The sequence below is a fragment of the Leuciscus leuciscus genome (assembly GCF_965113295.1).
Source record: "Leuciscus leuciscus genome assembly, chromosome: 25".
Classification (NCBI taxonomy): Eukaryota; Metazoa; Chordata; class Actinopteri; order Cypriniformes; family Leuciscidae; genus Leuciscus; species Leuciscus leuciscus.
This window is the reverse complement of record NC_138724.1, coordinates 22,272,344-22,560,701: the sequence shown is the minus strand read 5'-3', so window position 1 is coordinate 22,560,701 and position 288,358 is coordinate 22,272,344. Positions and strand designations below refer to the sequence as shown.

The 288,358-nt window shown below is 37.4% G+C and overlaps 1 protein-coding gene and 1 long non-coding RNA gene across 2 annotated transcripts; one reads left to right on the top strand and one right to left on the bottom strand.

Moving 5' to 3' along the window:
- Positions 1 to 50,382: 50,382 nt before the first annotated feature.
- ntrk3a (neurotrophic tyrosine kinase, receptor, type 3a) lies at positions 50,383 to 260,939 on the bottom strand. Its single transcript, XM_082160244.1, has 17 exons — positions 260,385 to 260,939; positions 220,905 to 220,979; positions 218,040 to 218,111; positions 187,417 to 187,485; positions 158,968 to 159,122; positions 158,061 to 158,203; positions 157,525 to 157,666; positions 154,358 to 154,654; positions 153,227 to 153,241; positions 151,245 to 151,306; positions 149,313 to 149,415; positions 98,363 to 98,551; positions 76,421 to 76,551; positions 69,423 to 69,595; positions 65,996 to 66,239; positions 56,250 to 56,408; positions 50,383 to 53,460 (listed from the first exon to the last, which is right to left on the bottom strand). The coding sequence occupies exons 1-17, from the start codon at positions 260,627 to 260,629 to the stop codon at positions 53,275 to 53,277; spliced, it is 2,460 nt and encodes an 819-aa protein (XP_082016370.1). The 5' UTR covers positions 260,630 to 260,939; the 3' UTR covers positions 50,383 to 53,274.
- Positions 260,940 to 285,274: 24,335 nt separating this feature from the next.
- On the top strand, positions 285,275 to 286,541 carry LOC309490931. Its single transcript, XR_014202884.1, has 3 exons — positions 285,275 to 285,463; positions 285,557 to 285,839; positions 285,958 to 286,541. It is a non-coding gene; the product is annotated as an uncharacterized lncRNA (long non-coding RNA).
- Positions 286,542 to 288,358: the final 1,817 nt, after the last annotated feature.

Sequence of the window (288,358 nt, the reverse complement as noted above, 5' to 3'; positions counted from 1 at the left end):
TGTGTGTGTGTGTGTGTGTACAGGACACACTGGCAGACACAGGCAGGTAGAGGGCAGAGGGAAGCTGGGCACACGTCCTGCTGTTACACTCCATTCAAGTGTAGGCGCTCAATGGCTGATGGGGCGTATATTGGTGATACAAAAAATATTTATTCTTTTTTTTTTTGTATCTTCCTTTTATGACAGTTTCTTTCTACAGTTAAAAAAAAGAAAATGTTATTTTTTGTTATTTATTTTCCATAAAATTTACTTTAACACTACCAGACCTACCATTTGGGGCGAGACTTCATTGGACTATGCTTTACTTATTATTCCTAAATTTATTTAATGATTTAATAAGGCAATTTGATCATAAATGTCATTTTAGTTAGTTTTCATCCAGGTTCATGTATATTATTAAAACTAAGACTTTAAAGCAATTTTAAATGGGAAGTGCTCACATTTATTTATTATTTATTTATTTGTGTATTTATTTATTTTAATGTGCACTTTTATTATTATTATTATTATTATTATTTCAGATACAACATACAAAATATTTAAATAATAAAAAAAGCATTAGATTTATTAAGATAAGTGAATAAACATTCATTCTATAAATATTGATAATTTAAGAGCTTCAAAATAGCCTGAAATTTTTATAAAAACTAAGACTTTAAATTATTTTTCAATGGGAAATTCATAATAAGTGCTCCACCTACTGTACATGCTTTATATAAAAATATTTATTGTTACAATTTATTATTATTATTTCAGATACAACATGCAAATAATGTCATCTCCCCAGAAAAAAAAGCGAAAAAGACAAAGAAAAAAGAAAATTGCTTTATATCAAGATAAGTAATTCTATAAACTACAATAATTATTGTTCATTTAACAGCTTCAAATTAACCTGAAATTATTATAAAAACCAAGATTTTAAAACAATATTAAATGGGAAATTCATAAGTATGAACATACATACACATTTTGTTTAACCATATTTATTGTTACTTACAATGCATTATTATCATTATTATTATGTTCAATTTATTATTACCGATACATTTCAGATGCAACAAAAAACGAAATGAGAAAGGGCAAAAATTAGGAGGATTTTTTGTTGTTGTTGATAAATCAAGATAATCAAGACATTAATCACATGGAAAATATCACTCATTTATCAGGTTCAAAATGATCTGAAATCAGGAGGTCAGAGTTTCCCTCCAGCTTGATTAATACTTTGATTAACTCATTTTCCATCCTATTCCCTAAAAGCACTGAATATCCATAGCATCGCTGTTTCTGCCAAAAACTCTTTGACTGAGCTGTGTACCACTTCCTGCCAAGTCAGTGTCTTTATTTTTCTTTCTCTCCCTCTCTCTTTTCTCCCATTAGGAAAGTAAATGCTTGGTAAACATGGCCAGCTGTGGACCCTCTCATCCCATCTGCTCCGCTGGGACGGCCAGGCCTTCGGTACTTAACTGTAATGCATTCATTGTAACTTAAAGCACCAGTATTAGGAGGATGATTAAGACCTACCAAAGACTTACCAAATGTCTGTTGGAATCAGGTACGTGGATGTGGCATGAACAGCCGACCGCAGTCGAGAGCTGGTGATCTGAATGGCATCCCACCACTGATCTCCAGAAACAAGTGTGTCCCATGTTGATAAGGTTCCTGTGTATATCAGGTGAATCTAAAGAGGATAGTGAAATATGTGACTTTACTATTTAACGGATCTTCTATCGCCCTATAATCCATCGCGCTCTTTAAGATCACTAAATTCAAGGCTTTTGGTCATACCTAGGATATTCAGAACCACCAAAGGAGGGAGAGCGTTTTCACATTTGGCTCCAAAACTCTGGAATAGTCTTCCTGATACTGTTCGTTGCTCAGACTCGCTCTCCCAGTTTAAAACTAGATTAAAGTCGCATCTCTTCAGCCAGGCATTCATATAATCCCACAGTTCAAACTACAATCCGGCCTCTAGCTCATAAATGCCAGAGGAGAACTGGCCCCCGACTGAGCCTGGGTTCTCCCAAGGTTTTTTTTCTCCATTAGGTCACCTGATGGAGTTTTAGGACACCATTAGGTCACTTGATGGAGTTTTTCGGTTCCTTGCCACTGTTGCCTTTGGCTTGCTCAGTTGGGGATATTTTGGGGATATTTAATTTAATTTTATCAATCAATAAATTCCTCTTGAAACAAACTTTGTTGTATTATTTAAATTTAATACTGTGAAGCTGCTTTGATACAATCTGTATTGTGAAAAGCGCTATACAAATAAACTTGACTTGACTTGACTTGACTTTACGCCTCAGAGGCCGCAGACTAGCAGACAACTTCTTAGTTTAGAGCTAAAGTTTACTTTATGACGATAGTAAACAGCATATGTTACATCGAGATGCAAAAAGTTTTTAAACTTTTTTTTTTTTAAGTAAAAAAAAAAAACTTTATTCCGAAGAACCACATTGAAAGTCAATGATAATATTACTTCAGATCTGCCCAACAACTTTTACAGACAGCAAACCTTGATCTCCATCTGCTTTCTGGTCATATTTAAGCATCAACAGCTTTAAGTATAAAAAAAAAAAAAAAGAACTAGAAAGAATATTCCCTGAAGTGAGCAAATGAAATTGGCAGCTTCAACTGTGGAGTTTTTAAATATTTATGCAATGTAAAAAAAAAAAAAAAAAAATTTACAAAAAGAAGCAATGTACCATGTTCAATTCAGAGATATATAATAAGATTTTGTCTCTAATTCACAGAACTTAAATGGGTCATTCCACAGTGTCCGTACAAACTCATTTTTTATTTTATTTTTCTTCTTTTCACTGATTCTTATTCTGTACAGGTTTGATTCTGGCTCTGACATTTCATAACACCAAACTCTATGCAAGAAGTGTGTAAGTCAGTGCCATATATACACGTGTGTATACATACACATCCTTAATACAAAATAAAGTTACTCAAGAAGGCAAATTGCATAAGGTAAGACTTGTTTTCAGAGAATATATCTTGAATTTAGTTCATTTTCCTTACCCTGTTCATCATCATCATCATTATCATCAAACTTTATTACAAAAGACAGTCTAAAAACTAATACAAAGACATAAAATAAACAATATACAAAAACTAGAACAATTAATGCAAATCAGTGTGATTCAAATATATTATTATTGTTATTATTATTATAAGCATAAGAACATTTTGTGAATATGATGCTTAGCTGCACAGACCTTTAGTTATTATGTTTTTTTAACAGAATGGGAGGCGTTAAAATAAATCAGCTGATATCCACCAAGACCTGAGGATGTTCTAGGTCAGTGGCTTCAGTAATTAAAACAGCGCACAATTACTCATTAACTGTGTCCTTTTCTGTCATTCCATTTAAACTGATATGCATAAATTCTAATCATTCCCCATCATCCACAGAAATGCGCATAAACATAGTGAATGAAAAATGCATTTCAGCAATTAAGCCAAATTTTCAAATTTACATTAGTCGTTTACTGAAAAGACAGTAAAACAAGAAAAGAGTTTAAGAACATAAAGCTTTAAGCACTAAAACAACAGAAATAGCCTATATAGAGAAAAAGTCTTCCTATCTATGCGATGAAAACTAAAGTCATGTAGTTGACCCACCCCCCCCCACACCAGTAAAGATAGCTATCAGTATTCAAGGTTTTTATGGTTTTACAGTCTCATCAGAAGATGACTTCAATCTGCCATGGACAAACTCCTTAGGATTTAGAAGCTTCGCTGTTATTGACTGAATCTATTCAGCATCTGGTGATGAAAAGCTCAGATAAGCTCAGCTGCCTTTGAAATGAACACAGCCAAGACAGAAAAAAAGTCTTATGTTAAAATTGTGCACTTTATTTACTTTTAGAAAACCTGAGAATGTGATGCAGTTGTATTCATATAAAAAATGATAATTCATTTATAACTTGTATTGTCACTGTAATAAACATTAATCTATTTATTTTCAAGTTGTGTTGGTGATATTTTAAATATTCTGTGTTTTCTGACTTTAGTCTGCTTCAGTACATCTTCTTCCTCTTATGTAGTCAATGTTGGTGTATTCCCTTAACATATTTTCCTGTGCATCGTTCATTTTGGTCAGGTTTCACAAGTGACAGACGGAGATTACAAAGGAAGAGAGTATTAACTCTGCCAAGAATGGAGGGAACAAAGGAAAGTCCGTGAGAGGAAAGACTCCCGATCCTCTTTAATTAGAGTGGCAGAGTCTCAGGTGAATTTTTTTCCACCCAATCATAAAAAATAAAAAAATTGACTGGAAAGATTATCATAGCATGTTTAATCTTCTGTTCATAACAGAGTGAAGCCATGAGTTGTTCCTGCAGGAGAATTTATCTTTTTTCTTTGAATTTTTACCAGCAATTTTTGTCAATAGGATACATTTTAGATCTTGAAACTAATAGATTTTTTTTTTTTATCAAATGATCAGTGAAAGGAAAAAAAATATATATGAGTGGATTGCCAATTTTGAATTTTAATGAATATTAAATGCATTCTAAAATCTTAAAAAGGGTTCATTTTATCTAACATCGTACTTAAGTTTGATACATTGAAATGATTGATTTAATTACATTTGATCTCCTAAGCCGAGCAGTTTATGAACAGCAAAATAGTAAATGAACTCTTTTGGTTTTCTAAAATAAATGTCAATATTAATTGACATTTTAAACTACCTTAATTACAATATTGCCAGTGAATTAACTCTTAAGTTCCCTTAGCTAGCCACAGATCATACGTATGTATGGTAATATAGCTTTCATTATTTTTTGAGAAACTTTATTTCGATAACAGATGAAATATGAACACCTTGTTTACTTTTATCATTGTTTCTAACTTTAGGGGGAGAACAAAACAAAAAAAAAACTTTGAAAACTTTTTACATTGAACAGCTGCTACAAATAATGCAGTACAACACTGCCAACAGCATTTTTCACATTATGAGCCTACAATTACGTCCTGTTTTCAACAGCAGTTATTTGGCAGATCAGATCTAATCATGTAGGAAGTGTATGGCAAGCCGTTTTAACATTTAATCATTTAAACCGACTAGTCTCTATTTTCATGCTACTAGTACTTATTTTTTAGATACTAGTATATATTCCATTAAGTACTAGTACTTATTAATTAGCTACTAGTGCTTATTCTTTAGGTACTAGTGCCTATTCTTTAGATACTAGTGCTTATTCTTTAGGTACTAGTACTTATTCAATAGATACTAGTACTTATTCATTAGATACTAGTACTTATTCATTAGATACTAGTACCTATTAAATAGATACTAGTACTTATTATTAGATACTAGTACTTATTCATTAGATACTAGTACTTATTCTTTAGATACTAGTGCATTAGGTACTAGTACTATGGCAAGCCGTTTTAACATTTAATCATTTAAACCGACTAGTCTCTATTTTCATGCTACTAGTACTTATTTTTTAGATACTAGTATCTATTCCATTAAGTACTAGTACTTATTCATTAGCTACTAGTGTTTATTCTTTAGGTACTAGTGCCTATTCTTTAGATACTAGTGCTTATTCTTTAGGTACTAGTACTTATTCAATAGATACTAGTACTTATTCATTAGATACTAGTACTTATTCATTAGATACTAGTACCTATTAAATAGATACTAGTACTTATTCATTAGATACTAGTACTTATTCATTAGATACTAGTTCTTATTCATTAGATACTAGTACTTATTCATTAGTTACTAGTACTTATTATTAGATACTAGTACTTATTCATTAGATACTAGTACCTATTAAATAGATACTAGTACTTATTCATTAGATACTAGTACTTATTCCAATAGTGACTAGTAACTATTCTTTTGTTACTAGTAACAAATAAATTTTTTTGCCATTGACTTCTATGGGGATCTGTCATTCAGATATCAACTATTGAGTTCTGACTAGTATGTATTCCAATTGTGACTAGTACATATATATTAGATACTAGTAGTTATTTATTAGGTACTAGTACTTATTTTTTAGATACTAGTAACTATTACTAGATACTAGTATGTATTCAATAAACACTAGTACTAAGTCATTAGATACTAGTACCTATTAAATAGATACTAGTACCTATTAAATAGATACTAGTACTTATTCATTAGATACTAGTACTTATTCAAAAGATACTAGTACTTATTCATTAGATACTAGTACTTATTCATTAGATACTAGTACCTATTAATTAGATACTAGTACTTATAAATTAGCTACTAGTACTTATTCAATAGATACTAGTACCTATTTATTAGATACTAGTATTTATTCAGAATGTTACTAGTAAGATTTTTTATTTTACTAGTCACAACTGCTTTTTTACTCGTCTTATGTTATGACTAGTCAGAACGGCCACTGGATAGTTCAATTAAAAATCTTACTAGTAAAATAAAAAATCTTACTAGTAACATTTGGAATAAATACTAGTATCTAATAAATAGTTACTAGTATCTATTGAATAAGTACTAGTAGCTAATTTATAAGTACTAGTATCTAATTAATAGGTACTAGTATCTAATGAATAAGTACTAGTATCTAATGAATAAGTACTAGTATCTATTGAATAAGTACTAGTATCTAATGAATAAGAACAAGTATCTATTTAATAGGTACTAGTATCTATTTAATAGGTACTAGTATCTAATGACTTAGTACTAGTGTTTATTGAATACATACTAGTATCTAGTAATAGTTACTAGTATCTAAAAAATAAGTACTAGTACCTAATAAATAACTACTAGTACTTATTTTTTAGATACTAGTAACTATTACTAGATACTAGTATGTATTCAATAAACACTAGTACTAAGTCATTAGATACTAGTACCTATTAAATAGATACTAGTACTTATTCATTAGATACTAGTACTTATTCATTAGATACTAGTACCTATTAATTAGATACTAGTACTTATAAATTAGCTACTAGTACTTATTCAATAGATACTAGTACCTATTTATTAGATACTAGTGTTTATTCCGAATGTTACTAGTAAGATTTTTTATTTTACTAGTCACAACTGCTTTTTTACTCGTCTTATGTTATGACTAGTCAGAACGGCCACTGGATAGTTCAATTAAAAATCTTACTAGTAAAATAAAAAATCTTACTAGTAACATTTGGAATAAATACTAGTATCTAATAAATAGTTACTAGTATATATTGAATAAGTACTAGTAGCTAATTAATAGGTACTAGTATCTAATTAATAGGTACTAGTATCTAATGAATAAGTACTAGTATCTAATGAATAAGTACTAGTATCTATTGAATAAGTACTAGTATCTATTTAAGAGGTACTAGTATCTAATGACTTAGTACTAGTATTTATTGAATACATACTAGTATCTAGTAATAGTTACTAGTATCTAAAAAATAAGTACTAGTACCTAATAAATAACTACTAGTATCTAATATATATTTACTAGTCACAATTGGAATAGATACTAGTCAGATCTGAATGACAGATCCCCATAGAAGTCAATGGCAAATTTTTTTATTTGTTACTAGTAACAAAAGAATAGTTACTAGTCACTATTGGAATAAGTACTAGTATCTAATGGATAAGTACTAGTATCTATTTAATAGGTACTAGTATCTAATGAATAAGTACTAGTATCTAATAATAAGTAGTAACTAATGAATAAGTACTAGTATCTAATAAATAAGAACTAGTATATAATGAATAAGTACTAGTATCTAATAAGTACTAGTATCTATTGAATAAGTACTAGTACCTAAAGAATAAGCACTAGTAGCTAATGAATAAGTACTAGTAGCATGAAAATAGAGACTAGTCGGTTTAAATGATTAAATGTTAAAACGGCTTGCCATAGGAAGTGAACTGTTCTTCTTCCTGCACAGCAAGTACTATTAAAACAGGTTTTTGGGGCTTTGTGTTATAGGTATAACTGGAACTGACTCGCATTCAAACAAAGTGAGGCCGCTGTCAGCCCAGCTTACACACAGACGGGCGTTCAGCACCACGGACAGCAACCAACCGCACAAGCACATTGTGCGCGATGAGCAGGAATTGAGCATGTCTGGAAGAACCCATGAGAACCCGCTTCAGCTGTCCAGAGCTCATCAGAGAAGACTGAACCGCATCAAGGTGGCATCGTGCAATGCTTAAAGGGTAACTTCAGCTCCTGTCATCTGCAGATGCTTGTCTTCAGCTGCATGGCTGGAATGTGTTTCCCTTCACATCATCTCTTCTTCAGCACTTGGTTTTCTCTTACGTTTTATAAAGAAGCAGTGTAGTCTTAATGTGAATGGGAACAGATGGACCCTCAATTTTTTCCAAAATGTTGTTCTCTGAACAACCATGCCCCACATAACAATGTCCCACAACATCCTGAAATGCGAGGTCCAGAAGAGCAAGAAAAGTCCAGCTGCTCATCTTGACAGTAAATGGAGATGTGATTTGTCTATTAAAATAAGTAATTAAAGCTATCAGAAATATAAGAGCGTGTCTTTGACCCCAGAAAGGACCCAAAAAAAAATTTCTGCCACATCTCAAATGATAAATCGTGTTTCACAGCATTTTGTGGTGTAAATTACAACTTTTTAGAGCTTTATTTCATAGCATTTTATACATTCTAAGAACAATTAAAGATTCATTATTTAACTTAGAAATTACAGTTTAATGGAAATGATGCACAAAACAATTATTTTGTGATATTTACCTTGATTTTTCTTTTTCTCTCATATTTGATCTCAAACATGCTCATCACTGACATCCTTTGGTAATCAAGAAAGAACACACTATTTGAAAAGATTTTTCCATTTTGGTCAAATATGTTGGTTGTGATGAAAAAGAGAGGTTGTGACAGAGACTGAATCGTTTTTGGAAAAAGTGTCAATCAATATTGAAATGTTTATTTGACTCTCTCTGATGGGTTTGTCTGTCTGTCTCCATCCGACTGTGTGTCGTCCCCTACTGGGACATCAATGCCCCTGTAGTTGTAGAAACACGTACATCTGTACTGGTTGTGACTCCTCTCAAGCTTTGTTCTTTTCTTCAGTAAATAAAAGTGTCTGCTCTACTGCTTCCAGCTCTTCTTCTCCATGACCCAGAAATCACTATTAGTCCTGCCATTTTAGTTTAGTCCCAGTGGTGGAGAGGATCAGGAGATGGGCTTCAGGATATTTGAGTATGTCCTTTCTCAGATGTCCCGCTGATAAAAATGCATTTATGCTCTCACAGGACCACGTTTGATGTTAAATGATAGGGGAGGCCCCTATCCTTTACATGTGTTTTCATATTAAAAAGAACATGTCATTTAAGTCATGGAGTATCTTCCATCAAACCTGCTCGTGGCAGAGATTGTTAGATGCGAAGTAGAGAGCGATGGAGTCAGTTGTGGAAGACTGCTCTTCATCACTGTCACTTGTTTAGTGTGTTATTTTCCTCTTTTTCAACATGTGGAGAGAATGAAAGACTGTCAGTTTGATAGATGCCGGTATGACAGATGAGGTGGATGATGGGTACCCGCCACATGCCCAGTATAGCTGTTATGCTCAGCTCAACTAAGCTGAACCTCATCTGCTTCCTAATTTGGCTTTCAGGTGTTTGTCTTTTTTTTCTCATAAGATCTGCAGCAGATTTAGATTGATGGAGGTGCGTGATTATCGAGTTGGCACCTTCACTATGTTTGTTCATGCATTTTGTCTTCAGTTTTGTTTACTATGCTTAATATTTATTGACAAATTTTATTACAAGCAATTTACAAATTTCTTGAAGTTTCTCAAGAGCGACTGAACAAAAATTAGATGTTCTTGGAAACTTTCTACCATGCCTTATATACTCATTTACACTACTTACCTTCCAATTGATCATTTATTTATTTATTTGTTTGTTTGTTCGTTTGTTTGCCTTGTCCCAGAACCAGATTTAAAAATATGAAAATCCATCTAAAAAATATTAATACATTTTATTTGAATAAAAGTTAATATATTTGAACAAAAATGCATTATTATAAAAACTATAATAATCACCATCATAAACAATTAAATATTTATTGTGTAAAATAATTTTTATTGTGTAAAAATGATTTAAATCAGATTTAACAAGAAATGTTTCCTCATTTGTGGCATCGTTTCCATCACGAGTTTTGCCTCTAAGTTAGAGTAGCATCTAATTTGCATGATTCTGTAAAAACAGTAGCATGCAAATAATAATAATAATAATAATAATAATAACAAACAAACATACAAATAAATTAATAAATAAAATTTGAAAATAGATTAAAAAGTTTTTAGACAAACTTCGATGCTGGCTTGAGAAAACCTAGCCAGAAAGTTTGAAATAGTTTTGTTTAATTTAGTAGTTAGACACTGTAAACCCAAACTAACTTAATAACTTAAATTTGAGAATACAATAAAAAAATGTGTCATGATACTTAAAACAATAACATTTTCTGGACGAGCAGTTTATTTTTATTTTTGTGTGGATAATTTCTTTTGAGTAAACCACTACTTTACTGAATATGTTTAAGTATACTAACTGAGCGGCGAAAATGACGTCATCTACGTCACGTAGTAATAGACCCCGCAGCTGCCATTTAACCTATACAAAAATAGGTCAAATTTTTCCTGTATCACCTATGAAAAGTTTTTAAAAAATCAATGTTTTTGAGAGAAGTCTCAACAAGGCTGCATTTATTTAATAAAAAATACAGTAACAAATATTTTCTATTTTAATTCATTTTATAATGTAATTTATTCATGTGATCAAAGCTGATTTTCAGAATCATTACTCCAGTCTTCAGTGTCACATGATCCTTCAGAAATCATTTTAAAAGTAAGGGGAGTCCGCAGACCTGGAGCCGGTAGATATACGGCCCAGGCAGTTTTGCGCCCCTGTTGTTCCTGATGCGTCCAGTAGGGGGAGGCTGTGCAGCGACACGAAATGAGGTATGTTAAATAATCTGCTAAAGTTAATTTTGTTTAGCAATTATGCAATATTTATTATTTATAAACAATTAGCTAGATAAAGCTAGGGTAGGTAGATATTCATTTCTATAGATCAATATCTAATAATTTTATTATAAAATTATCTATAATTTATTTTGATAGACAAAAAGTTCTGTACGGTCAGGTTGATGTTCTGTCTGGCTCAAACCCAGTGTAGGTTTACTGTAGCTGCCCCATGTCTTCTCTACTCACTTTCAAAATTCTTTTTCTTTTGTTGCCTGTCTTTAGCTTGTGTGAGACATGGCCTGTTCTGGTAAGACCCTGTTTACTCCTTGCATTAAAACATACTCCTGGTTTCTGGGGCAACATTACAGTAGATATTGGAAATACGTGAACTTGTTTTTTGTTTTGTTTTATTCACACAAAAGACACATTTATAATAATGTATGTAAATCTCTCTCTCTAAGTAAAGAGTTGAACTGCACACTCACTCAAATATTTTGATTATTTCCAACGTCATACATGATAAAACCCACATTAAAAACTTTTCCCATAGGCTATGGTTTGAATGTAGATTCTGGTTTGAGTTGTTTCTTATAAATGAGATGATCTAATGATCTAATTTATATTTTAATATACATTTTTCTTAAAATAGCTTACTGATCTGGACTAAAATGTAGGTATGTGCACTTAGTGTGGGTTTTATCATTCTGTCTTTACCAAGTTCTCTTTAACCTGCATCTCATAAAGGTGTGTGTTTGCTTTAGCTACTTAAGGAAATGAAAATCTCTCTCTCTAAACTTGTATAAACTATAAACACCCATCTCTTTTTTTTTTTACTGCATTCCAAACCAATAGCTTGTCTAGTAAATAAACGACTTACAGAGACATACATGGACATGTTTTTAATGTAATTTTCAATTTTCTCTGCACAGTCCATCATCAGAGGCCAAAAGAAATCAAAGTGGCTTGACACTTTTTCCAAAAGTGTTCCACCAACAAGTGCTGTTGTACTTTGAAGATCAGGAGCAAAATGATGCAATCCATATTCACCTGACATTAATTCTGGGCAGCACACACACCCACACACACACACACACACACACACACAGTGACAAGATCAAATTCACCATGGATGTTCTTTTTAAATTTTAGTTTAATTTGATTTCTTTTTATCAGTGAGAACTTTGAGAGGAGGATAGAAAAACAGTTAAAGAAGAGTGGCAAGCCATAGGGGAGTCATCTACGGGAGTCGTCATAATTCATAAATGGTGTTAATAAAAATAGAAAAAATTCAAAATTGTGAACAACAATATTGTCTCTTTCGTCTAAATGGCCCTTGGAATTTTAGAAAAGGGATAAATTATGTTTGTCTTCATAAAATGCTATGTAGGACACTGTTTTGTATGATGACCAATAGAGAATAGTACAGCATATATTTAATCGAGGATCCATACCGTTACACGGTACTGTATGTCTAATGGGCTAAATATGTTCATATCTAAAATGTAACTATATAAATGTAACTAATCTATGTAACTAGATTTCTGTAAGCCAACATAAACGTTTGCAGGCCAGCATAAACTTGATGTATTTTCTTTTTTTATATATTGTATGCAATTATATATATATATATATATATATATATATATATATATATATATATATATATATATATATATATATATATATATATATTGAGTTGTTTACTTAAATATTTTGAGCTAATTAGAGTAGAAAAATTTAGTATTCTGAACTTAATTCAGTTTTACAGTGTAAAACAGATTGGTTCTGCAGAACCACAGTGTCATATGTAACAGCAGTTTCAGACCGGACATTGGTTCTGTAAAACTATAATGTGCCAGCAGATTCAGACCGAATGTTCGTTCGTTCAGTAAAATTTTCTGTCTAAGAATGACATCATTTTACTCTTATTAGACTTGAGAATAAGGGCGTTTTTCCACTGGGTTCGTTTGCTGCGGTCCGAACCCGAGTGCGCTAGTTCCCGGCGCCCCCCGCAGCGTTGGTCTGGTTTCACACTCAATTAGTTGTATCGAACCCAGGTGCGTTTGCAGTGATCTTACGTCATCGCAAACACACACGGAAAACGCATGGAGAATACAACTCGACTGAGCATAGCTGTAATTTGTCTGTTTTTTTGGTGCTATTATGCACAACATAGTGAGAGACATCACCTCTTCAGTGTCCCACAACGTTCCCCTGCCACTCATGGTTGTCGTGTGTGAGGAAACAATGATATCGACAGTGATACGCATGCGCGGGATACTATACTTCCTGAACAAGCGCGCACCCGAGTCCGTGTTGCTTGCACATTAACGCGAACCGCGCCACGGTTCGGGAGCAACCGAGCTCAGACCACCTCCTCCAGGTAGTCTCGGGTTCGGTACTCTAGTGCGCACCCGGGTCCGATGACAGCGTTCACATTAGCGATTTTTCATGCGAACCGTGCCCCGGTCCGCACTAAACTGCCAGTGTGAAAGCGCCCTAATTGTGATTCATAAAGGTTCCTAGTGTTAAGACAAGGGGTCCGTTTTTCGTACGTTGCTTAAAGCTTGACACTTGACATGAACATAACTTGACTAATCACACCTGCCTCATTTAGGGTGCTTTCACACCTGTCTCATTTAGTTCGGTTGAATCGCACTAGAGTTCGTTTTCCCTGTTGGTGCGGTTCGTTTGGCCAGGTGTGAATGCGGCAATCGCACTCGGGTGCGCACCAAAAGCGGACCAAACAAGCATACTGAGACCTCCTGGAAGAGGTGGTCTCGGTACGCTTTGAAACGAACTCTGGAGCGGTTCGTTTGTGGTGAGAACGTGATCCGACCTCGAACAGAACCAACTGCCAAAGAACTGTGCATTTTTGGACTAAGCCAGTTGCCGTAGTCAGCTGCGTTGTGCATTATAGGATGAGGGGAAATGTTTGTTGACAGTTGGACAAACTTGGAATTGTGAGGAGATGTGGAGCCTGATTGAAATTATTATTAACATTATTTTCGAGCTGCATCCTCGGTTCATTCTCAAATATTATTGTTTGTCTAAAGTGGTGTAGACAAACTATATGAAAAAATATGACCAAGGATACAATCAGCACACGCAGTCGTCTCTCCGTAGTAAACAGCGGCGTGTTGTCTGCCGGATTTTCCACCTCTTTGTTTACTTCCGGGAGTTCTGTTGAAATTTTCCCGCACGTTAATTCTGACCAAACGAAGTGCAGTTATGGAAATGCGTTCCGAGTGATGTGGATGTTGTCACGTGACTGCATTTTGGTTCGTTTTATCAACTCATAAACTGATTCGGACCAGAGCGATCAGTGTGGTGTGAAAAGGAACCAAAACGCCTTAAAAATGCTACAAAGTATCATTTTTCGCCCTTGGTCTGGACCAAATGAACCGAACTACAGATGTGAAAGCACAAAAGCCATGTACTAAAATTGAACATGAACAGAACTCACCAGCAACAGAATACAGATAAAAAAGCAAGACAAGAGACAAAGTTCACACGAGGGCTATACACAAAGACCAGTGACTAACAAGAAACACATGTGAATAATCATGACAATAAACTAATCACAAAACAGAACACAGAAACACAGAAAATAAAAGACACGAAGACCTGAATATAAAACCAAACCAATAAACAGTCGTGAGACCTAAAATGCTAGCTATATTTGATATAAAATTAGCCTTAGCAAGACAAATATGTCGGGTAATTTTTGGAATTCCAAAAAAAACATTACAAATGTAATTTCCGAACCAGAATGCTATTACCACAACACATGATTTGAGATGTGACTAACTGCTGGACATTTGGTGGTGGACCAATTAAACTAAAGTAACAGTGTGAAAAGAGTTTAGTTTATTATCTTAATGTCTATATATATATAAAAAAAACTATGAGAGAGAGAGAGAGAGAGAGAGAGAGAGAGAGAGAGCAATGTATCAGTGCAATCTTGACTACATCAGCCCGTGCTGTCAGCTTTAGCGGCCATGTTTATAAGATGTATTATGAGAGTTTATACTACTGCTTTATCTCCTTTGAGCAAGGGCCATAATAATCCAATTCTGTGTTATGATCATAGTCAGAAAATAACTGCGTCCCCTTCTTCTTGTTTTGATTCAGATTGGATAAAACTGGCACACAGTTTCCAGTGTTGCCGTGTGTGTAATTACATGGTAGATGGTGCTAATTAAACAACAGCAAGACCGCTGAACACACTGCTTTAGATAGCATGACACACTGCTGGAAGGCTTAAAATAAAACAAAGGAAACAAACAGAGTGCTGATGTTGTAATCTGCAGCGGACAAAAGCTCATTTATGTTTCTTGGTGGTATGCAAATGTATATAATTTTAAGCTAAGCAGATGCAAAATTACTTTGTGGGATATTACTTATTAACATGCATGCTTTTTCAGTGTAGCTTTCTGTTGATTACATTGATATGCCACTAGGTGGCGACAAGTTAATCACTGAATCATCGACTCAACCAATTCATTCAAAATACTGATTAAGTCAGGACCTAAATCACTAAATCATTCACTTAACCAATTTGAAGGAAAAAAAAGTATTTCATTCAGTCTTGTGACTGTCTTTATGAGTGGGCCATTGTTCAAAAACACTGTTCCATTCAAGTTTGAAATGCTACTGTGTTAAAAATAATATGAATAATATGTAATATGCATGTTTTTTATACTATTCTACGCATTGTTTTGGTCCCCATTAACTTTCATGGTGAAACCATTGTTCGGAATACTTTCTTTCGTGTTCTTCAGGAGAAAGAGTGTCATTCAAATTTGGAACGAAATGAGAGTAAAATATGACCTTTTTTTTTTTTACTTTCCATTTATTTTGCTGGGCAAAATAAAAGCATATTAAAATGATCATATTCACAAAGTTGCATAATTTTATTTTGCCAGCAAAATCATTGCAAATATTTGATGCATCACCCAGCCCTTGCGTTCTGTGTACAACTATAATATCAGTTCCAAGCAGATTGTAAAATTGTGTGTGTGTGTCTCCTTTTGCTTCCCCTTTGTAATCTTTAAAGCCACTTAGTGTCTTGTCATTTAATCTCCCCGGGCTGTTGGACCTTATCTGTCCATTATGTCTCCACTCAGACTCCAATTGTCCCTTGCGGTGTGGCCTCTAGTTGTGTCCATCTAACTATCCCAAAATCCAGTGTGCAAGCTTCCCTGCCTCTAAATGCTGCTGTGATTGTACTATAGATATATTGCATTATATGACCAAAATGATACACTTGCTATGTGACAACACACACACACACGCACACACGCACACACACGCACACACACACACACACACAAAAATCATGGACATACAAAAATAGTCACATGTATTGTTTAGAAATGAATGGGAGATGAATTTCATCTAGTAAAAGAGTAAATTACTTTTAGAATAAAACGTTCTGGAAAATATATATTTCATATAAAATGTAAAAATATTGTACTTTTTTCATAATAATAAACTTCAATTTGCTGTAAAAAAAATCCCGTTGTTTTTACAGAAAAAAACTGGCAGCTGTGGTTACCAGAACAATACTGTAAAAAACACATCAAACCGTAAACATACTTACGGAGTTACATGTAAATTTAACATTTTAAACATGTATATTTAACATTGGATTTCAGTAATATGATATAATGTTAATTTACCGACCTATTGAAGTATTAATATTTGTTTTGTACCATAGTATTACACTGACAAACCAACGATCTCAGCAGTAATGAGAGTCACATGATTAATCAAAGCTCATCACAAGTAGTTCTTCCACAAGACTGTTAATATTAATATATATATAAGGTGCACACTGTCATTCACACAGACATTAAACACCATCATGGTAACACACATGAAATTTTAAAAATACAATAAACATTAATTTAACAACATTAAATGTAATCTAAAACCCTAATGTACAGTACATACTGATTATAAAAAAACTAAGAAAACTATGACGAAACATAGTTATTTCAACAAAAATACATCAAATGTGAAGTGTCACGCAGGGAATTGTGGGAATGTCAATTTACGTTTTTTCACTGTAAATTATACAGTGACTTGTTCATTTTTACTTCCAAAATCTGTAAATTTAACGGTATTTTACAGTAAAATGACATTAAATGTACCATTAGATCTATCACAGTTATTTACCGTATATAGTACGGAAACTTTCTGTTAACCAATTAACAGTTTTTCACTGTAGCATTTTTACAGTCTTTTACTGTTAAAATCACGATAATTTTTTACAGTGTACCTTTTATTCACTTTTTTTTCCACTTCAGCAATAATCTGCCAAATCTCTTCTTTAAAAAGAGATCATATTTAAGTCTATGATCCAAAGCATTATCAAACTAAAATATAGTACATTCGTTTAATTGAAATAATAATAATTTTGAAAAACTGTCATTTTTGACTGTGAGGAGCACAAGAGGGTTAAAGGGATGGTGAAAAATGAAAAAGTTTGCTATCATTTACTCACCCTCATCAGAACCCGTACAAGTTTCTTTCTTCTTTGAAAGACAAATAGAGATGTTAGGCAGAATGTTTAGCTGCTCTATTCCACACAATGGAAGTGAATGCTGACCAAGATTTCTAATGAATATAGTGAATATTACACACACAAAGCTTTAGAAAACTTGGAATGTAGTATACAAATGGTATGAATGGTCTTCTGAATGGGTTTCTTGCTATTATTCTTTTGTTGCTGCTTTTAATATGCAAAAAAAAAGAAAAAAAAAAGAACATGATGGTCACATCTACTTTTCATTGTATGGAAGAAAGCCGCTCAGACATTCTGCAATGCAAAAACCACTGTATTATAACAGACGTCAAATATGAAATTCAGTGGAAAGACAAGAAGTATATCCTAACCAGCTTTATTTAGATTTACTCTTTTTTTTTTTTAAATGCCGTAGCCGTCATCTTATTCATTTAATCTTTCCCTTTTGTGAGATCTAATTTGACAAGAGTTTACCTTTTGATGTGCTTTTTACAAACAAATTTGATCATATGACTATAGGCCTATATTCTTCTGTAGTCATAATAGTTGAATGAATATATAGCCTATATTTCAAGTTTAAGTTGTTTATTTGACTTTAAATGTTAAAATCATACTTCATAGTTAATGTGATGAACTGCTCCTGTCCATACACTGCTTGTGTGTGTATTAATCTGTTTCAGTCCTTTTACTTTTACCATTCACCCACAGAGGCAGAGTAATGACGGTGAATACAAAAACACATGAACAGAGATACTTTTGATGGCATTTGATCCATATCAGGTCCCAAAAAAATATTATAAACCGATCTCAAATTTGCACAAACCCTACCTTAAAGTTCGCGGACATTTATATTTAATGAACAATCTATCTCCATTCATTTATTCTTTGTTAAATATGGCAGATGATGGGTAACATACATAGACAGTATGGTAACATACAGCAGTTCAATAAAAATACTATTATGCTGAGTGACTTGTATTTTAGACATAATATCACTGTTAGTTTTTACATTTTTACTCCGCCAGCAAAGTCAAAGCAGTCATTTAAATAAAGACCATCATCATTTGCATCGTTTCTGAATCAATCAGCACTTTTGAACGAATCCTTTGAATGAATGATTCGATTACTCAGTTGTAATCAGTCACTTGTCGCCACCTACTGGTGTAACCTGGAAAAACAGTCACTGAAATATCTCCCAATACTAGTAAACTTGCGCTAAACATATTCCTGTAATATTGGAGGCTGCAATTTCAGGACCGCAGGTTTTTTTTTGTGACAGCGCCCCCTAGCCAATACTCCAACAGAGTAGACCTGTATTAATATTTAAATAGGGTTACCAACGGAAGTGTTTAGGTTTAGCGGTTGGTTAGGGCAATATATACATTTATTTTAAATAATTAAACAACTAAATCATTTCTGAAAATTAATAATACAAATACAGAATTGAATAGTAAGTGCTCTAAAATAGAATAAACTGCAAGTACAAAAAATCGTCAGATCGTATAAATGCGGTCCTAGTGGTCCTAAAACTGTAGCCTCCGGTATTGCAGGAATACCCATACAGACATGATAGATCCATCAATCAAGCTTCATCAGAAGAAGACAAATTCATGTTAAAGGGGTGGTTGATTATGATTTCACTTTTCTAACTTTAGTTAGTGTGTAATGTTGCTGTTTGAGCATAAACAACATCTGCAAAGTTACAATGCTCAAAGTTCAAAGCAAAGGGAGATCTTTTATTTTAAAGAAATCACTTTTTAAGGACCACAACAAACGGCTGGTAGGGACTACACGACATTCCTCCCGGGTAAGTGACATCACTAACCCTAGAATTTACATAAACCCCGCCCCCTGAACACGATTTATAGATTATCATGACAGAATATGCTAATGAATGACTAGAAGATAACTAAACATCAGCTACATAAATTCATCAACTAACCATTCAGAAATGTCCTGTTGCTTCTACATGTTGTCACTTCTTCTTGAGTCTCTCCATCTTTCTTACTCCGGTTTGAACAAAAAAGGCAAAAAAAAATTTGAAATGTTCAGTGCATGTCTGAGGTAAAAGGGCACAAGCTCTTGAAGCTCCGCCCTCTGTGCCGGGAGCAGCCGCTCATTAGCATTTAAAGGAACACACATGAAACTGTGTGTTTTTGCTCACCCTCAAAAAGTGACAATTTTTACACGCTATATAAAAATATCTGTGGGGTATTTTGAGCTAAAACTTCACATACACACTCTGGGGACATCAGAGATTTATTTTACATCTTGTGAAAAGGGCATTATACCACCCCTTTAAAAAAGATGACCAAACATGACCAAACAGAAGCTGTTTAGTTGTCTTTAGCTTACTTTTACACACCACTAGAGGCTTCAAATCTCTTTCCAGGATTCACAAGGTTAAACACTAGCATATTTATCCGTGTCTTTTGAGCATGTTTCACACTCCATAGATCGGATGCCGAATGTATAGAGCAAACTGATTGACATTTTCCTCGCCGAAGGGATTATACAAGTTTTTTAAAAGGTGACTCGGTGAGGGGCGGAAGCTAGAGCGAAAACAAACAGATTACAACAAAGAGCAGCCTTCTACCACAACTATAAAACACCACAGCAGGTATATGAGGTAAAAGCCCATCTCATTAAAAGCTGCCAGATCGCCTGCAATCCCAGAATTGTCCATTAAAATGATTAAAGGGAACCTGGAGACTGCGGGCGGTGGGGGTCTGCCAGGGAGCAAAGAGCATTTCTCGGATGTGTGGCGAGCACTGAAGACATCACTGTTATGGATCAGGTATTGCATGTACGTGTGAGCAGTATTGGAGGTAAAAGTGTTAAAAGGAATGCAGTTACAGTTGTGCACGTTACAATTTGATTTTTTTTATTCAAGTAATGCGTAGATATGTGTTGTTAGATTCACACTATGTCATTCTAATTTCTTTATAAATCATTAACAGATAACTTTAATATTTATTGTAGGGGGAGATATGGGAGTGTTGTAACACGGGGTCAGTTATAACACTGTCAGATTGAGTCAATACACTCACTATGTGACTGTGATTTTCAGGGAAGAAAGTAACATCTTTTGTTATTTTTTGGATACAATTTTTAGATGCAATTATTTGATATACATAACTTAAAGTAGACAATTCTCTTATGGGCAGTCATGGCCTAGTGGTTAGGGAGTTGAACTGGTAACCCGAAGGTTGCTGGTTCGATTCCAGAACCAGTGGGAAATTACTGAGGTGCCCTTGAGCAAGGCACCTAACCCCTAATCGCTCCCAGGCGCCACACAAAGGCTGCCCACTGCTCTGGGTGTGTGTATCCACGTTTGCAGTGTGTGTGTGTGTGTGTTAACTACTCACTACTCTGCTCCTAATGTGTGTGCATTAACTTGGATGGGTTAAATGCAGAGGTCAAATTCCAAGTATGGGTTACCATACTTGGCCGTCACGTGTCACTTTCACTCTAGTTTAATTTGATGCTTTGCGTTCATGCTAACTTCAAACCCACATGGTAAAACGGTTTGCAAAGTTATGGTTGTTTGAGGTGGAGATTGTTGTAACAGTTCATTAAAAATGTTACAACCAACCCCTTTATGATAATTCTAATGGGTCCAGTTTTTTTTGTGACAGCGCCCCCTAGCCAATACTCCAACAGAGTAGAACTGTATTAATATTTAAATAGGGTTACCAACGGAAGTGTTTAGGTTTAGCGGTTGGTTAGGGCAATATTTGATGTTTATTTTGATGCTTTGCGTTCATGCTAACTTCAAACCCACATGGTAAAACGGTTTGCAAAGTTATGGTTGTTTGAAGTGGAGATTGTTGTAACAGTTCATTAAAAATGTTACAACCAACCCCTTTATGATAATTCTAATGGGTCCAGTTATAAATCCAGTTACCAATCAAATCCATTGAGGGATTTATTCTGTAAATGTGTTTCCATCGTTAATGTACATGTCTTGTTAGATAAAAATAATATCTGCCTTAATTGAGTACATATGTTTTTTTGTTTTGTTTTTTTTACACATTTTTAGAATTTATGCGCATCTTGGTGTTTTCATTCAGTGTTTTTTTTTTTATGTGATATCAAAAAATTCACATACTGTAACAATAGGTTTTACAATACAATTTACAAAATACAATTTTTGTCACTTTAAATGGTTCACTTTATTCAAAACGGATTATTCTTTGTTCTTCAATGAAGTTCTTGCATAAATTAGACAGTGTGGATATTATTTCAGCAAATGGCCTCTCATCTATCCCCAGCTATAATGTTGTTAGGTTTTTAACAACGGAACTTGTTGTATTTGTCATTAACTCACATAATCTGTGATTGTGTAGTACATGTCCAGTCCAAGCGAGTTTTATAGACAAATGTAGTAGACAAATGTGGCTACCATGTATCAAAGTTTGAGAGATCTAGCACAAACAACCTTTGAGTCACTGATGCTCAAACAAAAAGTGTTACTTCCATCCCCGGTCTCCCCCTATTTATTTATTGCCAAGTATAATTGATATAATCTCCATCGGGAGTGATTTGAGTGCTTGAAAAGAAAGCTCCACTAGAGTAATCCGCACTCACGGTTAGTGGAGTAGTAGCCTATATTTTGAAAGGTTTACGTGAGCGCGAGATGGAACAGAAGTATTCCTGGGCTTTAAATATATACTAATTTATGCAAAAATTGGCTTTGTAAAAAATGGTTGCAAGTCAACAGGAGAGAAGTCTCAGTCAGTGGATGGCAATGAAAAGTCAGAGTAACACATGAGTTCTGTAAAAAGAAACAAGTGTTAACGTTAAATGTTAATGTTAACTAAAATGTTAATGTAACATAATGAGTAACACAATACTGTAGCGTTACTTTAAAAGTAACATTCCCCAACACTGCTTGTGAGATTATAACAAAATTGAATAGCTTTCAGTAAGTCATGTTGTTTTTTAGGATTGCGTAATTCAACGACCCAGGAGACAAACATGCATGTCCTCCGATGAACAGAAAGTCAACAATGTGGTTCTTTTTTCTGTTGTCTACAGACACAATCTGCAAACATAACAAGATCAGAAGCCTTTGCTGGTTCCCTGATCTACCGCAGGTGACCCTGAAATGGAAAACGCTGAAGTGTTACAGAGCTGGTTACCCACATTTGACTCGTTCACCTTGAACAAGGCTTACAATGTTCCTATGGTGAAAACAGACGAGTCTGCTATTGCCTGTGACCTTGGTAATGAAAGCCAGTGTCTCTCCACTGCCCTGTTAAATAGGAATGATGCACATACAGAAGATTAGAGTGAAATTACCCTGGAGGAGCATTTACAGATAATTATATCTTATTAATTATTAAGGCAAGCATCACTGTTATTGCCTGTGCTTACCTGAGTCATACTGTACACTTGGGATGCAAATATCATAGAGACTTTGGGGGTGGGCTCTTAAGACCAATAAGAAACCAACAAAATGCCCCAGCAACCACATAGAACACCATTCCGATTAAAACGTGTAGAATGTATAATGGTGTCAATCTGCAGGCAAGTATTTCTTTTCATAATCTAGTAGGAGGGAGTTACAACTCATTTAATTAACGTTCCAGTGCATATGCGCCCAGGACCCAGTCGGTGCCAACAAACAAATTAATTACGTTGAAATGATCATCTGGGCTGGGCCACCATAAGTGTTAGATGCAGTATGAAATTACATTCTCAGTACCCCACAAATCCACCAATCAAGACACTCGTGTACAATCCTCTAGCATATTAATACAGGCCGAACAATGACAACAAAGTACAAATGATATCAGTTTGACTGAAGAGTCGAAGGGGTTCAAATGTTTGCATACTGATTAAAGCTGCAGTACTTTTTTTTTTTGTCTTGAACTTTTTTTGAATGAAATAATAATCAATATAACACTATTTTTTAATGAGTGGCTTGCTGTCATGATGCTAATGTTAACAGGTGACTTGAGGTATAGCTCTCATTCACGTCCAAAGTTAATACTTTAAAAGGTTTAGGTGTTTGTTTGAATGTTAATAGTGATGCTAGTCTTATGAAGCACTAAAGATTGAAGACTCTTATATTTGTGTTTAGAAAAAAAAAAGTACAGAAATCGAATGATGTTCGCTAAATTCAGAAAGCGGTTCTCATATGCTTCTGCCAAATCGCAGAGCGGCAACACCACTCCTGAATTTACAGCACAAAACTGACCACCCTGATACAGAACGAATGACTACTGAGCTGGTTATATTTAGTGTTTGAGAAACAAACAGCGCTCCCAGTGTATCCAACTTCCAAACAAATGACTCTTTTGAATTGGTTCTTTTTAGTGAATCAAAAACATCCAGCGCAAACAATGGCTGCATCCGAAATCGCATTCTTCCTTACTATATAGTAGGTGAAAAACAGTATGTGACAAAAGAAGTTTGTCCGAATTCACAGTACTCATATAGGCAAAAAGTACCCAGATGACCTACGTCTACTGGTGAGATTCTGGAGTGTGTATAAGATGGATACTTTACATGAGGCCACTGGAGATTTATGAATGGAGGTGAAGCGACACTGACATTACGTCACAAGATAATGACAACATGGCGAATGTAGTACGTCCAGATTACATTCATACTACGCACATACAATATAGAACATACTTTTTAGTACTTATTCAAACCTACTCTAGAGAGTATGCAATTTCGGAAGCAGACAATGTAGTTTGATTCCCAAACGAATGACTCTTTTGAGTCAGTTCTTTTTAGTGAATCAAACGTGCAGATGGACTAGTTGTTCATTTGACAAAATGTAGTTGAAGCGTTTTGGCAGTAGAATTTTATAAATTTGAATGAATGAAAAAATACATTTTTATTATTGAAATGATCTTATTTCACAGTGGAATTGCATTTATTTTTTCCAAATATTAATAAAGTAATAAAACACACACGCTAATGGAACCGTTAAGGTGAACTGAAACCTGAACTGGAATCATTAAATTCTTTACGATTCTCATCCCTAATAAGTGATTCAGTTCTAGTCTCTATATGACATCACAACAGATTTCATCACATCTCCAACCTGTGCTCTGGCAGTGATCTCTTTATTCATAGATGATTGAACTGCTGAGAACAGCAGACTGCAGTTCCTTCTGACAGCAACACTGTGACAGTGATAAAATCCTTTTCAAATAATTTAATAGCCTAGAGCATTCTCCTGTTTCTCAGCAAATATGATTTGGATAAAGACACAGTTAAAATAAAGAATATGATGTATTATATAGATAACTCACTCAGATCTCAGGGTTCATATCTTGATATATACCACTCTTGTAGTTTCCAGCACAGATTTTCCGGGAGAGATTTATCAGAGGTGGCAAGGAGGGTATTCATATTTCTTGGCTTCAAACACTATTTGCTGATGTTGAGTCTCTTTGAACTGATAAATTATCCCCTGAACCCATATGGCGACAAGATTGATGGAAAGCGAATGTCATTCACTTTTTCTTTCTCAATTACGGATCTTTAAAGAGGTTAGATTGAGGATCTCAGCTTTATGGCCTACATTTGTTTAACATTTTTAGTTTATATGTCATTCAGTAGTCAAGTTAACTAGAAATTCATTGTAAAACCAGTGAGCATCTAGCCTGGGAAAACCCAGACAACTTCCGGCAAATTCAGATTTGCTCGAGAAGTAGTCTGGCAAAGAGCTCATTCAAGCCCATTTCCATGGCCTAGAAATCGCGGCACCAATCAGAAACGTTGAGGCGGGCTTTACACAATGACGATCGCTCTGATTGGTTTTAGGTCTATCCAATTGCGCCCAAAAGGCATTTGAGCGACGTCCGTTCAACTTTTAAATGCATTATTATATTCAAATTGCAAACACATGAGGACAGTCTCCATGAAAGACCCACTGGCAGATGAACGTGCTACTACATTTCTCTCCGAAACAGTAGGAAATAGAGGATTTTAACTGTGACACGATGATTGACAGGGCAGTTTACGTGACAGGACGCGCTCGACAGATCCGTCCGATAAAGATGACGAAGTAGTAACTTATGTCCCAAAGCTTGCCTACTTTTTTGCTACACATTCAAAAGTAAATACCTTTTCTTCACAAAAAGAGTACATACTTTTATGGCGTAGTGTAACTTAGGCGAATTGGGACGCAGCATATGGCTTAACACGATGACGATCGCCATCGCTCTGATTGGTTTTAGGTCTATCCAACTGCGCCCAGAGGCATTTGAGCAACGTCCGTTGGTGACGCCCCTTTGGAAATGAGTTATTAATGAAGCTTTGCCAGACCACAACTCAGTTACTACTAAGAATGGTCTGGTTTTAACCAGGCTAGTGAGCATCAGGCCTTCTCTATAGTCACTTACCAGAAATGCCATCAGAAATAAAGGATGAGAGCAAGTTTATGCCAGTGAATTAACAGCTACAATGAAGCTGCACGATAAACAAACAAATGAGGTACGTTACACAGCAGTGTTGTTCATAAATACGGGCTACGTTTTAATGCACAGCCTCGTAATCCTGTCACAGTTAATTAAGTCATCAGTGTCCCAGTGTTTAGTGGATCAAGGCCCTTCTGTATATAGCCTTTCTAATAGTTATGTTCAGTTTAGTTTCTTTGTCACTTGCCGCGTCCAATTTGCCTACTTATACTATGCCCTGAAAATATGTTCTGTTTTTGTGAAGAAAAAGTTCATACTTTTGAGTGTGTATCAGAAGAGTAGGCAAGCTTTGGGACATAATACTTCCTCATAAGTGCGTCTTTAACGGAAAGCTCGGTCGCTTAGTTATGTGCATCCTGTCACTGTTTAAACTGCCCTGTCAATCATCTTGTCACAGTTAAAATCCTCCACATTTAATTTAATTCAATTTCCTACCGTTTCAGAGAGGAATGTAGTAGCAAGTTGAACTGCCTGTCGTGAGTCTTTCATGCAGAGAACTCCCCTCATGTGTTTGCAATTTGCATAATGATGCATTTAAAAGTTAATGACCAAACATATCTTTACAAAAGTTCACAATGCTGTTGCAGATTACGTTTAATGTCGATAGGTTAGATACTGATTTTCAATCACTCAAATCCCTTTTATCTAAACCCTTTCAACTTAACCGTTGGACTCGCACATCTACCATGTTTGTAGTTTTTAACACTTTTTATTTGTGTTTGTAGTTCCAATTGAATCCTCATCCAACGCACAATGGGTTGAGGGCAATACTAGCCATTAGAGTGTGCATGAGTCTGCACTTCGTATTCTAACCGGAAAAAATAGACAATCCGGGTATCTTTGGAATATTAATTTCAAAATGCTATGCTTTGGGACACACTCATTCTAATTTCAAATACTATTTAGCACGGATGGTATGTGAATCGGGACGCAGCAATTGTCTTCTGTTCCTGTTCAGGGGTGCGTTTCCCGAAAGCATCGTTAGCCAACTATGGTCGCAAGTTCCCTCGTTGCCAATAGAGTTCAATGGACATTGCGATGAACTTGCGACCATAGTTGGCCAGCGATGCTTTCGGGAAACGCACCCCAGCCTGTCTTAGTTCTCTAGTCAGTGTTCCTTTGTTCTCATTTTCCCGCCACTAGTTAGTCTCCTTGGTTACTCATTAATTAGATCACACCTGATAGTATTCAGTTTGTTATCTTGTATAAGCCCTCCAGTTCAGGCTACGTTTACACATGGCCGGTTATTTTCATAAATGGACATTTCAGCCTCTTTGTTTTAAAAAATAACATCTGTGCACACCTGTCAGTTTTCAGAAAAGTGTTTGTTTACACAAACCCGTGTATATATGCCGTCAAGAGCATGCCAAACCTGTAGGTGGCAGTGTAACGAGAAGCTCAAGCCCACGTTAGCAGAAGTTAGAGAAGTTGTTGGAAAATTGCTGACCTCCGAGCACTCATTCGTCTCTGCTCCTCGACGTAATAGAGCAGCTGTATTTGCAGATGTAAACAGATGAAAATGGTTTGCACCAACATAAATGCGACTGCTACTCTGAATGCATCCATGATCACCATAGCCAAATGAAAATGTGAACATAGTTCTGTCACATACTGTGACGTCGGCTGCCTAAAACTTTTTCTCAGTTTACATGCAAATGTGCAAACAAAGTTTTCCAAAATCTCCACTCTGGCCGGAGTTTTTAGAAAGAATCGTTTTCAGAGGCGAATTCTCCGTTTGCGTGTAAACGAAGGGCACAAATGAAGGGAAATGTAACTGGGCCTCATTCTGTTCCTTTGTCCGGTATTGTTTGGGCATGGCACACTGTTTCGTTGAGTTTGTACTTTTGTGAAATTTGTGAGTTTGCTCATTTGAATAATAGATTAGCATTTCGTCCTTTCATCCAAATCTTCTTCATCATCCGACTAGAACGTGAAAGCCTTAGGAAGCTGATTCATTTTAGGGAATGTAAATTAACCATATGAAAAATTCTTCAGTTTCATTTGACTCTCTGCACAAACAAACATCATTTGTGAATTAAAATGTGTAGTTAAATGCTGCTCTTTGTCATTGTTTTGTACTCAGTTATGTAAATTAGTTATATTGTTAAAGTAGTTGAATTACAGTCAAGCTACCCTTCAAAAAGTGGCTAGCACTACAAACTACTAATAAAAAGTAGCATTGAAGCAATGGGAACATTTCTTCATAAATGATTCATTTTTATAATCAGGGCAATATTTATTTGGCACAAAAACGAGGAGGATCTAATTTTGGGTGACAGAAAATAAATTCACAATAAGTACAAACACAGATACACAAGATAAATACACAAGAAAACTTGAAGATACATAATTTAGTAACACAGTGACGAAAAGCAACATTTAGGACACACAGAAATGAATCGTTTATTTGACCTGTGAATCCTTTTTTAAATGAACTGATTCAATTAATTGTATTGGATTCTTTTCACTGTACAACTTGGATACAACAAAGTCAAGTCAAGTCAAGTTTATTTGTATAGCGCTTTTCACAATACAGATTGTATCAAAGCAGCTTCACAGTATTAAATTAAAATAATACAACAAAGTTTGTTTCAAGCGGAATTTATTGATTGATAAAATTGAATTAAATATCCCCAAAATATCCCCAACTGAGCAAGCCAAAGGCAACAGTGGCAAGGAACCGAAAAACTCCATCAAGTGACCTAATGGTGTCCTAAAACTCCATCAGGTGACCTAATGGTGTCCTAAAACTCCATCAGGTGACCTAATGGAGAAAAAAAAAACTTGGGAGAACCCAGGCTCAGTCGGGGGCCAGTTCTCCTCTGGCATTTATGAGCTACAGGCTGGATTGTAGTTTGAACTGTAAGATTATATGAATGCCTGGCTGAAGAGATGCGACTTTAATCTAGTTTTAAACTGGGAGAGCGAGTCTGAGCAACGGACAGTATCAGGAAGGCTATTCCAGAGTTTTGGAGCCAAATGTGAAAATGCTCTCCCTCCTTTGGTGGTTCTGGATATCCTAGGTATGACCAAAAGCCTTGAATTTAGTGATCTTAAAGAGCGCGATGGATTATAGGGCGATAGAAGATCCGTTAAATAGACTGGAGCTAAGCCGTTTAGGGCTTTATAAGTCAGTAGCAATACCTTGTAATTAATACGGAACTTTATAGGTAACCAATGCAGTGATGATAAAATCGGTGTTATATGATCATATTTTCTTGATCTCGTAAGAACTCTAGCGGCGGCATTTTGGACTAACTGTAGCTTGTTTATTGAGGATGCAGGACAACCAGCTAGTAAAGCATTACAGTAATCCAGTCTCGAGGTCATGAATGCATGAACTAACTTTTCTGCATCAGAAACTGATAGCATATTACGTAGCTTAGCAATGTTTCTAAGGTGGAAAAAGGCTGTTTTTGTAACATATGAAATATGATTTTCAAAAGACAGGTTGCAATCGAGTATAACACCCAGGTCTTTTACTGTAAAGGATAAAGTAACAGGACATCCTATGATGTTAAAGTTATATTGTGCAAGGTTTTGTGGGCGGTTTTTTGAACTGATAAGTATTACCTGATGTTACAAAATGTTAGAAAAAATGACTTATCCAAAAAAACTACTGGAAAGTACTGTAGGTTATTAGCATTGCTACTTTTAGTTAGTTAGCCTACTCCCCAAAACTGAGCACCAGCAGTGCAAGCAACATGCAGATAAACTAATATTCATGATTTTCTACCTGCATGACCGTAACAGTCATTACCAGAACTAAACAGCAAGAAAACTCCGAGTTCTGATTTCAAAAGAGCCCAAGAGAGTGATGAATGGAAACAGGACAAAAATACAATATCTGTTCCCACAGTCACTCGCTGCCCTGGGTTCTACTAATCCAAGCAGAAATGGGCACAAATGCTCTTAAATTGACATTCCACGTGTGCCAGTAAGCCCTCCAGAAAAGCACAGGATTTCTTAGGCCTCTTCAAAACTCTCAGTGCTGCCTATGGATATCCTGCAGTGGCAGGCGTTGAAAAGCAAGATGATAGACGCTGCACCTGCGGGTTTCTTCCCACGTGGGTCGGGTACCTCGGGGAGATAATTTTTTTGGACTGTCACTCTTATTACCTGTCAGCTTAATTTTTTCATCCAATTTCACTGGCCCAATTTTCCACCTCCACAGAAGTAAACATCAGTAGACATACAGAGAGAAAAGCTGGAAGGTCCAGTAATTGATAAAGAAATTTTTTTCGGCTTTTCAGTCAGACATTTTTAAAACTGGCCTCTCAAAGGGTTATGAGTAATGATGAGCTGAACTTGCCATTTGGCGTACAGAATGGGAGAAATAAATAGGGGATCGTATTACATCTGGGAATTACAATGCCCTACTGGGTCCTGTCAGGTCCTGTCGTCCCAGCAATATCAGGCCACTCTGACACCCTAGGGAGGGCCATTGAAAAAATATAGAAATAAGAGAACATCTGATATATATAAGATTAAGGGCTCAAAGTAATCCTTTCTCTCTCTTTCTTTCTCCCCAGCATGAGAAGTCTCAGTTTTGAGGTATCGGATTTTTATCTGAGGTCTTCTCATATGCAGTCGCCGATGACATCATGACACCGGCCCTTAGACAAGATGGGGATCTTATTTGTCCTCATAAAACTTTCAGGGCCTTATCTGGGCTTCCAACTAGAAAATTATGACCAAGATGTGATGGTCACGAATGGAAAATTTAGTGTGTCTGTAAAAAAAAAAAAAAAAAAAAAGGTTATGAGATGAATTACCTGTCCAGCAGTCATGCATTCGGAGTGCTCCTAGATAAAAATGGTTGGAAAAGAAAGGCGAAGACAACCCTGAGAGCGATGTAGAGTACCTATTTTCATGCATAATTGATGCCTTATCAGTGTCTCCATCCCCAATGTACCAGCCTTTCTGATAAGTCTGGCAGCTTAGATGTGCCCATAGCCACACACCAGCTGCTCGGTCAGCCCTGAGATGGATCAAATGTTCGACATTGCACTCCGATTACCACACTGGTACTGTCAGTGTGTGTGTATGTGTGTGACACACTGTTGAAGCCAATGCTTAACTTGGTTCAGCTGTGAATTGCATTTGTCTGGACAACTTCAGACGCAATGAAGCAGAATTAGATGAGGTCTCCTGACTTGATCCACTTTGATAAGCAAACCCTGCTTTTGCTTCTTCCACGCACATGAAAGACACAAAGTCATTTCACAGTTGTTTCACGAAACATCGACTGTAGAAAAATGAAGCAGTAATGAGGAATGTTCAGATGTAAAGTTGATATGCCTGTGCCTTTGTCTGCTTTGAATTAGGAGAAGGAAATAACAGCATGCCAGATATCTACATTTTTCAGGTATCTAGTTAACTGCAACGTGTGATCATTTCAAGCCTCTCTGTTGGCAGTGCCCGACTTACCATCTGAGATAATAGCAACTTTAATTGCCCTCACTGTGTCGGTTAAAATCGTCTGAATGTCAGAATGTTAAATCAAGCAATGGAGCATTTTAACAACATTTTATTGATAATTATTAGTGTAGTAATTGTTATTATTAGTAGGCATTTATTATATTATATTATATTATATTATATTATATTATATTATATTATATTATATTATATTATATTATATTATATTATATTATATTATATTATATTATTAAAGCAAAACCTTTTATATGTAACTCATCTCAAACCATTTGTGGACATGGACTTTAATAGAAATGTATTGATAATTATTAGGGATAATTAGTTATTATTAGTAGGCAATTCATATTATTACTTTCTACTTAAATATTTAAATGTATTATTATTATTATTATCCTAAACCATTTGTAGACATGAATTCATTCCTAAAATCATGCAACTTTTTGCGGAAAGGTTTTACTTTTCTAAATGATCAGAGAATTTTCACCTGACAAGTAATAATAATAATAAAAACCATTCATGACAGATGTTCCTTTTAAACTGACAGCGCAGCCTAATGGGATCCATTGGGTGTTTCTCCTTAAAGTATTATAATAGTTTTCACAAACTTTACACAACAACCCTTGACTTTTACACGTTTTTTTTTTTTTTTTTTATGGATTAAACACCATTACCTTGAACTTGCAACTATGTAATCAAAGGCAAATATGTCAAAATCTGTTAACTCAGACGTAAAACATGGGCAAAATGTTGGCCACAAGGGAAGATGGAAATTTGAGGTTGGTAAAAAGGTCAGTCAGAGTGACAGATACACTCTCGTCCACAGCCTATGCACTCCAGCGGGTGGGGAAAAAAGAAATAAAACACTAGAATATGGGGAAATTAAACTTAAAGCCAAAAAAAAAAAAAAAATCTCATAAAACTTTACACTGCAATCACTGAATTTCTTGAATATATATATATATATATATATACTGTATATATACAGTGGGGAGAACAAGTATTTGATACACTGCCGATTTTGCAGGTTTTCCTACTTACAAAGCATGTAGAGGTCTGTAATTTTTATCATTGGTACTCTTCAACTGTGAGTGACAGAATCTAAAACAAAAATCCAGAAAATCACATTGTATGATTTTTAAATAATTAATTTGCATTTTATTGCATGACATAAGTATTTGATCACCTTTTGATCACCTACCAACCAGTAAGAATTCCGGCTCTCACAGACCTGTTAGTTTTTCTTTAAGAAGCCCTCCTGTTCTCCACTCATTACCTGTATTAACTGCACCTGTTTGAACTTGTTACCTGTATAAAAGACCTGTCCACACACTCAATCAAACAAACAGACTCCAACCTCTCCACAATGGCCAAGACCAGAGAGCTGTGTAAGGACATCAGGGCTAAAATTGTAGACCTGCACAAGGCTGGGATGGGCTACAGGACAATAGGCAAGCAGCTTGGTGAGAAGGCAACAACTGTTTGCGCAATTATTAGAAAATGGAAGAAGTTCAAGATGACGGTCAATCTCCCTCGGTCTGGGGCACCATGCAAGATCTCACCTCGTGGGGCATCAATGATCATGAGGAAGGTGAGGGATCAGCCCAGAACTACACGGCAGGACCTGGTCAATGACCTGAAGAGAGCTGGGACCACAGTCTCAAAGAAAACCATTAGTAACACACTATGCCGTCATGGATTAAAATCGTGCAGCGCACGCAAGGTCCCCCTGCTCAAGCCAGCGCATGTCCAGGCCTGTCTGAAGTTGGCCAATGACCATCTGGATGATCCAGAGGAGGAATGCGAGAAGGTCATGTGGTCTGATGAGACAAAAATAGAGCTTTTTGGTCTAAACTCCACTCGCCGTGTTTGGAGGAAGAAGAAGGATGAGTACAACTCCAAGAACACCATCCCAACCGTGAAGCATGGAGGTGGAAACATCATTCTTTGGGGATGCTTTTCTGCGAAGGGGACAGGACGACTGCACCGTATTGAGGGGAGGATGGATGGGGCCATGTATCGCGAGATCTTGGCCAACAACCTCCTTCCCTCAGTAAAGGTCCTTGCACACTGAATCCAAAATTTTCGCATGCGTTTTTTCGTATCCGTCATTCTGTGGCTCTAAACTGTCAAAACACCATTCAAACGCTTGTTACGGATGCGAAAAACGCAGAAAATCGAACCCGAATTTTTTTTTGACGGACGAAAGTTTTGGAGGCAGTTTGCAAGAGTGATTGACATAACGTGAGGTCGTATTGAGGTAAATTTCGGACGCGAATTTCGGACTCAGTGTGCAAGGGCCTTTAGAGCACTGAATATGGGTCGTGGCTGGGTCTTCCAGCATGACAACGACCCGAAACACACAGCCAGGGCAACTAAGGAGTGGCTCCGTAAGAAGCATCTCAAGGTCCTGGAGTGGCCTAGCCAGTCTCCAGACCTGAACCCAATAGAAAATCTTTGGAGGGAGCTGAAAGTCTGTATTGCCCCCCAAATCATACAATGTGATTTTCTGGATTTTTGTTTTAGATTCCGTCACTCACAGTTGAAGAGTACCTATGATAAAAACTACAGACTTCTACATGCTTTGTAAGTGGGAAAACCTGCAAAATCGGCAGTGTATCAAATACTTGTTCTCCTCACTGTGTATATATATATGAAAGATGAATGTGGTCTTTGCACAGAATTTCATGCAAGTTCCTCTCAAGAACTGCTTTGAGTGTTGTAGACTCAGGAGATGCCCCCTCTTTGATTTCTATAGACACACTGTGAGCGTTGAAGAGGTTCGTTGCTTTGTTCTTGCCTATGAATGCAGCGTGGGTGTCCTTTCTGCATGCATTAATGATATTCATGTAACCTCAAAGTCATCCTTTACCTTGAGTATATTGTGTATGTGTTAATCATATGTAGGCTACCTTTTAAGAAAGCCTCATTCTTCCATGTAGGCCATATCATCTTATGTAGAATTACTGTATCTAAAAGCAAGTGATAATGTTTAAAAGCCCATTAACAGTAAACTGTTATCGTATTATTCTAAGGTGCTGCAAAAACCTAGGCCGTAATAATGATAGTAATTAACCCTAACCCTAACCCTTTTTCTGAATACCTAGTATAAAGATAAAAACTGGAAGTAACACTTTTGTGTTATCTACCGGTGTTTTAATTGCATAAGTATATCTTCCTTTTGCTCATATATTAAGTGGTACAGTCACTCTAATCATAGTATAATGCAGAGGACTTGCCACACAGTGTCCTCATCACTACATCCTTTATTGTACACATTTTTATTGATTTCTGTCATTTAGAGCATTTAGCACGTATAAAAAGAAAAGGTGCACTTTTGAAGATCATTAATGTGCAAGTGTTGTTGATCTGTGGATGGTAACTCATCTCATTGACAAGTAGAACTGCAGGTAGGACAATCTCAAGTGCTACGAAGATCTTGTGAGGTAAAGGAAGACACACTTACTGTAGAGATGGTAAGAAATAAAGAAAGAAAGTCTAAAAAGGAAGAGAAGAAGAAAAAACCCAGGAAGGAAGGAGGAAACAGGAAGAAAGGAAGGAAGGAAGGAAGGAAGGAAGGAAGGAAGGAAGGACACAAAGGAAGGAAGGAACAAATGAATGAACAAAAGGACCAACGACTGAAGTAAAGAATGAAAAAGGAGGAAGGGAAGGAAGATTACCACAAAGGAAGGAAGGAAGGAAGGAAGGAAGGAAGGAAGGAAGGAAGGAAGGAAGGAAGGAAGGAAGGAAGGAAGGAAGGAAGGAAGGAAGGAAGGAAGGAAGGAAGGAAGGAAGGAAGGAAGGAAGGAAGGAAGGAAGGAAGGAAGGAAGGAAGGAAGGAAGGAAGGAAGGAAGGAAGGAAGGAAGGAAGGAAGGAAGGAAGGAAGGAAGTGGTGAAAACACATGAAGGAAGAACGAAAAAATAGGAAAGGAAGGAAGGAACAAAGGAAGGAAGGAAGGAAGGAAGGAAGGAAGGAAGGAAGTGGTGAAAACACTGGAAGGAAGAATGAAAAAGGAAGGAAGGAAGGAAGAACACGAAGGAAGTGCAGAAAAACAGGAAGGAAGAATGAAATAGGAGTAAAGGAAGAAAAATTACAAAGGAAGGAAGGAAGGAAGGAAGGAAGTGCAGAAAAACTGGAAGGAATGAAGGAAGGAAGGAATAGAAAGAATTTTAGGAGTACACAAAAAGGAAGGGAAGATTGAGAAAAATAGAAGAACAAGGAGGCAGGAAAAGAAGAAAGATCACAACGGAAACAAGGAAGAAAAAAGAAAATAAGAAGGAGAGAACATAGGAAGGAAGGATGGATGAATTAATGAAGGAGGGAAGGAAGGAAGAACACAAAGGAAAGAAAAAAGCACGATGAAGGAATAAAAAAACGTGAAGGGTCACTTTGAGAAATTTGTCTGTTATTGTATGAATGGAAGAATGGACAAATGATCTGATCTGAATATGAAGTAAGCGAATTAACATAAGATCAATCACTTTTTTTTAAACTTTTTTTTCATTGTTTAAAGTCACTTATCATACATTCATGTGTGAGTGTGGTGAGGTGAGTTAAGGATTTGTTTCCCCACCCCACCCCACCCCACCCCCACACACAAAAGACCTCCTGAGTTGCTATTCACAGTTTTGCACTACTAACTGTCCTACAAATATTTTTCCACAACACATGCAAGTTACTATTTTTAATATTAATAATACACATATTGCATTTCCCACAAATATAGCAAGTAAGAGTTCGGGGCAGCATAAAGTTAAATTAACATTAGGAAAGTGCATGGGAACGGGAGTCTTGGGAGAACAGCGCGGAAGTCTTGCTGAGAGTCTTAATTAAAGATTGGTGTACTCAGGTGTGAGGCATCAACAGCTCAAGGAGAGTAAACAGCAAGCTAATACAGGCAAGGATTAAGAAGATCAGTTTCTTTATGGGAAAATGTCAGATATTTGCTATATGGACCATCCACGGTTGCAAATCGCTCTCACTTTGTAGTTTTGTTTCCGCTTGAAGGCGTATTGCATTGTTGGAGGGGAGCCAAACATACAAGGAATGAGCCCTCCACACCTGTTCGCTCCTGCTAAAACATACAAACAGATTTAGAGCAATATGTATCCACGTTGTACCTAGTGCAAATGTCTCTAGCGGAAGATCAATAAAGATTAACAATGTAGAGAGGTTGAAACAGCAAGTGTCCTCTTGGGAATAAAACGCAGCCGTGTTCTCTTTGCCAAAGGACATGAGTTTAACAAGCTGGCGCCGTCATGCCATTGGGTTGTCGATACTCAGGGTATTGAGGCCAGCCGGGATGACCTCCTATGAGTTCTCCTTACATCATCTCAACTCTCTCGCCTGGTTCACTGTCCATTCCAGCAATGAAACCGGACACAGCAACAACGACTCGAAAAATAACTACAGAGGAACCTCTCCAACCATATCAACTAAAAGGGCTGGAGGAGAACAGAGGGCTCTGCTGTCTGATGAGGTTATATCAGACTGAAGCCGACACGCACTTGTGACATATCAAGAGACATCCAGATCAAAAGCAGAGATCTGCTCTGAAGCCACCAGTCTTCAATCACGAGGGTTGTTTCAGGCAAGCTGCTGGTTTGGCAAAGCGACTGAAGCATATAGATGTTGGGGGACTTCAAGAATAGTCATTTTCCATTCTTTTTGTCACTGTATAGTATACTGTCTTGCAGTCTTGCAGACGTGCTGTGTGTGGACAAGTGAGCAAGCTTAACCAGCCTTGCAGATGAGAAATGAAAAGTAAACATATTTCGGGAGGAGGTGTTTATCATTGTAAGCACATTTTAATCACATTTCAAATCTGCTATCGACCATGTTTTCCTGCTACATTATGAGGCTGAGCTTTGAGTTTACTCTCTCTATCTATATTTCATCAGATCCCTCTCCTGCCCTCCTGGGCTATAAAGTGGAGTTTATATATTACCCATGATGCACCTCACTAGAACCCTGTTATTAGATTTACGCCATTTGAAGTGGCCTCCGGGAATGTAAATTAATAGAGTGAAGGGTGGTTTGCGTCTTATATCATACTTTTTCTTCAAGACCTCCTTGACATTCAAATATTGCACTTGCATTCCTAAGATGCCACCCTGTTCCTCCATGAAATACATTATAGCTAAACACATAATCCATAATCATCTAAAAACATTCACTTCAATTCTAGCAACTAAGGAAGCTTAAAAAATTGCTTTTTTGAATACCAAGTCAACGTGTAAGATCACATTCTTATCCCAGAGTCAGCAATAAGTAATTTGTGAGTAAATTTCCCTCCAAAAGTGTAAATATTGTGACACTTCTGTGTGTTTGAGTATCCGGACCTGCAACAAGCAACACTGGCTCATCCAATAGCATGAGTTGGGGGTGTGGCTATCTGTTTGTCTCAACCAGTAGTAATCAAGGTGAGTAAAGCCATGTAATTTTAAGCCATGCGTTTATCCATGCAATGAAAGTTAATAGGGTCCAACGCTGTTTTGAACCCCACTGACCATGATTGTATGGGCAAAAACAGTTGAAACATTCTTCAAAATATCTAGTTTTGTGTGATACAGGGGAAAAAGTGTCGTACAGGTTTTTAACAACATGAGGGTGAGTAATGTTGACAGAAATTTATTTTTTGTCCGAACTATCCTATTGATAGATCTTTATTTTTTTTATTTACTGGAAATCAAATAGAAAATACAAATACACAAAGTCATTCCTTTGCAGGGTAGGATCTCTGTAAATGTACATGTAGGCCTAAACAAACACACTACCTCAGTGTAACATTATGCAAGTAGTGAAGTGTCCCACCTCAGGTGGTAGAAATCCATAGTTTAGGTTTGACTGCACCATCGCTAACAGTAAAAAGTGCTTTGTTTTCCCGTTGATACCGTGTGCCATGAACCCTTGGGGGACGTGCTGAAAAGGGACTGCTTTATAGTGGATGAGAAACGGCAGCCTCCCGAAGCGTATGCCGGGGGGCCATAACCAGATGCATTATGGTGCTGCTGTATTATTTTCCTGATATAAAAGCGTGAAGGACCCATATTGATCATGGCACTCAGACGAGCCTGCTGTCTCCCCCTGGGGAACTCCAGCGTCTCTCTTTTCCGTCGCTTCTGATAAGGGGAAGATGCTCTCACTTGTGAAACACAAGAAAGCCTAGAAACACAACAGCACTGAGTAAGTGGCCCCATTTAGGTGTTGGACGCAATCCTGGCATGAAGGAACAATAAACGGAGAAGACGATGAGCCGTCTGGAGATGAAACCAGAGCCTGCATTATTGGTGAGACCACTGTTTGATCAATTCACTGCGGTAATGCCATTGCATCCCTCATTAGTGAAACTAAGTGACCACTTGATTGAGTCAAAGACAATTATGAGGTTTTGTGTAACATCTTTAATTAATTTTCACTTGTTTGAATGGGAAAACAATCAATGCAGCAGTAGGTCATGGCACTTGTAATTTTGAAATGTACACCAAACAAGACATAGTTCTGCACAGAGAATCCAGTTATTGAGCTAATCCATTGAACTTATCAGTCTATCCAGTCTTATTCGTAACTCAGGAATTTGTCCGCCATGTAAACGCAAGTGTTTTTGATAGGCTTGTAATTTTAGTCGTCAACTTACCCATGTTTAATTCTCAGCCAATTGAGAAAGCCTATAGATTTGATGGGGTTTAGCATGCTGTTTATAACACAAAAGCATAATGGGAGATTTAGCAGCACAAGGGCCTAAATCAATTCAAAATCGCAATGCAACTTAAGCACCACAGTATAGCCTCCATTCAATTAAAATCCATTCTCCATGCTAGATTAATGCTAAGAAAGGGCAATGAGCTAAAATCACACAGAAAAGAAAATGTGTCAATACTATTATCCTCACATAGACATGAAACTTTGGTTTTCATTATAGTTTGACTGAATGAGGGCTGCCGTTCTAACCCGTAACACTTTTTATGTACCCAAAGGAGATTGCAGACTACATGCCCAGAGGAATATCCAACAATCCTGACACATTTCTAGCAGCCTGGTCTTATAGTGTTGGCAGATGTGTGAACGTCATGATGTGCCTGATCTCCGCCAGCACCTGGTAATCCCATGGATAAATGCGGTGCATTAAAAGGTACATTAAAGCAGCGGAGAAAATAGCTCACTTTCTGAAATGTTAATGGGACCTCAGGTTATGCGTTTTTAATAAATCATAAAGCAGCCGTGGTTTCGGAAAGAAAGCGAGCGCTAGGAATTGCCCTGGCCACCTTAATTTATAATTTAATTCTTGAAAAATAGCCTCTTTACTTACCGAAACCTGTCAGTGTAGTGTTAATTGAATGCTTTGATGCTGGCATTTCATAAATGAGGAGGAATGGAATGGAGGGAAAAACATTTACAGACTTTTATTTTATCCAGGCCATGAGAAATATGTGTCATGAACAGCCTTTTTCTTATCAGGGAAACCTCCAAATTCAAGTCTTTCAGAACTTGTATTAAAGGAATAGTTCATGAATAGTCATTATTTACTCACCATCATGTTGTTCTTAACCCGTATGACACTTTTTCTTCTGTGGAACACTGTAGAACTCTTTCCCATGCAATTACAATGAATTAGGACTAATAGTTTATGATTAACTAGTTCATGAAAGAAGTAGCAATGTCAGATTCATGAACGAATCATTCTTTTGAGTCAAATATTTCCAATGTATCGGTTGATCCAAACTGTACGGTTCGTTCACAAATGGGACTGATCTGGTTCCTAATGAAGGGCAAGACTAGCAGTGAATAAAAACGTAATAATTTGTGTATGATTTGTTTTAAAAAATTGGACTGATCCGGTTCCATTGGAGATCAAGATTAGCTGTGAATAAAGACTTGAATTGGATCCATTCACATAAAGATGTCGTATCACTTCAGAAAACCACTTATAATGCTTTTGCATTGCTTTTGAAGTTTGAAAGTTCCTAATTCATATCCTTTTGTGTTTCGTGGAAGAACCATAGTCATGCAGGTTAGCAATGACAAAAGGATGGGTTAATAAGACTGGGCTGTTGGGTGAACTGTACCTTTAAGAAACTAAATTTTGTCTGTTGATTTTTGAATACTAAGTAAACATGTCTGGATTTCAACAAGGGGCAATGCAAATTACCCTCCTAAAGATTGCCACAGATATTATAAACAAAAACTATAATGTGCTGTGGTAATAGATATAATAATGCAGTAATCATTGGGGGAATAATGCGTTAAATTAAACCATCATTGATGCTTTACACATGCCTCCCCTGTCGCTCGCACACAACACCTCAGTTTCTATTGTGCAGTGTGTACCCGGGAGAAAGCCGACTTTCACCCTCCTTGCCAACCTTCAAAGGCTTGTCAACTCAACCTGTCTGCATAATTCATTACCAGTTTGACTTGCATGGTGTTTGTAATGTCTGATCTGTAAATTGCACTGACGCAGGTCTGGTCTGATTCACAGTTGCCATTGCACTGGGAGTTCCATGGTGAGATGAATTACCCGAAGTCTTGTTGGGAATCAGAAGTGGCTGTGAATGAAGAGTGAATTGAAAAACAGCAAAGGAATGAACAACAAACCAAAGATAAATGCCATGCAAAATTAACTTTTCTGATTAACAACACTTTATAAAGGCCTTTATTATGTTAAAGCTGTTTATTTATCACTGGTGCCACCAAACAGAATTGCAATGCATTAACTAGAGCAGCCTGACTTTGTGTATTCATGCTACAAGTGAAGCTTAGCAAATATGTTACATAAATGTTCTGTTCTCCACCACAGACTGCATTCAAGAGGTGAAAGTGAGGAACGGGGTCATTACGGATTTAGACTGGCAGGTCGGCTTTATCTCATCTTCAGTCGCCTGGTGTGCAGCAAGAGAGAAGTGTCATGTTCATTCCTCAAGACGATCTCACACTGTCTTAATTAAAGACGAAGGGCTCCACGGCCTGCATGTAAATTAGAGATCTATTAAACTGCTGTCTCTCGCTTTATGTTGGGTCAGAACGATGGCAGGAGATACTCAAAAAAAGATTTACAGCTATCAATCACGCCATAACGCTTTGGATCAGAGGACTGCAGGCAGAGGTGGAGATGAGAAGGGCGACCTCATTAACGATGAACTAATCAAGATTTGACAGGTACCATATTTTGGATGATTCATTAAAAAAAATGTTTTACATTTTTTTTAGCATATTGTTCCTTTCGCAACATACAGGAGTTCAGCTATAGTGAATCTACCACTGCACTCTGGCTGCAATGACCCCTGGGAAGAGAATATGGTGATGCAGTGCTGGATCACGGTAGATAATTTACTGTCCTGGTTTTATTATTTTCTGTTTGGATCCACAGTAAATACATTTCAACTTCTACGTACAATTAGCAACACTCAATCATATTAATAGTTGCATATTTGAGCTACAATTATCACTCTAGTCTTCCTATCTTGTTCGGGAAGCAGACACTCTCTGTCAGTTTTAAATCTAGACTAAAAACACATCTCTTTAACCTGGCATACACATAACACATCAATTTCTATTATTCAAATCAGTTAAATGATTGTTAGGCTGCATCAATTTGGTCAACCGGAACCGGGAACACTTCCTATTAACATCTGATGTACTTGTTACATCATAAGAAGAATGGCATCTATGCTAATATTAGTCTGTCTTGCTCATCCTTATCCTGAGGTTAGACAGATCTGGTCTATATCCAGATCAGATGGTGGACCTGCACCTAGACACGATCAAAACGCAGCGCTGAATGCCAGCAGAGATCCTGTCAATTACACAATCCCCTGTGAAGGCCTCGTCGACATGACAGCCATTAGCACAGATCCTCAGCAAAGACCACAAGACCCAGACAGGTCCTCAGCACAGACCCTATGACCAGTTTCGGCTCCATACCGGCATGATGAATCAATCTTCAAGCAAAAGGAACTGGATGAATATTTGAATGCTACCAATCCCGAACTGAATGCAGCCTGAATCATAATCACTTTGTTCTTTTGTTGCCCAGAGGAGAACTGGTCCCCTGACTGAGCCTGGTTTCTCCCAAGGTTTTTTCTCCAATCTGTCACCTGATGGAGTTTGGGTTGCTTGCCACTGTCGCCTCTGGCTTGCTTAGCTGGGGACACTTAATTTTCAACAATATTATTGATGGATGTGGTATAACAAACGTATAACTACAATCAAAGTGAAGCCACAATGTGGTCATGCTTTACTTCAAATCTGAGGATGATATCTCTAAAACTATGCATTTTATGAAACATTTTGTAAGACCATGTCATGTGAGTTTTTAGAGAACGCTGATAAGTTGCTTAAAAAAATGTGTTTATTGCCCTGTAAACACCCATTTGCAATCTGTTGTCTAATGTATGGCAGGGAGAACTGCTCCATTCATGCTTCAGTTGTTCTCACTCTACGAACATTTCACACCTCTGCAAGTATGAGACTTAATCTTCATTATTCTTTTATCATTATTCTTTTGTTTGTATTCAGCCATTATTAGGATCAATAAATAAATACTGATACAAAAAGACATAAGAAATTTAATAAACCTAAAATTCTCGGGACAGCAGCATGTGTCCAAATTTTAATCTTAACCGTTCTATTTCATCAGATACGATCTGTAAACAGGGCTTTAAGTGTAAAATACCGAACTTGTCCTTTAAAGAGCCATTAACAAAGCATTATTCACACAATGTTCCTGCTCTTAAAAACAAAAAAACGAAAGTTTTGTCAGTGCAAAATGCTTGTGGTTACCAAGGTGTTGCTAAGGTGTTCTGATTGGCTCTTACCTCGATGCTGTTGCTAGGCTGTTCTGTGTCTTTGCCAGGGCATTGGTTTTCTAAGTGGATTTTAATGCATTGCTCTGTGGTCACTTGGGCGGTTGCCAGGGCATTGCTAAGATGTTATAGTGTGTTTTAGCACATTACTAAGTGTTTTTAGCACATTGCTTGGGTGTTTTGAAGAAATAAGGGAATATTCCAGTACAAGTCTATGAATTTTTCCTCTAGTATGCAGTGCCCCAATGCAGCCCATATAAATAATTATGAAAAATAGGCCCCAGGGTTACCAGGGCATCAAATAAGGTCTAATTTGCTATTGTCTCTGAACCATGCTACTGTAGAGGGTTTAGAGAGGACGGTGCTTTACACTGCGTTCTCTGGAAAGGTCACGACTAAAGAGGTTATCGCCACACTGCAGGTAGGAGCGCTTAATGCCTCCTCCTTCCCTCCCTGGAGACAGGCTGTCGTGGATGCAGAGTGATTTGGGTGCATATAATATATGGCTGTGATGGCAGCAGTGGCTATATCATGTTCTCCGGCCCACTGTGTGTGAATGAGGAGACCGTTATTTCTCTCAAGGTCAGATGGCAAAGCAGCTAAAGGGGTTTGAGGATCCAGAAAAGGTGCCCTGTTTGCTCAGATGACTTTAGGCTGTAATTCAGGTATTGTACAGCTTCAAGAGTGATGTTAAAATAAAAAATATTGCCAAGAATCGGTGACAACAGTGAATAGGGTCACAGGTCTGTTCTGATGGTGTCAGCTTTTTTTTAAATAAGAGTTTTTGCTGTATTTTTGATCAAATAAATGCAGCCTTGGTGATTTTAAGAGATTTCTCTCTAAAACATTCTCTTAATGAAATAAATTCATTATGAAACCTAATATTTAAATCCAGAAAAAAAAAAATCACACAAAGGGAAGTATATTTTTTCTTTTTATTTATAGAATAAGTCTACATAAATCATCATAGGATACATAGTTAGTTACAGCTGTTTTTAGTTTATAGATGGATCAGTAAACGGAACACAGGTGGATTAACGATGAGTTACAAATAGAGGAACCGTGAGATTTTTTTTCACACCTCGTTCCTTCGTCATTCTAACGAGGGTTCGGACAAGATGATAGAAATACTCAGGAGAAATCGTAAAGTCAGCACTTCAGCTAGGACTTCTCAGATGGAAAATACATTACTGTGAATGCCAGAGGGTGTCACAAAGTTATTATACTGAAACCATACACAGCTCAGTGGCAATGAAAACACAAAATATCTGCACTCATCACACATAAATATTCAGACATTTGTACTCGACATTGCCCGACTGCTGTTCTTGCATTTGCCCAGATGAAAAAGACCACATATATAAACAGATGTGTAGCTTAAATGTCTCCCATAGTTGAATATTGCAATGGAATTTTCCGACACACAATTCACAGGAAGAGAAATATATTAGGTTGAAAGATGAATACTACAATGATAGTGACACACACACAGATATTGCTAATGAGTAATATGAGTTTCACTGAACATGGTTTTATGAATCGCTTAGCTTTGTTTACTGTATATACTGCCCATGTGACATCAATACCAAAGGCGTCAATGAACAAGCTGTTGAACAAAGCATCCATTTAAAAAGACATGAAAAACTATGAAAATTTGTTGACATGGATTTGAGGCTAATGCAATACAGCCTCCCTGTAATATATTTCTCTTCCACCAATATCTATCAGTGATTGTTACTGGAAACACATGATTAGGATTATATCCGCTATCCCTGCATTCCAGATCCCTGTCCGGCCTTTCCTCTAGAGCCCAGGCACCATGACAATAAGATCAGCTCAGACATCTACTTTTCAAGTGCACGTCCACTACCTGGAGGGCCAGGATGTTTGAGAGATGAAAAGATGGTCAAAACAATACATGGTGAGCCATATTGTTTGGACGAGAATCCTGTTGCCTGCAGAGTTTAATATAACTGAGGTTGGCTTTTAAAACTAGGTTGGAAATGTCAGTTCCTGCTGTGGCTTTTTAGGCATCGATTGGATTTAGCACTACAAGAGTAGGGGGACAACATTTCCTTTGCTTCCACTGCATTATCTTTTTTTTTTATCTGTTTATCTGTATCTGTATTATATCCATTCCAGACCCACACAATTTTCCCAATCATTTTTCCCTGTTTCACAAACAATAAAGCTAACTGGTCCGATAGAACATAATTTAGGCATGTGCATATACTTCTAACGTTATTCCTATAACATACTTCCTCATATGGCTTTAAATACCAAATAGAAATACTATCTATCTATGGCTCTCATTACAAGATTTACATTATTTAGCAAAAAGAATGTTTGATCTGAATGGTTCACAAAAAAACAAAACAAACCTGTTTTACAAAGAAAGAATCTTCCGAATCTTAATCTTAATTGTCATTCTTTAATCACCAGTCTTTATCTGAGAAACAGATTTGAAGACTTTACAAAAAAAAAAAAAAATTACGAATTTGCCAAGAATTCAAATGCAGTCTTATATCCAATGACTAATGCTTATAAATGAGGCAATGTTGTTATGCCTTACATCAAAGATGACACTGCTGTATCACTATCTCTTCATATTATGATGGATTCTAAAAAGATTTAGTAAAAAGGCTGGAAATTATTAATAATATAAGATTTTAGACAACATTGCCAGACCTTTCGAGAGAAAGAAAGTGTAACTAAGAAAGCTGTGTCACATTTCCACTAAAAGCTACTTAAGTTCCCATCAAAAACATCTTCTAGCAAGTCTGATCGAAACACACAAAGCTTGAAACTTGATGCTAACATCTTAGCTTAGCTAGCTACAGTTAAAAAAGTCAAATCCCAGTGAGCCTTAAGCTAAACTTGTTTGGTCCTCAGCAGCGACTATAACCAGAATATAGCATCCGAAATACGTACTACGATGTTCGCTTAATATTTGAAGTTTATATTATCCCACTTTTATGAACAGAGCTATCCTTATACCAACTCTTCAACATACTGTATAAAAACGCTTGACTGATAAAATTGTCAGTCTCTAAAAGCATTTGATCTCTAAAAACATCCCTGTGTAGAATAGCATGGTAGATGATTGTTACGCCGCCACAGAATATAAAGCATATGTGTCCTACATTGCTACTACTTCGACCTAAGGCCAATTAATAATTAATTCTGACCTTCTTCTCTTGCTGTCGTTCAGCTATCAAACACTCTCTGATAGCACTGGCCTAAAATGTTAGTCTCTAGGGTCTGCTTGTAGTAATAAATAACTGTTTGCATAATCGCATTAGCATTACGTGCATCAATAAAAGAATACGAGGAGACACTGACACAGATTTCACCACATTCCTGTTTAGGTTGTGTCCTGATCTCATGAAAATACGCTAAATGTGTCATGAACTATAAAGTCAGCTCTATCATGATAGGTTTCATTGAAACTGATAGGCCATGATTTAAACGTATGGTGTTGTGGGTGGCAGTGCTAGTGCAGACGAGCTGTGATCTGAAATGTCACCCAAGTTCTGAGGCAAACGTAGGCAGCATGGAGTGAGTCACAAACTCGCCACCTCACTTCTGCTCTATTCATCCTTCTCACTATTTTTAGTCAGGTTATTGTATGGGTGGATCCCTGCTAGCACCCTCTTAACTCTACTGTTAGCCATGCCGTTAAGGAAGACATTTAAAGCAATCTCTCAGCAGTTACTCCTCGAGTCAGAGAGCCCTGATTTGTTCATTGTTGGGTTATGGGCTCCATTAGTTAAAGGCAGTGTTTTGAACGGTGCTTTTACAATTACAACCATGCAGTAAAAAATAGCTTGCAACAACCTAAAGGTGGTATTCTGGTCTTAGTAAATCTCCCAGTTCAACTGGACCAGCTGATCGAAGAGCAGTCGGGTTTAAGCTGTTGTTTTTAGCAGGACAATCTGCTAAACAACATCTTGGCAAGGCTGGGACTAGCTAAGACCAATTTCTTTCAGCAGCAAAACCCTTATACACAAGCATACTGCATCAACGACGTTTGGAAAGGCTACAGCTAGAAAGAAAAAGTGACTTATTGGCTCCTTATTGAGTTGACAACTGGCAGTTTATTTTACAAACTTGGCCAACAAAAGGGTAACGACTAATCGTCATGCTGTTTAGATATTGAGCTTTGACCAACAAGGTTACAGTCATTATCTGGCACAAATGAAAAGAAACAATTACAAGCAAAATAACTTTTCACTCAGAGTTGGAACTGCCTTGTAGTAATCACCTCTGTAAAACATCTTTCTCCCACAGTTTGACCAGAGTGTGGAACGAGGTTGAATAATGCATTTAAGAGACTGAGCAAAGAGCTCAAAGGAGCTCAGTCCTTTTTTGTTCTGATTGACAAGTATTCTTCTGTGGAACAAAGGGCTGTAGTCTCTATTAGGAAATAAAACAGTTCTGTACAAAAAGACACAGAGAGAGAGAGAGAGAGAGAGAGAGAGAGAGAGAGAGAGAGAGAGAGAGAGAGAGAGAGAGAGAGAGAGAGAGAGAGAGAGAGAGAGAGAGAGAGAGAGAGAGACTGTAAGAGAGACTTACACCTAGATGTCCACCTAGACCCTTTGGCATATCTATACTTGCTGGTGGACTAGTAAACTCACTAGTCTAAGGGGGGCAAGGCTGAGACAGATCAACATTTGTTCAACATTTCCATTCCAAAAAAGATAACATCCCCTCCCACACAGACACACATACGGACCTCCCTCGGATCAGTGTGTATGTGCTGGCTCATGCTTCCCACTTTCCTTTTCACACAGGGAAAGAGGGGGCCAAGGTACCTTTGGAATAGAAGATCCGAGATGCTTCTTGCATCCTAATGAGAGCCGTCAGCACGCTCACAGCAGCAAGGTTAATCTAGATGTCAAAGTCTGCTGACAGTGCAGGAGATTGCTCTGGGGTGACATCCCCATCTGAAGTCTTAATGCCGCAGTCAATTTTAACCTCCCTTTTAAAGAAAACCGGAGTTGCATTTGGCCAGGCTTTTCCCGAGTTAAATGCACAACTGTCCTTGGAAGCGGGTACAGCTTTTCCCACAGCTCAGGAGATCTGCCGGCCTAAACTATAGATCACTTTAGGTTCTAAGTAACAAGATTCACATGCTTGTCCATGTGCCAGGAGTGTACAGCAACTGCAGCATGAGCTGAGTCAGGCTCTCAAAATGCAGCTGGCCCTTTCTCAGGGATATCGCTACTTCAGATGTATAAAAACACTTCCATTGTTATATTCGTATCATCAGCAGAGTGTGACATGAATCGACCACAAGTTTGGAACGTCTTCTTTCCACAGTACATTAAGAGTACTTAAGCCGCAATGCACTGGAGGTAGATAAGGACTTGTTCTGGTAGTCTCATTTGTAATTTAGGAGTGGGGTTTCAAATCAGATAAGGATCTTTAATTAAATGTTTTGAAGGCAATGAAAATGAGTTTTATCCAGCAGGCAAAAAACGAATAGCATGTTTTATGTGAGTCACAGTAACAGCAGAAGATCTGCAGCGACAACAATTTGGGATAACAGATTCAATCAGTAAGATATTCAGCGTGACTGCATCTCTGGAAGATTAATGCTCCAGGTGGCCACATCAAGTGTCGGGGGGCTAAATGAGTTCTAAAACTGGTCGGCTAATTTGATCGGGTTGTTACTGGTTTTGAAAGAAGCAAAGCTTGGATTAGTATTGCCTCCAAGTGCTCAAAACAGAATATATTAAAGGCATTAATTCGGGTAAAAAGTTAACACATGACGTCTTAAAATGTTTTGCAGGCAAATCTAGACGTTGGATTTGAGCAACATTGCCGGTGATTGGCCAATTACAGTTTTTCTTCTTCACTTTGTCCTAGTAAAGCAGTCTTGCATGCGCTAAATGCTTTGGTAAATCAGGCCCACAGAAGGTAGGATAAATGGATGAGGAGAGAGCTGATCTGAGATCAGCAGCGAAGCGTGACAGTGCCAAGGTTTCTGCAGCCCTTCTGCAGGGTTATGAAGTGCTGAAAGAGAGCTCATTCCAGACGTAATGTTCCAGCTTCCTGCCTCGCTTCTTCTCCTCATGATTAAGGTCTTAAACCTCTCATCAATCGCCCTGCGCCTGCTCGCTGCCATGGCGGCGGTAAGCGAGAGAGGGAGATTCTGCTTGCCTCACAGCTCTGAATGCTTAACTCAACTCCGTCAGCCTGCCAACAGACAGCGCTGTGGCACTTCTCTCCACTCTGTTAGCGTGTGACCTTCACTGATTCATCTCTTTTACCCCCCTCTTTCTCACACACACCTCTCTTCTCTGCCTCAGGGGGATTACCGGAAGACTGGCCATCATATTTAAGGGATATCTAAAAGCCCGGGCCAAAAACTCATTTCATTGGTAATTTCCACCCATTTCTGCAAGGTGAAGTCATTAGAGTCGCGGCAACCCCTGGAGCTGCCATATCATCACCCTGCTGTCACACTCTCTCTCTTCTGATCCCCCTCTCCAAACCAGCTGTGGCTTACACACTTGCGTCCTTTCATTTACAGAAACTACTAATTCAGTTCGCGCTAGTTCTCCGACGGCTTCAGGTGATAAAGATACAGCCTCCCCACTCCCCGCAGCTGACGCCGCCCGACCCCTTCTCGCCACGTTTGTATAATCCACATTTCACAGGTCGTTGAGCCACGATCGGTCTCACCAAGTAAACCACAGAGAAATGTTTGACTCTTTCAACCCTGTTAGTCACAGTTATGTACTCAATGACTCAAATAATCTTCAGAAACCACCGCCGCAACAGTGAGCCACAACCTTTAGTCCTCTTCAGGAAACAGGTAGGAACTAAGTGCAGTTTATTTGTTAGAGATATAGTATGATTTGGTTTCACAAGTGGAAAATGCTGGCCAGTCATAAAACAAATGCCCAGACAATGTTCTAATGCATCATGATTAAATGATACAGTTAATATCAATTGTTAGCATTTAAAGGAATAGTTCACTTAAAAAATATGTTGTTTCAAACCGGTATGAATTTATTTCTTCTGTGGAACACAAATAAAGATATTTAGAAGAATATCGGTAACCATACAGTTGATGGACCCCATTGACTTCCATAGTAGGAAAAAAAAATACTATGGAAGTCAATGGGGTACATCAACTGTTTGGTTATCAACATTATTCAAAATATCTTCCTTTGTGTTCAGCAGAAGAAAGAAATTCATACAGGTTTGAAACAACTTGAGGGCGAGTAAATGATGACAGAATTTTCATTTTTAAGTCAAGTATTCCTTTAATAATATTGCTAAAAACTTGCCACAGTGGAGAGGAAGCATGCTAGTGCTGATACCATTTTCTTTTTTGAATAAACCAGCAATTTATTAAAGAGAAATGTGAGGTGGGCAACAGTGTTTTTTTCCCCATAAAATTACCCAAACCGAAAATGGGGTTGACCAAGGAAGAAATAATAGCCTGTTCATGTTAACATATCATTTTCATATTTTGAACTCAGCCCCACGTGCATTCTCTCAGTCTTGTCTCTTTACGGGAAAGCTGGGAATTGCTTTCATTGCCAACAGTGACATTTTGTCTGTTTCCTTCCAATTAGAACCTAATTCAGCATGAATGCTCACTGCGTACTACAACTGACATGTAAAATCTGGTGTGCCACATCAATGAGAGATTTGCAGAAATTACAATGAGTAAAGAGGACAGTGTTTAAAATGCATTACCACACTGAGGGCTCATCCATGATGCAGGTGCTAGAGGAAAGCAGGCCTGATTACTTAATAAAACTCAAGTCTTTTCGAGCAAGCAGTTGGGTACCCATACCAGGGTAAATTTCCACTGTTACTTTTCTGCACAAAAGCTTGGTGTGCAAAATTGCAAAGTCAGTGTACATCTGCAGCAGGGCCCCGTAGCTGACGAGAATATCAAAATGAGGAGCATCTTATCACACATAAGCACATCGCTGACGGTGTTATTGAAAGACTTTTGCAATTTCCCCCTTGTCATAGATGTGGAGAGAATTATCTGCCCTCTGTGGGAAGCAGAAAGAAACAACACAACAAGATCAACAAATGTTCAAGTCACTTCCTCTGCGCCAGGAACTTTTCCTGATGTGAAGGGTGAGATTATGGTTAAGCTAAATGTGTTCTGTCGAACTGTGATGGGCAGGTTGCCTCGAACAACAATTTAAGTTACTGTTCCTGATAAAGACCTGTGAACAGCAGGAAAGTTTTTGACATTTTTCACTTTTGGTAATGGTTTAGTTGGGATAAAGTTGCGAGAATCAAAGTGAGCACTCGCACATAGAGCACATCAAATGTTCCGCTGTTGAAATATGTAAGGGTTAAGATAAATTCAGGAGTTCTAAATCGTCACTTGTGTGCTCAAGAATCGTTTGCACAGACAGGCACACAGCTGCAGCCGAACTAAAGATTACTTGGCTGATTTATTCCACGTGTAATGATTATAGATTTATCATTAGACAAACACTGAGCCACAGATCACCTACAATGAAAAGCATGAGCCAACAAAACTGAGAGAATATATTACAATAAAATCCAAATGTCACTTCAGAATAAATTAAGAATGTTTCAAAGAATCCCTTTAGTATTAGGAAAGCTCCATCTCGATTATGCAATTATCGCATTATTGTGTTTACAAGAAAAGAAGAATATTACTTGACTGAATCTACAATGCTGTTATGCATTCTTTCCCATTATATTTTGATGACTCCATTAGCAGCAACAATATTTACTAGAGGAAACTGGTTACAGAACTAGGAATGGACAGTGTTTTTTATGGAATTTAGCGCAGACATCATCAAAAACGTTGCTCATGCTAGTTCTTCCAGTTAGCGTAACCATCTCTCTTTTATTAATTAAACTATGGGAAAGGACGATATATTATGTTTGCAAAGAAGCATAATCACAGTTCATAAAAGCAATGAGGGCTAATGAATGGAATATGAGTATTTTCTGGGCATGATCTCACTTGGGAAACAATTCTACTGTTCCTGTTACATTCATTTCAGAAATGGTCTCTGGAATACAAGGAGCGAGGCAACATCTCATGATTTTCCTTTGTGGTGTGTTTCAGCTTGAAAACCCTAACCTTTCTTGAGCTCTAGGTCACATCCAAAACAAATAATAAAAAAAAAAAACTAAAAAAAACAAGTTCATTTAGAAATATCAACATACATTCTATGGACATGTGGTAAAATAAAAAAAAAACATTAAAATATTATCAAAATATTTATAGAATTCACTCACCGTAACAGCACGCCAAGGAACTAAAATCATCTAATCAGGAAATGAAATAAGTTAACATACTGTTGCTTGTGACAGAAATTTACATTATATACATTCTTTTTTTTAAATAAACTCCTTTGTATTGATTGGTGGTTCCTTCAAGTTATTCCATTCACTAAAAAGCTCCTCAGAATATTTAAAAGCCCTGTTGGATACTTCCTGTAGAGTCAAAGAGAAGATCCGGCCAATCAGAGCGCAGTAAGGCTTTTTTCGGAAAAAAAGTCCTTGCCAATTATCTGACACGGCAACCGTAAGCAGTCATATCCGAAAGGCGACCCTCAGCAAGAAACATGGCATACATCCACACTCGGAAGTGAAAGAAAAATAAATAAAAAATATATATATATTTATAAAATGAAAAACAAGTAACCACGGGGAGAATTGTCAGGCAGTCAGGAAACAACAACAACAAAACAAAACCAAAAATTTTTTTTTTTCATTTTCCATATTTTAAGGGGAAATGAATGGTTTCCATTGTTCCTTTTTTAGAGTTTAAAAGTAGGCTGTTCTTACCAAAAAGAAAAAAAAGAAAAAAAAAGAAATAGAGAAAGGAGACTCTTCTTCTTGCAGTAGAACTGTACATCTTTATATGCAGGTAAACAAAATGTAAAAGTGCTTTTTAAAGACTGTTATCCAGTGTATCGAAAGGAGTAGCAGGCACTTAAGTCCATCCCATGTTGTAGTTGTCTGACAGTGGCGCAGTAAGGTACATGTTGTTTTGGGTAAATCCCAGGTTTTTCCGTTCCTCCGTTGGATAGACGCAGACAGACATCCAAACATATTCCCAACAAACATTAGCCCAGGATATCCAGGTAGACAGGTGTGGCTTTACCCAAGGCATAAAGAATTTTCTGGATGTCTTTGATGTTCAACCTCTGCTGCGGTTCCCTCTGCCAGCATCCCAGCATTACGTCGTACACTTCCTTGGGACAAAGCCGTGGCCGCTCCAGCACACGTCCTTGTGTGATGCATTCGATTACCTGTAAAGACAGGGAGAAAGGAGTCGGGAATTACTTGTTGATAAATATTCTATTGCGGGGGGTCTTCAAACCTTCCCAGGCCAAGGGCTCCTGTTACATATTGTATAAAATTGAGCATTGCATTTTAAGCCTGGCTTTTAAGTATTTACATACTTTATGATACCAACAATATTACAAAATCAAAAAAAGACTTATTAATGTAGGAGGGACAATAAAACATTTAGCTAAACTTTTTTTGAGTAATGTTAGTATTTCAATCAATTATTCTAAGTTAACTTACTCTATCTACTGATTTCAAAATATTCAAAAACAATACCATTCATGATGCTGAAAATCCAGTTTTGCTATCACAGGAATAAATATCTTTCAAAAAACGTTAAACACTTTTGAATGCAAGTTGTTTCAGACCAACAGCATGGGTACTGCATTATTATTTATTTTTTGTACTGGGATATTATACATATTATTTTTTTTGTAATTCAAGTCACACAGACTTAAAGTCATGTGATGTGCTATCAAAATTCAGAGCTTTATTTCTAAATTATTATACTCTGAGGATTTTTGGAAGTATCTCTGAATTATAACACAAGTGTATTTCTGCAGCAGTCAGATGCGGCGAGAGGACTTGCTGAAAGTCCTGACAACACAAGAACCGTCTAATGTTTTTTTTTTGTACAACAGACTTAATCTATCATTTAACAGTTCTCTGTTTCTGTAGAGAAACCATCTATGGCCTTTGTGTTATGATACGCAAAATAGGACCATCTCATGAAACTGAAGACATTTGCCTCTGTGGATGGCTTCGTATCGACTTTTAGAAAAGACAGATGATTGTTCGTGGTCCCTTGTGTCCACCGCGCTGACTCCAGCTTGTGGATGTCTGTGTTCTATCGACTGATAGTTTGATTTAGTTTCATCCACCGGCAGAAATGACAGCATAAGTTCTGATGCAATACAGTAGCCACCAGTCCTCTGGCACCAGAATATGGAGCAGTGCATGTGATTAGCATTCAAGCCCCTTCAGTGCATAATACAAACACACATCTTTCTTGCATAAATCGCACAGCACCTATAGATTATGGTTCGCTGAGTTGATATTGATGATCTCAGTGTGAAGCAGTGCTCAAAACAGCTGCGAATAGAAGCTTCAAGAGAATCGCTCTCGCTTTTTCACTTTTCACAGCTTGGGAATCTGAAGAGGGGAATGAAGTATTTTCAGCACATCCAGCTCTGTTTGGTCAGCAGAGAAAACACTTTCTCACAAAGACTCTGCTTTAGTCTGTATTTGTCCAAGTCATGGCTGATTATATATATATATATATATATATATATATATATATATATATATATATATATATATATATATATATATATATATATATATATATATATATATATATATATATATATATATATATGTGACCCTGGATCACAAAACCAGTCATAAGTCGCACGGGTATATTTGTGGCAATAGCCAACAATACATTGTATGGGTCAAAATGATCGATTTCTCTTTTATGCCAAAAATCATTAGGATATTAAGTAAAGATCATGTTCCATGAAGATCGTTTGTAAATTTCCTACCGTAAATGTATAAAACATTTATTTTTGTGAGTGAATGCAGCACAACATAAATTGACAACTTTAAAGGCGATTTTCTCAATGTTTCGATTTTTTTGCAGTCTCAGATTCCAGATTTTCAAATATTTTGCATCTCGGCCAAATATTGTCCTATCCTAACAAACCATACATCAATGGAAAGCTTATTTATTCAGCTTTCAGATGGTGTATAAATGTTTATAGAAAAAAAAAAAAAAATTACCCATGTGACTGGTTTTGTGATCCAGGGTCACATATATATATATATTAGCTTAATTTTTAATATGCAAAACAATTTTCTTTTGATTTATGGGGGAGAAATATGGCCTAGATGCATTATTAGGTTTCATGAGATTCATCCTTAAACTTATAACAATCTACATTCACTCATAATCTATCTTCTTTTTTATTGCACAGAGAATCCCAGTAAACATATGTGGATATTTGTTTGCAACATTTTGGTTATGAATGCATAAATTAATGCATAAAGCCCAGTTTAGTATCAGTACTGAAAACAACATTATAAGGCTCTTGACTAACCATTACAACATTTAGTTCAATAGTGGTAATTATGAGATTTATGTGAGAAGGTAAATAATAATCTTTGCTATTCAGACACAATGGAATAGTTTGGGAGCAGCATCTCTATGTGTGTGTGGCTGTTTGGAGTTCATCCAAACCTTAGTTGTGAAATGTTACATGGAGAACAACAATAGCCGAAAATGAAGTGGCAATGTTCCTCATTAACTCGACACACAAGGGAATATGTTTGAGACAAAAAATCCAACAACATGACATTTCAACATGTGTTCATTTCATAGGAAGAAGTCATGTTCGAGATGAGCCTGAGTTACAGTCTATACCTGTCAAAAGCCTCATGAAAACCGCCAGTGATTATGCTGTTTAATTTCGCTCCTTAGTCATCCTGTCTCAAGACTGAATGTGTCTCATAATGTTACATTATTTTCACACTCCAGTACCATTTTTTTTCATCCAGTACAGACTTTAGGCTTTTTATTATCATTTCATCTGGGCAATGAGTCTTTACACCTTGCTTTCACCTACGGCAGTCATACAGTTTACTAATAACGCGTGACCAAAGCTAGCCAGAGGGCTAGCAAACAGCTAAAAAAGAAGACTTCTTTCTGTCTGAGAGATTTTTCTTATGGAATCCGATAAAATGAACATACCTCATTATTTGCCAGCTGAAACCATGGCTGCTTGCCGTAGGTGAAGATTTCCCAGAGGATGACGGCGAAGCTCCAAACATCACTCTCCGTCGTGAACTTCCTGTACATGATGCTTTCTGGTGGCATCCAGCGAATGGGTAGCATGGTGTGTCCACCCACCTGTTGGAGCACCATATCCTGATTATCAAAGACAGTCAGAGACTAGTGAACTTCACAAACTCGCATTCCTAAAGATTAACAACACTTCATGTTAAAATTATTAAAACTTATTAAAAGTCTTGTAGGTGCATTTTGAGATTTTTGCTTTTTTTACGTCCACATTTCATGACTTCCAGAATTTTTCATAGTATTTTGTAATTTCTCAAGTACGTCACCAAGGACGATAACTATAACGTTTCAATAATGACATTTCAATAACATTTCAAATCTATGAGAATGGAGACGTCTACACCACAACTATAGAGACATAATTTCATAATTTATTATGCCCTGATTCACACAAAGGACAATAACTATAATGATAACGATACTTACAAAGTTTTAATAATCACACAATTCTTTGAAAATAGTAAGATTTTTTTTTCCTGCTGATGAACAATAAACTGACAGCCAATGAGAATCCATTCCGACTTTAAAGAGCCAGATCATTAAAAGCAGCAGAATAAACAGAACGTTATAGTGCACTGGTGTGGAGGCTAATATAGTTATCATTATAGTCATTGCTATTCTTTATTCTTCATTTCTGCGGGTAAACTGACCTTCCTGGTTTTGTGAAAAATAACAGTATGGTGTACAATTATGGCTGGGCGATATGACCAAAATCTTATATCTAATATCACAATATGAGTTGTATAATAATATAGTTATTTTTGCATTAAATAAGGTTTTTATGACAAAGTTTTTGATACCATTGAAATTTCATAATTCTCATGACCAATTTTAATATGACAAAAAACTAATACTAGCAACAACAAAAAAACAATAAAAACAAAACAAAAACAAAACAAGAACACCAAAAAAGCTTAGTGAAGACAAGTAAACAGTTATTGATAAAATAAGAACAAAGTAATTACAAGCATTAGGACAAGACTACATTAGAAAAAAGCCCTACCTGAAAAACTTCAAGCACTAAATTGAAAAGTAATTCAATAGACAAAACACTGCATAGTCTTCTCTGTTTAAATTAAATCCAAATTTATTCTCAATAAAGTTACAAAAGGGATTCAGTCAGTAGCAGTGAGTGATTTTCTCTGTCTTTTGTTGTTTGATTAACATTCAGAAAGCAGGTTTATTAGGCTACTGTCACTTTAAGATAGCCTGGTTAAAACCAGACCATTCTCAGTAGTAACTGAGTTATGGTCTGGCAAAGCTCCATTAATAACTCATTTCCAAAGGGGCGTCACCAACGGACGTCGCTCAAATGCCTCTGGACACAATTGGATAGACCTAAAACCAATCAGAGCGATCGCGATCGTCATCGTGTAAAGCCATATGCTGCGTCCCAATTCGCCTAAGTTACACTACGCCATAAAAGTATGTACTCTTTTTGTGAAGAAAAGGTATTTACTTTTGAATGTGTAGCAAAAAAGTAGGCAAGCTTTTGGGACATACTACTTCGTCATCTTTATCGGACGGATCTGTCGCGTGCGTCCTGTCACGTAAACTGCCCTGTCAATCATCTTGTCACAGTTAAAATCCTCTATTAAATCTAATTTCATTTCCTACCGTTTCGGAGAGAAATGTAGCAGCACATTCATCTACCAGTGGGTCTTTCATGGAGACTGTCCTCATGTGTTTGCAATTTTAACATAATAATGCATTTAAAAGTTGCTGCGCTTCACCAACGGACGTCGCTCAAATGCCTCTGGGCGCAATTGGATAGACCTAAAACCAATCAGAGCGATCGTCCGTGTAAAGCCCGCCTCAACGTTTCTGATTGGTGCCGCGATTTCGACGGATTAGAAATGGGCTTGAATGAGCTCTTTGCCAGACTACTTGCAGAGCAAATCTAAATTTGCCGGAAGTTGTCTGGGTTTTCCCAGGCTAACTTTAAGACTGAATAGACTGATCGAATATTGAAACGCATGCGATTTCTAAACAGTTTACATTCGACATAATGACCTGTGTTTATGAGAATATTCAATGGCCATTTTGACACATAAGTGTGTGTTTCTGACCGTTCAAATCCAATAAGGCGGCAAAAAGAACTCAGTCTAGTATTCGCGCTGTACGAGTATCGGCTTCATGCACGGCACGTGCATATACTGAAATTAGTTCTCTTTCGCCGCTTATTGTGCTTCAATGGTTTAAATTCACTTGTTTTTAAATAGCAATGGTTAAAACGTATATGCAAATGATAAGCTTTTGTGACTGCGCAGCACGGGTGCGTAACCGCGATAGAGACGATACATTTTGGTTGATACATTTCTACCAGTTAATTCGTGTCTATCGGTATATCTCCCACCCCTACTTACAATATCTGAAGAGCTTTGACATGGAAAACTGAGAAACCAGAAAAGATGGAGGAAGGGAAAACAAATGTATCCATTAAGGGTTTTTGACAGCTCCAAATCATCAAAGGCCATAAATAAAGTCTCCCTCCAGGCCTTCCCAATGTTAAGCGAGATATTAATCGATTAAAACAACAAGACATTAATCATCTCTGCCCTGGGCCGGCACCGGACTGGATTGGTTTAGAATCTATTTCCTCTTCGTGTCTGTTGCTTGTGTTAATTACAGCCATGCCAGGACAACTGAGAGTGACGTTTCAATGGCAGTTGCGTGGTTATTGCGGCTTTCAACTCGTAAGTGGCGACTGCGTATTAATTACAAGGCTCATTAGTGGTTTGCTCACATGGGGGTCAGGCTATTGACTGTGTGCAGGAATACAAAGCAGTCTGCGGCGTACTGTACAGCCACAGACTGCCTAATTTCTTCTTTGTAGGATGCTTATTGTGCTTTTATTTTTATCATAAATGCATTTAGGTACAAAATAGTCGTGTGTTAAAAATAATCAGGAGAAAACAGCTATAAATGAGATTATGGTCAAATGCTCTTTGGCTCTGTTGCTTTGTCAAGAGTGTATCCTTGGCAACAGGACGTGTCTCTAAGCTCTGAGCACAACAACGACAATTTAGGAATTAGGAAAACGTCACAGTTTTAGATGCCTTGACGATGAATAAATTGCTGTTTATCAATAAACAACAAAAAATCATAGGTTGCACATCCGCGTAGCTCACAACTCATTTCAATTTCAAAGCGGTAAATGACTTAGAATAATGAGTGCAAAAATATGAACGTCTCTGTGATTAGGAAACTATAGAGGCATTGAGATGTACTATAATTTAAGTCTGGGAGTTTTTTTTCCTGGTGTAATATCTTTAATGTAGGGAACGATAAGGCAGTAGAAGGCTGTGTATGTTAATCAGCTACGCTTCTGTGGTTCTCATTCGCAGCCAGTTCCTCACAGAGGAGGAAGCTGTCCCACAGGCTCCAGTGATGTGTGGCAAATATCCCTCCTCTCGCTGGCTCGCTCTTTCCCTCCCGCCTCTGCCCTTTAGGAGGTGTAAGCAATATGCCAGTCCTGCTGCGGTCAAACAACACTCCTCTTGTTCCGTGAGATGGAGTTCAGGGTACTACTGGGCCGCTGCTAACGCTCCCCATGCGTGGGCAGGAACTGCTCCCTATGGCCATACTGAGCTGCTCGCCTGGCTAACTCAGCCCACTTTAGCGTTAGCACACAACATCCTTGCCAGGAAAAGTCAGCCAGGGATGAAGGTAATGAAGGTATGATCACCATAATGGACATAGATAGAGGGGAGAGAGACAGAACAATGTTTGGAGAGCTTGAAACAGTCAAATACGGCGCTAACTGTGTTAGCTGCAATGCTAGTGACTTTCTGCTGTCATGCCAGGTCCTTTCCCCCTCAGCCTGATTAGAAATTATATAAAAAATAGCTTGTGAAAACATGTTAATGTCATTTAAATGACACGTCACAAGCAAAAAATGGTCGAATGAAAGATTTATTTTCTTTGTGTTTTCAATAAGCCTTTGATTAAAAAGCTAAGAACTTAGTATAGTATAGCGCTAACTGCTTAAGACTGGTTAACTATCTTTTGATCAGCTAGATAAACAAGATACTGCAATAACAGGCTACATTTTGGATCAGGCATTGAGAGGAATAGTATCTTGTATGAAAGTTAAATACAGAATACCATACTAGCATACTATTCTTACTCTCTCTGCCATTTTGGAGAAATAGTAGGAGTAGAATTTTTTTGAATTTAGCTGCCAAAATAGCATACTATTTTTAGCATAGCCTACATTTATATTATTATAGAGTACATTAGTGTCTAGATATAGAATAGATATAGAAAGAAATAATATATTTTATATTTCGCAATTCTGACTTTATAACCTGCAATTCTGGGGGGGTTTTCTCACAATTGCGAATTTATATCCCGCAATTCTGACTTTATAACACAATTCTGACTTTATATCACAATTCTGACTTTATATCACATAATTCTGACTTTATAACTCGCAATTCTGGCTTTTTTTATTGCAATTGCGAGTTTATATGTCACAGTTCTGACTTTATAACATGCAATTGCAAGTTTATATCACGCAATTTACTTTATAATTTGTAACTGCAAGTTTATATCTCACAATTCTGACTACAATTCGCAATTGCTAAAAAACTGCAAGTAGAAAGACAATTCTAAGATGAAAAGTCGCAAATACCATTTTTATTTTTTATTCTGTGGTTGAAACAAGCTTCCATTGTACAGAGCTTACTTTTTCTTTAAAGGAGTCATGAACTGGATTGTTTTATTATTTTATAATGTTGCCTGGGGTGCCCTTATAATGTTAGTATGATTTTTACATCAAAAATTGTCATAATTTATAAATAAAAGCCATTTTTCCAAGCCTGATTTCAGCCTCAGATTTGAACGCTCTGTTTTAAGGGGCGTGTCTGCTGTGAGACTGCAGTGCAAACGCCCACTGCTGTGATTGGCTGACATTGCTTGCATATGAAATAGCTAGTAGTATTACATGAAGTTCATGAACTCTCTCGAAAACTTTTACTACGTTTTTACTACTACAGCTATCGAGATTAACAAATCGTGAAAAGTATCGTTTAAAGCATTATATTTAAATCTATTCCATCACATGAAAGGTTGCAGCATGATGAGCACTGACTGAGCAGATGACAGACAGACTGTTGATCGCGTGAATAAAGATCTTATCATTGCAACGCAATTTTTGTAAAATGTTTAGCACAGACACCTAAGCCAGTGGGAAGGGTTGTAGGAACCGCGTCATTAAAAATGAATTTAACCCACTGGTCCCTGATAGCTTGGTCCGTTCTTGGGAGAGAAAAAAATTTCCATGTTGATTCTGGCAGTCAACAACAGAGCAACTCACGTGTGCACCACGTTTCTGCATCTTTCACGGTCGAGTGCGTACTTCGAATCTGATCGCGCTCGACTGAATATGAGGGGGAGAGGGGCAGGGCGGGCTTCCTGCAGCATAGGTCTGCGGTGTCCATATATGGTATATCCTGCGCCGACTTGACGTCAAGTCGGCGCAGAAATGAACATCACGTATTTGAGTGCGCGTGCACGTGGGCTGGTTGACGAACCCAGGGGTAAACAAACGCTTCACTTTTAAATATCGGCTTCCCGGCCAGTGTATAATCGTTAGGCAATCTTAACATACATTTTGTCTCGTGGAAAAGTGAAAATTACAGGTCATGACTCCTTTAAAAAAAGTAAGTGAAAAAGTATGCTAAATTACATGAACTCATTACATTGCACGTGAAAGGCTGTTATTGCAGGTAACTTTTATTTCCCATTTTTATTCAACATTTACAAGTCAGATCAAATGAGTTAAAAAAGATTACGGCTATAAGTAACAGTTCAATCGTCACACTGGAAATGTAAGGTCAAGTCAAGTACACTGCACTGTGAGATACAGTGTACTCTGTTGTATACTGCAATGTATCTATAGAGAAAAGTGCACTAAGTAGACTACAGCATATGTAGTATGTTAGGATGCTAATCCAAACACATACATATTTAGTGTTTTTGTTTAGTGAAACTATTTGTGCTCGAGTGTTTGGGAAATTGAATCGATAGTATTGATTGAACTTGCATTCATCTGAATAGCTTTCCCCAGATTGCTCCCCCCATCTTATCTGAGGTGGAACGACGAGACTGCAGATGCATGTAAATCAGTCTGCGGGGCTTCGTTGAGATCGGAATGAGAACTGGCAGGGTGGTGACAAAAATGCCAACGCAATCTGAAAGGGCACCGATGAAAGGCAACACAATTAGCGACTGGAGGGTGGAAGAATCATAGACGAGGAGGATGGGAATCACATAGCGGTAATTAGTGCATATTAAAATCAATAGCATGTTTGTTTCAATGAACAGCTGACGAGAGATGATGTCATTAAATGAGTTAAAGAGCGTTGAGGAAATAGACATATGCGGTTGGAATTTCCAGCAGTTTTCGGTCTCACTTAACTAGTTTCAGAAGAGATGTACAATTTACCAAACAAATGTGCATTAACAGATGGAAAAAGTAACACATCTGGGACTATTAACTTGGTTACCCATCAGTTAATGGAGTATTCAACCGCAACAAGTCCTTCATCCACATCATAGAAGTGTCTAGCACCAGACACGGGTGGGTTTGAAGCAAGGTAACTCAGCTTTGCTTTGCCAGGTCTTGCTGGCAGGAAGTTGAGGTGTTTGGTTCCTACATCAAATTTATACTGACAAAGAAAACCTGAGCAACTCGAAATCGACCCCAGCTTCTCTTCCTTCTGCAAGTGAGATTATACGGCGCAATCATTACATGGATGAGGAAGCCAAGCTGTTGATGAATACTGACTCTAGGCTAACTGACTGCGTTCAATCCCAGGAGACCACCTTGTAGAGCTTCTTTCTGGAGAATGAACACGTCAGAATGTCACCGGTGTCAGAGAAGACAGGCTGTTGGATGCCATTTTGGTTTATATATGCTCTGAGATGAGAGGCGTATGTGCCTATTGCGGTTAGGAGCAACTAAGAGAGACCTTTTCAGATCAGGTTTAGGTTTATACTATAACAATTTGTGGAAATCAAGGATACTCAACTCTGAATATTGATAAAGGCTTTGTTTCTGAAACCTAATGATATGCTTCCCACATAGATAACTAACTTGAAATGCTCTACAATGGCGCATAAACAGAATTCTGCATGGCAGATTTGACTCAAAGGAATCCAATAGAGCTTAACGATAATCCTTAAAATACAAAATAAACAAACAGTGGATGAAATAGCCCATGTTATTTGTTCATCAATAGTATTCTGTATTGAATTAAATGTTTAAATAGATCTCATGCTGCTTATCTTTAGGCATAAGCAGACGCATGGACATTTAGGTTTGCTTTTGCAAAACAGTGATGTTTGGGTCACTTCCTGTTTGTTAGGAACAGTAAATTGATCGCTGTCTCTTTTGTGCTGCAGAGTGCAATCAGCCATTTCACAGTGCCATTAAAATAAAGTAAGCCACAGAATATATTAAGTGAGATGAGATGCAATGGTCTATTTGACATTTACTGTTAATGTAACATATTTCCTCCATTGCAATTAGGACTGATTCTCTGGGAACAGCAACAACCCGTGTCTGAAGGATCTGCATTAAGAAATATGCTACATTTGAGGCAAAAGTAGCTTCTGTTTTTTGATCATCAGGTAAATTTTTTTCTTTCAGTGTATTAAAAAAAAAAAGTCTTGCTTCCGGTCACTTTTACATTGTCCACCTTGAGGTAAGCAAGGTTAGGCATTGTTTTAAGCATGAAATAGGTCATTTAAATATTATATTATTCTAAAATAAATAATATATATATAGCATATATATATATTCATAAACATCACAAAATAAATGTAAAAGAAATCAAATAAATAAATAAATAATAATATAATAGGTTTATATTAATAATACTATATTATTATTATTTTTTTATTATTTTTTTATTTTATTAAATTAATACTTTTTCTATGTATGCAGTGATGTTAGCCAATCATAACAGTGGATGTTCAGGGACAAGCCTTAAAGGAGCCGTCCCTTAAAATGGATAATTTCCGACAGAAGTTCAGAATGAGGACTAAAAGTAATAATTTTGAATAACGCATTTGCCTTTTTGTGCGAAACACTTTGTTAACATTATTAAGTGAACCTCAAAGAACATTAAAATAAATAAATTCCATGTCACTTACTCTAAAACATTAACACACAAAAGCATTAACAAAGAAAACACCTAAATAAACCAAACTTGATATTTGATGTGGCTTGTTTGAAATACATAGCATGGCATTTGTCTCCTCAGTTCAAAAGTCCACCACAAGCCACTGACAGAATTAGTACGAACGCTGATTGAGCTGTTTGCTTGTTAAGTTTGGCTCCTGAATAATTTCTTGACTTCTGACAGTGAGTAAAATTCTCATTTCACTTCAGTGCCCTAAAAATGGGAGTCACATTCAAAGCAGCGAGATGAACAATCATGTTCAAATCAACTTAATCTAGTCGAGCGATAGAGGAGCTCTGTAAATTCTGCGTCACCTCATTCATCCTCTTGTTGAGCGCTAAGTGAAGACATACATTTTAATTCATTTAGGGCCCTCATCTTGCAAATTGAGCCCTCAGTCATCTAGACCAAATCTACAGAGAGGCCCATGTCTGTCAGGCAAAGACATGATTTTGATTGAGGATCTTCTGTAGAAGCACAAATGGGTCTGGAGCATGTAATTGAGCCAACCAGCTGGAATGAGTCAGAATTGTCTGAATTCATACTTGAAATTTTAAGAAATAGTTCATCCACAAATTCAAATTTCTATAATCAATTACTCACCCTTGTGTGGTTCCAATATCTAGCCAAGTGTCCAAGCTGCTATTTTCCCTACACTATTTCCCCTTCTCTGCATGGTCCCCATTCACTTTCATAACAGCAGCTTGCACATGTTTCTAAATCTCTCCTTTTGCGTTTCATGCAAGAATAAATAAAAGTCATATGAGTTTAAAATGACAGGTGAGTAAATGATCACAGAATTCACATTTTTGGTGAAGTACTGTATCACTTTAAAAATATACTACTTTAATTTAAATCTAATATGGTTGTGAATCCACAAATTATGAATGTAAATCTACAGAATTATCCTTGCAAAACATGAATATGATATTTGTGCTTTTTACATCTCAAATGTATTTTTAAAACATATCATCAAGGCTTGTATTCAGAGCTCTGTGTATGATTTAGATGTTTAATGGGCTTTGTTTGTATTTATGTTAATATCTTTAATACCAAATAACAAATAAGGTGATTTTTTTAACCTTGTCCTTAATTAACACTCAGTATGACTAATCTAATGACTGTAAATAAACAATTTGATTAAGGTCTTTTAAAATAAATGCAACAGGGTATATAAATATTACAACTTTTCAGAAGTCATTCAAAATGAGTAATTATGTATTCAATTATGGATCCATCATACGCCACAAATGACAAAGGGTTAATTTGTGTTTTGTAGATATTTGATGACTAATCATAATCAATGAACTACATACAGGTTCAGAGTCTTCAGACTGTCTCAGAGCTGAATGATTCAAGATCTTATGAATGTTTTTTCCACCGACTTGCAATTTTTGACAAACATTTATTTTGCTCAAGCATTTATGAATACAAAACTGCTCTTACCCGATAGTAGTCAGTGCTGTAGATGTCTCTTGACATTCCGAAGTCTCCAATTTTCACGAGCAGCCCGTTGCCCACCAGGCAGTTGCGCGTCGCCAGGTCACGGTGCACAAAGTGCTGAGACGCCAGGTAGACCATCCCTGATGCGATCTGAGTGGCTATGTGCAGCATCTGAGACAAACCCAGTTCCCCATTGGTCTGAAGTGGCTGTCCGTCAACCAGGATCATTGCATCTGGACCGTGAGCTCTGTAAGTATAAAATAGACAGAATGACCCAACTGATTTCAGTTCTGTCACTTTGGTCCCAACAAGTATTTGGATGCTTAAAGGAATACACACTTAAAGAACACACTTAAAGGAATAGTTCACCCAAAAATGAAAATTCTGTCATCATTTACCAACTCTCAATTTGTTCCAAACCTGTATGAATTGATTTCATACAAGATACGAAGATATTTTGAAGAATGTAACCAAACAGTTGATGGGGCCCCATAGACTTCTATAGAATTTTGGAAGTCAATGGGGCCCATCAACTGTCTGGTAACCGACATTCTTCAAAATATCTTCGTTTGTGTTCAGGAGAAGAAAAGAAATTCATACACGTCTGGAACAACTTAAGTGTGTGTAAATGATGACAGAATTTTTATTTTTGGATGAACTATCCCTTTTAAAAAGTAAATGAATTCTGCAGTGCATTAGATAGGAATTCAAGTTATATTCATGAATGCAGAAGAAAACAAATCAATGTAAAATTAAAATAAACTAATGCGGCTATTCATGTCAATGCAAATTATCAATAGAGTACTTTCCTCTTCAAAGGAAACGAATACTGTGTGATGCAATTTGCATCCCTGTCAGTTTTCTCTGCCTTTTCATGAATCTATCGCCTTATAGTGTCATTACGTATGAAGCAGTTTTGACGAAACCTGTTATCCCCTATAATCCTGCTAGCTGGAAAAAGAAAGCAATTTCTGCTCTTTCGACAGAGCCCTGTCAGAAACCATGTACACCTATGTATCCACCTTGTTCAATACCGTTTTGGAAGGTTGTAACCTATCAGTCACAGTCAGATGGGCCCTGCTGACATCACAAAGCTGAATTTTACATCACAACGATAAGAAAACGGCACGCAACTGGTTTACCCAACATTCTAATGCAGGGGTTCCCAACCATTTTGTCATCTGAACCTAAACTCTCATTTAAGCTAAAATATTACCTATATTACTAATTTATTACAAATTGTAAAAAATGAATCACTACTTGATAATTTTTTTTTTTAAATCTAGAGTGATTACAGGCAATACATAGCTAGATAGGTCATTAGATTTATATAATTATTGAAAAAATAATTGTATTAAAAATTGACACTTTGTTGCATTTTTGCACGCACATATTTACAACAGTCAAATAATGACATTTTCTGAGAGAGTTTCCTGTGGTTAGACAAACATCTAAAACGATTTATTTATTTTGCGAATTATTTTATATTTGTGTATGTATGCAATTTTATGACCATATTAATTAAGAAACTACAGTATATGGAATAATACAAATTTGTCTCACTGCAAGACCATTAAAAAAGGAAAAAGTCATTATAACATTAACAAACCTAAACGAAAGGGATCAGCTGATCAGTTATAGGAGCTGAAAATTCATGTTAAGCATCAAGACTTTAGATATATAAAAATGGTGCACTCATATTACTATGAATGGGAGAAATTTTAAAGCACAATAAGGCAGAATAGTCCCATCTTAAAAAAAAAAGAAAAAAAAAAGAGCCAATCTCCAATTGGTAAAGTCATTGTGTCACTGCAGTGCAACTATAGAAACAGCCAGCATTCTGAGACACGCTCATGACTGCACATGCGCATTGGCTGGTCTAGCCTGAAAAAAAATGCAGTGAATTTTGAATAAAAACAAAATTTATTCAAAGGGATTGGAGCTGTACTTGCATGACTGAAATAGCTGCCCAAGAGGTGTTTCAAAGATGGCTGTTGAGTGAAATGTCTTGCCTTAAAGGGGCTATTTGTAAGAATTTCCATGAATTAATCGCTTTTTGTATTGCCAATGTATGAACAGATAGTAGCGAAAAGACTTACCCCATACTTCCTAGGTTATCTATGAAAGCCTGTAGACTCATTTTTATGTGAAGGACTTGGATCGATTTCGCCGGGAAAATACAAAGGATGTGACGGTTACGCTCGCTCCCGAAAGCCTCTCTTCCGAATGTCACATGGAATGAATGCTTATACAATGTTTATGATAAAGCCGAAAGGGCTATTTTGTACTGTAATGTCAATGTGTCATGCACATAAAAGGGATTCATTCATAGTCTCACATAGCCAGATCTATATAGTCTATAGCAGTGGCGTTTTAAAATGAGGCAGATATAAATGTAAATTTAAATATGTAAATTTAAGTCCGTTAAATAAACATTACATTAAAAAAAGAGACCAAATACAGTTCTATTTTGTATTTTTGGCAATAGCTATGCACATTTCTATTTATTAAAATCAAGAATAAATTTCATCAAGATAGTGTTTCTATGCATATTTACATTTATTAATAACTAAAGGCATTTTAAACAATGTATATTTCTTGTGAACTAATGTTCAGCTTTTTTTTAATAGTCAACTTATTTTCATCAGTCATCAACCTTGTACACACCACACAGTCATCATGTTTTCAGGCCCTGTTAAGTTTTATTTACTTACTTTTTAATTAGTCTTCCCCCTAGACAGCAACATAATGTTGGGTCCGGATCCGGGCCACATCTGGTACATGTGGATTCCACGCGTACCAGATGTGGGCCGGATAAGGGCCAACACTATGTTGCTCTCTGGGTCATTATCTTCATTCAGGCTAATGAGAATGTGCACAAAAACAAGTGGCGGAATTTATCCCACGAACCAATCATATTCAATCATAACTGATCATATCCAATCAAAGCACGATGGAGGCAATGCCTCTTCTCACGTGACATTCCCCCATTCATTCTCAATTACCCCCCACTAAACCTCATCTGTCGACACGATGCTAGTGAATCGCAGATCTGATGGAAAAATATCCGCTATTATCAAATGCTTTCTTAACTGTTGCTTTCACACCGCAGTTATTTTTTTTATATTTGTTTAAAAAAAATGTTAATTTTTTTTTTTTTTTTGCCATTTCTGTCATAACCCTGGCCCACTGCAACTCCTGAGGATGATTTGTATCATAAGACTCTGAAGTTCCCAGAGCGTCACATTGGAATTCAGTGTGTGTATAATTATGTTCAAAAATGGTCTGTGACCTCAATCAATAATAACTGATTCCCTTTGTATTTGAGATCATTTTACAAGCAAAGCATAACGATTATTCTTTACATAACGATTAACGATTACACATCATGACATAATGTGTGTGTAGTGTGTTGATTCCATCCACACACCTGAGGAACTTGTTGAGGTCTCCGTGTTTCATGTACTCGAAGACCATGATAAGCGGGTCACCGTCCACGCAGACGCCGTAGAACTTCACGATGTGGTCGTGCTGAAGGTTGGTCAGCAGCTCGGCCTCCCGCTGGAAGTCTTTCCTCGCCGCAAGGGTGGGGTCCTTCAGGGTCTGAAGGAAGAAACAGAAGACAGACCGTTTATTGTCTAATGATCACAAAATTAGCTAGTCAGCCAGGCACTTGAGCATTGTGGGCAAAAAAAGGGAAAAGTTCAATTAAAATTCATATTTCAAAGACAAAACATTAATATTAGAGGATATCCAGGAAAATGTGCCTTGGTTTTTTTTTTTTATCAAAAATGATTGTGGATTGCATAAGTCAAACTCATCTGCATAGTTTTGGACTTGGAGGAACCTAATGAGAAATGAGTTTGAGATCGCTGGAGACTTTAGTATCTTGACTAATCAGAGACATTTTGGGGATTTATTCTGACTATATCAGACTTTTTTTTTTTTTTTTACAAATAAACATATTACATTTTTTTTTGTAATGCATGTTTAAAATGTTTAATTACAAAAAAAATTATAATTAATTTTAAAAAACAAATCATTAATATCAGAGGAGTAGATTTAGAAATTATGCTTTCCCCCTGTTGTTGTTTAATTCACGGGACCAGACACCAGATATTTTGCCAAGAGATCTCTTATTTATTTTAATCATTATATGAAGACATAGGAGAGAGTGACAATGGACCAAACAAGGTCTTTATTCCAGCATCTCTGTTATCTCTGTCCTCTGGACAAAGAGGTTCGGTCTTAATGCCACTGACCAAAAAAACTACATTACCAGTGGAACATATACAGTACCAGACGAACATATGGTTTCTATTAACATGGAATGTATATCTAATCGCTATGCTTCGGTGGAATCTACATACACTGCACACACATTTCATATCTCTAACTCTTCAGCACAAACTCTCTCACCCCCCGTTCATGCAGTCTAGCTTGTCCCAAAGTCTCTCTCACACATATTTATTCAAGAACACTATGATTCACAAAATACGAATACACAAGATACAAATAAAAAGTAATTATACAGATACATAATACAACTGATTATGAATATTAATAAAAAGTAATAATAATACTGAAAACAATATTAAATGATGAAATTTTAGTCTTCGAGAGGATATATTGTGGATATACAGGAATGAAATGTGACTTTGCTTTTAGTTTTTTGATACGGTACAAGTAAATTAATTAAGGGAGCTTAAATGAGTCAGTCAGTAATAAATAATTCAAGTGAACAATTAATCAGGTTAACGGGACTAACCTCTCCAACTAATCTGTATATAAACAGATCCGTCTCTGATGGCTAATGAATCCTGAACAATTTAAAACCAATGGAGCATGCTGAGCTATTTTTGACAGTATATGTAAATGCATAATCAAAATGTAGATGAGTTGACACAAATATTATTTTGAAGACGCCGAAAGTGCTTTAAATCATTCAGGTAACATCAGACTTTTTCACAACAGTTAAATGCATGGACTAAACCTAGGGATGCCAAGGAAGATGCTCAAATTGACCAGCATGACGTCTCTGATTTGCTCGTGCCCTTCTTTGTCTTTTCTGGAAGATTAAATAGTCGCCTGTACACATCCGTCTTTTTGTCATTTTATATCCCATCATTCACAGAAAAATAACCCCCCTTAGTGGCCTTGGCCGTGATATGTCAATTGGTTTCCCAGACACTCTAGCAGCCAGATGCAGCATCACGTTGTGTTTGTGAGGAATCGCTCCTTCAATTATGTTATAATTGCGTTTCGCCCTCAGAACTCGCAGTTTAATTTTAATTAGAGCTACCGTGGGTTAATCCATATCAGGAATTGCAGAGAGGTTCATGCGTTCGAGATGGATGAGGGAACCAATTCGCAGATGGCGAGGTATCTATCCCTATCCATAATGCTTTATTACTCCTGTGTTGCAAAATTGGCCACCTGCACAGGGCTGGGAAGAGCAGAGGGGATGAATCCAGCACCACCTGGGAGGCTGTCACTTGTAATAAGGGTCTGGAGGTCTTGGGCATCAGGTGGGGATGAGGGAGAGCAAAGGTATGAGAGAGACGCTGGTAGCTCTTTGGCCAAAATACAAGGAAAAACTTGACCTCTCTGAATTTGAGTTGGACGGCTTTCAAACAACAGCTGCTGTGATGGAGCTCCATGAACCAGACGAAGCCAAGCAGCTTCCCAGAGGAACGTTTTATTGCTCAGAGGTTGTTCTTTCAAAGCTGAAGAGACTCATTTAGATTTCAAAGTATCAACTTAGCCTCAGACTAGACGTTTCTCCTACAATTCCTAGAAGAAAACTACACAATTGTTGAAATACAGTGGGGGTATAGAGCTACAATGAATGTGGGTTGTATAGCTCAAACTAGTGTCTCATTAGATTCTTCTAAGAACAGCATGGTTTGGTCTTGGAGGAACCTAATGAGAAAAGAGTTTATTGAGATCTCTGCCTTTTGATTGAATATTTTAATATCTTGACTAATCAGAGAATTTTTTTTTTTTTTTTGTGGTTAATTCTGAAATCAGACAATTACCGCAAAATCTACTGCTGCTTTTCTTGATGGCCATCTCAGTGTACTTTGTGTGTCAAAGTTCATTGGCTGCTCTCATGTGAATAGTCCAAAGGCATTTTAACTTTGACAAATGGATAGAGAAATTGGCAAATGGATTAAGAAATGGATAAACATGAATTAAATACAGGTTTTAATTTCTATTTATGCATCAATTTGGAAAGGGAGTTATTAATTTATGTCATAGCTACATTTAACTGTTTTAAACCTGATTTAAATAAACAAATGTATTTCTTAATTTTAAGTAGCCCTCTATTCTTTTTCTTAGGAAAAAAACTGAAGTCTCCTCTATTTGCTCTCCATGTAATTTAATTTATGTTTAAAAGAAAAAAAAAAAAAACTAGATATCAGAGAGATCATTTTTGATTTTTTGTTCCAGTGGGTCAGTGGTAAAACAGGGCATGTGGCTGCTTGTGTTGTTCCTCACATGAGAATCTTCTTCAGACACCATCACAAGATTCTAAAAGACACCGTCAGCTCCATCACTCTTGCTCACAGCATCTCCAGAATGATGTGCTTTGCTGGATGATAAACCATCACTAGCAGACAGTGTTATTGCCCAGATTTATTCCTCCAACCATTTCAGACTAAAGTGCAACATCATGAAAGCCAACAAGATCTCACTGATAATGAAAAAGAAGAAAACGTGGGAGATATATATATATAAAGTTAAATTAAAACCAAGTTAAATATATATATATATATATATATATATATATATATATATATATATATATATATATATATATATATATATATATATATATATATATATATATATATATATATATATATATATATATATATATATATTAGAGGTGGGCATAGATTAATTTTTTTAATCTAGATTAATTTTGAAATTAATCTAGATTAATCTAGATTAAAATGGCTCATTTGAATTCTGCCGAAGGCATTCAGAATATGTGTGCTACCCAAATAATGACTATAAAAGTAAGTCTTTGAGAACGGGTTTCTCAAGCCAGGTGGCGCATTAGACCAGGGGCTCATCTCCTGTTTCCAAAATGCATCACAAACTGCTTGAGAAAGCTGTTCTACTCATAGACTGCAAAAGGTTACTACTGTACTGTTACCGTCCATAGGCAACATTAGGTAGGCCTATGTTATTATCAACTACTATAGGCTATCAATTAGGGATGGGCGATATGGCCTAAAATCTATATTGTGATATACATTGCAGCCTCTTGCGATAACGATATACAGTATATTATAATAAAACCATTTCAGAACAGATTACACAGACCCATGCTAAACAACTGCTAAATGTATTTTTTTTTAAAGGGTGTATGTAGTTTTGAGAACATATATTGTGCAAAACTGTAAGTATACAACATAATTTTGCAGATAAATAAAATTTAAGTACACTAGCTGCAGAGACTTAAGTAGGTCTAATGTTTATTATGGCTTGGAGCTTATGAAACCCCAAATTTAAAATTAGAATATTGTCTAACTGATGTCTTTTCAGTTAAAAAGAAACACAACAACGATTCTTAAAATCGAGATGATGTGCTACACCACTAAGCAAGGCTGGATTAGTACCCCCAGGGGCCCCTGGGCACTGAAGCTCATGGGCCCCCTCCCCTACCTGACAACCACACCCTCCAAAGGAACACACACCAGGTGTGGGATTTAACATGCCAATCACTATTGATCAAAAGCTGAATGACTAGTTCACAAGACAATGATACGAAATACATTTTTCTGAAAAGTATGGCTGCACGATTTGGGGAAAATGTCATATTGTGATTATTGAGGTCAATATTGCGATAGCGATATAGTAAACAAATGGTTTCATGAGTTAACTTGCTTATTTCTCAAGTAAAATGCACACACAGATTAGTGATAATGCTGAAATTTGTAGCCCATTTCTCAACTCAAACTAGAAACAACAACTAAATGCACTGTGTTTTCAAATTAAAATAAATTCAATATTGTTATTTGTCTCAATAATACAAGAGTTAAAAATAAATGTCATATTTACCTGTGCCTGTCAAACAGGTAGACCTAGGACATATACCGAAATTGTCAAACTGCACTGCATAAATTATAAATTAAATATAGACTAATCCTTATTATAGCAAAAAAAACAAAAAAACTTTAGTCAACAGCAGTGAGTCATTTTCTCTGTTCTTTTTGTTCTTTGATTAACTTTACTGACAGAAAGCTTTACTGGCTGCTGTCTCTTTAAGACCAGCTGACGGAGACGCGGCTCTCGCACGCGCCTCATTCTTTCACAACTCTTGACGTTCATCATAAGACAGCTCTTATGTTATGAAGATACTCGACAAAACGGACATTTTGGCATAATTGTGTGTGTTATTGTAAGTTCAAGCACGAAAGATAACTGTATTCTGGCGTGCTGTCTGTGCGCACGATACTGGCGCGCGCGCGTCTTTCTGTGTCTGTGTGTGTGTGTGTGTGTCACAGTCAGACTTTTGTCTTGTCGCACATGAATTGTTTAAAAGCATTTGCATGAATAAGAGATCATATAATGTAATATACACTTTTTTTTAATTCTGATTGGATAATTATCAAGATCGAGGCAAAGCCTTGTGTATACTATTTTTATGTAGCAGCGAACGTGGCAAAAAAAACAAACAAACAAAAAAAAAACTCCGATCACGGAGGGCCCCTCTCTGCGCAAGGGCCCCTGGGCACGTGCCCAGATTGCCCATATGGTAGATCCGGCCCTGCACTAAGATATATTGGAATGGGAATAATACGCGCGCGCTGGGATTCAGTGATATCATGTTTCGTTTTGAATTTGAGGTGGTCGAACGGATTAGTCGTGTGTTAACTTACCGAACTGTTACCCCACACACTCTGTATATAGTTTGCTGCTGCTCGTCTGACGGCTTAAACCCGAACCAAGTCCAAATAATGGATGTTGCACCGATCTTTTTCACCAGCTTTCACTTTCAGCCGTGTTTACTTAAGATGACGACGAATATGCGTTGCAGCCTGGTTTACCTCGCGGCCGCGGGTAGATTGCGTCATCATAGCTTGTGTAGTATAGAGCCATCTCCCAACCCAACTTGGAGAATAGATTAACGGCGATATTTTTTTTATTGCGCGATAAGAGTCTCGCGTTAACGCAGCACGTTAACGCCGAAAACGGCCCACCACTAATATATATATATATAGGTAGGTCGTGGGTGGATGGGTTAGGTGGTTTCCGAAGTTACGTGGGTGGGTGGGTAGGTAGGTAGGTGGGTCGGTGTGGTGATGGATTAGGTGGTTTAGGTAGTTAGGTGGGTGGGTGGTTAGGTTGTTAAGTCGGTGGATGGATGGGTTAGGTGGTTTAGGTAGTAGGGTGGGTGGATGAATGGCTAGGTAGGTCGGTGTGGTGATGGATTAGGTGGTTTAGGTAGTTAGGTGGGTGGGAGGTTAGGTGGTTAAGTCGGTGGATGGATGGGTTAGGTGGTTTAGGTAGTAGGGTGGGTGGATGAATGGCTAGGTAGGTCGGTGTGGTGATGGATTAGGTGGTTTAGGTAGTTAGGTGGGTGGGAGGTTAGGTGGTTAAGTCGGTGGATGGATGGGTTAGGTGGTTTCCGGGGTTAGGTGGTTTCCGAAGTTAGGTGGGTGGGTGGGTAGGTGGTTTAGGTAGTTAGATGGGTGGTTGGTTAGGTTAGTCTGTTTCGATTTGGGTGGGTGGTTAGGTAGGTTTATAATAGTATTTCTTAAATTATTAATATTATTTATAACATAATAAAGCTGATAATTCTTCAATTTTTTTCCTCATGTAAAAAACTCAAAATAAAAGTATATGTTTGACTTCATACTTCAACATGTCAGCATCTGTGAAACCTTGAAACTTTGACATTTCGAAACCGACAGACAAACTAGCGGACTTATAGATCAGCACTGATCTGAAGACCTCCTTCAATAGACCGCCTCAACTCACTGGACGGTGAGTTCCTTGACCTTGGTGAATAGTCCCATGTGGTAAACCATGTTAAGGCATTATCCAGGAACTGTCTGCCCACAGCGATGACTCATTCCACTCTGTCTATGCCATGAAGACTAAACCACAGCACTGCAATATCTTAATACCCCCCAAACCTTGTATCAATGCCAAATATTAAACGCTATTGTAGCTGATCTCTCCTCGGAGCACAGCAGAGCTCTTTCCATCATTGATCTTAGTTAACAAATCCTCCACCACCAAGACGTCTAGCGATCGTTCTCTGAAAGAAACCCCGCTCTAGCGGGCACAGGAGGATCAACTTTATATGTCATTCGAGGGGGGCTGGGAAAAGGGGCTTGACCTTTCGAATGAGTCCTGTGTAACTGGAGAGCGCTACGGCCCTGCTGGAATGGAGGGATCATCTCTTACCTTGACAGCCACCAGCATCTTGTCCTTAGTGGGGCTTAGGTTGTAGCACTCTGCCAGGAACACCTTCCCAAAGGCCCCTTCGCCCAGTTCCCTCTTGAGCACGATGTCTCTGCGCTTAATGTGCTGTACATCTGGAGGGGGAAAGAGAGAGAGAAAGAGAGAGAGATTGAAAGGATTGTGTGACAGTCTTCCTGCGGGTGGAGCTGCAAAACAGAGATTGAGAAATGTTTGAATTTCCTAAGTCGGATTGCTGTCACTCAGGCTGATCAGGTAACTTGAAGGAACGTGGCACCAAAAACCAAGTCTTTTATGACATATGGAGTGAAAGAAAAATGAATTAAAATAAACCAGAAGAAATGAAGAACAATTCACACAGAAATGTGTAAAAATGGTACCACACATACATAAAAAAATAAAAATAAAAATAAAATATATATATATATATATATATAATTTTTTATATATATTTTAATATATATACACACACACACGCACACACAAATTATAATCATTAAAAATGTATGTAATATCATTGTTATAATAATAGTTATAACAACAACAACAACAACAATAATAATAATAATATTAAATATAAATTAAATTAATTAATAATAATGTAATATTTATTTATTTAAAAATTAAAATGAAAAACCACCAATTACACCAATTCCTAAATATGTCACATAGAAGGCAAATGTATTGTACATACTATTTAATTTTGCGTTTACATTATAAAGGGTAATGCGAGGTAATGTAACCTTGCAAAACATGATGCACTGAGGCAACCTTTTGATGTAATTTTGGTTTTCAGCATTCATGTACTTATCACTTTTAACCTAGAAAGTTTCTGTGATCTCTGAAACCATTCCATTTAACCCGACTGCTAAAACGTGTGCCTGTGGTGTATGTTTACGCAAAATACACACACATTTGCATTGTTTTACACCAGAATCTTTGTGCGAGCTCCCATTGGGAGCCTCAGTTTGAAATGATCTAAACACAAGAGATCAGGTGGATTTGCCACTGAAACAGAGACGAATGAAGTCACGCTTGGTCCACTGGGCAGGGTAATGGAGCAGATACCAGTATGCTGCCGGTTCATGTCCCCGCAGAGCCTTAGTGCGGCTCTGCCCTTGAGAGAGGAATGTAACCTCAAACACCCTAATAAATATCAGCACAACATTAAAGACGGCAGGTGATAATCTGCAGATCATCTCCTGTCTGATTTTGATGTACAGATAATCACTGGATGTTATAAAGAAATTGATCTATAGAACAACATATAATGGGTCACCATGAGAAATAAAAGCAACCAAGAAAAACTTTCCAGAAAGTGGTTGTTTTTAGAACATTGTCAGTGTTGCTGAGGAAATGCCTCTACTTCAGGAAGACAAACTTGTCCACAGCAAAAGTAACCACTTTAGATATGTAAAATAAATAAATAAATGTATAAAAAGACTTGCAAGCTTCCATTCTGAAACAATTAGAGCCTTGGCAAACTGACAATAACACAAAAGTAACTACTACTTTTACTTACAATAGGCTTCAATCATGAAACACAAGCAGAACCAAGTATATATAAAAAAAACATTCTTATGTAAATGGTCTGAATTAAATGTGACAGTAAGAATATCTTTACAAACAATTTACACAGAAATTTGTTAGAATGAGAAATTTGTATGAATATTTTTCCAAATCAAATCAAATCAAATCAAATCAGTAAATCAATAATATTTATCATTATAGTTTATTTGTATTGGAACAATCTTAGAAAAATGAATTGTACATAGACATTATAGCACAAGCAAGTTTGTGAGCAAACACACACACACATACATTGTGTTTTCATGTTTTATGTGGACTTTCCATAGAGACAATGATTTTTGCACTGTACAAACTGTATATTATATCCTCATACTCTACCCCCATCACAGAAAACATTCTGCATTTTTATATTTTCAAAAAACATAATTTACACCAAAACCTTTGCGAACATCTTGCAGAACGCAAAATAATTAAAATATCCCATACATCCCATATTGTTTCCACCACAATGTCCCTTTAGTGGCTCCTTAGTAACACAATAATGCATTGCTCATACTTTTTCTGAGTAACCTTTCCTAAAGTTGATGACCCATTTACAATACGAATAGAAACGTCAAAACGAGCAGATTTAAACGTGGCTACCGAAGCGGAAGTCGCCATGATGTAAGGCAGCCTGAGCGGGTCTTTAATCTCTGTACCTTCCACCTGTTTCCATTCCCAGCTCCCAGTCTGCTGCGAGGCAGCGAGCTCCATATGGCCGACCGAGACGGCATCTGGTATTTACTCCAAACAGGAGTTTCGGATAAGCCACCGTCCAACATCAACACTTACTGGCCAAAGTTACGAGTCATTCTATTTTTTTTATTTTTTTTACCAGCAGAAAGGCTAATTTTGTGATGAAAAAACAAATATTGATGAATGGACGGCACTCAAGGATAGCCTTTTAAAACAAAAGCAGGCAAACGCCGCATTCTTCGTCTAAGCAGAGCACCTAATCAGCAGAAACAAATTAGGGACAATTTCATTAGGGCTGCCGAGCCAATTGCACTTTGTGGCAGGCATCCAACGACGATGGTAAATATTTCAGCACACTCGATTGTACGAGTCTCCGTCGCAGAAGGTTTTTTCCACAATGGCATCGGTGGAGATTAAGACAAAGGACGGCGAATACATGCATTACTTCCAAACTAATTAAAAAGCAATTATTTAATCAGGACAGAAAAAGGTTGAGACAAAGATGGAGGGAGAGAAAGGGCTTTGTTTTTTCCATTTCCTGTCCTCCATTTTCTTGTGAGCGATAGGTTTACAATTAGCAGGTGACGGACGCACTGGAAACGTTTGCAGCTTGCAGCGCAATTAAGAAAGTTACAAATTGCGCGGGCTAATTGTCTTATTACACCAACTGTTGTGTTGCGTTCACCTCACAGGCTGCATTGTGAGAGGGCAGTCAGGAGAAGAGGTTACCCGCGCTAGACGTCGTCTGTCTAAACACAGAGAGCAGCTGGGAATACAGGACATCGACTTCATCCTAATTAGGCTGTTTTTCCCCCCACCGCTTTCCTGCAGATGTTTACTTGGTGTCGCTGAAAGTGACACAACAGACCAAAGCAAAGCTGATTTGGGTTCAAATGCATGTAAAATGCATGCAAATCGCTGCTAGAAAACAAAAACAAAAACAGGATTATACTGGACTTTCCCCTAAAGCAACGCTAAATGAATCGGAGAGAGCACCTGTTCGTTTCCAGTCAGCCACAAAGTCATTTCCTCCTGCGTGATGACTTGATGCACTTACAACCGTTTTGTAAATGGCTCCTTTTTAAGATACTACACTCTCTGAAGTCTGAGGATAAAATTAAATAAACAAACAGGCCAAAATTGAGTACAGGGAAATGGGAAATCTGGAGCATTGTTGCTGAGAACCTGAGATGCTTTAAGAATAATTTTTTTTAATCGCTTCAGAACTCCCTGAATCAAATTCAAAATGAATCTTGAGGCACCTGAACAATCCATCCCTTATTCCTGCTGGACATTTTGGGTTTAAACTAACATGTTGGGCCTATTTACACCTGGTAACTTCATTTCTGTCATGACAACTCACGGGAGATTGGTCTTGTAATAGAGATTGGCATGGTAATGGATATGGCAATGCTAATGTATTTGGTATTTGCGTAATAGATCTGCTACGCTGCTGCAGAACAAGCAGAGAGACTTACTACTGCCAATCCGTTCACAGACATTGATGTGAGCATGTAAGACACACTGCTGCTGCTGCACATGTACAGGGCTGCCAACTCTCACGCATTGAGACTCACGCAATTGACACTTTTCACACGCTCTCACGCCACACATCCATTTTCTCACGCACAGAAAAATTGCGGAGCAAAGAGGTACTTTTAATATTAAACCAATTATCAGCTCTTAGATTCCGTCAATTTTATTACGAAATTCAGACAAAAATACGTTTGGCGCTTGTAAATGTGACGTGACAGATCGCTGAGCGCCTCAGTTCAAGTGCACGTGAACCGATCATCTGTTACTTTTTTATTTAAAGATGCAGTACAACTTACCGAAAGTATACATAATATCAACTAATTAGTGTTTTTCAACCACGGAAAGAGGTCAATATAACAGCAGGAGAACAATTATGTCACATAACGTTACATTTACCTCAGGAAAGCCATTTAATGACCATAGCATGCGTTAATTGAATAGAAAAAATAGCTAGAGAGGAGATTTTGCTGAGCACTATATCACATATTTATTATATTTTTACTTATGTCATTAAATAATTGTTATTATAACAAAAACTGCATTATATTTAATTTCATTTACTATTTTTAACCTTTAATAATACCAGCAGATTGGGCCCTCTATGTTTACAGCATTAGGTGAGATTATTTAAAAAAATAAAATTTAAAATAAACATGTATCCAAAGTAGTCAATATTGAATCAAAATCGGAATCAAATCACAAGAATGGAATTGAAATCTTGAAATTTTTGTCAAGCAATAATAAAAACTGTATCCTACCAGTCATTGTACAATGTAAACACTGTAACATGTTGTCACTAAACTTCATAAAATTCTATTTAGTTACCAAATGTTTTGACAATCACAATTACACTTATTGTGATGCAATATTTGTTTTTACATATCCATATCCATTAATTTGGAATGCGTCTCAAACCACCTTCTGAATTGGTTTGATTCAGATTTAAATCCATCTCAAAAGTCTTTCGGAGGGTATTTACACTTGATGATCAGACAGCTTAAAAAAAAAAAAGAAAATTAAACCTATTTTTAAAATCCTAATTTTAAAATAACCAATATTTATTTATGCAATAATCTGACCCGTAAATTGTGGTAACATTTGGATAAATTACAACCCAGATATTATTATTTGTTCTGAGACTTACCAGAGTCTATTACTTTTGAATAAAAAAATAATTGACTAATTGATTTATAACAAAATAAAAAAATAAACATAAAAGCCAAAAAGTAATGCATCAAGAGACATTGTTCGCCCAATATTTTAACCTAATTAAAAATAACTTGTGCCTTGAGAGCAACACGCCCACATTAAATAGATCCCCGTGTGACAAGGCCACACTGTGTTTGCAAAGATGTCCAAGTGTTATATTTTCACAGTCTCTGTTAAATGAGCACATGTGCTATACAAGCGCCCTCAAGATACTATTAATAAAGCATGGGGGTGTGCAGCCATTTGCAGGCAAGGTTAATGCGAGCCTGTCTTCTGCGGTGTCCCTGGTTGCGTGTTTACATCCTTTGCTTACTATCGAGACCGGCTGTCAGAAGAAGGTCCGCTAGGATTGTCGGAGGGGGCCGTGGGACGTGTTCATGTCTGTAAATGCACACACACACCCTCTCCCTGTCCATCAGAAGACAGACTGCAGTGCATAGACACGTCCACTTGACAACCATGTGTCCTACATCCTCACTCTCCTTCAAGAACACATAACAAAGCATCTGTAGTTCACAAATCAGGCCTGTTGTGAAAACAAAATGCAGACTAAATGCAGGTAGGTTTATGTAATTGCCACAAATAAAGTATATGAAGAGCTATAGTATATGAAGAGCCTCTAAATAAACAATTTAATGAAGATTTTTATACATAGGATAAGAAGGTGTGCATCTATCGGTCGATATATACACTACATTTACATTTACATTTACATTTAGCTGACGCTTTTTATCCAAAGCGACTTACAATTGCTATATATGTCAGAGGTCGCACGGCTCTGGAGCAACTAGGGGTTAAGTGTCTTGCTCAGGGACACATTGGTGTCTCACAGTGGATTCGAACCCGGGTCTCTCACACCAAAGGCATGTGTCTTATCCATTGCGCCACCACCACCCCGACACTACCGTTCAAAAGTTTGGGGTCAGTAAGATTTTTTAATGTTTTTAAAAGAAGTATCTTCTGCTCACCAAGGCTGCATTTATTTATATATATATATATATATATATATATATATATATATATATATATATATATATATATATATATATATATATATATATATATATATATATATATAAAAAATATATATATAAAAAATATATATTATGACAATTTAAAATGACTGAGTTCTATTTTAATATATTTTAAACTGTAATTTATTCCTGTGATCAAAGCTGAATTTTCAGCATCATTACTCCAGTCTTCAGTGTCACATGATCCTTCAGAAATCATTCTAATATGATGATTTGATGCTCAAGAAACATTCATTATTATTATCAATGTTGAAAACAGTTGTGTACAATATTTTTTTCAAAATTCTTTGATGAATAGAAAGTTCAAAAGAACAGCATTTATTTAAAATACAATATTTTCTAACATTATAAATGTCTTTACTGTAAAAATAAAATAAAAATTCTTACTGACCCCTAACTTTTGAACGGTAGTGTTTAATGTTACAAAAGCTTTAGATTTCAGATAAATGCTGTTCTTTTGAACTTTCTATTCATCATAGCATCATGAAATAAAAATGTAAATAACTGTTTTCAACATTGATAATAATCATAAATGTTTCTTGAGCATCAAATCATCATATTAGAATGATTTCTGAAGGATCATGTGACACTGAAGACTGGAGTAATGAAGCTTTGATCACAGGAATAAATTACACTTTACTGTATATTCACATAGAAAACAGCTGTTTTAAATTGGAATAATATTTAACAATATTACTGTTTTTGTTTGTATTTTTCTCAAATAAATGCAGCCTTGGTGAGCAGAAGAAACTTCTTTTAAAAACATAAAAAATCTTACTGACCCCAAACTTTTGAACGGTAGTGTATATACACGGTGTATAAGGGATACAGTTTGTCTCATTTTTGACCCCTAGCACATTTGTAATCTAAAATGTAATCTATATGTAATCTAAAAGCAGACATATGTAGGAAAATAAATATGGCTCGTAGCTCATGACTGTTAAAGTCCAGGTGGAACGCATGCTATGTCTGGCTATTCGCTGGCACAATACCACAGATATTGGGTATGCATTATTGTGATAAATATCTTTCCCCAGGTCTTTCCTACAGGGGCATTTCAAATACAACATGGTACAATAGATCTAAACACACCATTTTAAAGGCCTACATGTCAACTGAATAAAAAAACATACCCCGCAAGATGAATTACCTGCTTCCTCTGTTCTCATGAGGAGAAGACAATTGTAATGCACAATGATTATATTGTCTCATACAATAGAAAAGGCATCATTGTTTCATATATGCTAGAGGTAATGCTGGTATCGTCACATTTGAAACATTTCAGTACCGACTTAATACAGAAGTCAGTACTTTTGACAGCACTAGTTGCCGGTATTGGCAGCAATAGTCTTGTCGCAAATATTGCATTGCGCTCTGTTGGTATCGAGCCTGTTGAAATGTAGCCACACTTTTGATCTTTTCCACATCCTTTACATCTATGGGGGATGGTACGCTTACACACCACAGACTCACTTGTGAGCCACATCTCTGGGCAAAACCGCCATAAACTAGTATTTTTCCTTGATGCCTCGCCACAGCCAATCATGCTGCATGCTTATTGGCTCACTGACGTTGACGAGATTAATCCCTTAGGTATCGAAATTTGGTAATTCGGTCAGTGACTAATGATTGAAGTAAAAAAACAGGATACTAAAATATAAAATAAATGGATACTAAAATATAAATGTAAAAGCAGGATACTAAAATATAACATAAATGGATACTAAAATATAAATGTAAAAGCAGGAAGGGGTGGTTGTAAAAAATAAAAGACTAAGCAATTCGAGACTGCGTCAGATTCCCAAACGACAAAAACAGGGTAAGCAAACATGACAATCACATGAATAAGAGATGAAGCTTAACCGCGGGCACTGGCGTGTGAAAAAGCTTGTTGATGATGTGTATGGAGAGAATGTGCTCAAGAACAAGATTTGAGCTTTGCGGTGGTGCCGTACATATAGGAGAGGTGAAACGTGAACAATGACAGTCAATTTGCCACTATGAGTTAGTCATTCATGCACTATAAGACAGGGAATAACAGACCAGGCTGGGATGTTTATACATGAGTGTCTATAGTCTATTATATGAAGCAAAAAAACTGCCAATGCATTCTGCGGCAACAATACTTATCAGTCTATTGTGACACTGAAATCGATGTATATCGAAAAAGATTTTATGAAAATGCCTACAAGATAAGAGTTGTAATCATCTGCCAGGGCTGTGATGCTTTTCGAACAAAATAAGAGGAAATCAGGATGTTTAAAAGAGGAAATAAATTAAATGGTGCAATGCTAGCATCAAACAGTTGTTTTTAGATCTTTAGTTTATAAGTGTATATTGTTCGACAATTTTAGAAAATCATACAACAAAAAATTCCGGTTGTTGGGCGGAAGACTTGCATCTCAAAAAAGCTTTATATGTTCAGGCACTTGCATGTGTAATTTTCTTATTAACATTTTACCGAAATGCTCAGAGTTATGAGGTTTTTGACCAGCAAATTTCGGAGAATTTCGGACATACAGTACATGTGTCCGATAATAGAATGGCCACATCTGGCAGGCAGTAAGTGCAACGCATTATGCACTCCTCAAATACAAAACATTAGCCTTTATATATACTGTATATAACGCTGTACTAGTTCAAACAAATAGTTCTTTATTTACTCTTGCATTGCAAATGAGCAGAGAAGGTACAAAATGTGTGCGATACTAGTTATAAGGTTTTACTGACAGTTTGAGGATCCAATGGAGTTACCAATCTCTTTTTAAAATTTTCATTGGTTAAATATTTGCAAACCCCACAGACAGACGTAAAGGGTGACCAATAGTTATTATTTATGAGAAAAAAATAAAATATGGAGATATGAGGTTTCTATGGAAGCTTGTTTCCGCCACTGAATAATAAATAAATAATAATAATTGCGACTTTTTATCTCACAATTGCGAGTTTACATCTCGCAATTCTGACTTTATTTCTCAGAATTGCGAGATATAAAGTCAGAATTGCGTGAAATAAAGTCGCAATTGCGTGTTATAAAGTCAGAATTGCGAGATATAAACTCGCAATTGTGAGATAAAAAGTCAGAATTCTGACTTTTTTTCTCGCAATTGCGACTTTATATCACGCAATTCTGACTTTATAACACGCAATTGCGACTTTATATCTCGCAATTCTGACATATTTTCTCAGAATTGTGAGATATAAACTCACAATTGTGAGATATAAAGTCCAATTCTAAGGAGAAAAAAAAGACGGATTTTTTTTTTTTTTTTTACCTCAGAATAGTTTATATCTCACAAGTCTGACTTTATAACACGCAATTGCGACTTTAAATCTCCCAATTGCATATTATAAAGTCAGAATTGCGTGATATAAAGTCGCAATTGCGAGAAAAAAAGTCAGAATTCTGACTTTATAAGACGCAATTGCGACTTTATTTCACGCAATTCTGACTTTATATCTCGCAATTCTGAGAAATAAAGTCAGAATTGCGAGATGTAAACTCGCAATTGTGAGATAAAAAGTCGCAATTATCTTTTAAAATGTTTTATTCTGTGGCGGAAACAAGCTTCCATAGGTTTCTGCCTAATGCAATACAACACAAGTAAATTAGACAAAATTTAGTTTAAAAAATCCTGCGAGTAGGATAGATTTCTAATACTGCCTCTAAGGAGTTTACAAACATCCCAACTTAACTCTTATGTTCTGAAGCTTTCCCTGGAAGAATCACATTCATTAGATACGTCATCCCTTGTTGTGTATGCGTGAACGAGCACACGCATACACACACACACACGGGTCATTTAGACCCAGTGCTCTCATTTATCTTGTACCTGAGAGTACATTTGTGTACCGGGGTCTGTGATAGGCTTTTTCAGACGAGCTCTTGAGAGAGGAAAAAGCTTGAGCCGTGTCTCCGAAAATAATGAATGCATTACTATTGAAAACACACCGGGCCAGAAGTCAACAAACATAATTCAACCAGATTTATATACAAACCAATTTGTGTACCAAACCAGGATAATCCACGAAGCACGCATACCGTTCGATGTTTCGCCCCAGGTAATTGTGATTTAGTACATCGTCTCTCGGGCGACAGACGACGGCGGTCGATGCATAGAAGTTACAGCATCAAAACAGTGATGTCAGTCACATCCCTACCTTAATAGCTAAGCCTTTATTTATAGCTTTATTGGGTTAATTAATTAGGTTGCAGTGGCAGCAGGCTAATGATTTTATCATGCTGTATATTGTGGGAGAACGGACGGGGAAAGGGAAGGATGATGAGGAGACGTGATGAAGGTTATACATGGTTGGCAAATGACCGTTACGCCACTATGTTGCAATTAGAGTGTTTTAATGAGTTGGAGGGGGTTGCATTAGCATTTATAGTGTGGTACAAGTTATCAACAGGGCAAACGACACAAGAGAGAGCATGACATGGCTAAAGTTGTTTATATTAGCTTCTTTTTTTTCTTTTTTTTTGGGAGCAATTGTAGGATTTCAGTCTTTGGAAGGCTCAGCCCCTTGTAGTGCGCCATATTTTCCTTAAATGCATAGTTTACCAAAAAATTAAAAGTCTGTCATCATATACCAACTCATTTAAAATATGTATGACTGACTCTCTTCTGTGCAAACACAAAAGATGATATTTTGAGGAATGCCCATACAATGAAAGTCAATGGGATCCAAAACAACACTGGATCCCATTAAATGTAATTGTATGAATGGACAAAAAAAAAAGAAAGACTTTTTTCAAAATAATCATCTTTGCGTTCCACAGAAATAAGAACATCATACATGTTTGGAATGAAAAAAGCACGAGAAAATGCCCATACAATGAAAGTCAATGGGCTCCAAAAACTGGATCCCATTGACTTTCATTGTATGAACCAAAACAAAAAAAAACATAATAGACTCATAATAGCATCTTTTGTGTTCCACAGAAGAAAAGGTTACAGGTTTGGAAAGACATAAGCAAGAGAAAATGATAATAGATTCTCTTATTTTTGGATTAAATATCCATTGTTCCTCTTCAAGACATGTACAGTAAACGCTTTTTTAATTTTTATTTATTAAATAAATATATTACATTTGTTTTACTTGTATAGAATTCACTTTCAAGAAAAAAAAACCCATTTAAAATAATGCTCTTACATAAGCGTTTCTCAAATGAGCATCTCGATTTCAAGCAAACAAAAGGCTCTTTCTAAATATGCGATCATGTTAAAAAAATTTGTGCTGTTTATTTGAATAAAGGGTTGACACATCTTACCCCACTACCCACTATGCAATCAAAAATCAAATATTTATATTTATTTAAAAACAAACAAAGCAACTTTGCAATTGATGTCGCTGGATGTTGTAACTTTGGCATCACTTTGACTTTACATACGGAGATATAAGGCTGCTATAAACCTTTCCATTTTAGTAGATGATTTTTTTATAATAATTAAGGGAAATCACATAAATCACAAATTTTGAGAGGTCTTAAGATGAAAGACACTGGGGCTGAAGTCCCCCTTAAGAAGGTCTCAAATTGCCTTTGAAGTAACATTAACGAACTAAACTAAATTCAACATTCATCATGTTTGACAAACACAACTGCAGCCAACTGGATCCAGAACTGAGAACGTCATTACTGATGCAACTTAACACATCTGAAAGCCTCAAACTCTCCCAGTCTGCGTAAACATTTCATGCTATGACGACTGGGGCCCGAATGGAAGAGATTAAGACATAGATGGATGAGAGGAAGGGGGCATGACATCTGGAGATGGGGTAGAGCGCTCGGATTCAAGTCAATCTTTTGATATTGATTGCATCTGGGGCAAATTCATTTCCAGCACATGATCTGAGAGCAAAGAGCGGCGATTGCTTGCCGGTGGGATATGGGAGGGTGCGAGGAGGTACCGTCCTATCAATTACCCTGAAGTGTGTGGCTTTTAAACAGAGATCCCGATGCTGCCTTAGATGGCCCTAATCATTGTATCCTTTCCTTTGATGATTTGGCATTTGGCTCTGGATGGAATGTTGTTATGGGTTCCTGGCTCCAAGAAAAGAGTGTGAGGGAAAGGATGAAGGGAGGCACACAAGGGAGGGAGGGATGGAGGAAGAAGATGAAAAGTGAGAGAGAGAGAGCAGACGGGGAGGACCGTGATGACCTCATCCAGAGGACCGAGCGACTTGAGTCTCATTCAGATATGGCTATAAAGATCTCATCTGTCATAGTTTGTCTTATCATTAAGCGATTTAAAACTCGATATCTCCTGCCAGCCCTCAGGACCAAGAGCTTTCTGACAGGTGGTATACAGACGGCAAAGCTTAAACAGCATTTTGCCCGACAGCAAGAGTTTAATAAACACATTGTGAACTCTGTGGAGAACAAATAGGTGTATTTTGGTTATCACAGATTAGCTGTGTTTGAGCAACGCTAGAGATGCGGTGCAAATTGGTTTCTGAGGGCTTCCCTTTTTCAGGTGATGCATAGGTCTTAAAATAACAGATCAAAAAAAGTCTGCAACTCGCACACCACAAGCGCAGAAAACTAACATCTCAAGTCAAACTGTGTTAGGAAGAGTGAAAAAAATCTAGGGCTGGCAATCAGACAAAAATGATAAGTAATTACATAATATCATAAATAATTGCATATATCAATACTAGCTGAAAAAAATTTCTTTGAAAGTCAATAGTTTATTTTTATCTCCATCGAGTTCTGAATTTTTTATTTAAATTCCTCTCACAGTAAGAACATCACTTTATGAAATATATGTAAATATTAAGTCAGGGGGCATAACAAAGAAATATAAAAATTGTAATAAAAAAAATAATTGAAGATAAGGAATAGCCATTAAATGTATATATATGTATATAGATAGATAGATAGATAGATAGATAGATAGATAGATAGATAGATAGATAGATAGATAGATAGATAGATAGATAGATAGATAGATAGATAGATAGATAGATAGATAGATAGATAGATAGATAGATAGATAGATAGTATAAAAAATACTATTTTATTTTTAAGAGATTATTAAATTAACTTGTCAATTCAGTGCTATTTAAATATTTTCATGCACATACATAAAATATGTAGAATAAATTAAAGCTATATTAAAACTGTAAACAATGAAAAATAAAGATATAAACCTAATAAAAATTATGTTTACACTTAAACTATATGAAGACTTCAGATACAAAAGCCTCTAAGTGCGTCTGACATTTTTCTTTTAAATTAGCATTTTTATGGTTTTAATTTTACTCTATCAGTGACATTTTGGAAAATAAGGTATTTCAAAAACTGACTAATAAACTTTTCTTTGCCATTAAAGTGGGAGCCTGATAAAAAGCTAATTTAAAAGAAAAATGTCAGACAGACAGACAGATTAAAATGCACAATGTTATAGATTTGTGCATCTTAACACTCTAATGCATTGTCCACTTGCATTAGAGTCTTAAAGGGTTAGTTCACCCAAAAATGAAAATTCTGTCAGTAATTACTCACCCTCATGTTGTTCCAACCCCGTAAGACTTTTGTTCATCTTCAGAACACAAATTAAGATATTTTTGATGAAATCTGAGAGCTGTCTCACTTCTCCATAGGCTTCTATGGGATCGAAACTTGCGACTTTATTCAACTATTCATATTCTTCTGTGTTGGCCTCTGACGTGAGTTCACATAGTGTAACAGTGCAGCACTTCTGGGTAGTACGTCACCTCAGTATTGGCCGACGCTGGTCGTGTGTGATGCGTGTGACCTACAACCCAGAAGTGCTGCGCTGTTACACTACGTGAACTCACGTCAGAGGCCAACACAGAAGAATATGAATAGTTGAATAAAGTTGTTATTTATTTATTTTTTTGCACACATTCTCGTCGCTTGATAAACTTATGGTTGAGCCACTGTAGTCACTTGGACTATTTTAAACATTGTCTTTTCTAACTTTCTGGGCCGGCAAGTTTCGATCCCAAAGAAGCCTATTGAGCAGTGATCCAGCTCTCAGATTTAATCCAAAATATCTTAATTTGTGTTCCGAAGATGAACGAAAGTCTTACGGGTTTGGAACAGCATGAGGGTGAGTGATTACTGACAGAATTTTTGGGTGAACTAACCCTTTAAATACATCCATCAGCGCATAGAAAGCAAATATCGGATTCCATCTGGATGACTCAGGCCTGCCATAACTACAGTACTGTCATTTAAAACAGCCGAGGGAAGCAGTTAAAAAGATAAAAACTTGAGGCCTCTCCAAACATCATGCAAAATGATTACCCTTGACTCAAGCAAAAGAGCCTAGCGCACTGGAAATCTGTTCCTTGAATGCTCGCATTCCATCATTCCTGCTGCACAGTGCTCTCCCATTACCAAACAGGCTCTCCGTTAATGTCCTGCAAGAAATCTAAAGCTATCATCTAATACAAACTGACAGATGATAAAAATACAGATTCATTAAAACGCCAGCTCCGGAGCGCCAGGAGGCAGAGCCAGGGCTGAAGGAATAATAGGACCTCGGGCAGATATGTATCTGTCATTAGGCCAGCAGAACAGTCCAGAGTCTCACCCCCTTCAACGCTCCCTAATAAGGATTAATTTCCTGCGGTGGTTACACCTGCAGCTAATGGGACAAGGCCGACCACAAGGTGCGCACCATCAGCACGCTTATTGTCAGCCAAAGCTCCCCATGGTTCACCGGAGAAGGTCATCAGTCTTTTAGACGGGTTTGATTCTTTCAATAGGGGAACGTCAGAGAGGAAAATATTAATAAAGTGCTGTGATTTAAAAATCATTTGATATGCATGGGGTTTTTAGAGAGCCCAGTTAACTCGTGTCAAATATCAATGTGCTAAAAGGAAAGGTTGTGATATGGCAGTAAGCATAAATGTGATTTACTTAAGCAGAACATTTACCAAGATCAACACCAAGTTCAATCAACCAATCAGATTTTAGGACTAAGTTTAGGGTTTATACTGTAGATACTGTTCAAAAGTTTGGGGTCTGTAAGATTTCTTCTCTTATGCTCACCAAGGCTGGCTTTATTTGACAAAAATATAGTAAAAACAGCGATATTGAAATATTACTAACATTTAAATAAACTGTATTTTATTTGTAATAAAACTGTCCCCCCCCCACATCAAAAACAAGTACCACCCATACCCCCCACCCCCATACCCACCCACCCCAAAATACTGTATTCCTGTGAAGGGAAAGCTGAAATTTTAGCAGCTTTCAGTGTCACATGATCCTTCAGAAATCATTCTAATATGTTGATTTTGTGATAAAAAAAAATAACATTTGCAATGTTCAAAACAGTTGCACTCATTAATATTATTATGGAAACGTGATGTTTTTTTCCAGGATTCTTTGATGAATAGAAAGTTCAAGAAATAGCATTCATCTTTTGTAATATTATAATGTCTATGACCTAACTTAATGCATCCATGCTGAACAGAAGTATTTTTTTTAAGTACTGACACCAAGCTTTTGGAATGGTAGTGTATACTGAGATATTGAGTTATTATTTGTTGGCTTTCATTGTATGGATAAAACAGTTGAAACTCTCTTCAAAATATCATCTTCTTAAACAGGCATCCACCGTAAAGACATCATAAAAGTGAAATCTATTTACAGCTATCTCCTGATTCACCATGCTCAAGGAATAAAAACATATTCATCTCTATAAACAGCATTTGTTGCATCCTCAGAGCTGTTATTGAATCTATTGCTATGGTGCATCATGCTATTTCTACTGTAACAACACAGGATTGCTTCCAAGAAAGACACTATTCTTTGTCCACCATGATTTATAATTCTATAAAGGTAAACCTCTGCCTCTGGATGTGAACAATCCCAAGGTTTATCATTCTTTTTTGTGTCTGGAGCACAAAGGCAGAGAAAATAAGGACATATTTTTCAGTGCATTGTGTTTGTATTGAAGTTGCTTGAAGTAAATAAGTTTCTAAAAGGCCCTCAAGAGTGCCGTTATACTCAGGCAATTTGGCAATTTCAGACTGAAATGGTTTCTTTCTAAACTTTCTGAAGTTCTTTCATGGAAACAAGTGGAAGAAATAGTTTCTGGTATACCTCACTTATGTCACTTCGGTAGAAACATCACAGTGGTACTGGTTTAACACAGTTTTGCACTTGCTGACTGAGGTCAACACTTAACTGGATGTTTCTTGACATTTTTTTGACTAAATGGTTGGAGATAAATGTTCCATGCTGATATATGCTTGAGGGCTTTCTTCTGGGCTGACAGGGCTGAAATATGCACCCCAGTAAAATGAGATGGAACGCAATTGGGGTATGAATTCCTTGACAGTTTTTCCGCTGTTTTATAGGTAATTCTGGCTGTTCTTACATGCAGATCCAAGTGATTGCATGGGAAAATTACAAAATGGCTCCTGTTGAGCAACTGAGCTCTACTTTTTGGTTTTTAGATTTACTTAAAAACAAGATCACTTGATTTGAAAGCAAAACCAGTTGGGAAACCAATGGTGGGGATTTACTGCAAAAAAAACAAAACAAAAACACAGCTGAGATGAAATAAGCAAAGTCAGTCTACACAAAATTAGTCCACACAGAACTTCGCTTTGAACCTCTGCACCAAACTGACAGCAGCAAAGGGTCTGTAACTCTTTATAGCACTCTTCTTCTCTTATCTTGCCAGGAAACAGAAGAGAAAGATCATCATCTTTAATGCTGTTTGAAAGAAAGGTGCTCTGTCAAAACAGATAAGGCTGTTCTTTTCTCTTTTCTTGGTTTCAGACAGTAAAAGCAATCCTTTATCAAAAAAAGATTGAAAATAAAGAATGAAAAACATATATTCTTTAGCCCTTGAATGTTCCATCCCATGTAACAAAATATTAAATTTGAATGTATTTGAAATGTTACCATGTACAAAAATGATGGATGGCTGGCTGGATGGATGGATGTTTCATTGCTCCACATGTATCTCAATGCTTTCAGTAGAGATCTGTGTGCCTTGTGACAAAAAACTGCTGCCAGCTAATGTATAGACTATATTCTTCAGTACTTGAAGTTCGTATTTTCAAATGTGCTGTGGAATTCTGTGGGGTCCTTTAATGGGTAATTGGGGTGGAATGAGTTTGCTGCTAAAATGCCAGAAGGTTCTGGGTTGAAGTCTAGAGAGAGATGATTACAGGGAAGAGGCTTGGGTAATTGACGGCCATTGAACAAAGGGATCACTGCTTCCACAGAGTTTGGCCAACATTTCCACAGGCCTTGCATTTAGCCAGCCTGTAATAATGAAGCTGTGTGTCTTTGTCCGTACTGTAGCCAATATATCTATCTCAATACTTTTATAGCCCTGTTGACCTGACAAGTAGTCAAATGGTTTAACCTAGAGCAGAATTTAGTCTGGGAGTGCAAGGTACTTTGTATGAAAACATTTGTGGATCTTCCTCTCAATTACTTCAGTTAAAGTTAAATATAAACGTAATAATACTAATATACCAACTTTCCGATGACACTTTTGTCAATCAAGACTAAGTGGCTGTCTACACGACACCATTTTCAATTAAAAACTTAAACTTTTTATGCGCTTAGGCTGTTCATTTACACAACAACGGCGTTTTACGGGGGCTGAAAACGCACTTTTGAAAACTTTTTGAAAACAATAGCGTTATCGTCTCCATGTAAACTACATAAACACGAATTTGTGAAAACGGTGGCGTCATGCGCATGCATATGACGTGTTCAGTCTATAGGCGTGTAGTGTTTCTTTACAAAGTGAGATCGCCAACTACTGGTCTGGAAGATGAATACAGCATTTTTAGTCGCTTAATTGTTACATTTTAAAGGTGTAGCTTAATGTTTGACAAAAGACTTTCATTAATAATGACTCATGCATTAAGTCAGTTTTTCTATTCTCAGTTCCGGCTCATTTCAACCCCTTGCGTGTGAAAATGAAGAGGTACTGGACATAAATAATAATAATAAAGAAAAAGAATAGTATGCTATTAATCTATTACATTGCACATTCTCAAAACCCTTGCTGTAAACACCCACAAACACAAGCCTGGCAGATTATAAATCATGCATTTTGCCATTAAAGATTCATGCAGTTCATAAAGCATAACTCTGGGTGTTTATATATACATGTGTTTTTCCACACTTAATATGATTTTTCTGGCTTACTGAGTTAGCCTGTGCATCGAATGGAGTATCTTTCAAGAGGGGTTTAGAGAAACATGGCCACTCATTATTTTGAGAACCATCTGCTAGTCGAGGTACAGACTGCAGAAGGATCTATTTCCTCTTCTACTCGATGATCTCCTGTAGCTGCGTTTGAACTTGAAATCTTTTGGTTATCAGCCCGGCTTCCTAACCAAAACGCCACCATAACAAAACATTCAGAAGAGGGAATGAATCTAATTAAATTAAACATTTCATGGTCTACCAACTAAGCTACACTGGCTCCAAAGTCACCATCCACAGCCAGTCATGCCTCATTCCCTTCACGTCCTCCACTCTCCAAGTACAAAATGACAAATCAAGCAGCTTTACAACCCATCCATGTGCTTCTCAATAGCCACCAGGCACTGTTTGATTGTGTATCAGCTTCATGGAGCAGCGGATATTGGCTTTGTTTGCCTACGGCTTTGTCGTTTTTCATCTGGGTCCCTTTTTTTCTTCCATTTGGTATCTGAGTTCACTGAAATGTGTACAATTAGGATCCCCGGAAAGACTAATAAACAAATTTGACAAATTGCCAGTGCTCAAAGTAGAATGAATATACAAAATGAAAGAAATAAATCCATCCATTTTCCAATCCGCTTGTCCCATGTTAAAAACAAAAAATCAATATAGAAAAGTAAAAAAAAAACTTTTTCTATATATGTGTGTGTGTGTGTGTGTGTGTGTGTGTGTGTGTGTGTGTGTGTGTGTGTGTGTATATATATATATATATATATATATACACACATATATATATATATATATATATATATATATATATATATATATATATATATATATATATATATACATACACACACACATATATAGACATATAAAATTGCGGAAAGTATCCGCAATAAGGTTTTCCTAGATAAAAAAAAACAAAAAGTCTAGATAATGAAAGATTCTGGATTCGGACACAGCATTGACACCTTATGCAATCAGCTGTGTTGTTATTGCTTTGGCTTAGATGAATTAAATTAATCTTCTTGGTCGCCTCCAGGTGCTTCAAAAGCGATATCCTGCATGAGTTGCATTTCTCTGCCCACAAACAAATCTAATTTATTTGATTATTAGGCAACAAAGCAGCACAATATGACTGATGATATTCCATTGCTTTTCGGGGTTCAAAACAGGCTGGAGAATCAGAATTGCATCTTTAGAGGCCTGTAAAATTAAGCTGATTTAACAAAGCTTGCTTAGTTCGGGATTGTCTCCACATTGGAGACAGAACGGGCAAATCAGAGGCACACAGTGCCCGGAAACACAAGGTAGCGCCATTCCCCCCCCCCCCCCCCCCCCCCCCCCATGCACCCCACTGAGAATCCAATTTTGGCTTGATTTGGAAGTCATGGAACTGCTCATAGGAAGTACAGAGAGAATAGAAAGGAGAGAAAGGATGCATTGAGGGAATACAGTCTGCCAGATCCGGAATAATGTAAAATCCTAAAGACAGATAATTCACAGATTAGTCCGGATCAAGGCCGTGTGGAAGAGAAAACCCATCAGCGCCCCAAAAGGACTAGTGTGAATCCTTTTCTCAGGTGGAAATCAGAAGGTTTGCCAATTGTGCAAAATATTAAAATTACCATATGAATATGGAGTCTTTTTCATTCTGGTTAAAGCAGATTAAAATCTATTCGGGAAACTAATCATCATAGTTCACAGCAAAAATGCTATATTAAATTAAAATAGAAATATTTTACATTTGTATAATCTTATAGATAACTATCATTTATAAGATTTAGAAAATCTAAAATATATATATGAAGAGTTCAGATGCAAAAGCCTCTAAGTGCCATCTGAAATTTTCTTATAGAATGATCATTTTTATCAAGCTCATATATTTAAATTCAGTAATTTCACTTAAATGGCAAAGAAAATTACCTATTAATTGTCATTTAAGTGAAATTATTGAACTTAAATATACGAGCTTGATAAAAATGATCATTCTATAAGAAAATTTCAGATGGCACTTAGAGGCTTTTGCATCTGACCTCTTCATATATTGATACAGTAACTTTATTTTTCAAATGTGCATTACATAGTTCAAAATACTGAACAAAACATTCACTTCAAACCCCTTTGAGAGCGCACACAAATTCTTCTTAAATGTGAAGTTATCGACTCAATTTCACACCCTCATGGATCATACTTCACATTTTCTTTCTCAAGCATATGCTTTTGTCTAGAATTCAATCTGTAAGGCACATGAGGGAATTTGCAGCCAACCTAAATTTAAACCAGAGTTCAATTTACTCTGGATATATGACAGTGATGTATCAAAATATGATGAGTATTGCTAAGATTTACACACTCCCTGAGCACACAAAAAATTTAGGCAAGGACAGAAACACCACAAATCACAGTCAATGTCGGTGTCACTCACTGTAATAAGTACGCTTTCATAAGCTTTAAAAATGGCAGCAGTCTTCAGACTTTAATTGAATCAGTTCTGTTTGGAATGTTACTCAAGGGGGCAATGAAGAGCTCGGGAATGTCTGCCACCTTCTGTGTGGAACAAAGTCGGATTACGAAAAATGTCTGTTGGTAGGCAGCAGGAATGGGAATTGTGAGTATGCAGTGAAAAAATGTGCATTCAAATTTTAAAGCAGAAATGGCAACATTACAGTGATCCATGATTGAAATGATTCATGATTCAATTCATGATTCATCAATTTACTGATTCACCAATTAATTGATTCACTGATTATTTCAGCAGAAAGGCCCGTTCACACCAAGAACATTAACTATAACGATAAAGATAATTATATTGTTTTAAAAGTCATCACCACAACTACAATAATAACACAATATAACACTGGAATCACTTTCAAACAAAAAATTTCCCAGCTGATGAAGGATAAAAACATTGACAAGCAATCAGAATCCATCCGACTTTTAAGAGACCAGGCATTTAAATCAGCAGATGACAAAACTTCAGCGTGTGCTTATGATAAACAGAAAGCTATCGCACGTTTGTGTGGGCGCTAATATTGTTATCATGGTAACACTTTACAATAAGGTTCATTAGTTAACATTAGTTAACTACCTTAGTTAGCATGAACTAATAATGAACAATACTTCTTCAGCATTTATTAATCTTAGTCAATATTAATTTCAACATTTACTAATACGTTATAAAAATCAAAGGTTGTATTTGTTATCATTAGTTAATGCACTGTGAACTAACATGAAAAGCTAAACAATGAAAAGCTGTGTTTTTATTAACTAACGTTAACAAAGATAAATAAATACTGTAACAAATGTATTGCTTATTGTTAGTACATTTTATTTAATACATTAACTAATTAACCTTATTGTAAAGTGTTACCGTTATCATTATAGTTGTTAACGGTATGAACAGACCTCAACAGAACACAGTAACAATTCTTGTTTAAATGCATGTCAAACATGACTAAATGAATGACTTGCGGTTCAGTAAGTGAATCTGAATAATTCACTAACCAGTAATTCAGTTTGATCCGAACTGCCTCACAAGACTCATTTGTTTGGGAATCAAACTACACTGCTTTGTTTCATGCAAGAATGCATACTTCAAGAAACAGAACTGCATTTTTACATTTTTAGCATTAAATACATCCATGTTTTTGAGTACACCCATTTGGTACTCACAAGTACTCACAAAAAATACATTGGTGTCTATTTGGTACTCACAAGTGGTGGGCTTGTTGCAGTTGTGCCCGTGCCGGAAATACTGTGGGTTCTCGATCACTGGGATACGGGTCATACCGATCACCACAGCGTCAGGCCCAGCGTCCAGGGTACACGGAGTTATGATGCCGTGATTGACGTGGTGGAGGGGGCTGGCGGAGTCTTCTTCACCGCTGATCACAGCCACGGGTCCTGCAGAGAGAAAAAGAGAGCCATCACACAAAATGACATTGGTTGCTTAATGGAAAATGAATGCAGCGTAATACATCTGAGAGGGAAAAGCGGGCAGGCTCATTTGTCAGAATAAACGTTATCTCTTAGAGCTGCGACTGGCCTCTGAGCTCTTCTCTGTCATTTGGTCACACATTAACCGCCTCGGCCTGATTCAACCCCAGAAGCCTCAGCTGCCGTGGCCCCGGGCCACGATAAATACTGACTCCCCAAGTTTCCCAAAGTCCCATCATCGGCTCATTTAGTGGCGTCAACAAAAATACGCCCACATTCAGTTTTGGGCCTCCAAGCAGGCAATAGATAAATGTCAGGCCAAGAAAATAAAGAAGGCCTGACTGGTGCCATGAGAGAGTTTCAGGACAGCTGACTAAACCAGCACTTTCCCAATAGGGTCATTGCTACATTTATGTTATACATTTTTGCATCATTTCTTCCTTAATTGTTCCTGATAAATAAAATAAAATAAACATTAAATAAACATTAATTATTTAATGTTTAAATACAAACAATGTTGTATATCTTTAAATTTGTATTAAAGTTGTTGTATAAATATTTAATATAGCAGACTGTTGAGCTCTGAATAAAGCCCCTTTCACACAGAGATTCCGGAAAATACACGGATAATGTGTCCGGAATCTGTGAGTGCGTTCACTTCACACACATCCCGTAAAGATCCCGTAAAGACACGCGACTTTAGGATGTCAGATGTCAGTTCTGCTGATAGCTCCTCTTCGTCATTTCTACACGAAAACGAGTCCATACTCCCCAGTAGCGCCATTGGTCCTGGCTTTTGTTAACACAGGGCGCGTTTCGGGACTGATCCCGGCAATGTTACTAGGTCCCCATCCCGGCATTGATCCCGGCATCAATCCCAGGACGTGTTTGCGTTCACACAGAAGGCATTCTTTTCACAGAAGCAATTTTACTGTGTGAAAGGGGCTTAAGTGAGCTAACATTTGAATGCTTTGAATGTTCGACAACATGATTTATTGTGAGAACATACAGAAACACTCAGGGTGTCATTCAAGGCTTTTTCTAAGAGAGTTTCAGGGTCGAAATGAAGATTCACAGGGCTATTTAGTTCATAAGGTCAGACATCTTGACACAAGGCCAATGAGTGAACTGGATACAGTTATTATTATTAATTGATATTTGAGTAGGTCATACGTCATAGTACTCAAAGAAAGCTTAATGTTACAAATAAGCATAGCTGCTTCAGTGTTAGAGACACAACGACTCATAAGAAAATTATGAAAAAACATGTAGAATATGCATTGGAATTGTTTTTCCCCTCAGGGATTTTCCTCTCCTTTGGAAGGTATCATGCCAGGAAGACAGTCGGTAAAGTAAGCCATACTAAAGGAAAAACAAGTAAACAAATATATAAATGAGCTGAATATTTTGAAATATCTATCAAACGCTTCACTAATTTGAATGACTACTTTATTAAGAAGCATACCAGTCGTCATTAAGGTTTCATTTGGAATTTAGTTGAACTGCAAAATGAAAAAGACTTTTATCTGATCTTATTCTGCTCTTTGTGAACTTCAATCAGAAATCCAAATGTAATGAGCAGCCGCAAATCACATTTCTGGCTATAAATTGAGATTATTTTGAGACAATAACAGTGGTCTTCTGTGACATATTTAAGTGGAAATCTTGGGGAAAAGTCTTAATTAGTTTTAGCCTTTAAGACAGGAGACAACGTTCAATGTCAAATGACCCCTGCAGCTAATTGGGTCATTAAAATACTTTTCTTTTCTCTAATTGGAAAGTCTAAAAGCCCCGAAAGAACCATTAAAATAATTTTAGTAAATAACAAAAGTCTTAGCCAGGTGAAAAAATAACTAACACGATTACTCCTGTTCTTTCAAACCATCACCCTGATAATAGTCATATGGTCATTACTATTATTATTATTATTATTAATATCATTATTATTCAATGGTTCAAGTCATCCATTCATTTTATCCTAAAATTAATAGATGTTTTTCATTAGCTCAGTTTTTGCGTATCCGTGCATTAGTAATATTACATATTAAGCCTAAAACTAAAAGTACTCCTTAAAATTCCTCCTTGGTATCTTCAGGTTATACTTAGAGATGTGCAAGGTCAAACGCAGCTGTTAATGCGCTTCAAAATAAATACATAAAGCATATCAAATGGCACTTTCAAAATCCTATTATACAGCTGGCACGGTGAATTGAAGATTGCATTCACTCGATGTCGCCTTTTGGCATTTTGAGTTAGAAACTCCATCAATAAAGTGCTGGAAACAATTTAGGTGGCCGAACAGAAAATGGGTAGCTTCCTCCTGCTGTCATCATCTCTATTGACCTAGACAACTGTGTTTTATCCATAAGTTTCCATTTATTTTAAAGGACATCATTCTCTGTCTGACAAAAACATTTATTATTATTATCACTATATTCCAAAGGATACGTTTTCAGAAATCATAAAAATAACAAAAATACATGTATAAAATAAGCGCATGTATTATCAAGCTGCTTTAAGTGTACTTTGAGCTCTCTGCTGGGACTGAGCACTACATAAAATGCTTAAAAAAAAACACATTTCAGTGATGAATTATGTTTTTATTCCTTCTTCCCGTACAATGAAAGCCTCAAGGCCAATATTATTTAGTGCCTACAAGGAGACATTATTTGATCTTTTCTTCTATTTATGCATCGGAAGAACAAAGTCAGTTTAATAAGATTGTGAGATGGGCGGAAGAGAACCAGCAAAACCTCCATAAAGACAGTTTCTATGGGGTGGGAGGAGCTAGAATGTAACTGGAAGTGCCTGAAATTAGATTGTTAACGGCAGCTGTAAGGATAATATTCAAGAAATAATGTTACATTTTGGTGTGTTCCTCAAACCTATAAAATGCAGAAGAGAGACCCAATTTCCATTTATATTCATTATATGGAAAAGAGCAGCCTGGACATTCTCCTAAACATTTATTTTTGTGCTTCACTAAAAAAAAAAAAATTTCTCTCACAGACATGAGAAAATAACGACAGACTTTTAATTTATGGCTGAAAACACTTTAAATCATTGTGAATATCTGCAGCCATGTGTAAAAAAAAAAGCTTGGTTTCCCTTGTTTTTTAAACAGATGATGTGCTTCCCCTTTCTGGGCTGATTATCATACAGAATTCCATTTACAAGAAGTTTTCACACAGTTGTTAATTAGTGCTGAAAATAACTGCGGTAATCCTGCATGAGGACATGCATTACACATGCAAACTCGCACACAAATTATCCCCTTGCTGTATGTATCACAGCAACTTCACACAATTTGTGCCATATGAGTGACAGCACTGCATGATAGACGTGTGTATTGTAACCCAGAATTACAGTGAACTCACTTTTTGTCATCGCAATGATTTTTCCAAAGTATGATAATAGTGGAGCTGTCTAACACATCTAAATGAGGCAGGAGGGACTCATCCAAACAGAGCGTTTTCTGGAACGTATGGAACCATCCTAACCACAAATAACTGGTTTGAAACCACAATGAAATTATAAATAAGTATAATAATAATAATAGTACTAATAATAATAATAATGTATCTAATAGCAATGTTAATAATAATACAAATAGGCCTAATATTATGTTAATAATAATACAATAGTCCTATTTTTATATATGACAATAATTTAATAAAATCTTATTATTATTATATATTTTTTATTATTATTGAATATATGCACTGAAATTGTATATATGACAATAATTTAATAAAATCTTATTATTAAATTATTAATAATAATTAAATTACTATTTTAATTAACTATATTATATTTTATTAAATATTATACAATTATTTGTATTTTATTTAATACATGTATTAATATTATATTAATACTAGTTTTAATAATTGTAATACAGTAATAATAATAATAAATTACAAATGTATTGTAATTTTATATAATAATAATAATTATTAAGTAATATTATTTTATATAATACATACACTTTAACATATATTATTCCAAATTATTATCATTATCATTTCTATTATATATGTATATAATACGTTATTATTATTATTATTATTATTACTATTATTATTTATCTAGCTTAATTTCCTAATTTTCGAACTATGACAAAGTGTACAATTTTACTTTATATTTGTAATTTATATATATATATATATATATATATATATATATATATATATATATATATATATATATATATATATATATATATATATAAACAATCAACAACCCAAATGAACAAAAAGCGACATTCTGAGCAGAATTACATTTTGCGATTGGATTTTGGAACAGGGCAAAAACAATATAAATCAGGTTTATCTTCTCACTCAGTTTCTGATATGATCACATATATTTTGGAGTGTTTACACATGCAAAACGCACAGTTAGCTAAACATTGGTTATCGTGACAAATCCAGACGGAAACACGGTTTATCATGACTGAGAATCACACTGCACGCAGTTAGAGACGGGCATAATCAAAACTGATCTCAATCTCTCTGCTCTTTTTTTGAACTTACACTTTTAAACACGCACACACCTGCTGGGACCGATTCTGTGCAAAAGGTGACAGGGACGATTGATCCTGTTTATAAAGGCATCTGAACCCTAGCTGTCTGAAAGCCATTTGCCTGGAGTTGATGTGGCTTCCTTTGATGTTGAAAGTCCACTAAGCACTGTATCTCAGGTAGCTATAAAAGATAAAACAGGCACTATCCATGCCCAATTCTCTCTTATGGCAATTGTGCGCTGATTGCAATGCAAAGCAACCATGCAAGACCAGCACGAATAAATTACTCACATTACTTCCTCTGATCTCACCAATGTGAATTGAAGTGTCTCCTTGACATCAAACCACCTCGTTCGAGAGGGAGAGACAGAGAGAGAGAGAGGTACAGACATGGGAAAAGGGGATGATTCATACTTTCCTTAGCATATGAGCCTGATTGGAAGTTGTAGAGCTGGAAAATCAGCCATATAAAAACACTCAAGCCACTTCCTATGGCCGTAATTGCACTGTCCCTTTTGCTCATTCCTGTGCAAACCACGGTAATGGCCTGAAGACGGTTGCTTTTCTTGTTCTCCTGATCTGTGAATTGCCCAAATATATCTGTGGTGCCCCTTGGTGTCAGCGGCAATGACAAAACTCTTTTGTTGGGTAAACAGAGAATATGAACACAGTGAATCGGCTCCCCGGTGTTCTGACTGCCTGCAAGGCAGACAACAATGCAGTCTTCATCTCGCCACTTTTCTCTTCCAAAACACTCTTCAATTGCTTCTCGGTAAGCATGTCTGGACTCAACAGTTCTTTACACAAAACATCCTCAAACATAAAGAAATGCTGGGTGTGAATTTGGGTTTTATTTTATTGTAGGAATTATTTTTATTGGACTTGACATGAATAAGGAACAAATAAGGAAGTCTTTCAACAAATGACCAATTAATGGAGAGGCTTAACATTCAGAAAATGTAAATATTGTAAATATTGCACGAGATATTTTCTTCTATGAGGTTAGATAGATAGATAGATAGATAGATAGATAGATAGATAGATAGATAGATAGATAGATAGATAGATAGATAGATAGCATTTTATTATATAATTTGGTTGTTATGCTATGAATTGTGGCAAAATATTACATATTAAATTAATGTTATTGTTATTTTTTTAATTATTATTATTGTTATTGCAGGCTTTTAATTACAATTAACTGACTATGAATTGTCTAATACAGTTGAGAAGGTCTGTTGAGTATAGAAAACAATTTTACAGACATTTGATGCGTTTAAAAGTACCGACCATTCACGCAAGGTTGTTATAGGTTATCTAACATATCTAATATCTCAAAAAAAACAAAAAAACATGGGACTTAAGCCTCTTATGCTTTTTTATTTTAATGTAACTCAAGTGCACCGTACAGAAAGTGCCTAATAGACCTCATTTGCTGCTTATTTCCTCTTCAGTGAGGACGGCCCACTATACACTGACAAGCGCAGAGGAAAAATGGAACGATTATGAGGAGAAATTTTTCATAGAGTGCCTCCTTAAGTAATAAGCAGCTCGTTCGCTCGATATGAGAGATGGAAATGTGGAAACACTTTGAAAACAGCAGCTTACTAGTTATCACAATTTCATCTCTGTGAAACAGATTAATAGTACAGCAGCTCCTGGAGCCTCAGGTGTACTAAAGACTCGCCGCCCTTTCTAATATGCATTTCAAATACACTTTCCTTGAACATTAGCTACATTTATTAGTGCTCATACTCCGGTTTAGATATTTTAGGGAGTGCAACGAACACTAATAATACCTCACATTGAGCCATTTGTTGAGGAATCTAGTGCTATTTCTTTTCAGACTTACAATTTTACCCCAACCAGACTCGAATTTGCAAGCTTAACTCAAATGCTACATGCTAACCGCTAAGCCTCAGTTCTGATGCTTTTATGCACCTATTTTAATAATTTTTTTCCCCTCACAGCTTGTCACAGTATACAGTATTCTTCCAGCACAAATCAACAACGGCATGATTAGCTCCCCATGTCATAAAACAAAGTTAGCACCTTCGCTAGTCAACAAAACAGAGTCCCGGTATAGGAAGCATTAATATCCCCTGCCAGCACCTCTGCAGTCGGGCCAAACAATGAAAAACCGGCTGGAACATAAAGGCAGTCAGTCATCTTTATGTTCCTTAACAAAGTAGGCCATAGTCACAACATTCGATGTGCATTTTGTTTATAGCTGTATAAACGCCCGTGGAGCTGGAGGGGAAGGACAGGACAGCCGCTTCGCCCTGAAGGGACAGATGAAGAAGCAAATAGTGACCAAATCTCCGCAAACATAAATCTGTCAGACACACACACACACACACATTAGCAGGATAAAGGACACTAGCCCAAGACTGAAACCTCTTAATAATAAGAACCAATTTTTAGCTGTTCAGATACAAAGGAGAAAAACGATTCTTTGCAACTATGATGGCAGGCGCTATTTATTATTTTGATTTTAGCAAAAATAAGATTGTGAAGAATAGAAGTGCAGATCAATGCACTTTCTTAAAGTGATAGTTCACCCAAAATTGTAGCCCATACAAGACGTGCACAATCGCTAGATTCTACATGTATTTTAATATACCAAAAAATTTTTTTTTTAAAAATTATATATATATATATAAAGTCATATATTTAAATGACGATGAAAAATAGATGCAATTTAAAATAAAGTTCTATATTTAAATTCATAGATTAATATTATTATTTATGGATGGATGGATTGATGGATGGAAGTAGGACAGACAGGCAGATAGAGAAAGATAGAACAATAGATAGAGAGAATGATAGATAGATAGATAGGTAGAACGATCAATTGAACGATAGATAGAACGATGGATGGATGGATGGATATTAAATGTTTGTCTATGCTTCACAGCTATTTTGTTGTTGTTCACGTCAAACAAATATTCTCTTTGCTTTTATGTTAACTCTCAAGGACACTGACATGTTTAGCTTTGTTCGTTCAAGGTCTGCTGTTTAAGATGCAATGTGAAGAACAGAGAGTAGACGGCATGGACTCAAAAACCCGCTTCCAGAGAACGGTTCATGTTAATACACCAGTGGCACATTTATGCTTAATGCTCACATGTACATCCACTACAAACCATGCAATATTTCCAACATTCGAATCACAACAACATGCAGAGGCTTACATACAGTACCGGCACTGCTGAAATGTTTCACGCTCAGCAAATTCCCCTGGTTAGGACACACAGTACTGCAAACTGCAACGCTCTGTTCGAGACTCAAAGGTTCCTCATAGCTTGACTTTCTCGGACGTAATTATCTCTGAACATAATCAATTAGACAATCAAATCAAAGCAGTCAGTATTATGTCATGTATTATTAATTTGAAGTAAATCTGGCAAAATCTAATTTTAAATTAATAAAATTGTGCTAATGAAAATCCAACCACAGAAAAAAAAGAGAGAAAACAATCGCTGTCCCAAGTGACTAGCTGCTAGCATGAGCGCACATCTCTCCATCATATGAGTCACAGCATTGCTTTAAAATTCTGCCCACGGGTATCGCGGTTTCATTCTCGTTCATTATGTCAACTGGCAGTGTGTAATGGCACCCCTAGGGGACTGGAGGTCCTCGTCGCATGTAACCTTGCAGTGACCCTGTGACGTCTTGAGCATATCGCAATTGGCAACTGACCAGCTTGTGTCCTAAATGGAAAAATGAAATATGGCCATACGTTTGGGCTGCCAATATTCCTACAACTCCTGGAGCGATTTTGTAAAGTGACGCAAGATCTGTGACAGTAAGTCAGAGTGCGGTGTCGCTCAGGTGCACCTGAAGCCTCTATGCGGTATTTTACCCTCAGAGACCCCCTCTGGTGAATCTTAGATAGAGGAATAGAGAAACCGGAGGAAGGGAGGGAGAAAGAGAGCAAAGAACACATATCAACTGGAATGGTGACAGCCACACACATTCATCGCACAAGGAAAACATTTGGCTGATTGTGCGCACCGCAGTGAGGCTTCACATGGCTGGCAGGTGTTTGATTCCTGTGGAATGCTAATGACCCTGATCTCCCAGAAGAAGAGAGAGAGAGAGAGAGAGAGAGAGAGAGAGAGAGAGAGAGAGAGAGAGAGAGAGAGAGAGAGAGAGAGAGATTGTTGAAATGGAAATCTGACTTGAGAGACGAGCAATAATGTAACTGACTACAAAACCTGCCCACAAAAAGTGCACTGCAATCTTTTGCCGTGTTTAGGTCATGTCAGAATGATCTTATTTATGAGCTGAACGCACATGAGCTCCACCAAGTCGGCATGAAATGGAAATTCACCCAATCTATTTTTTAAATGCATGTCATTGATCTTATTGTGAATGATTCATCTATGCATACATTTCATTTGATTATTTTTTTATCTTGTAATTTTTAATCAAAATGTCATGACTCAATCTTACTCAATCTTTGAAAGCGTTGCGAAATGTATAAGAAGCAACATAATATCATTTTGCAGCCTGGGTTGTATGTTATATCGCAACTTTTAAGTTAATACCACTGCGAAACCTGTTCAATTAAAGATTTGTGGTGTAAACAAGTTTCTAGCTTGACAGACATAACTCATATAGCTGGTTTATGAAAGACTTGACCAAACTACCTTTTCCTATAATGTGCATTTTGCATTAGGCTGCATTAGCATTAAATGCTAAACAGCTTCCTGTTTTTGTCAGGAAGAACGAACAAAAATAGAAGAACAAAAAATTTGAAATTGTCCAGAGAACCTATTTTATTCAGACTAACATCACAAAATTTGATATCACAAGTGTCTTTAGAGTTACATGATTCATAGCAATCACACTATATTTCGAAATAGTTAGCATTAACAATTAGCCATTCTCAGTTTGAGACCAGCGGGTTTTAAGGGCCGAAGCAGAGCTAATTTCTCCGGTCGGCCTGCTTTTTGTTCAGACTCTGGTGGAAAGGTGTCTCTATATGGGGTGCGTTGTCAAAATGGAATCCTGCCGGTAAACTGCCTATTATATTTTAGTGAGAGAGAAAAGCTGAGACGAGTGCTGTAGACGGGTGTAGAGATAGGCAAACAGGAAGAGAGGCCACGGGGGAGTTGAGGGGACAGAGAGATGGACAGAGGGAAGATAAACTATCAGAAAGAGGAGAGCTGAGCGCCAGGAGGGACCACACGGGGCCAGAACCCTCATTTGTTAGCCACCCAGGCAGACGAGACTCCTGTGTGCTTTTATTGAACAGTGTCTTCCTGATAGATCTCTACTGCCCATGTAGAGTGGATGGGGGACAATGACCTTAACATCATCCTGTTCTGACTATGAGTCGTACAATCCACTTCCTGTTTTAGTGCCGCCCACCCCGTCACATGTCCCTTTATTCTATCTCTCCTACTGTTCGGAACGGACTACTGCTTACTCCACACTGTATATTGACAATTTTGCATATATATATATATATATATATATATATATATAACAAAATATAATAATCATACTATATGCATAAACCACAGTTAAAACCACAGTTTTTTTATTTATTTTTTACTTAGTTATGCAAACTATGATTGAGAATAGAATGTCTGCATGAATTACAGCGATGGAAATTTAGTGGGAAAAGGTGATTAATTATGAAAGCAAAAAATGGCCCTAAAAACATGCTTAATTTTCTTTATATAATTATTTTTAAAAATCTTCTTTTTCTCTCTCTGATTTTTGAGATTCTCTCATGAGATTCAAGTTCACGAAGTATAGTCCACTAATTATCAAAAAAAAAAAAAAAAAAAAGCCCCCTGTAAAAATAAGTTGCTGCCTTAAATTTTTAAGTTCAATCAACTTGTACAGTATGTTAAAGTAATTTCAACTTAAATTACATTAAACTGACTTTAAAAAATGAGTAGAATCTTGGATAACGTTATTTAACAATTTTGCATATTTAATTCAACTTAAAAAACAACAACATCTGATCATATAATAAGTAAATAATAACAAAAATCCTGATTGGCATTACATTTAAATCAGTCTTACTGGAAATGGAAGATTGAGTCAAGCATGTTGCATTATGGGATATACAGTACCTCAATATATCCTGTTGTTCACTGCAATTTTGCAAGATTTTTTCAGGTATTCAGAATATACATGCATGCATAATATACACAGTGGACATGTTCTATACAGCAGAATAAAAAGAGTATTGTGGTAGTCAGCTATTTTGAACCAAGAAAAAGAAACATCTTCCTCTCACCTGTCTGTAAGACTCCCTCCCTTCCTTCCTCCCTCACTCACTACCGATCATGCCCATTTCTCCAGTGTCATTTCTTTTCAAAAGCTCCTCTCCCTTTGCTTTAGATGGCAGGTGCATGACCAAATGAATACAGATTCTGTGGATGTCTCAGCATGACGGCGCCTAATCAGACGGCTCACAGGCAGTGTGAACACACTTAAACACACCTTCTCTTGTCCTCTATCAGCTCCATCCTCTGCCACAAGCTTCATGTGAAACGTGTGCATCTCCCCATCAACGAGGAAGACGGAGAAAACAAGGCAGAGAAAAGCCAGGCATATTCAACAGGAGGTGATCCATGATAAATATGAGTGTCGTGTCGCTCCGTTCTAGCTGGTTCATGGATCTGCACAGGCCTGGATTCTCAATTGTGTGTCTCTCGGGAATAATGCTGAATGTGACTGTGTCTAGCGATAAGAGAATGTGCAATGTCTTTTTGCTTGGAAACACTGATACTAGAATGTTCTTCAGCTGTGAAAATGCTTATCTGAAAGGCCTTAACAAACTTCCCTGACAAGCTAAACAAAAACAAGTCTAGTGAAAATTGCTGCTGATATTATTATGGAACCTTTGACTTATACTTTTAATTTCACTGCTGGGCTAAACACCGTCCCAAAGGGCAGAAAGTCTGCCTTCATTATTCCCCGCCAATTGTTGTTTTATCACCTAAAGGATTATATACACCAGCTTATTGTGGTTTAAACAAAAAATATAAATGTTTTTCAGCAGCCAGGAGAGTCATAAGAGATATTTTAGGACTTTACACTTAAAATAGTTGAATGTTTCTTTCTTTGTGTATATTGCTGATCACACCATGGCAATTCAGATAATTAAAGAAATCAGCAGTTTTCAGAGTACAGACTGTCCCGTCAGACTCTTTAGTCTGAGGCAAATAATATGGACGTTACCTTTTCTCGGCAAATAAATAAATAGAATAAAGGCAAGTATAATTTCTTATACTGTAGCTTGTCAGCATTTTAATATTTTAATTTATTTCGTGTGACAATTTAATTTGATCAAATATTCAGTTTAGTCTCACGATTAATATGATCAGCCATGAGTCTGTCATTGACCTAATAATAATAAATGTTATTTGAAAATATTATTAATATAAAAAATATATAAATATGTTCTACTGTAGACAATAATGTTTTATTATTATTATTGAAAATTATAATTATAAATAATTAAATAAATAATTAATAAATAAAACTGTTTTGTAGAAAATAATTCACAATATAATAATAATGATAATACATATTTGAAAAATATTAATAATAAATAAAAAGAAGGATAATAAATAATACATGTAAGGAAAAAATTCTACTGTAGAAAGAATTCACAATATAATGTTATTACTATTATTAAATATTGTTTTAAAAATATTATTAGTAGGCCTAATAAAAAATTCACAAACATAATAATAATATAGTCAATTTAGTTCACACTATATAATATATTATTAAAGTCACACTATAATAATAATGATGATAATAAATATTTAAAAAATATATATTATTAAATCATAAAAAGTTATATATTTAGTGTGTTGCACTCTAATAATGAAGTATTCTTCTTTATCCAAGGCTATAGTATTCATCTCAATGATTACAATCCTAAAGCGATGGGCATTGACTAAACACAATGAAACGGTTCATAGCCAATATGCGGTCAATGTCTGCATAGTTAATTCATAGCCTGCTTGCACAATGAGCCACAAAAACTAGCCAATTTCAAGATAAGGTGGCACCATGAACCTGTTCCCTTCGGATTGCTTTTTCTTCCCACAATGCTTTGAGTGTCGATTAAAGCAACAGGGACAGATAAATGTGATTCATTATGCATCGTTAGATAAAGCCTGCTAATCCCAAGAAAAGCTGTGATAACATGTCCTTCCTCTTGTCAGCAGTAAAAAGGAAACAAAATTCAACCTTCATAAGGTGTTAGCGCTTATTTGTGTGTGTATACGAGCTGGTGCTTTTCAAAAGTGGGAAAGCACAGATAGCCGCTTTATTTTGGTGTCTGAGATGTTGCTTCTAAACCTATTCTAAGCAGTTAAATTAAGGAAAATAACTTGAAGAAGCATTGAAATGCTCCAAGAATATGTGACATATCTACAGATTATTAATAAAGTGTGTTTCCGAGCACTCATAAAGCAATCTGAGGTATGCCATGATGGCCAGACAGAAGAATCAAAAGCCGACACTAAACTGTTCAGACGGGTCAAGGTTTTTCATTTCAAAGCCATCAGGGTATTGAGATTGACATGACCTTTGTGGCGGCCCTCCTTTCTCCTCTCTCCTCGTGTAATTGGTTTACATGCGAGTGTGGCGGTGAGTGATGTCAGCACTATGACAGAGCGAGGCGTTGAGGAGACATCAAACACACAAACAAACCACTCTACCTTCACATGTACTTCTCTTTCCTGTCTTTCTCTCAGCGGGCCTTGATGTTATCCGTTTTGCTGTCTGGAACACTTTGGGATATTTACGTCATGTTTTTAAAAAAAAATTATAAAATGAATTCCTAATCATAATAGTTATAACAATAGTGCATTTCATTATTAAATAAAAGCATATTATTTTTATTATTATTTTATTACAATTTAAAATAAATTGTTATATGGTAATTGATAAACAACTGTAATCAATAATACTGCTACGAATAATAAAATGAAACAATAATAATAATACTAATTATTATTATTATTATTATTGCTGTTGTTGTGTTAAACCATTTATTAAGAATAATATTAAAATACAATATAACAATACAAATAATAATAATTATTATTATTATTGTTTTATTTGTGATACTAGTATTATTCATTTATATAAATATTATTCTTAATACATGGTTATAAATGGTAAATGAAAAGAACTGTAATATTATTATTACTATTACAATTACTATTATTATCATTAGTAGTAATTACAATTGTTTAACATTTATGATTTAGAATATTTATAATAATATTTATAATGATTATAATAATAACCATATGCTTATTTAATAATGAAATGTATGTATTATTATTCATAATAATTGTATTATTTATATTCACTATTACAGGAGTAGTAGTAATTACAATTGTTCATCATTTACCACTTATTATTTAGAATATTTAGAATAATATAATATTTATGATTATTACTAATTAAGTATTGTTCTTGTTACTATTATTATTATACTGTATATACGTGCTATTCTTAATAAAGGGTTATAAATGGTAAATTATATAAACAAAGGGTTATAAATGGTAAATTATATAAACAATGGGAAAAAAGATTATTACTATAATTATTATTAGTAGTGAGGATTATTATAATAATAACCATAATTTCATTATTATTTTATTTTATAATTATTATTATAGTAGTAACAATAGCTTTTTTACCATTTATAACCCTTTTATTACTATTATTATCATTTTTAAAGCCAGTTTGTACATATGTATAATAAAGAATTTTTAATCACATGTTAATGCCAGACGTAAAGAAAGGCTATGTTTAATATTTTGTTATAATGAAAAAGACATTCAAACATTTAAAAAATAAGGCTTAAGTGTCCAACAACTTTTTGGAGTCTCTGTAGAAAATCTGCAGGGATTAAACTTGAAGCGGGGTAAAAAATGAAGCGTTCTTATAATAGTGACATTTTCTTGACAAACCAGTGGCCGTGTGACAAGCCGTCTGCCGCCAGTCAGAGCCAGACAGGACGTCCTGCTTTCCAGGACTTTACAGCCAAACGCAGACGGGATGGGGACGGACATTGCGGCAAACACACAGACAGGTTCCTTCTCCTTCTCCGTCTCCGTCATTAGCCTGCGAGGTATTCCGGCGAGACGGGAGGAAATGAAGGCTGGATGTTTGCGCTTCCACCTGAGGATGTTGCTGGAAAATAAACCTAGCAGTGATATGAGATGAGTCGCAGTCCAGCTCAAATGAGAGTCCCAGTCACTGAGACGAAGTGTTATCCTTATTGAAATGCAACGAAAAATACTTGAAATTCATTTAACTTTCGCAATGTGACGTATTTCGTTTTACACAGTTCTGTACGACAGAGTACGATGCCACTGTCCTGAACACGCTGCCAAACACCAGATCCTATCGCAATGCAATTATCCCAAAATCAAGATGTTATGGGCAGGCAGATGGACAAATCTATATTCATAGCATTATGCAGTCCATCCCTGCAGTGCTTAAATGAATGGTAATGGATACCTCTGGCAGAAATGCATCAAAGTAGGGGACTGGTGAGGCACAGAGGTGCCGGCACTGGAGCCAAGTGACTGCATTAGATGTGGTACTCTTGTGTACATATAGCCATCTGACTCGTGGGCTCATTGAGAGGCGGTGTGTGTTGTGTCCTTTCTCTCGACTGTGACAGGTTCACCGCTCTCATTTTGTCATATTTGTTGGGGCTGGTCTGGTGGCGGTCGTGTTTCATCAGTAATTGTGCAATGCTTCGGTCTAAGGTTTCACTTGGTTGCAGAACAATGTGTTTGACAATGACAAGGGACGTGTTCAGATGAAAGTTGATTGACCACCCAAATACTATAGATAAATATAAATGCATTACACAGCAGACGGCAAATCATTTTGTTTTAAAATAACAAGGCATGAAGCACAAACCAACCTATTTCACAACATCAACAACTATGATAATAATAATAATAAACAACATTATTATGATTATGATTATTTAAAAAATATTTTATTCATGTTTTGGTTCTGTTGTAATAATAATAGATGATGATAATGATAACAATAATAAATCATTATTATTTCCATTATTATTATTATTGTTATAATGACAAAATAACAAAAAGAATAAATAAAAAATAATAATAATTCATTATTTATTATTTATTTATTGTTAATTATTATTATTATTATTATAAAACTGGTTTTTCAAGGAATTTTCAGTAATAAGAATGCTTATTTTTCAAGTTTAATCCCTGCAGATTTTGTAAAGAGACTCCAAAAAGTTGTAGGACACATTTTAAAATGTATTTTTCATTATAACACAATATTAAACATAGCCTTTCTTTATATCTGGCATTAACATGTGATTATAAATGTCATACTACACATATGTACATGACTTGAATAATTTTAATAATAATATTAATAATACATAATCATTTATTTTATTTTAATAAAAATATTAAACACACACATACATATATATACAAATAATATTTTGCTTATTTTGCAATAATAATTTGGTTCTGCTGTAATGATGATGATTCTGATAAATCATTATTACTATTATTATAAAATGTATTATTTTGGTTATTTTATAATAATAATAAACAATTATTATGGTTATTTTAATTTATTAAATCATTAATTTGATGATATTGATGAATTTAAATGATAATGAAGATGATGATGATAAATCATTATTTATTATTAATATTATTATTGACATAAGAACCAAAATAATAAATGTAATAATAATAATAAAACAATAATAAAAAACTCATTATATATTATTATTTATTATTATTATCATTATTATCATTAGTAGCAGTAGTACTATGACAACCGAACCAAAATAACAATACTTGAATTAAAACTTAAAACTTACAAGTAAACATGGAGAATTTGACTACAGACCCTGGGAGCTGTGTACAAACTCTTTTGAATAATCTAGATTCTGTCTCGAAAGGGCATTATTGATAAATGCGGGGCATTTCTATTTCATAGGAGAGTATCCAAAACTCTGACCTTCTTTTGAAGTGATTGCAGCAACATTTCCTCTGCAACCCCTTAACCTATAATCATGGGCTTTTTGCTGCAAGGGACCATTTCAAAGCCTCTGCCAGAATTGGAAAAAAAATTATATATGTCCTCTCCAAATGCCTTGTTATTCTGGGGTGATCCCTGTAGTCGAAACAGGCCATGCGGGAAGCCGGGAAGCCCGGGGGTTTCAATCGCCCCCGCAGCCCAGTCGGCCCCGGAATATCGCACAGATAAAACGATTCTCCTTTTCCTGTTTCGAACAAAAGAAAAACAGATGAAGCAACAAATCTCCTATAATCCAGAGAAAATGGGCTTTCTCTGATTTGATCCTCTGTACTGTCTTTACAGCAAGGAGAGAGAGAGAGGAAATGCAAACATCTCAATGCTTTTTCAGCATCCAGTGGGAGTCAACAGCCACTTAATTTATGCCCTGACCATCGACCCAGGACTCCCTGTCTGTTAGGAGGGCTGATCTTTTGGTTGTTTGTCCAGATCCCACAGGAACTTGGTAGTGCTGATAGTTCCCTGATATAAGTGGTTCCAGTCAACATGGAGCGGGGTCATTATATATCCTGTCCACCCACTGAGACCCGTCTGTCTTAAGTCACAGGAGGGGAAGGTTACGCTTTGAAAAATAGAACCTCCAGGAATCACAATGACTTTTTCCTCTCTCTCCATCTCCTGTTGCTTCACTATCTTACTTCCTTCTCCTGACTTTTGCTGTCATCAGTATTACCGTTATGACATTGTAAAGCTAACTTTGAAAGATATAGTGTTCTAGCTGTCATAATCGCAAACACATAGCCAATGCTTCTCTTGCCCTTGGCTGGCACTTCCATAGCACTGTATGATGTCATTGTGACAATAATTCACAGCGAATGGTAAAGTTCCATCTTAAAATTGTTACAAAGATCCAATGTTAAAAATAATGCATATAAAAAGTTGCTATTCTTTCACCATGGACCATAAAATGTATTAAAGGGATGGTTCGGAGTAAAATCAACCTAGGGTCCTTTGCACCATGACCTCGAGCCAAACACCCCCCCAGAAGCTTTTTTCCCTTGGTTGAACATTATTAAAGTTAGAGCTTATTTAGAGAAATCAGCCGAATGGCTTAGTGCAGGCGCTAATGGATCCAAGGATGTATCTCGTAAATTACCCCACTAATAATGCCCAGAATGGTACCAAACTTCTACAGTAGTACAAATAGGTTCTGTACTCATAAAACGAGGCATTGGAAAGTTTGTAAGTACATCAGGAGTTTTTTTTAATAACACTTGCCTGATGGCTTATGCTACCGCTAACCCGGACATGGACGTCACTTCAGTGATTTGGGCAAAGCACGTAAAAGTCCTGGCAGAGAGCGATGCATAAGATGTAGTGTAACGACGCCCAGTTCCAGGAATGCACTAATATTTTGTTGGTAGTACCAGTTTGCAACAATTATTAGTTAACACTAAGTTGTCAACACTTCAAAAAAATTTTTTTTTAAAAATTGGATATACCAAAAAACTTTTCCAGCAACACCGGGTGATCGCGCTTTCTGCCAGGACTTTTACGGCCTTTTCCCAAATAAGTGACCTCGACGTCCGGGTTAGCGGTAGCATAAGCCGTCAGGCAAGTGTTATGAGTACAGAACCTATTTGTACTTCTGTAGAAGTTTGGTACCATTCTGGGCATTATTAGTGGGGTAATTTACGGGATACATCCTTGGATCCATTAGCGCCTGCATTAAGCCATTCGGCTGATATTTGGCTCGAGGTCATGGTGCAAAGGACCCCATCCCTTTAATACATAAATAAAATCCATCCATCAACCAATCAACCAATCCAAACCAACAATAGATGCATCGATTAATATGTAATATTCCCACACTCCTAGTGGACATTCTGTCAACGTTATGGAAATTATGAGGAAAGAAATTTGTTTTTCTTTGGAAAAATATGCACTGATGAATCACAATAAGCCCAGGAACTTGAACTGAACAGGATTCAATGGCCTCAAATGGCGCGTTAAAATTCAAACGAAAAGACCAAAGACCTTTTTTTCTTATTTTGTAGCAAATGTTTCCTCAGAAATCAATGGCCTTTTAAAGAGGCTTTTATTTTTACCTCAGTTCTGTTTAACCAGAATCCTTTCAGCAGATGTTTTATGCTTCACATCTGGCGAGTGGCATGCAAACAGTGCAGTGAAAAGCAAAGAGGCAATTACGAGGGCGACTAGATAAATATCCTGCAGAGAGGGCTCTTTTTGAGCGGGTCTGTGTGCGCAGGTGTGAGAGTACGGCTCTTGCAGATGGGCTAAAGGCTAATGATGAGAACAAGTAGGACTTCCACTGTCAGAGAGAGAGAGAGAGAGAGAGAGACTAGTTCAATTCAGTGGTCCATGGGCAGACAGCAAACAGCAAAAACTACAACCTGTAATGTTCTTCACACAAGACTAGGTATTGGTAGCTATCAATTAAATTGTTTCCTGAGAGGATAACCCCCCCCCCCCCCCCCAAATACCATAAATGTATCACAATTGTCATATGAAGGCTCTCTGCTATTGTATTACCACCTATATGAGATGAGACATTGTTTTATCAATAGTGTTTTTGCAGCGAAACTTTTTGACATTTTTGTTGTGCTGTTTTGTGGAATTGACAGATTACAATTATAATCCAACAGCTGAGATCAAAGGCAGGCAAAACTCCTGACTTTTATTTTCTAACGAGTGTGCAAGGCTGATAAATTCCCCTCTGTGTGGGCCGCTATCTCTAGGCCTTGGGGCACTATAGAGATTGACAGAAGCAATGCTCTGCACCAGACCTGGTGCTTCTGCTTTCATAATGCTGATTTCCCCAACATTTAACAGACAAAACAATGGAATTTGCAGCTTTAAGCTGAAGGAAAGTCCTCCAGGGGTGTTTGCAACTGTTGCTGGTGTCACATTCTTTTTCTTGAAGTCGAGTTGGACTGCAGATAAGAGTTGAACAATTTTTTTTAGTTTTGTGGTTCATAGAATACACTGGAAACTGATTAATTACAGCATGTTTAAATATATAGCCTGATATGTTACAGTATTTCCAGTTCTGTCATGACAACTCACGGGAGATTGGTATGGTAATAGAGATTGGCATGGTAATGGATATGGCAATGCTAATGTATTTGGTATTTGCGTAATAGATTTGCTACGTTGCTGCAGAACAAGTACAGAGACTTACTACTGCCAATCCGTTCACAGACATTGATGTGAGCATGTAAGACACACTGCTGCTGCTGCACATATAACATAAATGATTTAACCCTCGTAGCAGATCTATACAGGTGGAGCTGGGGAAGGTGGAGGGTTTCTGAAGCGTGCTTATAATTGTCAAACACATTGTTCTGCAACCAAGTGAAACCTTAGACCGAAGCATTGCACAATTACTGATGAAACACGACCGCCACCAGACCAGCCCTAACAAATATGACAAAATGAGAGCGGTGAATTCATTTTCAAATCATTTGGAAATAGTGTACAGTGGATTCAATTCAAATTCTAATATACAGTACAGTCTTGCACTATTTTCTGCATGATTACACTATTGACTGGCTGACTGTATTTATCCTGCTTATTACATTTATTATTCATCCACACATTAAATAAACACTTAAATGGACAGGAAATACTGATTTATATAATATTAAGTTGTTTTATCATGTGAGAAGAAAGAGCGTGAACGATACACCTAACAACTGTTACATCAGCAGGCATTTCAGAAGTGGAGAAAGTTGATGAATTTTGCCAAATAAGAACAGAGACAACTGCTACATTAGAATCACTGTCTCATTTTAAACAATGAAAGTTCACAATCTGAAAACTTCTTGCTTCCTGTTGCATATTGCATGAACTTCTTAGACTTGTCTAGTAAGTAATCAAAAAATGTTCTTACATAAAAGAAAACATAACGTTTAAGACACGGTCTTAACTTAGCGGCAATGTTTATGCAACTGGCTACTGTAGCTCAACTGGTAGCATGGCACTAGTAATGCTAAGACCACATGCTTGACTGATAAAAATTTATATCTTGAATGCATGCCAAATACATATTTACATGAGGGGCAAAAAAACAAAACAGCATGGGATACCCTGCTTGAAATATTCCCAATAATGAATTTGATCCCTGCTGCAGATAAGACCAAGATTAGAGAACATTCTCTCTGCATCCTTTTTACTCTCTCTCTCCCTTTATTTACGTCTTTGTTCAGCTGGAAGTGATAAAATCCGCCCGCCCGCACAGTCGTGCACCACCAGTCCCCACCAACTGTAACTCCAGCCATTCAAAATCAAGCATACACGCGCCCCCTCCTGCCCACACACACACGTCTTGACAGATTTACAGCCATTTAGAATATACAAAATGCAGTGAGATGTATGCGAGGGCTGAGATGCCATCAAAATATGACAGAATTAGATTGCGTTAATGCTAAGAATTTAGATTAATAATGCATCATGAGTGCAAAAGCATCTTGTACCACAAAACAGTACTACAAATATTATAAAACAAATCTTTCTACGGCCACAGTACGGTATATACCGTCATACCGCCCCAGCCAGACATGAGAAGTATTTGTAAGCTGCTTCAGATCAGAGATCCTTTCAAAGATTTTCTCTGCCCTTTTCAAAGTCCTAATGAAAGTCTGTGTTCTAACGCTGGATCTCCCAAGCCTCATTACTCCAACCACACATCGCCTGCCGCACTACCAACCTCTCCGAGACAGAGAAATAAAGGAAGTAAAAGAGGAAGGATACAGATGTTGACAGTGATAGAGAGAGTGAGATAAATTGAGGTGTGAACCTCTCGAAGCCTGTCAAGAACATCTTCGGGATGCAATTCACCTCAAAAATCAAAAGAAAGAAAGACGTTTTGCTTAAAAGTAAAGTGTGTAATTTCTGTGCCACAAGCGTCACTAGTCAGACATGCAATAACGACTGAATAACGACATTCAGACAGTCTTCAGTGGAGCTGCTGATTGCTGAACTTAACTTATATCATGACAACTCTCGGAGACTGGCATGGTAATAGATATGGCAATGTTAAAGGAACACTCCACCGTTTTTTGAAATAGGGCTTATTCACTTTCTTTCCTACATTTAGATAGGTGGGCAAATGCATTTTTGTCTCAGTGCATGCATTGTTTTAGTTTGACAGGGTCGGCGCTAGCTTAGCTTAGCACAATGAATGGAATCCTTTGTTGCCAGCTAGCATGTCCTGAGTAAAAGTGATATAAAAAAATAAATAAAAACCCACCTAATTACTTCTTGTGGCCTGCGTATTCCCAACAAGTACAAATAGTGATGCAGATTAACACTAGGCGATTTCCTAGGCAGATATTGACTTATATATTAAGGACTATATTAGGGGGAAGCACAGGCGAAGCACTGCTACTTGGGCGTGATATCTCTGCGCCCAAGTAGCAGTGCTTCACCTGTGCTTCCGACTAATATAGTCCCAAATCAATATCTGCATAGGAAATCGTCTAGTGTTAATCTGCATCGCTATTTGTACTTGTTGTGAATATGCAGGCCACAAGAAGTAATTAGGTGGGTTTTTTAAATTTTTTATATCACTTTTACTCAGGACATGCTAGCTGGCAACAAAGGATTCCATTCATTATGCTAAGCTAAGCTAGCGCCGACCCTGTCAAACTAAAACAATGCATGCACTGAGACAAAAATGCATTTGCCCACCTATCTAAATGTAGGAAAGAAGGTGAATAAGCCCTATTTCAAAAAACGGTGGAGTGTTCCTTTAATGTATTTGGTCTTTGCTGAATAGATCTGCTACGCTGCTGCAGAGCAAGAACCGAGACTTGCATCTGCCAATACATTCACAGATATTGATGTGAGCATGTAATACACACTGCTGCTGCTGCACATATAACATTCATGAAATAACCCTGTAGCAGATCTATACAGGTGGAGCTGGGGAAGCTGGAGGGTTTCTGAAGCGTACTTATAAAAAGCGCTATTAAAATAAAGGTGACTTGCAAAAATATTGTTCTCCTATATTGATATCTCCTATATTGACCTCCTGTGGCGGTCAAAAATGACAGATTTTTTTTTAATGAAATGAATGTACTGTACTTTAGTTTGATAATGTTGTTTTGTGTGTGTTCAAAAACCTTTACTAAGTTTCATACCATTCTGATGAAGTAAAAAGTTCTAAAGATGTCCAAGAAAGTAAAAAAAGAACTGAAGAGAAGTTATGTTTATTGTGTTTTACAAGCACTCCCCCTATTGGCCTTTGATTGTATTTATAGACAGTCTCGCCCCTAAACTCGCTCCATTGTTTGAGGCAGTAGCTGTGTCTAGAAACAACAAAAAAGTCATATAAAAAACAACAACACAAAACTCAAATGATTGCTCACATATCTGTGTCAGAACAGGAAAGACAAATAAAAAAAATAAAAAATAAATAAAAAATTATGAATTTTTTTTTGGGGAAAAAACAAACAAAACAGTATTAAAATAATGAGAATCTAAACTATCAATGAATCATTGAGAATAAAAAGTCCCAAACAATTCTGGATACAATACAGTACTGAGAAATGTAAGGGAAATTAATTATTAATTATATATATATAAAAAAACTTACTTCGTCTAATTTTGAGGTGAAAATGACCTCAGGAAAGGAAGAAAAAGAAATAAATCTGCCTTACTCTCTCAAAGTCTCGAGTCTCTGTGCTAATTACCACCTCCCTATTTCTCCTCCTCCTCCCTATGCTCGAAACGTTCCTTTTCCGCCTGACTGTCTGCGACGTGTTTATCCAGACGGCACCGCTGTGTGTAAAAACAACACATGTAGGTGCCACCGCAGGGTTCTCGTCCTGCTTTAACCTAGTGACTAGCATCATGCTAGTTTCTTCCTCTCCCTTTCAAAGCCTTTTTTGTCATTGTACAGTTACAACAAGCATTAAAGGTGCAATATGTGAGATTGACAGCTAGCGGTTAAAATGGGTACTGCAGTCCAAATTCAAAATATTGGAGAGAGTTGTTTCCCCCACCCCCTCGTCCTCAGACCCGACGCTCACGCAGAGACTTACAGTTTTGATTCGATTTATGATGAGTTGATATCGCATTCTAATATGCTCCCGATCATAGAGATTTTTAGATAGTTGTGGAGGCTTTTTAGATAGGGTCGAATCTGCGATCTCTGACCCAGTTTTTTCTCTGGATTCCATGGCTGCAATTTGCTGTGTTTGCAACCAACTGGCAACCTGTGGTGGCGAAATACTACTGGGTAAATTGGCAACGTGCGGCATCGCACAGACCAGAAAAAAAACAGACATTCCGACACGGAACATACATTTCAAAGTAAAATATCTGGCTGTAGAAGTGTTTTTCAGAGAAACGAGTATGTGAACTCAGCACGTTTCCTAAATATCTGCAAACATATTATGGTATATAGGGGTGGTGGTGGCGCAATGGATAAGACACATGCCTTTGGTGTGAGAGACCCGGGTTCGAATCCACTGTGAGACACCAATGTGTCCCTGAGCAAGGCACTTAACCCCTAGTTGCTCCAGAGGCGTGCAACCTCTGACATATATAGCAATTGTAAGTCGCTTTGGATTAAAGCGTCAGCTAAATGAATAAATGTAAATGTAAATGGTATTTTTATGGTTTAGTACAGTCAAAAACTCACATACAGAACCTTTAAATTTTAATTTATAACAGAGTCTGTAACATCTATACGTTCTGTATAGTACAGCTCGACTCCAATTGGTCTCAGACTCTGATTAAGCGCTAACAGAAAAACAAAACAACTCTTTAAACACTACAACCCCACATCTTCAGCTTTCATTTCACACTTCAGTTTGATGCCGTTTTGTGATGTTCCACAGATAGAGTCTTAATTTGCTTCACGGCTGTCCTCTAGAGTCAGTGTCACACGTTTGGCTTCATCTCTTCCTCAACGTTCCCTCTTTCTCCAACCAAGAAGGGCTCTTTTGGAAATGAGGTCCTTCAAACAGCCACGAGAGAGCGTTTCCCTCCCTTCACAATGGGAAGCAGGATGTACTTCCTGCACTTGTCTTGGCTCATTTGCATCCCGGGCTAATTGGCAACATTTGCTCATCAAGGTTCCTTGAGTTTGTAAATGACTTGTACAATTGAAGCCAATTATCAAGCTCAATGATTTAAAATCGACATGATCTGTCCCTGGCAGAGCAGGAAAACAGCAAAAAAAAAAAAAAAAAAATACTGCCAACACCAAGATCAATAGAAGGAGAAAGGTTTTTTTAAGTTTGAAGAGAAAGGAAGGGGGAAAAATCTGTTGGACAGTGTACAAAAATATCAAGAATAAAACTAGCATGATGCAAAGGTGTTAGGGAAGGTTGCTCTTCTAAGTTATACTGGAATGTTGCTTATATGGTTGCCAAAGTGTTCTGGGAGGTTGCTAGGTGGTTTCTTACTGGTCCAAGTCAAAACAGCCCAACTCAAAGTGTTTTGAAATTAATTATCCCCTACAATGTAAATATAATGGATTTTTCACTCGTTTTGCCATGAGAAAGAGCCCGAAGACGTACAAACGGTTACATTCAGAAGTATAATACTGTACTATAAAGTTGAGACATCTTTTTAAAGTGTGTGCTCTCATGTAACAATCAATTTGTATAATTATTTTAGTCTTGAATCTCTAAAATGTTTCCTGTCTGATGTTAAGAACATTCAGCATATGTTTACACAACGTTTAAAGTTTAGAATGTGCTCATGTTTTTAGACGTTTGTGCGCAAGTACGAAATAGACCACAAAGTTTTCCAAATGATGACCTTTCACGTCTTGCAATGTACACTTGAACTAAAAATAATCCTAATCTTAATGAGCATTGTGTCTACTTTTCTAGGTAAAATATCTAAAAGTCCTTCAAGATTAAGATACATTTACATGACACAAAAGTGCATAAGATATTAAGACTTGTCCTCATAGACTGTATTGAGAATATAAGTTAATTTTATCTTATGCATTGTTGCTTCTCAAGAAAATTTATCTTTTTAAAAGTATTTTTTTTATACATAAAGGGCCCTATCTTGCACCCAGCGCAATTGACTTTGTACACCGACGCATGTATCATTCCTATTTTGCACCCGCGCAAAGCGGACTTTTCCCTCCACAGAAGCACGTCGGTTAACTAAGAAATACACTTGCGCTCCCGGGGGCGGTGCAGCGCAAAGAGGAGGCGTGTTCCGGCGCAAACGTTCCTTCATGCTATTTTGCAGGTTTAGAAAACAATTGTGCCACTAACCAGGAAAAAATTGTTTAAAGTCAGTGGCGCGTTGCGCATGTTATTCATATGCTATTTTAAGGGCGCATGCTTGGCCATAATCAATGTAGCGTGTGCACAACGTGCACTTTGATTCTCTCACACAGAAGCAGCAGTTTTCATTTTTGCAAATCATACATTATTACGATAGATAGATAGATAGATAGATAGATAGATAGATAGATAGATAGATAGGTAGATAGGTAGATAGATAGACAATTTATTATAAAAGCATACATCTAACTTACACATTTACCCAAATTATCATACGCCTGTTTAACCGAAGTTAATTTGGGTGGGTTTCTCCATCCCGAATGTCCCTGATGAGAACGTCGGTCTCCTCGGCTGTGAACCGCTCCTGGCGCGCGCCTGGCAAATCCGCCGTTATAATAGGAATCCGCTTTAGAACAAGCGCGCCTGCTCTTAAAGGGAATGTGAGATGACGCTCTGATTGGTTTATTTCACGTTACGCCCAAACCACACCTATGAATAATGAAGCTACTTCAGACCAACCCCTTTTAGATTTGCGTCGGGCGCAAGAGGCATTTATCCCGCCGGGAAAATAGCAACAGCGCCGAGACCCGCCCACAAAGTTACTTGCGCTTTGCGCTTGACACTTGCGTTTCAGATCGTTAAAATAGGGCCCAAAGGGTGCATTTGGCCCTGCACACAGCATTGGTTTGGATGTTCTGTAAATTGTCACATAAAAAAAATGACATAAACGCAATTTTATGTTCTTGTTATTTTGTATCTTTAGATTCGGTCTTAAAACCGACAGTGTGAATGCTACGCAAACCAGGGGCCGGTTGCATAAACCGCTAAGACTAGTCTTACAAGTTAGTCAATTTTTTTTTCTTTAAGACTGTTCGGAACTTTTTTAAGTCAGTTACATGAAAACGTACATTAGCCTAATTTGATATCGAAAAGTAAGACTGACTGTCTCTTGATTAACTTCTAGTGGGTCATACTAGATCTTAAGACTTAACATAATAGTTATGTTTATGCAACTGGCTCCAGGACTAAATGCATCATTTTCGATGGTCTGGACCAAAAGAACCAACAGAAAAACAGGTGTGAACATCCAAAACGTTGCCTAAACATTTGCTGAATGTTGTTCCAACATCCAACTGAAAACTACTTAGAGATGTACAAATGACAACAATTACAAATGCATTATAACTATTTGACTGGAAAGTAACTGAGACACTGTTTGATCCACTTACCCCACTTTTGCTTATCAGTCTATTCCATAAAAAAAAAATAAAAAAAAACCCTACAACCAAGACATTGGGTACCTGGTAAATGAGAGTGAAACTACCGTATGTGAATGGCACACGTTGCCTGATCACGGTTCATTTACATTTTTCTGGTTGTTTCTGAGTATCGATGGGAAAAGATGACACTGATGAACAGTGATGCGTCCTGTATGGATCCACGTGGACCCACACACCCACGAAAAAGCAAGTCTCCCGGATCCAGAATCCTTATTTGAAATGGTCTCATTCTGTATAAGACATGATTGACAGGCAATTATCTTTCCTAAAGCTGATTCATTTTTTTTCTTAGCTATCCTAAGGAACCTTTCCTTTTTTCATAATCTTAAGGTGTCTTCCGAATAACAAAGTTTCATCAGACAGCCAGCTTCACAAAGCTTCGGGTATCACATGTACGCGAGAGTGGGACTTTAAAAAACACTATGACGGTGAAAGTAGACCACAAAGTGACAGCTATCTCAGAGGGAACTGAGGGAACGCTGTGCACACACACATTTCTCATTCTAATTGCCGCCCATTTATTTATAGGATGTGATTGCCTGAAAGAATGATGGGCTTGTTTTGCCCGTCTGCTAGTCCTGATACCACAGGAGAGTTAAGACGGGAATTAGGCAAGACGTATTCCCCCGGTAAGTAGGTAAATAGCCCAGAGAGATGGAGGAGAGGCATCATTTTGCCTGAATTTTATTAGACAAAGAGTATGAACAAGGCTAGTTGAAAGCTATTGATTTAGCTCACAAAACTAACGAAGTAAATGCTGTGTGAGTGTGTGTGTGTGTGTGTGTGTGTGTGTGTGTGTGTGTGTGTGTGTGTGTGTGTGTGGTAATGTCACTGATCCAGAGTTGTTTTCTGATTTCATTGCTGCAGTCCAGCTGCCCTGAGGTCCCTAACTCATTCACTGGAGACAGGTGGACAGATACTGCTTGTCACAGCCAAAGATGATTGGTGACCTTCCAACTTTGACCGTTGCGAAATCAATACGAGAATTTCTCACACACATAATTTCACCTGCCACTCCTGCAAACTGATGCACGTCAAATTGATGACACCTAGAGAGGGATGCCTCCAGCTGGGACGAGAGGAAGCTCTTGGAATTGCCGTGCGGACAAATTAAATGGATAGTTTATTCAGAAATGATCACAATAGAAGCTTTGTTTCAACTGTTTTTGTCCATGTAATGGAATAATTTTTGGCATTGATAGATTGACAAATGTAGAAAGACAAAACACACTATTCAAAAAAACAAAAGCCTGATCACTTACGTCATAGCACACCATCCCCTGATTTCACAGACAAGTCTTATACTAGTCCCAGACTAAAATGCATGTTTGAGCTGTTTTAAATGAAAGCAACTTGCACTGACATATATTAAAATATGTCAGTTCCATTGTTTTGTCTCAAGATGCACACCAGTAATGTTTTTTTTTTTCCTAAGACAAATTTATGAAAGCTATTTAAATGTCCTAATTTAATTAAAGGACAAGTTCGGTATTTGACACTTAAAGCCCTGTTTACAGATCGTATCTGATGAAATAGAACGGTTAAGATAAAAATTTGGACACATGCTGCTGTCCCGAGAATTTTAGGTTTATTTCGCTTCCCCCCACCACCCCCACAATGGTTGTCTATATGCACTGGAAGATTCCGACCTAAAAACACATTAAACTTTCGTTTACAAAGACGTGAAACTCACCGAGTGGTCAGGGGTGTTCACTGATATGTTCCATCAAAAATCGCTAAAAAAGATGCATTCCAACAGGTTTTATCGTAGTTTTTGTCCAGCTCCATTGACTTAATAGGACGTGCTGTGAGACCGCAGCACCTTTACGATATTACTCCGCCGCTTCTTCTTCTGCTTCTTCTGTGTATTCAATGAAATGCCCGTGGTTTGCTTGCAATTGGCAAAGGTGCATTATCGCCACCAACTGGGCTGGAGTGTCTATTATTCAAGCTCTCAACGGAAGAATCACGGGTGTGACGCGTTTGCCAAAATAGGTCCACAAAAGCGAAATAAACCTAAAATTCTCGGGACAGCAGCATGTGTCCAAATTTTAATCTTAACCGTTCTATTTCATCAGATACGATCTGTAAACAGGGCTTTAAGTGTCAAATACCGAACTTGTCCTTTAAGGCCTAATCTTGGCTTAATCTAAGCCCTGTTTGTGAAACCAGGCTATACCGTGTAAAGTAAGAGAAATAGCAAGACTTAGCAAGCCCTGCTAAATATCCAGCATCTCTTGATGCCAACAGCCATTAAAATGCAATGTTACAGTTCTGATGCTGCATTGTCAAAACTCCATTATCAGACTAAATATTCTGCATGTTTTGACACAGGCTAAATGGAGAGCATGCAAACAATGGCAAGCACCAATAAATGCGACAAACAATGCCAAAACAAAAGCACTTAATTACCGAGATTTCAATTTAAAAGGCTCTTTAGTTAAGGTATTATCCACTTTGTCCCCACAGCCTTCTAGATTAAATGAATGCACGACGTGGCGAGAGGAAACTGCTCCAATGTGGTCTGCTAGCGGGCCGTGAAGAAGCACTTAGGGGCTTCTCAAATTCCACATCTAAAATGCAAACCATTTAAATCAACTGCAACAAGGTTAATCTGCAACTGCTCCAGTTACAGCATATGGGATTGCTTTGGATTTTGGCAGCTGTACTAGAGGTGTGTTTAACATTATATAGAAATCGCATATTGGAACCACACAAGGCTAGTTAGGCTAACGTTCCCCAAGGAATGAAGCATATGTGACCCCTCATGGAAGCAATAGAACGTGCCGTACAAAAGATGCCGTGTGAATCCGGCTAAATGGAACGTCTGCAAATCGTGTACGTTCTTTGCATGCCTATGCACAGCCGCACAGGTGTCTAATTGCTGACAAGAGGCTAGGTCCTTCAAATGTGTGCCAGCTAGCCCATTGGAGAGAGGGAAAGCACAGGTGTTTTTCCACAAGCACAGCTCATGCTTGGACCAGAAACTGTTCCCCCAACTGCATCTGCAAAGACCAGCCTGAGTCCACGCCATTATTGCAACTCGGTTCCAGAAGCAGCTAGCATGGTGTGGATAGCTCTCAATGGTTTCATGCTATGGTATCACTTGTAATTTTCCCCTGAGCATCAAGTGTAACTGTGAGGAACCACTTTAGCTCCTCTTGTACCTTGATAGCTACAAAATACTGTAGTAAACAAACATTCTTGTTACAATTCCTTGGCACAATTTACGTTTGTATGGGCCTCTTGAATATTAAATGGGTCATGGCATGAGAAATTGTATGACTTATAAGAGGTCTTTGTACCATTAAAATATCCTGCAAGTGTCATAGCTTAAAACGTCCTCCTCATTATAAACAAAGCATTTATTTAAGCCATTGTTACTCCAAAAACAATGGCTGTGATGTTACACAGGCAAATACATTTGCATATGACTGCCTCCAGAGCAATACATTAATAGATATCTACGAATAGATATACATCATCCCACCAGGCCCCAGCTACTGGCATTCAGTTGCTTAGCGGCTGACATTCACGTACACTGGATGTGAGCGTTGCATCGAAAAGCAAATAGAACCCATTATAATCACTGAGGCTCTCAACACTGGATACAGTATACAGATGCACGTTCAATTTCTGACATGCTCCACGAACTTGAGTCTGTCGACAACAGGACAAATGGAAGAGAGAAAGAACATTCGCTTTGAAACGTCCAGTTTAAACAGCTCTTTTGCGTCTCTGTACAGACTTCAGAAGGATCCCAGTGTCGGAAACAAGTAGATGGTTTATTTTAACGGCATCCTGGATCACGTTGGATAATGTTTATGAGAGAATTTTGTTTTGTAAACGAGGCAGTGTATCAGAGTTCGCAAAGAAACTTTTGTTTCAAAGATGAAGCAGCCAACTGTATTGGATCTGACAGCAACTCCATAAGTAAATTATTTGGTAAATGACGGTTTTATATGGAGAATGTTTTCACCTACTCACGTGCAATAGCAAGTGTGCCTTTTCTGCAGAAAATAGGTTGATGTGACACAACAAGGGTCAATGCCAAAACAAGAACATGTTGACTTTCAAAGGATATACTTTATTTAGATTGCAGCTTTTTGCTCTATCTTACTTTAAGAAGAAGATCTAAAACCTTAGTTTAAGACCCAATTAGTAAACATCATGCACACACGGCTGGAGTCACCACTTTTACCCCAGAGATAGCTTAGTGTCCCCATAAAGAATGGGAAGGAATCTTTACTCATTGACAACCTGCAGTGTCAAGCTTTAATAGGAAATCCAATAACGGGAAAAGTCCATAATTCCTTGCCAGGTTTAAAAATACAGAAAAAAAAAGTTAACGGCCCCCTGGCTGGCTGGGGGCCATTAAAGACAGAGCTGTGAACTGAAGGCAGAGCACAGGAAGTGGCTCTCAGTGGATTCATTTATCCTTATCCATCAACCCGAAATTGCCACTTTTTCTATCCCTCTATTTTTTCCTGCCCTCCATCCCTTTCTTCACCAGCTCCTTTACTCTGCCTCTCTTGAACTTCACAAATGAATAATTAAGGAAAACGGCTTGTGATTACACAACAATTATTCCCAGCTAGTTAAAAATTGAAAGATCTCCTCATGAAACATTAAGAAGCCGGAGTTCTCATTTGCGAGGAGCCCCAGGGAAAGAACCATCCAGAGGCCCCATTCAATGAGGACACCGGCCCAGTGCGCAGGCCAGTCACTGGAGAACTGAACTCCAACCTGAGGGCATCTACACACACTGATGAAAACACTGCAGCGAAAATATACTGATGATGGCAGAAAACTCTGCACACTTCTCTGCTGTTGCTACTTCAAAAGGATGGAGTTGGTAAGATGTTTTTGAAAGAAGTCCCTTATGCTCACCACAGCTGCAATTATTTGATCAGAAATACAGTAAAAACAGTAATAATGTAAAATAATACAACTGTTTTCTATTTAAATATATTTTAAAATGTAATTTATTCCTGTAATGGCAAATCTGAAGTGAAACAAGATATAGAAACTGTGTTTTTCAACAAATTGGTTGAGTAAGTGATTTAAAAAAATAATTTACGAAACAGACAGTTTCTGTTCCTGAATTGGCATTTCTGAATTAATTAGTTGAGTCAACAGTTCATTGAATAAAACTTCTTGTATATTGTATATGTATATTGTATGTATGTATGTAAAAAAAAAAAAAAAAAAAAAAAAACTGCAGTGGTCCAAATCCCATATGGCACATATAGTTGTATATTAAATATTAATTGATTTAATACTTTATGGAATACTTTGATTTCAGCAAGAAAACATTACTCAATGCTGGAAATGTTAAGCGGGTTAGACAGTAATGGACATCCCTCATGTTACTCTCTTGGTTTAGTTGTCAATGTTTTTGCCTGAGGTAAGAGTGAACATAAGATATACTTGTGTTATCAGCTGAATATCATTAAATACTGCAGAAATCAACTCTCAAGTTTAAAAAAAAACGTTCAACCTTGCTGCACATCCAAACACTTTCATTACCGTACATGATGAAACAGCATTAGCTCTAACTGAGGGGAGCTGTCTGAAAGTTTCCCCCCAAAAAAGCAAATGCACAGACCAATCCAACATGAGGAAGTTCCTTTGAATATAGCGTAATTAGTTTCATCAGACATTTCTCCTAAATTTCCCATGTGCCCCCCCACCACTGGTCTGCTGCGAAGCGGCACCATGTACAAGAAACCGAGCGGCCTGCAGAGAACTAGCATAAACACACCATCAAAGCAGCCATTGAACTTCCTTATGAGGGAAGTCCCACCCCCTTTTTCTTCTTTAAACAACAGTCAGACATTAGCCAAGCTTGAGATATTCACCAATTAGCCTGCTGTCTTGACAGCTGAGGACTGTGGATTATTTTGGGTTGCTACAGGCCTGCCTGTTTGAAGCTTCCTAAAGCAGGGCTGAACAAAGCTCACCATCAGATCTCTCTACATAAGAAGAAACGTCTCTGGCCAAGGATCTACCATTTTAACTGTCACTGTCACAGGATTTTGAAACCATCTGAGGCTTTTACCTCGTCTATGTGGGACCAGACATCAACAGAGCCACTTTTATATAGTCGCATGTCACTGCGGTGCCAAGGAAACTTCATGACTCATATGTCATAGTTGCAGCTCTATTTGTGGATTAAAAATATGAAGTAACTTACATTTTAAACACAATATTGTACATTACTTTGCTTGAAACTATTTTTGAAAATAAATAGACAAAGCCACAGCAGAATTAATCCATAGTAGTGGTGTTACCGAATGAATCAGTGACTTGGAACAAATCGGACGAATGAATGATTCAGTGACTCAATCAAAGACAGCCACTTGTTGATTCAGTGTTTTTGAATGAATCAGCTGAGTGAATGCTTCAAATGACTCGCTAAAAAAAGATTAATTGACACTTGTAATAATGTAATCTGTAGAAAGGGTCGCTGAAAAATCCCTACCACCAATGAACAGATTGACAGTCTGTCTGAAATGTGCACAAAAAACAACAACAATAACTATATGCCAAAAATAATGATATACATACACAATACATAGTTTAAGCTGTAGCAAAAACAGCAAGGAAAAACTGTTTACTCATCTGCATGCTGAGAAAAGAAAAACATGCTTGATGCAGGCAAAAAAACAACAACCACAAATTATGACAAACAGCATATCAAATGCAGCAGCCACACTGCTTACACCATAAGTAAACTCAAGTGCCTCATTATCCACTACATTTTAGCATTGCAAAAATGTGCTGAATTTCCAAGGCCATTCATCTGTCCCAACTACCTGTTCCTGACTCAGCTTCAACTTTACATATAGCACCAGGGAACACTGATCGCCTAAGTACAAGTGGGTATACAGCCGTTTAGCACTACAAGACAGTACTTAAACATTCACTTTTCTGTGAGGGAACTTATAATTATGTATATCTTTAAGCATCCAATTAAAATGCTAATGAGCATTTGCTAAAGACTGCTTTCCTTAGGGGAGCGAGTAGAACAGCCTGTTTTATGCCCATATATTTGGGTGAAACTCTTAACGCATGGCCATTCGAAGCCTAGCGACACCGCAAATCTTAAGCCCGCCTTGGGCCTTGACTTTTTAAAACATAATTCTTTGAGCCAAACTAAATTAGTTTGAAATGAAAATCAATGTCATGCTTTGAGTTCAACTAAATAATTAACAGTGTTGGAGAAGCTACTTTGAAAGTGTAGCATGCTAAGCTAAAAGCTAATCATCACTTAGTCAAGCTACTGTTTTGTAGCAGCTACTTATGCAGAACTTAGCCTATTTTTAAAAAGAACTATAACAATATATACAATTATATAATTTATCATTTAATCATTTGTACTTGCACAAAAACATTAAGCGCAGAGGAACTTTAAGGTGATAGTATCAAACTTGAACAGGTAAATGTATACTAAATACAACAAAAACATCTCATTTACATAATCAAGTCACAATATAGTACCCTGGAAATCCAGAGTTCTCGCGAGAGCACAAGTTGAATTTGCTCAGCGAGTTACTCTGGTGTTGAGTAATGAAGCTCATTAAATATGCTCCTCTATCCGAGCTGCACCAATCACATTGGGTTATCTGATAGAGGCGGGCCAGAGGCGAGCTAAACAGATGACGACAGCGATGTGACGTCGAAGTCATTAGTAAACATTGCAAGATGGCTCTGGATGAATACCAGTTGTTTGAAACGGCTTTGGCCGCTACAATGAACGAGTTAGACTTGGCTTTTTATTTAAAACAGCAACAGAAGACGCCGCTTGAATCGTTCCTTTGCAAGAAGGGCGTTTTTGCTGTTTTGCCGACCGGATACGGTAAGAGTCTAATCTACCAGTTAGCTCCACTGGTAGCTAAGCGTATGGGGCTTGTTGTGATTGGTCGTAGTGTTATCCAATTGCGTGCAGTGAGATTTTCAAATGCATGCTTGGTGCCGCCCTTCGAGCTGGGCGATTTTCATTAGTCGACGCCAGACCATTCATCTTTTAGATTTAGGTCTGGATTTCCAGGCTAACAATATAGTACAGGGACTTAAATCAATCAATCAAATACTGCAAATAGAATGAAAGAGAGAGGACTGCTTAGGATGAATTGATTCATTTAAACAAATCAACCTTTCCTGTGCTGCAAATGAGAAAAAGGACCTTTAGGATGAACCGATTCCCTAGAATGAATCAAACATTCCAACACTATTTGGTGAGAGAGGGGACCATTTAGAGCAAACTGATTCACCAGAATGAATCAAACAGTTTAGGTAAGAGGGAGCAACATCTACAACAAAACAATTCACTAGTATGAATCACACATTCCAACACATGAAAGAGTACCATTTAGAACAAACCAATTCACTACAATGAATCAATCTTTCATGTGCCACAAATGAGAAAGTAGACCTTTAGGATAAACCGATTCACTAGAATGAATCAAAAGCCGCTTTTCCTCTGTTGAGCCAAACCGTTCTCGTTACTTAACCATTCCATTCTTTGCCGATCTGGCCCTGTCGGTACGGATATGGTTTCAAAATTTCCAACAGTATTTTCTAACACAGTTTAGGACAGATCAATTTACTACTAACAAACTACATCGCTAATTGGTAGAATAGCAAATAGTCTTGGAAATGTACTTTGCAACTGCTGATGCAATTCCCTCGTCTGTGAATTTTTAATGGGGTCGAAAAAACCCGCCACAGTTGGCATCCATCAATGTTCCAAATCTGTTTTGTTGTTGTATGGATGTACTAAGATGTAACAAGCATTCAAGCCCTGCGAAAGTCAACACATTCCCAGGACGACCCTGGCAGAAGCTCAGATGGAGTAGCTTGCCCGAGGAGTCCCATAAGCCTCCTCGGTCGGCCTTCTTTTCATTAGGGTCCTGTCTTTGATACTGCAGCGATTATGAAGGCTCTGCCCCTTCATCGCTCTGTTCTATTTCTAGGACAGTGACAGTGGAGGGGAGCCAGATTCTCCAGGGTTCTTCTCATCTATCTTTAACTGCCATACAGTAAATAAATAAAAGGGTCTGAGGGGCTCCTGTTTTGTTTCAGAGCAAAGAAACAATGGCAGATGGGAACGAGGCCTGTGGGCGATGGAAAACAGTGCCATTTTCTCCTTCTTAAGCCCTGCACATGGAGATAGAAAAGAAGTTGATCTGAATGCAGAATTTTTCATGTTTCGTACAAATGTACATCTGGCTTTGAGGAGCTTTTCACAGTGATGTATAAAACAGGACATGTCTAGTTTAATACATAGATTCTTGGCAGCACGCTATCAATGTTGGCTAGCTGACCGGTACGTCTGGGTAGATAAATCCCTCCTGTTTGCATTCTATTGAATAAAACATGGATTATGCATTTGTTTAGCCACTATGACGTTCATTGATTTTAAAATATGATATAAAGGCATTTCAATCTTTAATAGGCTGTTAAATATACAGTACATGGTCATTAAACTGCATTAAGGTGGCTGCCAAAACAATATGAATGCCTTATATTAAATTGTTTTGCTTATTTATAAGTATATTATACACACACACACACACACACACACACACACACACACACACGTCTATATACATTCACATATGTTTATTTCATATACAGAACAGGCCAAAAATTAAGATTTTTTTTTTTTTTAAATACAGAAAACAACAATATTGTGAAATATTATTAATTAAAGTAACTGTTTCCTATATTTATATATTTTAAAACGTAATTTATTCCTGTGATGACAAAGCTGAATTTTCAGCATCATTACTTCACTGTCACATGATCCTTCAGAAATACTTATAATATGCTGATTTGGTGCTCAGTTATTATTGGTACTCAATTATTAATAATGGTTCTTATTATTGTCAAATGTTGAAAATGTTTTTGTTACTCAATATTTTTGTAGAAACTGAGATAATTTTTTTTTTTCAGGATTCTTTGAATAGAATAGAAATAAACAATACACAAATTAGTGGCAATTAATATTATAATTTTCAATGATCAAATTGAAAATATTGATAAATTAAAACCAAAAGTATTAAATAAACTTTTCAAATAACATACATTCTAAAAAAAAAATGCAGGGTTGTTTTAACCCACGTTTTGAGTCAAATATGGACGATCCATTGTGTTAAAAAATCTAATCAAAAAAATTAACCCAACGGCTGGGTTTGTTCATATTTGACCCAAATTTGGGTTGAAACAACCCAGCATTTATTTGTGTGTATGTAAACTCGTGAAATCCTTGTGGTTCTTTATACTTTCATCAGAATAGAGGACTACATGAGCACTCTGAGCAGTGCTGCTCCTCCCTCCTCTGGTTCCATGGCTGAGAGCCAGTCAGGAGTGATATACTTTGTTTCACTGGTGTGTGCTAATCGCCCTTCGGCGCTGCACAGGTAATGGTGCACAAAGGAAAGGAAAAACCCTTGTGACAGACGTTTGGGAAGGTGGATGTGGGGAAAGGGGATGAGAGTGCACCCAGCACCAGGAAGCTGAAGGGAAAGTGTCAGGGTGACAGAGCCCGGGATAGACTGAAGGCGACCGGAGCGGACAGGGTGGAGGTGCTCGGGGCTGAAAGCGGTTGGTTAGTCACAGAGGAGACGGGAGAGAGTCGTGGTGTGAGTGTCAGAGTTTAATACGATGCCTGTCAGGCCCCGCCCCAGCAGTTCACTTGCTGACACGTGGATGCCGGTTCTCGGAGCGCAGGTGCCTGCTCTCATGCGGCGGGGGTCATGGGAGGTAGAGGTAGACACCGCGGAAAAATGGACAGTGACAAATGACAGTGCAGTTCAGGCCATCACTGGCAACTCCAATCAACTGTGGAGAGAGTGAGATCCCGACTCTGTAAGCCGGCTAAGCGGCAGGTAGAGATGGCAGTGGATTGAATGTTTTGTGTTATTGATCTTGATTTTTAAGTAGTCCGGCACAATTAGTCCCATGATGCTCTCATCAAAGCCAGCATGTAAAGTAAAAACAAGCCACCACTGATTAAAAATGGAGCAAGTATTGGTACCCAGGTGCAGGCCATAGCATTGCTTTTTGCACCCGAATAGTCCAATGGAGTCAACTAAACCTGTGACAAACCTATGCAAATGTAAATACTAGTAGTTTTAATTTCTAATTATATAGAGTAAAAACTTCAGAATGTCTTTGGTGACCATGTTGTAGAGAAATACTGCAAAGTGTAAGAGATCATCTGTTTCTGTTTTGGGTGGGTTTTGCACATGTTTAGTTCAGTTTCCAGTTTGTTTCCATTGTTTTTCATTGATTGTGTGTAGTTGTCCAATTTCATTGATTAGTTTGCCTGGTTATTTAAGCCCTGTGTTTCTTTCTGTTTATTGTCTGTCCTGGTCAGATATTGTTTGGTTGTTCTGTTCGAGTTGTTCTAGTATTCTGAGTATTTTGTTATTTTTAATTTAGATCCTACCTTTTTTTATCACTGCTGCGACCACAAGCTGACACAAAGTGTGTGTGTGTGTGTGTGTAAATATATAGTACATTCTTGTTTAACCTTTATTCTAAAGAAAAGCCAAGCACATCACACTCAGTGCTCTGGAAAAATTGAAAACATTGCCTTTGCTTTATAATTTCATAATGCTAATATTGTTATGTTGTCCTGTTTCAAAGTTAAGCATCACCTAAAGCTTCCTGGGCAAAGAATGAGATTGTATTTAGATACAAGGCCACTGCTAAGAGGTAAAAAAAATAAAAAAATAAATAAAATTGTATTCCATTCGCCCTTTTGGCAGGGAATCTATCGTTGAAGGACGACAAGCAGCGGATGCTTAATAGAATCATTTGTTCTCTTGTCCTGTTCTTTTTGTTTTAAAAGCCTCTTTTTCCTCTCTTCTTCTTCCGATGTTATATCACCAGATGAATCTCTGCATTCCCTAAAGGGAAGGTGCTGAACTCTGAAATAGCACAGCCAGTTTCTTTACATCAGATAAAAATGGACACAAGTAAAATATGAATGTGGTTCCAAGCCCACCAAGAATCACAAACAAATGGATGAGACCTGTAGTCTTTGTAGTCTCCACTGTGCAACCATAAATCAAGTAGTTTTCATGTGCTTGTGCAAAATGCAAGTAGGTTTATAGTGGAAAAAAAGGAAGGAAAACAAAGAAAGGAGGGAAGGGGAAAAAACGCAAAAGCTGATAGAGAGTAAGTTACTAGGAGGGTGGAAGGAAAAAATAAAGTAGTAAGGAAGGAGGATGGGAGAAAAATGGAAATATGGAAGAGAGAAGGAAGGAAAAAAGAAAAGGTAGGAAGAGAGGAAGGAAGGAAGGAAGGAAGGAAGGAAGGAAGGAAGGAAGGAAGGAACTATAAAGGAAGTAGGAAGCACATTAACAAAAATATCGGGAAGGAAAAAAGAAGGAAAGAAATGAACAAAGGAAGGAAGGATGAAAGAAAGAAAAAGGAATGAAAGAAGTAGACAAAAAATGAATACAGAAAAGTTCCAAGTAGGAAGGAAGGAAAAAAGAAAGAAAGTAGTAAAGTAGGAGGAAGGAAGGAAGGAAGGAAGGAAGGAAGGAAGGAAGGAAGGAAGGAAGGAAGGAAGGAAGGAAGGTAGGAAGGAAGGAAGGAAGGTAGGAAGGAAGGAAGGAAGGAAGGAAGGAAGGAAGGAAGGAAGGAAGGAAGGAAGGAAGGAAGGAAGGAAGGAAGGAAGGAAGGAAGGAAGGAAGGAAGGAAGGAAGGAAGATATATCAAAAATGGAAGGGGAAGGAGGGGAAAGATAGAAAAAATGGAAGAGGAAGGAAGGGGGAAAATAAAGTAGAAAGGAAGACACACAGAAAGTAGGGAGACAGAAGCTCAAGAGAGAACCTAGAGAAAGACATTTGTTTGACGGTGCAACAATAAAATGGGTCATTTCCAGCTACAAAGACTGAAACATAAAAAAAATAAAAATAAAAAAAAAGGCTTTATATGGGAGATTTCACAGTAAAGCAAACTCAGCAGACTACACCTGCTGAGGTCAGAATCAAATCACTTCTGTGAAGCAGCGAGGCCAGAACTGAGGAAAGCTGAAGAGTGTGTGCGTGTGTGTGTGTGTGTGTGTGTGTGTGTGTGTGTGTGTGTGTGTGTGTGTGTGTGTGTCGGGTGGCTGTATCCACTGCAGGTTGGCCATCTATAATCGATCACCGATTACCACCATTGTCAATGAGAACAAATGAGGTCGCACATGGGTCCTCTTTCCTCATCTCCTCTTCATTATGCTGTTCAAAAAGATCGGTAATTATAACCCGAAACCTCAACACAGAAATAAATCAAGCATGCTGCGCGTTAGATGTAAAAATCCAGAATGAACAATATCCAACTGGTGTCACACTAGCCTTGCTGGAGTTTAATCAGGGTCCTGCTAGCACACAATCTCTCATTAGATGCACTGGAGCATTATAGATGAGGGAAAGGACCTAACCTAGGGAGGATTTCTATGGGTTAATCTCTGCAACAACTAACAACTAAAGCTTGAGATGAAGGCACTTGGCTTGCTTTGTATCTTAGTGATGCTAGCATAAATGCTAACATGTTTTAAAAGGGACCAAACAACTGAAGAAACCACTTTGAACTATTTCTCGCAAATGTAACAGAACCCATGACCAAGTAGGATAATCATCCCATCATAAGAGGATACATTTATATAAAAAGAAGTTCTATCTATCTATCTATCTATCTATCTATCTATCTATCTATCTATCTATCTATCTATCTATCTATCTATCTATCTATCTATCTATCTATCTATCTATCTATCTATCTATCTATCTATCTACAGTATCTATCACTGTAGCTCTCATTACCATTATTGCTTTTAAGCAATTAAGCATCTCAAGGATGAACTTCCAAATCATTCATTACAAAAGATAATAATCTATGGCTCATGAATTCATGACTTAGACTCATAAAAAGAGGTCTTTTGGGGTTAAGTAAATCATTCTTTACTGTGAAGTGGAACGGCATCTGTTTTAAACGCACTTTTAATTGACTGGCATACCATGGAAGTATTCGAGGAAAAAACATCACCAAAGATTTTTAAAAAAGTGACAAAAACAATCAGATACAAGTAAATCAGAGGAAGTGTGATGTGTTATTGATGTTTTCAGATCACTTATTCTTTAATGAGCAATATGCTCATAGTCGATTAAATAGACTGCCACGAGTAACCTGAAGTCGAGCTCCATTTCCGCAGAAATGAAGTCTGGGAGTAGAGAACTACTACGGCTGTCTATTTTATTGAACCAGAAGGATGAATGCAGGCACTGGAGCTACAGATCTCTCATACACACACACACACATATTTTACACACATATTCTCTCTCAGATGTAAGGACTTTAAAGAGAGAGAAAAAAAGATTTTTCCATTTGTGTGAGAGCCCTGCTGTCAGATTTAAGATGGTAATAATGGGATCTCACTGCGAGCCCTCAGAGAAAGTTTAACTCAGATGTAAGATGCAGGCTGGAATAAGAATCAGGAGACGGGGTGCTTTAAACACCCTGCGGTCCTGCTATAGAGAGCCGGTGGAGCCAGGTAACACTTGCAGATGAACAAAGACTGGACCAAGATCTCTTCAGATATCTCTCTCTTCTGGTCTCCAACAGGAGGCATTTGAGGAGACATAGAAAGTGATGTTCCTCCAAAAACGTCTAAAACGGAGACAAAAAGCGCTATCTGCCTGAACAGCTTGATCTACAAGTACTTCAGAGAAATACTAATGTTTTTTTAAAGGACTTTTGTGCGTCCCCTGGACCAAATTTCTTTCTCTCACCACAGGAGTAGATTAAGATTATTTACGCCTCAGTTCATATGAACAACTCTCATTCATCGCACTGGATGAGAACCAAAAGAATAATGTAAAGTCTCAATACCAGAGCAAAAACAGCTTTTTCTACAGCTCTCAGCCAAGACAGAAAGGACTACTGTTTGATTTTGAATAAAGGAATAATAAAATCGCTGAATAGGGTGACAGAAGGCCACATTTTATCCCCAGGCGCTTGCGGCTCTGAGGTCAGACTTGAGGGCCAAAGTAGAAACAAGGCCAAGAAATGAAGTCTGATACTATAGCAGCATTTAGCAGAATGCGGGAACTGTGGTAAAACTGCCTTCAAGAAACTAACAATTTCAAAAAGTGAAACGCATTTATTCAACAACAACAACAAAAATCAATAAATATAAATATTATCTAAAAAAAATTCTTACAGATAAAAAAATATATCTCTGCTAATGCTGTAAACTATATATAGGGAGCCCTTATTTACACATTACTATAATATTAAAGGTTACAATTAACAACAGAGCCTAATTGATTAAAATCAGTTGTTATTTATTTTTTAGATAATAATAAATCAACACTCACATAAAAATGTTATGCAAACATGTTAATTGCATTTAAGGCAGTTATTGCATTAACTTCTCAATCTAATCATAACATTTTATGTTTCCACTCCAATTTGTTGTTAAAATATATTAATTTACACAGTGGCCATCATAACTTATGACAGATTTATTTAAACATACATTAAACATTAATCAAGACAGGTTAAGTAAAATATATTGAATATATTGGCTAAAATAGTACATATATTTAGCGAAAGAGTACATTTCTCTAGCGAACTAATAAGCTGTGGACACTGAATTACTTGCCTGACATTGTTCACAACCCGTTTTATTGACGTCTTTACGCGGTTAAAAATTGTTAAGCGATTGCACGAGATACGTTCAAGTAAGTTTACTGTGTCTTTCAACATACCATCAGATGTTCATTCATGCTTATTCTGTTACTAGCATTAAAGAGGAAGAGATGATCGCGTTCACTCCACGCTGCCGCCTCAACTGAGGCGATCTGGGAGGATCTGTCACGCCACATCGCAGTGCGTCAAAACGGCATTTATTGTTTGAATTTTGTGATAAAAATGGTACGAATTTAAGAGATGAGACTTTGCTTCTTATCAAAAGTAAGAGAAAACAGATCTTATTGCGATTATTGGTGGTTAATAGTGGTTAATGGGCTGCAATGGGCTATTCATCAGTACACATGGGTACCGAACCGAAAGACACTTACCAAAAATTCTCGGTTCGAATACGTGTAGGCCTACCATCACACCCCTAATATATATATATATATATATATATATATATATATATATATATAAAACATGTTTTCATACGATAAAAAAAATACATTGAACATTGAATTTTACATATAAAATTGCATAATGTCTATCAGCACAGTAGCAGTCACTGTCATGGTTGTTACACAACAATTAAGCAACTAAAGGATATTAAAAAGTGATAAATGCATATTATGCAGCTAATATTCACAAGTTTCCAATAATAAGCCATAGCTCATGAATTTACCCTTTAAATTCTTGTAAAAGAGGCCTTTTACTAGAGTATATGGATGTTCTTTCTTTCATACTTTCTTTCTAGAGTCTGAATAATGGGGTACAAGCAAACCAAAGCACAACAATCATCTTCCTGTAATTTGCTGGAGACCCAAACAGCCGGAACAAGTCGTATCGAGCCGGAACAGGCTGCCGGACTTCTTCCAGCGCCATCCAGAGCTCTCCTCCCTCCTCCATTCTCTTGCTTAATTCCACATCCGTTTAAGTTATCGGCTTAATCTCCAATTAATTAGCTTAGTTAAAAAAGGATTGAGAGTTCTCGCTTTCTGTCAACAAGAGTGGGGGGTAACAGACGGAAGAGGGTTCGAGGGTATAAAGGGATTGGTGGAGAGAAGAGACAAGGGTAGCGGTTGTAAAACACTGTAGAAAGAGAGGAGGGGGAAAAAAAGAATGTCCCCGTGGGAACCAAAGTGCAACGGAGAAAGTCAATGAACGTGGCATTGTGCCAAGGCAAGAGTCAGCCAACACGGCACACATTCATTTAGAGCTCTGTCTGTGCCGTAGCAGGGACTTATGGGTACTCTGACACCGTTACCACCAGACAGAGCCAATGATTAGATTCCAGTTGATGTTGAATGAAAAATATAACATGGCAAGAGGCTCCAGGGACTGAAAGCATCACATTAATTATCCCTTTGATACATGAGCGTTTTGTTGGTTGTATTGTAATTGGTGTTGCATGGTTCCACACGAGCCTACATGTCACATGCAAAGTTCATTGCGAAGCCGTTATATGACGTCTGGATGACTCATATTTACAATGACTGAAGTGTCAAGGGGGAAAATGTGAAATTTCTGGTTTTTATGTCAGAGCTGGGATACAAAACAGGGTTGTTTCCCCACTACTCTGGCTAAAAAAGCAGCCAAAATGCATCATGGGTTGCCAAACCGATCACACTTTGGAGGATTCTGAGAAGAGAGAGGAAAACAACAACACTGCCAAACCCATTGGAGAATCAGGAAAGCATGACTGAGCCTAGCATCCCGCCATCCCAGCACGTAACCAAGGCGATGGCTAACTACGGCGTCCTCTAACTGCTCGCCAGCAACGCATAGGCTTTGGAACTCGGACAAACCCAAGGGTCCATCCAGCACAGTGACATATGAATCCTATTTAGGGACTAAAAGCGTGGCTGAAACTCCATCAGGCTCATTAGGGCCCGAGCACCGATGGTGTGAGGACCCTCTTGGAATTGCTCTGTTTATTAGGGCCCGAGCACCGATGGTGTGAGGACCCTCTTGGAATTGCTCTGTTTATTATTATTATTCTTCTCCGCATTTAATTGCATTTTTGAGGGCCTAAACATGCTCGAAAACTCACAAAACTTTGCACACGCGTCAGAACTGGCGAAAATTTACATCTGATATAGGTTTCAGAATTGGACGGGGCAAAATGGCTCGATAGCGCCACCTATAAAAGTTCAACGGAGTGCGCCTCCCGCAACGTTCCACGTACGTGCACGAAATTCGGTACATACATGTAATCACCTAATACCTACAAAAAAGTCTCTTGGAGCATAGCCCTAAACACAACAGGAAGTCAGCCATTTTGAACTTCCTCTCAGATTTTTGTGCAGTTTTTGCCATTTTCATGCCTCGTACTTTAACGAACTCCTCCTACAGTTTTAATCTGATCATCTTCAAATTTGGTGAGTGTAATCTTAAGGCCTTTGCGACGTTAAATTGCGAAGATCTTGAGTTTTCGTCGAAGGGCGGGTCCTCGGCGGCCTGACAAATTTCGATGTTTCGCCATGAAACAGGAAGTTGCTGTAACTCAGGCATGGAATGTCCAATCTGCCCCGAACTTCACACGTTTGATAAGCGTTCTGTCCTGAACACATGACCATGCTCATATTCAGTTATAGTCATAGCGCCACCTGCTGGCAACAGGAAGTGACATGTTTAACACTGTTATGGACTCCTAATAACATATAAAAAAGTGCCAGCAAGTGCTAAACATGCTAACAACATACTAGAAGCATGCTAAAACATGCTAGCAAACTCTTAGCTAAGTGCTAAAGCATGCTATTTTTGCAATTAAATAGGAATTTGCTGTAACTCAGGCATGGAATGTCCAATCTGCCCCAAACTTCACACTTTTGATAATCGTTCTGTCCTGAACACATCTACATGAGAATATTCAGTTATAGTAATAGCGCCACCTACTGGTAACAGGAAGTGTCATGTTTAACACGTTGATGCCATTCTAGCAACATGTTAAAAATGCCATTGACTTCTAAACATGCTAGAAACATGTTAAAACATGCTAGCAATACTTAGCTAAGTGCTAAAGCATGCTAATTCAATGAAACAGGATGTTGTTGTTACTCAAGAAGGCAATGTCCAATCTGCGCCAAACTTCACACTTTTGATAAGCGTTCTGTCCTGGACACATGACCATGCTCATATTCAGTTACAGTCATAGCGCCACCTGCTGGCAACAGGAAGTGACATGTTAAACACTGTTGTGGACTCCTAATAACATATAAAAAAGTTCCAGCATGTGCTAAACATGCTAACAACATACTAGAAACATGTTAAAACATGCTAGCAAACACTTAGCTTAGTGCTTAAGCATGCTAATACTGCAATTAAATAGGAATTTGCTGAAACACAGGCACGGAATGTCCAGTCTGCCCCAAACGTCACACGTTTGATAAGAGTCATGGCCTGAACACATCTACATGAGAATATTCAGTTATAGTAATAGCGCCACCTACTGGTAACAGGAAGTGTCATGTTTAACACGTTGATGCCGTTCTAGCAACATGTTAAAAATGCCATTGACTTCTAAACATGCTAGAAACATGTTAAAACATGCTAGCAAAACTTAGCTAAGTGCTAAAGCATGTTAATTCAATGAAACAGGATGTTGTTGTTACTCAAGAAGGCAATGTCCAATCTGCGCCAAACTTCACTCTTTTGATAAGCGTTCTGTCCTGAACACATGACCATGCTCATATTCAGTTACAGTCATAGCGCCACCTGCTGGCAACAGGAAGTGACATGTTAAACACTGTTGTGGACTCCTAATAACATATAAAAAAGTTCCAGCATGTGCTAAACATGCTAACAACATACTAGAAACATGTTAAAAAATGCTAGCAAACACTTAGCTTAGTGCTAAAGCATGCTAATACTGCAATTAAATAGGAATTTGCTGTAACACAGGCACGGAATGTCCAGTCTGCCCCAAACTTCACACGTTTGATAAGAGTCATGGCCTGAACACATCTACATGAGAATATTCAGTTATAGTAATAGTGCCACCTACTGGTAACAGGAAGTGTCATGTTTAACACGTTGATGCCGTTCTAGCAACATGTTAAAAATACCATTGACTTCTAAACATGCTAGAAACATGTTAAAACATGCTAGCAATACTAAGCTAAGTGCTAAAGCATGCTAATATAATGAAACAGGATGTTGTTGTTACTCAAGAAGGCAATGTCCAATCTGCGCCAAACTTCACACTTTTGATAAGCGTTCTGTCTTGAACACATGACAATGCTCATATTCAGTTACAGTCAATGCGCCACCTGCTGGCAACAGGAAGTGACATGTTAAACACTGTTGTGGACTCCTAATAACATATAAAAAAAAATGCCAGTAGGTGCTTAACATCCTACCAACATACTAGAAACATGCTAAAACATACTAGTAAACACTATAAGTACTAAACCATACTATTACTACAATTAAATATGAATTTGCTGTAACTCAAACATACAATATCCAATCTGCCCCAAACTTCACATACTTGATAAAAGTCCTGCACTGAACACATCTACAAAGCAATATTCAGATATATAACCCCACCTACTGCCAACAGAAACTGAACTGGTTAACACAGTAATGCAGTACTAACCACATACCTATTGTGTACTAAGCATGCTAAAAACATACTAAACATGCTAGCAACTACTATATACTGTATACCTCCTTAAATGCACATTGCCCAACCATGCTCTGTCTTCCTAAAGCCAACGAGTGACGATGGCACGGGTGCGAGGGCCCTTTCATCGCTGCTTGCAGCTTTAATTATTATTATTCTTCTCCGCATTTAATTGCATTTTTGAGGGCCTAAACATGCTCGAAAACTCACAAAACTTTGCACACGCGTCAGAACTGGCGAAAATTTACATCTGATATAGGTTTCAGAATTGGACGGGGCAAAATGGCTCGATAGCGCCACCTATAAAAGTTCAACGGAGTGCGCCTCCCGCAACGTTCCACGTACGTGCACGAAATTCGGTACATACATGTAATCACCTAATACCTACAAAAAAGTCTCTTGGAGCATAGCCCTAAACACAACAGGAAGTCAGCCATTTTGAACTTCCTCTCAGATTTTTGTGCAGTTTTTGCCATTTTCATGCCTCGTACTTTAACGAACTCCTCCTACAGTTTTAATCTGATCATCTTCAAATTTGGTGAGTGTAATCTTAAGGCCTTTGCGACGTTAAATTGCGAAGATCTTGAGTTTTCGTCGAAGGGCGGGTCCTCGGCGGCCTGACAAATTTCGATGTTTCGCCATGAAACAGGAAGTTGCTGTAACTCAGGCATGGAATGTCCAATCTGCCCCGAACTTCACACGTTTGATAAGCGTTCTGTCCTGAACACATGACCATGCTCATATTCAGTTATAGTCATAGCGCCACCTGCTGGCAACAGGAAGTGACATGTTTAACACTGTTATGGACTCCTAATAACATATAAAAAAGTGCCAGCAAGTGCTAAACATGCTAACAACATACTAGAAGCATGCTAAAACATGCTAGCAAACTCTTAGCTAAGTGCTAAAGCATGCTATTTTTGCAATTAAATAGGAATTTGCTGTAACTCAGGCATGGAATGTCCAATCTGCCCCAAACTTCACACTTTTGATAATCGTTCTGTCCTGAACACATCTACATGAGAATATTCAGTTATAGTAATAGCGCCACCTACTGGTAACAGGAAGTGTCATGTTTAACACGTTGATGCCATTCTAGCAACATGTTAAAAATGCCATTGACTTCTAAACATGCTAGAAACATGTTAAAACATGCTAGCAATACTTAGCTAAGTGCTAAAGCATGCTAATTCAATGAAACAGGATGTTGTTGTTACTCAAGAAGGCAATGTCCAATCTGCGCCAAACTTCACACTTTTGATAAGCGTTCTGTCCTGGACACATGACCATGCTCATATTCAGTTACAGTCATAGCGCCACCTGCTGGCAACAGGAAGTGACATGTTAAACACTGTTGTGGACTCCTAATAACATATAAAAAAGTTCCAGCATGTGCTAAACATGCTAACAACATACTAGAAACATGTTAAAACATGCTAGCAAACACTTAGCTTAGTGCTTAAGCATGCTAATACTGCAATTAAATAGGAATTTGCTGAAACACAGGCACGGAATGTCCAGTCTGCCCCAAACGTCACACGTTTGATAAGAGTCATGGCCTGAACACATCTACATGAGAATATTCAGTTATAGTAATAGCGCCACCTACTGGTAACAGGAAGTGTCATGTTTAACACGTTGATGCCGTTCTAGCAACATGTTAAAAATGCCATTGACTTCTAAACATGCTAGAAACATGTTAAAACATGCTAGCAAAACTTAGCTAAGTGCTAAAGCATGTTAATTCAATGAAACAGGATGTTGTTGTTACTCAAGAAGGCAATGTCCAATCTGCGCCAAACTTCACTCTTTTGATAAGCGTTCTGTCCTGAACACATGACCATGCTCATATTCAGTTACAGTCATAGCGCCACCTGCTGGCAACAGGAAGTGACATGTTAAACACTGTTGTGGACTCCTAATAACATATAAAAAAGTTCCAGCATGTGCTAAACATGCTAACAACATACTAGAAACATGTTAAAAAATGCTAGCAAACACTTAGCTTAGTGCTAAAGCATGCTAATACTGCAATTAAATAGGAATTTGCTGTAACACAGGCACGGAATGTCCAGTCTGCCCCAAACTTCACACGTTTGATAAGAGTCATGGCCTGAACACATCTACATGAGAATATTCAGTTATAGTAATAGTGCCACCTACTGGTAACAGGAAGTGTCATGTTTAACACGTTGATGCCGTTCTAGCAACATGTTAAAAATACCATTGACTTCTAAACATGCTAGAAACATGTTAAAACATGCTAGCAATACTAAGCTAAGTGCTAAAGCATGCTAATATAATGAAACAGGATGTTGTTGTTACTCAAGAAGGCAATGTCCAATCTGCGCCAAACTTCACACTTTTGATAAGCGTTCTGTCTTGAACACATGACAATGCTCATATTCAGTTACAGTCAATGCGCCACCTGCTGGCAACAGGAAGTGACATGTTAAACACTGTTGTGGACTCCTAATAACATATAAAAAAAAATGCCAGTAGGTGCTTAACATCCTACCAACATACTAGAAACATGCTAAAACATACTAGTAAACACTATAAGTACTAAACCATACTATTACTACAATTAAATATGAATTTGCTGTAACTCAAACATACAATATCCAATCTGCCCCAAACTTCACATACTTGATAAAAGTCCTGCACTGAACACATCTACAAAGCAATATTCAGATATATAACCCCACCTACTGCCAACAGAAACTGAACTGGTTAACACAGTAATGCAGTACTAACCACATACCTATTGTGTACTAAGCATGCTAAAAACATACTAAACATGCTAGCAACTACTATATACTGTATACCTCCTTAAATGCACATTGCCCAACCATGCTCTGTCTTCCTAAAGCCAACGAGTGACGATGGCACGGGTGCGAGGGCCCTTTCATCGCTGCTTGCAGCTTTAATTATTTCTTGAAATCGGTAAACACGACACTCATTTTGGCTCAGTTTAATGAACAACTAAACACGTATATACACGTTCGAACTCCCACAAATAAACATTTGCAAAAACAACCTGCCTAGCTGAACACACTTAAAATGTAAAATATCCAGAGACGCTCAACTCAACAGTTTGAGTCAGAACAAACTGCTAAAAAAGAAAGCATAATAATTAGCATATCATTTTTCTTCTTCCTACAAACCACAGTTGTTGGTACAAAAATTTGTCAGTTGATGTCACACTTATTCACTAATAAAGCAACATGCCAAGTTTCCCGCTGAATAGTTTACACTGGCTTACCTTTCATGCCAAACTTTGAACGTCTGCCATATTTGTTGATTAGCACAAACATAACGACTAGGAGAACGCAGGCAAAGCCAGCCAAGCCAACCGCAATCGACACCTAGAGAAGCAGGAGACACAACATTTAATTTATTTGAAGAACCAAAATATGAAATGAGGAAGATATCAGCACAGTCATGTTAGCGCTTAGCTTAGCTTTAGCAGGTTTAAAGTGAAACAGGATCATTTTTAGAACATAAAACTAGCATACTGCTTACTGCACAGTATAAACTGAGCTACTAATTAAAATTAAATTGTGTAATACTACTCAATATGGAAGGATAAAACTAACATTAGCATGCTACATTGTCGTCACGTGTTGTCTCATAACGCTGAATGTTAAATTCACACAGTACATTTTGACTTTGTAATTAAAGTGTGTAAGAAAAAAAAAAACGTAACTTGTGACAGTCGGATCAATATAATGGTTAGCATTTACTAAGTGTGTGCTCACGCATTTGTGTGTGAAAACTGTGTATGAATGTTTTTATGAACAAATCCTGACAACTTTCATTCTAAATTTATGAAAAAAAAAATCATAATTTTGAAGATGAAGATGAAATTATAAAGGAAGATGAAATTATAAAGGAAAACCCTTATATGGAGACAGGTTGTGCGTGATTTATGCAAATTACTAACCTTGGGCACAAGGTTGCTCATTTATTAGAATACTCCAAATTAGATTAGAACGAGGTTAAGAATACATTTTTCATGATAAGTTCTCCTGTGCGTACCAATACTAAATACACACAATTATTAGTGAATGAGACACATTGAGTCTGGTAAGAGATAGATATTAAGTTGTTTCCGGCTCATTAATCACACCGGAATGAAAGGTCAAGTCAAGCGCAATGCATTGTGGTAAACAGTATGCTCAGATGCACATTTTGGCAAACATAGCAGGTCATCTGGGTATTCTACATGTACGCACAGGGCAAATGTGCATGCTGTTTACATTCTACACACAGCAGAAATGGTACTATTAGCATGCTAGCTACCTATGACATTAGCTTCATTCTCAAAACATGTCTTTAGCATGCTTGATTCTCAAAACATGTGTCAATATAATTTAACCTGCCTATACGTATGTTTTAAAAGCTTTTTACGAGAAAACTACAATCCAGGAATGGCATAACTAGCAACCTAAAACGTGTCAAATAAATGTTTCTGTCTAATCTCGTGTGTCTCGCACAGGGGGAAAAATAGCAATTTTACAGCAAACCTATGAAGCGTGTCTTGACTTGTTTATATTATTTATTTTGATGTTGATGTTGTAATCATGAGAGGTTTATATAATTGGAGTCATAAATTGCATATGTCAGCAGTAGCTTTGATCAATTCCATGAAAAGGGAAGAGCAAAGCGTATAAAAGAAAAAAAATTATGATAATAATAATTCATGTTAGGTATTCTAGGAGAGTGATAGCTGTTAACTTACAGCCAAGATACAATTTATTTTGGGAAATACAAAGCGTACAACTTAATATAATGTCTAAATGCTCCAGATAAACACAAAATATAGACAATAAACAATAAATCAAAGCAGTCAAAGTGCTGGAATAAAGTTATTTGAAGCAAAAAGCTTTCCCCCATAATTAGGAAATCCAAACAATCGAGGACCAAGCTTATTCTTTGTGCCGTCGCCCAAGTCCCTATTGAAATCTTCAGATGAGAAAATAATCTCTATTCAGTCAATTACAGAACGAAAGTACTTTTTAAAAGAAGCTGTAAAACACGCAAGCCACAAGGGAACCTGAAGATAGGATGTACAATGTGAGAAGGAAAATGAACGAAAATGGGGTTTGTTTTCAACCTTTACCATGTGTTCTTGGGAAACCTCATTATACTTCATATAGGTGCTTTCGATCTCAGGAGAGAAAACAACACTCACGCCAAACGTGTCCTCTTCAGGCCGATGTGTCATGGTGGGAATAGCGGTCGGAGTAGGACTCACTAGGAAACAAACAAGAGCTTAGTAGTGTTCAGAGAAAACATTTCTGAAACTTCTGGAAAATAAAAAGACCACATAGACATACCAACAGATTTGGGGTAATTGACATAACATGTCCACATGTTCAAATTTTGTTCAATTATGTTAATTTTACGTTAAAATGTATATAGGTGTAAAATATATATTTTTTCACCATCCCAACTGACATTTGACAACAGATAAAGTGTCAAAATGCTCATTATCTTTATTTTTGAACAGTATATGTATTATATAATTTACTAAATGTAATTTACCGAAATACATTTTGGAGCTATGTACTGTATCTTTCCATGAAATTAACATTGTTTTAATTTCCCCTCCATTTTTAAATTGATTTCCAGACATTATATTACTAGCTTGATTGGTAACATAACTTAATTGGTTTTGTCAATGCAGCCTTTAGAAGGTGATGGATGCATTATATGTTCACTCTGAGTAACTATTTTAATTGTGCATTCAAATCATTTTGGAAAGATTGTATTTACGAATTGAACGATATTGAAGTTACAAAACACAAAGTCACTCCAAAGGGAGTTATTCTCCATATCAGTAAGCAGTTTCTGAACTCCCTGAAACACGCCCTGATGGTCCAATCCAACCAATCAGAGGACACTGCGCTTTTCAGAAGGAGGGGCTTCATAGAGAACAAAACAGGGGTGTGTTTCCCAAAACCATCGTTAGCCAACTATGGATGAAAGTTCCGTCGTTATCAAAATAGTTCAACGAGTCTGTATTTCCCGGTGTTTTCCCAACATCGCAAAGTTGTGTGGTTGAAACTACCACTCTTGACCTGTGGTTAGAAGCATAGTTTCTTGTTTGCATGACATGTGGAATGAATAAATCCTTATCTTGACCAAAATAAGCAAGCTGACACTTTCATTTAAGTATTTTTGGCCTGGTTTCTCAGACAGGGCTTAGATTAAGCCAGGATTTGGCTTATCAATCAGGACATTTAAGTAGCTTTTATAAATTACAACTTCCCAACTCGTAAATACAAACTTCCCAGGAGGACTTGAACACACCATAAGACAGGGGTGTCAAATCCTGCACATGGATGACCAATGTCCCGCAGGGTTTAGCTGCGTTTAACACCTGTCTGGAAGATTCTAGTGTTTGAAGACCTTGAAGACCTTCTGGTTCAGGCATGTTTAATTAGGACTGCAGCTAGACTCTCCTGCAAGGTGGCCCTCCAGGAACAGGAATAGACAACCCTGGTTTTAAGAGAACTGTTAGGCATCATTCACTAAACATGTCTTGGGGCAAATATTGTTTTATTAGATCCGTTTTTTTGCAAGGATATTGCCATTTCGACAGGGAGTCTGCTCCTAGATTAATCTGCCACTATTATTCATGTAGTATTGAACAAAAGCCTTAGTATTGTTTTTTACCTCAAAAGAGGACCCGTGTGGAAAACCTGATACTCTACACTACAGGCATCTTCATTCCAACTTCATTCAGAGCTCTGACAGTAACAATCTGTCATTCGCAGAGTTTCCATGCATCAAGTTTATTAAATATGGTAAATTAGGGTGGTATCAGAGTAAGAAATGTTCTTGTGAAGGTAAATGACTGTCCTAGTCTGGACACTGTCCTTGATCCACATTAAATACATTTCTTGTGGAAAAGGATCTGATTTTTCCCACATACTGACAGATATCGGTCACTTTAAGCCAAAAATACAAAACAGGTCTAATAACAGCATGCCCAACTATGGCGGCCAGCCATTTGAAAATAAGGCCAAGGTAATTGTTTGGAGGATATTTGTTTGTTCGGTGCACAAACTAAATTGCTTCTTTCTAAATCATCATTTGTTTTATGATAAACAAAACTAATGAATAAGTTACAAAAATGCATGCAGCATCCAATTAAAGGGAGAAACTCACCATAATCGAGGTAGTCTACAGAGAAAAGGAGAAAAAAAAAGAAAAAAAACACACATATATAATTACCAAATATGAATATGTCGAGATCAGCTCTAAGGACTCATGTAAACACATTTTAAAATGATCAGCATGCACCCTTCAGTGCATTTCTTGTGCAATTATGGTAATGTTCAAATTAGTCTTTTAGAATATAATATGGGACAATAATTACAATATTTATCATATATATAATATTACATTAATGTGGAATCATGCATGAGGTCATCATATATATATATTTACACACACACACACACACACACATATACATATACATATATATACATATATATATATATATATATATATATATATATATATATATATATATTACACACACGGTGCATATATACACATTAACAGTGCAGTGAGGTTCAAAATTCATGAGATCTCTAGTGTAAATATATTTCACACATATTTTACTGTATATACATTTTTTCCAGCTTTAAACGAAAGCAGACTGACAGACAGACAGACAGACAGACAGACAGACTGACAGACAGACAGACAGACAGACAGACAGACAGATAGACAGAGAGACAGATAGAACCTAACTCTACATATACATACCTATTTAAGCACAGACTGAACCTAGGTTTCCAGAATACTTATGTCTGCTATAGCATCACACCAAGAAATGTGCACTTTTCAAGTGAGGGTCTGTATCTATATTTATCTATAATCCTGGTTGATTCTCACCTCAGGTGTTAATAAGATATTCAGGCGGGCCTTTGAACGACATCCAGTCGATTCTGTTTCTCAACACGGCGTCTGCAACCTAACAGCTCAAATCACAGAAACCCTCCTCATGTGCTCTTTAGAGGACACACCAATACCAGAGAATTTGACTACTTGTGCACATGCGGAAGATGAGCGTTTAAAGTAAGATTTGCTGCTACACTAAGCGTTATATGTTGTTTCCTTTTGCATTACTTTTTCCCACTCTTATGAGAAAAAGAGATCTTTATATGTATTTGACAGTTAATTAATTAAATTGAAAATGTGTATATTGCTCATTGGGGGAAAGAAACATGTAAGTATTGATTTCAGGCTGACATAGACCTGAAATGTGCGTATAAGTCAGTCACGTACCATCAAAAGGTGGTTGGAGGAAGTGGGCGTACACAGTTTTGACAGCCACGCCCAGGAAGTTGCTGGCCTCCAGCGTGTAATTGCCATTGTTGTGGTGTGTTGGGTTTTTGAACATGAGGCATCCCTCCAGGTTGTCCTGAAAGACCACCACATCTGGACGAACGTAATCGTTGGTCTTGATCTCCTCGCCCTTATAGTACCACCTCAGGGTTGGCAGGGGGTGCGCACGAACCGTGAACATCATGCATGTGTCGTGCAATTTCTGCGGCTCCTCAAACTTAATGATGACGGGAGGGACTGCAGGAGAGAAACAAATGACTTTTTATACAGAAAGGATTAACTACCTTGTGCTACCGTCCAACATAAATCCATAGACCAATGAGCACGGATAACCATAAACCACGTTTATGCATGAGTGGGACTTAGGCTGCTGTGGCACAGGTGGTCCGTATACGGATGATTGTTTGATCCGCTATCCTGCCTCTTGGACAGAAGATCCCAAGTTAACTGCCTGGCTGGCCATCAAGCATGTGTGCGAGCGGACATTTCATGGAATGGAGGCGCAGAGCCAAAGGTGGGAAACAACTGCAGTTTCCATTATCTTCTCCACCCACCATGTGTTAGTTAGACGGTAGCTGTCAACAATTATGATGCTGTAAATATGTCAAACGTCCATAGTAAACATTCATCAGGGATCAAATCAGTGGTTAATTCACTCAGATGTTTCTATTCACATGAATACAGCTATTCATGTAGTTATTCTAGAAAAGTTATTTCAAGTTATTAATATAAGTATTTAAAATTTTCTCCAGTCCTCAAGACTGGAGACAAATAGAGAGAGAGAGAGAGAGAGAGAGAGAGAGAGAGAGAGTGAGTGAGTGAGTGAGTGAGTGAGAGTGAGTGAGAGTGTGTGTGTGTGTGTGTGTGTGTGTGTGAGAGAGAGAGAGAGAGAGAGAGAGAGAGAGAGAGAGAGAGAGAGAGAGAGAGAGAGAGTGAGAGTGAGTGAGTGAGTGAGAGTGTGTGAGAGAGAGAGAGAGAGAGAGAGAGAGAGAGAGAGAGAGAGACTTACTCTTATTTCCACAGAATTTGCCGCTCTAAGCAAATCTCATGCGGTCAATAGATATTGAGTGTGGGAAGAATCATCTTACATTGTTGTTGGCCAACATCGTTCAGAATAAATGTAAATACATATTCAACACGGCGACCTCACATTACGTTGTAACTGTAGCTGTGTTCATATAAGGAAGTCTATAATTGCCTTACTTCAATCCAAGTGGGCGAAAACAACTGTTGTTTGATGGTGTGATGTTGCATACTGTGATTTTTTTTTTTTCAATTTATTTTAATTTATGGCAATGGTGGAATTAATATTTAAATCACTTTATTCTCTGATTGTGACAATGTATGCCGTTAACTCAAATAGTTTTAACTATGCACAACAGACAAGCACATTCAAAATGGTCTTCATTAAGTATACTAGCATATACTAAGGAAGCACACTTTCTAGTTGGTCATTACATGACCTAGTTAGTCAGTTCTGGAGTAATGTGTTCATGCATTAGTTTCATTTAATTAGATCAACTAAAGTTTTATTACTGGATGTCAAAATGTGATTGGTAGAGCCACGTCTTTACAAATGGATACTTATTTGAGGCAGATTATGTCTTTGTTCTTGGCTTTCTTTGTCTTTTTGTTATTGTTTCTCAGGGGTAGGATTTATATGTTTGATTAGAGGCATAGTTTCTTTTTGCCAATTTTCATGAGTTGCTTATTGCCTCAGGATTGTTGTTTCTTTCATTTTATTTTTCATTTGGGACATAATTTTTTGCATTCGTACCCCTATATAGGAAAAATAAACTTAATGCCAAAAATGCAGCATGTATTGATTTTTTTCCAAGTTTAATATAAAGCAAAAACACATTTTATGTGAACAAAATCTGGAACATTTCCAAGTTTCTGATTTCTAAGACCCCGGCATATCCTTGCCAACACACAAACACAGAAAATACACCACCTAACTCTGCCACAAAGCAATCACATGTAGCCTTCTACACACTGAAACATGATAACATTGATAAATCTCTCTAATATTTCACTTACAGCCTTTTTTTGGTGTGAAAAGTCCAGATGAAGAACAGCTCTCGCTTTCATAGATCAATAAACTACACAAATGACTTTCCTACAACACATAGGGTTGTGTAGGACCTGAGTTCTTCTCTAGTAGGAGTAGGATTGTTTCTGATGAACCAATTTCTCAAGACTTCATAACCAATTTAAATAGCCTCACTGTGATTTATAGAATTTGATTTGACAAAGAGAGACCATATACAAAATATTTAAAGGGTGAAGTGTGAACTAACATCACCAAACAAAAATGATCTGAAACGATCCAACCTGATCTCAAGAGAAAACGTTACTATTTTACAAGGTGGTGATTTCACATGAATTTGTATGATGTGATTTGTATATTTTTTTAGACAAAGAAAAAAACGCAAATCAAATGAGATTGTACAAATTCATACCAATTAGCCACCAATTCACCAAAACGTAAGTATGTCAAAACAATCTGTTGTCAAACAGGTTTTCATGACACTCTCTCTCTCTGTCATTGGTCAGTCAATCAGATAGCCCCGCCCCAAACACATCCCATTGGCTGAGCCAGTTGCTATACAGTGCTGGTCAGAATGCTTAATCAAACAGCAATGCTTTGAAATCACCAGAGCCACAGTGGTTACACTTTTCAGCAACATCAACCAACATAACGACTTACTCAGAGTTGCCTTCATGTTAAGCTGAAATAATAATAAGTATTTTAATAACAAAAAATTACACACTTCACCCCTACCTTGTTCTAGCATTGATTCTGCATTCCCCAGAGCTAGTTCAATCAATAATACTCACTACTTCAAAGAAGAAAAAAAGAAAGAAAGCTTTTTGGGGATCTTCCCTCCCTAAATGCCTACCCTTTAAAACAAAAGGCAATACAAATTAAGAGTTGGTAGCCGTGAGGTACAGTAGCAATTGACGGTATCAAGCTAAAGAGGCAGACACAGCCAGGTTCAGTGAGCTACTCTGAGGCAGAAAGGTAGAATTGCCGCGTTAAAGGAAGTGAGGCTGAATGTAAAGGCATTCGAGAGAAGCACAGAAGCAAAAAAAGAGGCACTTACACTGCACTGAAAGCTGTATTGAGGCATTAGTCATCCCAACTATATTCTCTGCAATGCAGGTCAGCATGAAGCTGTTATCGTCTCGGCTGACATTGACCAGAGTTAAGTTGATGGAGTGGACATTCGGTGGATATTGATTGGACTGGAAGAGAGGAGGACACAATAGCTTCTGAAAACACAACCAAGCTTGCACAGATTCAACAAATGGTTTATGGTCTAACTAGTCACTGTAAGGCTCAAGTGGATCATTTAATAGATCTGAGTCGTGGTAGACACCATATTTTATTTGAAACGAATAAAACCAGGCTGTAAGGGATAAGTAGTAAAGTCCTTTTAAGGCTGTACTGCTCATCCAGCAGAGAAAAAAACCCCCCAGCTTAAGCACAGTTTACTAGTTTAAAGTGGTTTAAGCTGGTTTAGCTGGCCTCCAAAAGATTTTGTCGACTAAATTAAATATGCCATCTACCGTGACTAAAATACATATAAGCTACAAAAAAAGTGCATGTTTATTTCTAGTCAGCAAAAGTCCGCCTTACTTGGTGTGTGTTAATTGAGTGCAGATCACCGACGGTCCAATCCACTTCCGGTACAGGCACCGCTGACCCATTGCAGGTGATTGTGACCCTGTCACCTTCTATCACCGTCAGGTTACTGTGACTTACGCTGATTTCTGGCAAATCTTGGTTGGAAACAGACAAGCAGTCATTGGTATGAAAAATAAACAGTAGGTCATTTATTGTTTTTAATATAAATATGTATAAGGTAATCTAAATAAGTGAAATAGCTGAATTCTATTGACAGCATTTGTGACAAGAGTTCCATTATGTCATCAATGTGGGCACAGAAAATAATCTTGACATCCATTATTTTAAAAACAATAATAATATTTCAGTTTACCAGCTTTTTAAGATAAATGGCAATACATGACAGGGTATAATTTTACACAAACAACATCAGGAAGCAATTTGACCACACTAGACCCATGCTAACATTTATAATTGTTTAAGTTTTAAAGCTATATTTCTGAGCCTTTTTTTTCCACTTCGAAAATTAAGAAGAACAACAATGTGGTAATCGCCGTTGCCATAGATGCTGTTGAAGAACTTAAAGGATTTTACCCAAAAATTACAATTCTGTGATTCTTTACTCACTCACAATTTGATTCAAACCTGCATGACTATCTTCTGCGGAACATAAAAAAGGATATTTTTGACAAATGCTTGGTTTTGTCCATTCAATAATGGTCAATGGGGTCCAAAACAACATTTGACCATTTGAGTTCTACAGAAGAAAAAAAGTCATGCCGGTTAGGATGACATGAAGGTGAGTAAATAATGACAGAACTGAGAATTGTAATTTGGGGGTGAAATATCCCTTTTAACTTGTATTGAACCCAAACCATTCTTTTCATGACAACCACACTTTGGAGAAAGTGTCCCATACCACACTGAGAGATGTTCATGAGCTGTAGAGGGATCTTGGAGACTCCGTTGTTGCAGAACAGCTGCTGGTTATGGAGTCCGGCCTCGCCTCGCTGCTGCCACAGCTGGATCCAACGGATACTGCAGCTGCAGTTAAACACCACTCCTTCCAGTTTCCTGCCACAACACAATAGAGTTCTTAGTGAGGACTCACAAATATGCACACAATGCCAAGTAGGTCCATTCAGAGAACCAGTAGCAAACTAGGTGAAGGACACCGTTATTCAAAACATCAACTTTTCCAGCACCCATCAGTCAACCACAGACCAGAGAGCTGCTGGCATTCCTCCATTTTGCAGCCAGAACGAGTTCTGTGCCCAGGGCTTTGTGTACGAATGCTTTCTGGACTGCAGCCCTTTCCTGGCCACGTCTGTCCAGCTATTCGGCGTGCCAAATTCACCACTGGTGCCCAGGGCGATCAGAATCCCGCAAACGAAGTCAAACAAAACATGAGCTTCTGGATTAAGGCAAAAACTAAGCTGCAAGATGTGATATAAATGTGGCATTGTATTTTGATACAGTCTAAAATGTATTCTCACAAAATAATGGCATCATATAACGCAACAAATTGTAAGAACAATCTTGCTGATGTAAATGCCGTGAGCAAATTGTATCAAAGACAGTGAATTGAAGAATAAACCCGTCTCAAAGAAAAATCAGGAGTTCATGTACGTATAACAGCTTTTACCTCAATCTTGAATCAGCTTTTATGACAAACAAAATCACAATGTGTGTTCCCGTTTTTGTCCAAGATAGAGAAACGAAGATGGACTCATCTTGCATATACCTTTTATATTATGTTTATATACTGTTTGTCACATTTGCAATTTTGATTTGGCAGATGTTTTTATCCGAAATGACTTAAAACACAATCAAGGTTCACATTTTATAACTTTAATCAAATTGAACCCAAAACATTTGCTTTGCTAAATAATGAGATTTATCGTCAAGATAAATATTTAAATATAAAAATATATATATATATATTATTTGTATTAATTAAGTCCACATTAGCAAGAAGTTGGACCTTGTGTGCGAGTTAAACAAATTAGGCTGTCTAAAAGGATCTTCTCAGTGCTCAGTAACATATGGGATTATAATTGCATACGTTTAACTGGACAGACGGAAGAGTGTGAGGTCAATCCCACATAAAACCTCCACCCACAACTACATCCCTTGGCCCAATGAAGGGCTTCCTTTTGGAACCATCTCAATGCCAATGACTCCAACACCTACTCCCAGAGCAGCAATATCACTGCGAACAACAACCATCTCTAGCCCTCTCAGTATCGCATTTCACGCTCTTTCAAACAACCTTTGAGCGCAGCCACCCCCATTCCTGCACCAAAAACAGACATCATCTACATCAACCTCCTCCAAATGTCTAAATGTCAACTCTGACAGATCTCCCCGTGATCATGAAGGCTCCACTGAGAGTTTAGAGGGTCTTCAACTTCCTGGAAATGTTGAGTCAGGGGCGTCGTTCCAGTACTTGACACTATCCTCTTTCCCTTCTTGTATCTTCTCTTTCACTCCTTCACTTCTCCATCAGTGGTTCACAATCTTTTTCACTTCAAGGTCCTCATTTGACATTATTCAAAGGCCCTCATTTCTAAGCGGATATGTACCTCTGGTGATAATATAGTAAACAAAACAAAACAAAAATAAAAGATCAACTAGGAGATAAAATGTACTAAAATTAAAAATAAAATTAAAAGCTCAGAGATAGATAATTAGATATAATAAAAGATTGTAGCCTATGTTTTTAACAAACAAACAAACCAACATGGGAGACAGATAAACTAGATGAAATGTATTTTCAATAATATAAAAAAAAAATATGGGGAGATGAACTAGGAGGTAAATGCATATTTAAAAATATAATATAATATAATATAATATAATATAATATAATATAATATAATATAATATAATATAATATAATATAATACAATACGCTGGTCAACGATTAATCGCATCCAAAATAAAAGTCTGTGTTTACATAATGTATGTGTGTGTACAGTGTATAATTATTTTGTATATATAAACACACACATGTATGTATATATTTAGGAAATATTTACATGTATATACTGTATGTATGTATATATATATATATATATATATATATATATATATATATATATATATATATATATAATATTTTATATTAATATTTTATATCTAAATACCATGTTTCTTAAATATATACATGCATGTGTGTGTATTTATATATACACTAAATAAATATACACAGTACACACAAACACAAACTTTTATTTTGGATACAATTAATCGCGATTAATCGTTGCCCATAACATAACATAACATAACATAACATAACATAACATAACATAACATAACATAACATAACATAACATAACATAACATAACATAACATAACAAAATAGGTAAAAGATCTAGAAAAAAAAAGTACACCAACACACAACACTATATTGCAATTTAGGCTTTTATTAATTATGTAGGCCAAAAAACTTGTGTAATCCATGTTCAAATGCTCCCCCCCAAAAAAAATCTAGCTTTAATATATAACATTAACTTTTAGAATAATCCTTAATTACACTTTTTGTCAGATTACAGGCTAATTTGCCTCTGCAGTTCCCAATTGTAATGATTTAGTAAATTGTATGACAACTGCTTTTATACTTTTATCTACCATAGTTATTACTGAGAGCAAAGAACAGGGTATAATCGTCTTTGTTCCGTTTTACGCTCACTCCTCGCTTAAAGGGCTTCCAGCCGGCAGGATCCTGCAGCGCTGCGGAAGGTTCTGGATCTGATCTCAGTGGGAGTCTCTCTCCTTTAAGAGTATGAAATATTAAAACCCGCAGGATATGTCTCACCTGGCCTGCAGCCTGGCGGAGCATGACGGCCTAAACCTTTGCACGCTCATTCATTCATCAATTGGTGCGAGTGAGATAACCTTTCTCATTTGCAAGATAGGGCAGGAGATAGAGGCATACGAGCTGAATCCCATGCATATGAAATTGGCCGAAACTGTAAGCTCTGGGAAACGGCATTGTTGCTCATTTGCACAAATGAGGGGGAAATTTTTCTCGTGAATCTTTAAACACTTTTGTCGGCACGTTCCGCGCAAGGACAAGCGCAACCTGCTCGTGCATTTTGGAGCTTTGATCAATAATGATCAAAGGAGAGTCTAAGTAGTTTCTCCACCCTTTAAAAACTAAATTAACATGTCTAATGAGAGGAGTTCACATTTCCTTTATACTAAGCAGTGTCATGAACAGTTCATAATGGAGAAAGAACATGCACGACGTGTTTAATTTATAGCCCACGTTGTACAGACAATATGATAATCTAGATTAGGGGTTCTAAACTATTGGGCCACAACCCAAAAAATAGGTCGAAACAGGCCAGTTCTAATGGACCACAGATAGCAGGGGAAAAGAACGCTAAACGATAACAATAAAATGCAACTAAATATAATCTATAACTAGGATTAAAAAAATATAAACCGCATGCAAAACCAGTCTGCACCTACAAAACAAGCAAACTAAAAAATATAATAACAACCCAGCCTAAGAAGGTTTATTGGTTTTACCTGGTTTAGCAAGTCAGATCAGCTGACAAGTGTCCCAAAACTCTCTAAAAACCAAATTAGGCTGGTTTACCTGCTACAAAAAGGTGGCATTGCTGTTTTTTCTGGTTTGGCTGATCTTTCTTACCTATCCAAGTGTTTTTTCTTTGTTGTTTTTTTTTTTTTGCTTTCCCAATATGGCCAAGCTGGCCTTTAGTTGGTTTATCTGGTAATTCAGTCCAAAACATGTTCTAAAAACATGTAAAATCAATAAAGACCAACCTAGGGTAGACAACCTAACCATCTTAGGCTGATTTAACTGGTCTCACAGCATGGCCAAAGCTGGTCTTTAAATGGTTTCCCAGCCAGACCAACTGACAAGTGCCAAAATCCATCTAAACAGACCATCTTAACTGGTTTGGCCAGGCTAAGACACCATCTTACCATATTAGGCTGATGTAAATGCTACAGAAATTCAACTATTGCTGGTTTTACCTGGTCTTCCCACCATCCAAGATGATGTTCAGCTCATTTTCTGGTTTCCCAATGTGGTAAATCTGGTCTTTAGCTGGTTTAGCTGATCTTAACCAGCCTGACTAAATGTCCAAAGTTAATCTAAAATAGTCAAAAATAGATCAACCTAACCAATCTTGCTAAAGTAGATAAGCTAACATCCAGATTTAAACCAGCTGACAAGTGCACTATTACATACGGCTAGTTAAAGCAATTTTTTCATCAGGGTGCTCTTAGGAGAGCTAATTTACAGCTAGAGAGATTAACTATTTTCATAACTTGCTAACTTGAATAAAATATCAAATTAACCTTTCGAAATGTCAAGGTGACTGCTGGGGAAGAAAAAAGAAAAAAACACAGGGGGCATTGATGCATCGAGCCTGGGTGCTTGAAAAAATGCCAAAATAACGTGGTCTGAAGTACATCTGCATAGTAGCCATACATTATGCATGTGCTTCTGTATCCGCACACAGTCAAACGATGGGACACCATTGAATAAATCCACTGGAGCATTGAACAGTGGGCTAAGGAACGCACATACTGATAAATAAATGGTAATATACACACATCTCATGCCTTAATGAAAAGTGTCATTGCAATGGAGGTGACAAACAGCGGTTAGCTTCCTAGCTAAGACGGAGAGTATAATTGAGCCTTTATAATATGAATCAATTCAAAAGCACTCTAAAAAATGCTTTATTCATTCTTCCTCTTATAAATTGTTCATCTGCATACAGTAGCGCACACAACATGAGCAGAATTTATACATAAATAATCAGAAGACGGCGCTAGCGTATGTTCAGGGAGCTCTCAAGGCATGCTGGGTAAATGTCAGCTTTGCATTGTTAGATGAGTTAAACCCATATGTACTAACTCAACTAACTATCTCCCTGGAAACACTTTTCCAATAAGAGGAAACATGGAGGACGAGAAAGACGGTATAATCCAGATTTAATGACAATTGAGAAATAGGCTATACCTGCTGCGAGTTCGATTATTTTGGTGCCGGTTAGACTCGAAAACAAAGTGAAGCAAGGCAGCAAACGAAGGTTAAAGCCAACGACAACGAGTGCAAATAAAGTGTAGAGGGCAGCTAGGTACACCTGTAATGTTAGAAAGCACTTTCCCTTAGGATAAAATGGCTGACAGAACCAGCTTTAACGCTAGGCCTGGATGTAGACTGACAGATCCATTCAGATTCATTATATGGAGCCAATGAAAGGTTAAGCTGTGGGACACGGCTCTGACGGGGTGCTCTACAGTTTCAAGCTGCTGGGGTCATACCTTGTGACATATAACAGTAGGCGGAAGTTTAAGCTCCAGCCATTGAGGTCCTAACCTGAGCATCTAATGCTTTCAGAGAAGACAATTTCATGTAGATGCATTTGACTAAAAATTTAGGCCATATCACTCCAGGTGAAAATGCAGAGACGGCATCCCAGTGCGTATGGAAGAGGAGAAGTTGACAACATACAGAACAAAAAACTCTAATACACTGTCAGAAAAAAAAAGGTACTAAAGCTCTCACTGGGACGGTACCCTTAATATACCCTTAATATGTACCATTTAGGTACTAATATGTACACTTTAGGTATCAATATGTACCTTTGAAGTACTAATACACACTCTTTAGTACCTTTTGCAACCAAGTGACAGCTTTTGTGCCTTTTTTTCAGTGTAAATAAATAAATGCATAAAGTCAAACAGATCAAATAAATTATATGAATTATTATATATTAAATAAAAAATACACAAAATGTTACAAAATTACATTTATTATTATATAAAATTATTTATATACATACAAAATTAACAGTAACACTTTAAAAAAATAAATATTAAAATAAATACATAAATAATAAAAATGATAAAAATAACAATAATTAAAGCTGCAAGCAGCGATGAAAGGGCCCTCGCACCCGTGCCATCAACACTTGGTGGCTTTAGGAAGACAGAGCATGGTTGGGAAATGTACATTTAAGGAGGTATATATAGTAAGAGTATGTCAAAGTCAGTTACAAAATGTTTTGTATAATGGTGATAATAGCATGCTTCATGACTCAGCTAAGTGTTGCTAGCATGTTTAGTATGTTTCTAGCATGCTCAGTACACAATAATTATGTGGTTAGTACTGCATTACTGTGTTAACCATGTCAGTTTCTGTTGCCAGTAGGTGGCGTTATGACTATAACTGAATATGAGCATGGATGTGTGTTCAGGACAGAACTCTTATCAAACGTGTCAAGTTTGGTGCAAATTGGACATTGCCTTCTTGAGTAACAACAAAGTAATGTTTCATTGAATTAGCATTCTTTAGCACTTAGCTAAGCATTGTTAGCATGTTTTAACATGTTTCTAGCATGTTTAGAACTCAATGGCATTTTTAACATGTTGCTAGAACGGCATCAACGTGTTAAACATGTCACTTCCTGTTGCCAGTAGGTGGCGCTATTACTATAACTGAACATTCTCATGTAGATGTGTTCAGGCCATGACTCTTATCAAAAGTGTGAAGTTTGGGGCAGATTGGACATTCCATGCCTGAGTTACAGCAAATTCCTATTTAATTGCAATAATAGCATGCTTTAGCACTTAGCTAAAAGTCTGCTAGCATGTTTTAGCATGTTTCTAGTATGTTGTTAACATGTTTAACACTTGCTGGCACTTTTTTATATGTTATTAGGAGTCCATAACAGTGTTAAACATGTCACTTCCTGTTGCCAGCAGGTGGCGCTATGACTGTAACTGAATATAAGCATGGTCATGTGTTCAGGACAGAACGCTTATCAAAAGTGTGAAGTTTGGGGCAGATTGGACATTCCATGCCTGAGTTACAGCAAATTCATATTTAGTTGCAGTAATATCATTCTTTAGCACTTAGCTAAGTGTTTGCTAGTATGTTTTAGCATGTCTCTAGTATGTTGGTAGGATGTTTAGCACCTACTGGCATTTTTTTATATGTTATTAGGAGTCAAGAACAGTGTAAACGTCACTTCCTGTTGCCAGCAGGTGGCGCTATGACTATAACTAAATATGAGCATGGACATGTGTTCAAGAGATAACTCTTATCAAACGTGTGAAGTTTGGGGTAGATTGTACATTGCCTTCTTGAGTAACAACAAAGTCCTGTTTCATTGAATTAGCATGCTTTAGCACTTAGCTAAGTATTGCTAGCATGTTTTAATATGTTTCTAGCATGTTTAGAACTCAATGGCATTTTTAACATGTTGCTAGAACGGCATCAACGTGTTAAACATGTCACTTCCTGTTGCCAGTAGGTGGCGCTATTACTATAACTGAATTTGAGCATAGACATGTGTTCAGGCCATGATTCTTAACAAACGTGTGAAGTTTGGGGCAGATTGGACATTCCATGCCTGAGTTACAGCAAATTCCTATTTAATTGCAGTAATAGCATGCTTTAGCACTTAGCTAAGTGTTTGCTAGCATGTCTCTAGTATGTTGCTAACCTGTTTAGCACTTGCTGGCTCTTTTTTATATGTTATTAGGAGACCACAACAGTGTTAAACATGTCACTTCCTGTTGACAGCAGGTGGCGCTATTACTATAACTGAATATTCTCATGTAGATGTGTTCAGGCCATGACTCTTATCAAACGTGTGAAGTTTGGGGCAGATTGGACATTCCATGCCTGAGTTACAGCAAATTCCTATTTATTTGCAATAATAGCATGCTTTAGCACTTAGCTAAGAGTTTGCTAGCATGTTTTAGCATGCTTCTAGTATGTTGTTAGCATGTTTAGCACTTGCTGGCACTTTTTTATATGTTATTAGGAGTCCATAACAGTGTTAAACATGTCACTTCCTGTTGCCAGCAGGTGGCGCTATGACTATAACTGAATATGAGCATGGTCATGTGTTCAGGACAGAACGCTTATCAAAAGTGTGAAGTTTGGGGCAGATTGGACATTCCATGCCTGAGTTACAGCAACTTCCTGTTTCATGGCGAAACATCGAAATTTGTCAGGCCGCCGAGGACCCGCCCTTCGACGAAAACTCAAGATCTTCGCAATTTAACGTCGCAAAGGCCTTAAGATTACACTCACCAAATTTGAAGATGATCAGATTAAAACTCTAGGAGGAGTTCGTTAAAGTACGAGGCCTGAAAATGGCAAAAACTGCACAAAAATCTGAGAGGAAGTTCAAAATGGCTGACTTCCTGTTGTGTTTAGGGCTATGCTCCAAGAGACTTTTTTGTAGGTATTAGGTCATTACATGTATGTACCGAATTTCGTGCACGTACGTGGAACGTTGCAGGAGGCGCACTCCGTTGAACTTTTATAGGTGGCGCTATCGAGCCATTTTGCCCCGTCCAATTCTGAAACCTATATCAGATGTAAATTTTCGCCAGTTCTGACGCGTGTGCAAAGTTTTGTGACTTTTCGAGCATGTTTAGGCCCTCAAAAATGCAATTAAATGCGGAGAAGAATAATAATAATAATAATAATAATAATAATAATTAAAGCTGCAAGCAGCGATGAAAGGGCCCTCGCACCCGTGCCGCCGCCACCCGGTGGCTTTAGGAAGACAGAGCATGGTTGGACAATGTGCATTTAAGGAGGTATATATAGTAGTTGCTAGCAGGTTTAGTATGTTTTTAGCATGCTTAGTACACAATAGTTATGTGGTTAGTACTGCATTACTGTGTTAACCATGTCAGTTTCTGTTGCCAGTAGGTGGGGCTATGTCTATATCTGAATATCGCTATGTAGATGTGTTCAGTGCAGGACTTTTATCAAACATGTGGAGTTTGGGGCAGATTGGACATTGTATGCTTGAGTTACAACAACTTCCTTTAGCATTTCTAGCATGTTTTATGATGTTTCTAGCATATTACATATTAAAGGGTTAGTTCACCCAAAAATTTAAATTCTGTCAGTAATTACTCACCCTCATGTTGTTCCAACCGCGTAAGACCTTCGTTCATCTTCGGAACACAAATTAAGATATTTTTGATGAAATCTGAGCCATGTTTCACTCCTCCATAGGCTTCCAGTGTGACCGAAACTTGCTGGCCCAGAAAAGTTATTAAAGAGATCGTTAATATAGTCCAAGTGACTCCAGTGGCTCAATCTTAAGTATATCAAGCGACGAGAATACTTTTTGTGCGCAAAAACAAACAAAAATAACGACTTTATTCCACTATTCATTTCCTTCTCTCTGGATGTCTAGTTGGTTTGCGTAGTGTTTTTGCGCAGCGCGTCTGTGTCACACGTCACCACGTAGGCTCACTATTGGCCGACGCCGGTCATGTGTGTGTTGCGTGATGACGTGCAACACAGACGCGCAGCGCAAACACACTACGAGGCCCAGAGAGAAGGAAATGAAAAGTGGAATAAAGTCGTTATTTTTGTTTGTTTTTGCGCACAAAAAGTATTCTCGTCGCATGATAAACTTAATGTAGTGCCACTGTAGTTACTTGGACTATTTTAACGATGTTTTAATAACTATTCTGGGCCGGTGAGTTTCGGTCACACTGGAAGCCTATGGAGGAGTCAAAATTCTGTCAGATTTCATCAAAAATATCTTAATTTGTGTTCCGAAGATGAACGAAAGACTTACATGGTTGGAACAACATGAGGGTGAGTAATTACTGACAGAATTTTCATTTTTGGGTGAACTAACCCTTTAATTTTGGGGTAGATTGGACATTGAATGCCTGAGTTACAGCAAATTCATATTTAATTGCAGTAATAGGATGCTTTAACACTTAGCTAAGTATTTGATTGCATGTTTCTAGTATGTTGCTAACATGTTTAGCAGTTGGTGACACTTTTTTATATGTTATTAGGAGTCCAGAATAGTGTTAAACGTCACTTCCTGTTGCCAGCAGGCGGCGCTATGACTATATCTGAATATGAGCATGGACTTGTGTTCAGGAGATAACTATTATCAAACGTGTGAAGTTTGGGGTAGATTGGACATTGTATGCCTAAGTTACAACAACTTCCTTTAGCATTTCTAGCATGCTTTAGAACTTAGCTATGTGTTGCTAGCATGTTTATTGCATGTTACATATTAAGTTTGGGGCAGATTGGACATTCCATGCCTGTGTTACAGCAAATTCATATTTAATTGCAGCAATAGCATGCTTTAGCACTTAGCTAAGTGTTTGCTAATATGTTTCTAGTATGTTGTTAGCATGTTTAGCACTTGCTGGCACTTTTTTATATGTTATCAGGAGTCCACAACAGTGTTTAACATGTCACTTCCTGTTGCCAGCAGGCGGTGCTATGACTGTAACTGAATGAGCATGGTCATGTGTTCAGGACAGAACGCTTATCAAAAGTGTGAAGTTTGGCGCAGATTGGACATTGCCTTCTTGAGTAACAACAACATCCTGTTTCATTGAATTAGCTAAGTATTGCTAGCATGTTTTAACATGTTTCTAGCATTTTTAGAAGTCAGTGGCATTTTTAACATGTTGCTAGAACGGCATCAACGTGTTAAACATGACACTTCCTGTTACCAGTAGGTGGCGCTATTACTATAACTGAATATTCTCATGTAGATGTGTTCAGGCCATGACTCTTATCAAACGTGTGAAGTCTGGGGCAGATTGGACATTCTGTGCCTGAGTTACAACAAATTTCTATTTAATTGCAGTAATAGCATGCTTTAGCACTTAGCTAGGTGTTTGCTAGCATGTTTTAGCATGTTTCTAGTATGTTGTTAGCATGTTTAGCACTTGCTGGCACTTTTTTATATGTTATCAGGAGTCCACAAGAGTGTTAAACATGTCACTTCCTGTTGCCAGCAGGTGGCGCTATGACTATAACTGAATATGAGCATGGTCATGTGTTCAGGACAGAACGCTTATCAAAAGTGTGAAGTTTGGGGCAGATTGGACATTCCATGCCTTAGTTACAGCAACTTCCTATTTATTTGCAGCAATAGCATGCTTTAGCACTTAGCTAAGTGTTTGCTAACATGTTTCTAGTATGTTGTTAGCATGTTTAGCTCTTGCTGGCACTTTTTTATATGTTATCAGGAGTCCACAACAGTGTTTAACATGTCACTTCCTGTTGCCAGCAGGTGGCGCTATGACTGTAACTGAATATGAGCATGGTCATGTGTTCAGGACAGAACGCTTATCAAAAGTGTGAAGTTTGGCGCAGATTGGACATTGCCTTCTTGAGTAACAACAACATCCTGTTTCATTGAATTAGCATGCTTTAGCACTTAGCTAAGTATTGCTAGCATGTTTTAACATGTTTCTAGCATTTTTAGAAGTCAATGGCATTTTTAACATGTTGCTAGAACGGCATCAACGTGTTAAACATGACACTTCCTGTTACCAGTAGGTGGCGCTATTACTATAACTGAATATTCTCATGTAGATGTGTTCAGGCCATGACTCTTATCAAACGTGTGAAGTTTGGGGCAGATTGGACATTCCGTGCCTGAGTTACAGCAAATTCCTATTTAATTGCAGTAACAGCATGCTTTAGCACTTAGCTAAGTGTTTGCTAGCATGTTTTAGCATGTTTCTAGTAAGTTGTTAGCATGTTTAGCACTTGCTGGCACTTTTTTATATGTTATCAGGAGTCCACAAGAGTGTTAAACATGTCACTTCCTGTTGCCAGCAGGTGGCGCTATGACTGTAACTGAATATGAGCATGGTCATGTGTTCAGGACAGAACGCTTATCAAAAGTGTGAAGTTTGGGGCAGATTGGACATTCCATGCCTGAGTTACAGCAACTTCCTGTTTCATGGCGAAACATCAAAATTTGTCAGGCCGCCGAGGGCCCGCCCTTCGACGAAAACTCAAGATCTTCGCAATTTAACGTCGCAAAGGCCTTAAGATTACACTCACCAAATTTGAAGATGATCAGATTAAAACTGTAGGAGGAGTTCGTTAAAGTACGAGGCCTGAAAATGGCAAAAAGTGCACAAAAATCAGAGAGGAAGTTGAAAATGGCTGACTTCCTGTTGTGTTTAGAGCTATGCTCCAAGAGACTTTTTTGTAGGTATTAGGTCATTACACATATGTACCGAATTTCGTACACGTACGTGGAACACAGCGGGAGGCGCACTCTGTTGAACTTTTATAGGTGGCGCTATCGAGCCATTTTGCCCCGCCCAATTCTGAAACCTATATCAGATGTAAATTTTCGCCAGTTCTGACGCGTGTGCAAAGTTTCGTGAGTTTTCGAGCATGTTTAGGCCCTCAAAAATGCAATTAAATGCGGAGAAGAATAATAATAATAAACAGAGCAATTCCAAGAGGGTCCTCACACCATCGGTGCTCGGGCCCTAATAAGAATGTTTATATACAGTGTGTAACCTAAAAATATAATTAAATAATTTAGAGTATACACATAAATAAACAAATAACACATTTGCAAAAGTGTGTGTGTGTTTGTGCGCGCGTGTGCATTTTTACATGGAAAAAATAGCAACTGCTGTTTAGACAAAATATATCTCCACAAAAATGTTCCCAATGAGCCAAATAAAGACAATAATTAGCCTACCCATTGTCTAAAAAAGCAGTAAGCTTAGGGCAGAATTATCTGAAACACTTAGAAACAGTAAATGATTCTATGAACCAAATTGGATGTCAAAAAAGTGACATCCAAAATGTGTAGTGTTGGGGGCCATTACCTTTTATTAGGAGCAATGAATGTAAAAGACAAAGTTTCCCATTCAAGTGTGTGTGTGGTGACAACTGCTCGCAGGGAGACCGAGCCTCATGCGGCGGATATTAGGGTTCTCTCTGCAAGCTCTCATTACCGTTCCTGTGATGCTCAGAGTCATTCTTACAGGGATTAAATTGGCTTTCCTGCATCGTTAGCCTGATCTGTGAGGGGGGCATTGTTTAATCATATTATAATTAAAGTTATAAGTCCCTCCAGTCATCACAACCTAATTATCAATCAAACAGGGTGTCATATACAATCCCACGGTACCTGACGGAGGCGAAAAATGAAAGAAAAAAAAGGACAAATTGTTTGCTTAACTCTCCATTAAAAGACAATGAAAGCCATTTCATGCCTAACTTTCTCAAACAAATCCGCGAATAAATTCTCCCGTAGACACTGAGACAAACTTGGTGAAAAGCGAACCGGTATTTGTAGGGCTCTCACACCTTCTGCATCATTACCTTCACAATATGCCTGCACTGCCAGCTTCAAAGTATGGAAATCCACATTCGTCTCAATCCATATGGATTTTCTGGATGAGCTCCAAACAGCAGGTATAATTTCCCAACCTGCACTTCTCCACCACATCTTGGGACTTGGGACTGACTGGCATTACCATTTACGGTGGCAGTAGGCAGTTTCCATTAAGCAGCTTTGGTGTTTTTCATAAGCTCTAGACTGGAAGCTGTCAGCGGGCAGTGGGAGCGAAGGGAGTGATAAAGACTCGTCATTGACCACAGCTCTAAATGACACGCGTCAATATGGATTGGATGGGAGCGAAACATGCAACGCTGCTCTGTCAGGCATGAGTAGTGTTTGCACAACAGAGAGCGAGCGAAGGGGAACGACAGAGATTGATTGTGGTCTGCCGTGACCCGAGAAAGCGTGAGTGATGCTTGAATATGCCTACGAGTGGGCAGGGAAGTATGAGACTGTGTTACCGGATGACCCGGTGACATCAGATAACAACAGATATGCTGGTAACTTCTGGCATGGAAAAGTCTGGAAATGGCAGACAAGTTTGTGAGTGTGTAAAATTTAAAAGTATTAATTTCATTAATCAAACAAAATGTTCTGATTAAGATTATATATATATATATATACACACACACACACAGACACACATATATATATATATATATATATATATATTTAAAAAAAATCATAAGTATGTGTGTGTGTAGCAACATGACTTGATTACTGTAATAAAGTATTTTTACTGTATTTTAATTCTTATATTAAACACTTTTCTGTTTTTCTTTTTATAAAAAAAATTAAATAATTAAGCCGTTTCAGACCTAACAATTCATCAAAAATATTCTTATCTGCATCACCCAGCCCTGAACAGCTCCCTCACTGTCTTCCTGCTCTTGTTACCCACAACCCTTTGCGTTGAGTATTCCATTGAAAATCCATATTTCATAGAAATATATTGCCCCCATCAGTCTTGGATTAACATCTTGATAAAAAACGCATTAGGCAAATTGTGAAGGATGGACATTGATATTGCAATAGATACATGGTGCAAAAAGACTGAATAAATGTTTTAGCTTTTTAAACTGAATTTCATTAAATATGTAAACTAATCGCCGGGGTAAGTGGGAAGTAATAATCAATACAGGGGGACAATCATTACCAGTGCATGAACATTTTGCCAGGCATCAGTCATGTCCCTCTCTATAGTTCTCTGCTGAGCTTATTATCTTCATCTTCTGAGTGATTACCTCATGCTAACAATCAATATGAAAGCATCGTTCCTATTATTCCACACATAAAGGGCCTAACACCACAAAAGAAAGAAAGAGATTGGCAGAGGGAAAGAGAAAGAGATAAATAAATAGAATGCAAGAAAGAGGTAGCATGCGTTTTCTCCTCTTTCAAACGTTTGATCTTTTGAGATTTTCAAAGCATTCAAATCAATGTGGCACCAATTTAATTCTATTTAGTTAAGCAGAAAACTCCCTGCGCCATTTACAATAAAATAAAATAAAATAAAATAAAATAAAATAAAATAAAATAAAATAAAATAAAATAAAATAAAATAAAATAAAATAAAATAAAATAAAATAAAATAAAATAGTATTCTCATACACAAACACATGGCATATATATTATATCATATTATGTAAAACAAAACAAATAATACAATTTTAAAAAAGATTAAAAAGTGTGTGCAATCAGTATGGCCACTGATCATATTTTTTCTACCATTGATGAACTGCAGATTCAGAACTGCAGAAAAACTATTCATAACTAAAATTTTTATTATAACTAATCAGTGTTTGGGGGTAACGCATTACAAGTAATGTGAGGTGCACAGGTATGAATTTGCATACCCTTCAGCCTGAGGCTTATTCCTTTCACTTTTGGTGTGAAAGGTACGGAGCCCATAAAGGGACGTTTGCAAAAATAAAAATATACAGACTTTCACTTGTGCATGAGAAAACTATCTTGTGAGTTACTATGTACCTATGAGTTACTATGTAACTCACGCGTTACAATTTCCGGTTTGCGTACAATTTGCATCACTGCCATCTTACTCTGAAGCATGGATGTGGATGCGCATGAATTAATCGAAATCTATTAAAAACTAGGACTTCAATACAAAGACATTGGTTCTATTCTTGCATTTCAATACAGATATATAATCACTGAGAGACATTTAAAAATCATTTTAAGGTCTAGAAGTCTGTTTCGACGAAAAGAGTACTCAAGTATTGAAGACACTATTGTATTTATTCAGCATCAAACTTGGTGAAATTCTCATTTATGAAAATGAAGCCAGCCAATTTCCAGTCGTCTGGTCTCTTTAGATGCATGTTTATTGCCGATTCCTGAAAGTTTGTTTAATAAAACCCTGTCATTTGCAGATGTACTGGCACCTTTTTGCATCTTGTCTCGTAATCTATGTATTACAGTGGACTTCGTGGTTTCACATGTCGCGAGTTTTTGTCGGCAAAATGCTCTAACTGCAAGGCGAACCCCATATCTGACCATATATTTTGCCAGTTCGTCTTCAGTCATGATCGCAATGAAAGAGGTCAGCTATAAATACATTTGCAACAAACGTATGCATATGAGTGTCATGAAAAGGCCTTGCAGATAATTATAGAACTACTGTTACATAATTTACACAAGTTTCTCGTGAGCACGTGAAAGCCTGGGTATTTTTATTTTTGCAAAGGTCCCTTTAGGGGCTCCATAGAAAGGGCCTGTACATTTACCAAAAATATAACATAATAAATATAATTTTTTTATTATTACAAAAACAAGCAAGCAAGACCAGCCCTGGAAAGAAAAAGTGTAACAAAAGTCTTACTTTGTTAAGTTACTCAAAAGTAATGTACTTTGTTTTTTAGGGAGTAACGCAATATTGTCACACGTTACTTTTAAAAGTAACACTGCAGCCAATACTTAGGGTTAATATTTGGTATAGTGCGTAAATTCTTAAAAAAAAAAAAAAAATCAGATCTGCATTTCTGTTAGGCACTGCTATGAACTAAATTTCCATACTTTTCCATGATTCAAGGATTTTGTTTGGTGTGCATCCAAAGTATATAGCCATGCACACAGAGCTTTGAAGTAGCACAGCCATGGCATACCGATGACTTTTTAACTTATGAATTGCTTATGACTGATTTTCATCTGGAAAACTTTCAGAGTGCTAGTATATGCAGGTCTGTGTTCCTCAGAGCAGCGTGTTGGTCAGGAAATTACAGACAGATTTCTGTCAAGCATCTCTGTTTTCTTCTCACACTTTCACTAGTTGGTGTAACAAAAGCTTGGCCTTGTCTTGATAGATAGACAAGATCACGTGTAGTCATGGTAACAGGTGGGATCAAAGGTCAATGCGAGAGACAAAAGTACCTCTATACCCGCTAAAATTGCTCAGCTCTGTTTAAAACTGTCAAAACACGTTCTTCACAGTCCTATCTTGCTGTTATATTGTGAAAAATCACAGCTTTTTTCATGCGTCAAATATTTAGTTGAGTATACCACTAAAAGCAGTGCAGATATGCAGTGTTTTTTTTCTTCTGTGATGCTAATTAGCATGTACGACATTAAACAAGCCGTCTTTAAAGCGTCACAAATGCTGCCAGGTTTGATAGGAATCAGAAATGTTTGTAGGAAGTGAAGGGAACTGTGAAAAATGGATTCTCAGCAATATTGCCAAGTTCTGTTTAACAGTCCCAAGACTAATGAATATATGCATTTTAATCTTTTTCCACATGCATAATGACTTAAGCATCCTTATAAACCGAGGATTAATGTACGATCTCCCTCCACAATGTGTCACCAGGCTTAACAGTTTTCTCCCAATCAGTAATCTCATTATGTTGCAGACAAACAAGATGAGTGAGTATGTGCTGTTTTTTTACCCGCACTTTTTTTGGTGTCATGTTTGACAGAGATTTAAAAGTGAACTCGAGCCAGGATCTTTACCTGCACAATAAATTGGCATTTGTTAGATGGCTGGGCATGGTTCCACTCAGCTGATGGACACTGCCTGCAGTGCAATCACTACTAAAACGGGCACCGATTCCACAGGTTGCGACGCTGGAGTCGAGGGAGGTCAGGACCCTTCAGAGAAAACTTTCAAATTATACCATAGACTTTCATCTAACTTCAAAACTATTTCTTCCAAAACCGGTCAGTTCCTGCACCATTTCTGACCCTGTTCTGCAGAATAAAACAAGGATAAGAGGTAAATCACGATTCACTACTCCCATTGTCGCTTGAGATGGCTGGAAATTTTATTAGAGCTGACTTCTGATAGACTGATGAACTTAAAGGGATACTTCACTAATTAGCATTAAGCTTTATTTCACGATAAAACGGCGTCTTTTCAGTTTCGAGTCAACTAGTAGCTTAGTTGGATCATTTCTTCCGATACCGCCCTCTGTGACCGGTAGGCGTGGAGTGGGAGTGGCCTCATAGGGCAGCGAAGCAAATGCATTCTGGGAGTTGTTGTCTTTCATCCACATGAACCAAAAATACATTTTCTGGCTTTTCTCAGTCTAGAAAGCAGTTCTCTACAAGATTTCTATTTTAAAATGCTAAAATTCTAAACTGTTATACATTTATTTAATATTCAAGTTCAACCCTGATAATTAGCATTCTCTCATCAATTGTTTACATAACTTTTTATCCATGCAATTAAAGCTCACATTGGGTCATTCATACATCCTGGAAAACATAATTACTTTGTTATATTATTTAACTACCTTGGCTCATTGACAACACTAGGCCTGTTAAATAATCTGATTAAATTGTTAGCCCGGCTCCCTGGCTAAAAACCAAATTGCAGTGTTTTGTTTCTGTTTTATTTTTTTTTATACTTTTTAGACAGCTGTAAATGTGGGAAATAAATGCCTTAAAATAGAGTCTCCCCGCAGCTTGTTTACTGTCACTATTACTCTTAGTCCCTTTTTTTTAAACGGTGATGATCCTTCGAGCGATGAGCCAGACATGAAGTTCGTGTCTGTGGGAGCCGCTTTATACAGACTGAGATTAGAGAAAGGTCAACAGAATAAAACGGATTGATGGTGCTCGCAGCTGCTAGCCGGGAGGCTGAAAGCGGCGGCTGAGTGACTGAGTCTACGGAGTGTGCCGAATGCGCTTTTGTGCTTTGGCCGTAAATAGGCTTGTATCATATCATCATCCTCCGAGCGGGTACAGAAGATTTACCATTTGTCGCCTCACTCGCACTTGAAAATGCTCAGAAACAAGGGGGCTAGCTAAAGTCGCTAGGTTCCGCACCACAAACCAGCTAACTTCAGGTAAAGAGGAAAAAGTGAAAAATGAGGTAAAAGCAGCTGCTCTTAACTAGTTTTGTCCTTTTTGAGGATGAGGGCATGTCACACAACCGGTCTGTTAGCATCCTGCTAATCTGACTAGTTGCTACCAAGTGACCATGAATTTGCACCAAAATACAGCAGTTTTTATAAATATAAATAATAATCTCAACACCAAAAGATAAGGAAAGAGTCAACTCGTCTCTTGTTATTTTGCTATCTATACGCATTAATATGGCTAATTTTATTTAATTATTAGCATTTAGCATTGTTTTTACCCTGCTGTCCATGAGTGTGTCAGATAAAACCTGCAGACAAATTTTTAGCCTGTATCTTACTAAAAACATAAAAGGCTTACAGTGTGTACAGTGGTCTTCAAGGAATTTTTTTTTTATCACTTTCGCTAAGCACGGTAATCTAGAAAATTCTCAGAATCCTGGCTAGATACAGTAAAAGGCACTATCTTGCACTGCTAACCAGCTATCTTCAAATAACGGTGAAAAATTTGGTAAAAGAGGCTGTTCTTAACTAGTTTTTTAGTTTTTTAGAAAATGACGGCAAGCCACACAACCGGTCTATATTAGCAACTGGATAATTTGACTAGCCGCTACTTAAAGGGATAGTTCACCCAAAAATGAAAATTCTGTCATAATTTACTCACCCTCAAGTTGTTTCAAACCTGTATGAGTTTCTTTTTTCTGCTGAACACAAAAGAAGATATTTTGAAAAATGTCGGTAACCAAACAGTTGATGGACCCCAATGACTTCCATAGTAGAAAAAAAAAAAAATACCATGGAAGTCAATGGGGTCCATCAACTGTTTGGTTACCGACATTTTTCAAAATATCTTCTTTTGTGTTCAGCAGAAAAAAGAAATTCATACAGGTTTGAAACAACTTGAGGCTGAGTAAATGATGACAACATTTTCATTTTTGGGTGAACTATCCCTTTAATAGTGACCAATGAATTTTTACCAAAATACTGTTATATATATATATATATATATATATATATATATATATATATATATATATATATATATATATTTATATATATTTATGTGTATATATATATAAAAACAATAAAACATATAAAGTGTTTATTCCTCTCTTGTTATATTGCTATCTGGTTAATTTCACATAGCATTTAGCATCGTTTTAACCCAGTTGCCCATGACTGTGTCGGATCAAACCTGCTGTAACCCATTTCTGAGCAGAAACCAACCAGTTGAGAAGTTTATCTATATGAGAAAAATATATAAAATGACATACAGTGTGCATACAGAGGTCTATATGAACTATGATAAGAAAATCCCTCCTGTTAGACCCGCTTATCGTTTTGATCTGAGTCTGTAATGTGTCAAGCTCCAGCCACGTGACTGCATGAGATACTTTCTGCTTTGATTTGCCCAACAATGACTCTCCATGTCAATAAAATTCTGACAATGCGAGAGATATCAAGGACTTGTCGTGAAGGATCAGCGGACATCTTTAAAATCAAGATCACCTCAAGGGCAAGCTGACAAACATCCAGGCATACTTCACGCTTGCCTTGAGATTGTAAAATAACAAAAAAAATAAGGGGGGATGGGAGTGAGAGGTTAAGGTATATTCTGTCAGAGAAATGTTCAATCCAACAATGACATCCCTGTTACAGTCGAAAGGCCTCAATCTCTTCTGTTCTGCTGTAAAAAAAAAAAGGCAAAGATGTCAGAAAATAGATAACTGAGAAAACGGAAAAACTACAGCCCTTCCTGCTGTTCCTCTCCAAGCTTATTTACGATAAATGGATTTGCAGCAAATAAACATAAATGAGACACTTGGCCTACATCTGCACCTCAGATGAGGCTACTCCAGTGTCCTCTGCTGTGTTATTGTACAAAACAGACTAATTATGGTCATTCACTCTGTACAATATAGTCTGCGTGAGATATCTGATTTCAGGCCACAATTTTCCTGCTGAATGCAGTTTTCTCCATCTCACTCTATATCTGTCTTGATTACTGCAGTCCTTACTGTTTCTCTTCATCCTTTTTGGGACAGCTAGTGCCCGAGGAGAATGAAAATGTAAATTACATAGAGTATACGTAAAATGCAATTTTTGCCACAATTTTGTTTTCTAAGATGAAATTTCAGGGATCATAAAAAAGACATCAAAATCTTTCGCCAATCCTCTCATTTTCTAGTAATATCTAATAGAAGTAGTAATGTTTTAATTTCATAATGTTTATTTTGTAATTTGCCGGTCTGATTCGTTCTAGTGAATCTTTTGGTTTAGATGGTTCAAGTAAAACTTTTAAAGGAGAAAAGTTTTAGGGGTCGTTTACACGATACAGTTCAATTCACATTTATTTGTATAGCGCTTTACACAATATATATATTGTTTCAAAGCAGCTTTACAGAAAATGCATGACAATTACAATTTAGAGTGTTCTGCTATCAGGGGTGACTGTGTCTAAGTTATGCATTTTAGAAATGTACAAATCATGCAGTTAGCAAACAATATATTAAACGACACCGTTTTTAACTAAAACTGTACACTTTGTATGCGATTTGGTCGTTCATTTGCACAACCACAGCGTTTTGGCGGTCTGAAAAGGCAAACTTTTGGGAAAAAAAATTCAACGTGCAAGTTTTTGAAAATTAAAAACGTGTGAAAACGGTGACATCATATGCATGCATATTACGTGTTCAGTCTATTCACCTTATTTTCCATGACAACAAGGGCGACGCCATTACGCTCATTTTGTCATCTTACTTCCGGCTGAGCGGGGCTTCAACTTCCGGCTGAAAGGACCTACGCTAGTTTCTAGCGTAATTCTATAGTTGTAACGGTAAAATATGTAAAGTATTATATGCTCAGTTAGGGGCTGCCATAACAATTGGATTAAGAGGATAGAACAATTTAACCAACGGTGTTACGAACACAATGTAGGCTAAAGCGATCGGAATGTTGTGGTGTACTTTACGATTTACACCCACCACCACCTCAAGACGAGGAGGAGCACCTGAGGCAGTGGCGGAAGGCGCTAAACTTGAAGTGCTCACCCAAGCGCTCTTATGTGTGTTCATACCATTTTATGGACGGGGAGCAGACTGACGAACGAACACCCTTACCCAGAGTAAAGGCTCGGCTACGATGTTCTGGTAAAGAAGTCCCGACGGGTGCTGAACAGGTTGTCAGATTCAGGTAACTTAAGCTAACTTACCTAACTGTTGTTTTCTAACTTACCTATCTATGTGCTTGTTAGCCTAACGTTAGATGAAGTCCGTTCTATGAATACATTTAAGATTAGCAAGTTCACAAAATACAACGAACCTTGCATGATTACCATTGGCAACCTATATGTCATTTCTTATATTTCGTTTACTTTGTGATGGACCTAAGGGTCTGAAATAAAGAATGAATGAATATTCACGATAGTACAATATATTATGGTACATTACAGTCTTACAATAGCTCACATTATTCCTGTAAGGAGGCCAGCTAGTTACATCTCTCATTCAGATATTGATATTGACCTACGTAGAGTTAGGAGATTGTGTGTATACTGTCTCGTTTTTAATGTATCTCTCCTTTTCACACTGTTCTAAGTATGAGTGCCATCATAAATTAATTCTCATGATCTATTTTAAGTACTAATGTAAAAATGTTTATGGTTATATTATTTCCATAGATGCATCGATGAGCATCAGTGTTGCAGTGGACAACTGTGAGGATGATCACAACCACATGCCCCAGACCTGTGATGCAAAAACACAATGGGAGGATCCATCTGTCTCTGACCACAACTAAGCTCCAAAATCTCAACTCAACCTGAAGCCACCCACATCTGAAATGGGAACACAATGCGTTGAGCCAGTGCCATTTCTCTGCTGAGAAAGACCACCTTTGTCAGCTCTACACAGGGTCGACATTGGATGCCTTCCATTCAGTTGCCGAGCACCTTACCAATTCACACACCAACAGCTTTCAGCTACACACTTGGGGTCAGCTCCTGATGACTCTGATGAAGCTGCGTCTTAAAGGGTTAGTTCACCCAAAAATGAAAATTCTGTCAGTAATTACTCACCATCATGTTGTTCCAACCCCGTAAGACCTTTGTTCATTTTCGGAACACAAATTAAGATATTTTTGATTAAACTGAGAGCTGTCTCACTCCTCCATTTATTTTTTTCTCAATTTGTGTTCCGAAGATGAACGAAGGTCTTACGGGGTTGGAACAACATGAGGGTGATGAATTAAGTCTTCTAGTTAGAAGAAATAAGTCACGTCAAGTTTGCAAATGAATACCATCTTGGTTTATTACTTATAAAATGTAAATGGTGAAATGTATCTACATGAAGGTCAGCAGAAGGTGTCTCTAGCTTCCTGAAAACATCAAACACTTCTTACAACTGATTTTATACAACTTATTTAATCATTCATATTTAACCAATTAGCCTACCTAATCTCCTATCCTTATTCTCATTCCTTCTTATTTACAAAAAATGTTTAATTGCTGCTCCATCAACTCCTTCTGACAGGACATAGTTAAATATTCCCATAGGTTAACGTTACCTCTGGCCACGTTAACAATGATGATGGATGAGACAATGTGAGACCAACTGATCGTCGTACGAAGTTTTCTCCGTGCTCCCAATTTTAAACATTTACGGTATTAACGTTATTTGTCATTTTGATAAAGTTTTGGCTAACTATAAACAATCTTCTAACTACTGAACTAGCTACCGGATGTGCCGTGTCAGTTTAGCGGAAATCGGATGACAAAATGCGGAAGCGCGAAGTATTAAAAGTGGGCGGGGCGGAATAAGGTGAATAGACGTGTAGTGTTTCTTTATAAAGTGACATCGCCAACTACTGGCCTGGCAGTATTATACAGCGTTTTTAATCGTTTTCATTTACATTCGTTTTTATTTTGACAACTGGAAAGGAAGAACTTTTCCATTTTTAGCATATCGTTGTCATCATGTAAACTTACCCTTAGTTGCATTTAGAGGTGTACTATTTCTGATCACACAATTTGTGTTTATCGTATGATTAAACACACACAAAAAAACTACTACATAGACGTCGACAGGCTAGGAGGGATCTATAGACAAGATTGGGAGACTTGATGGGGCTCTTTTGACTTGGACTAGCAAGTACACACTTGACAACCACTCAAAACACCCTAGCAACACCTTGGCAACTACACACAATTGATTAAAAAACAAAAATGAATTTCATAATATACCAATTAAGGACCAAATTAATTGACAATTCAGACCTTGCATTCTTGTGGCATGTGTTTCCATAAAAGGTATGGGTAATTGGCACATTTCCTACATGCTACTGCAGTGATAAATACGTTTCAGTGTAGGCTGGCTTTTCTGCATGGGTCGTTCCACTACAGAGTGATTATACACTCGGTCCTGAGCCACACACACTACGCCCCTATCACCTCCCGGCCGTCAAGAAGAAAAACTGACAGCAATTACATGTGTGAGCACACTTGAGCGTGGGTGTGGACAAACACTCACATTCGCGCTAAGACGTTTTTACAGTTGTTCGCATCAGTTCTTATAGAGTGACAGTGCTGGCACTGACTGCAGACATTATGTGTGATTCCCACAGCCTGCGTCTCATTTTGGCAGCACTGTGGCAGGTGCATCAGAGTCTTCCAAGAGTGCATATACAAGTAAAGCAGTAATGTGCTTAAACAATTATGCTAGTCATACAGGCCTTTGAACATGTAGTGCTGACTGCTTAGTAGCACTGAATGTGCTTCATATACCAAAACCATGGTTGAAATCACACTGGCAGACATACTCATTGCTTAAAGAACAGGACATTTTAGAGGACAAAATGGTATTTAAGGATTAGCTTCCCATCCTTGATATAGCGTGCTACAGTGCCCACCCCCTTTTTCCGTGACGCTGGTTCCAGAAGTGTTTTTTTCCATTAATTTACCCATTGGGATAGTTTTTTTTTTTTTTTTTGTTAAAGCAGCGCTATGCAGTTTTGGCAATTTCTTCGCTGTTTTCTCGCGGGTTTCTCTATAGAGCTCCCCCTACAGCTTTGGAATAGATATTTGACAACACTGTCGTCAAAACTCGTTGGCGACTTGCCCCCCTCCCATCTTCTCCCTCCTGTCATCTGCATTTGTTTTCAAAGAAGCCGGCGAACGCATGGAGCCATATCCACTGAGGTATGTATGATACACAGAAGGCTAGCATATAAATGTTTAGATAGTGTATGTGTACAGTGCCGTAAAGCAATTAGTTACATCACGAGATCGGATATCACGCGATACTTCCTGACGCTGAGGCCGGCGGCCCGCCGACCTAAAGTTGCAAGGATGTTTTTTCTGCTCAAAGGAGCTAGGGGGTGCGAGAAGACCACCATTCCACCCGAAAACAGTCATATAACCATTCCAGTGACTCCGAAGCTGTTCAGTTAAGGTAAAAAAAAAACCTGCATAGTTCACCTTTAAAGAGTTATAAGCCATGAACCCAGCCAATCAGCTTCGAGGTGAATCATAACATTATAAAGTTTGATTTGAGGCAAAAAAGTATTTCAAAACACAGTATTAAAAAAAAATACAAATAAAAAAAGTACAAGACTGTGTACTTCCTGGGATTGTAGCTCTTTCCATCAAATGATGGCGAAATATAAAACTACTCATTTACAAATGTTGATTATATAAAAACAATATATTTTAAGTTCATTGCACAATATGCCTACAGTATGTACCAACATAAGTATTTTGAGAGCGTAGAGAGATTGACTAGATTATGTCATTTGCAGTGCTTCATGGGAGTGGGCGAAGTTTAACAGCTTTTTTGGTGTGCGTTGCTTTTTTTTTTTACTCTCTGATTGGTGGAATTTTCTCTGCAGCATCGTTGGTAATGTAGTTTTTCCACCAGGAATTCTGCTGTTAAACACAATTACTTTAAAAATAAGTTGAAATAATGCAAGCTGATGGCTTCAGCAGAAGCCAATACCATCGATTAACAACCTTGTAGCTCACAGTAGGGCTGTCTTTAAAGGTTTATAAGTTATCGTTAAAAATCAATTTCCCTATGGAGTATAGGGATTTTTAAGCTTCAGTGAAATCAGCCAGTGTCCAATTACACTATTTGTTATTTAAAATATGTAATGTGCTAAAAATAAAAATGATGCATGTATATTAAGTTGTTACATGGCATTATACAAAATAATATACACAATAAAATATTTGAAAATATGATAAAATTACATGATTATAATGTTGGAAAACAGATTTTTTTTTAACATAAGTAAAAAGTATATATTTTTTATTTAATCCAATTCCCATTTTGTATTATGTGACAAAGATCAAGTACAACTAAAACAAGCACAAAAATAGCAGAAAACAGTGTCCGCTTTTAAAGAATGATGATTTCGGCTCCATGCTGGTTGAAGGACAGGAACCGTCTTTCAGCTTATCCGTTTTTAATCAACAGATGTGTCCCCAAGTGGAGCAGCTCCATGACGACCAACTGTCTGTCACAGGCTGATAATAGAAGCACTCGAAGTGCATCAGAAATCAAGTAAAATTGTATCATCACAGGGGTTGCACGTGTGTGTTGGGGGTGTACCCGTGTTCTCATCCTGGACATTTATGGTAGGTTCTACTTCATTTAAAGGGAGATGGTTTGCTCAGTACTTGGCCATAAAAAATATGACTTCATTTCATGGCACTTTGCTCGGGTTCCAGAAGTCAAAATCTCATTCATTTTCTCCATAAAGACAATTGATTTTTAAAGATAACCTATAAACCTTTCAAGAAAAGCTGACCATGAGCTCAGAAATTGCTAATCAATCAACTATGTATCCGTTTAAGCAACAAGTTGTTGTGATTTCAAATTCATTTTTTTAAATCACTGATATTCGCCAAACTCCTAGGGAAGAATTACACAGACTATAAATCTGAAGACCCTCTCCACCAATTACAGAAATAAATGAAAATACGTTTAGAAGAGCTGAAAAATGTAAATAATAATGAATATTTAAGAAATTATTTTTATATATATATATATATATATATATATATATATATATATATATATATATATAACAAATAGATAAATAAGATTTAAATATTCTTCAAGCTAGAAAATACTAAATACTAGATACAATAGACAGCTTTCCGAATATGTCAAAATTCACTCTGATGCTTGTAGGGATATTTTTAACAGAGGGATTAGTCCACTCAAAACCAACGAGAAATTATTAAAACATCAAGAGACTTGCAGATGGCATCCATGCTAGTATTACGTAACAGTAGTACACATATGTAAAATGGTTGTGTTGTCCTTTTGGAGAGGGTGTCTCACAATCATTATCGCTTCATGGCTCTGGTATTACCCATATGACCTGCGTTATGTCACACAAAATTAATTTACCCTCAGTCTAATTTACCCTCAGTCTAATCACATGACTTGCCCAAAGCACAGCTGTGAATGCTAGGAAATTTGTCATTTGCTTCTGTCCAGCAGAATTTGAATGAACCAAGAAGCTAAATGCCATTATATGATGTTAACTGCACATTTAAATGACAAACAAGAACATATTTAACCTAAGGTTCACTGGAAACGCCACTAGACCTAAAGGGCCAAGCTAAACATGCTAACTAGAAGGCTGTCTCTTGAATCCGTAGCTAAATTAGGATGGTTACCCACCAAGATAGAGGAAATGCTCACATGCTTTTGTTAGCACTTTCCTTTTTCTAAGGACAACACATGTTCGATATCTCAAAGGAAATCCAAAAGTACTCCTCTCCTTGGAGGATCTCCAAAGGACGTGCTAACCCTGCAGAGAAGATGGGCCACCTCAGAGGAGCTGTCCTGCTTCCCTGGCTTAAAATATCACATTTAGTCATGCGCACACGAATACACACAGACGCAGATGCCTGTATGGATAAAGCCCTATGCACTCAGCTGATTAGTGTTTGCTTGTTGGACAGGACTGAGATGACACCTCCGCTATAATTATGAAATTGATTTACTTGATTTGCCATAATCCTGAGACAAAGGCCCAACGACTTTCTAACACTGATTTCACATAATAGGCAAATAAACAGGTAAACACGTTAAAACTGCTAAACCAAAACTTTTATAATGATCATAATATAGAGGATATAGCAATATATGAAGAGTTCAGATGCAAACGCCTCTAAGTGCCATCTGAAATTTTCTTCTAAAATGATCATTTTTATGAAGCTCGTATATTTAAGTTCAGTAATTTCACTTAAATGGCAATGAAAATTACCTATTAATTGCCATTTAAGTGAAATTACTGAACTTAAATAAACGAGCTTCATAAAAATGATCATTTTAGAAGAAAATTTCAGATGGCACTTAGAGGCTTTTGCATCTGAACTCTTCATATATATATATATATATATATATATACACACACACACACACACACACATATACAGTACATACACATCCAATCATTTGCATAATTCGTGTAAAATGTATTGTGCATTCCCAATCGGATCGCAATCTGCTCGATCAATGAGGTGTCACAGTGTACATGTACACTGAGATGACGTGCAACTTTGAAACCAACAGACAACCTCACAAAGCCAAAACGCTGATAAGCAACAATAATTAGCTCATTATAAAAGGTTTTCCTCCCATTCTGAAAGTCAAATATACTGCAGAGCGAAAGTGGCTTAATGTGCTTTTACGACCTGATTAAAGAACATTCAATGTGTCACAACAAACGCATCATGGTGCATCCTTGGTTGCTTATAGTGTTAGGTATGAAATTCAACCATGCAGGGTGTCTGTACGCCAGTGTGAACCACAGCTAAAATCAATAGAGGCTTGAGAGAATAAAGAAAGAAAGAAAAAACACATTTAACTTACAGCTCGAAAAGTTGGAGATTCTGAAAGAGTTGCCATGAGAGAGTTGTCAGAGGGTTCCCGGACAAGTTTCTGCAGGGGAGAGAAAACAGAGAGAGAGAGTTTAATGATTTAACACTGATTATTTGTGATAAGGTGATAAAGGAAACACAGGGAAGCCAAACAACGGCAGTGCGGCGACCAGCCCAAAGTTAAGAGAATAAGTGCAACAGTACGGTACCTTGCAGCCTGGCAATTCAATAAACGGAGACTTGGTCATTTTGAAGACAACAAATTAAATCGAGGAGGAGGCCTGGAGCCTTAAAAGCCACTAAACTCAATACAATGCGAAATGACTGTGAAGCAAATAAGCCATGTTTTCAGAACAGAGCTTTCAGATGTGGGAGGCCAAGATAAAAGCATTACTCAAAAACAGAAGGGAGGGTCTCTAAGAACCTTGTTTACACCTGGTATTAAGATGCGTTTTGGTCAATCGGATCACAAGTGGATGACGCTAAATACAGGTGTAAACGGGGTCTAAAACGTATTGAGCTTGTCCACTTTCGACCACTTCCAGAGGTAGTCGAAAAAGCATTAGACCGGACTGCTTTCGTAGTGGTTGGTTTGAAGACGAAAAACGTACCAAGCACAATGTTATCTCACCATTCTTGATTTTCTCTCACACACACTCGGCATGGTTTTGAGCCGGTCAAAGCAGAAACCAAAGCTACTGCTCTTCATGTGTTTTTTCGTCGTCTCCAGCTGCGTTCATATGTAAATTGTGCAAGCTTATTTGTCCATTAGATCGAAAGATCTAAAAAAAACTAAAAAAAACATACATTTACCCGCCCATAACTCCTCCCCTCGAAGAAATCAGGACAGAAGTGGTTGAAAGTGGACAAAAGTCATATCCCCTGATATGACTGTAAAGCGCTTTGGTATTACATATGAAAGCGCTATATAAATGCCTCATTCATTCATTCATTTAAAAGAGACAGATTAAAACACCAGGGGTAAATGGGTGTGTCTCCCTCGTCTGCTTGTGATCCGAACAACCAAAACGCATCTTAACACCAGGTGTAAACAGGGCTTAAATGATATTCGTGTCAAGTCCAGTAACTAATACAGTAGGAAGGCACGGAAATTAAAGGTATTATGTATACTAACCGGTCCTACTCGACCCGCTCCAAGCGGGCGCGCTGACAAGGACGCTAAATACCCCATCCAGGTCACGGCACCAAATGTAACCGGTCCTACTCGACCCAGGTAAAAAGGTAAAATATTAGTATTTTTCTTAGACACACCTATCATTATCTGGGGTCGTTTGGATTACTGTCACAATTGTTGTGTGGCTTTCCACGAGTCAACCGAACAGCACCTATTCATTCGCATATTTTGGGTGAACATCCCTTTAAACTGAAAGAAAACATCAGTTCAGCTCTAATCTTTCCTCTTGCATACTTACACGCACAACTACACAACGCATTGTGGGACGGCAGCAAGCAATGCCTCTCCCGGGGCTGAAACAAAAACCCTGGAGCCTCACTAACAGGCCTTCATTATCAATATTTATTGAATACTTCAGATCACTTAATACCCCCAACACTGGCCCGCTCAGATCCTATCAGGAGCAGTTGACAGATAATCAATGCACCCATATCCATCCTTTCGCCCCAGTGCTGCCCAGGGGACCGGAGCGCGCAGGCTACCCGTCCCTGACCCGTCCCTTCACCTGCATTTTCTTTCAGCATCTACTGACAGCAAAACAAAAGATCATTACAGCTAACTAGGACAACTGTTCATAGAACAATGGAAGTCGAGCCATTTCAGATAACAGCTGTTCTTTCATTATATTTCATAATATTACTGTTTTACTTTTACTGAGATTGCTTCCAAAAAATTTTTATAATAATTCTACCAACCACAAACTTTTGAATGTGCCTGTGTGTGTGAGAGAGAATAATACATAATACAATGTTCAAATGTTAATGAGCATTTATTGAATCTCATGATTATGATGTCAGAGTTATTAGCAGAAGAATGTTTTTACCAAAGGTTTACCAAAATGCCTTTTAAAATGAGATTAGACTATAGCCAAGTACTAAACAGCAGCTGTCTATTAAGTAGTGCATTTGGCCTAGAATAAAGAAATGATATTAGCTAGGAATAAAGATATTCTAAATTTAATTAATTTTATCCTGCAGCTAACATGTGTGTTAATGGTTCTTCAAATATATCAACTTTGTTTAGCAACCCCAGCATGCATATTTTTGCAGCTAAAAGTCATGACAGAAAAAAAAACCTTAAAGGGCCCCTTTGGCACATCATGGAAGAAAGTTGTAAGTGCCACTGAAAACAAGGTGTGCTTCCTGGAGAGCTCTTGAAAGGAACCAAGTGAAACGAAAACTCCCACTTGTTAGATATTTTCAAGACGAAGTCGCTTCAACATGCTAATGTGCCTAATCTGAATCTGCTTAGCCGGCCCCTAGTGTGGTGCTTAAGGAATCTCCAGCAGCAAAAAATAAATAAATAAAATAAAAATGTGCTTGCTGCTCTGACTTGTTGCCATAGCAACTTCAGCCTGTGAATCCTCACACTTTATTTTCTTCCCATTTCCTGTGTCGCAGGATGGGAGGCAGGGAACCAGCTAACCAGTCAAGGAAAGCGTCCTGACACCCACCGTAGACTGGAGAAGGTGACGGGTAAAAAACAAAAAAAAGACTGATAAAAATGTACAAATTGACAAACAAAATAACCTTCGGTTCCTCAAACGAAAGTTTCTCGGTAATGCGCCCACTCCTGCTCCGCTTGCCCTCGGCATTCTAATCACCTCATTAAACTGATAATGAGATTATTAAGGTGGCCTCCACAGGGACACACAAGGGCTCCGGATTTTGGCGAGGACATTATTATTCTCAGCACACAGAAGAGTTCATCTGGACAGTGGGCTTTAAAGGAAAGGGGTCTGGGGGATCAGGACAACTAAATAACCCGGAGTGCTGTCCATCAAGGCTTGATTCCTTCTAGACCCTCACGCAATAACAAATCTTCAATGGAAAAATTACTTTCAAGGACTTCAACAGCTAAGGGAATTAGATCATAACAAACAGAAGATTCTGAATATTGCATATTGACGAAGCAGTTAGTCAGTTTGACTTACTAACAGAGCTCCAAGAGATTTTAATGTTTTTTAAGACAGGAAACGTCGAGGGGTGAGAGCGAGAGAGAGAGAGAGAGAGAGAGAGAGAGACAACATTACAGGCATAAAAGTTACGATTTTGAAGTTAAGACTGTTTCACTAATATCGCCAATACTAAATATGCCAAAAATCCTTAGAAATATTCATATAATATATATAACGAATGATAAAGAATGGCAGAAAGACAGTAAATAATCAAGAAAGTAAATAATCTCATAAAATGTTTCAGTTTTTACACAAATTGCATTGTTACCAACAATAGTCAAAATCAGCCAGTCAACATTTTAGCAAAGTTGTGTTCAAAAATATCAAAAAAAAGTTGTTTCCCTTTTAATTTATAAAAAAATGCAAGTCTATCAATAACTACAAACAAACATGCGTTTTGGCTGATAAAAGAGTAAATAAATAAATATATAATGTATTATTTCTTTCTTTAATTATTATAATTAAATGAACTCAAATCAGATTTTTTTTTAACCAGTAGGCCTGTAGTATTTCATTTTTTTATATACAACACCAAAAATATGACTAATGACTAAAAACCTTGTGTAATATTCAGTTTGAGGGTTATGCACCTACTTTCACTAACAATAAAAAAAAATAATAATATTTCCAGGCTTTATTTGGGATACTATTCATGGATAATTACACTTATTCATAAGCAGAATAACTCACCTCTGTGTTCATGATTTTATTCTCATAAATTGTAATTCAAGGAGAATACAAAAGTAGATTTTTAAAGAACGGAAAATAATCACACACGCCACAAAGTTGTGTGTGAACCGTCTTACTCCCTTGAGGGAGTTTAGCTCCCAAACAAACCTTTTCATATTGTCGCAGACTATCAATTACGGTAATGACTTTCAGAGAAGAACGTGGTATGCGCGAGTGGTGAATGAGAACAGGAGTGCCTTTAAACACTTCCTGTTAGCCGGATAATGGCTGTGCGCGTATATGTTTACACGTCCGTTAGCAGGCCTACATGTGCTTGATGCGCGTGTTAAGGCGGAGGGGTCTCGATGTGTGCCCTTGCATACGAATGATGTCATTACCGTGTCATCCATTCAGAGTCAGGCACATGTGGGACGTGGGAAGGAGGGTTAAGGGCCTTATTGAGACAGATCATTCACCCGCATTAGCATAGAGAAAGAGGAATTATTGAGTCCCTCTGAAAGCTTCATTAGCTCCTAACCAGACATTTGCACTCGCCTCTGTGCACTCGCTTCTGCTGTTCTCAGGGTGTGTGACGGTCAGCCTCGGAGATGGTGATGACGATAAAAACGTCAACAGAAGCACAGACAGCTTCAAAATATAGGCCTTCCCGTCAAGCAGCGCAAACACATGAAAGCGGAATCGGGCCTTCACCCCGTCTGCTGCGTAGCAAAGCTGCCCAAACCGCCGTCCGTGCGCAGGAAGTGTCCTTTTCAAAGGTCATACTTCGTTACAGTCAGAAGAAATGTCAGCTAAAATTGGATTTGGAGAAGAGGCAATAAAGAAATAAATAATCAAATCACACATCAAACGTGACGTGCAACCTCAATACAAAAGCTGAGATCATTATTACAGACAGAAATAGACAATATTTCTGAGAGTACTTTCGGAAAGTCAACTTAACGGGTGATATTTACCGTGATAGCAGCAAATTAATTCCTATGATAAACGGACATGGTTTACAACCATTCTAAGGCAAGCTACTAAAAAAACCAAAAACCAAAAACTAAATGCTAAGCTATCAAATTCTATACAGAAAAATGAGCTGGGCTAATTCTTCTTCTTCTTCTTATTCAATAATGTATTATTAAGGGCAAGCTACTAAAAAATAGCTAAGATGCTAAGCTACCAACTACTGTAAAGTAAATAATAATAATAATAATTAATAATAATTCATTACATTTATATAGCGCTTTTCTCAGCACTCAAAGCGCTTTACATAGAAGGGGGAATCTCCTCAACCACCACCAATGTGCAGCATCCACTTGGATGATGCGACGGCAGCCATATTGCGCCAGAACGCCCACCACACACCAGCTTGCTGGTGGAGAGGAGACAGTGATGAAGCCAATCAGTATATGAGGATGATTAGGAGGCCATGATGGACAGAGGCCACTGGGCAAATTTGGCCAGGATGCCGGGGTTACACCCCTACTCTTTCGAAAGACATCCTGGGATTTTTAATGACCACAGAGAGTCAGGACCTCGGTTTTACGTCTCATCCGAAGGACGGTGCTCTTTGACAGTATAGTGTCCCCGTCACTATACTGGGGCGTTAGGACCCACACAGACCACAGGGTGAGCACCCCCTGCTGGCCTCACTAACACCTCTGCCAGCAGCAACCTGTTTTTCTCAGGAGGTCTCCCATCCAGGTACTAACCAGGCTCCGCCCTGCTTAGCTTCAGTGGGCAACCAGTCTTGGGCTACAGGGTGACATGGCTGCAGGTCACCCTGCACCCACAAAATAAGCTAAGCTGAAGGCTAGACTTTAGAGAAGCTACAGTACAAGGCTAAAGTATCTTGCTACATATAAAACACATGAAAATAGTCAGCTGTAATCTGAAAACAAAAATGTATAATAAAGGAAAAAACATACCCATGATACAGAAATTTATGCTATCATCTTAAAAAAAAAAGATAAAAAAATGAAGAAGTTAACTTCTAATTATTTAATTGACTTTTAAAATAGTCAATACCAAATTGCAAAACCTATTTATTTTTGAGGGGGAATATACAGTAAAATTTCAATATGCCACTAAAATTAAACATTGTTATCAGTATATCACAATTTTTGGTCCCCATGAAAACAGCCCATAAATCATACGCAATTAAGTTTTTTGAAAATGTAAAAATGCAGCAAGTTTTCTGTGATGGGTAGGTTTAGGGGTTGGGGATAGAACATAGTTTGTACAGTATAAAAATCATTATGTTAATGGAAAGTCCCCATAAAACATGTAAACCTGGTGTGTGTGTGTGTGTGTGTGTGTGTGTGTGTGTGTGTGTGTGTGTGTGTGTGTGTGTGTGTGTGTGTGTGTGTGTGTGTGTGTGTGTGTGTGTGTGTGTGTGTGTGTGTGTGTGTGTGTGTGTGTGTGTGTGTGTGTGTGTGTGTGTGTGTGTGTGTGTGTGTGTAACAGACACTTATCTTGCTTAATTGCAGTCAGAGAAAATGTAATGCTGTAGTAAGTGCAAAGCTACTCCAAGCCACTCCAAGCCACTCTTAAACTTAGTCATACTTAACCTTCAACCCTTTTACCCAAGTTAATAAAAAAAGCACCAGCCCAGACTAGGATAAATTTGTACTACTTAACAATTAGCTATACTACAATTCCTTTATTATGCTACTGCTCAGTTCTGCCTCTAACATCGTATTTATACTTGATAAATGATTAATTTCCTATTTCTTAGAAATCCTGTGACCAAATGGAGTCAGAAAATAAAGAAATAAAAGTATGTATGTCCCCACTGCACAAACCTCAGTAATTAAATTCCAAATCTCTGATTAACACCTCAATTAAATGAGAGCATCTTTGTGAAGCTGGAAAAGGGAGCAGACACAATGGAGAGCAGCAAAAAAAGCCATATTATTTTACCTCGTTTTCCATACGCATATCGCTGCGGCACAGCTGTGTCTAATTAGCCTCCATATTCACGACAACCGTGTTGTCCGTGACCGGCCACGCTGTGGTTTTGGCATTTACACATTTGGAGACGCATGAGCCTCACAATGACGTGACAGAGAGCTGTGCTCTCAATGCCCGAAAGCATTTGGTGAGCTGCTCTGGGATGGCAGCGTCTCATCAATAATACACACCGAAGAAGTTACGGGGAAGGCAAGGGCTAAACGGTCATAAAACAACAATTAGATACATAGCCTGCAGTCCCGGGTAAGGTAACTATGCATGAAGGGGTAGCCGAGGGCCAGGGGCAGGCCCCGAGCTTCCCTCAGCCAGCCAGCGGACCATGGGAAAGGCTTTCTACCTGTAAACAACAGACAACAGGTGTCACTCCCTCAGGAGGACAGTGTTATCTGTGGGACACCGCGGACGCCAGACAGGCACCAGAACGGACTGGCAGCTCTGATGAGAAAACATATTTTATATTTGACACCTGCAAGACAGTAATTGCCGCTGTGGAGTTCTTGGGGGACCGTGATGCCTTTTGCGACCTCAAATAAACCTTGAAGATCATAAAAGGCAGATATTGCAGCTCTACGGTGTATTTTCCGTATTTTGTGCAGTCAGAGGTCCGGTTTTGAAGGATAACCGGCATTTGGCTTCATATACGACTTAGTTGCATGGAAATGAGCTGCAGAAATGCACAAGCAAAACCCACACCTACTGTACACCAAAGAGTCCCATCAAAAATAAATCCATATGAATATTTCACCAGCTTCTCTGTGACTATTCGACCAATACACATTCATCAAATGCATCTTCAAGGTCAGAGTTACTTTTCCAAGGCAAGGCTGGCCTTCCTTCCCACACATGGATATTCGAATCCCCTCTGTCAGCAATGTATCGCTCCGTTTGCTTTGTTCAGACTCGTTTCTACGGCTGCCTCATCCTCTACGCTTGTCTGCTTTCAACAGCTGTCAGTTATTCATGGCTTTTTGCACTGTCCCAGATACTGTAAGCCTGCTTTAAATGCTAATTCACCCAGAGTTAAACCTCGGCAATAAAAATAAATTAAAAGATAAATAAATAAATAGCCTACATACAGTTAAATGGGGATACATGCATAGCGAAACACTCTTTGGGGATTTAGAGTTTTGAAATAACAGATTTCTCTGCATACAGATATCAAAAATATAAAAAAAATGCTTTCTCATTATATACACTGCAGCATCACCCCTATTCTCACAGTATCTGAAATGGTTTGATAAAGAATTCGGTCTTCCTAAACATGCATGTAAAGTGAACTTGCTTTTGCAGCACAAAAAAAAAAAAAAAAGTGTCTTCTCGATGTCGACAACACAAACAAAACTCTCCCAGGCCTCGGCTACGACTACAGTGTTTGAGGGCTGGTCAAAGAAGACGATGTTCAGCCAATGAAGACAGGTGTACAAACATTATGCAAATTTGTTGAAAACGTACATAGGTTCGTCCAAGATGTAAGACCGGAATTTCTTTTAGGAGACAACAACTCCATTTGCCGTGCACTTTGATCTTTGAAATTTGCAGACCTTTTACATTCACAAACAGCTACTATATTACACACGACATGAAAGGTTATATCCGAGAAATAATAATAGGGGTATTAAAAAATGTCTACTGTACTCTTATGAAATTCTCCTTTAAGACCACTTTTCAATAACATACAGGAACCAAAGGAATGTTGTAGCTACACAAATGGCCATGGTATTATGCTAATAATAAGTCAAACTCAAAAAGGAGAGATTCATCAGTTCATATCGAAGCCGAATAATTGGTCAATAATATTAGCCGTTACATAGAGCACACTACAATGGAAACAGGTTTTATATAGAACCCACATCATGTGGGCTATTCTCATGAGACGGCTAGCCAACCACCTTAGGTCATTACCGCTGCACTGCAGTCACATCCATGATACATCGCAAATCCCTTCCCACAATGCCGCAGAGGCCTGAAGGTGCTTGTGACACCACTGTCCTTACCTTGGCCTTCAAGGACTGAGGAGAAGGACAGTAGACAGAGGGACACGAAAGACAAATCTTCTTCTCCACTCAGTAGGGAGCAATTAATCAGTCCAAATATGTATTAGCGCCCCAGAGATGGCCTATGATACAACACCTATAGCTGTCACAGTATAGCGGACAGAAGAACGAAAACAGAAAACTATATACACTCGTGCCGAGCAGTGGGCCTCGGGTCTGTGCGCTAAGTGTCTTTTTAATGATCTCTGACCAGTGCTTGTCTCAGATTCGCACTTCACAGTGAAAGATTTATGACTTTTCAGGAATAATCCATTCAGTGCGTTTCTAGCGCAAGGAGTGTGAGATTGGGAATTCTCCTTTGGGTCCTGGGCTAGGGGCATCAATTAGTGTTGTCAGTGTTCAGAACTGTGAAACAGTGGGTTATGGTTTACTATGGTGTTTTTGACATATGAAATGTATAATTACGGGATAATTGGTGCTACAGAAAAAAAAAAGGAAAACAGTTGCTCACAGGAGACATAACCCGACAGAATATGAGCACTGTGGTGAAAATGAATGTGTGGACGTATCACACACACAGACCCACAAGGATGTTCTCATAATGAACAGTTAGTATGAATAAGATAGCACTTAGCCACAGGCTAACAGGAATTCGTGTGTGTGTGTGTGTGTGTGTGTGTGTGTGTGTGTGTGTGTGTGTGTGTGTGTGTGTGTGTGTGTGTGTGTGTGTGTGTGTGTGTGTGTGTGTGTGTGTGTGTGTGTGTGTGTGTGTGTGTGTGTGTGTGTGTGTGTGTGTGTGTGTGTGTGTGTGTGTGTGTGTGTGTGTGTGTGTGTGCACATGTCAGAAGAGAAACCAAGGAAGAAATTGACAATAAGCAGCTGGTAAAATGCCAGCAGCACCCTGTTTCTCTTGCCCTTCTCTCTTGGTCTGTTGGGAACAGTTGGCAGCTCAGAACATTATATATAAAAACACTGATCTGGAAAAACGAGGATTACGGTAAATAAATCACCAGCAGCAACAATTGTTTGTGCAGAGAGGCTAGACACAAAAATACACAGTTTAAAGGGATAGTTCAGCCAAAATGTAAAATATTGCCATTATTTACTTGCACTTATAAAATGTAAGCTTTGTGGCTTGTAGTCATGGACTTCATATACAAAGGTTTGAACTGGCTTGACTGAATATATTTAGAGATTAAAAACACTTTGATCTGGCTTATGCTCAAAAGTTAGTTAGTTAAATATGTTTCCAAACTTTTTACTGACATTCTATAGCTATAGCCATCCATATTTAAGTGTATTCCTACATGCCAAAGAAAAGAAAAACACTAAAATAGCAGTTTTCTAGTCTGTGAAAATGGACCAAATATATTGCTGACTCATCCTGGATGCAGGGGCGTAATGCACATTTTTTGTCTAATCAAATACTCAAATGTATCCACCATTACCACCTACAAACAACTAGCAATAGCAAGTAGAAGGTCATGAAATTCCAGGCTATGACATACAGACTACTGACTTTTAAAAAAATATATATGGTAGCATTTTTTTTCAGCCTGGTCTCTTTGAAAAAACATTTACCTACATTTTTGATAAACTCAAAAAAACAATCCAACTTTACAGTTGAAATGAACACTGGTAGAAATACAACACCAAATGAAATAATTTTAGTACCACTTCAGATTTTGAATCAATGAAAAAACACACAAATAAGTTCTAATTTAACCTTAAAGTCTCAATGTAACAAAGTAGTGACAGACATTTTCATTCATATTGTGATGTATATACGAGTGAAATGGATTATCTGGGGGAAAAAAGTGTTGTTTCCAGTCGATTGTATTAAAGGGATGGGGTTTATGCAGATGAAATACAGTGCAACATACAGTGCATCACAAGAGAGAAGTTTGTTGATTCCCCGGAAGATCGAGTTTTAATTAAGAATTACAGTATGATGTCAAAAAAACACATGCATGGATGAATTATTCACAAGATCAATAATATGCATTTAGAAAATTGATTGGGTGAATCTCGATGGTTTAATCTACTGTTAGTGAATCAAAGCAAAAATGTAAGTCCGGTTGGATCACCGGGTCTTGTTTACAGGCCAGATTTGGGCTTCAGCGTAACACCCATTCAGATCTCTATTCTTCTCTTCCAAATTTGTGTGTCTGCACATTTGTTTTGGTAGTGAAATGGTCTTTTGAGCAACATAAGCTTAAGTGAAGCACAGTCACGTACAGCCTGGCTCCCACTCGCTCATATCTCTCAAAACAATGAGCTGTCTGGCCTGGCAATGCCCCAGACAATGGACATTTGGGTCAGGGGAAATACAGTCTTCCAATGTGTCCAATGCGAGACCAGTGGAGCCATCCACTACCACAGCTGTTTTGGGCTGGAAGCTGGTAGAATAACACGTCTCCATTGCTTCCTTCTCCTCCGGTGCCACGCTATCTCTGCTAGCAGACCCGAAAGGTATTGTAGGACGATGGGGCCCAGTGTCTCTCAGGAGCACACTTGACGTTATTGGCTCCTTCTGAAGGTATCAGATAAAAAGATTGATGGAGCGTTCGAGAATTTGTGAGATACTAAACTGCAGGGTGAAGTCTGAGGCTGAATGCCCACAATCAACATTCACAGGGAACCAATCAAAGAATGGTATCCAAGCGAACAAAGTAAACAAACATGCTTCTTTCTCATTCAAAGCCACCGTCTTTTTTGTTTTTGTTTTTAAATCCCTGTTTCCATGGCACGGGCCGCCGCAATCAGAGTGGCAGGAGATGAGATGCATTTAATTAGGACTTAATGAGATGACAGAGAAGGGATATGAGTCAGTTGCGGGGAACAACACGGCGGTATCACACTCCTCAGGTGACTGACAGGCTTGCGGCAAACAGGGGCAGTGAGGGCAGCCATGCCGAACCACAACACTCTTGAATCGCAGGCCTTAATAAACAAGGATGCAAATCACGGCCGCCTAGCTGGAGTGGCTCTGCCTCGGGGCATTTCCTGATAAATACAGGAAACGTTAGTAACTGAGAGAGGTTACACGTGTGCCCTGTCAATCAGTATTGTGAGTAACGATATGGCTAATGTTAGTATAGCACAGGCAAAAACGTGATGTAAATGCAATTTCACCCAACGCATCCTGATTCAATATATAATTGCGGTATAATTTGTAAAGTGCAAAGCAGGTCATGTAGGCAGGCGAAGGTAGAGTATAATTAGCTATTAATTGGTACTTCCTGTTTATACAGACAGGAGAACTGAAACATTAAAGGAATATTTCATGTTATGTTTAATCAACAGCATTTGTGGCATGAATGTTGATTACCGTTTTAATCATAAAAAGAATTGTGGTTGATTTAATAGCAATGCTCTCCGCTTCTGATATTAAAAAAGTGAATATTGTTTTGGACAAGGGGGGCCTATGAGACAACATTTTTTGGAAACCACTGCTTTAAAGGAATAGTTTACCAGTTTGTTCATTTAATAAAAGTCAAAGGGGTCCAAAACAACACAGATGACTTTCACTTTGTGGACAAAAACTCCACCGAGACATACAGAAATTGAAAACAAAAATATATTTTCATTTGTGTCTGAACTATCCCTTTAAAAGCAGCAGATACAATGGATGTTACAAGGAAACCAATTGAAACTGTCCTTGAAAAAAAAAATCTTGCTTAATAAGAGATCTGACGGAAGATGCAACCTGGCAGAATCATAATCAAACGTATGTAAGGACTGCAGCACATGCACCAAAGTCAGAAAAATAATGAGTTGACTGAAGCAGAAACCATTTCTCACGGTAAAGGTGAGAGAGGTGTGCTTTGCGAAGATTTATAAAGAACAGAAGGGAACAAATGGTGGAAAAGACAAAAAAACGGATGGAAAGACGGAAAAAAGAGGGACATAAAGGTGGATAGATTGAGTTATCATTTAGATACAGACCATTACCATCTCTGTGAGGTTACAGAGTGACCGTGACATTAGTCTGGAAGGAATACAGTATGTCATCTACTTGTCCAGGAGATAGGCAGCACCCATTTGACCGTCCAATCAGAACTCTGCTACATTCTCACTAGGTTTCAGGTGACCTTCCAGCTGCTGTGCAGAGCAAATCAGTCATCGATAGTCAAGGAAGCCCCAAAACATTCTTTTGAATTTCAGAAACAAAGAGAGAAAAAATCCTGTAAGCATGTTCGTCCCAGTCTAAAATCATGGCTTTTACCTAAGTGAAGCAAATGTGGGCTGATTGATTATTTTAAAGCACTTTCAGGAACTCTGTCAATCTGACCTCCTGTCTGTCTGCCTTTTGATCTTTCTCAACATCCTTCTTTCGAAGAAAGAGCAAAAGCAGAAAAATCAAACACTCAGGCACTTACTGACAGCCGCAGACTGTGTATGCGAGGCTGGTGTAAGTGGTATAATCTTGATTGAACGATCCAATCCACAGAAGGCACAACAGGGCCCCACTTACAGGCTGTGTTCTATTCTAGTGCAACACAATTGTTGGTAATTACTTAAACAAGCCGCATTATTCAGAGTAAGAATAGTCCATAAGAGTCCTTTTTCATGCACAATAACTGCAGATTACAACTCTGTGTTCCACCTTCTTCTGTCACCGCCTATCAAAAGGGCACTACACAAGCAACAATAAATAGTTTAATAGTTTTTAAGTGTGTTTCCTCATTTTGCTGATGCTTTTTTATCTTCTCAAATCAATAAGTTAGTATTTAGGTGAGTATTCTGGGATTTTTTGGGCTGATGCTGCGCCACAGAGTGAGACATGAATGTGAGACATACTAGTACTATTCTATCTGTCCATCTATCTATCCATCCATCCATCTATCTATCATGCAGTTTATTTTTCATTTGGGTTAATTTTATGTATGTTTGAAGGCAGGATTATTCATTAAGCTGTATCAGGAAGGTTGAAAGTTTGGCCTGAGGATCCATTCACATGTGTGTTCCTGTGAGACTGGGTTTTATGTGGCATATGTCACCCAGGCAGGTGGCTCGAACTACTGCAACATAACAACTCCAACTGGAGGAGACTGTCACTTCCATGACCTCCCTTCATCCTCACACCCTTGATTGACTGCATGTAACATGAGTCCTCAGCATGATGTGTCAGAATGGCAAAGCCCACACCACATGTAATTCGCAGCATTGGTCCGGGACCAAGCATCCAGTCGGGCTCAGTAATGAAACAGCGGCTGACATGAGTAAACGGGGTGTAGAGGAACTACGCAAGATGGTCATGCCTGCAGCTTTCACATCTGATGCCGACATGTGGGACTCTTTCTGTTGCCAACATCAAACAAAGTGAAGAGGTTGCCCTGACTCTAGACAGCGTGAAGATTTTTGTCTAAGAGCCTGTTCTTGAAAGGAAGTCCTGTCATCTTGTCCCAAAAGTTTTATTTAGTTATTCTTTTATACATATATAATTATATATAAAGTATAATTTCATTTAAACTTACATATACACACATTTATACACAATCCTATACTAGCAATGACCCTCATCACACAAACCCACATTTACACCTTTATTTTACACCTTTATCTATAATCGCTTATTTATCTCACAGCAAGACAAATTTATCATGGGAATTTGATAAACGATCTGTCACAACAAAACGTCTACTTGTGCAAGCAGCCATTTACTGGCCTACGGTCCGCCCACTCTATTAAAAGCAGGATTTTCAAAGCTGCTCGGTTCACAGCTGATTAAGGTCATTAAATAAGTGGGCTGGTTTACAGACACGCCGTGGAGAGCGTTTAGGTAGAACAACATCTCTTGCTGAGCAACGAATGTTCAGTGAAGATGCAAACCTCTCTCATTAACACCGCTGTATATTCATTGGTGTTCTTGGTTAGATTGTGCTGTTCTGAACCCCCCTGAATGAGAGGAATTTTAATGGCTATACTACCTCTGATGGCATGAGGCATTAACTTCCTGCCAACTGGCCACCTTGGTTTTTTAGTAGATGCTTTACTATTGCATCCGAGGCAACAGGCCAGAAGGGAAAAAACAGCAGGTCCGAGCACGCATTGGAGGAGGAAGGGGCCATCTTGAACTGTTTCCGAGCTGATACATCCTGAGCGGTAGGCACAGATGGTATCTTGAAACTGGCATGTGTGACCGTTTAAAGGCGCAGCGCCAGAAACAACATCGGGGAACACCTCTGCCGCTGACGGGACCAGGGAACTGGTAGACTTGGCTACCTCTTCCTCAAGCAGAGGTGAATCTGGCTTAAATCATGGAACGCACTGCATAGACTTTGGGAAATATGAATGAATGAATGAATGAATGAATGAATGAATGAATGAAATTTAAGTATTCACTGGTTGGATTTAAATAGGGATTAAAATCCTTAAGAGTCTTTGATTGGATCATTATTGCAGTGATTATTATCTTTGTATCATGTTATATCTTTGGCAACAGTTCTTCTAACCCTAATTGATGGGAGTGTGTAGCTTTTCATTTTCTTTTCATCATGGCCATATTCCAGTATGACAATGTCAAGATTCATCAGGCTCAAACTGTGAAAGAATGGTTTGTAGGGAGCATGAAGAAGAGTCCAGACCTTAAATTCATTGAGAGACTTTGGGATGACCTGGAGGAAACTTTACAGTGTGCTCGACTCTTGCATTGTCAATACAAGAACTTGACTAAAAATGGATGCACCTCTTGTTGGAAATAACACCACAACAACATTTATTTCCATCAAGAGGTGCATCATTTTTTGGTAGTAAGGATAGAGATGACTGACTGGACAATTTCGGAGGATTTGGTGCGCAACAGATCCTGACAAATATCTTATCTTGTAAAATGTGTGGTCCATATGACTTGTAAAGCGAAAGTAGAAAACGAGCGTGCATTCAAAAGTGATTTCAATACCCCACATATATTGATATTGGCTCCCTGATACCCGGAAATTATAACCAATATAATTACCCAACTACATAATTGCGAGAGAATGAAAAAGCACTGAAATATATATTTTTCCTCCCATCTCATATTTTTTTTCATCACCATGTCCCTTTAGGACAGGGGTGTCAAACTCAGTTCCTGGAGGGCCACTGTCCTGCAGAGTTTAGCTCCAACCAGCTCCAAAAACACCTGCCTGGAAGTTTCTAGTAATCCTGAAGACCTTGATTAGCTGGATCAGGTGTGTTTAATTAGGGTTGGAGCTAAACTCTGCATGGTTGTGGCCCTCTAGGAACTGAGTTTGACACCCCTGCTTTAGGAGCTCAGTAGAATGCTTAATTTCCCTTCCGAACATAGTATTCGGCTTCAGGAACATAGTAGAACATAGTATTCGGCTTGGTTTTGCTTTATTTTCTGTTCCGTTTCTGTTGTTGACATTTGTTTCCATGGTTGTTTATTGTTTGATTATGCACCGCATCAGTTTCTCGTTTCTTTCATTGGTTTGAGTTAGTATATATTGAGTATGTTTTCAGTAGTCTTTGTTCAGTTCTCGTCCATGAATGGTGGTTGTTTTGTTTGTGTTTTTTAGAATCTTCTAGTGTCCTGAGTATTTTGTCATTTTGATTTTGCTATCACACACTACTTGAGTTTGAGCAATAACTGTGTTGTTTAAAAAATAGATCATCTGGAAAATATTTACTTTGTTTTAAACTTGACAAGTGCGTCTATTTCCCATGCATTATTAATGAAAGACATGTAATTTAAGAAACATATTCAATGAAAAAAAAATATATTCAGCACTTTTTTAGAAATACCAATGTTCTAAGTTTAAAAAATGTGCAGACCCATGGAACTATTAAACTTATGTTTTACAAATAATAATAAAATGTAATAAAATGTCATTAAAACTCTCTCTAAAAGTTAATATGTCTAATATTATTATCAAAATGGGTAAAATAATAAAAACGTATGCACTCTCAACTTGAACAACTAATTTGTTTTGGCTTCAACACAATGAAAAAAATATATAGAGAGAGATATAATTATATTTATAAAATGTATCAATATTATAAATTAAAATGATATAATCCTACATATAATATCCATTACTTATTTTTACACTTTTACCTTCCCACATATTCAATACTTCTCAAAACACAGTATTTTTCCTCACACAGTATAAATGTATAAAGTATAAACCTCTGCTTTCCCTGTTTAAAAGATGTTGTGCCTTTGGATGTCGGTACCTGTTTTTTTTAACTGTTTTAATCAGCAAGAAAGACCATGCTTTTTGAGTAAAATGTTTTGCTGGTGAACAATATGTCTACAGCTAGACCAGCGCTAACCAGCATGGGACTAAGTTGGTCTTTTCAGCAGGTTAATGACTTATTAGTGGGCCTAACTGGGACACTTCAAAATGGTGAAGACATTTTCTCAGACTTGCACTGCCAGCTATCTTCTCTGTACAGAGTATTGTAATGAACTGTGAGATGGAGGCTTCCTCCAAGCTCATATGGCCTGGCAGCTTTTGACAGAACCCAAAGGGACGTCTTTCTGCACGCCAAGCACAAGAGCACACAGCCCTGACCTAATACTCCATTTTTCCCCACCCTTTTTCCCCGCTCTTTTCATTTTTCAACCCAAACATGTTTTGTAAGATAAGCCTCCTTAACCACGGCAGATTCTGCATGCTTTTTGTCTGTGAGAAAACGGATTAGAAGAGGAAAGCAGAGCGGGAAAAGCCATACAAAGTGAGGGAATGAACAACTGAGTTTTCTTTTTTTCCATCAAGTTCTTTCAGAGATTTGAGCCCGATGACGCGCCCAATGGGCCCCAAACCGAGGGAATGGTCTGTATCGCGGTTTGTCGAGCCCACGAGAGAGGACAGCGGACTCCAGTGCCAAAGTTCTCCAGCCTTCCGTGCCATTACTTAATGAAAGTGCCGTAGTCCTTTCTTCAACTTCCTGTGGGTTTTAATTAGATCATTAGCAGAACAGATTTAATTATAGCACAGGCAAGTGCAAGGCGTATTAGAGGTACACCTGGCAAACTTGGTCCATCATCAAAATACTGTGCGCAGAGGCTTTCCAAGGGTTGGCAGCGAGTTGGGATGCAGTGGTCTACTGGGATTGCGGAATCATAATGAAGTATTATATTCATACCATGCTAGGAGCTAAACATTTTCCTGAGAGCAGTAATGGGATGCTAATCTTGGACCTAACTGGTCTGCTTTACTTGGCTGGATTAGACTTGAACCGACATTATTGTGCTTTTACGTTATTTTTAGGCCTTTTGACACTTATTCTGTAGGCACAATAGAGAGATGGCAGGAAATAATGTGGGGAAAAGAGACAAAAAGGACTGACATAACTCATATTTAAACTTGCGTTGAGCAAACACAGCTCAGTTTCGAAAAGTATTGTTTTTTCTTGCAAAACAATTCCTGTGTTCAGCACCATTTCATGCTACTATGCTAACCACTAGACAGCTCTGTCTGATTGTACGTTTCTTTTAAACCAGGGGTTAAAGACTTATTTTATGCCAAAGACGCCCGAATTTGATGAATTTGACCTTGCTAAAATATGGAGGCATATAGAAAGACCCATTTGTTGACATTTTACTAACTTTAAGTAACTTTGCAACTACATGTCAACTACGAGTCATTAGTATTAGTAGAACATCTGCTAACACTTTATTTGGCTTCACTTTATTTTGATGGTCCCTTTAACACATTCTGTTGACTATACAGTGCTATGCATAAGTTTAGACACCCATGCTAAAGTTGACTAAAAAGAGGAATAAAAAAATCATCTTTTGGAAATTGAACTTAATGCCTTAATTAAAAAAATTAGGAAAAATCTAACCTTTAAGGACACCAATTTTCTTTGTGAATGAATAATGTATCGTAAATAAATAAATGTTCTTCCTTAAAATACAGGGTGCATAAGTCTGGACACCCCTATGTTAAATTCCCATAGAGGCAGGCAGATTTTTATTTTTATTTTTAAAGACCAGTTACTTCATGGATCCAGGATACTATGCATCCTGATCAAGTTCCCTTGTCCTTTGGAATTAAAATAGCCCCACATCATCACATAGCCTTCACCATACCTAGAGATTGGCATGGTTTTATTTCAGTTAGCCTAATAGCTGGTTTGATTTGCATTGAGAGATGATCTTATGGAAAGTACTCCATGCCAATCTCTAGGTATGGTGAAGGCTATGTGATGATGTGGGGCTATTTTAATTCCATCCTTTATCAGGATGCATAGTATCCTGGATCCATGTAGTAACTGGCCTTTAAAAATAAAAATCTGCCTGCCACTATGGGAATTTAACATAGGGGTGTCCAGACTTATGCACCCTGTATTTTAAGGAAGAACATTTATTTATTTACGATACATTATTCATTCACAAAGAAAATTGGTGTCCTTAAAGGTTGGATTTTTCCAAAAATTTTTAATTAAGGCATTAAGTTCAATTTCCAAAAGATGATTTTTTATTCCTCTTTTTAGTCAACTTTAGCATGGGTGTCTAAACTTATGCATAGCACTGTAAGTAACGTTGCACCTACATGTCTACTAACTCTCATTAGAGTGTTAGTAGAGTATTAGTACACTGGTAGGGTTAAGGTTAGAATTAGTTGACATGTAGTTGCAAAGTTACTGATCGTCAGTAGAATGTCTGTTGGAGGTCCATAACAATAGAGTTAGCAGATGTTACGCAGACAGTCTACTAATACTCTAATGACTGACATGTAGTTGCAGTTACTTATAGTCAACAGAATGTTCAAAAAGGACCATCAAAATAAAGTGTTACCCTTTATTTTGATGGTCACCCAAAACACATTCAACTGATTATAAGCAATTTTGCAACTACATGTCAACTTATTCTACTATTCCAAATCCTAACACCTAACAGTCTACTAATACTCTAATAATTGTCAGTCGACATGTAGTTGCAAAGTTACTTATAGTTAGTAGAATGTCTAAAGTGGACCATCCAAATAAAGTGTAACCCAATAATGCTCGCATTTAAATATCCAAAATTCACTATCATGTTTTCGTCAGGCAGATGTGCTGGCATATTAGTTTTGCTTTGATGTTTTTCATTAACTTTGCAGGCTGTCGTAGTCTATTTACCAAATGAATACACACGGTTTACAATGAAGATGCAAATGGAGGAGAGGGGTGTTTGACTTTCCGCCCTGGCACCAAACTAATGTGAATTGCGCATTCTGAACATGGCAGACAGAGAGGAACAAACAAACTCACGCAAACAGTGATATTTGTGTACGCAGAGCTGTCAGTTCCTCTGTCAAGTGACGGTGTTTGTATGCATTTGCGTCTCTCTTTCTGTCGCTCCCTCTCGCAATTCTCTCCATCGCTGTGCTCCTAACTTTATTCTCTCTTCCTCCATCATCTTTTCTTTGCATCATTTATTCCAAGCCACTGTAAAATGCTAAACCATCTCCCTCCGTGTTTCGATTACTGTTGATTTTTATACCTTGTGCTCACCGACAGCTTATGTGGATGCCAAAAAAAGGCTGCACTGACATTCCTTGGGATTGGTTTGCAGGAGGTAACAGCTCAGCGGCCGCAACAGAGGTATTGATCCGTACAGTGTCAGCAGGGTTGGCGTGACCTCCCAGGGGAGAGCACAGGCTGTGCCCGGCGCATCTGAGCATCACAGCCCATTAGCCCGGCTGATATAGGGAGCACCGCTCTACCGGAAAAGGAACGTAAGAGGCTATTCGCTACAGTTTTTTTTTTGTTTTTTTTTTGACACAATTGAGATATGCATACTTACATCCACTCACTTACAAACACTCACCGAATTTGAAAAATCATGATTGTTTTCATACTGGTTTCCTCCAACCAGTTTCGACTGATCAACAAACAGAGAGTCCCGCCCCAAACTCACACCATTGGTTGAGGCAATGTTGCAGTGTTAAGCTGCTCAAACAAATGCTTGCAATGTTTGGATAACGCATTGGCTCGTTGGTTGGCTCATTTACAGTTGGCTCTGCATATTAATAAATGAATAATTAACTTTGGAAATCTGACTTTGGGAAAATTGAATGCAATACATAATATAATTGAATTAATACAAGTAAATTATAATTAAAATATAAAATATATATAAAATTTTTAATAAATTAATTCAAATAAATTATTTAAATGTATTATAATTTGCAATAAATTAGAAAGTAAGTAAGTAAGTAAATAAATAAATAAATAAATAAAGTGGGGGGAGAGAATTTCAATAAACAAAATATTATATCATTTATTTGTTTGGGAGGAAGGAAGGAAGGAAGGAAGGAAGGAAGGAAGGAAGGAAGGAAGGAAGGAAGGAAGGAAGGAAGGAAGGAAAGAAAGAAAGAAAGAAAGAAAGAAAGAAAGAAAGAAAGAAAGAAAGAAAGAAAGAAAGAAAGAAAGTTACAATGATCTAAAGTACCAACATAATATTGTGGGGAGAAAACGAGCTGCAAGATATGGTAACATACAGTATAAGATCCCAAAGCAACATGAAATTGAAATTGTCAGGAAAACAGAAGGGGAATCTGTTTGGTATATGTTGCAAATCTTATTTAAACCTTTCTCTCCTGCATGAGCGCCACAGTTAATATCATTCCAGTAAAACACTTTCTCTCTCTCCACCCTGAACTTCTAGCCTCCTGAGAGGGAAAACCTCAGACAAAAGGATGACAAACCACCAAACAGTATATAATGCTGTGCAAGTCAATACTGTGGTTTTGACATACAGGACAAAGCAGCCAGACGGTGTTACGAAGAAAGTTACTGACAGCTCAAAATGGGGAGGACAGACCCCAGCCTCACAACTACTCTCCTTTTATGATTGACAGATTTAATCGGTGTCACACCGCTCCATCACATAGACCCCAATCTATTTTAGTAAAAAAAAAGACACATCTGACAACTGAACAACGTTTCATGTTTTATAAAGGCAAGAAAAGCATGGCCAGGTGTGACATGCATGCTGATAAGTTGAAGACGGTTTAGTGATTTGTTTCATGCCATTAGACAAGTCAAAAGCAGTGGTGTAGTCTACGTGATACGCAGGTATACGCCGTATACCCACTAGAAAAGGCCAAGGATTTGCGTATACCCACTTAAAAAAAGCGTGAGGATACGTAACAACTTCGTTTTGTGTCAGAACTTTCACTTTCATTCATAAATTCACCCCGTCTGTGTTTGCGAAGCGACGGATCGAATCGCGGAATCCAGTCACAAATGGAACTTGCTATAGGGCAGAACGTCACGGATTTTGGCAATTTTTGAATGAATAAATCAAAAGTAGGGCTGTACAATGAATCAAATCTCGATATGGACTAGTGTCTATGAATATTAAAGCTAAAAGAGACTGCAATTGTTCTACGCGTCTCTGGGAATGAGCGCTCAATGTGTGCTCCACTACACACACACACACACACACACACACACACACACACACACACACAGAAGCACGGGTGACTCACGCTCGTGGTGTTTTCAGCGTTTCACTGTATTGAGACATGAATGATGTAGGCTACAGCTACACATGTGCATTTCATCGCAGAGCTGCTATGAGAGTCACTTGACGAGAATTTCACCATTTCATTTGATAAAACTATCGTCATTCATTCGTTTCACTGTTATGTCTTTACGACAACCTGTCAAAATAAAAGTTCGGTATAACTTGAAGAAATTATAACAGAAATATATTACTATTGCACAGTAGAGTATACTTCAGGCCTAATAATAATAATAATAATAATAATAATAATAGTTTATTAAAACACACAGAAACTCAAATGTCTACAACCCACCAAAATAAAAGTTCGGTCTAACTCAAATTAATTAGAAAGAAATTGCACAGTAAAATGTATTTTAAAATAACACTTTTTTTTTCAAAAACACCATTTCTAAAAGTAAATTTGTATTTGTGCCTATAATGTTTTTAAAAAAAAAAAAATTTGGGGGGAAATTGTCAGCTGATAAAACCTGTGCTTCAGGGACCATTATTCATATAACATCTAAGGCTAAAGGTAGCTCTTAACTGACTGAGTTAGATGGTGATTAATACTAAAAAGTAGAAAATCAGTCCAGCCTCCCCAGCTGTAAATGTCATTGGCTGTTAAAGTCTTGTGTTGCTTATAATAAATTGACATGTTGATAACACTTATTTCATAATGCTCTCAATTACATGTCGATGCATACTGTATGCATAGTGAGTGTGGTGGTGCTTATGGGGTGACGCTCTGGGGTGGGTGAGTATGCGGCATGGGGGGGGGGTATTAGAGTATACTCACTACAAAAAACTAGACTACACCACTGGTCAAAAGTGAAACGGAAATAACAATTGAAATAGAAAATATTGGTAGACTTTGTGTTAAATTAAACTGGAAAAAATAACCTCTCTTTCAATCAACAAATCACTTTCACAATAGAGAGACTTTAGTACCTAAAGCATCAATGCAATCCTATGAAAAGTGATCGTATACGATTGTACTGCCACATCCCAAAGGGCCAAGATATTGGGAAAAAAGAGGGAGAAATGGATCAAAACATGTTGCAGGCAGAATTTACACATGCAACAGATTTTTAAGTTTAAAAAGCATAAAAAAAGAATAGAATAGAATAGAATAGAATAGAATAGAATAGAATAGAATAGAATAGAATAGAATAGAATAGAATAGAATAGAAAATATGGATTAAACTGACTGGCTTAAAATACATCTTGTGCAGTTGTTTCTTTACTTTCACTTTTGTTCAATTTAATGCATGCTTGCTGAATTCAAGTATTAATTTATAAAAAAATATATATAATAATAATAACAATTTGGATGAGGACAAAAACTTTGCGATTGGCGGCAAAAAAAAAAAAAAAAAAAAAAATCTGGTCAAATAAATGTTTGATAGTAATACATATTAAAGTAGATGTTTTACAAGCGACAGATTATTTATTTGAGCAATGAAAAAACTATAAAATGCTGTTTTAATTTTCAAAAAATTATTTTTATTTTCCTGCTGCTCCAGAGTGGGTCACATGGCATTAAAAAAAATCTAAATAAAATAAATAAATAAAGTTATGACATATAGAAGACATATGCCATTGTGTTTGGGTTTTACTCGTAGTTTGGTACGATTAAAAAACAACAACACACATTTAGTCCTGGTTCGCTTCACCTTGCCATTTTTAACACCGAAACTAAAGATACAAAACAAACAGAAAAAAACTGTTCTGGGCTAAATGCGCTCGCTATATGTGAGTACATATGATGGTATATGATGGAGCTGACAACTCGTGAAGAGCTTATGAAACATAGCGGCAGGAATCTCTTCATCACACACACAAATGCAGATCTGCTGCGAGGAGTCGTGGTTCTCATGCCTGTACCGAACTGTGATGGGCAACATCGCGACTATGACGAGAAAAAACAGGTATGCTTGACTCGTCTTGTGACATCATGTCCTGTTTTTTGGGTTGTTTACATGTCTGGTCCGTGTTGCGTTCATATATTCGAACCGCACCAGAGGTTGTTTTCAGCGGTCTCGGTCTGCTTGTTTGGTGCGCATCAGTGTTCAGATGGCAGAGTTCACACAAATGAACCGCACTAACAGAGCAATCGCACCAGGGTTCACTTTAATCCAGCCAAGCATGCCAAGTGTCAACACACTAAATGTTGTGTTATTCAACCAGAGTGGACCGCTCTTGACTTCAGAGTGGAATCAAATGCATGAAAGCTAGTATATAATAAATCTTAGCCAGTCCTTTTTGTAAGCTTGTAATTATTAAATCTTCCTTGCGGCTTTTTGCTTAAGATCAATGCTGAAATCTGTGAGTCAGCTGCCATCAGACCTTGCTTGTCACCACAACATGCTCTTTCTCTCACATGTGTCACAGGGACACTATCAGAAGCTTTGGCTATCAAAAAAAGAAACATCCTCCGCTGACATCTCTGACAAAGAAGCCAATTAGTAGGCTCTCTCATGGCGCAGACCTGTTCTGGTGTATGCCAGAGAGAGCTTTTATTCTGCTGTACAAGGACATCTCCCCATGGAGAGATGACGTTGATGCTGAGAGCTAGTGGCGCGAGGGTGTGAGTTTCACGGGGGCGAGCGGAGGTTGGTGTGATGGACCTTTTTGTGTGTCTTTGAACACCGATCTATACTGAAAAAGCAACAAAACAGGAAGTTATAAAAAGGATAACCTGCCTGTCCACTCCTACACAGTTTTTCCTGCACTGCAACGTGACTCTGAGAGATGATTCAAGGAGGCTGGTTCAGTCTGTCAGTGAGCAACACATTCCCTCATCATTCAATGAGTAGTAGTACACCACCATTTAAAAGATTTGAATGTTTTTAAATAAGTCTCTTATGCTCAAGAAGGCGGTCTTTATTTGATCAAAAATACAGTTAAAACTGTAATATTGTGAAATATTATTAAAATGTATTAGAACTGTTTTCTATTTTAACATATAAGCGAAATCACCTTATTGGAATGATTTCTAAAGGATCATGTGATACTGAAGATTACTGAAGAGTAATGATGCAGAAAATTCAGCTTTGCGGCACAGACATACATTACATTTGAAAATATATTCAAATAGAAAAGTTATTTTAAATTCGAATAATATTTCACAATATTACTGTATTTTAGATCAAATAAATGCAGCCTTGGTGAGACCTCCTTTTAAAAAACAAAATCTTACTGACATCAAACTTTTGAACTGTGTCGCCTTACTGAATTAGTGCCCTCAGTAGTTTTCTATAGAACAGACGTAAGTCAAATATGAAAAAAATATTGTAAAAGTTAGGAAGCCTTTAAAGTGACAACTGCAAGGGGGAAAAAATGTTCCATTAAGCACTAAAACTCTACATACAAAATAGCTGATTCTTTCTGAGCCAGCCAAATCAGATGGGAGCTTGCAAATTTGGAAACCCTTTGCTATCTTTGCATGAATTTCAGGAAGAACTACCAAAGCACCCTACAGCGACCTGTGTCCTGTTCTCCTGAAGAGCGAGTGTGAAACCAAGTACATAAAACAGTGAGGAATGACAGCAAGTGACACAGAGAAAGTATTAGAAAGAGAATGACTGGTGCAGTGACAGGAGAAAATGCGAGATTTGGGGCCAGTCTGTACCCCACATATTTAAGAACATAACTTTACGACCTCTATAGACAACTGACTTCATCTGGTGCCATTCTGCTGCTCTGAGTTTTATGGAAGCTGTCTTTCAGAACTTTGTAATGTGGCATTGCAATGCATCATGGGTCATGAGTGAGTGATGGTCTCATTGCCTGGATTCATTGGCTGGATTCATTCAGCAGGCGCAGTTTCAATCACGATCCATGATGCATGGTAATGTACTGTAGCTGAGGCATTTGACGATATCAAGTCCTAAAAATTTACTCAATTTGTATAGCAATCATGTCAGACATTAGCTTTGGCTCAGCCAACCGCATTCCTTAAGCTTTACATTTCACCTGACACAGATGAATAATGCAAATATGCAAATAATGTCTCCCGGAAATGCGATTAGTCATTCCGCTCTGATGTCAACATTTCATAAAGGTCATCAAAATCATCAACAGGCATTATCATTAATATCCAATTCATATTTCAATGAGCGAAGAGGACGCGTCAACACATTTAATGTGTTCTCTCAAAGCACTCAACTTTCATCAAGCCAAATAAAGCTCTCGTTGGGGCTCAGGGGCCTTCGGAGCCCGCGGAGACAATGGAGCGTCTCTCCTTTACTGATGAGCATCCTATCAAATTTCAGAGAGGGAGACATGGCTGACTGACTAACCACAAAGTCAAAGGCTCATTTTGGAGTTCTTTCACAGAGAAGGAAAAGATGTAAGCTGTTTTAGCGCGCTCCTCCCGTTGCGAGGGGAATAAAACAGCAGCCACATCAACGGTGGCATGAATAATAAATAATGTCATCTCAGAAACAAAGAGATGGATGGAGCCAGAGAGAATGATGGAGGAAGATGAAAAATCTGAGTTTGCATGCAAAGGCCAGAAAAAAGTAAAGAGAGAGAGAAAAGAGGGGGACGTCTATGAGAGAGGGGTTTTAGAGAAGGACAAAGACTGAGAGAGGGCGCAAGAGAATGACAACGAGAAAATTCAAGAGAAATTGTCATAATGTATGGATTAAGAAAGAGACGACCACCAAAACTATCGTCAAGTCAGTGTTATCCTCCTAAATAACATTAAACACAAAAAACCTAAAACCAAAGCAAAACAAAACTACACAAAAAACGAAATACTAGTTGGTTTGTCTGACAAGGGAGATATTTCAGCTTAGTTGGCATTAGCCATTTATTAATATTTTACAGTATTTATAGTTTTCATATTTTTTATTAGTACTGTGCGATTAATCATAATTGTCTTATGTAATTGTTTTGAGGACCTTTTTTTTTACATTAGTTAACCTTGTAATAGTTTTTGCTGAAGTATCTATAATTGTGAAAATCACTGATATTTAAAATAACTCATTTTGTGAAATACGTCTTTGATCATTTACCAATACACTAATAATCGTATTAAATAATCATGATTTCAATATTGACCGAAAATAATCGCGATTATGATTTTAGCTATAATCGAGAATATTTCATACTTGATAAAATAACTAAGTTTATCTATGTTTCTGAGTAAAATTGACTAAATATAACAAAATATAACATGTCGTTATATTTTATATTTGATAAATGTTCATCAAAAGGCAACAAAAAGAAAAACTGACAAATGACAGAATGCAAGTGGGTCCATATAAAGGAAAAGTGACATTTTCTTGCAAGGTGATGCAGTGAGAGACTGGGAGGTTTTAATGAGAGTTACTCTCTACTCTCCCTCTGCCATTCCTCATGGGAATAACCTTTACAGGATACCTAGGAAACCTATTCCTAGATATATTGAGTCCTCTCTCCATTGTCCAATGAAAAAAGATTCTCTTGTAGAAATCCAGAAGGCAACATTTCATTTTGCCACACATGGCCAGTAGACACATGAAAGCAAATGCCCCTCTTCAAAAAGCAGGTCGACCAAAGCAATGGACCCTCGTATTGATTTCTTTGTCTTTTATCTAAAGCTGCTGAAAACAAATTTCCTTTGTCGGTTGGGGTATGAAAACAAGGAATAAACACAAGGAAACAGGCCCCTCGACACCAAAGCTCTTCCTGCAAGGGTCACAAAGCTTGGTGAGTCTCCAAAACAAGAGGCTGCCAAAAATTATGAAAAAATAAGACAATAAAAATTCACAATTCGCACTATTTAGTTGGATGTTCATGTTCTTGGGTTTTATCGTGTATGATTCACCAAAATAATAATAATAAAAAAAGTTTTCTAATCTTTCATCAATATATAATTACTTGCTTCACTTCAACTTTTCAGTTGAAAAACTGAAAATAAACTGTGAGTGGGGTAAGATACAATATATATTCTCTGAAATAAGTCGAATCTCGTGCAATTACACAACAGTATACTAATGCCGTTTTCAGCAATGTTTAGATGTAAGCAAAACACAAGAACTGACAATAAATTTTTTTAAATTGAGTTAGTTGATCCAGAACAGCAATGGTGCATTTCTTAACACTCGAGTTCCCTGTGAGAACAGTGATGTATGAATTATCTACGTCAAATGTTTGGGTCATAAAACAGAAATGGGAAACGGATTAGAACACTGCCGCTTTATTCCCGGGCCCTGACCTTGTGTGTGTTGTGAATGGCATGTCCGGAAATCTCTGGGATTTTTTCCGCTCATAAAAGTCAGAGCTCTTTGAAGACCACACACGGGATGGAGAATAAAAAAGGGCCCAAAAAGAGACACTGGCATTACTGTACTTATCTGCCTGCCTGATGACTCTCAAACACACACTAACATTGTGTTAAATGTGTTCTCAAGGGAAAAACACACTGATATCTGTTGTCTTGGTCACCATTGTTCAATCACTAGTATTTAATAGGTTAAACTAAACAGGGCTGTGTTTCCCAAAAGCATGGTTAGCCTAAGTTCTCGTAGAGAGCATTGGGGGCAATTGTTCGTCGATCAACTTAGGCTTGCAATGCTTTTGGTTTCAATTCTGTGGCAGTTCAGACTGGATTTATAGCCCTCACTTTTTGAAAAAAAAACATCATACTATTTCCTGTTTATTAGTCACACTAGAAATAAAAAGTCAACGTTGAGTGCATCATAAGATTTCCATTTGATTCGTATGGCCATCATGTGCTAATTATCAATATCCTTGATATTATATTTTGGCTCATTTGAAAATTGTTTGGCTACTAATAAAAGTGTCTTAAATTTTGGGGCATTTTATGTCCAATGGATTATTAAATTCCATAAAAATATACTATATTGAATAAAAAAAAAAAGATTTCCTTGTTTGAAATCCAGAATTTCAATACTAAACTATGAAAATCCAAATAAAAACGTAAATTATACATTTAAAACTATGATGATCTAAAACTAAAATTTAAATCAACCTAAATCTCTTTAAAAAAATATCCAACTGATGTACATCAGTTTGTTCCTCATTTCTTCCACAACTAACAATTTTGCCCCTAATAGTTATTTTATGAGACAAAAGAATCAGGGAAAACTGAAATATGAGACGCGATGTGTGCAGAAAACAAGAAAGAAATGTCACTTCCAATCAAGTTGTGATTAATCAGGATGCACAACATGCTAGCTATGAACATAGATTTAGAAAGACAAATGAGTTTGTTATTTTGTTCCAAAAAAAGTTCAACAATTCAATGTGGTGGAAATGACACTGTGGCGGTAATGTTTCAGAAGAATTACAAAAATGTGTACAAAAGTGTGCGAATTCTGTGTAGCCTAAGTCTACACATAGTTTGAGCTGGAACAGACTGCTACTGTCCAGGTCGTACCAGAAGCTTGACAAGTAAAAAATTATATCGCACACTCTACTGAAGTGCTTACAATGGACATATGTAGTGACAAATACCTGAACATTCTATACAGAAGACATTCACCGGGAGCGCTCACCAACACAAAATCGCATAGGCGTCGGTTTATGACAGAGAAAAAAAGAAGTGTATTTTCAGGCCGTGATGGACAGCACAAATTGTGTGTGGAGGTGACTGTGTGATTCCATGTCCTTTCCACCGCTCACTGCAGGAAATTGGGAAATAACAGTCCTGTCACACTCGTCCAATTCAGCCTTCATTAAGCAAATCATCTCTCTCTCTCTCTCTCTCTGCCCACATTCTCCACCATCTTCTTCCCAGCAACTCAGGCAGCTCTACCTCAAACAAACTTTGTTTATTTAGAGCACACAACAGAGGGTCTTTGCTGACTGTCGGAACGAGGAAGTGAGCGTGCAATCTAACACATGAATTTCAAAAGGCACACATCGACGCTTTATGGCACAGACTGTTAAGCCAATTATCGAAAGGAGTCATTTCGGTCAAGCAATTTTAAACCATCAAACGACTAAAGACAAAGACGATATGTTAACAAGCGCACTGCAAAGCTGCTCTTTAGAGATTAAAACCAACGTATGTGTCTGCTGGCCTGCTCGAAAAGCTCACTTTTGAGAAATAGCTGCGGGTGGTGCTCAGTAACACATTGAGGAGAACTTTAACATCATAAATTATGCACGGGGTCCGAGGCATCTCTCGATTAAGAGCAGCCATGATACCGTGAGAGTAGCCAAAGATGGAAAATGCATTGTCCCAATTTGCTAAACATGGCCTACTTAAGAAGATCTATTGCGCGGTGTAGATGAACGAGTGAAGCCAACTTCACGATCCATCTCCAACAGTACGAGTCTCGAGGAACAAACAATTGACTTTCAAATGAGGTGTTTAATCAGAGGGTGCGAGAACATTCTAGTACACAGGACTCACATGTAGTGCAGGTTTGGGTTCTGAGCGAAGGCTCGTGGCTGAATCACATGTAAGTTGCAGTTTGCAATGGTCCTGAAATGGAAAGGACAAACAAACAGGTATTAGTAGTTTCCCAACAATTTGAAAAAAAAAAATTCTTGCTAAGCATTTTTTCAAAGTTGAAACACCTTTAAATGTTGACAACATTTTTAAACACATGCAAAATGCTGAAAAATGGTGTTTAAAGACACCTTGGACAGACTGACAAACATGAATGCAAAATAAATTGCTGTAGATCGTAGGTCACCGAACGGCTTATCATTAATGGAAATAAAACAATATATTGCCTTCTAAAGCCACTTTTTGTGATGATTATTCAATTTTGTTTATACTTGAATTATATTTAATTAATATAAAGAACATATGTATGTATGCATGTATGTATGTGTTACCGGACCTACTTCGAGCGGGGTTAGAACCGAGGTGTCCGGTGTGGCCTCCCAAGGGCGCGCTAACAAGGACGCTAAAGACCACAGCCTCTAGTGTCAGTCGCTAGCGTGCCTCTTGAGGCCAGGGGAGTGAGGTTTACACGCACAACTCTTATGGCTACGTTCCTTTCCCAAAATACACTCACTATGTATTTCTATTAAAAAAATATACATACTGGAAAATCATTTATTTATCTCTGATTCTAGCTTTTTCCACACAAATATTTTTCATCTGCATGGGAGCAACATCAAAAGTGTGCAGCCATGCACACGCTTAGCTTAGAGAAAATGTTTGTTATGACAAATATGTAAAACGAGTGCAAGATACGTGATGGTATCTTGGGAAATCTTGGTATACTTGCGCTACAAAAAGACATTAACCACCTGCGGCAAAGGACAATTAGGTTATGCTAATGTCAAAGTAAAAAAAATATCTTATTTGAGCAAATCATAGGTCTAAGAGGAGGTGAGCTGGTAAAAGAAGAGTGAAAGACCAGTTCACGTTCTTCATTTTAAATGGATCTGACAGCAGCTAGGGGCTAAACGGGCTGCTAATTGTCTGGCCGTCTCGCAGCAGTGTCAAAAGGGGAAATGTGGATGTAAAAGGAAAAAAAAGCCATCATCTAATCTTCGCTTCCAGTCTGTCTCCTCTCCTCAAGTAACATCATTAAGGGCAGAATATCATCAAGAGCCTGCATCCTTGCTTCTGGAGTTATTTACGCTGGCAGCTGGAATCAATTATGTATATTGAATAAAAAAAAAATTCATTGGCATTTGTGAGATTATTTGCACGAAGCACTCTCAGCTCTTGTTATTAGGGAATTTTGCGGGACCGATTACAGCAAAGTACTTCTTTTTGCATGAGGTTGGAGATTTAAGCCCGATGAACACAATGCTCAATATGGATGATTATCAACTGCTAATTTTGAATCACGAATGGTGGCCCAAATGGATGTCTCAGATCAGACTAGACTGATTCTGAGGAGGGTGATTTTAAGACACAAGATTGCTGAGCAAATTATTTAGAGGATAGGAGCTTTTAAAATGTATGCCAAAATCCTGTTGGCTCCATAAAATGCTGATATTTGACTGCAACATACAAACGCTGATTAATTTTCCATGTCATTTCATTAATTACTGCTACCTTGATCACTAGAAAAAACAATAAAAGACGATAAAAACATTAGAATCCACTAGAGTTTGAAGAGACTGAACATTTAAAGAACGTTATTGTGCGTTGGTGTGAAAGCTTATATAGTCATCGTTCTTGGTGTGAACGGTAAATGTTCATATGATCATCCTCATGTTGTTCTAATCCGATCTGATTTTCTTATGTTTTGGAAAAAAAGTGGTGGTCTAAACAATAATTGTTGACAGAATATTCATCTATGAGTGAACTATTCCTTTAAAAAAGTATGTTCACTGCCTGCTTTACACGGGCGGAAATAGTGCAACATTAAATGTGTCAAACAAATATAACTTTTTTTTACGAATAAGGTTCAATAAGCCAAATTTGCATCAAAAGTTCAAATAATGACAATGACTAAATTTACTAAATTGTGGGTGAAAATGACGCAAGTTTTTGCATTAAAATAGTGTGCTAAATGTTTGATGAACCTGCATTTGCATTAGAATGCAGGAAGAGCAAGAACGCAAGCATATGCAAATTTCATGCCCGTACCAAACTTCAGGTTTCAAATTTTGGGCAGCAAACGAAAAAAAATGACTTTTTGACAAATAGAGCATCTGAAATATCTGAGATTGACTTCTTGCCTCAATGCAAAGAAGTCCTAGGAGTAGTTACTTATGCATTTTAAATGTTTTATGTGTTATTTATTAAAAACACAAGCCCCAGCGTGTGACTCATGTTGTGGACTCTGACATAAATTCACATGCTAAAAGCCTAGAGTGATCACACATTCACTGTGGAGGAGGAAAAAAAACTGTATCTTCTCAGCTCAAAAAAATCCCTCCTGTGCCAGACCGTGACCAGGTTCTGCCACGTCACCTTAATAGTGCGGGTTACAGTTAACTGCTAATGAGAACCTTATTAATCATTTCTCCATTAACCAGTAGAGCTATAATAGGAAGGAAGAGGAGGTTTGAGTGGCTCTTGTGAGGGAGGAAGCCCATCTTATGAAGAGCCAAGTAAAGATATGTGCATCACCGTACTGAACAAGGTAAAGCCAGTCTTGACCAGATGGAGGGTGTTGGGGGATGTAATTAAATTTTCTGGCTACTTCAGCAGCATTATTTGATCATTTTAAAGCAGGCCTTGGGGAGACACTTTTTATGTGGGACTGGCTAGAAAAAGCCACTGTGAAACTCGCCCGTGCTTGAATGCAATCGCTAGCAATACGTTCCTGCAGATGTCAGATCAAAAACATGTGGTACTCACAGTCTCTGAAGCCCAGTGTACAACTCCATGTCAACGCCCCTCAACTCCTGCAAGCCCGACCAGTTCTCAATGTGTCTGCAAAAACAAATCCAGAATGTAGAATTAGAAGATATGCATCTATAAATTCTCATTAGCCTGCAGAGAAAGGGAAGATTTTGTAATTTGTTAAAAGTCTAATCAATTTTTCAATTTATCATACAGTACAAGTGGATTTAGCACATCAAGTGTATTACATCATCATAATAAATGCACAATATGTAAAACAGATTATCTTTTTTTTAGATTTGCTAAAGACTACATTGTTGCAGTGTTATTAAATTCTTTTATTAATTTTATTTATTTATTTTAAGTATTTTATTTAATTAAGAGAGTGTTAGTTCAAGGAAAAAGTAAATGTAAAAATAGTATAAATGAGCATGCACAATTATCCACTGAGAAATAAAATAAAAGCTCCAACTGATGAAGAACGTCTGATAAAGGCATAAAACGTTTTATTAGATCCCGAACAACAAAAATAGACAGTGTTCATGATTTTTATCAGTACTGGTGCCAGTAGTTGACTGAAATAACTAGACCTCTTCAGCGCAGCTGCGACAAGAGCCAGCTGGCATCATCACTTCGTGAATTAGCACCCATTAAAACACAAGCCTCTGATTAATAAATGTTTTCAGAAGTTTCACCAACGCCATAACTATGTTTCTAGAAGTTACCCCAGCTTGAACACTTTGGGCATCCGCTGCTAAACGCTGCTAAACACAGCCGCTCAGAAGACAACGAGGGCATGCCGGCGAGTAGACGCAAATCAAAGTGAAATGAAACTGAGTTCTGTGCATCACATTTTAGTGAAATATTAAAATCTTAAAACCAGTTAACTATAACTATTAATTTCACTACGTAGACAACAAAATATCAAACAAAGAGGCATCTGCAAAAAGACTCTCTTTGCTTGACCAGTGTTTAATGGCAAATACAGGTGATTTCCCATTCACATCCAGTTATCAGAAGCATAACACATATTCTCGGCTCTTAATTTTTATAAGTTACCAACGTCACAAGCTGACACTTTGCATTCTGTGAACATCAGGATCCAGCAGAGTAATTAAGTCAACATTGGCCAACCAGTCATTTGCAAACCAAAAATTTGCCTGGATGGATCCAGACACAGAACATCTGTGGAGATTTCCAGAGATCAATGAGAATGAAAAAAGAGACTTATTTCAGTGTAATTCTATGGAAGTTGTATGTCTTGTAATGGTGATGTTCAAAGCAGGCAAACATTTACAAATGTTTCAAATCGCTAAACAACTTTTCTAGTTGGGGGAGAGACCGGAACGCAGAGAAAAACTGTTTTCCTAATCAATGGCGTACTGTGAAATGTGGTTTTTGGAAGCCCTTGGGTTTGAAGGACCCTCTTGGCTGCAGGAGAGTGTTTTCCAGTGTCAGTGACGGAGGGTTTTAGATGAACAGCAGGAGGCTTCTGCCTCACCAGCATCTGTCTTCAGCAGGCTCATGTGCCATAGAGGACAGCCTGGAGACATATGTGGATATACTGTACCAGAACCTCATTATAACAGTAAACAAATATCAATGAGATAAACTGTTACAAAGAGAAGAAGGGGTGCACTAATGGAATAAAACAAATATAATGAAAAATAATAAAGAAAAGAGTAAAGAAAAATTCATGGTTCTTTTGTTATTGGCAAGAAATGCAGGCAGGAATTTACTAAAGTCAGTGTTAAATGGATCACAATTATCCCCCGGTTTCACAAACAAGTCTTATACTAGTCCCAGACCAAAATGCATGAGTGAGCTGTTTTAACTGAAAGCAACTTGTGCTGACATTTCTTAAAATATTGTTTTGTCTCAAGATGCTCACCAGTAATGTTGTTTTTTTTTTTTTTGTTCTAAGGCACATTCATAAAAGCTAATGTCCTAATTGAACGAAGGCCTAATCCTTACTTTGCTTTTTGGCAAAACAAATTTTGTCACGTCATATTGATTTTAAACAATTTACTCTGACAGAAATGGCATTTCATTGTTGTCAATATTGCATTACTTAATCTGATGATAATATGCAAAATGATGAAAACCTGTCAACGGTAACCGGACAAACTTTTAGAGATTACTAAAAACACTTTGAAAATGCATAATTTATAACATTATAGAATTTGTATATTATAAACTATTAGCATGATATGGCATGATAATGGATATGACAGTGTTGATATGTTTGGTCTTGGCAGAATAGATCTGCTACACTGCTGTTATTGCTGCTTCATAGCAAGTACAGCACTTACTACTGCCAATACATACACAACATGCTGCTGCCGCTGTATAATATAGCATGCATGAATTATCCATAGCAGATTTATACAGGTGGAGCTGGGGAAGGTGGAGGGTTTCTGAAAGTGCGCTGCAACTGCTACAGCAAATGCTGACCAGTATTTGAAGGTTGAGCAGCGAGCTCATTGGCTACTGATACAGCAGGAACCAATCAGCTGTAAAAAAATACTGAAAAAGTTACCAGATTTCATAAAAAACATTAGGCAGCACAACTGTTTGCAACATTGATGATAATAAGAATATTTTTTGAGGAGCAAATCAGCATATTATAATGATTTCTGAAGGATCATGTGACTTTTCAGAAAATTCAGCTTTGACATCACAGAAATAATTAGAAATATATCCAAAATAAATACATTAGAATTTTTTTATAATATATTTCACAATATTACCGGGTTTTACTGTATTTTTGATAAAATAATCGCACTCTTGGTAAGCATAGACACAAAATCGTCTAGTTTGTTTTCATTATTATTGACAAACCCAAAAGAATCTTTCATCAACAAACATTTCTAATTTCATTGACTGTAGTTCACCATTACTCGTTGTCTGGTGCTCCCAAACGACTAGTTTAAATTACCCAAAATGCAATTACATCTAAGCTAATGACAAAGCGTTTAATTGAGGAGAAAGCTGCCACGTTCCCCTGGAGCATTTGGCTCGTCAGCGATGCAAATTCGGGCACTTGTAGTTTGCTGTCATGGAAATGCGATTCCCAGAGGTCTCCCCTCTCGTCCGCTGACAGGAAGTGCCGCTTGGCATCTGGTGGCGAGCGAATCGAACGGTGTAGGCCATTTTGCCACACTCCTAAAGGAATCCCGAGTCTTAATCGCTTATTTATCTCTGGCACTTAACGACAAATGATTTAAAACTTCTGGGATTTGCCACGGTGTCATGCTCTCGATACTGTCAGTTCAATCATTCAGTGGCTTAGGCGCTTCTCTCTCCAGATCACTCATTCGCTCACACATACACACACCCAGATGCTGTTTTTCTTGACGCCGCGGTAAGCAGCTGCATGACACACATCTCGGATAGATGTGCCCGGGAAATTACGAGCTGCTCTCCATCTGTTGCTAGCATCAGGTTTTCTGAGCTCGGCTTGCACATATTTACATCAGCCGTAGAAATTTAACAATGTCCATCTCTGGTCTGAACATGCCGACCATCTACACTTGATCTGTGTCTGTATGAGTGGGCGAGTGTGGGTGCATTTATGAGAAAAACAGACCAAAACCGGCACAGAAACGCCTCGACGCACATCCCGATTGGTTACTACTCATGATTCTGCTCGTAAGTGATATTTATGGCAAGTTGGACCGTGGCTCTTTGAGCTTTGAGAAGATTGAGAGGCTGTCTTTTCATTGCATGGATCTTATGATATGGCAATCGTACTAAACCAATTCTACAAATGTGCGGAACTCAAAATTTTACCCAAAAATAAAATGATGTCATCATTTACTTACCCTCATGTTCTTCCAAACCTTAGCACAAAATGAGACATTTTGAAGAATGTTAAACTGACCATATAGTATAACGTCAAACACCGTTGTTAACTAAAACTGCTTAAAAAAAATAAAGTTTGTTCATTGAAATATATTTCATTAATTAAAATAAATAAAATGTACATATTGGATGAAAAAAACTTAAATAACAAACTAAAATTATGTAAAAAAATTAAATAAAATCAATCATAAATAATTATAAAATTGCCAATAATAAAAAGCACCATATTTTAAAGGCATAGTTTGCCCCCCAAAAAAAATTCTATCATCATTTACTCACCATGATCTGCATGCATGTAATTCTTCAGCAGAAAACACAAGATATTTTGAAGAATGTTGGTAGTTTTGGTGAATATTGACTTCCAAAATTTGTTTCAAAGAAGTCGTCTTCATACAGATTAGGAACATCATGGGGTGAGTAAATGAAATGACACCATTTTTGAGTGAACTATCCCTTTAAAACATAGGGCACAGGTCATGTGGGACTAAATTTTTGGTGCTTTTACAGCAAATTTCTGGTACTTTTTGGAGCTTCACAGCCTCAGTACCCATTCAAGTTCATTACATTCTGAGTGAACGGTATCGCACAGAAGAAAATCATACAGGTTTGGAACAACATGAGGGCAAGTCACACCTGGCTATCAGGATGATTTTTCACAGTTCTTTGAGTAATCATCAGCATTTCTTTAAACGCTGACTAGATTTTGCAGATTGCGCTTAAATAGAGAGTTGAAGACATGGAGAAATCGAAAGGTGAACAGAACTAGACAGATCCGAAAGTGTGAGCTGGGTTTTTGCCCCTGTGACTAACTGACACATCGACTAATTGATGGGTCCATTGATTGTACTGTGCAGTTTCTAAATGACCAGTAATGAATAAAAGAGCAGACCCCAGGTGTCTAAAGAACAAGTACCTAAAGTAGACACGACTTCCTGTGAATCCTCTGTACACTTCCAGACCGATTTGGCCTTCTTCAGTCATATTATAATGGATTCATAAATCTTTCTAGTAAGCATACATAAAACAATTTTAACAAGCATTCCTGTGAGAACTCATTAAATATGTGCAACGGTTTTCCACAATAAACATTCATGAGAGCTAAAAGCTTCTGCAGAAGGCCACAGAATGACTTGAATTAATCACAATTCAGTTTATTGTAGAGATGTAAGCATTACTTTTATGGTGAAACTGTCTTTTGACACTTCAAGACTGCCTTAAAAAAACATGCTGCCATAAAACTTTTCAAATTCACTCAAAATGCTATGGCTTATATTGCTGTCATATAAGGAAATGGTTATTGTAAAAGAAACCGTCAAACTTGAATTTCCTCCATCCATAAAATCTCCAACCATAAAATAAAGTATGTTTTCTATATTCCAGACAAAAGCATTATATCTCCATAACACTGTCACCTCAGCTCTGTTCTGTAAGACACAAAAGGAGATATTTTGTAGAGTGTACAAGCTGCTCGTTTCATCCAAGAAAAATAATGGTAATTTGGGTTTGGAAAGATGTGAGGGTGAGTAAATAATGACCAAATAAATACACATCCATTCTATGAACAACAGCAAAAAAAGCTGTTATCTAAGACAGGACCCTTCAGGGAAAGGGAAGCCCTACCTCTTGCATTCTCCCCACATCAAAAACCAATATAAGATATCTGTTTTTTTGTGAAAAACAATGCAGAGCTGCAGGTAACAAGATAAGCATGTCTTGTTTTAAGTCCCAAGTTAGCATTCAAAAGCTTGAAGCAACGTGAAGCGGAAGTCAGACACGAGCATATTGCTTTAAATTTGCACCTATCACTATCCACACAAATTCATGTCTGCCATAGCATTACATAAAAAACAATGCAATGCAAAGAAGTGTCACGATACACAAAAAAATGCCTTTTTTAAGATTTACGCATTAATTGCACAATCCCATCAAATTGACTTGAATAATCCTTACATATTAAGAATTTTAAATTAGTAAAAAAAAATTGTGTAATAAAACATTTTGTTTAAATTTTAAATTGTAACTTTTTTTTTTTATATGAATAAGGATAATATAAACAAATGGCCCTATTCCCTTGTTCCATTAAGATTTATACAAAATGTTTTATTAAAGCAGGGCTATGCCATAGACAGTATAAGAAGTGGACAGAGCCATCTCATTGGAACTCAATTGAGACAAGTGAAGCCCATTTTTAGCGATTTTTTAGGACTTCCGTTCCTGACGCGCAGACTCAAACCGAGCTTGACGACGTAGATGTGACGTGAGCAACCCGTCTGTCTTCTAGTGGCTGTGGCATGAGAAATCTGAATCATTCCCTTCCGAATCTTGCAGAGACGGAGAGCGTGAGTAGGAGGTGTCCATGAGCTACGAGCAGGAGAAACTTTTGCTAGGTATTCTGATTAATTATTTTGTCATTTTGCCTCCACGTCTACCCGATTGCCCGCGAGCTTCTCCTCCTGTCCATACGGTAATCTCTCTACTGTGCGACAGAGAGTCGCGTGGTTATGACGCAATCGTTAGCCTACTTTTACAAAAACTGCTTCTACGGGGCCATAACATAAGCTACAAGGTAATGGAGCATTTTATACATTGTCGTGTTTCTTTAGAAATAAATAATGGACAAATGGAGTCTTTAAACGCCTCAGATGTGAAGTTATTCGCTGTCAAAGTGACGCCAAAATGAATGGGAGTCAATGGGATGCTAACAGCAGGTGAAGTTCTGCTACAAGATGGTGGCACGCAGCCGGCTTCAACTTCCCGTCGACTTCCTTCCCGCTTGGGCTATGCAGTTTCGGGAATTTCTTTGCTGTATTCTCGCTTTTTGCTCACAGGGTTCTCTATAGAGCTCCCCCTACAGCTTCGGAATAGATATTTGACAACACTGTCGAAAAACTCGTTGGCGACTCTCAGATACCAGAGGCTAGTAGATCAACGACATCAAAGCAGATGGGACATTCTTTAAAACGTCTTCTTCATTCGGGTTCGAACAGCGCGAGGGAGCGCGATAATGACAGAATTTTTGCAGATTTTTTTTGCCGTAAAGCAATTTGTCACATCGCGAGACCTGATATCACGCGATACTTCCTGACGCTGAGGACGGCTGCTCGCCGGCTCAAAGTTGCAAGGGTGGTTTTTCCGCTCACAGGCGCTTGGGGGGTGCGAGACGACCACCATTCAACCCGAAAACAGTCATATAACTATTCCAATGACTCCGAAGCTGTTCGGTTAAGGTAAAAAAGTTACTTAGTTCACCTTTAAGCTCTAGTATTTTTACTTATTTAAAATTCTTGATTCTTAATATGGATCATATGTAAGGATTATTCAATTTAATCTGATGGAATTTTTTTGATATTAATTAAAATGCATAAATCTTGAAAAAAAGGTTTTGTTTTTTTAATAGCCTATACCAAAATTATGACTTCGATAGGATACCTGACTAAAATATCTCGATGCTACTACTGAACCGATTCCATGACCATGACAAAAACCTAAAACAACAGGACAAGTTAATGGAAAAATAGGTGACCCACATGGAACTTATACAATTCATTATTTTATTTATAAATAATAATAATAATAATAAAAAAAACTTAAATCTCTCACTTGACCAGCGTGTGCCTGTCCTGTTTTTATTTTTTAAAACTGTTTTTTTAGCATTTCTATGTTAATAGACAATGAAATTGTATATATAGCTGATAGACAATAAAGCAATTTAAAAAAAACGAATTGCTGTAATGTTGTCAAAGTCCTCAGCTTGGGAAATGTCCTTGTATATGACCTCTGATCCAGTTCATAACAAAATGCTGATGCTCATGAGAAAGATTTTCATCAGGCAAGCCCTTTCTGTTTCACACAGGAGAATTTCTTATGACATAAAATTTCACAGTAACAAAATTACCGCTGACCGCTGGTGCGTTCTCTGCCAAGAGCAGATTGCTCTATGAATGGCTAAGGAAGTACATCATCACATCCCAAACCTCCAAAAACTTCTAGTTCCATCTCCGAAATGGCGTCGCAAGAGGAGGGATTGGTCCGGGTTTCATAAATATTCCAGTATTGGAGATCTGCATATGCGCTCTGTTTGATGTAGGGAACCTGAGAGACGGAAAGAAACGCTGGGAGACTGCCAGCTCTAAATCTTCCCTTCACTTCAGCTTTAGGTGAAGAATAAATACAAAGTCATGGTGAGTTACTGAACCATTCCAATAATTAACTTCATGTAGCAACACGCTGGCGTAGCGAGATCTGACAACCCCACAAAACTTCATTTCTCTTTCTATTGTTGTTCCTTCCCTTCTTTGCTTTCGGTCGTCAACATGACAGATGCACAGCCAAAGCTATAGGAGTCCGGATCATTTATTTTACACATCAATGATCCAACTTCTTTGCACACTGAAAGGGAATGCTAAAAAATAAACAAGGAGCTAGAAATCAAACTCCAAGCAAGCATATTCCATTAACCACGGATGCTGATGCGTCTGGGACCAGCCTTTGATGAAATACAGGACTATAATAGACTTGTTGACATTACATAAGCAAAGGTAAAAAAATAAAAAATAGGTACAATTTTAAATATTACCAAAGACAAGTCTAAAAAGCTTCCACTAACCTTTAAAACACCACTTTTTTAACATCGACTCACAGAGTGTTCTTTTATTTTCATTTAGATGTTATAAAAATGAGTGCTTCTTATAAAGCTGGATTGTGTCAAGGTTTGCATGGTTCATGGCATCACGCCTTGCTAAAAGAGTTTAGCATGAACCTGAAATGGCCAGACTCATGTCTTGCCAACAAATCCCTCAAATAGAACCGACATTTTCAGTACTATGACATATACAGAGGGAAACTCTGACCACAAGGTCAAAAAAACTGTTTTAGCTACGCTGACCTTCCACTTGGTTGCAGAATTCGCTATAAAAAAGCACCAGACTTCAGGCCCACAGACAGTCAAAAGTCTTGCTTGCATTTCAATCATACAGCAGAAGTATGTTTTACATTTATGCATTTCCACAGATATTTTAAGGTATATTTATCAGTATGTACAACTCCTGGGAATCAGTATCATTATCTTTCATAGAAACTAAATAGAATAAAAAAAACTTAATTTAAAGACACACTATGTAACTTTTTAATTGTTCAAACTAATCTGCAGTCACACAAAGCCGAAGCACAACCAAAACAATGTTCTTCTGCAAAATGCTTGCAGTTTTGTTTTTTAATTGCTAGGGGGTCATAAGTGGCAATGCTCCTTAAAAAGTAAAAAATTAAAACTGAACTAAAATAAATTATTACTCTAAAACGAACTAAAATTAAATTAAAATTGTCCAAAAATTATTTTGGAGTTTGATCCATGGTATATAAAACTCAAAACCTTTACAACCCATCTGTACATTACATTACAGTGTTAATTTAGTATTATTTATATATTATTATAGCATTATATCTTCTTTTTTTTAATCATTTTTCCCTTTTGTAATAATGTTTATGTATTTTTGTATATATTTCTACATATTTTTAAGTCAGTCATTAATTTTAATCAGTTTTAATTTTAGTCATTTTAGTGCTTACACTTTTCAATTAGTTGCCCAGGCAACATTTTTTCACCTAATTTATTTCTCATTAATCTTTATTTCAATTACAAAAATATATATATTTCTATAAACAAACAATTAAAACTGAAAATAAAAAATAAAACTAACAATGATAGACTGAAAACTAAATTGAAATTAAAATATAAATATGAATATAAAAAACTTTAATACCCCTGTTGGGAATTGAACCTATGACCTTCGCTATCCATAAAAAAATGGAGTAGGGTTTACTTTGAAACAATTTTCACTCAGAAATTGCAAGTACATTTTACAAAAAAGTATCACATTGAACTAAACATGAGAAAGACTGAAATCTTGAACAACAAATTAAAAAAAATAATGTTAACATCATGCTAAAGCCACAAGAACACGCTACACAGGAAATAGAGCTATAAATATAGTTAACAATGACAAAAATGACCACGTATGGAAACATAGTGGTGAAAAAGATTCAGGGAATCCCAGAATCCCAGCCCTGGTTCAAAGAGTAGCGACAGTGCAATGACCTTTACTCAACTGGGTGCAGAAATTACAGGGGTGACACCGAGAACCTGAAAGCCATCAGACAAACTTGCACTGCTTCTCAAAGCCTCATTTATTGGCTTGAAAGAAACACAGAATGCTTTTTTGCGGCCGGAACCCCTGTGGCAATCCGTGAGGCTAAGCCGATGACTGCGCTCTAGCCAGAGATGGAAGAGAAGGCACAGGGAGGTGCAGAAGAGCCGAGGGAGGTCGTTTGGCCTTTTCTTTTTACTCCCTCCATCTCTGCCGCCCCTGATCTCAGCGGTGAAGCCGCCCACTCGCTCAGCTGTTCTCTGGAAGCCGCAGGCCGCAGCTTTCAAGACTGGTTTTGCAACCACCTACAGAACCAGCCCACATGAAGACAAAAAAACAACACCCCAATTGCTCAAAAAAGCAATTTAATCATAATAGTTCTATACTGTAGTCCAAACACACCTGATGATTGAAAGTAGGAAGGTGGTATGTGCTGTAAATATCACAGGAATCGGTTCACATGAACACGAACGCTGGGCATATTAGCATACTGCTTTTATCCCAGCGCCGCTGTTCTGGATCAACAAGCCCTCAGCAGCATGAGGTACGGACATATTGTGCTGAGTCTGCAATTTATTCCGGCCCGGGTTGTAAAAACAAGCACATATCGGAAAGCAATGATGCAATTCCAGCTCGTGCTGCACCAAACATATTCATGCTTTAAGGAAAGAGGGACAAAATACAAAGACGTGTTTACCAGATGCACACGACTGACACTTGATTTTCAAATGTTTCTTGATTCAAAAGGTTAAACGTTCACTAGGAAAAGTGCTTTGTACTGATGTACTGTAGTTGCAATAACACTGTAAATAAACCTTAATGTTAGTTATTTTGGTAAATGCACCAGAGCACCAGATCAGCATATTAAAATGATTTCTGATGGGTTTTTGCCATCACAAGAATAAATAACATATCAAAATGTTAAAATAGAAAACTAATTTTAAATTGTAATAATAGTTTACAATATTACTGTATTTTTTTGGGATCAAGTAAATGCAGCCTTAGAGAATATGAAACACCTTTTTAATAAATGCTGTAAAAAATGTAACCGTAATAAATAAGTAAATATCTAGTTCAGTCATGAAACTCTAGAGGGCGCATGCTGATCGCTCCTTCCCATGCAGTATGTAAGCAATCACATCATTACCACATGGCACAATATGATTGGCCTCTGCTGATCCTGTGGCCAATGAGATTGCTTGCTCAACATTTAAATAGTCAGGTTCAGTGTTTGCTGTAAGCTAGTCGTGCAGCGCTCTATCAGAGTTCCTCTGAACCCCTCCACCTCCCCCAGCTCCACCTGCCTAGATCTGCTACAGGATGTATGTGTCTATTTATGCAGAAGCAGCATATCTTACACGCTCACAGCAGAGATCTATCAATTCAGAGAGTTGTCAATTGAAATAATGTTCATTGTTTCATTATGATGACTTTATGATGATTAACAAATGCAAACAAATAGAACCTTATTTTTTTCTTGATCATTTCAAATGAGCTGAAATAGTCCAAAAGTGCTGAAACACGCAGTTTCCAAATTATACTGGAAATGAGTAGATTGCAAAAACACCCATAATGTACCAAATTATAATCATTTTGGAGCCCAGTCACACATTATACAATATATTAAAAGATTTAAACAATAGCACTGCTGAAAGTCATAAGTCACATGTCTGAAGAACGTGGAAGCATTCTCACTTGTGAGTGACGCTATGATAATTTGTGCCGGTGCTTTGTACATGTGGTAAAAATGAATCCATCAAAACATGCTGAGAAAATAGGATTCACCTGTGAATACAGCTGCATCCTCAAAACCATAAATGGGAAAACGATCTCATTCATTGAGTTCCATTAAACGTTCAGGGTCACTGTGGACAGAGAATACTAAAAGATAGTTTCCATGGAAACACTTCTTTTGTTTGAATATTAGCATGCTAATAGATCTTGCTAAACAGGATACAAACTTCATCTCGCTCTGGTAAAGAAAACTTAAGGTGCATCAACATAAATATGCTTTAGTTAGGACTGTCAATCAATAAAAACAATGAATTGAATAAATTACATGATATCTTGAATAATTATGTTTGTTATGTTATATTATGGCATCAGAAAAGAATACCTAACGCCCCTCACGTCGGCATAAAAGATTGCATCAGAGCAAGAAAATCCTCCTCCTGCTTGCTTTTGGATCCTCAGGTGGCTGAAATGACCAGTTGGGTGGGTCGGCTATAGTTCAGTCAGTGCAGGCTACAGGTCTGAGCCAAATGAAGATGCAAACAGGATTAAGATGGCCTCATGTTGTCATCAGCATTTCTGTTAACGCTGAAATAGTCCAGAGCATGGCATGCCACTAGAGCCGTGCTGTCAGGAGAAAATAGGGGATCATATCCTTCTGGCGCCAGGCCACATGAGCCCGGCAGAAAGAAAATAAAGGGGCAGCCACTGCTTAGTGTAAAATAATGGGTTTTAAGTGCTTCCCATCTGCGAGGCCCAGATAAATAGCCATTGAAAGAGAAACTTAAGTCAGCCCTGCTGAGGGAAGTTATTGCTGTATCCTTTAAAAATTAGACTTTATAGCTTCATGATTGGGCTTTATATTTTATCTCCAGGTCTCACATCTTTTGGGTCTTTTATGAGATTTGTATCACAAACGCATGTTAGCGTGCAAGCCCGAGTCTGTTATCTTGGAACCTCAATGTAACAAAGCTTTTAAAGCAAAGCTAATCATAACGCTTGAAATAACACTTTCATATTTATACGCGAGTGTATTCTGGAAGCTACTGGATAATCTTTGGCACTGTTTACACCTGGTATTAAGATGCGTTTTGGTCGATTGGGTCACAAGTAGACGAGGTAGATGACGGAAAGATGACATACATAAATGAAGATATTTTGAAGAATGTCGGTAACCAGACAGTTGATGGACCCCATTGACTTCCATATCAACTATTTGGTTACCGACATTCTTCAAAATATCTTCCTTTGAGTTCAGCAGAAGAAAGAAATTCATACAGGTTTGAAACAACTTGAGGGTGAGTAAATGATGACAGAATACATTTTTTTAAGTGAACTATTCCTTTAACTGTCATATAGAGACTTGCTGCAAAGGTTATTTTATGCTTAAAATCTGTTTTAGCTCAGTTTTCATATTCATATTATGCATTGTCTCAGGAGAAAGTGAACTGCAATATCTAAGATAAAAACTAAAATAACACTTAAGATTTAAAGTAGGTATACTATACAAGTGCACACTTTTTTTTCACAGGGGACACACACAGAGTTTCACAGATTTGGGTTTGAAATAAAGAAAACTGGCTTTCCAAAAGTGCAACTTGACAATGATTACAAACCTTCCCCCCCATCTACTGTATATAACGCACCATACTCACAGAAATCAAACATCTAGGCACACTAACGCTACACTGCTGTGCTAAGCTAAAACAGCCCAGCTAAAAAGCACACTAGCCTTACTGTTTTTCACTTTCTCTCCAATTTCCGAGATAGGTTTGTCACTGCTAACAAAGCTGCTCTTTAGTCACTTTTAAGTCTAATAACGTGTCAGACACCATAGTCGTGCTTGTTGGTTGTCTATGTGCCTAGCGGGCCGTGATTTATTTGAAGTCCCACTTCAAACAATGGCTAGCCTCTGGTGAAGCTAATATATGCAATGTCCAATGTCACTGTGATTTTTACAGATTGGAAATGAGAGCTGGCATTAGCATTCTCCTGGCCGAAGAGCCCCGTTCGGCTGTAGCTAATGTTTTAGATTAACACTAAACCCAATTACCATTTCAGGCCAGAGAAATCAAAGAAAAGTGTAAAAATGCTCTCATTAGTCAGAGCATATGACATTGTTTAATCCTCATTAAAGACTCGGGCCTTTTAGAGCTGTTAAAAAAAATAAATTATGGTAAGATGTACCGAGCCAGCCTAAGAAGCACATTTACCGCAGTATGTCACAAATCTCCATGAGTTTATTAACCGCTGAAGACCAGCTGCCGTAATAGGAAATGAGAGGGCACTGATCATCGAACAGCACTCAAAACACTCAATTGTCTTTTTATGAGGTTCAAAAGGCCTTTGAAATTAATAAACGTCACTTTTAATGAGTTCAACGGATCAGTGATGTGTGCATGTTGCAAACACAGAGGAGCACACTCCTTCTGTTGTCGTACTCGCGGCCAAATTCGCCCCGTCTCTGCCAGCGAATCCCACCCTAGTCTCAAACTGCTTAATTAGATCTGCAATAAAAGCGCAAGCTGATCTTATTGATTTGATCTTGTTTAATAAATGTGACGGAGCTGATTGGAATAAATCAACCCAGGCTTTGATATGACATTGCTTCTTGCACATATTGCAACAAATTCAAAGTGAATTTTCCAGTGAGTGGCGCTAAAAGCGCGCTTCATAGTTATTAGTTAACTAAAACGAATAATTACTTGAAATAAAATGAAGATAACTGAAATAAAATACACCAAAACTTATTTTATTTCAATTATATTAATATAACGCCACGTTCAGTTTTATCCGAAACAGATGAACCTGAATCTGGCAACTCTTGTTTCAAGGGACTCGTATCCAAGCACTCCGCATCACAATTGCAATGTGTACCAGTTGTGCTTCAGAAAAAGTTTACTACATAAAAAATGCTGTGCATATGGAGCTGGTTATGTGAATGTCAAATGTCAAAATGTATTAGTTTACAAATCATGCATGGTAAAAGTGTTTTGGGGTCATAACATTTTGCAAGGAACTGAACTTGCCCCATAAGCATAATGTATGTGAATAGGAGTTAAAGTTGTTGGTTTGTTACTGCCTCTAGTGTTCATTTCAGCTGGAAAATGCAGTGAATTGCATGTATAGATATGTTTATGGAGGTTTGAAAACATGTAGCCTAGGTAGAGGCCCTTTTTTCCAATGGAGCCTTTTCACATTTCCAGGGTTCTCAGAAGCAGAAGTCGTCATAGTTGGGTAAACCTCTATAGTAGTGAACAGAAAATACAACAAATATATTTTTTTGTTCCCATATACTCCAAATACAAAAGAAAGAAAAGAAAAAAACATTATAGCATTACTATTGGGGCTGCAGGATATTGGAAAAAACTAACATTGCGATATTTTGTTTTTCTGCGATATGAAAATAATTTCACCATAATATGAATAAAGAATGAATCATTCTAGGATGATTGCGGTGATTTGGGATAGTGCCTCTGCATAGAAAATAATAAACAAATTACAAGCATAGATAAAAAGAACGAAGATGCAAATAAAATAAGCAGTGCTTTATGTTTTTCAGGTAAATCTAACTGTATTCAGGAACAGACATTGAATAGCCTAATCAAATGTGATCTAATGCGTAGTCTTCACTGTATAAATTAAATATAAATCAATTAATTAGTTAATTCAGTTTATCTTTGTTAAAGCTACAAAAGTTATTTTCTCTTTCTCTCGATCCAATCAACCGATCAACTATGATCCCTATACCTGACACCACACATCCTGTGATGCGACTATCCCTGCTAAAACAATATATCGTGCAGCCCTAGTTTCTATGACTTTCCAAAAGAGGAAAAAAATTATGAGAGATTGATTACAGTGGACAGAAGAGAAAAATATGTCAAATTGGCCTCAGCCGTTGTATTGCAAACACCCAAACAACAGCGTTAACTAGTTTTCTGTAATTGAATGCACAACCCAAAGTATAGTGTTATAAATGCATGTTAAATTTCAAAAACACTGCTAGATTTACGATGTTAATAACTGTGGAAACACATCATCACAGTCTGTAAAAAGGTTCCATGAGCCTATGTTGGAATGGCGTGAAACACATGGTCAGCGAGTATGGATGAGCGCCTCCGCTGTGAGGTGGCCAATCAATGTCACGCAATTCAAGTTCCGACAGGGCTTAGCAGGAGAGGAGGCGTAAGATCGTAGCATTGAAAATGACGGTTTTCACAAAACCGTCTGCATTCTCCGCCTCTGAGGTCAGACCTGTCTGTGTCACAAAGCGAGCTATAAACAGCAAGCAAACATAAGGCATCACGACCGCTTTCATTTCATCCGTCGCAGAAGCCTTAAGCACCTCGCAGTTTGTGTCCAATATCATCAGTATTTTCCCCTCACCAAGGCCGCGCGCTTCCTGCCTCCAGAGCGCGGCGAGGGGGAGAGTGATTGTGCGCCTCGTGTGTGTGTGTGTTTTTGGAGTGGTGGGAGGACGGGGATGAGTCATAAGAGCAGACATGATCGCGGCAAGAAATGTAAAAGAACCCATCTGGAGGATCTTATGATCGCACATGCATATAAGTTGTTGAAATAGGCCGGCTGAGAGCGTGTGATTGAGAAGCTCCCCGGGTCTGCTCGTAGCTGCGGGTGCGAGGCGTGATTGAAAGCTCTCCGACAGCGCACAGGCACCTTTAAATGATTGATTGTGCATCCAGACTAACAAGAGGACCTCGTCAGCAGCGCTGCGTAAGCTTGGCTTTGACTGACCGCTTTCACACCACCTCACTCCCACCCTTGTCCACCCCTGCCTGCATGACCGTGACCACACCGTTCATTACCTGTATTCTGAGAGTAGGCGGACTGGTTGCACTTTAGAAGATGAGGAGAGACCGGTGTGCCGAATTCTGACCCCAGCCAGATTATTATCACCACACACCCCCAATCCTCAATATAGGTAGGTTTAGGATTAGGCATGGAGGTGGGGTTAGGATTAGTTATTATTATGTTTCTAGCATGTTATGTTTGGCAACAGTTCTACTAACCCTAATTGATGGAGTGTGTAGCTTTACATTTCTTAAAGGGGTCATATAATGGTACATGCACTTTTACAAGTTGATTGTACTGAAATGTGTGTTGGCAGTGCCTGTACACAACCATCATATAATGATAAAAATCCATCCAGTGGTCTTTTTTTAATCACCCGTCTTAAATCGAGCCGTCTGACCGTGTGACTTCACACGGTCGGACGCCCCTCCCACGATTGTTGATTGACAGCAGCGTTTCAACACAGACCCGCCCTGAGCGAGCTGTCATCATAGTCCGTGCGGACATTGTTGATACACTGGAGCAGAATGGTGTCTGAGCGATTGTGGTGTTCTGTTCTTGGGTGTAATAAGGAACACAGCAGTCATTTTGATGTTCCTAAATCCGAACCGCTGAAGACGCAGTGGCTGAGTTTTGTTTTCGAACGGAATATTCCCCACGATCAACGTCAATGCTTTCATGTTTGCGCGAATCATTTCTCACCGGACTGCTTTATAAAGGAGGGTCAGTATAAAGCTGGTTTTGCTAAGAAGCTGCTCCTGAAAAAAGGATCGGTACCAACTATTCGTGTTCCTGCTGCACCTCCAGAAGAACTGAAGTGAGTGTAACGTTTTATTTACCTTTATATTAATCTTTGCAAATCGCTTGCACGCTCCACGATGAATGTGGCTAAGGTTTACACTCAGGGTACATTACGGCATGTTTTCTATGTTCAACGTTCTCAATATAATTCATAATGCCAAGTTTATAATGAACAATGCTTATGGTTATTGTGTTATTACAAACTGTGTACGCAGTACGCACAGAACAGAGCAAAGCTCATTATCATTTAAAGACACATGCACTTAAACACATGCACTGTTGCCTTTGGCTTGCTCAGTTGGGGATATTTTGGGGATATTGAATTTAATTTTATCAATCAATAAATTCCGCTAGAAACAAACCTTGTTGTATTATTTTAATTTAATACTGTGAAGCTGCTTTGATACAATCTGTATTGTGAAAAGCGCTATACAAATATACTTGACTTGACTTGACTTAAACGGCGTCCTGAAAACAGAGCTGTTTTTTACCAGGTAAAATGAGTGTTTTCTTACATTATGAGAATTTTTAATTAAAGTGTATTACAAACTTTTCATTTAGACCCTAAAGAATCATAATAACTTCTACAAAAATGGCATTATATGACCCCTTTAAACAACCGTGTAGGAAGACACATAATGGCCATATTCCAGGATGACAATGTCTTGACCAAAAATTGATGCACCTCTTGATGGAATTAACATCACAACTTTAATTTCCATCAAGAGGTGCATCAATTTTTGGTCAAGATCTTGTATTGACAATGCAAGAGTCGAGCGCTCTGTAAAGTCTCCTCCAGCACATCCCAAAGACTTTTCCTTGAAGGTCTGGACTCAGATGTGCCAATTCATGTGTGAAAATGATTCTTCATGCTCCCTCCCAACAGTCTGATTAATCTTGACATTGTGATCCTGGAATATGGCCATGATGTGTCTTTCTACATGGCTGTTTAAGAAATGAAAAGCTACACACTCCATTAATTAGGGTTAGAAGATCTGTTGCCAAACATATAACATGCAAGGAACATAATAACCACTGATCCAATCATAGACTCTTAAGCATTTGCTTATTTAAATTCAAACAACGACTGTTTTTTTGTTTGTTTTTTTGGCCGCGCAGTGGCACACACACACTATAATTATGTGTTGTTTTAGTCCAGGTAAATTTGCCTAAAAGGCTATTTTCTTTTTCAAAAGACAAAAACTATGATTTTAAACCAACAAAAAAACAATACTGACTTGTCTGACTGGGTTACAACCCCCCTAAACTAGACTGGCTTCTTCCAGTTGCCTGATCAACTGCTGCACTTTCAGCGTCAAACACTTACATTCCATTGAACGAGGATCAAAACACACTGATTACATCCCCCGCACATAAATACACACACACACTAAACCCTGGCAATGCAATCACCCTTGTTAGTGGCCAGTGCAGAGATATGGCATGCATTTCAGCGTAAGACATTCTTTTCTACTCACAGCTCCAGAAAGCCGAATGAAAAATTGCATTTCATAAACTCAATCTGCCCTGTTATTGCTTTATGGCGTGTGCACTAAATCGTCTATTATGTGGATCTTAAGGTGGCACATAAATTCCATACATTACAGCGTGTTATTTTAGATTAGGGTGACTGCAATAACGCATCCTCCGGGCTGTCGGAGACAACACGTTTCTCATTTCCCATCTTTTATCAACATGTGGCTCTATGAGAAAGACACATAAGATTTAATTCTCCTGAATGGAGACACAGGCCCAATTTTATCTGTTCACATTATGTAAAACATGTCTAAGTGATCGACATGGGAAAGATATGATTATGTTCAGAACATTTCTAGGTCCCGATTCAACAGGAAAATAAAAAGCTGGAGCATAAAAGCGGTCAGAGCACAGTCTGCACTTTTTCTTATGTAATATCTTTCGTGATTGGCCAGATCTGCATTCTACGCCCCTTTCTTTGTTCTTTCAGCGTGGGCATAGTGTTTCTTCTCTTTCCCCACAGTCGTCTCATTGTTGGGTCCTGGGTGGAGTTGTTTGGAGGGGGGTTTAGGAATTGATGGGGGTTCCAGCTCTTTAAACTAGATTAAGCTGTACTGACGACATTCTCTGAAGACTCTGTAAACATGGGAGAATTGTAACGGCCGCAAAAACCCAGTCACAGAGACTTAAAACATAAATAAAAGGAGTAGAGTACGGATTTGGGGATTAGGGGACCAGTGAGCCGTGTGAGGGTTTGTTGATAAAAGCCGTCTGTGTGAAACAGAGAACTTCTACACACTCACTCAATGTTAATGTTTGTGTTGCAGGCCAAATGGTGTACAGGATCTGTGCTTTTCTGTTGTTATGTAGCGACTACCTTATGCTAAATGTGCCAGGAGTCTGTTTTAGCCAAGTGCCACATCTCATTGAGATCAAGTTTTCTGACATGGCCACTTGTACTGTACATTATGGTGTCGTGGACTGAAGCCTGAATAACTGGAGCTGGATACAATAGTAGCTCCAGTTGCAATATTTATTTGTGCATGACCATGATAATTGATTGATTTAACGATCTGATCTGACATTATAGAGTATGTCCCTCACTTTACAAAAACACACCCTTTGAGTGCACGCATACACAACTACGTGATGTAGCCTAGTTAATTAGACTAGCGCGCGTGCACATTTATAGTGAACATTTTTACTGCATTATTTAGTCTATTAAAATATATTTAGAGTGCCCCCAGATTCAAGATAAGGGGCAAAAATGGCCCTGTATGTCTTATATATTTATATATTTTAATATAGTTAAAGGAACCGTATGTAAGATTGTGGCCAAAACTGGTACTGCAATCACTTTCAAATTACTGTAGAGCAGTAAGTATCCCCTCCCCCTCCCCCCTGACTCGAGGTTGCCAGTTAGGCTGCAGGATCCAGCAGGAACGTCGGCTGCTACAAGGAGCTTCCAATGGCAAGTGACGAGTCCTACACAGTACGTTTTTTTTTCGGACTTTGTCACGACGTATTTCGGATTCATAACGAGGTCTTTTAGGTTTCGTAAAGTTAGACATTTTTTATCCGACACGTTTGTAGCTGCAGCTGTGGTAACTAGAGCAGAGCTGGCAACCCGGATGCCGAAACACTACTGACTTCGTGATTGGTAGATAGGTGGAGGGTGGAGCATCAGGCCAAAACACAACATGACAACATCAACATCAGTTGAGGGCTGCAACTTCACTTTTAAATGACAATATCCTGGCCGGACTACTGTTGTATAAGTATTTGAAATAAACATGATTTCTTAATGTCTAGTGACATATCAGGGCCATTTTATGATTAATTGAAATACATTTCTTACATACGGTTCCTTTAACCAAAATTTCACAAAGAGCGCCGTTTTTCTCCTAATATAAGCATGATAACAAATGTAACATTGATTTTATACAACGTAGCCTACAGTTTAATAAACAAGTTTATATAGTAAAGTGACTTACATTTTAGACATCAAATCGCCTGTTTTGCTCTATTTTAAAGTAGGCCTATCTTTTCATTTTTTAAATCATTTCAAATAACAGAATTTGACATTTTATATTTTCAACATTTCAAAACATTATTTATGCATTTTTAACTGCTCTTCATAAAGGTTGATCTAGTTAGGCTATAGAGTTATACATTAGATCAAATTTCTGTACCTGAAAATCCCGTTTAAACCTACATGAAAAACCTGAAGAGCACCGTTTATTTCATTTATATGTTTGTTCTGTTGTATTTATTTGTGCTATTGCTCATAATTTGATTATGTGTTCCTATTTTATTACTTACTGTTTCAATTAGTTAATATAGTAGCTAGTAGTAGCAGTGTGTGTGTGTGTATGTGTGTATATAGTCATTATTACTAATTCTAGGTCCTGTGCCAACTGGCTCCCTCAGCCCTTGCAGAGTCACAGTTCTTCAAGTCCACTATTTGGTATTAAATCCTGATTCTGGAGTGGCTATTCGGATCACAATCTCAACCTGGGCTTCATTCTCCTCTCCGAATGTGACGAGATAGAGCACAACACCATGCCCTGTCAATAGCACTCGCCAGAAATAACTTTATGAATAATGCAACACAGGGTCTGCTCTCTCCTAGCGCAAAGGCACCTAAGAGAGAAGGGGCTTTGACTCTTCTCTTTCCCACTGGGGTGCACATGATACACATACACACACATACTATACTAGACATACCTTTGGGACACAAAGCAGCAACAAAAGGCCCATGAACCATGAGTCTACACCACCACCACATGTAGTTCTCTCTACATGCCCACAAGCACGCGCTCTTCAATTATTCCACAGACAGCTGTGAAATCATCATGAGCCGCTCCGCCCCTGACGTCTCCTCGCAGAGCAGCTACACAAGGAACTACTCTCTCTCCGTCTTCCTAACTAATTCTGAAAGGTAAAAGAAGAGATAAGACGGGCAGGGAGCACATCAGGGTTCCGCCATCAAACCCCATGTGTTCTTCACCCGCTGATGGGAAATAAAGCAAGCAGGCTTTCTGGCAGACGGATCTTCTAATTTTACGGAATTCAATTAGGTGGGATAGACAGATATGGGGTCGGACTTAAAGACGTGATCCAGGGGCTCGACTCATTCTGAAGGGTATTCGTAACAAGTGGGGGGTGGTACGTCTTTCAGAAAAGAGAATTAAGGAAGGATACATGCTCAATCCCTGAATTCATCCACTCTTGAGAGATGATTGTTGAAATCTGTCATCTTTCTTTCTCGCAGTCTCTCACTGTCGACAGATCTGCAATTAAAGCTTTGGAACAAGAGACTCCATCAGCAAAGGCTTTATAATTTAAGCTCTGTCCTTACAGACAGAGACACAAAAGTCTGGCATTCAGAAGTTCAGAACAAATGTCAATCAACAATTCTAGCATGTCTTTATGTTGCTTATGGTGCGTTCATGTGGGAAAGATCATATTTATTTAGTTGAATGAACATGAACATCACCAAAAAGTCATAAATATGAGTGGGAAAGCTTCTGAGAATAAATGGCAGTATGAAATTCATGCAGTGGGAAATGTGTTGAAAAGAAAGAAATTGCTATTTATCTTCTTTTACAAAAATTAACCATGGTTTTACTACAAATAAAACAAAAACAAAACATGGTTAATATATAATTATATAAAAAATAAATGAACCATGGTTTTACTACAAATAAAACAAAACATGGTTAATATATTGGTTGGTTTTGCTACACGAACTAGAGTTTAACCATAGCATTTGTAGTAAAACTGTGGTTATACAAGTGGTAATCAATCCGCCAAAAAGAGATGGTTACTATACTTTTACTATATTAAAACCTTGGTTAATTTTTTCATAAGGGTAATATTATATAAATATGTAAAGTAAATGATCATATTGTACAATTAGAATTATATATTATGATTCGAATACATAACGATCCAGTTTGCAGCACCTTCAAACTGTAAACTGAGTAACAACAAAAAAAGTAACACACCAGAGTAAAAAAATAAAAAAATACTGTATTATTTGTCGAAAAGATACATCATCTTGCTCGCACCAAAGTAATTTGAATGCACCTGATATGATTATTATGACTTACCAACTTGTAAATACAATCTTCAATGCACCATCATTTGACTGTACACTTTGCAACCTAGCATAGCACAGCATAGACTTCATTAGCTTCTCATGCTAAAGTAGTTCAACTGCAGTCAAGCTAATTTCAAAATACTTTTGTAGTTATTTTTTGTCATGCTACACTCTTACTTGCTAAAACATAGCTTACACAGGAACACCTATAGTAGACTGATTTGAAAATAGCTGAGCTGCAGTGGCGCTACTTAGAAATGCAGATGAGTTAGCAGTGTTGCTAATTTTCAGTTGGTTACTCTCCAACACTGGAATAGGCCTATACTTTTATAGATTCTAATTACTTGCAATATGTGTGGTAAAAATATATACATCATTAAACTGTAAACATTACTTTAGGAAAACAACTTTTAATTTGATGTTTATGCTAGCAAAGTGTACTACAGTTACTAGCATACATTTTTCCAAACAAGTAAAAAAATCCACCACACAGCCAATTCAGACGATTTCATCAGTCATGTCAATCACAGTGCAATTTTCTACACAACACTGAAACAATTACTAACCTTAACCTCAGTGAAGTGATAGTCGGTTGATAGCATTACTGTTTGTTGCAATTACTGCGTGATTGATTTGACCAATTAAATCGTCAGCTGGGTGGGATTTGACTAGTTTGGGAAGCATAAAAAACAAAATCACACACAGTTACTGCTGTAACTCGCATAAACAACAGCTTCAAAAAATGCTTTCCGACAGCATTTCGGCATTTGAACACTTCCCAGCCTGGTTAGATGGCAAAGATCTGACCACATCAAAAGCAATTTCCAAGCAACAGCAAATGTCTAAATGGTTTTACATTCCCGCAGGAAATGCAGGAAGCTCTGATATACCACCACACAGAATGTGTCATACACATCCGCACTGCCGGTGGCCGGTAAAGATAAACCAAACCTATTTCCATTGTTATTAGTCTTCTTATTACTCCTCACCAATATTGGCAAATCAAATTTAACACTACCCGTAATTGCTCAGACCTACCAGGGTATTAAATGTTCAGTCTTTTTAAATGTTCTATTACGTTTTATTCTTTGGGCTTGAAATATTTAAAAAGTCACTTAAATCAAATTCCAATTACCAATCTAAAACATCCCATTGGGTGACATGGTTGTAATTATTTAGGGAAAAGTAACGGTGGTGAGCTCTCCAAGTTTCCAAAGCAATTATGAATTAATTAAAACAAGATATCCTCATAAATTAGTGATGAATGTACGTGAACTACATCTCCTTTGTTGATGTTCTTTGCTCATATCAATTTTCAAGCTTTAATTATAGCAAATTATGGTCATATAATTGCACGTTTTTACTTAAAAGCATGACCTGCCGAGGCCATTTGTGCTCGACAGATAAAAATACACTAGAGGTTTTAAAATGAGCCACCCTGCAATCCATGCTAACAATATAAAGACCTGAATAGAAAGGAATTACGTGTAAAGCAGTCTCCTTATTCTCTCACTCTCTTTTCGTAGGTGTCTTAGCTTGATGAAAGCTATGCGAGACAGGAAAGTATCTGATGTGCTGGAAAGAATACAAAGCAAGGTAATAAAACACTAGCATGAGAAGGAAAAGAAAGAATAAGAAGAATAAAATCAATGAACCTTACGAAAATGCTACAAACACAAATCTGAAGCATGAGCAAACCCAAAATTTCTTTCCCAATCTATTACTCGGTAGCACCCAAATGAAACCGTATCATGACAACTCTCAGAATAGTTTTAGCGTGTTGGAGGTGAAGGGTTTCAGAGGAAATTGGCTTTAGGGGTCTGGATTTTAATCAAATATGGTGACATTTTTATTAAGACCATATCCAAGTGATCATCTCCGATTTATTTAAAAATATAAATAACAGGATGTACAAGATGTGGCACATGATTTATCCCATGTCTCAAGTTTAAACTTCACATTTACCTTTCTTGAAAAGTTCAAATGGGTTAAATATCCATCCTCGGTGCGGACATGCGTTTAGGTTGAGCATGGATAATTCTGTTAAATGTCAGAGTGACATGCGCCAGGCAGCGAAGGAACTCCTTGTTCCCTCTGTGGGTTGATGTTACTGTTTTACAACGTTTGCTGGATTTTGATACCAGCACCGTGGGCCGGTGGATGGAGGATGAAGGGAGTTTGACGGGGGTGGAGAGCTATTTATGAATGCGCAGGACATGCATCGGCTGTGCGCTCATTAAAACTCCTCTCACGGTGGAGGAGGAATACGGCCCACACCCTCTGCGAGGCTTTCCTCCTCTGCAGTCTAGGCCAGAATTCACAAACCAAACACGACTGGGAGCACCGATCCAGGATCAGGCTGTCCCTTATTGTGCGTATAAGCAAATAAAACCATACCAAAGCGGTCAAGCTACTGATATGAACTAGAGCTGTACGATTCTGGTTAAATTGAGAATCACATTTTTTTTGTTTCAAACTGAGATCATGATTCTGAACAGACAACTAAACAAAATAAGTATTCACTAGAGGTTCTGACAAATTGTTAATCGCTGCAGTCTATTTAAAATGTTCCGCTAATCGGTTTAAATGAAAGATTCAATGACTCAATACTTGTTTCATAACTGGAAGAATCAGCGTTTTTGAACAAATTTCAATGAATGATTCAATGACATACATTTTTAAGTCACTTGTCGCCACCTGGTGGCGTAACAATGTAATCTGTACAATCGTTATTTGAAGCGTCATGTTACTTTCCAAAGGTGATTTACTCTATTTTGATCGCTACTGTTTATGTCCGAACTATAAACTTTTATCTCAGTACTTCTGTGATAATATGAACATCCGTAACACAGAAATAACAAAACTGTGTGGTTGAAAAGCTGTTGCACACCTATACTGAACATGACAACTGCTCTCTCTGGCTCAACCCAGATTTGAATGTCCGTCAAAGGTTTAAAGGAACACTCCACCGTTTTTTGAAATAGGGCTTATTCACCTTCTTTCCTACATTTAGATAGGTGGGCAAATGCATTTTTGTCTCAGTGCATGCATTGTTTTAGTTTGACAGGGTCGGCGCTAGCTTAGCTTAGCATAATGAATGGAATCCTTTGTTGCCAGCTAGCATGTCCTGAGTAAAAGTGATATAAAAAATTAAAAAAACCCACCTAATTACTTCTTGTGGCCTGCGTATTCACAACAAGTACAAATAGCGATGCAGATTAACACTAGACAATTTCCTATGCAGATATTGACTTGGGACTATATTAGGGGGAAGCACAGGTGAAGCACTGCTACTTGGGCGCAGAGATATCACCCCCTAATATAGTCCTTAATATATAAGTCAATATCTGCCTAGGAAATCGCCTAGTGTTAATCTGCATCACTATTTGTACTTGTTGTGAATACGCAGGCCACAAGAAGTAATTAGGTTTGTTTTTTAAATTTTTTATATCACTTTTACTCAGGACATGCTAGCTGGCAACAAAGGATTCCATTCATTGTGCTAAGCTAAGCTAGCGCCGACCCTGTCAAACTAAAACAATGCATGCACTGAGACAAAAATGCATTTGCCCACCTATCTAAATGTAGGAAAGAAAGTGAATAAGCCCTATTTCAAAAAACGGTGGAGTGTTCCTTTAACAGACACAAGAGAATCGTTGTCATTTAGGAATGAGATTGTGTGGGCTGTTTGATTCAAGATCGCAATCTTTTAACGATTGTTTGAGCAGCTCTGAAATGAACTGTGATTTCACATGGACAACTACTCCAAATCTTTGGTCAATCATGTTGAGGAAAGGCAGTGAAGTAAGCCTCTGAATGACAGATGGAAAACACAGATTTGCCATTAAAACCAGGTGCAGGAATGTTTCAATCTTTTTCAGTTATAGGAAATTAAAAAATCTTCAGCGGCAGCTGGGTAATTAGGCCTGTAGATCTTGGATCTTGGCCACTCTCCACTGCTCGCCACAAACTGATTCTCATAAATGAGATCGCCAGGTCAGAGCACCTGTTTGACAGATTGAAAACTTTTCGTTATCAAAGAAAACAGCTTGGCAACATCTTTTCAACAGCAGGACGCCGGCTCAGGCCTCTAACATGTGGTCAGGAAAATGACCACTTGAATCTGAAATGATGATAATGGCCATGACTACGAATCTAGTCTATTTCTTCTTTTCTACACAGCAGGCATAAATACTTATTTTCTACACAATTATATGACATTAGCCAATTAATTAGAAGTGTTTGCTAACAAGCTGTACTATTATGCACACTTTGGGTTATTATTACACTTCAAATCATCTGACTTGTTGGAGATGTTGGGTGTTATTTTATTAAAAAATTTCCAAAGTGATCTGAATCTCAGTATTTCACTTAAATACGTAGATCATAAAAAGGGAAGGGGGGAAAAAACGTAACACAGACTTAATGTGCGGTCATATTACTGAAATTTAAGTATATTGTGTGAAGAAAAGTATATTGTGAATAGTATAGGCTAGCTACAGTATGTATGAAGCACAGCTCATACAGAAGTCAATTTTTAACCAAGTAGCTTTCTGTTGGACAATGTGGCAAATTAGTGTGAGCAAATGAATCGGTTGCCAAATCTGTGTGGAGAAATATTGTGTGGATTCTTATTTGCTAAATATGACACCTGAGACTTATATTACATCGTGTAAAAAAAAAAAAAAACTCCACATTATCATTTTTACAATCCCCTTCAAGTTTAAGATTTACCACACTTTGGTTGGGTTACTTCACATCTAAGAACAAGCCTGATGCAAGCTTGGCGGAAGAGGCAGTCCATTTATCCCATCGACCTGGATTCAAAACAAGTTTTCAAGACACCATCACAATGACCTTATAGACTCAGCCACATGCAGTTGAGGAGTAACATTTCATTACACAGAGAAATGCCCGAGATAGGAGGCAAAATCCCACTTAGCCTTTCATCACAGAAAAGCTCCCCTGGAATCCTAAACAGCCCCCCCAAAAAAACAATGTGCTCTCAAGGCAACAGAGATACGCAGCTAAACCCAGCCTGCATCCGCCTGGCGCAGGTGCCCTCTAAGATGCTCAATCCTATTCTTGACGCCCACTCTTGTTTTCCTATCGCTGCGGCTCCCTGTGAATAGCAATGAGTTATCAGAGAGAACTAGGACCCTCTGGCACCATGGAAGCCCTTAGCCTTATAAGGCTCTAGCCGCTATAGCCTCTTTAGCTTTACAACGTCAGTCAAAGTTAAAATGTGTTGAGTCTGCCTGCACGGGCTTACCTGCTATAAACTCTACAGGTGTAAAGCTCAGTAGAGAGATTTAAAACATGGTGGAGGAAGTGCTGAGGATCTTCAGATACGTTTAAAGGGGTGGTTGATTATGATTTCACTTTTTTAACTTTAGTTAGTGTGAAATGTTGCTGTTTGGGCATAAACAACATCTGCAAAGTTACGACACTCAAAAGTTCAAAGCAAAGGGAGATATTTACTTTGACAGAAATTGCTTTTTAAGGACTACAACAAACGGCTAGTAGGGACTACAATGAGCTTCTTCACATTTAGTGACATCACTAACCCTAAAATTTACATAAACCCCACCCCTGGAAACACAATTTATAGATTATCGTGATGGAATATGCTAATCAATGACTAGAAGATAGTTAACTCCATATCAGCTACATAAATTCATCAACAAACCATTCACTGTAAAAAAAAATTACATCCCCAAGTCAAAAATTTCAAGTGACCGATAACATCAAAATTTTTCAATTAGTCTGACGTATTATTTCTCATTGAGCCAATGTTAACAGACTATTGCAACAAGAATTTCACTTGGGCCAATTGAATTGATTTTTTTACAGTGTTCATAAAAGTCCTGTTGCTTTCTACATGTTGTCACATCTTCTTTATTCTCTCCATCTTTGTCCGATTCCGGTTAGAACATAAAAGGCAAAAAGTTTTTTTACATTTTCAGTGTGTGTCTGTGTGAGGTAATCGGAGCTGCTAACACACACACACATACACACACACACACAAGCTCTTGAAGCTCCGCCCTCTGTGCCGGGAGCAGCAGCTCATTTGCATTTAAAGGGACACGCACAAAAATGGCGCGTTTTTGCTCACCCTCAAAAAGTGACAATTTTAACATGCTATAAAAAATATCTGTGGGGTATTTTGAGCTAAAACTTCACATAAACACCCTGAGAAACTTATTTTACATCTTGTGAAAAGGGCATTATAGGACCGTTTTAATGACACTGGCGGGAAGAAATCACAAATCAGTGCACCTATATAATGTTGTGTTAAAAAGTTTGGGATTGGTAAGGTTTTCAATGTTTCGAAAAAAGTCTCTAATCAAAAATAATAGAAAAAAGTATCCAGACCTTTAATAACCAGCACCTTAAACTAGCCAAGAAACGACCACTTAGGGTGCTTTCACACTTGGTTTGATTGCCTGGTCTGAACCAGAGTTGCTCAGGGTTCTGATGGCAGCTTTCACACTTATTCAAATGAACCGCACTAACAGAGCAATCAAACTAGAGATTGTTTTAAGCCAATCACAGTTTTTAATACATCTTTCAAAGAATAAATAACCTTGAAAACTTCAAAGTGCTTACTATATAAACAGGGTACCTTGTGTTACACAACTTGTAGTACAATAGGACTGATTACATAAACAAAAATAAATAAATGTGTGCTCTTACTCCTGGATGTTGTGCATTAGCCAGCCAATCAGATTAGAGTTAACCAGACTGAGAAGACTGTGGGCGTGCAGTCAGAGACTGATTCTGTCTTTCAATGCGGTCAAGTGCTATCTGCTGAGATCTCATCAACGGAAATGCATGTTACTATCAGGTGTAAAGGGTCTGGTATTCTTTCTTTCAAAATGAAAAAGAAAATATCTAGTATAAAAGTCCTTTGTAAAGGCAGGCAAGCATGAAATCTGCAGGGTATGCGGTTAAAGATGCCGCTACTGCCTACCTGTGGACGCCTCTCATCTGCTCTCTGCCAGCTATAGCAGGGAAATAAACTGCTGCGGATCATCCACACTGTTCTACAGTCTATCAGGCGCTTCATTAGCCATGCAATGAATAAAAGATCAGCGGCAAGGAGGAGGGATAAAAAAAAAATAATGAAGGCGAGGATGGAAGAGCGAGAGGAATAAGAGAAAATGAAAACGAAGGAAATCTAAAACAGCAGCGGACGAAATTACCTCCAATATGTCCATAATTGAAGCCCAAAGCTCCCTCCTTTGTATTTTCCTGCCATCTATAGTGGTGAATATGTTTGATTGGAATGTCAGTGTCGCTGTCATTCCATTACTTTCTGCACAATCAATAATTTTCTATTAAATTAGGGGAAAAAATCGTGTATCATTAACTTTCATCATCGACAGTGGCTAAAAATTGCCTCACTGGCACACAAAAAGAGCTGCAAAAATGGTCCATTTACAATTTTCCTAGTCATAAAGAGATGGAACTTTCTTTTTCTGTCTTCTAAAGAGGCAAGGAGGTAAAAGGCTTTATCATGTGCTGAAAGGAGAGAGTGATCAATATTTTATCGTAGTCTACAGTCACTACGAAACCTCTCTGGATGTCAGGACGATGGCATTAAGAGGGCATCATATTAAACCAGCCTCTCGCAAATAAAAAAAATAAAAAATAAATTAAATTATATCAAATTTAAAAATTTAAATAAATAAAATAAAATAAAATAAAATAAAATAAAATAAAATAAAATAAAATAAAATAAAATAAAATAAAATAAAATAAAATAAAATAAAATAAAATAAAATAAAATACAAGCTTCATGGCCTGATTACCCAAAATATCTACAAACCTACATTTAGCAACAGCCATGTGACCTTGAGATCTATTGCTGTCATTTTTGCTGTCATTTTTTGAGTGCATTCAGCTAAATTTAGGGAGCGATTACCCATCAAACACGCAAACATTAGTGTTCACAGTGTGGGGTCTGAAAAAGCGTTGTGTAACTTATTTGTAGAAGCAGCAGGAGGGGGGGTGGCATGTACATATTTTTGCACCACACTGTTTCGACGCAACAGCGGCAATCATTTTGCCTCAACTTCCTACTGTTATTTAGTGTCCCATATAGCCAGCAGCTAGAACTACATTCTTATGAATTGCACTGATAAACTTGCTCATGTCTCATCATGACTTTGTTTAATACAATAACAAGAGAACATGACAATGTACATTTAGTGCCTGAGATGTAGCGTATGTTATTAAGGTGATTTGTGTTTATTATTATTAGAATAAATAAATAAAAAATATTATTGTTATCTTTATTTATTTATTTATTTATTTATTTATACTACTGCTATTACTACTATATTATTACTACTACTACTACTACTACTAATAATAATGATAACTATCATAATAATAATCTAATATTTATTTATTTATTTGTTATTTTGTTTATTTATTTAAGTGCTTCTCCATTTCAAATTCAAATATAACTAAACGCTTAATTTCAGAAAACCAAAAAGATTTAATACAGGTCCACTGGTGTCACTATATGCAGGTCCATTCACCAGATCTCCAGGTCAACCCCACATAACAAAATCTGGCCATTTCAATTTTACGTAATGAATCTCCGATCGATACCACACGGTAAACGTTGCCCCATTACAAATGACACGCTGGAATAATTTATGACTGAAGGCAGCCACCCAATACAACATGTAAAATGGAAAAAAGCAAACAAACCCGTTATTGGGACAGTCTCCCGATAACACCGCATATGTCACACATTCATATCTGCATCCACACCATGAGGGTCTTCGAGGTTAGGCCGTTCTCTATTGATCCTTCTGCCATTATGGTTATCATAAAGAGGGCCTCCAGACACATTATGAACATCAGGGGTCACACAAATGGACACTTCCCATTACTTTATTAGGGACATAGCGGGTCAGTCCATACAGCGCGCCCCGAGATCCATCATGTGCTCATTCAAAATCCATAATTTGCACATTAGCAAGAGCTTTGCATACTCTTAGCTGTTTTCGTGAGTTATTAAAAGGGTGTTGTGTCTAAAATATTATTGAAAATAATAATGTACATGACATGCTCATTCATGCGTGTGCTTATGTCACCAATATCATAGCGTAATGATAAACAAAAAGCTTTTTAAGCTCTGAAGGTCAAAGAATAGGTCATAAAAAGGGCTTTTAATAATAATGCATGCTACACTGGCAGTTTTCTAGATTAAGAATGTCAAACACGACCAATTCTGAACAGACAGGCTGCAGTTTTCTTTTGATCCGACACCCAAGGCTCTCAAAATTGTCAAATTGCACCTGTGCTTTGTGTAAATAAATAGACAGTAAATGAAAGGGAGACTTTGTTTCAACTTCACAAGGCCCATAACTAGCAAACAAGAGTGAAAGGGTTTTTTGTTTTTATCATTGAAAAGGCCTTTAAGCTAATAAGCCTGTCTTCCAAATAGTTTTCAAACAGCAGTAGTTTTGTTATGCATGAGGTCAGTTTGATTTTCTTGCAAAGAAGACAGAGCTAACAATTACTAAACCTAAAGCAATAGAAGAGAAGAGGCAATGCTGATGCTATTGGATTTTATACGCCTCTTCGAAGATGTCTAGCTTCTAGTTGTTAAATCATGTAAAATGAGTTTCAGGTAATTAGGATAAAAGAAATAGGATAGTGGATTTCCAAATCAATGGGTGCTTGTTGTTTAACCATCCCTCACCCTTTTTTTAATATCCGTTTTGTTAAGAATGACTGTAAACACTGTATGCTTGGGGGCTCAGAAAGTCCAATGTTGTATATGTGCCACACATTATTATTAACAATAATAATAATGGTAATACACCCTTTTATAAATACAATTAAAATTAAACTAACAATTGAAATGGAAATGAATTTAGAATTGTCCTTTAAATTGAATATATTCACCCTTTTATAAATAAATAAATGTTGAAATTAACCTACAATTTGAGTATTTTAATGTTCCTCTGACCAACTACAAATCCATTGGATGGAAATTAAAGATTTTATTATTAACCCTTAAAGACATAATTATTAACCCCTTTTGACAGACAGACAGACAGACAGACAGACAGATAGATAGATAGATAGATAGATAGATAGATAGATAGATAGATAGATAGATAGATAGATAGATAGATAGATAGATAGATAGATAGATAGATAGATAGATAGATAGATAGATAGATAGATAGATAGATAGATAGATTCCATTGACCTCAAAGAAATTGTTAACCCTTCTATAAAGGTATTTTTTTAATTAAATAAAAAAGGAAAGGAAAGGAAAGGAAAGGAAAGGAAAGGAAAGGAAAGGAAAGGAAAGGAAAGGAAAGGAAAGGAAAGGAAAGGAAAGGAAAGGAAAGGAAAGGAATGGAAAAGAACAGTAGAAATTGAATCTATAAAATTTACGTTAAATACGTCAAATCTGTTTGGAAAGGGTTGACGCTTGCTTACTCTGATATGTTCATGTGACGTCTACAAACCCAATGAATATTCCATGCATTTCAAAAAGCCCACAGTAAGCATTTCCATAGCATCCCTATCTCCAATGACCTGTCCCACACGGATACTACAACCAGGGCACGGTTGGGAAAAAAAAAGGCTGATGCGAATTAGATTCCATTGCATTTCCTTAGATACGCCACTCTGATAATAACCCTCCTCACCTCTCTCAGCCTCTCCTAGCACAACATATGCCATGGATGATTTCACAGCTTCCAACATGGTCTCCAGCAGCCACTGCCAGACAGACTGTGCTGAAATGAGCTGGCCTTGCACATAACCACACCTGCCAGAACAAAAGGCGTCTTAGGAGTCACAGATCGTGAAGTATAAGAAACCAAAAAACTGAGTATTGATGATCCACAAATGCTTAGTCAACGTTTTGCCAAGTGAAAAGGCAACAAACTTTCCCTTCTCGGTTCCTGCTCAAGGAAGAAAGTTAAGGAGTGTCACATAACCTCTCATCATGTGGAGTGTAATTATGAATCCATTTGTGCCCTGAAGCTATTGTTTGATTACCTGAAAGCATCAATCAAGCAGGCAGGCGAGAGAAGTAAAACGAAGAGAAAAAACGCATCCTTCTTACGCACAGCGACGAGCACAACACATCAGTATACAGTAGACAGCGTTTGAATTTCCATTAAAATGTTCTTCAATGAGCAACCTATTTTTCATACCTTTTCCATCTATCAGCAGGTACGTGACATTGCTGATGGCTTTTATGGGTGCCGATTTGCAATGGGCACTTTACACCAGAAATCGTTTTCAAAGTAATCTTTGCAAAGTACCGCCATTTAGATTTCGGGGAGTCATTTCGGGGAGTCATTTTCACAATCTGAGACTGTTGCTAATCCACTCTTTTTTAATCACACATGAAATTAGGCTCTCAGGCGCCGGCCTATAGACACAGAAACCCTTGGGATGGCTAAATGGAGACTGAATGGTCAATCAACAATAGCGAGTGTGCTGTGCGTCTTGTTTTCTAGTGCTAGATAAATTCCCCCGTTCCATTACCGACACTGCACTCAGAATTATTAATAAATCTCATCTTTTGAGGTGTAAAAATCATCTGATTTTAAAGAGGACCTATTATGCCTTTTTACATTTTCAACTTTCTTTAGTGTGTAATGTTGCTGTTTGAGCATGAAAAGCGTCTGCAAAGTTACGAAGCCACTCCAAAGGGTTAGTCTCTATATCTGCACTGTTTAATAACTCGTAGTCTTGAGTTTTCTTGCAGTAATGTTCAAATCACAATATTCCTCATTTAAATAATTCCCACCCAAGGCACATGCAAAAAAAGGGGCGGGGTCTGGCTGAGTTGCGTTAGCAGTGTTGTGGTACCGTTATGGTAAGGAGGGTGACATTTCTGAAACGCGCTCGTCCAATCATAGCACACTTGTCCATCCGACCAATCAGAGCACACTGCGCTTTTCAGAAGGAGGGGCTTCATAGAGGAACTAAACAGGGGTGTGTTTGCCGTACAACGACGTAACTCGCTGCTTAACAACCATAGTACGATGCATCGTTGAAGAAATCAACCCGCTAGTCATGACTGTTTCCCCAAACCATATTGTCGCAAATTGGTCGTTCAACCACGTTGGTTAATGAAGTCACGCAGGTGGTGGAGTAATAACTACTTTTAATGAATCTGTTTGAGATCGATTTAATGTTAGATGTTTTGCTATAAATTACTAGCCTGGAAATCCAGACCTAAATCTAAAAGATTAATGGTCTGGCGTCGACTAATGAAAATCGGCCAGCTCGAGGGGCGGCACCAAGCATGCATTTGAAAATCTCACTGCATGCAATTGGATAACACTATGACCAATCACAACAATAAACCCTACATGCTTAGCTACCAGCGGAGCTAACTGGTAGATTATACTCTCTTACCGTATCCGGTCGGCAAAACAGCAAAAAGGTCCTTCTTGCAAAGGAACGATTCGAGCGGCGTCTTCTGTTCCTGTTTTAGATAAAAAGCCAAGTCTAACTCGTTCATTGTAGTGGCCAAAGCCGTTTCAAAAGAACTGGTATTCATCCATAGGCATCTCGCAATGTTTACTAATGACTTCGACGTCACAGCGCTGTCGTCATCTGTTTACCTCGCCTCTGGCCCGCCTATATCAGATAACCCGATGTGATTGGTGCAGCTCAGATTGAGGGGCATATTTAATGAGCATGTATTACTCGACACCAGAGTAACTCGCTGAGCAAATTCAACTTGTGCTCTCGCGAGAACTCTGGAATACCAGGGTAATAAATTACGGACATGGCATCTAAGGACTATTTCTAGGTTTTCTCAGTTATTTTGCTTTATTTCCAGATTCAGCCATAGGCTCGTTCATACGTACTAGAGCACGTTCGCACATGCACACTCTTCAAAAACGGTGCTTTAAATCTCTTGACAAACTAAAAGACGTAAAAGACATTTGTATGTATTCTAAATAAAAGATACAGATTGCACTGAATGTCAGCTTGCTTATTTTGCTCAAAGATAAGGATTTATTGAATCCACAGCCTATGTCACGCAAACAAGAAACTATGCTTCTAACCACAGGCCGAGAGCTGTCGTTCCCACCACACAACTTTGCGATGCTGTTCGCGAATGTTTGTTAGAACGATGGTTTCGGGAAACACAGATTTGTTGAACTATGCTGATAACGACGAAACTTGCGACCGTAGCTGGCTAATGATGCTTTCGGGAAACGCACCCCAGAGCGTTACTGACAAGACTGGAAAGAGAGGTGATGCAACCATGTAAAATTTGTGAAAAACAATGTGTTTTTTGAACATTCACGGAAAAAAAACACTATTCTAGTAGACCTCAAAAACAAAATCAATAATTTGTAAAAGCGCATATCAGGTCCCTATTAAAAATACTAAGCAATTATAAATGCAATCATAAAATAGCAGTCTATTTGCTTTGTTATAGTCTTCATAAGCATTTTTTGCTGTATAGCATAAAGAGTTAAAATAAGAGGGATCTGGTATGTTGTTCATATTCTGGCCATGCATTATGACATTCCATTAGCAAAATAAAAGAATAGTGCTGCTAATACAGAAATACCATTATTGAGAGTACCAAAAAAAAGACAATTAGTGTAATGGATAGGCTTGATGCAAACAAATGATCAACACTAAAGGGTCCTCGATTACTCTGATGCACAACAAAACAGAAGACTACAGCAAAGCTGGGGGGAAAAGGACAAAACTGTAAAAGCTGCGAGCACATGCGAGCATGACAATCTCTACTTCAGGTTATTCTCTCGCAGAATTCAAAAACCCACTCAAAAATTTGCAAAACTGCAAAAATGGATGGACCTCAACTAGCTGCGATGCCAACAAATACTAATCCACATTAGTTATATATACAGTGGCCCCCAAAAAGTATATATTACACATGTAACACAATGATTTTCATGCCTGTTTAAGTGTGGTTTAGGTTTCCAAACACTTTTTTGGGGCCACTGTAAAATCTAAAAAGTAGTAATATTCTAAACACTAAATGCTTAGTAATATTCTAAACACTAAATGCTTAATAATAATACACATGTATTTAGCCACTGCTAAATGAAAAAAGCACCTGTATTAAAGCTACACTACCACAACAAAACCTAATTAACTTCTGTTTAAGCTGTAGTCCCTGTATGCAGGAAAAATTTATTGTTTGCATATAATTAAATCATTTCTGTCCTGGAGTTTTCTGCGTTGCACAAATCATGGTGGTAATACTATATAAGCACTTTTCAATAACTAGAAGATGCTGGGGATAGTTGTCACACTTTTTAGTCTAGTGAATATTTCCTAAAAAGTTAGTTAATTTCTGTATAGATATATAAGTAAAAGTTTCGCTAAAATAGCTAATGAATATGTTTCTTCAACAACGATGTATTAAATCATTCAAAATTGACAGAAAAGACTTTTACATTATAACAAAGTTCTATCTCAAATAAATTATGTTTTTTTTACGTTTTTTTTCTACATTTAAATAGCCTAACGGGCAATTGAACTGCTTTCAAGCTAAATTTAAACATTTAAACAATTGTGAAGTACATGAAATGGCAAAAAAAGGTCACATTTAAAAGTATATTGGGGGGGGGGGTTCATAATTAATTAACCGCATTAATAAATATAAAAACCTGTCCTGACTTGATATTTATGTACAATTTTACATTTCTTTTCACTCAAAAGCTCAAATGCAATGCTTATATCAACTTCCCCGTGTGACAACCTGCCCCCGGTTCTCCTCTAAATGCCCTCAAACTTCAGAAAGGTTTCAGTTGGCCATTCTTTAGCTCTAATAGAAACAATGAAGCTAGTTGGCCTGAAGGAGAATCACCATAATTTGTAAATTGGTCAAGGTCGAGCGAATACAATAAAAGTGGGTTGATGACTCGTCAGGGAATGCCAAATAAAAATGTAGGCCTCTTTTTCAGGAAAGCTCTCAATCCTGCTCCTGAAGTACCCCATATCACATTTTGGATGTTGGACATTTGGATTTATATCATGAATTCATTAGTAGAGGCTCCAAGACCAGAATAGGGTGTCAAATAAGAAAAACCTCCAAAATGTGCAGTGCAAGACAGCAAACTGAGTTACAGGAGCTGTCCAGCATCAGGGGGTGCTGAACTCTCTACAGCTGCTACACAAAATGAAATCTTTAAAGCAAACAACTGGTCAAAAGCAAACAAGCGAGAAAGGACATGCACACTTTCGAGACATGTTCCCTGATCGACGCACGCTGGCTTTCCAGTTTAGATGCTGGAAAAGGTTACCACTATCCCCTCTAGTGGTCTTACAAAGTGACTGGAGACGGGGCTGTAAAAACGTCTCCCTGAGAAACTGTTGAGCTCATACATCAGTTTGCACACACTATTATGCAGTTCGCCTGATAGAATGCGATGGGAAAAAAGTGAATCCGTCACAAAGCGCTATAGGGTTGTCATGGCATCCCTTTGTAGGCAATTCCCAACAAAGAATCAATCATCAATCGGGTTTTTGTTCCACCAAAATGCACTCTTCTGTTCTCAGTGCTGCACTAGCATTGAAATTATTTCAAAGGGAATACGATCTTGCTTTTTGTACATTTGCAGCCTTAAATTATTGCTATTGCATAATGAAAACATCATCCAGACTGGTGGCGTGTCCAAGAGAACCAGTGCTGAACCACAAGATGGCCCATACCAGAAAAACTTTGAGAGAGAGAGAACTGATGTCTAAATATGGCAAAACTAATAGCTTTTCAAATGCAAAATGTCATTATTTGGCATCTAAAGCCGGTTGAAGACAACAACGTTAATGTTTTCTTTGCTCCAGGCATTATTATTTATTTGCTCGGATCAGTTGAGGGCCATTACGCAGCTCTCTTATTTATCCAAAAACCATCAGAGACCAAAAAGACCATCATATAGCTATTACAGCATTAATGTTTGTGTCTTCTATTACTTATTGGACTTGCCATGCACTGAAACATCAGCCTACAAATGAATGCAAAAATGAGACGTGATTTTTAAATCTCAATGCACTTATTGATGCACGCTGGTATGTGACTTCAAACTCATGCAAACCTTTTTTCCTCCCTCTCTCTCTTAATCTCTCTTTAATAGCACAATGCACCTTTCACGAAGCTCACGAATGTGACAAAATTCCTTTAGGGATTCCTGTCTTGAATACAAAGCAGCCTCAATAAAGACTCCTCTCTGTGAAGCCAAAAAAACAGATGCATTTAAGCTCAGATGTAGCAATTAATTGTCCCCAATGCACTTGGGAATTTTTAGCATGGACTGTATACTTTGTGTAAATGGAGTAGCAAATATCCAACAGCTTTCTTTTCATTGCTGATTTTAATATGGACATTCAATTCATGCATAATTAATCTTCTATATCCATTTAAGATCGTTTTAAGCTACTGCCCATCATCAAAGCCCTTCTAATCATCCCACACACCAACACAACGCCTGGAGTGAGTGGGAGGCTGAGAGTTGATCTCAATGCACACATGGACTCAACATGTGATGGACACTTGTGCGCTTGACTTACATGGAGGAGATGTTCTCAAACAGGTCCGGAAGGCTGTTAGTGGTATTCCCATCGCTCACGGTGTCCTGTAGTGCCAAGAGGGGAAGGAAATTCCCTTGGTAAGACTTATTGCAAAAGATGTCAGTGGTAGAACAAGTGCAGGTCGGTGGGCAGTCCAGCATGGAGCTCATGTAATTTTGGAAGATGCTGAGGAGAAACAGAATCCTCCACCAGCAAACGCGAGGTGGGATGGATAATAAATCCATGTTTCCAGGTGTTTCCCTTAATGTTTTAGCTCCTTGAGGGGGGGTTAGTGTTCAACGGCAACAGAATCGAAAGCGCTCCGGGTATCCGTACAGTGATGCGAGAGCGCGCGCGGGTGCGTGGATGAGAGTAAAGGTATGTTAGATCAATGAGATCGCAATAATGTCCCCAAGAAAAGAGGGGGGAAATACTCCGTCAATGTAGAAAGGGCTCAAAAATCAACGGTCCCAGTCTGTCCTCCTCTACGGGCTGCATGGCACAAGCTTTCCCGTCTCCACGGTGCTGTTTGTCGCGCAGTTCCAGGTTGTTGGAGCTCCGGCTTGAAGACTAAAGCGTCAGAGCAAAGTCGAGAGAGAGAGAGAGAGAGAGAGAGAGAGAGAGAGAGAGAGAGAGAGAGAGAGAGAGAGAGAGAGAGAGAGGTCCATGATCCGAGCATCAAGTCCCACCTACTGGGCAGATTAAAAACTGACGCACCTGCATAACAGCAAAAGCGATCAATTCGGCACTGGAAAATAACGCATTTTGCAACAGGCAAAACACTGCTGCCAAACACAGTGTTTGCACATCGTCTACAAAGCAATAAATATAACCATTATTTGAAAAATACTGATGTCCAATATTATAAAAACGGTCAAATTTTTCGGAAAAACAAGTTCTTAACATAGCTAATCTACGTATTGATTAACATTTTAATAGCCTATTTTCTACTGTACGAAATAAAAATATATACCTTCTGACTAAAATCTGCTGTCATGTAAAATAAGTAGGCATACTTTCCTTGCACCGAATATACAGGCGTACACAACTTCATGGTGTATTTACTGTATATTAAACTATTTTACTGATTTTGCGACTGCCTTTTTTTAAAAAAAAGGTAAGAGTGTGTGATATTAAAATAAAATTGCAATTTCACCAAAATAAATAAATCTGTAACTCCTTACAATAAGTCTCCTTACTCTCCAAATAATATTATATTACACAACAGATTATTAGTTAATTTACACTAAATGCATTGAGCTCTTGTCATGTATATTATTTTAGTAGAGACTTGGGGCAAATTCTAATCGGAAGTGAGCATCCCTATGCCCTATTCACTCCGAAGGGCAGACCAACACCATAAATTAAATAACTTCCTTGAAGTGACCATTGCATGTTCCCTTCGCTAGGGCCCTTCCTAAAAGGGATTCAGTTGTTCGCTTCGTTTGGAACGCTTCCAAATGGCGTCCCCTTCCCAAAGTGCCCTTCAAGGGTGCAAAAAAGCCGCTTGGAATGTGCTGTGGGGCTAGTTGTCTTAAAAGGAAGTTGGCACAAAAGGAAGTTGGCACAAGGACTAAATCTCAATAACACACAGGTCTTGAGTCATAAGTCCAATTAATGTATTTCTGCTGTTTCAAGAACTATTTTCTAAAGCATTTTATTGCCATCAAATAGGCTAAATACATTTTCTTTCTTTTTTTGTTTTACACACACACACACACACACATTATATATATAAGCCTATGTTTTAAAGTCTTGGCTACAAACGGAAACCCATTCTGAGAAATACTGAAGTAAAAAGTGTCCCAGTCTCCAATACATTCATTTGCCTTCATGAACTATTGATCGGTTAAACTGTAAATGTTTGCTAATCTAATTTAATGAAGCGTTAACAAAATATTTGTTTTGTGAGCAGCAACCAATGGTAGAATTTGGCATTTTATAAACACAAACTCCTTAAACTAAATGCGGAAAACAGCCCTTTGGGGTCACAATCATGAACTCTAGTTCTTCTGCTGGGGAATCAAGTTTTTACTCATCTGTAAGCTGATCTCTGATGCTACTGCTCTTTGAACTCTGAGTGGTTCAGAGTCAAAGTGTCCTGCCCCACCAGAACCTCACACAATTAATGTACAACCAGCCATCTGCACATTCAATACTAAATCACCACCACTGACGTCTTCATGTACTGTTGCAGCAAGTTCTCCTATTACTTAAGCAGAGTTTTGGAGTCCAGAAAACAAGAACTACGAAGACATCAGTTCCCTGTAGGCCACGCTAAGTATGCCAACGTTGTGTCTACACTCCTATCCACACCTGGGCATTTCTAAATCAGTACAGGTGTATTTGAAGACTTACCAAACAAGGAAAAACCAACATGCAAGAGACATCTCAAACATATGGTTCTTTAGGTTATATTGGACTTCATCCATCCTGAGATTAATGGTCTGCGGATAAAGCTGTATACCTGGCAGGATGAAATAATTTGCGTTACATTGCTTGGAGATAAAATAAAATTAAATAAACAGTATACATTTGTTCACCATGCTGATAGTAAACTCATATCTTACGAGTGCATGCATGAGTCCATAACAATTTATAGAGAGGGAAAACTATTTATAGACATGTAAGCCCATTGATGTAGGTCAACATATAATGGTGTATCTGAGGGATAATAAATATAAACACAGACAGACGGACTAGTTTATTGTATGGCTACTTAACAATATATTTTTTATTTGGTTGCCAGAACCTGTTACAGGTATTACGGGATGGCATTGTGTGATATGTGATAACATGTCATTCAGTTATATAAATTTAATACACTATTTGTAACTGTTTGTTACTGATAATAACACATTTTATACAAAGAAAGGTCACACAAGGACTTTCATCAAAAGTGGCCCCACCGGCAACTGTTAAATGCTGAAATAAATCAGATAAACACACAACAGATAAACACAACACCAGTGCAATACAACAATAAAACAATGCAGTTGAGTTAACTAACTAAATAAACACATCAATGCACATATATTAATTTAAATAAAATATAAATAAAGTACATTGTTTAATCAGGAACTTCTAAGAATGTCCATTGTCCAATAAATGTCCCCATACATAAGACAAAAAATATAGAAATAAATCTTAAAATTATAAAAAATATATTTAAAAATTAATGTGAATATAAAGTAACCCATTATTTCTTTACACTACAAATATACAGAGTTCATACTTCCTCTGTAGCAGCAGCAGCATAGCAGATCTAGTCTGCCAAGACCAAATACACTAACATTGTCATATTCAATAATATGCTAAAACTATTCTGAGAGTTGTCATGATTGAAATGTGGATACATAGGGCTGCACAATTAAATCGCAATTTACATGTAATTGCACTTAAAACATTTTGGCTTATCGCGATTTTGAAATCGCAAAGGCTGCGATGATTTTTGATGCGCAGCTTGTCATTGATGTACGGCTCTGTAAACGCATCTCCATCTGAAAGCACTGCGAGTTTTGAGTCGCTTATAACGTGCATTTGAAAAAGCAACACGCCTCAAAAACCTTTCCAAACATGAGAAGCATTTATGAACCTCTTGTCCAACAAAAGACTACATTTAATAACATGCTTTTACTCTAAACTCACTTCATAATGACAGTTGAGCATCCTTCTGTGAGATGATGTGGCTTCTTACACACAATAAGGCAGTTTTGTATTTATTAGTCATGTTTAATCAAAGCGTTTCAATCTTCTGTTTATTCAGCTACAGCAGAGCCCGTCTACGGAGAGCCTGGCCACTCCCTATTAAGTCCTATTGGACCGAATTTTGGTTGTAGTTCCACCAGAGTTCCACTGGGGGCGATCGCCCATGAGTGCAAAATGAATGGGAGTCTATGGAGCTAGACGGCTAAATTTGTCTCTTTCACCCGATTGCCGTTGAGAAATCTCAGATTTGATTGTAGGTTTTGCAACATGGGTTATAGGTCGAAAGTTGAATGAACGAGTACTTATGTCCTTTCGATTTCTTACAGGTTGAGTTGTTATTGCCCATAACACGCTAGCATTCTGCTAATGAACGCTGATTGGTCAGTGAAGGACTGATTACGACCAGAGATACCGCTTGATGGCATCGTGGCATCCGAAGCGGGACCAGAATGTTAAGGCGGACTTTTTTGGCCAAGTTTTTTTTTTTTTACGCAGCAACTTTTTTGTTGTTGTTGTTGCTGCCACTTTTATCTGCCTATGGTTATGTATGTATGTATGCATGTCAGCATGGTCTTTTAAAACAACAAAACAAAAACTCTTCTAGCATGTGTATTTACCTGTGTCAGCGGTGTTGTCGATGCCTCAAGAGAAAAGAGCGCGAAAGCACCAATAACTGAAGGATTGCCGTAAAGCATATCTCTGGTCGTACGATGTGTATGACGTCATTGACATTTTAAAATACTTTTTAAAGCAAATAAGTGACTCTAAAAAATCTAACACCCAGCAATGTGTAATTTCTTTGCATCTCCTTTCGAATACAACATTCAAATTACTAGACAAAAAAATTATATCCTGAGAAAAGTGGATTTTGAGGGGTATAGCGCCATAGACCTCCATTCATTCTGCACTCGTCCTGTGAGCGCCCTCATATGGAACCAGAGTGGAACTGCAACCAGTTCAGAAGCCGGAAGTTTACTGAGGGTGGAAGTTCTCCCCTTATTAGACATTCTCTGGCTACAGCAATGATGAATGACGTGTGTTATCGTACTTCTGCAGCGGGGCATATTTGGCGTGTCTGGGTGAGAGCGCCTCTGGCGTTCAGATGGAGCGGCATTTACTACCGATCAGCCGCACTGCACTGACACACTGTGCATAAAATAATCGCAGCCTTTGCCAAATCGCGCGAGGTTTCATTGCGATTAATCGTGCAGCCCTAATACAGTACACACACACAATATTTTATAGAAAATGTATTTATAAAATCTTTGGTAAGGTAACATATATATATATATAGAGAGATAGTAAAGTACCTTGCAGTCAAATTAAGTGGTTCACATTGTAGCAATTTTATAATCCTTTTTGGTAAAATACTATTTAAAACGTTATTCTTTTCCTTATACAATTAGTAGCATAAACACATCCTGCTTTAGTTTTAGTGTGAAAGCCGTTTTATCCGTTGAGAGCAATGTGGTCCATAACACAAGGAAAAAAAGAACCCCATCATTCCCTTCGCAATCTCATTTCTACAGCTCTCTCTTCCTCTTTTTTTTTTTTTTCTGTGACATATTAGACATTTCTGGGTCTCCATAAACATGACAAAAGGAACAAATTTCTCATTAAAATTATCGCATAATGAGTAATGATGACTGGCACCAGTATCTATTGTTTTTGAGAGTGTCATAATAAGGAAAACAAAACAAAACTTTTAGACAGGAAGTGTGTGCACTGCAGAGAACAGAGAAGGGAATGTGTAATGGTGAAAAGGATTTTATTTCTTCAACAAATTGAATTTATTTTGTTTTAAAATTTTTTGATAGATTAATTAAAATGTTGAATATTCCATTAGCATTAGTATTGACGGGACTTAATATAAAAGAACTGAAATGGTGTAGAGACTAAATTTTACTTTCAAAATGATTCACTCCAAAATTGTAGTGGAAGGGTCTCTAGCATGGGGTTTGTGGTGGTACTATTTAGTGTAAAAAAAATATATATATATATATATATATTCCTTATCCTAAGTTAAAGTAAAAAAATCTTAAGTTCAGATATGTTTCTCTGTATAAAATTTTAATGAGTCAATAAATCATTAATCCTTCTACAAAAGCGTTTTTTGTCTTACCCTGATTCACCGTAGTACGGAGCCCAGCACATGATATGTGGGGAAAAAATATCTAGGCTACTGTAAATCATGGCCACAAATTAAAGGAATAGTTCAACCAAAAATGAAAATTATTTCCATCACTAAAGCCATCCTAGGTGTATATGACTTTTCTCTTTCAGCCGAACACAATACGAAGCACAACCAAAACAATTTTCTTCTTTTTTTTAACCACTACTTAAAAAGTGACATAGTGTTCCCTTAAAATGAAAACAGAAAATGTACAAATAAAATTAATTAAAACATACGAGAATAACATTGCAACATACGCATGCAATTATGTGCCAGAAAGCAACACTAGTTTATATGTAAATGATGGTCTCTATCCACCAAGGGATCCTTGGCCTGAAGTAGTGTTTCAATGTGCATGAATTACTCAAATATAGTTTAATGCATAAAAATAACACTATTACAAATGAAAATGATGCAATATGACCCATTTTAATGTAGTAGGCAACTAAGTCAAATGGATGAATAGTACTATGAAATAGTGCTTTAGCTACAAATACAGTAACCACAGCTAAAAGCAGGCACATCAGGCCTCACTTTGTTTTCCCCACAATTGTCAATGTGGTCACATGATAAATATTTGATGCTGAATCACTTAAGCTTCATCATCCACTAGCTTACCCTAATTTGGCCGCATTCTGGTAGATGAGCAAACATGTTAAAAGCCCTGGTTAAAACAGCAATGAAGCATACTGGATGCACGCTATCTTTTAATGCACAAGCAATTCCCCTTCCTGTAGAAATAAACCATTTCTAATTTACAGAAACATGAAGGATATTCCCCTTAAGAGATTGGGACCCACAAAACCGATTTCAACCGGTTATTTTTAAACATAAGGTTAGTGTGAAACTAAAAATGTATAAGAGAAAAAGTCAGATTAGGTTACCAAAGCAGTTTGTTCTGATTTAAACTTTATTTATGTGGGCACTTTTTTGCTGTATAGGCTTCTTGAGTTGGCTTAATGGTTCTTTGGAGATTAAGGTTCTTGATGTTACATTATAGATTCTTCAGATCAGCACGTTGGTTCAAATATCATTCATTAGCAGAGGAAAAGCCATCATTTATTCCTCAAAGCACCAGTACAAAGATGCAACTAAAATTGACTTGTGGATGTACTTTAATACACATTATGTTTTTATTGTGCCAGATTAATGAGTCTTTTTCCACAATGATGATGATGATGATGATGATGATGATGATGATGATGAACACTGTTGAAAAGTTTAGCATCAGTTTTTTTTTTTAAGAAATGAATACTTTTATTCAGCAAGGATGCATTAAACTTTAACATTGTTCCAAAAGATTTATTTAAAATAAATGCTGTTCTTTTGAACATTCTATTCATCAAATAATAACGGGGGGAAAAAATCGATCACGATTTCCACAAAAATATTAAGCAATTTGACATTGAACATAAGATATTAGATAAATAATAAAACATTTTCATTATTTCTGAAGGATGTGACACTGAAGACTGCAGTAATGGCTGCCAAAAATTCAGCTTTGTATCAGAGGTATAAAATACATTTTATACTATATTAAAACAAAAAACAGTTATTTTAAATCGTAAAAATATTTCACAATACTACCGTTTTTACTGTATTTTTTAGCAAAAGATTTATTTCTAAAATATTTAAATCTTAGTGACCCCAACTTTTAAACGGTAGTGTTCACTATATAATCCTTTTTGGTTTTGCAATAATGTGCCATGATTAATCATTCACAATTTAAGACCAGACAACAATGAAAAGTAAACAGGATTATTCACGAACTACAAAATAAACAGTTATTTGAGGAACTTAAAAGGGTTCTCCTATGGCACTATAAAACCCTGTTTGGTTCTTATAAGAACTGGTTTGGTATTTAATAAGAAGTTACTCCCTAACTTTTGTCTCTCATCATTTACAAGAGCCACAACATTTCCACCCATTAACTCAATAGTCTTTCTCTCATACATACAACACAGGCAGGAAGGTGTCTGTTTCACATTGCTCCCTTCTGTCAAAGCGCTGACCTGCCTCATCTTTCCTCATCATGAGATACAGAGGAACGGAGCCACAGAGCCGTGGGGTTGAAGCCGGCTTGACAGAGCCGAGGAACAGAACCATCTGTCATTCTCACTTCCTGCGTGTTTCCTATGCAGGACCCCGTACATGAACCATGTGTGCACATACAACATTTAACACTGTGAAACGCAACATCACCGCCAGCTCTGTGTTGTGCTACTGCAAGATATTCATTTATGAGCCCTTTGATGTTATTTTAATTCATTTTCTAAAGATTCACCTGTGTGCTAAATGTGTTGTGTGGGGATAATGCGATATGCACAGTTCCAAAGGTGTGAAATATTACTTAACCTTTCTGAAATAAATATGCTATTTCTCTCAAGTCACTTTATGTGGCATTCAATAAATTGCTTCCTTTTGTCAAAGGTCCAGCATCGGTTTTTAGCCCCATGCTTTATATTGACAGGAAAAGTCATTTACTTACAAGCTCAAGTCTGACAAGATTGTGATAAACCTTGACAGCATATTATTTTACCAGACAGCCTCAGCTGTGGGCCTACGCACTGTATACACTCTTAAGAAAAATTAGGGTTCTTCGGCTTGTAACAATAACAGAACCCTTTTTGGTGCTAAGTAGAACCATTTTTATAAGGTTCCATAAAGAACCATGTTTTGAAAGTGCTGTAGGACCTTAATGGTGGTATAAATTAAATGATGGTATTTTCAACAATATTAGTATCTTCATATTATTAATATTACTATTATTTTTATTATTTATTAATATTGTTTTTTAGTCCCCTAACTGCCTTGTCTTATTATCCTGTTGTCTCTATTTGGGTTTTACTTTTTCTTTTTCTTTTTTTTTGAAGAAAAACAGCATGTTGTGTCAATTAGGTACTTTTATTTTATATTGACATGGCAGATTGTAGCAAAAATGACAGTGATCTAATAACAGTTGTTAGCTGAATACATTAATAAATAACAATTGACACTGAACATGATATAGATGTTAGTTCCAGTGAAATATCTTCACAATCCCTTATGATGTCTTTACATCCTTCATTATGTGTGTATTCTGAGTGGCAGTTTCTCTCTGCAGATGATGAGGTTATGATACGTGACAGCATCTGAAATACACAATTGAGTTTAGAGTTGCATTGTGTGTTTGTGTCTATTTCATTTGCTTATGTAAAAACAATTATGTTCATGAAGGCCAAAATTAGCAAACATGGACCGAATGATTTTAGAACCATTTTTTAGAGTGTAGCATAAATAAATATGCTGTTGGTAAAATTATTTAAAGGGATAATTCACCCAAAATTTAATTCTGTCACCCTCACCCTCATGTCGTTCCAAACCTGTAAGACTTTCAGATATCTTTGGAAAACAAATGAAGATATGTTTCATGAAATCTGAGAGCTTTCTGTCCCTCCATTGACAGCAAACGCAAGTACCTCTTTGACGCTTCAAAAAGTTCATAAAGAGATCATAAAACTAATCCATATGAATTGAGCTGTTAGGTAAAAAAATTCTGAAGAGACTTGATCACATGGTGAACAGATTTAATTTAGGCTTTTATTCACATTTAAACATTGATCAGCGAACATAATCAGAAGCTCAAACGAGCTTGACGTGCAAGAACAAACCTCACTGGTTAATGAGAAGCTCAGACGTGCTAACACACAAGAATGAATCTCAATGGCACGTGCACATTAAGCGAACATGCTCGAGCTTCCATTTACTACAACTGATGTGCGAGTTGATGAATGATTATATGTGAATAAAAGCTTAAACTAAATCTGTTCATCATATAATGACTTTCCCACAAATTTAACCATAATGACTCAGAGAAACAATATGGGAATCACTCTCAAAACGATGTTTTTTTCCAGCTGATGAACGACTGAAGAAAACATTGACAGCCAATCAGAATCCATCCTGCTTTAAGAGCTCGAGCATTTAAAGAGGCAGACGTAAAACTGCAGCGTGCACGAATAATCAGAATAATATCGTCCACACGTTAAAATTATCGTTTAACTTTGTTCTTGGTGTGAAAGGGCGACATGGTAAGTAAATAATTTCTGGAGAACTAGGAATTGTTAGCATACATCTTTAAAACAAGTGAAAACATCACAAATGGGCAACTAAAAATATTTCACATTTGGAAAAATATTTCTACTGACACGCGGCTTTAAGTGGGCTCATTCATTCCCGAAAAGCCTTTTCAAACTTCCCTTTTTCCTCTCAAAAACGAAAATAAAAACAGCAGAGAACAATCAATTAATCGCAGAGGATTTGATCTGCTTAACTGACAGTTTCATTTGAACTCAGCACGCCAGCGTAGATAAACGCACTTGCGGCGGGAAAACAAAAAGCACACAAGTCCTCCAAAACGCAAGGGTCTTTTTAACTTGTCACAGACACTGATGGCGAAAGCATAAACGCTAGTCTAGCTGTCGGTTGGATGTCGAGGTTTTCAAAAACCCACTCTGTCACCTGCACCTGCCCCTTCACAGAGGGCGAAATAATGGCTATAGACTCGTATTTATTGATTTCGTTCCCTCCTTAATTGCCTCTTCACGTTGTCGTCTCATTCTGCTTGTCAGGAACTAACGTTAGTTTGTTCCTCCCTCTCATCACTCATGTCTGTTTGAAGACGTCGAGATTACTGGTAGGCCTCTCTCTTTTCTGCTTTATTTAACGTCTCTCTTCAATGTGTGTTGCATTCAACGCCTTCGTTTCCCTCTAAATTGGCACAACAGATACATTTTTATCTTATTTACATTGATGAATGTTTTTTTTTCCTATCAGTCAAAAGGCAGAAATGGGGATTTGGCTGTTGCAGAACTAAAAATATGGGTAACGCTTTATTTCGATGGTCTACTTTAGACATTCTACTAAATGTAAGTAACTTTGCAACTACGTCAACTATCAGTCATTAGAGTATTAGTAGACTGTCTGCTTAATATTTGCTAACACATTGTCACATGACCCCACTGCATTGTACATCCTAATCTGGATTGGCTGCTATATTTTGTATTTTTATTTTCTTAAAATTTGGAAGTCCAATCAAATAATAAACCAAGAAAAATATGGAGAAAAAAAAAGGTTCATTCCTCACACTAGTAACTTTGTACCTACATGTCAACTTATTCTACTAACATGTTAGTTATGTAGTTGCAAAGTTTGTAGAATCTAGTCTAAAGTGGACATAGCAAAAAATAGTGTAACCCAAATATGTATTTATGGTTCGCTTATTAATCAAACATTATTCATACCTTTTATAAACTCATATTAACACATCAAGGTTTGGAAGTCATGAATTCAGTGAATTATAAATATTTCAAAGTAAATTATATATATAAATATAGAATAATAAAAAAATATAAGAAATTATATATTATAACACACTACTGTTCAAAAGTTTAGGGTTAATAAGATTTATTCAGCAGGGAAGCATAAAATGTATCAGTAAAGACTTTTACATAATTACAAAAATGTATGATGCCCCAGCATACTGTATATGAATATGTTTTTCCATTAGCATAGTAATAACGCACAATGATTCTGTAAATGCGCACTTGCAGCAATATTTAATAGATTTATATCTCTTAAATGGATGTGTAAATAACATCCGACTCTTTACTGTAATGCATATTGTATATGGCCGGGTCATTTCACTTAGAAGAGGCCTGTACTAGCGGTATCTTAGTATACTTAATTGCATTCATTCCTGATTGATGAGACAAGCTCTTAGTTCTGAGGTTTTATATCATTAATAACCTTTTGTCTGAATCGGTTCTTCTTTTATTTATCATACAGTGTCTGAATCCAATGCATTTATATAGGAAGAACCAATGCAATTCACATAAAGCCCTGTGATTTAAAACCAAAAAGGGTTTAACAGCATAAATGGCTTAAATTTCAGTCTGCTCCTCACACAAAGCGCATGACTACTCTCATGGTAATGTTTATTTACCTTTTTTGGTTTCAAGGAGGAAAGAAAGAAAAGAGATAAGAGTTTGGAATGACATAAGGATGAGTAAATCAGAACATTTTATAATTTTAGCTTGAACTGTTCCTTTAAAATCATTGTGTGTGTGGCAGCGCCGAGCTAAATAAGTCCTGGCAGTGAACAATCAATATCTGTCACTCACCAACCACCTCAAGACTCATGCAGCCTCTGTATCAGGATTAGAAGAGGTGGAAGAATGAACTGAATCTTAGTTTGTGGCTGTAGAATGAGTCCATACACGAATCTGCCCATCATCAGTCTTAGATCAATCCCAAATGTACATAGAAAATTATTTCACAATCTGAAACAAATTGTCTAAATTTTAAAAGATATTTTCTTTTCTTACCAACAAGTTATCCAGATTGCTGCTAAGTGCACTTGCCTTAAAATGGATGTTGCTTCTACTAGAGGTCAAGCAAATATCGTTGCCTACACCCTGATTTGTTGGGATTTTTTTTATACTTTGCTGTCTTAATTATTATAAATCTTAAAAGTATTTGCTTGTAGACTTTATATATAACCATCCTGTTAACTTTTCTCCAAGAAAAATGATGGGTGGGAAACTGTCTGATTTCAAACACAGTGCAACGTTTCCCAGACAGTTGACTATTCAATTGACAATTTATTTGGATGGTTTTTACACTTAAATGGGCCGTAGTCAGTGCTTTGATAGCATTTTCATTTTTCCACTTTAGATAATCAATACATTTAAAAAAAAAAGTTCACTACTCTTTAACCCTAATAATTAAACAGCTTATTTTTGCTACTCTACTTTAAGACTTATGTAAACATATTCACGGTTAAAACTACTAATTTACACTGACATTGATAAGGGAAGTGCCAAGCTGCTGAAAACCAAATGGTAATAATGGAGGCGGCCGTATGTTAACGTGCATATGGTAGTGATGTCATAACATACAAATTGCTACTCATTGCAGCTTAGTTTCAGTATATTGTCTGGGTGGACAGTAAAGTGAAGCTTTGCTCTGCATGTGAACAAACCTGTACACAGAATCTCTAAGAATACAATTTGCATTTAGAGATGTACTGTTACCTCATCCTCTACATTTAAAGACCTGGGAGTTATATGCAACTTGTCTTTCGAAAATCATATTTCATATGTTACAAAAACAGCCTTCTTCCACCTCAGAAACGGAACATGCTATCTGTTTCTGATGCAGAAAAGTTCAACCCGATCTCACGGGAAAACGTACAAATTCTACGAGGTGGCTTATTCGTACGAATTCATACGACCTGACTCGTACGAATTAGTACGATTTTTGCAAAATCGTACATATTTTACGAATTTGCCAATTCGTATGATTTCATACGAATGACCTACCCCTGACCCCGCCCCTAAACCTACCCATCACGTGGGTTTAGACAAATCGTACAAATTCGTACGAGTGAGGTCGTACGAATTAGTACGAATTAGCCAACTTTTTATCATTCGTACGAATTCGTACGAATTGGTCGTGAGATAGCGTTGGAAAAGTTAGTTCATGCATTCATGACCTCTAGATTACTGTAATGCACTACAAACTGGTTGTCCTGCATCCTCAATAACCAAGCTACAATCAGTCCAAAATGCAGCTGCTTCTTACCAGGTCAAAAAAATATGATCATATACACCAATTTTATCATCTATACACTGGTTGCCTATTAAGTTAAGCTGACATAAGGCCCTAAATAGTTTCGCTCCTTTGTATTTAACCAATCTTCCATCACCTTACAATTCATCATGCTCTTTAAGGTCACAAAACTCTGGGCTTCTGGTAGTACCTAAGTCCACTAAATGAGGGAGAGCGTTTTTGCAATTTGGCTCCTAAACTCTGGAATAGTCTTCCTGATACTGTTTGGTGCTCAGACTCACTCTCCCAGTTTAAATCTAGATGAAAAATGCATCTCTTTGGCCAAGCATTTGCATAATGCATCTCATAACCTTGTACCCCAGTTATATCAGATCAAATGCACATAAATATCTTTGGTTAATGTGATGAACAGCATCTACACTAATTATTTTCCATTTGCTTTTCTGTTTTATCTCGGGATGTCCATCCTGAGCTAACTAGAGAGTACATCAGCTCCAGTTTGGAGGCTCTTATGAATACTTCAGATGCCCCAACACATGAAGAAATAAAATAATTAAAGAAATGAAATATATGTAAATTGAACAAAACTATGCACATGGTACATCGACTCCCATTTCAAGAGAGCAAGGAAAATCCATTATGCGTCCATTAAGACGCTCAACAAAAATGTTTGTCCATGTTCTTTGTCCGTTCCAGATTTTTTGTCCCTGACGTTATACACCTTGAATTCCACAAGAAAACAACCCAAACTCCAAATGATGCTGGACTTTCTCACAACAGAGAAAGAAAAGAGAAAAAAAAAGAACTTGCATCAGTTCCAGTGTGAGGTCAGATGTGTGAAGGTTAGCTCATTAGTTCATAACTCGCCACATCCGTAGCTGAAGTGTGTTAGCTGATTAGGTATTCCAGGAGAGTTTGCGCTGTGCATTATGGGAAACAAACAACAGATGGCCTCATCAAGCATCTATCTCTTTTTCAAACTCTCTCTTATGCTACTGTATATTGCTGTTCTGCACCTTCCGAACATGCAGCAATAACAAATCACTTGTCAACACAGCCTCACTTGTTTTAAGGGCTCTCATCATGTGCTTACTGTTCTACTAAGAAGTTTCAAGGCTTTTCTATGGTAGAAAATGGTTACAGTGACTGGTGGGTAAAAAAAAAAAAAAAAAAGGTGTATTAACCTACGTTTTAAGTCAGCATGAAATCACAATTTTTATTTTATTTTTTAAAGAGATGGTTCACCCAAAAATTTTAATTCTATCATGTTATTTTTTTTCATTGTGTGAACCAAAATATTTTTAACTGTTTTTGTCCATACACTGAAAGTCAATGGGGTCCAAAACAACACTTTCATTGTATGGACCAAAACAATTTCAAAATATCATAACAGGTTTTGAACAATGAGAGGTTGAGTAAATGATGACTGTTTTTATTTTTGGGTGAACTTGACTGTATATTACCATGTCTTTTTCTAATACAGCATTCAGTCCATAGCTGTTCTGAACTCTGCAGTACAGAGATGTTACATTATACAGAGTAAATCTCTCCAGAGAAGCTCAAACAACTCCACCAACCCACACTGTCCCATCTCCTAAAGCCTAGATCAAACCACACTCTGATCCGAACTTGCATGAAACCGAAGAGCTCCATCTTGTCGGCACGTCATCCACTAGACACACGGGGGACCCCCCTCTTCCTGCTAAATGATACATCAAGACAGTTCATCCATCAGCATTGATTAGAAATTGATTAATCAAGAGTTGATTAGAGCCAGAAGAAGGGAGGTCATTCGATTCATCATCCTAGCCTGCTAGAAATTAAGTGTAATTAAGTAACAGAGGATTTAGTACTTTAAAAATCACACAAAAAGGAAAAGGAAAGTATTTCCAATTAGAGTGATCTAGAGATAACTGACCTTTCCCAATATTTTGTGTTCCCAAAATTATATTCTAGTGCTATAATACCTAAACAGAACGTAAAGGACTAGTTTAATGGTTAAATCATGGACAAAAAGTATATTGAAATGATTGATGTACTACCCTGACAACTGGTGCATTTAGCAGTGGATGTGATATTATGGCTAATGTTATAAGCCATAAGAAAGTGTTCACTTGACCATTAGCAGTTAGCATTTATCCAATTTATACTGAAGTATTCTGTGGAGTGCAAAACAGTTTGTATGTTACAGTATGTAAGTGATGTGACGAGTCCCAGTTAGTCTAGCACAGTAAATGTAGAAGGGTTTTTAGAATAGAATAGTAAGTTAGTTTTAATATGTCAAGTGTTGACAAAAAAATGTGTCTTTACTCTATTTCTTGAAAATGGCTAAAGACTCAGCTGCTCGGGTCGAGTTAGGCTGGTCATTTCATCAGAAGAAGATAAAAATTGTTTAAAACAATGACAAAAATAAAAGATTCACATCCAAGATCAGCCTACAGTATCTGACAATATTCAAGAAATGTGCATTTGAGAGAATTTTCTAAACATTTTAACATCCCTGCACTTACTGAAGCAGCTCAGCAGTTCACCTTTGATACTGCATCGTCTTTGAACATGAAACGGTCACACATCAAGCTACAGAACAAGCCAGCACCGAATGAATAATAATACGCAAAGAGGACAATGTCTTGGGTTACAATTCACAGCAGGTTTATCACCTGCAAGCACCATACTAGTTTTAATTAAAGCAAGAACAGGGAGATTGAGAAATCATTCTTAAGAACGTTAAATTTATGACTTGTAGATGCAGTGCATTTACAAAGAGTCATTCTTGTCAAAAACTTGTGACTAGTAGTGAAGTCTGGAGTCCAAAAAAAGAGAAATAAAAAGCAATCAAATGACTCAGCTCATCTTATCCGTGTAGCTCATCTCATTTCATAAAATAAGCAGCCTTGACATTCCCCAGCTGCGGTACAGTTGCCAGATTATATTGTGATCTTCTTGTGCCATGATGCAAACTATAGTGGAGCATTATGTTCTTGTCCTAAAGCTTCTGCCAGAATGAGCTGCCAATTCAGGAATACCCAGACTGGTGCTCCAAATACTAATTTCCCAGGGCATTGTGGGCTCAACTCAAAATCTGTTCAACCAACCGAACCCTCCCAGACCCAGCAACCTGGGTAGCTGGCTGCTGATGTAATTGATCCAATTGTTTAGCAGAGAAAGAAAAACAATTTAACCCAACTACTTCTGCAAGACGAGAGCTGTCAGTCAATTTCTTTGTGGAGTGGAAGAGTAGACGGTCACTTCAGTTGGCACGTTAAAGTGGAAGCACAAAAAAGTCCTTCACAGACAAATTGAAAGTGGAACACATTGAGTTTCAATTTAATAGCAGTTTAATTGGAGTCAGTGGCTTGCTTCAATGGCTTTTGTTCACTGGGTGAAAAAAAGGTGTTCAAATGGCCTCAGTCCCCATTTTTGAACACCCACCATCACCAACTCATCCCTACTCTTCTCTTCCCACAAATGGAGTATACTTGCACAAATGCATGCTACATCAAGAACTCCATTAACCACATCCATTTGACTGCACTGCACAACAACTTGCAGAGGAATAAATGAATGTCTGGAGAACAGATCAATAGAGCAAAGGTTTGGATCCTGTGAGAAACAGAAAGATGAGAAAGTCAGACACGCGCATACACACCGAAGGTCAACGCTCAGTGGCAGAATAGTTAAAAAAAAACTGCAGCTGAAGAGGATTCTGGGAAGAACTCTGACTTGGTTTGTGACTGACTCTGTGGCTTCTGCAGGACTGACAAAGAACAATCTTACAATGGTCTCTCAGGACGTATTGATTGAGTTGGATTCAAGTGGTCTCTTTTTCCCTGCTTCTTGGCTTTGAGTTTGCCTCCTCCTCTGTCCCTTCTGGTTCTTCACAGCAGACAGGGAAAGTAACTCGATTCAGGGAACTGCCGAGGGATAATATGTAGTTATGGTTGTTCCCTGCTTTTGCAGAAGTGGTGTAGAGTAGTTGAACGAGTGATCAGAAGTGTCGTTATAGACAGAATGAAAACAGAAGACAGGCAGAACTAAGGGTGGAGTTTGAGACCTTTTAAAGTCTTAAAGGCCAGTACAAGCTTTGGCCTTCATTCTTGATAGTTGGTGACTAGATTGGAAGGTCCATCATTAGCTGTAAAGTGGACCTCAAAAGCTAAGGAACATTGGTGATTTGCTGATACAGGCTGATCTTCTCTCTTATTGCACTAGTTTGGAATTCTGTGTGAAAGTCTTGTTGTCTTGGATACTGAATACTGAATATGTGATAGTTGACTTCAGTAAAACTTTAATTAACCCTAGAGTTTAAAAATCATCTGAAAGGTTGAAGGGTACTAGCACATGATGTTTCCATTCAGTGAGTCCAAACCTGCAAACATGTGAACAGAGATCAGGCCATCGCAAATCTATTTTCACAGCCACACAAGCCAGGATCGATGAACAGCCGGAAGTTGCCAGAGGTTTTTGCGGGTGTGTTTTTCTTGTATGTGTGAAAGGTGAAGAGGTAACCGAGGGAGTAAAAGACAAGAGGAAACATTGAGAGTCAGAGTCACAGATAGAGAAGTGGATGAGGATGCATTTTTGATTGTGTGTGCGTGCTGCAGGGAATAGTACAGGGAATAGACAAATCTGTCACCATTTTGCTCCCTGTTAGTGATGCACTGAAATTAATTTGTACTGAAACCCAAAATTAAAGTTTTCCTTTAGCCGGGAACCAAAAATAGTTTATTTAAAGTGTTAGTTCACCCAAAAAATGTTATTCTGTCATTCTGTCACCCTTATGTCGTTCCAAACCTGTAAGACTTTCATCTTCTTTCTGTCCCTCCATAGACAGCTACGCAACAACCACTTTGACGCTTCAGAACGTTCATAAAGAGATCGTAAAACTAATCCATATGAATTGAGTCCAAATGTTCTGAAGATACAATATCACTTTATATGATGAACAGATTTAATTTAAGCCTTTATTTTCTATTCAAATGGATTAGTTTTATGATCTCTTTATGAACTTTCTGAAGCGTCAAAGTGGTTGTTGCGTAGCTGTCTATGGAGGGACAGAAAGAAGATGAAAGTCTTACGGGTTTGGAATGACATGAGGGTGAGTAAATCATATTTTGGTGAACTAACCCTTTAATAATCAATAAATTAATCACATTTATTTAATGACCAACACTCAAAGTGTGCAATGTTGGACAAACACTGCACATAAGGCAGTTTTTATATCAACTTTTTAATAACAGATACTCAAATTTGTTGAAATATCAACATTTAAACGGTGGCTATAATAAAAACTTGTTTTCATGACAGATTTATTCAAACACATTCATGAAGTGAAAAACAATAGTTAAGTAAAAAATATAATATATATGTATCTGCATATATTTAGCAAAATGCTTCTCTCTAGAGATACTTTTCTACCTAACTAGTAAGTTTATGGACATTGAATGGCTTTCCTCAGGAAAATGTCACCATTACACTTGCAAGCTCTTTTAGTGACACCTTTCTGTTCCGGTCAATGATTTAAGTCAACCCATTTAGTCCAAAACTGAAAATTTGCGGTTGTTGAAATTACAGTGAATCACTACTCCATGTTATGGCACTCCAATCTTGTATAACTTGACACTTATATAGTCATGACACTAAGCAAATGGCAATTAATGCATTGTGTGCTTTACAGTTCAGTCATCTTCCACCTGAATTCTTTGTTCCATCTCTGGCACACCAGAAATAGACCTGTTACAGCCCTCGGATCTCTAGAGTATCACTGTTCCCTCTGGTCTACAGGTCTCCAAATCCAACGCCTGTTCAGATTTGTGCTGTTCTAAAGCCACAAGAGTGCAAGACGGCAGCCTGTCACAGTTATGAACTCTCCGTTTTCTTCATTCCTAATTCACCCGTTGCTCCTGCCACCAGTTATTAATTACACAATCAAGATTTCAGATCTCAGATCAACAGCCATCGGGGGGACTGTACAATATGTGGGGCCTCAACTTCGATGAGACTCAACTGTGCAGTTTAGCTTTAGCCGTGCAAGAAGTTGATGTCACAGGTGATGAGCAGTAGATGAAGGCTGTCGCTATGGGTGCCAAGTGTCGTCCCTCAAATCTGACAACTTGGTGATATTTCCATAAACGCACACAAACTCAAGACACATTTCCAGTTCTCGACCAGCAGAATGAATGGGTTCAGATATTGCTTTTTTGCCATCATGGGAGCGCATGGCAATAAATACATTGGTGCTTGACATCCACATGCCATCTGCTCAGCCATGGGCCCTGCCAGAAAGGGAATAGGTGGCATTTCTCAAGTTGACATGCGTGCCAGTGTTTTGAAGAGGCTGCAAGGGACCTAGTGGAGGGTATAAAAAGAAAGAAAGATAAACTCAAAAAATAGAGGGGAAAAAACTATACACTGCACCTCTGACATGTGTGATTAATTCCATCTTAAAGTGAGCATGGACTCACAAGAAGTAAATATCATTATTCTTTGTGTGGCTTTTGGCTTTTCTGTCAAGCACTATTTGCAAAGAATTTGTTCTGCTCTTAATACTCCATGTACTTAAGATAAAAGTTTACACAAGACACGCTTTGAATAACAAAAATCTATCAAATTACTCAAATGCTCAGAGAACACTGTAAATTTGTCATCTAAAACTACAGTAAAGCAGTAATATTGTGAAATATTATTACAAATCTGTTACATATTTTCATATCTACATAACGGTTTGTTTTTGATCCTGTGATGTCAAAGCTGAATAACTTGTTCAGTCACATGATCCTTCAGAAATCATTCTAATATGCTGATTTGCTGCATGCTCAAGAAACATTTATTACTATTATCAATGATGAAAACAGTTGTGCTGAATATTTTTGTGGAAACCGTGATAATTCTCTTTTTTTTTTTTTTATAATATTTAATGAAGAGATTGTTCAAAAGAACAATATAGGCTATATCTTTACTGTTATTTTTGATCAATTTAATTAATCCTTGCTGACAAAAAGTAAATTATTTTCAAAAATACTGGCCCCAAACTTTTTAACAGTAGTGAACATTGTGCATATCAAATATTTTAAAGTATATGTAGTACACCCAGGCTAAAATCATTAAAAAGGATAAACAGTTGTTTCAGGAAGATGCAATTTGAGCGTCTGCAAGTCAAAATGGGATGGTGTTTATTGGTTTCCGAATCGCTGAAGTATTCTTCCTGGAGCTATGCTTTGCTCAGCATTATGGGGAGTGGACGGGCAGGGGGAAAAAAGCATGAACTTGATTCACATTGAGAGGATACCTTTCATACCAATTGTGAATACAGTGTTACCCGTGGGCGAATGCTGTTATGAACACCAAGTGTGCGACCTTTGGACTTAAAACAGCCTCATAGGTATGAAAAATCCCATCTCAGCTAGTCTAAAGTACTTCACAGTCAAGAAGTTGACAACTTTGGTTTGAAATTGCCTTGATGAATCTGAAAAGTTTAAAATTTGTGCTGTAACAAGTATGGTGCCACATTAACTACATTTACGGATGCATACTGGTTGCATGCTGTCTTGTGGTTTGCTGTCATGTCACTGCAGAATTGGCTGGTTAATCTCATTCTGTCCTACACAAATGAGTCAAACTTTGGAGAGAGAGAGATATCCAAGCCATTTGGGAATCTCCAGAGGGCAGTGGCATAAAAGTGATGGCCCTGTTCCATTAAGATCAGATCTAAAGATGCTAAGACGTCTTGGCCTAAAGCTGACACTGGAATAAACCCAGCGCTATAAAGATGTTCAAGTTCTGTCACAAACACAAAATGCCCCTTTTAGCATGCTCCTTTATTCTACTTAGAACTCAACAGGCTGTTAATGAACATCCATATGTATGATTAAGCAAGTTTTTCTTGACAGCTCCAGTGTAAGAAACAAATGGTCTCAGGAAAGCATTTCTAAACAGGCAAAATTTGGGAAGGTTGTTGGTTGGTTAACTCTGCTTAACAGAGCATGTTGAATTCAGAGGATTGGGATTAAATATACTCTTCACAAACTGTGATGCATTTGAATGTTTTACCAGTGGCTCTATTCAGATGTTTTTTTTAATGTTTTTTTTATGACATTTGAGTACAATTATTAACAGGACTGTGGTTATTTAGGTTGAATTCATAATGATGCAGGTAGGATTGGGATCTCAGAAGAACTGAAGCCCAATAAAATAAACAGAACTTAAAGTCTAAATCCATAATGAAGTTGCACCAGATGCTCCAAAAACGTCAAAATAAATTAGGAACTAATAATATACCACAACAACAGACATTCCCATCCAAATGGGATTAGATTTCTCTGCGGACCCCTGAGTTAGCCAAAAAAACATTTGTTTAATTCAAATGGAAATAAACCACAAAGTTCTTTCAAAGTTCTTAAAAAAAAAAAAAAATCAAAAACTTAAATAAATAATAACTAAAATAATCTTCCACGACTTGTAAAACATTACTGGTCTACATGAAAATGCATAAACACTCACAAACACACAACACCCTACATTTCCCACTGCTCTCTACTGGCTTTCATCAATAGGCATAAACCAAGGATGGTAAACTAATACCCCTGTAAGGAGTGATAATATAGGATTTTAAAGTGCTTTTAATCAAACAGAACTTTAAACTAAGATTTGAATAGGGATGTGCTCTCAGATAATAAGGTTTAATGGCACCGTATGCAGATTTCTGTAATTATGCCACCTCAGCAAAGAGGAGTGCAGATAGAAAGAGAAGCTAAACTGAGAAACGCAAGAGATTGTCATTCAAGCTTTACTTTAATTATGGACTCTAAGTGACCTTTAAAACCAAATTAGCAGCATATTTCGACATAAAAAAGACATGCATAATTGGCTTGTGCATGTGAATTCATTTATCTAATGCAACACATACAACAGTGTTGTGAAAAGTTACTTTTAAAAGTAATGCGTTACAAATACAATATTACGTTACTTTTGCGTTACTTTTTGTCACCTGATGGGCTTACTTGTTTGTTTTTTAATAACAACAAAAAAAAAGTTCTAATTTTGGCAAATGTAAAGGCCCTTTTACACAAAAAAGTTAAATGAATAAGCCTCAGGCTGAAGGAAATGCAAATTCACGTCTGTACAGTAGAGGGTGCAACTCAAACAAACCTGTCGGCTGTGCTGCCATTCAGGAGAAGAAACTCTTACTTGAGCAATAAAATTTAAAATAATTTATAAAAAATTAAAACCAAATGAGATGTTTATCTAAAGTCATTTTTGCGTATTGGTATGGTTGAATTGGATCAAAGGCATTGATTAATAAAGTGAGATATATTGTGTTATTTCTCATATTATTGCTGGTTTGCTTAATATTCTGATTTTGCTGTTAACAGTTTTCCGTTTTTTGTGCAGAGTGAGAGGAGAGGTGTCAGTCAATAAATGCATTACTTGTTTGAAAAAGTAAACTCATATTTTGTTGTAAATTCAAAAGTAACGCATTACTTTAATAGTAATTGGGAAAAAAAAGTAATCCGATTACATAACGCGTAATGCGTAACCCCCAACACTGCCTAAAAATATAGTTAGAATGATCATCTCAATGTTTTGATCCCCGTTTACAGTTGAATTTAGTGCTGAGCACTTGTGATGAGAACAGGCAAGACAGATGTAAATGAGCTCCCAGAGTGACGTCTTTCCCCATCACTTTGTTTTTTTTCGCTAAAGAAGGAAAAGCAACAGTTGGAGCAACAGATGGCTCAAGGAGTGAAAACTAAAGACAGCTCTGCTGGTGACGTAATGAGGAAACTTGAGAGTGAAAAACATCCATGTGTTCTGTACAGTCATTCATCCTTATGAATGTCTTCTAATCTAGCCCAATACGCACTGAACATGGTCACTTCGATAGCTTGGGTTTTTTAAAAGTTAATTTCTGCATAAGCAAGCCTTGAATGCAAAAAGCTATTAAATACATCATTCCACAATTATTTCCTAGGGGGCAGAAAAAGATGTACAGTAGTTAATTGAATATATGCATTAATAATAACACAATAAGAGAGCATATTGGTTGTCACATGGAACATTAAACTATTGCTTTTCATCAAGTTTACACTCACAAATTAAAAATGTATTTAATGAAACAACAAAATGAAAAAATGTCAAGCCATTGTTTTTGGCCCATGAATATTATAATTAAAAATGCATAACATTACAATATTTTATACAAGTTTGATCTAACCTGAATATTTGCCAGTGTGGATAAAATTTGTTCACTTATTTATCAAAGAAGTACTGAAAAATATGATATTGGAATGTTTTGGAGAGGAGAGAATTCACTAAATATTCAAATTTAACACTGATGTTTATGTTTAAAACTTACATTTAAAACCACTGCTATAACTAATTCAAATAGCATCTGTTTTATTTAAGTACCATTTAGTAGGCCTACCACCGAGCTAAAAGGCCACATGCACAAATCATCAAGACAGCAAATAAACGTTAAATAAGCAAAAATCACTCTTAAACCAATCAACCAACAGACCAACTCAAAAGCTCATCTGGCTCAGAGACAATAAGACATGCCCATCGGCAAATCAATCCTAGTAAAAACTCAATCCAACAAACAAAAACTGGCCAGAGTTTTAAATAATAACATTCAAGATGCCTAACACTGTGTCTGTAATAATAATGTCTGTAGGATAAAAGCAGTTATACACAAAGCATTGGCAGTCAGAGATTTGGCTTTATCATGCATCCAGCACATGTAAAGGCCTTCCACAAATCTCAAGAGCACCAGGTGGACATAAAAAAAAAAAATCAATCAAACCCATTTCTGAAGAGATGTTTCTTGTATAAAATCCATCTGAGAGTTTTTTGTTTGTAATCCACACTGTTTGGCATCTACCTGCACATTGACTGACTGAGTGTTTGATTGGCAGGCCCTCTAAAGGGAAAGTGCCAAAATGGCTGTCTTAAAGGGCCAGTGCATATTTAGGTAATACATTTGTATGTTTACATGTAAACACTAGGATGGTCTTGATCAACACCCAATCTTTTAGATGCCATGGCATGGTAAAAGGAAGCTATATATTGTCATGTATAAAGACCAAATATATACTTTGAAAGTTACTATTATTAATATGCATAAAATAGTATTTGTAAAGTATTTAGCTTTTATTGTTACATTATTTAAAAAAAAATTATAGTAACTGTATTACTGTGCTATACTGTAGATGTATTTATATATGTATTTAAATGTATTATTAAAACAATTTATTCATTTTAATCAATGTTTTATTTATTTAATTTAGTTTAATCTTATTTTTACTGGAGGAGGAGGAATCAACAGAGGAGGAATCAACAGAGGAAGAGATGGAGGCCATGCTGGAGGTAGAGGTAGAGGTAGAGGAAGAGGAAGAGGAAGAGGAAGAGGAAGAGGAAGACAAGAAGGTGCTCAAAGAGGACCGAATCTGACAAATGAGATCCGCGCAACACTGGTTGACCACGTTGTCAACCACGGCCTGACGCTGAGGGAGGCTGGACTGCGAGTACAGCCAAATCTAAGCCGATACACAGTGGCAAGTGTGATAAGAACATTTCGACTGGAAAATAGGTATTTGTACTGTATTCTATGCACTCAGCACTTCTGTTACCTTTTCCTGTGAAATTACTGTACTATTGTATACTGTTTTTTTTTTCTACATAGGATTGAGGGTCAGGAACGACAAGGGGGAAGGCCTCCTATGTTCACAGAGCAGCAAGAGAGGGAGATAGTAAACATGGTTTTGGCCAACAATGCTATAACACTCAATCAGCTCCAAGCTAACATTGTCAATAACCACGCCACTTTCAACGATATCCATCAGGTCTCAACATCAACACTGGCACGCATCCTAAAAAAAAAACATATTCAAATGAAGCAAATTTATCGAGTGCCTTTCGAGCGCAATTCTGAAAGGGTGAAACGACTGCGGCATGATTATGCAGAGGTATGTATTCACTTTAGCAGTGTGATCTTGCATACTGTCTCATAATCTCTTACTGTACTGTAATATGTATACTAGATCTACACTGAACTACACAATATTGCCTGACACTGTTCTTCAGAGAGTTTTACGAATGGATGGAGAAGAGATCCAGCATGAGTTCATTTACGTAGATGAGGCTGGGTTCAACCTGACGAGAACACGAAGGAGGGGAAGAAACATCATTGGCCACAGGGCTATAGTCAATGTCCCAGGGCAACGTGGGGGTAATATAACACTCTGTGCAGCCATTACACAGAATGGGGTCCTCCACCGCCATGCCCATATGGGCCCTTACAACACAGCACTCATACTTACATTCTTGGACCAATTGCACAACATAACAGCAGCAAATCAAATCGATCATATGCAATACATTGTTGTCTGGGACAATGTGTCTTTCCACCGCTCTGCTCTGGTTCAGAACTGGTTTCAGCAACATCCACATTTCACCGTCCTATATCTTCCACCATACTCTCCATTCCTCAACCCTATAGAAGAGTTTTTCTCGGCATGGCGGTGGAAGGTATATGATCTCCGTCTCCAGGCTGAGGTACCCCTCATCCAAGCCATGGAGGAGGCCTGTGACCAGATGGAGGTAGCAGCAATGCAAGGATGGATTCGTCATTCAAGATGTTTCTTTCCAAGGTGTCTTGCTAATGACAACATTGCCTGCGATGTTGATGAAATTCTCTGGCCAGATCCAGCTAGGCGAAGAGACAATGTCTAGTTTTATTTTTATTTTTTTTACAGTAAACTTACAGTACAATACGTAAAGTGACATTTTGTTACAGTATTATGAATCTCCATGTCAACATTTTGGGCGTGTTGAGAAATAAATGAGTTTCTTCAGTCTGCAACATTGGTCTTGTGTAGTGTTTGGTGAATTTACATTATATTTGTACTTTGTTGATGGTAGCCTACTCTAATCATAGGGAAGTAGAAGTGCTAAAAGTGTTTTAGGTTTATCACAGCAGAGTGTAACTCGTGCAAACAGAGTATAGTAATGTGAAACGTGTGTGTTTCATATGGTAACAAAGTGTGGTTTTTAAACAGAAGCGTATAGTTTTTACAAGAGTGTTTAATTATGCAAAGGATCTGTAGTGTTTTGCTAATTGGGTGTGTGGTTGTGCTAATTGTGTGTAGTGTTTTGAAAACACGGGCCCTGTTTTGAAAATTGTGCTTAAGCAATCCAAAAAAACTGTAAAACTTCATTAAGTCTTTTTTTTTTTTTCTTTTTTTTTTTCTTTTTTTTTTTTTTTACATAATTGCCTTTAAAAATAACTACCATAATATAAGCATATTTATTATTATTACACCAGTAAAGTGTGTGTGTGTGTGTGTGTGTGTGTGTGTGTGTGTGTGTGTGTGTGTGTGTGTGTGTGTGTGTGTGTGTGTGTGTGTGTGTGTGTGTGTGTGTGTGTGTGTGTGTGTGTGTGTGTGTGTGTTGTGTGTGTTGTGTGTGTGGTGTGTGTGGTGTGTGTGGTGTTGTGTGTGTAATGTAGAAAGTTTTCTGTGATGGGTAGGGTTAGGGGATAGAATATACAGTTTGTATAGTATATAAATCAGTATGTCAAACATGATGAAAACATGTGTGTATGTGTGTGCGTGTATGTATGTGTGAGTGAAGAACAATTGCATAAGTATGCTACTGAGTCAGACAGTGAAGCGTTGTGATTCAACCTTTGTAAGATCCATTTCTCTCCGTCTGTTTCTCACCCTCTCCGTGTGACCTCAGTGTGGGCGAAAGGAGACACTCCCTCTTTATTACATCTTTCCTCACACTTACCGAACGAAGGGATACAATCTAAAGCTGAAACAAGTCACAAAGCCACACACCTGTATGTCTGCGCTATGACAGGAAAAAAAGCAACATGATGTGAATAAATGACATCTCAGAGGGAACGCCGCTCTAGATTTAGATTTTGAAACAAAGTGACTGAATTAAATTAAACAAGGGTGTGATTAAACTGGTGGTCACCTAATGGTCAAAGTTGTGGGATGCTAACACAAGAGCTGTTGGGTTTTCCAAAAGAATTGGAGTTACTGAATTGATTTTTGCTCACTGCCCAGGCTTTGAGTTACATGAATATCCTGTGTAGTCAATAGTGATACTGATAAAATGATTTGGCTAAGGAGTGTTTGCTACAAGACAATTAACAATAATTAACTACACTAGCCATTCTATGAGATGGTTGTTTCCAGTTAGGTAAAATAATTGTTATAATTTTCTAAGATTTTAATCATTTTAATAATTCTAATAATTTATATATTTGTAATATTTAAATATATCATGAAAATAATGTGTCCATAAATTGCACTGTGCCACCTCAATCTCAATGAAGGAGTTTCATGTGTGATATAATTAGGTCATAATTAGGTTAACAGTTTTACAGTTTAACTTGACATTCTGAAAATCATGAAATACATGATGTGCTTCTTAGGAAAATAATTTTATGCAGATATTTCTACTTCAATTATCA

Bases quoted from the DNA above. Each gene is read 5' to 3' on its own strand.
- ntrk3a (XM_082160244.1), bottom strand. From the start codon at position 260,629: ATGGATTTATTATCCATCCCACCTCGCGTTTGCTGGTGGAGGATTCTG. The intron at 76,552-98,362 runs GTGAGTACCAAA...TTCCCCCTCCAG, and splicing joins CTGCAACAAGCCCACCACTT to ATGTACAGCACATTAAGCGC. The intron at 66,240-69,422 runs GTGTGTGGATGG...TTATACTTACAG, and splicing joins GACCTCAACAAGTTCCTCAG to AGCTCACGGTCCAGATGCAA.